The sequence below is a fragment of the Perissodus microlepis genome, chromosome 7 (genome assembly GCF_051167445.1).
Source record: "Perissodus microlepis isolate ML-2025 ecotype Zambia chromosome 7, ASM5116744v1, whole genome shotgun sequence".
In the NCBI taxonomy this organism is placed as follows: domain Eukaryota; kingdom Metazoa; phylum Chordata; class Actinopteri; order Cichliformes; family Cichlidae; genus Perissodus; species Perissodus microlepis.
Window position 1 is genome coordinate 13386049 of NC_140467.1, and position 202485 is coordinate 13588533.

At 40.2% G+C, this 202485-nt stretch overlaps 21 protein-coding genes and 1 non-coding gene across 37 annotated transcripts; 10 read left to right on the top strand and 12 right to left on the bottom strand.

The window, feature by feature from the left end:
* Positions 1-11522: 11522 nt before the first annotated feature.
* On the bottom strand, positions 11523-35867 carry kif23 (kinesin family member 23). The gene is made up of 38 exons (XM_084936756.1): positions 35792-35867; positions 35504-35593; positions 34994-35177; positions 34680-34746; positions 33938-34066; positions 32733-32838; positions 32420-32556; positions 32205-32317; positions 31394-31564; positions 31180-31224; positions 30367-30479; positions 29979-30100; positions 29771-29873; positions 29230-29309; positions 29029-29148; positions 28774-28933; positions 27668-27829; positions 27396-27562; positions 27144-27317; positions 26708-26959; positions 25769-26116; positions 25331-25564; positions 24857-24945; positions 22783-22852; positions 22617-22687; positions 18782-18817; positions 18467-18533; positions 17615-17774; positions 16056-16217; positions 15784-15950; positions 15527-15700; positions 15091-15342; positions 14152-14499; positions 13690-13923; positions 13216-13304; positions 12286-12355; positions 12114-12184; positions 11523-12017 (listed from the first exon to the last, which is right to left on the bottom strand). Exons 3-38 carry the CDS (start codon positions 35005-35007, stop codon positions 12002-12004), a joined length of 4893 nt encoding a protein of 1630 aa, XP_084792882.1. The 5' UTR covers positions 35008-35177; positions 35504-35593; positions 35792-35867; the 3' UTR covers positions 11523-12001.
* On the bottom strand, positions 30227-30324 carry LOC146382705 (Z30 small nucleolar RNA). The gene has a single exon (XR_014800946.1). It is a non-coding gene; the product is annotated as a Z30 small nucleolar RNA (small nucleolar RNA).
* ddb2 (damage-specific DNA binding protein 2) lies at positions 35588-42563 on the top strand. 3 transcript variants are annotated; one of them, XM_084933546.1, is made up of 11 exons: positions 35588-35715; positions 35795-35933; positions 36013-36122; positions 36316-36507; positions 37130-37296; positions 37691-37790; positions 40467-40644; positions 40814-40959; positions 41775-41930; positions 42006-42051; positions 42139-42563. In XM_084933546.1, the coding sequence occupies exons 2-11, from the start codon at positions 35801-35803 to the stop codon at positions 42381-42383; spliced, it is 1473 nt and encodes a 490-aa protein (XP_084789672.1). In that variant the 5' UTR covers positions 35588-35715; positions 35795-35800; the 3' UTR covers positions 42384-42563. The 3 variants fall into 3 exon arrangements, with proteins under 3 accessions (XP_084789672.1, XP_084789671.1, XP_084789670.1); XM_084933545.1 differs by lacking the exon at positions 37130-37296 and adding an exon at positions 36673-36818 and having other exon boundaries at positions 35589-35715; positions 35799-35933; XM_084933544.1 differs by having other exon boundaries at positions 35589-35715; positions 35799-35933.
* On the bottom strand, positions 42550-43647 carry LOC146382707 (protein FAM180A). Its single transcript, XM_084933547.1, has 3 exons — positions 43360-43647; positions 43094-43167; positions 42550-43002 (listed from the first exon to the last, which is right to left on the bottom strand). The coding sequence occupies exons 1-3, from the start codon at positions 43430-43432 to the stop codon at positions 42655-42657; spliced, it is 495 nt and encodes a 164-aa protein (XP_084789673.1). The 5' UTR covers positions 43433-43647; the 3' UTR covers positions 42550-42654.
* Positions 43648-44636: 989 nt separating this feature from the next.
* On the top strand, positions 44637-49514 carry kbtbd4 (kelch repeat and BTB (POZ) domain containing 4). The gene is made up of 5 exons (XM_084933548.1): positions 44637-44747; positions 45598-46072; positions 46161-46302; positions 46756-46862; positions 46944-49514. The coding sequence occupies exons 2-5, from the start codon at positions 45611-45613 to the stop codon at positions 47802-47804; spliced, it is 1572 nt and encodes a 523-aa protein (XP_084789674.1). The 5' UTR covers positions 44637-44747; positions 45598-45610; the 3' UTR covers positions 47805-49514.
* Positions 49515-50196: 682 nt separating this feature from the next.
* rapsn (receptor-associated protein of the synapse, 43kD) lies at positions 50197-56998 on the top strand. 2 transcript variants are annotated; one of them, XM_084933550.1, is made up of 8 exons: positions 50197-50892; positions 51570-51908; positions 52528-52686; positions 53295-53393; positions 53501-53623; positions 53739-53792; positions 53982-54181; positions 54445-56998. In XM_084933550.1, the coding sequence occupies exons 1-8, from the start codon at positions 50668-50670 to the stop codon at positions 54515-54517; spliced, it is 1272 nt and encodes a 423-aa protein (XP_084789676.1). In that variant the 5' UTR covers positions 50197-50667; the 3' UTR covers positions 54518-56998. The 2 variants fall into 2 exon arrangements, with proteins under 2 accessions (XP_084789676.1, XP_084789675.1); XM_084933549.1 differs by having other exon boundaries at positions 53982-56998.
* A 236-nt stretch (positions 56999-57234) lies between these two features.
* Positions 57235-61790, top strand: LOC146382710 (zinc-binding protein A33-like). Of its 2 annotated transcripts, XM_084932517.1 has the most exons (6): positions 57235-57631; positions 57788-57883; positions 58036-58266; positions 59913-59935; positions 60017-60135; positions 60211-61790. In XM_084932517.1, the coding sequence occupies exons 1-6, from the start codon at positions 57239-57241 to the stop codon at positions 60759-60761; spliced, it is 1413 nt and encodes a 470-aa protein (XP_084788643.1). In that variant the 5' UTR covers positions 57235-57238; the 3' UTR covers positions 60762-61790. The 2 variants fall into 2 exon arrangements, with proteins under 2 accessions (XP_084788643.1, XP_084788644.1); XM_084932518.1 differs by lacking the exon at positions 59913-59935 and having other exon boundaries at positions 59988-60135.
* Positions 61791-63740: 1950 nt separating this feature from the next.
* On the top strand, positions 63741-67668 carry LOC146382711 (zinc-binding protein A33-like). Its single transcript, XM_084933557.1, has 6 exons — positions 63741-64075; positions 64385-64480; positions 64623-64853; positions 66808-66821; positions 66872-67020; positions 67102-67668. The coding sequence occupies exons 1-6, from the start codon at positions 63917-63919 to the stop codon at positions 67647-67649; spliced, it is 1197 nt and encodes a 398-aa protein (XP_084789683.1). The 5' UTR covers positions 63741-63916; the 3' UTR covers positions 67650-67668.
* Positions 67669-67747: 79 nt separating this feature from the next.
* ighmbp2 (immunoglobulin mu DNA binding protein 2) lies at positions 67748-75366 on the bottom strand. Its single transcript, XM_084933552.1, has 16 exons — positions 75236-75366; positions 73917-73999; positions 73523-73692; positions 72903-73098; positions 72713-72810; positions 72437-72600; positions 72139-72339; positions 71915-72056; positions 71654-71828; positions 70707-70889; positions 70495-70613; positions 70306-70400; positions 69476-69599; positions 68542-69351; positions 68247-68446; positions 67748-68117 (listed from the first exon to the last, which is right to left on the bottom strand). The coding sequence occupies exons 2-16, from the start codon at positions 73991-73993 to the stop codon at positions 67920-67922; spliced, it is 2952 nt and encodes a 983-aa protein (XP_084789678.1). The 5' UTR covers positions 73994-73999; positions 75236-75366; the 3' UTR covers positions 67748-67919.
* Positions 75367-75447: 81 nt separating this feature from the next.
* Positions 75448-79712, top strand: chid1 (chitinase domain containing 1). Its single transcript, XM_084933553.1, has 12 exons — positions 75448-75876; positions 76046-76189; positions 76527-76659; positions 76760-76804; positions 76892-76998; positions 77091-77152; positions 77241-77330; positions 77438-77539; positions 77627-77776; positions 78624-78704; positions 78811-78853; positions 78940-79712. Exons 1-12 carry the CDS (start codon positions 75772-75774, stop codon positions 79036-79038), a joined length of 1161 nt encoding a protein of 386 aa, XP_084789679.1. The 5' UTR covers positions 75448-75771; the 3' UTR covers positions 79039-79712.
* A 17-nt stretch (positions 79713-79729) lies between these two features.
* gatd1 (glutamine amidotransferase class 1 domain containing 1) lies at positions 79730-82366 on the bottom strand. Its single transcript, XM_084933556.1, has 7 exons — positions 82227-82366; positions 82009-82085; positions 80547-80652; positions 80346-80453; positions 80151-80242; positions 79955-80048; positions 79730-79860 (listed from the first exon to the last, which is right to left on the bottom strand). The coding sequence occupies exons 1-7, from the start codon at positions 82273-82275 to the stop codon at positions 79745-79747; spliced, it is 642 nt and encodes a 213-aa protein (XP_084789682.1). The 5' UTR covers positions 82276-82366; the 3' UTR covers positions 79730-79744.
* Positions 82367-82457: 91 nt separating this feature from the next.
* cd151 (CD151 molecule) lies at positions 82458-87052 on the bottom strand. 2 transcript variants are annotated; one of them, XM_084933554.1, is made up of 9 exons: positions 86877-87052; positions 85914-85998; positions 85310-85501; positions 84613-84687; positions 84210-84230; positions 83845-83949; positions 83561-83716; positions 83371-83457; positions 82459-83272 (listed from the first exon to the last, which is right to left on the bottom strand). In XM_084933554.1, exons 2-9 carry the CDS (start codon positions 85995-85997, stop codon positions 83213-83215), a joined length of 780 nt encoding a protein of 259 aa, XP_084789680.1. In that variant the 5' UTR covers position 85998; positions 86877-87052; the 3' UTR covers positions 82459-83212. The 2 variants fall into 2 exon arrangements, with proteins under 2 accessions (XP_084789681.1, XP_084789680.1); XM_084933555.1 differs by lacking the exon at positions 84210-84230 and having other exon boundaries at positions 82458-83272.
* A 90-nt stretch (positions 87053-87142) lies between these two features.
* On the bottom strand, positions 87143-97664 carry cracr2b (calcium release activated channel regulator 2B). Its single transcript, XM_084933567.1, has 18 exons — positions 97388-97664; positions 95438-95694; positions 95027-95138; positions 94781-94928; positions 93774-93920; positions 93586-93676; positions 93405-93500; positions 93139-93326; positions 91804-91875; positions 91078-91132; positions 89900-89979; positions 89684-89804; positions 89336-89462; positions 89129-89210; positions 88942-89056; positions 88149-88256; positions 87981-88057; positions 87143-87492 (listed from the first exon to the last, which is right to left on the bottom strand). The coding sequence occupies exons 2-18, from the start codon at positions 95690-95692 to the stop codon at positions 87408-87410; spliced, it is 1959 nt and encodes a 652-aa protein (XP_084789693.1). The 5' UTR covers positions 95693-95694; positions 97388-97664; the 3' UTR covers positions 87143-87407.
* A 50-nt stretch (positions 97665-97714) lies between these two features.
* tmem138 (transmembrane protein 138) lies at positions 97715-100802 on the top strand. Of its 2 annotated transcripts, none has more exons than XM_084933564.1 (5): positions 97715-97868; positions 98400-98932; positions 99601-99772; positions 99861-99936; positions 100023-100802. In XM_084933564.1, exons 2-5 carry the CDS (start codon positions 98805-98807, stop codon positions 100133-100135), a joined length of 489 nt encoding a protein of 162 aa, XP_084789690.1. In that variant the 5' UTR covers positions 97715-97868; positions 98400-98804; the 3' UTR covers positions 100136-100802. The 2 variants fall into 2 exon arrangements, with proteins under 2 accessions (XP_084789690.1, XP_084789691.1); XM_084933565.1 differs by lacking the exon at positions 97715-97868 and adding an exon at positions 97908-98147.
* A 386-nt stretch (positions 100803-101188) lies between these two features.
* On the bottom strand, positions 101189-103346 carry tmem258 (transmembrane protein 258). Its single transcript, XM_084933566.1, has 4 exons — positions 103222-103346; positions 102826-102935; positions 101457-101585; positions 101189-101361 (listed from the first exon to the last, which is right to left on the bottom strand). Exons 1-3 carry the CDS (start codon positions 103222-103224, stop codon positions 101459-101461), a joined length of 240 nt encoding a protein of 79 aa, XP_084789692.1. The 5' UTR covers positions 103225-103346; the 3' UTR covers positions 101189-101361; positions 101457-101458.
* A 451-nt stretch (positions 103347-103797) lies between these two features.
* myrf (myelin regulatory factor) lies at positions 103798-125034 on the bottom strand. Of its 5 annotated transcripts, none has more exons than XM_084933560.1 (27): positions 124209-125034; positions 116337-116427; positions 115922-116206; positions 115402-115463; positions 114556-114778; positions 114360-114457; positions 114078-114192; positions 113226-113421; positions 113050-113126; positions 112845-112955; positions 112646-112751; positions 110096-110296; positions 109815-109923; positions 109535-109644; positions 109293-109453; positions 109131-109203; positions 108938-109020; positions 108275-108343; positions 108085-108168; positions 107806-107873; positions 107619-107693; positions 107314-107541; positions 107051-107144; positions 106694-106756; positions 106307-106412; positions 106049-106123; positions 103798-105912 (listed from the first exon to the last, which is right to left on the bottom strand). In XM_084933560.1, the coding sequence occupies exons 1-27, from the start codon at positions 124258-124260 to the stop codon at positions 105829-105831; spliced, it is 3099 nt and encodes a 1032-aa protein (XP_084789686.1). In that variant the 5' UTR covers positions 124261-125034; the 3' UTR covers positions 103798-105828. The 5 variants fall into 5 exon arrangements, with proteins under 5 accessions (XP_084789686.1, XP_084789689.1, XP_084789684.1 ...); XM_084933563.1 differs by having other exon boundaries at positions 114381-114460; positions 124209-125033; XM_084933558.1 differs by having other exon boundaries at positions 114360-114460; positions 124209-125033.
* A 2090-nt stretch (positions 125035-127124) lies between these two features.
* Positions 127125-131104, top strand: LOC146382720 (transmembrane protein 80-like). The gene is made up of 6 exons (XM_084933578.1): positions 127125-127153; positions 127314-127330; positions 127416-127509; positions 127587-127679; positions 129812-130013; positions 130719-131104. The coding sequence occupies exons 1-6, from the start codon at positions 127135-127137 to the stop codon at positions 130729-130731; spliced, it is 438 nt and encodes a 145-aa protein (XP_084789704.1). The 5' UTR covers positions 127125-127134; the 3' UTR covers positions 130732-131104.
* A 1133-nt stretch (positions 131105-132237) lies between these two features.
* On the top strand, positions 132238-156034 carry eps8l2 (EPS8 signaling adaptor L2). Of its 4 annotated transcripts, XM_084933571.1 has the most exons (21): positions 132238-132466; positions 138102-138152; positions 138586-138632; positions 142912-142976; positions 144477-144638; positions 144964-145113; positions 145978-146057; positions 146157-146266; positions 146362-146432; positions 146546-146672; positions 147627-147715; positions 147808-147882; positions 148622-148770; positions 148947-149115; positions 149207-149241; positions 149341-149446; positions 149679-149801; positions 152723-152798; positions 152923-153076; positions 153879-154011; positions 155057-156034. In XM_084933571.1, exons 2-21 carry the CDS (start codon positions 138118-138120, stop codon positions 155132-155134), a joined length of 2034 nt encoding a protein of 677 aa, XP_084789697.1. In that variant the 5' UTR covers positions 132238-132466; positions 138102-138117; the 3' UTR covers positions 155135-156034. The 4 variants fall into 4 exon arrangements, with proteins under 4 accessions (XP_084789697.1, XP_084789696.1, XP_084789698.1 ...); XM_084933570.1 differs by lacking the exons at positions 132238-132466; positions 138102-138152 and having other exon boundaries at positions 138282-138632; positions 155060-156034; XM_084933572.1 differs by lacking the exons at positions 132238-132466; positions 138102-138152 and having other exon boundaries at positions 138287-138632; positions 146546-146642.
* Positions 156035-156094: 60 nt separating this feature from the next.
* LOC146382722 (acyl-CoA Delta-4 desaturase-like) lies at positions 156095-163046 on the bottom strand. Its single transcript, XM_084933573.1, has 13 exons — positions 162935-163046; positions 162225-162488; positions 160615-160725; positions 160134-160331; positions 159807-159908; positions 159613-159738; positions 159467-159527; positions 159306-159382; positions 157860-157957; positions 157550-157646; positions 157341-157420; positions 156786-156911; positions 156095-156710 (listed from the first exon to the last, which is right to left on the bottom strand). The coding sequence occupies exons 2-13, from the start codon at positions 162432-162434 to the stop codon at positions 156659-156661; spliced, it is 1338 nt and encodes a 445-aa protein (XP_084789699.1). The 5' UTR covers positions 162435-162488; positions 162935-163046; the 3' UTR covers positions 156095-156658.
* A 1801-nt stretch (positions 163047-164847) lies between these two features.
* LOC146382723 (acyl-CoA Delta-4 desaturase-like) lies at positions 164848-172075 on the bottom strand. 2 transcript variants are annotated; one of them, XM_084933575.1, is made up of 14 exons: positions 171890-172075; positions 171537-171671; positions 171129-171406; positions 169993-170103; positions 169545-169742; positions 168456-168557; positions 168262-168387; positions 168112-168172; positions 167952-168028; positions 167678-167775; positions 167386-167482; positions 167206-167285; positions 165454-165579; positions 164848-165362 (listed from the first exon to the last, which is right to left on the bottom strand). In XM_084933575.1, exons 3-14 carry the CDS (start codon positions 171336-171338, stop codon positions 165311-165313), a joined length of 1338 nt encoding a protein of 445 aa, XP_084789701.1. In that variant the 5' UTR covers positions 171339-171406; positions 171537-171671; positions 171890-172075; the 3' UTR covers positions 164848-165310. The 2 variants fall into 2 exon arrangements, with proteins under 2 accessions (XP_084789701.1, XP_084789700.1); XM_084933574.1 differs by lacking the exon at positions 171537-171671 and having other exon boundaries at positions 171890-172074.
* A 5905-nt stretch (positions 172076-177980) lies between these two features.
* On the bottom strand, positions 177981-190247 carry LOC146382724 (acyl-CoA Delta-4 desaturase-like). Of its 2 annotated transcripts, none has more exons than XM_084933577.1 (13): positions 190061-190247; positions 182459-182728; positions 181755-181865; positions 181259-181456; positions 180662-180763; positions 180457-180582; positions 180307-180367; positions 180123-180199; positions 179804-179901; positions 179398-179494; positions 179129-179208; positions 178612-178737; positions 177981-178476 (listed from the first exon to the last, which is right to left on the bottom strand). In XM_084933577.1, the coding sequence occupies exons 2-13, from the start codon at positions 182666-182668 to the stop codon at positions 178425-178427; spliced, it is 1338 nt and encodes a 445-aa protein (XP_084789703.1). In that variant the 5' UTR covers positions 182669-182728; positions 190061-190247; the 3' UTR covers positions 177981-178424. The 2 variants fall into 2 exon arrangements, with proteins under 2 accessions (XP_084789703.1, XP_084789702.1); XM_084933576.1 differs by lacking the exon at positions 190061-190247 and adding an exon at positions 189951-190054.
* Positions 190248-197533: 7286 nt separating this feature from the next.
* lrrc10b (leucine rich repeat containing 10B) lies at positions 197534-199751 on the top strand. The gene has a single exon (XM_084932519.1). It carries the CDS (start codon positions 198283-198285, stop codon positions 199516-199518), a length of 1236 nt encoding a protein of 411 aa, XP_084788645.1. The 5' UTR covers positions 197534-198282; the 3' UTR covers positions 199519-199751.
* The last annotated feature ends 2734 nt before the right edge of the window (positions 199752-202485 follow it).

Sequence of the window (202485 nt, forward strand, 5' to 3'; positions counted from 1 at the left end):
CTTCAGTTACACAATGCAGTCATAATGTTAACAGCTCTACCCAACCATAAAATACACACACACACAAAACACACAGATAAGAAAACCTACTCAACTATTCACCACATGCAGGCCTACTCACTCGCTTTATCGCTCTCTATCTCTGTCTCTCACATTTCACAGACTAAGGCTCTGTCCGAAATCACTCCATATTTACCAACCGTATTTACACCTTACCATTTTTCCCTGCTTGCATTTGTTCGCTATAGTGGCCTGAAATGTTTACGCATCCACAAAAACAGCAGTCTCAGTGGCACACAATGCATAATGATGCTTTACGGATGCAGGAAAACATGTAATCCATTAAAAAAAATAGTAAAAAGGGGGTGTAGGCTGCTTTATGTGACTGCATATATGGCTTTGTACTAAAATTCTGAGGTGAAAGTCAACAGATCCATTCCATTTAGCATCTCCATGTAAGCACAAACAAACAGATACAAACAGTATTCTTCTACAATAGTTAGTCATACAGTTTTAAGTATGATGAGAAATAACTCTTTAGTTTAGGACAACCCTGCGTAGCATCTTACATGTTACATATTGTTTTATATTTTTTAAATGGTTGTTGTAGTAAAGGCTTTCAGATGATTTCTTTTTAATGTGGACTGGTTTTACAAAAAGGGTCCCATTATGCATTTCCTTTATGCTCCGCCATATTTATTCTGTTATGATGGTTGATAGTCATATTCTTTCGGTGCTTGGATTTGTCTGGCGCCCTTGTCATCTCAAGTTGGTCATCTTTGAGCAGTCCCGCCCACGCGCTGTCGCGAGAGGGTCAGTCAGTGGATGAACTGGGAAGCTGTGCCAAGGACCACTATAAAAGTTTCATTGCTTGAGAGCTGTCTGCACGTGAACGGGACATAGCCACTGGTTGTGAGGGGGGAAAGTGTATTCCCAGAATGGTTAGGGAGTGGTTTCTGGAGGTGGGTGAAATCATACCGTAAAAAACATGGACTTAGCGTCCTCGTCAGAAAATTAAGCCGATGCAGACGTGCCATTGACCTGCATTCTATCCGAGAGCCACCAGATGCCGATAGCTGTGGCTACAAAAAGACTTCCAGTCCTGTGGAAGTCTATGGGAAAACAGTAAACATTGAGTATGTGTCACAGTCATATGTGCCCTGGGTCCTTGCGACTAAGATAAGGATGACAGAAATTTTTACTTTGAGGCTTTAAAACCAGACTTCGAAATCCAGTGTATGAGTGAAATCTGTTGCTAAGAGGATGCTGCAGACTGGGAAAAAAAGTCCTCAAGATTGCTTTGGTCACTAAAAGGATGCTCAGGCTGTATTTTTACATGAAAGACACTATTTTGTGTGTAAACAATTTAACTACTAGCCAAGTGGTAGTAAACCTCGAAAAGCTTTTACTTTTTCAAGGTGGGGCCTTGTTAACGTGACCCAAAAGGGTCACATGTCCAGACAGATGTCAGCTGGTTAACAGTCACGTGACTGCAAAACATCTTAAGACAAAGAAGGATTATTTTGGGTTGTGAGCCATGCTAAGCTTCTTTTAGCATCCAGGAGTGAAAATACAGAGTTGAAGTAAGCATAAAGGAATTGGTGTAATGAAAAATATTTCACTTAGCCAAAGTCACATGTAACATTACTTAGTGTGTGCAGTTCAGACTAGCCTGATATGCGCCTTTGCATTGGAACCCCCCCCCAAGAGAATTTCCACACAGACACAGCGAGAAGATAGAAAAGAAAAGGCCAAACCATTCTAATCCATGCAGCACCTACAGCTTTTATACATTTGGCGTTTGCTCCTGCAGACCCTTTAAATACCAATGTCTCTCCTATATTCACAGGCACTCTACGTCAACATGAAGAATCATGAAAGGCCAGGTACTAACTTTAACTGGGCAGTTCCTGCAGGGGGATATTTAGGGAATGGTCAATTCAACAATAATTCACTGTTCTATAAATCATCACTCGCTGTATTTAACTGATACACATTATTAGCCCAGCCATCTGGGCGAGGGAGCAGGCCGCGTTCGTCAACCACATGAAAGGGGAAGAGTTGAATAGCAAGTTGCTGCAGATGGCAGTGCGGCAGTGTTTTTTTTTTCTTTTTCTTTTTTGCTTATGTGGTTTCATTTTATCCCTACAGGCCCTCATGGTATTTTGAATTGCCCTGGGTTATGTATTCACTCGGTCATGTAAGCTAAATGAACCATCCATAATGTAAATGAGAAAGAAAGTGCAGACTGAGAAAGGGAGACAGGGATGTAAATGCAGTGGTGCCCCTGGTGTTAGCCAGGAAGAGAAAGAGATGTCAGCATTTTCCCACATTTCACTTTCAAATGAGCCTCAGCTGACTGGAGAGTCAAACCTTCCTTCTGCATATAGCAAATAGCACAATTACTTAGCAAAAGATGCAACAATTTGGAAGATGCAAACGGCTTATTGTGTAATTCGTAGCAAAGAGCTTCTCATCCTTGTCTTGCAGTGGAACGAAGAGAGAGGGAGATGATTCATCACTCTCTGGTCCATCATTTAAAGAGCTGCTGACTCCCTGAATAGCTGGCACGAGCTGTGTGCTTGTGTTTATTGTGGTTGAACATCCACCCTCCCCTCCCCTCTCCCCCACTCCCTTGCTTCTTTTATACCCACAACCTCCCAAATGCACTGTTTTCCCATTTAAGAGAGGCACTTTGTAAATAGTTAATAGCTTCCTGGGGACACGGGTCATGTTTGGAGTGCAGAATAATCACTGTTGGAAATTCTTGTCTGGTGGTTCAAGGCGCAACACAAGGTATGCACATTACAACACTGCTGTTGTCTGCACTCCATTTCAATCAGCCATAATTACCCGACATATTTGCACTTGGCACTGCAAAAACATGATGCAAGTTATTTTGTGTCCTCGATGAGAAATATTTCCTGGCATTTCACTGCTTCCAAAATGTTACAGCCAATTTGATATTAGATAAATATTTGAGCTGGCATGCAATGAAGCGTATGTCAGATGAGCAAAAAGCACTGGCACTACGGATGCATTTAGCTGCTCAAAGGGAGGGAAAAAGACAAGGGAGAGGCCTTGTCTGTTCTCCATTAGAATCCACTCAGTTCTTCTCCAAACAGAGAGGATGCTAGCCAAACAAGCTTATTCAAGGGGGGTTCTGTGTGGACCGTGTTAGCTCAGCAAATCCAGCTCCACAAACATGCTTCAAAGAATCCTGCTATCTCCGCAGAGCCTTTGATGCGGGTATTGATCATGCAGCGGTCTGTGAGAAAGAGAGGGATGCAGTACAGGTTTAGTATTCTGTCCTGGCTCGGATTGAACAGATAATAGCAAAAACATGCACTCCCATCACGCCGCGCTGTGCTTCAGTTATGACAGCTGCACAACCATTTTCGAGCTCTGAGATGGATGTGATTAAGGGTAAAAGACAAGGGGAGAGCAAATCAGATCATCTGCCCAGAGGACAGGTCACGGCGTATTATGTTTACCACAGTGGAAGAGGCCCAGCAGAAGCAGGGGGGAAAAAAACCCAATCACTTGACAGAGAGGAGCGCCTCACCTCCAGGTGACAGTGGAAACAGTCGGGGATTTGTCTGTGCACTTCTAAAAGCGTGAACACGTTCCCATATTGTGAGGTCACCTTATTGTCTGGAGATAAACAAGTACAACAACAACATTTTTCTGCTAGGTTTGGGTGTTGCACCAGAGCGGCAAGGAAAGCAGAGCAAACACAAACAAAGCTAACATTTCCAGAATCACACAGTCACGCTGTATGCTATAGAAAGACAAACAAAGTCTGTTCTTCTTAGCATGGTAAAACAACCACCCACAGCCCTGCTCCTGTCTCACACTGAGACCATTAGTCACAATGATTTCTCTGCCAGCTGTCCTGGTGTTTGCTTAAGCTAGCCTCACAGGCAGTTTGGGCCTCATTTGAATTCTCACTTCACTTTATTAGGCGTGCACCGACTCATTAGCACCACACGATTCTGATGCAGATGTGTAAGGTCCAAATGCAAAGCCGAGTAGCCATTAATCGTGTGGTTAAGCATACCATGAAAACATCATGCTTTGTGCAAACCCAGTCATCTAATGGTTTTTTTGTTTGTTAGCTTTTTGCCTTTTACAACAACTCTCCCAATCACCTTGTCAACAGCAATCACTTCCTACACTCTAATCTTATATGTGGGCCAGGATGCTGTAATCTCAGCCTTTATACTCCTACCTGTCCTTATGTGATAAAAGTTGGCGCGCCATTAGAATGAATGAACTTTGCAACTTAGCCGGATCCAATGAATTAAATAATAGCTCCTTAATGTCTATGTGTAATTGCCTAGCATTTACAAAGTGCAATGTGCAAGGTACTGGATAAGAGCAGCAGTGCTGCAGACTATTTTAAGATAAACAGCTGATGTGTGTGTTCAAAGAGGCTTTTGTGTTTGCTTTCGCGTAGGAGTTTGTGTGGAGGGACCTGACTGAGCTTTATGCAGATATGAAAATCATGTGGTGCCATTTCACCCTCCTCCAAATGCCACCTATGATTGTTCACAGATAAGCTAGCTCCAGTGTGAGTAATTTGCATGAAAGCACAACAAAGGTATGAAATGCCGTTCTCCTCTTTTCTGTAGCGAACAAGGACTATAGATATCAGTTAAGTGGGTTAATGCTCATTTATTCTTTGTCCTTGCAGCACAGAAGCTAGTTGAATCAGTCTCAAGCGCATCCAAATACCATTTAGTCATCATACATCATCCTGCATTGTACCATTGTCAGTAACAACCATTTCTGGCATCTCCTCTCATTTCATCAGCAAACTGCTTGGAGCGCTGCTTAAATAATCAGCCAACTGCACGCAAAGCCCGGTTACGCCGCAGCGTTAACTAGATGAGATCAACCACTTGTAAAAAAGCTCCCCGACTTTTCTGTGAAGGACACGTTGTGGTCGCGTTGAAAGTGAGTCAACGGAAATCAGTCATGGCGTACTGTCACCACAGTAAGGACGCAGCCAGCTAAAAGTGCAGCCAAGCCACATATACTGGGAAAAGAGAGTACACTCAACTGACAGCTGCAAGCACTTAGTCGGCCGCCAAGAACAAAGACAGAGAGGAGGGGGGGGGGGAAAAGCCTCTATTCAGTCCAATTTCCTACAATGAGCCAACACAACAATAGCTTCCAATATTTTCAGTAAGAATTCAGTCATGTCTTGAATTGTGTTTGTCAGAGGTCAGCTCTCTCTGCGCTCATGTGTAACCACAACAACAAGCACGGCAACAAATAGATTCCTCATAACAACTTGAGCTCTTAATGATAACTTGGACAGGAGGAAATATAATAGACAGTGACAGGCATCTGTTCTAGTCATCTTTGGAAAACTCGTCAACTGCTTAAACTAAGGAATAGGATCAGGGAGGTGGCTCACAGTCTGAATGAAGCAGCTAGAAGGGCTAAAAAGCAGAGCTGGGAGAGGAGGCAGCAGATGGGATGAGGGGTTCTGAACCACTAACCACATGCACTTAAGGGTCAGAGCAATTCTCAGCCGGCGCGCCTCTAAACAGCTGAAAAACCAAACTTTACCTCCGGGAGTCTCTGTGAGCTTGTGACTCGTAAACCCATCTGTTTGTCACAGCCGCACCAGCAGAAAAGAGAGCGTGGGAGCTTTTACCTCTTATTAACACTGAACACGGTGCCTCGTGCCTCCACGGTGCATGTTAGTATGCATTAAGGCAGATGAGTGTGAGGCGAGAAAGCAGTGAAGAGGAGCGCCGTTAAAAAAGCCAGATGAGTCCCGAGTGCCGGGGCGATGGGCTGAATGACAATTGACTGGCTGTCAGCACTCATCTGCATTCGCGTATCTTTCTGGCCCGACTCATTTAGCTGGCAGACAGCCACGGCCTCGACATATGAAGATGTAGTGTGCAGACCCCGCTCGGAGCTTTGGTGTGCAAACTCTGCTCTCGTGCAGTATTTACGTGTGTTTCCCACTAATTGACTTTAATTGTCAGGGATTGTTATCCTTGCCACTAAGAGAAAGCAGAAAGCCATGTAATGGGTTTTGGTTTAAAGGACAGCTGTGGCTCTGATTGAGTCACTTGCTCCGACATGCCCTTGAAATTAGTAACCGTTGGCACATCCAGCTTTGGAGGTAATGCAAACAGCCTACTTCAGGTGCCCCGCACAGCAGGTTACGCTTTCATCACACCTATTTAAACTCATGCTCACTTTTCAGTGCCTGATTCAGCACAGCATGTTAACCACGTAAGCAGGTAGAGGTCATAGAAAGCACCTGCTACTCGAGTCAGATCGCACAAAATAAACTTGAAGGCACTGTAAGTGATATTTTTATAGGAAAAGTTGGATAAAATAGCAGCCTGAGAAGTCATTCTCATAGTTTTGAACCACAAATAATAATACGTGATTTTGCGGTACCCCTTAGCGCTGTGCAGCTCTTTTGGTTTTCAGGGAAGTTGTGTCGTTTTGCTCTGTAACAGACGCTTTGTTGTTTACTGATTCCTGATCAGGTTTCCATGAAAAAGAAGAGGAAGACAATACATACTTAATAAACACAACTAAAATATAAAAAATTTGGTTTATTTATTTAAAAAATGAATCATTAAGCAAAATTTGCCTGGTGCAATCTGAATGTATACCAATCAAGTGAATTTAATTTCCATTAATTAATGTATCCATAATGTAACATTTTCCATTGTATTTATTTAAAAATGAATGTGGAAAATTGACATAGTCAAATGAGTTAAAGTCAGCATTTTAGGTAGATTCTTTTTTTAAGTGCAGGTTTTCATCAACAACACAGCTGTTTTATTTCTGAATAGGCTTTCACATGACCCAGGTACACTGTATTATGAGTATTATGTTGTTTTGCAGAGCTTGGCTATCAAAAAATTATAGGCTGGTATTGAAAAGCAGTGGAAAATCTGGTTGGATTGAAAAATTTGTTACTGCTTCGCGATTTCCATCCCTTACTTTACGCAACCTGTTCTGTGTCAAACACCAACCCAACGCAGCTACGAGCCTGTGAATGTTGTCCGGCGTTCTAGCTGCTAAAGAGCCAAGACCAAAAACAGACCAGGAGGAGTGGATTTTTGAGCTAATGTGCCAGATGGATGCAAACATGATCGCTCGCGTGTACTGAACACATTAGCATTGTGCTGAATGTGTAAACAGGCAACTGTTTGCCAACAAGTTCATCATACAAATGTAATAGCTAAAGCTATGTCACTGTTGGGTTGGCAGCTTGTTTTCTAGGTGCTGGTGACCAAAGGCAGGCTCCTAATCTATCAGTCAGTACAACAACATATAATAAAAGCAGAAATTATACACTGATGAGCCACAACATTATGACCAGTCTGTCTAACATGCTGTCGCTCACCAAAACAGCTCAGTGAGGCATCAATTCTAAGAAATCCTTTTGGAAACGTCACAGTAAGCCAGAACTTAATATCCAACAAATATCATATACTGTTAGAGCTTAATTAACACCATTTTTCTTCCTCTGCGATCGGTCATAATGTTTTGGCTCAGTGATGCTCTTTCAATCATATAGGACTTTAGAGGAAATTATTGCATGACAGGTAATATAGTGGGCGATGCTATTTTGAATAACTGAAATATGAATGGCCCTCATCAGCATCCTAGATGGCTGTGAAAATTACTTCATCCTCCCTGTGCCAAAAGGCAGCTTAAGACCTCTTTATCAGAGTCATTCAAGCAAAGAGTCAATAAAACACTGCAATTAGGGCTGCTCTTTTAAAATCTGAGACAGTCTAATTGACTGTGTATTCAAGTAGAACCCCAGAATTCCCTTCAGCAAGTTTAATAACATTGATAAGCAGCATAATGCATAATCATAAGCTCAAAGCTGTGGAATACAGAAGGATGTAGTCTTACAGTACAGCTGGATGAGGAGCTTTGTCTTTGACAGTCGGCCCGTGTTTATGGCAGGTCTCTGTGTGCAGTTTCATTTATTTCCCTCAAGTGTCTCTTTGAAAACTGGCAATGTTGATCAGGGGCTCAACCGGAGCTTCATAATAACATCTTTATAATGCTCACACCACTTGGTGGTGGAGGGCATGCGGTGAGGAGCCGGGGATAATAATGCAGTACAGCACATCAAACAGAGCCTGGTCAAAAAGCAAAGCACTCAGTATCTCATAGGAGTGAATTTAATGGCCACTGGTTGCTCTGGGCTCTTGACCCTCTCCAAGAGGCTCCATGTTAGTCACTCTCCAGCGCTTTCCGATTGAAACTCAGCCAGACTGGTAGTAGATGAGATTTCAACTGTCTACTCAAAGCCTGGATGACTATACCACTAGCTTCAGCTGGTCATCACACCGGCGGTGCTTGGCTCATAAGACAGTTACTCGTATTTTCAAACTCCTGTCTGCTTATAATTTACATCATATGTTGTCCTCAAATAGTGGTATTGAGAAAAGCTTTGAGGTACGTGTACTTCACTTGAGTACTGAGGTATGTTTCTCAAAGTTCTACTCTACCAAATTTACAGGTGTATTGTTCTGGACAGATATTTTCCTGTTTCCCTTCAAGCTGTTTTCTCACATTAACCTTAGGCAATCTTGGGAGCATCAAATAGGATACAGTTGCTGTTAGTCGCATGTGGCACAAAGCAGGAAATAGTCTGCTTCCAAAGCAATCACACTGCCTGGAATACTGATTTTGGGGAGGAGGCTGCCAAATGTACAGCTGTACAGATGTTGAAGTGGAAATTTGACTTCTATGGCCGTATTGTAAGAAGTTATTTCTTTGTGTGAAGAGTGTGAAGATGATAAACCTTATGATAAACAGTGTTCAAGGTCATGAGGCACTTTGTGTGTCTTGAAATAATTCTCAGAAAATCAGCTTGTTTTTGATGCTCAATTAATTTTTTCCACAATGGAAGCACATGATGTCGGTGCCCTATTTAATATAATGAGCATCTTATTAAGCACAGAAAAGCAGTCTCAGCAAACTAAAATCTAAGTGTATTTGTATGATAGAATGTTGCACTACTCCAGCCACCCAGTGCACTCGCTTAACATTAAATCTCATTTTATAATTGTGAGATATACATTTGTTTCAACATACCTGCCTGTCAGTGATTCTTTAATACAAACAAAAACAAGGTCTAAAATTTGTTTACATAAAAAAAATATGATCCTCTTTGTGTGGTGTATTGTTCTCATGCCTACAGAATAGTGCAGTACTAGAGGCCTGCTTGCAGTCATCCACCCAGTGACTGAGGATTTATAATTGTCTTGCGTTCCTGTGCTGCCATCTAGTGAAGAAAAGTGAGAAAGGAGTAAAATGAAGACAGAAACTCACTTTTTCCAAACTTGAAGCCCAGTTAATTTCACCAAATCAGACAAACTGTATACAGGAGATAAAAATCATTACTGGGCAGGTTTACAATAACTTGTGTGCAGAGTAACATATGTGCAAACAGAATTTTTTTTTTAGCTGTAGAGCCACAGTAACTAAAGATGCATATATCTGAGTAAACAGATAAAGTTATATGCCAAAACAAGCTTTGGTGACCTATGTATATTCTCTTCTGCATATTTATATAAAAACATGGAAAGCATTTAGCCTGAAGCCTTCACTTCACTCAAGCAGGAACGCTGGTGCTACTGTAGTGATGGCCAAATGAAGCTTTCTGAAGCATTGAAACGCTTCATTACTCGAAGCCTTTCAACAGTCCTCTCTGGTGACATCTGGTGGCCAAAAATATGAAGAGCAGCTTGAATCAACAAAATAAAATGAACTGCTTCATTATGACCTCTATTATGACCGTGTGAAAAAATTGTTATGTTTATTTGTTTAATAAATAATTTTCATCAATAAACTTTCCTTATTTAAACTGTGGTGTGGTCTATCTTTGCTTGTGACTTCTTGATGTTGGTAAATACAATGGAAAAGCATTTAAACTGCATTTCAATGCAAAACAGAAAAAAAATATCCCTGGCCAAAATTGGGCAGACAAAGCGCTATTTTAAGTACTTTAAGTACATTTTCAAAATGGTATTGTCTTTAAAAAATAATAATAATAACAATTTCAACATAAAGTGCAGCTTTTCTTCTTAAAAAATAAGGCAGAAACATAAAAGTTTATTTGACCAGCTTCACCTTTAAACTCTGAGTAACCTTAGCCAACATTATTTTGTACATTAGGCTAAAACACGGTGATCATCAAACATTTTATTGCAAAAAATAACAAACCCATTGGACTCACAATACCTCCATGCTTATTTACTGTCCGTCTCTTTCAGCCAATTACTTAGACAAACTAGCCTGTTCACATTTTTAGAGCTCAAGGCAGCTCTATTTTTGTTACTATGTGATCTGCAGGTGAGAACAGTCTCTCACGTGGGACAGAAATGGCAGGACTAATGAAATACTTCCGGGCCAGGACAGACAGCTTTGGGTGGGTTGCTGCTTGACTGGAACACCACTGCAGCGTGGAAAGTCTGTCTCACTGATGGATGATTCTGCTCTGTAGACACTCAGGGCCCTGTTACACAGGGCTTCCTCATCTGAATCACAGTCTGAAGACAATGAAGAGAGGAGGCGGCTCTTTGTGGTGGCATCGTCACACTGTTCCTGCAACAGGGCCTCAAGGCTGGTCCATGGTGTGATGCAGGTGGCAGAAAGCAGGCAGAAAGCTAGCGCTAACAGCTCCCACAGTTTCTGTGCTTGTTGCAACATGTTACACATTTAGATGATACCGTAAGGTTGAAGTGCTTTGGTGGTATGCAAACTCTTTTTTGCAGTTTGCACAAAACCACGCTTTTATCAAAGCTTCCATCAGGTAGTCTTTTTAAATGACATTTGCCTCCGATCAGTCGTAGCAATGTGCTATCTTCTGATTCTTCATTTTTGTAGCTGTGTACATCAGTAAAATCGTGCATTGACAAAAGTTCCCCTTTGCTTGGAATGCAAAGTGCAATTAAATGCGTTAATTTTTTAACACGTTATTTTTCGAATTAATTGATCGCTATTAACCCGTTAAATTCCCACCCATAATTATAATAATTGTTTACTCAATGTCCTTGATTCTCTAGTTGCTGTAAAAACCCAGTTTCCTTCGCGTGTTCTGCTCCATGGTTTACCATTGACCTCTAAGCATTGAAGGTCAGTCTAGGCCATCTTCTCTTCATAATATACATCCTCCCTCTAGGGAATCAAATTTGATCTTCAGTTTACCTGTTTTGCTAATGACATCTAGTTCTATCTCTCCTGCAGGCCTGATTCCTCCTCCCTCCCACCTTCTTCCCTTGGAGAATGCCTATCCGAATTTAAATCCTGGTTCAGCTCTAATTTTCTTAAACTCAATGAGGATAAAACTGAAATCCTCCTTATTGGCACTAAATCTAACCTTTTGAAGCCAAATCATTTCTCACTCACTATTGATAACTCCACAGTTTTCCCTTCAACTCAGGTTAAGAGCATTGGTGTCATCCTAGACAGTTCACTATCCTAGAAATCTCACATCAGTAATCTCACTTGTTCTGCCTATTTCCATCCACATTAACCGATTACGTCCTTCTTTCCACCCAGTCTACGCCCATTCTTGTTACTTCCCGCATTGACTATTGCAATTCTCTTTTGCATGGTCTCCCCCAAAAATTCCTCCATAAGCGTCAACTGGTTCAAAACTCCGGATTATTACAAGAACCCCCTCCTACTAGCTTACCTTTCTGACCTGTTAAGCACTACCTCTTCTATCCAGCTTGCTGTGCCTTCTTTCCACCTCAGCACTATGGGAAAAAGAGCTTTCAGTTGCTCTGCACCCAGGCTGTGGAACTCTCTAGCCCCAGATGTAAGAAACACTTGTTCTCTCCCTCAGTTTATGTGTTTTATTCTATTGTTAAGTGTGCTTGAAAGGCTCTTTTAAATACATTTTTTTATTAATATTATTTTTATTATTGCACAACAGCCAGGTGAGGATAAAGGGGAGTGGTCACTGTTGATCTGTTAGCAGCTTTTAGGGTTTTCTGCGCCTGTAACAGAAAACCGAGTGAATCACAATCTGTAGTTATGTATTCTGCTGAAAACAACACTTTACTCAGAGGCGATGCAGAAAGTTGACAGCTTACTTGGTGACTGCATGATGCTCCAACCCAGGTCCCAAGTTTGATCCAGCCCTCATCGCCACAGCCACAGAGCACTGCGAAGAGGGAAAAGATTAGGACCTAAATCTATTTGCAAGTGTTCTGAATAGCTCAGCCTGATTCTGATACTAGAAGGAGAATTTTTTAATCAGCTTACCCTCGTCTCCACATCAGTCAAAGCTCCATCTCCACTGACTGACACGCCTTCTGAAGACTTCCTCTTCCAACTTCAGAGATTGATACGTAAAAACATTAGTACAGCTTCAGCAGTTTGGAATCATATTTAACAACTTAAGAAAATGTAAGACTCAGGAGGCACGTTAGGTAATGTATGTAAAATTATTAACAATATTAACAACAATAACAATATTAACAATACTAGTTTTTTTTTTGTTTGTTTTTTTTACAAAATTCACAGCAGTAGTGAAATAAGATAATCAAAATGTCCGATGCTGTGTCCTGCTGTTATGAATTACATAGAATAAGAGATGAGTTTTTGCTCAACTGAGCTGTCAAGTTGATCTCAGTCAAAGACAGACTCTAGAACGGTGGTTCTTAACCTTGTTGGAGGTACCGAACTCCACCAGTTTCATATGCGCATTCACTGAACCCCTCTTTAGTGAAAAATAAAATATGATTTTTTTCAAATTCAAGACATAGATATGTTTTTTATTGGTGCACAAAATGAGCCGTGCATGTCACGGTGGAGGCTCTGCCGAACCCCTGAGACCGACTCACTGAACCCCTAGGGTTCGATCGAACCCAGGTTAAGAACCACTGCTCTAGAACAATCCCAGCACAGAAAGCAAACCCCAGTTTTTTTGTTATCCTGTTATTACAGAGTGAAATATATTTAAACCTCAGCAACACAACGATTATAACATTCCAGAATGGAAATAAACTTGGTGGTTAAGTCTTATTTTCTATTAAGAAGAAGAAAAGTATTATCTATTTTTTGATAATGTGGCAGTATCCAGAAATCCAGCTCACCATATGGAACATTATATGGTCAGGTAACACATCTAAAAATGTTAAACATTTTTTTAGGGTGCAAATTCAAGACATTTTTATAATTATAAATTATTACCTTGGGACTGTAGTGAGCTCCTGTTTCAGTGTCTCAATGTCAGTGAACTGGACAGCTTGCCCTCCTCCTCTCGTTTTGATGACCTCGCCCTAAAGAAAAAAAACAAAAAGAACCACCATTAGATAACTTTATTATTTAATATTTAATACAGTGCGAAGCCCTTCTTGTGATCAGTAATTCAACCATCACAAGAGTTTCCTTTCTAAGGATAAGCATGCACGCTACTACAATCATGCAACAGAACACTGAGAACCACTTTATAGAAATTATTTAAATTCACTTCTTAAAACTGACAAATTTATTCGAGCAAAGTGTAAAACAAACAGTTACAAAACCACACTGACTCAAACTCAAGTTGGCAAATATGCTGCTGGTTTGCTGAAAACTTGCTAATATAAATGTCTGCATGAGTAAGGAAGTGTAACCAAATATATCATTCTGAATATCAGTAATATGCTGTGCTGCATACTTGACCTTTATAAGTTTGGTCTGTATCTCGCCGTCGGAGGCAACTTCTTGGTGCGTTAGCACGTATCTGTCACACTTGGACAGAGCCTTCTCGCTGGGTGCAGACACCTGGATGGCGTTGGGGATGACCGGCTGCAAAACTGTGCCCAAGTCCATGCTTGACGATGGCTTATGGTCCACCCACTTCTCCCCACCAGCAGAGCGGGAACGACGGTGAAGCGGGCGTACTGGTGCTGTCGTCTGAACAGATCAACAGGAAAACGGTTTAAAAAGGGGAAGAAAATAAATTTAAAAAAAGTCCAAAGTGAACAAAAACACAGAACTTGACAAAGCATTACAAAGCTTGACAAAAGAAATCATGAAACTTATACATTTTGGGGGCCAGGGTAGCCCACACCCTAAACTTGTAGGAGCCAAAATGCTGACACATCACAACCTCATGCTGCTGCCTTTAGCTAACTCACTGACCCTGTATCTTCTTTCAATTAGGTCTACATGAAACGAAGGGGAAGGGAAGCAGTCTCTCTCATCCACTCTGCTCAAGCACACAGCTCTCCTCCTGGCCCGGCCGACTGAAGTGCCCGTTGAGGCCTGGGGTCTTGTGGGTGTTCTTGTGGGTGTACTAGGGGAACTGTAACCCTGCATGCTGTCCTGAGCTGCCTGTTCCTCACGTGCAGATCTAGCCACAGACAAAAAGGTACTTCTGCTGGGGACGGGGCAGGTGGGCCTTGGGTTCGTCTCATCCTCCTCATCACTAGCAGCACTGCCTGACTGTGACTCTGGCTTTGGACTGACGTGAGGGGAATCGACTGAGCACTGGAGAGTGAAATGGAAAGACTAAATGGTCACAGTTAGACATGCAAAAATTAGACGTTATAGGAACGGGATACATTCAGTCTAATGTAATCAAATGCAGCAACCACTTTATGTAAAGTACAAAGATCATGTTTTTCCCCATACCTGGTGAAAAACATGAACACTGAAATGTAAATTTACCTAAGCTGAGTTAAAATGATCTGCGAGTTGATGCAAATTTATCTGCAACATAATTCATTTTACAGTTTGTCTTATTTGTTGTAAATTCAGTATCTTTGATTTTTAAAACTATAGATTCAGACCAATAAATTTAGACCAACCTACTGAGAAATCTACAGCATCAAAATAACTCTTTTACACATTCACCAGGAATGTAATTTCCTCAGTTTCACAGTGGTACTTAATTACTGAAGGACTACATGATCATATGCATGAGGCGTTTATTATAACCTGCCTGCTGCTGTGGCACTGGAATTAGTGATGTTAGTAGATTAAGAGAGACGAGTGCAGTAGAATTTAACTTTGAATGGGCAGAATACCATTCAACTCCCTTAAAAACATTCATCATTATGGTTTTTAAACACAACATACAGGGACAGGTGAGGGTGATGCTGATCTCTTTGGCGGTAGGCGGTCCTCTTTGGAGGGTCGCTGAGAACGGGGCTGATGCTGTGGTTGTGGTAGAGGCTGTGGTAGAGGCTGTGGCTGCGTCTGACGGGGTGGAGGTTCAGGGCGACCTGGAGTCTTGCTCTCTGTCACGATGGCCTTGAGCTGCTTCAGCTTTTCGTCTTTCACCCACAGCTTATTTTGCATCTCAAGCTGCAGTGCATTAACACGTCTTTCCTGCACAGTGAGGATATTGCAAAATGTTCAAATGCAATATTATCCAAGTTGCTTGAATAAGACAAATTAGCTTCCACTATAAAAACTAAAACAATGACCAACAAGGGCTGTTTGCAAAACTGAAATCTATTGGAAATCTATATATTGTTGAATAAAAGGGAAAAAAAAGATATTTGAAACTCACACATTCTTTCTCCCACTTGAACTGGGTGTCCGAGATCACGCCATGCATGCGCTGCTCCATGCGTCTCTTCTCTGAAAGCTCTCTCTGCAGCCTCTGCTCTCTGGTTTCCAGCTCATGCTGCAGCGAGCGCTTGTCATCTTCAAAGATTTTAGTTGTTTTCTGCAGGATGTCAATCTGAAACAGAGACATGTGAGACATTAAAAATAAAAAAAAGTGACAACCTTCAAATCTGCAGCGTGAATGGATTAGTCTCCCACCTTGTGTTCTTGCATCTTTGTTTTCTTCTCTAAACGTTCAATCTCTGCCTTGTTGCCTTGGATGATTTTGTCTTTCTCTATCAGTTTGCCGTTTTGTTCCTGAATAAAGTTGTCTTTGGAAATTAGGCTGGTATCCAGTTCTTGGAGCACAGGCTTCATCATGTTGGCTGAAATAACATCAAGAGAAATGTGAGCCAAGAGAAAGACAACTATTCAAAAACTGATCTTTCAAAGCCAAATAGTACCAGGTGAGCTAAAATGAGAACAGACACCTGTTTTACTGTAGTCCTCCATCAGCATCTGCTTGATCCTCTGCCTGTTCTTCAGGGCTTCAATCAGCCTGGGCAGCGTGATGTCATCATGTGGGTCAGTCAGCTCACAGGAGGGTAGAGATGGGAGACTGAGGATCAGAGTGTTTGCAGCAGCAGGCATGTCTACAGAAGACAAAGAATCACAAGTCCTTAAAGCAATTGTGTGGTTTTTAATAATCATCACACACAATACTGCACTGTTAAAACATTTGCACGGTACTAGTTCAGATTAATTGTGTTTAATTTTAATGGAAATTACGTTTGCAAGAGTTTGGCTTGTCCGGTAATTTGCATGTTTTGTGTTTCCAAAGAACTTCTTGAAAAATAATGCATTCTCTCATTTTCAAATTAAACCTTTACACACAGTACGTTGTCAGAGTTTTCTAAAATTGTGAATACAAGGCTGAATAATACTTTAAATGTCGCTACAGTTAACTATGGTAAATGGACTGTTTCTTATATCGCGCTTTTGTACACTGAGCGCTCAAAGTATCTTCCCCAAGGATACTTGGCATTCAGACTGAAGCAGCCAGGGTTCGAATCACCAGCTTTGCGATTAGCAGATGGCCTGCTCTTCCTCCTGAGCTACAGCCACCTCCAACTATAATTCTCCTTGAGATGATAAAATGAAAATGAAAAGTCCATGTAAAAGCTGCCATCTTATTTGGGCTGTTATTTTGAAGTATCATCTAAATCATTGTTGTAATTTCAGAGAAATGATGCATTATCCTGACATTTCTGGCCATTTAATATACAATTCACAAGCAACCGATGACAGTGGGAAGAAAAACTTCCATTTAATAGGAATAGGAATGAGTGGATGAGGGGAAGAAGACAGCATAAAAGATGTGCTGTGGAAGAGAGTGAAAAGAGGTTAGTGAAGAAGCCCACAGTAGCCAAGACGTATTGCAGCATAAACAAGCTGCATAATTAATGGACAGTTTACAGTCATCTGATGAATACCAAACTATAAGAAAGTTTTAAGCCTAATCCTAAAAGCAGAAAGAGGGTGTTTCAAATTCAAACTGGGAGCTGGTTCCACAAAAGCAAATATGCCCTCTTCTGAGATGCTGTTGGCACTCTCGCTGTTCTGGATCAACTGAAGGCTTTTCAGGGAGCTTTTGGGACAAGTTGATAATGAATTACAAGAGTCATAGTAATAAATGCATGAAGTAACTTTTCAGCATCACTCTGACAGAGGAGATTTCTAATTTTAGAGATACTGCACAAACGCAAGAAAGCATCCCTACATTTCTGTGTGAAGCACTTTGTGATCTTTGTCTTGAAAGGTGCTATATAATCTGAATTTGGAAGCACACAAAAATGTGTCCAGTGGATTATTAAATATAACAACAATTACCAGAAGTGGAAAAAACCCTCATTATACACTTGATGTTGCTCTGTTTAAAAGGTTGAGTGTAAAACTTCAGTGCGCCTAAATTTAGGCTAATCACTTGATTAACAGGGTGTTAAATAAATAAATAAATAAAAACTTAAGCACAGTATTAATTTTTTTTTACCAGGAACTATCGGGCCACTGCGTTCTTCCAATCTGTGAGACAGCTCATCTTTGAATGCCTGGTTTCTATGATGACGGCCTGGAGTAGCGCTACAGATTGGTCTGTCCGCTGGCCTGGCCACTTCCTCCACTTGCGTCATCTCTGCAAACTGCACCAAAAGCTACACAAACAGAGCATTTCCTTTATGTCAGGAGAAAATAAATAAATAAATAAAATTTCGGGTTAATTAAAAAGACACAAAGTAAGAGGGCAGGGTCAAGTTACCAGGGTTTCCTCATAGTCATCAGTCTTGGGATCGACACAGACAACCATTCTAACTTTTCCCTCTCCATCGAAGTCGTTTTTAAACCGGTGGGTTATTTTGGAGCCTCCAAACAGCTCAAGCTGAGCTGTTTGTCTGATACTCATTTCTATTCTTGGCCATTCTGGTCAGTTTCAATGAAAATCTTAACATCTTTAACTCTGCCACCTCCAGCACTGCCTCCCATCTTTTTTGTCAGTGCCACTGTCTCCAAACCATACATCATAGCAGGTTTCACTGCTGTCTTAAAGTTTAAAACCTCAGTTAGATGGCAGTCAGGTGGCACTCCTCTCAATAAAACTCTTCCAGATGAAAAAGTCTAAATCTGTTGCCTTTGAGGAAGAAAACTGATGGCTGCAGAGCGAAACTGTGGGCTCACATTCAGGTTGAAGAGAAACTGTCCAGAAGAATTTTCACTCTGTCAGTAAATTACTCCACTCTAGGTTTAAACATTCCCTTACTGGAATTTTTTTTCCCCACCCAGTGGAATGTATGAGATTCACGTCTGTGCTGTCTGCCAAGTTGACCTTTAAGAATTCAGGGACACTCACCCCAACTGGGTCCGTCTGGTTGCTGGAGGGTTTTTTTGGAGGAGGCCTGCTGGGGGTTTTAACCTTCCTGTAAAAGTAAATAAATACAAAGTCATTCACAATTCAAACAGAAGCGTAAGCGTTAACAATTAATTACTTTATAATGGCTTAACAAAGCCACTTGCTAGATGGCTAATTAGCCCCCTGCTAACAGTAAAGCAGAGCGTCAGCGTCCGTTGTTAACTCCTTAAACTTAAATTCACCATTTAGTGACAGGGTAATACACACAAACAATATAGCCCGCCTGCAACATATATAATATAAACCTATACTTACACTTCTCTCGTCATTATAACGTGGTACCTATGCTGAATTCACCGTTTCTATTTGTCTAGTTTTAAATCGTCCCTCCACCTCGACGCCTCTTCTTCTTCTTTTAAATTTGATTGGCGGTTGGCAAACAACTGAAGGATGCATTACCGCCACCAAAAAAAAAACCTCAAATCCTCCCAAACAATTTACTTTCTTTTAAAAACTGAATTAAGGCCTGATAACTTTCACTTCTTGAGACCTTTTGCAGTAAATCAATAAGATCTAGCTTCATTTTTATGTTTCTGAGGTTTCGGGTCAGTCGTCTTTTCTCCACCTGGTACTTCTGACAGTGTAATATAACATGTTCTCTAGTTTCCTCTTTTCCACAGTAGTCACATTTCCCTGTATTATGTTTCCCTATCATGAATAGTGTAGTGTTCAAACCAGTATGTCTTATTCTCGATATGACCACGATATGTACCACCTCCTTTCTCCTACTCCTTCCTGTGGTTCTCATTTCTTCTACTCTCCGCTGAATTTTATAGGACAGTCCCCTCGTTTCCCCCTCCCACTGTTTTTCCCATCTTTTCTTCATTTCTTGCCTTACAATACTCTTTATCTCTGTCTTACAGAAGTTAATAACCAGGTCAACTACCCCATGTTTTGTGGCTTTCTTCGCAGCTCTATTTGCCATTTCATTTTCTTTTACTCCATAGTGAGCCGTAATCCATAAAAAGACAACTGTAGTCCCATCATTTGTATTATGTAAAGTGTTTCCTGAATTTCTGTTAGAACATCTGCTCTACTTTCCGAGTGGCTACACTGTAAACTGGCCAATGACGAGCTTGAGTCTGAACAAATGACTGATTGTAACGGCCTCGTATCTTCTATCCACTGACCAGCTAACAGAATTGTGAGCTTTTCTCCAGTCTCCATTTCTCCGACAGTCCATCATTGATCCTTTTCCCTATTTTGACTTTAAACTCCAGAACAACACTGGTTTGACTGGCTGTATTCTTTGATGCATCTGTATATATTTGTACATAATTATAATGCTGGTCAATATAAACCTGTATGTGAGTTTAAACTAAATGCCCTTCCTCCCAGCAAGGTTTCAGTACCTCTTGTGTTGGGTGATCCTGTCCATGTCCCTGTAGATTTGCCCAGTAATTGAGTGTTAGCTGTTTTCTTCTGATTCCTAGTGGCATCTCACCCATCTCTACCTGTAAAGCTGCTGTTGAGGTTGTTTTAAATGCACCTGTGCAGAGTCTTAGTGCCTGATACTGACTGAACTCTAACAAAAGATCTTTAGCTGACTCACTAAGATGGTTTATCATGATATAGCAAACCTGATCTTTTTCCGGTGCTTATAATTTGGATTTCCGAAGAACTCGATTCAATTCTGACTTTGTAAAAGTAATATTTAATAAACCATCTGTATCTTCTACTTGTTTCAGTAAATCCTTATTCTCTATGGTTGTCATTTCTCTTCCACTTCGCCCTTCTCCACTAGCATTGCCTGAACTATGGATTTTAACAAAGGTTTTGCTTTTTCCTCATCTTTTAATGCTGTTGCCTTTCCATCTCTCAAGATTGGATATCCATACTCCCTTTTTATACCATTCATCCTTCTAATCATTGACCAAACATTGTGTATTTTTGTCTCCCTCCTTACTGAATTACAAAAACCCCTCCAGAAGTCCCTCTTTGCATTTTTAATTGTTCTTCTTACCTTAGCTTGTAATTTTTTATATTCAATGAAATTCTGAAAACTGCGATTCCTCTTTAATATGTTAAAAGCTTTATTTAATCACTTTATCACAATCCTTTGTCCAACAAGATACAATCTTCTTTTCCCTTCTTTCCTCTTTATCACCCAGTTTTCTGCCTCTAAAACTGCCTTACGAATAGAATAATTGAAATCATCAACCCCAACATTCATATCAATCTTTTGCATTTCACTAACTAATCTAAATGTATCCCAATCTGCATTACTGAAACACCACTTCTGCACACCCCCTATGTCATGTTTCTCTACACTCAGCTCTATCTCAGTCATTATAGGATAATGGTCACTGCCTACAGTTGTCTTTTTTATTACCTTCCATGAATAAATACCTGCCAATGAGTGTGACACTAATGTAATGTCACTTGCTGATTCTGCACCTGTTCTAACTTTCACTCTTGTACCACTTCCATCATTCAGACACACTTTTTTTTTATATCTCTATCAATCACTGCTCCATTCTGATCCTTATAGTTACCCCATAATGTGCTGTGTGCATTAAAGTCCCCACACCATATTACTTTCCCACTTAAATATGTGCCAAGTTCCTCTACTGATAACAGTGTTACCCGGATTCAAAAAATTGACCACTCTGATGCTACTATATCTTGACCAGATTTTTATTACAAAGTATTCTAACTGTGTTCCTATAGCTAGGACTCTATATTGGGTTCCTTGCTTTACAAATTTTACACATCCTCTTCCATTACCCTCATTTCTATCTCTCCGGACATCATCATAACCTTTAATAACAAAATCCAAAGTAGGTTTAAGCCAGGTCTTCTGAATACAGATTATTTCTTTTCGCATTTTTTGATGAATCCTTTGAGCCCTTGTCCATTTGCAATCAAACTTGTGGCGTTCCACTGTAAGATGATCATACTGTCCTCTCCCGGTCCTCTCATCTCCCTCTCCTCCAAGTCTTATATTGATATGTTCCCGAGATATATCTTTAATGCCAAAAGACCTCTCTGCTCCTTTCGCAATTATTATAATTTTCTGTTTTGTGTTTCACTTGATCTATGCAATTTATAACATAGGCAATAAACAAAATCATCTTCTCCACTGTCAGTCCTGTATGAGTTCCACGTGTCTGTACTAAATCTGATGTTGACATCGGTTGAGCCTTTCCTGTGCCTTCTGTTCCCTCTTGACAGCCTCGGTGTAACTTACGTTGTGAGCTACTTCAACTTGTTTGGCCTCCATGGCTTTCTTTCTGACTTAACAACCCCATAACTTACTCCTTGCTGCCCCCCACAGTTACTGCATTTATCCTACACTATCCCCACATTCCTCATATCTGTGTTCACCTCCACACTTGGGATACCCATTTCCCATTTGCAAACTGTAGTGATGTGCCCATATCTTTGCCATTTATAGCACCTGAGGGGCAGCGGAACATATGCTCTAATCTAAGACTGAACATCTTTACAGAATATGTTAGCATTAAAAGACTAAATTATGTTTAGATGGGAAATTGAAATTAGTCAACCTGGATACACAAAATCCTTATATGCAAATTCAGCAACCACTCTATTGCATTTTTTTCAGTGTAGTAAAGAAAAGTGAGAAAGGTGTAAAATGAAAACAAAAACACTTTTTCCAAACTTGAAGCTCAGTTTAATTCACCAAAATCAGACAAATTGTATACATGAGACAAAAATCATTACTGTGGAGGTTTACAATAACTCGTGAGCAGAGTAAAATATGTGCAAACAGAATTTTGTTTAGCTGTAGAGCCACAGTAACTAAAGATGCATATATCTGAGTAAATAGATAGTTATTTTACACAACAATGCTTTGGTGACCTATGTATATACTCTTCTGCATATTTATATAAAAAGATGGAAAGCATTTAAATATCATCACTAGAACTAAATATAAAAACAGAGGTCAGACTATTGCACAACAGCCAGGTGAGGATAAAGGGGAGTGGTCACTGTTGATCTGTCAGCAGCTTTTAGGGTTTTCTGCGCCTGTAACAGAAAACCAAGTGAATCACAATCTGTAGTTATGTATTCTGAGTGAAAACTACACTTTACTCAGAGGCGATGCAGAAAGTTGACAGCTTACTTGGTGACTGCATGATGCTCCAACCCAGGTCCCAAGTTTGATCCAGCCCTCATCGCCACAGCCACAGAGCACTGTGAAGAGGGAAAAGATTAGGACCTAAATCTATTTGCAAGTGTTCTGAATAGCTCAGCCTCGAATCTGAGGAGAATTTTTTAAATCAGCTTACCCTCGTCTCCACATCAGTCAAAGCTCCATCTCCACTGGCTGACACGCCTTCTGAAGACTTCCTCTTCCGCCTTCAGAGATCGATACGTAAAAACATTAGTACAGCTTCAGCAGTTTGGAATCATATTTAACAACTTTAAAAAAAAGTAAGACTCAGGAGGCACGTTAGGTAATGTATGTAAAATTATTAACAATATTAATATGTTTGTTTTTTTTAACTGGATACCAAACTGACAACAGTAGTGAAATAAGATAATCAAAATGTCCAATGCTGTGTCCTGCTGTCTTTGCTCAACTGAGCTGTCAAATTGATCTCAGTCAAAGACAGACAGGAACTGGATACCGGTTCCTGTCTGGTATCTGTCTGGATACCAGACAGAACAAGGCCAGCACAGAAAGCAAATCCAGTTTTTTTGTTATCCTGTTATTAAATGCCTTTGTTCCCCTTTTGTTAAAACATAGAAAAACACTACACAAAAATACTGCAAAAGGAAAAGGTTGCCTTATAAGTGTATAAACTCAAAACGCACATTTCACTTAAAAATTAAGATGTGCAAATGTGAATAAATCAACTTGTTAGAGATATTCATCTCCTGCTGAGAAACAACAAAACAAACAAAAAACCCAAAGCAAAACAAACAAAACGCCCCCACAAAACTGCACCAAACACCCAAAAGATAAGAATAAGTCATCTCATCAGATACTGATGCTTATTAGTGATGGGTCGTTTGCGAACGAAATGGCTCTTAGAGCCGGCTCTTTGACGTGAACGACGCGAGCCGGCTCCTTATCGCGAGCCGTCACGTGTTGTTTTTTTTTTTCCTTCTTTCTCTCAGCCTCTCTCTTGCACTTTTTTTCTGCTTCACTCAGCACACAGCCTTGTGCTTTACGCTGGGCAGAGGGGGGAGGGGCGGTAGTTACACTCAGTAGCACAGGAACAGAGCCAGAGAGAGAAAGAGAGCCAGGGACAACAATGTCACATTAGAAAGGTATAGTAATCATCCACAACTATTTTCAGTTGCAGATGATAAAGAATTCAGAAAGTTTATTCATGCAGGTCCATATGACAGAGAATATGCATCTTCTTTTTGTTTTCATATTTTAATTTATATTTAATTGTGTTGTGGTTTGCAGTGTTTTGTGTTGTTTCACTTTAAATTTGTAAAAGGAAAAAGCTGAAAATTTAAATAGTTAAAAGTTGAAATGTGAATAGTTGATTTTTGTATTATATGATTTATTTATTACATTTTATGTGGAGTGAATAAATAAAAGTATATTTACGGTGGCCCCTAGAGACAAAGCACATACAAACTCTGAAGCACGTACAAACCCTGAAGCACATACAAACTCCAAAACACGTAAAAACACGTACAAACTCCGAAGCGCGTAAAAACTCAGAAGCACATAAAAACTCAAAACACGTACAAAAGACAACAGAAGTGCTCCAGAAGTTACCTAGTGGCTACACAAGCCAGCAAGTACCAACGACCGGATTTGGTGTGTGGTAGTAACAGGTAAATGAACATTTTTTTTTAAATAATTTGAATATATATGAGTGCCTGTGTATAAATACACAAACAACACACACATGCTTTCAATTGTGTAATTTAAGTGCTCTAGTAGCTCTGCTTTGGAAGTTCAGTTCATGCTAGAAATGTGTTTTGGAGTTTGTACGTGTTTTGTCTCTAGGGGCCACCGCATATATTTATATATAAATAAAACCACTTTTTTTACGTTAGTAATTCCTTTTGTGCATAATTTTATATTATTGTTAATAATAAATTAATTAAAGCAACAAAACAACCTGAAGAGCCGGTTCGGAGCCGAAAGAGCCGGCTCTTTTTACTGAGCCGAAGCGAAAGAGCCGGATCTCTAAAAAGAGCCGGAAATCCCATCACTAATGCTTATTCCTATATGCCCCCCCCCCCCAAAAAAAAAACAACAAAAAAAAAAAAAACAACCTTGAAAAGACAATATTAAAATTCAAGTGTATTCAAGGATTTCAAGCACCTGTATAAGCCCTGTATTAAACATTTCAATGGGGTTTTTTTTCGGTTAAGGTTATAAATTATTACCTTGAGACTGTAGTGAGCTCCTGTTTCAGTGTCTCAATGTCAGTGAACTGGACAGCTTGCCCTCCCCCTCTCGTTTTGATGACCTCACCCTAAAGAAAAAAAACAAAAAGAACCACCATTAGATAACTTTATTATTTAATATTTAATACAGTGCGAAGCCCTTCTTGTGATCAGTAATTTAACCATCACAAGAGTTTCCTTTCTAAGGATAAGCATGCACGCTACTACAATCATGCAACAGAACATTGAGAACCACTTTATAGAAATTATTTAAATTCACTTCTTAAAACTGACAAATTTATTCGAGCAAAGTGTAAAACAAACAGTTACAAAACCACACTGACTCAAACTCAAGTTGGCAAATATGCTGCTGGTTTGCTGAAAACTTGCTAATATAAATGTCTGCATGAGTAAGGAAGTGTAACCAAATATATCATTCTGAATATCAGTAATATGCTGTGCTGCATACTTGACCTTTATAAGTTTGGTCTGTATCTCGCCGTCGGAGGCAACTTCTTGGTGCGTTAGCACGTATCTGTCACACTTGGACAGAGCCTTCTCGCTGGGTGCAGACACCTGGATGGCGTTGGGGATGACCGGCTGCAAAACTGTGCCCAAGTCCATGCTTGACGATGGCTTATGGTCCACCCACTTCTCCCCACCAGCAGAGCGGGAACGACGGTGAAGCGGGCGTACTGGTGCTGTCGTCTGAACAGATCAACAGGAAAACGGTTTAAAAAGGGGAAAGAAAATAAATTTTAAAAAAGTCCAAAGTGAACAAAAACACAGAACTTGACAAATCATGAAACTTATACATTTTGGGGGCCAGGGTAGCCCACACCCTAAACTTGTAGGAGCCAAAATGCTGACACATCACAACCTCATGCTGCTGCCTTTAGCTAACTCACTGACCCTGTATCTTCTTTCAATTAGGTCTACATGAAACGAAGGGGAAGGGAAGCAGTCTCTCTCATCCACTCTGCTCAAGCACACAGCTCTCCTCCTGGCCCGGCCGACTGAAGTGCCCGTTGAGGCCTGGGGTCTTGTGGGTGTTCTTGTGGGTGTACTAGGGGAACTGTAACCCTGCATGCTGTCCTGAGCTGCCTGTTCCTCACGTGCAGATCTAGCCACAGACAAAAAGGTACTTCTGCTGGGGACGGGGCAGGTGGGCCTTGGGTCCGTCTCATCCTCCTCATCACTAGCAGCACTGCCTGACTGTGACTCTGGCTTTGAACTGACGTGAGGGGAATCGACTGAGCACTGGAGAGTGAAATGGAAAGACTAAATGGTCACAGTTAGACATGCAAAAATTAGACGTTATAGGAACGGGATACATTCAGTCTAATGTAATCAAATGCAGCAACCACTTTATGTAAAGTACAAAGATCATGTTTTTCCCCATACCTGGTGAAAAACATGAACACTGAAATGTAAATTTACCTAAGCTGAGTTAAAATGATCTGCGAGTTGATGCAAATTTATCTGCAACATAATTCATTTTACAGTTTGTCTTATTTGTTGTAAATTCAGTATCTTTGATTTTTAAAACTATAGATTCAGACCAATAAATTTAGACCAACCTACTGAGAAATCTACAGCATCAAAATAACTCTTTTACACATTCACCAGGAATGTAATTTCCTCAGTTTCACAGTGGTACTTAATTACTGAAGGACTACATGATCATATGCATGAGGCGTTTATTATAACCTGCCTGCTGCTGTGGCACTGGAATTAGTGATGTTAGTAGATTAAGAGAGACGAGTGCAGTAGAATTTAACTTTGAATGGGCAGAATACCATTCAACTCCCTTAAAAACATTCATCATTATGGTTTTTAAACACAACATACAGGGACAGGTGAGGGTGATGCTGATCTCTTTGGCGGTAGGCGGTCCTCTTTGGAGGGTCGCTGAGAACGGGGCTGATGCTGTGGTTGTGGTAGAGGCTGTGGTAGAGGCTGTGGCTGCGTCTGACGGGGTGGAGGTTCAGGGCGACCTGGAGTCTTGCTCTCTGTCACGATGGCCTTGAGCTGCTTCAGCTTTTCGTCTTTCACCCACAGCTTATTTTGCATCTCAAGCTGCAGTGCATTAACACGTCTTTCCTGCACAGTGAGGATATTGCAAAATGTTCAAATGCAATATTATCCAAGTTGCTTGAATAAGACAAATTAGCTTCCACTATAAAAACTAAAACAATGACCAACAAGGGCTGTTTGCAAAACTGAAATCTATTGGAAATCTATATATTGTTGAATAAAAGGGAAAAAAAAGATATTTGAAACTCACACATTCTTTCTCCCACTTGAACTGGGTGTCCGAGATCACGCCATGCATGCGCTGCTCCATGCGTCTCTTCTCTGACAGCTCTCTCTGCAGCCTCTGCTCTCTGGTTTCCAGCTCATGCTGCAGCGAGCGCTTGTCATCTTCAAAGATTTTAGTTGTTTTCTGCAGGATGTCAATCTGAAACAGAGACATTAATATTAAATAAAAAAAAGTGACAACCTTCAAATCTGCAGCGTGAATGGATTAGTCTCCCACCTTGTGTTCTTGCATCTTTGTTTTCTTCTCTAAACGTTCAATCTCTGCCTTGTTGCCTTGGATGATTTTGTCTTTCTCTATCAGTTTGCCGTTTTGTTCCTGAATAAAGTTGTCTTTGGAAATTAGGCTGGTATCCAGTTCTTGGAGCACAGGCTTCATCATGTTGGCTGAAATAACATCAAGAGAAATGTGAGCCAAGAGAAAGACAACTATTCAAAAACTGATCTTTCAAAGCCAAAAAGTATCAGGTGAGCTAAAATGAGAACAGACACCTGTTTTACTGTAGTCCTCCATCAGCATCTGCTTGATCCTCTGCCTGTTCTTCAGGGCTTCAATCAGCCTGGGCAGCGTGATGTCATCATGTGGGTCAGTCAGCTCACAGGAGGGTAGAGATGGGAGACTGAGGATCAGAGTGTTTGCAGCAGCAGGCATGTCTACAGAAGACAAGGAATCACAAGTCATTAAAGCAATTGTGTGGTTTTTAATAATCATCACACACAATACTGCACTGTTAAAACATTTACACAGTAGTAGATCAGATTAATTCTGTTCAATTTTTATGGAAATTACATTTGCAAGAGTTTGGCTTATCTGTTAATTTGCATGTTTTGTGTTTCCAAAGAACTTCTTGAAAAATAATGCATTCTCTCATTTTCAAATTAAACCTTTACACACAGTACGTTGTCAGAGTTTTCTAAAAGTGTGAATACAAGGCTGAATAATACTTTAAATGTTGCTATGTCCACAGCAGCCTAGGCCTACTGCAGCATAACTAAGCAGCATAATAAGGGACAGTTTATGGTCATCAGATGAATACCAAACTATAAGAAAGTTTTAAGCCTAATCTTAAAAGCAGAAAGATGACATCTCAAATTCAAACTGGGAGCTTGTTCCGCAAAAACAAATATGCCCTCTTCTTAGTTGCTGTTAGCACTCTCGCTGCAGAGTTCTGGATCAACTGAAGGCTTTTCAGGGAGCTTTTGGGACAGGATGATAATGAATTACAAGAGTCATAGTCATAAATGCATGAACTATTTTTTCTGATTTTAGAGCTATTGCACAAATCCAAGAAACCAGTCCTACATATGTGTTTAATATGTGCAATAAAGGACATATTCTGGTCAAAAATTACTCCCAAGATTCCTCACAGTGTTACTGAAGGTCAAGGTAATGCCATCCAGCTTAACCTTGGTTTTATCTGAATTTAGAAGCACACAAAAATGTGTCCAGTGTGATTAGTGAATATAACAACAATTAGCAGAAGTGGAAAACCCCTCATTACACACTTGGTGTTGCTCTTGTTAAAAGGTTGAGTGTAAAGGTTGAGTGTTCTTACATTTAGGCTAATCTTTTGATTAACAGGGTGTCACACACATACCAGGATCTATGGGGCCACCACGTTCTTCCAATCTGCGAGACAGCTCATCTTTGAATGCCTGGTTTCTATGACGACGGCCTGGAGTAAAGCCACAGATTGGTCTGTCCACTGGCCTGGCCACTTCCACCTCTTGGGTCATCTCTGCAAACCGCATCACCAGCTGCACAAACAGAGCACGTGTTATATGTCGGGGGGGGGGGGGGGAAAGGGGGGTAATTAAAAAGTAACGAAGTGGGGGGGGGGGGTTGAAGTTACCAGGGTTTCCTCATAGTCATCAGTCTTGGGATTGACACAGACAACCATTCTAACTTTTCCCTCTCCATCGAAGTAATTTTTAAACAGGTGGGTTATTTTGGAGTCTCGATAGGGGACCATCTGGAAGAGAAAAATGTCAATTACCTACATATTTTATCAGGAAATGCAATCCAAGTCCATCTTCAGTTTGGCAACACATACCTTGTTTGTGCCACACATTTGGTTTTCTCGAAGTATCTCGATGCATGTCCTCAGATTCAGCAAAGACTGATTTATGTTACCTGAAAGGCAAAAAGTGGTTAAAGCTCAAATGAACCCCAGCTAAACGCAAGTCCATAGGCTTGTATATAAACAACGGACTTGTCTTAACAGAAGGCCAGCAGGAGACAGCCCTTGTATGCTACATAAATAAGTCATATAGGAATAAAAGAAAGTGACAACTACTACTACTACTACTCAGGTAATCTGTTAACAGACATGCGTGGGTTTTTTTTTTTCTATATCTTGTTTTGTAAAGTATAACTAGTTTAAGCATATTCTTCTGGAGCAAAAAGAAGTTTTAGGACACTTTTGGCTAAATTGACTAAATTTTAACTGATAACAAATCAGCAGCCACTTTTATAATGTCCATTATTTTGGAGCATTATCTAAATTAAAGGTCACCACTGCATTCGAAACTTCAAGCAATTCTGCTTCAAGTTTACCGAACTTGTCCAAAATAAGGATTTAAATATTAACAAACCTGCTTCACGTATACGAGTGCCTTCTGCCCCTGTCCTGCCAGTTCGCTCGCTTCCTGCCAAGTCCACCAGGCACAGCTGACTAACACTTATCTGGTTCTTATCCTAACAATCAAATTAAGAAGAAAATTATTTGTCAATTATGGTTTATCCAAGTATGTTACCAACAGGGCTCTGGTGTGGGGAAATTTGGTTCAACTTTTAGCTGACCTGGAGAACGTTGTCGCCATCTGCATCAAGAGGCGCCTGAGCCAGTTTAATAATGAACACACTGTGGGAGCGACTGGACTCTCTATTCAGCCGAGTGTTCGCAACCTTCCTCTTTTTTTGACCTGGAAAAAACACAGTACAGGCCATTTCTAAAACCACACTTCTTTCCAGACATTGTCATGCACAATTTAAAAGCCAAACTATTTCAGACACAAAACTCATACTGAGCATTCACATTCCTCAACAACCTGCTCAGAGAGAAGATTAACTGAGGTCATTTACTGGCCAGAGCCGACCCCAGAGGGCAGCAATTCCAGGTCAGTCACATCTACGATCATCACTGCAGGGTACTTTATTTTTTCTTTACATTTATATGAGAACAACTCACCTCTCCAGAACACTTGAAAAGCCTCCTCGGCAGATTTGACTTCAACCTCCAGACAACCGGCCACATACATGATGTGATTCTGATCCTCTCTGAGGATTTTAGACTGAGGCGGTCTGCATTTAGAAAATAATCATATTAGGGAACTGCTTTTCCTTCAATCTGCAAAATGTTGCATACCAAGCATTGCAGGGAGTCGAAGACATTAATGCTGGTTGTTTCCAGCCACAGAAAGTAACCAGTTACAGTCATAAAGCATCACAAACAGATGTAAGAACATTCAGCGTTGCCAGAACAAACACCAAAAGCAGCAGGGGGAATATAAGGATTTTCAAGGCTAAAGTAACACTCATCAACACTGGAGACATTACCTCCCATCAGCAGCTCTGTTATACATGGTTGTGTGTGGTTCAGAATGAATGTGTCCAAAATACATATTTTTTTACCACTGAATGTGCTCCCAGATTTATACTTTTTGCATGACGTAACTCTGAATTTTGGACTACAGCTGATTATTTTAATAATCAATTCAATTATTTGCAGATAAAATAACTGATAACTTGAGCTCAAAAACACAAAAACAAGAGAAGCTTCAAATCTTGCACACCAATCATCCCAAAAATATAGTCAGTGTACTATTATTTTAAAAAAAAGTAATCAGTCAAATCATCAAAACTCATTTTTATGACAGCAAAAACATCTGTGAAACTTAGGAAATGTCTCCAACACTGACAGGTTACTTTTTTGCACATTTGTATGCAACAGCAGAAGCTCAGCTAAAAATCAGGCTGCTACAAATATTCACTGGTCACATACATCAACTCAGTGTTCTGGCGCACTGGTGTGCCTCCACCATTCCACCTAGTAAAAAGAAAAGACAACAGTTTTGTCTCCTGGCTAATCTGCCATAGAAAATAAACTGAACTACACCTAATATTTTACTCTATTACTCTAATGAGATACAGCATGATCCACATACATACTCTACACATGAATTGTGTTCCTTTTGTTTTATATTTTCTTAACTCACTTTGGCTTGATTGCATCTTCCTGAGTTTCCTCCAGGAGATCATAGATGTAGTTGTTGTAGATTTCTACGTAGGAGACGAAGACGCTGTAGCTGCTGTCGTCATCCACACCATCTGATTTAGAGGCCTCCTCTGGCTTAATCATGTCAGCAATTTCAGGATCAGCCTTTAGCCTAAAAATCAAAGTAGAAAGTTGCACATTAAAACCAACATCCCACTATACTCAGAACTGAGGCAACAATGCAAGCTTAACAAACCCAAAATATCTTTCTGTTAACTAGATTCACTTATCCTAACATCACCAGTCAGGTGAAACAGTGACACAGAAAGAAAGTCTTATCAATTTTACAGTGCTGATTCTTCCTAAAGGGTAAGAAAGACTCTTGAATTAATTGGCCAATAGGTGACAATTTGATTTTGATCTCTAATTTTGAACATGTTCTCCACAGCAGTAGCAGCACAAGTTACTCTGCAATAGTTAATAAACCTAGGACTGACTTGTAAGTCAGTGTAAGAGCAAAAATATGTTGATAATTCTCGTCATCCATGACTTTTACACTGTTGAAATGCAGGACTGTACGGCATGTCTTCATTGTCAAATTTGAATGCATAATTTCATTGGGATTTGGAGTTTTGCAGAATTTTGCTGTAGTCTTTCTTTAGCAACAAAGCTCCAAGTCAGTTCAGTAGGCACATCTCACCATGAGATGTAGATTTTTGGATTGCTGACCGCAGATTCCACCACATCTTTCTCAGTAATGTGAACTTACTTTTCACACCCATAATTAAAAAAAATGTAAAATGGGCCTTTACCTGGTGGAGGGTGTTTTAGGAACAGACAAGTTGTTATCCCGCCTTTGGCGCTCCAACAAAGCATCTATTTCAGTCTGAATCTCAATACTGTTTTTCTCATCAGTCTTAAATACCTGAACAAAGAGAAAAAAGGAAATTAAATTAATAAATAAGCAAATTACTCAGTTATTCTGGTGCCAAACATAATTAACCATTTTTATGTGCCATTTTCTTACATATCTCTTGGCCTGGTAAGGACCTATACTGTTGAAAATCATGTCAAGGGAGCGAGGCAGAAGTCCACCCTGGCCTGGAGAGCCTGTCATGGTGAAAGTCTTTCCACTTCCTGTCACCCCGTACGTGAAAAGCAGACCTGACACAAACAGAGAGGAAATCAGCTGCCAATAATGAACTCAAGGCTAAAGTGCCTTTTGCTCCCAAGTAGGTTAAAATGCAGCTGTTAAGAGGGGAAACAGGTCACTGTAATTTAAAATGTTACTGTAATTTAAAATAATCATTGCATATTACTGATGTGGCCTTTGCTTTTACCATTTTTTCCACGGATGAGGTCATCAACAAGAGGTTTCGCCACATGCTCAAAGAGCTCCATCTGTGATACTGAAACTCCAAAGACTTTTTTGAAGGAGTACTGTGTCTGTGAACCAAAAGGGATTACAAAAAATAAATACATAAAATAAATAAATATACGTATGCATGCTTTGCTTGTTCTGGAAGACCAAAATCAACCATGCGTTATTTTTTCTCTTGTACTTTCTAAATTCTTCAGCATTTTTGGGGATACGCCTGAAATGAAGCCTTCTACAAGGCTAGACAAACCACTTCAGCTATGCTCATTTATTACAGAGGATGAGTAGTTCTATTCGTATCTCCTTCTCAATGCCTAATCTCCACTCTTCAAGGATGTCATCTAATCTGGTCTGAGAACACCTTGTTCCCCACATCTACAAAAGTTCAGTAACTCCATAAACAATGCATTGTACAATTTAACAGATATTGATACATCAAATTATAACAGACTATATTTGGGATATGGAGATGCAGCAAAATGATGTGGACTGAATAAGAAGGGATTGATTTTTATACATGATGGTAAATAAGTCAATCTGGGTAGCTAGCTAGCATGGTTAAGACTGTTTAATATTCATACTTTTGCATTCTCACAGCTCTTTTTAGCTTTTTGTTCCACACCACTAGGTGTGTCTATATATCTGTTTCCCAATATCATGTGCAGTTACCTGAAAGACCTGTGAGAATGCAAAAGTATGAAGCAGTCAGGTAACTGCACATGATAGTGGGAAACAGATATATAGACACACCTAGTGGTGTGGAACAAAAAACTAAAATAAATAAATAAATTGTGGTCTTCAAGGCATTTGTAGCTATGAGTGGTGATAGCAAAAGTCACAACAAACTGGGAAGTGTGCCCCCACCTGTCCAACATCACTACATCTCATGTAAAATTACACAGAGAAGGGCATCAGGGCAAAACAGGCCCAGTCCTGGCACTCTATCAATGGAGGGAAAAACAAAAATGGAATAATTTGTCTTTAACAGTCGTAGAGTTTTATGACACAGGAGTAAGCTACGAAATTTCCAACGATGCAAACAATATTTATGACTGGATTTACTTATTGTTGGTTTCAGTCTTTATGCAGCTTTTCCTGACAATGACAGAAACACATAATCTCACTACCTTTAATCAATTACTACTCCAAACTTATCGGATTTCTTACCTCTTTGTATTCTCCATTGCGGTTTGTTTTGAAGCCCTCCGGGGTGTGCATCTGGATGGTGGTACTGCTGATCACCTCAATGCAGCATTCCTCATCCTCAGCTCCCAGGGGTCGCACACGGCAATATACCTGAAGAACAAAACAACACACATTAAAACAAGCTCTAACGGTACATTTTGAGCTCGTTACTACTGCAAAGATATTTAATTTGCCCAAGAATATCTGATGAACTATTAAAAAAAAAAAAATAACAACCACCAAACAGACTGACATTCTTGGATGCAGTAGGATTTTTGCTACCATTTGTTTCAGCTTATTGCCACTTGGTGAAACTTTTAAACATACTTTTATTAAGAAACTGAGGAGTCTCGTTATTCACAGCCAGAGTCTTTATACTGTTGGGTTTTTTTTAAAGAACAAAAAGGGGGGAATTTTGGTTGGCCCAAAAAACTGAGGAGAGATAGCAATCGAAACTTTTATTGCAAAAGCTTCTTCTTTCTGCTGCTAAAAGTCTAAATCTGCCTTTGAGGAAGAAAAGTGATGGCTGCAGAGCGAAACTGTGGGCTCACAGTCAGGTTGAAGAGAAATTGTCCAGAATTATTTTCACTCTGTCAGTAAATTACTCCACTCTAGGTTCAAACACTCCCTCACTGGAATGTTTTCTCTTCCACCCAGTGGAATGTATGAGATTCACATTTGTACTGTTTGCCAAGTTGAACTTTAAGAATTCAGGGACACTCACCCCAACTGGGTCCGTCTGGTTGCTGGAGGGTTTTTTTGGAGGATGCCTGCGGGGGGTTTTACCCTTTCTGTAAAAGTAAATAAATACATAGTCATTAACAATTCAAACACACTGTAAGCGTTAGCCATTAATGACTATGTGATGGCTTAACAAAACCTGTTGCTAGACGGCTAATTAGCCCCCTGCTAACGGTAAAGCAGCGAGTCAACGTCCGTTGGTAACTCCTTAAACTTAAATTCGCCATTTCGTGACATGGTAAAACGCATAAACAATACAGCCTACCAGCGACATATATAATATAAACTTGTACTTACAGTTGTCTCGTCATCGTAGCGTGGTGCCTGTGCTGGTTTCACTGTTTCTGTTTGTCTAGTTTTGAATCTTCCCTCCGCCTCAAAGCCTCAAATCAGCGACTTTTTCAAAACGGACCCGAAGCAACCAATGGGATCTGGCAACGGCAAACACGTGTTTCCGCCTTCACTTCCGAGCCTCTTGCGCCTCAAAAACAAAACAAAAAAAACAAAACAACAAACAAACAAACAAACAAACAAACAAATAAATAAAAAGTTGGCAAATGCAGTAAAATATAAAATATAATGTACAAACGTCTTTCAGCCACTTTCATTCTTCATCTTCATAAATAGTCCTTGATGTCTGCTACCAGCGAAATGTAAATCCTTTCTTTGTTTTACACAATTCTTAAATATTTTATGAAAATTATTTAGTTTAATAATTTAACATGACATTGACATAACGTGCCATTTTTCATTTATTTGAGCAATGAATTACTTCGCAATCTTCTGTGAGCATTTCGTTGCCGTTACCTCACTTTGTAGTTTGAGTTGTTTGAACTCCAAACATGGTGCACACTGAGATTTCATGGTGGCTCTACAGTGCCACCCACCGTTCACCAGCTTTAACAGACACAAGTTACAAAACACACATTTTTCAGCACATAGTCACGTGTACTGTCGTGTTATGCAAACAGAGAAGTTCTTGCTGTTAAACTGCAGGGTTAAAGCACTAAACATCACAGGTAAGCAGCAATATGAACATTAGAAGTGCAGACAGGTGCGTTGTGACGAGTAACTGTTTTGTGTGTGTGTGTTTACAAGGTAGAAATGAAAAGCAAGCCCACGAAGTCAGCTGCAGCTGGATCAAAGAATAAAGTGAAGAAAACACCTGAGGGGGTCTCCGGTCCAACTCTCTCCAGAAAACTACGAGACAAAAAAAATGGCGAAACGTCAAAATCAGGTACGAGGCTCTGAAAACACCGTCAGTCCAGTGACAGCACTGTCTTTGTGACACTTGAATGGGTTCGTGTGTCTTCTAGGGACTGCTCTCAAGTCTGCAGGAGTCCAGAAGAGAGGTTGGGACGGGAGCATACTGCACTATATCTACAAGACCACTCTGGGCCAGAGTTTGCACTCACAGATGAGACAGGTAAGAGAGCCTGATGTGGTGCTGGCCCCAATGCTGCCCAAAATACTCACACCTGTTCCAATAGTAATTAAAAAAAAAAAACTAATCCAGGGACATGTGCAAGTTCATGAGTCATAGTCCATCTGTTACCTCTAGTTTCCTCTTACTGGATTTATTCAGTGCAGGTGTGAATCTAGCTCTTTTGTCTCTCCAGTGTCTCCAGGAGCCTTTCGTTCGCTCTCTGTCATCCTATCATTTCCACGGTGGCAGCAGCCCCTTCAACCGCAGGATCACCTGTCTTGAGTGGCATCCGACACATCCTACTACTCTGGCTGTGGGGTCCAAGGGTGGAGACATTTATCTGTGGGACTTTGAGGCGCCTGCCAAGAAGACCTTTATTCAAGGGGTTAGTTCCTGTTTAATGGTTTTGATTTGTTCTTTCGATTGATCAAAAAGACATTCAGCAAACTGATTTTAACAGAGGTCAGATGCATCTTCAGGCTGTGGTGCATTTCAGAGCGGTGCGATGTAGCTGTACTTAATGAAACACTGTTGTTGGCTCTCTGGTTAGATGGGGGCTGGAGACTCAGTGACAGACATGAAGTTTAACCACTTAAATCCCACTCAGCTGTTCACCTCATCTATGGGGGGTACGACAGCACTTCGGGATTTCAGTGGGACAACGCTAACAGTGTTTGCCAGCACAGAAACACTGAAGTAAGACTGGAGTGTCCACTTGTTTTTCTTCTGTGCACTAAAATTGAAAAGCGTTAGGGGTTAGTCTAGCATCAGTCTTCTTACAGAGAGTTCAGAGATCTCTCAAGGGAACTTGTTATCAAGGCAAGGCAAGTTTATTTATATAGCACAATTCAACAACAAGGTGATTCAAAGTGCTTTACAGAGACATTAAAAAACAAAAACAAATAAAAAGCATGATTTAAGGCCGGTGCTGGTGTGAACGTTTGTGTGGTAGTTGTAGTCATAACTGCTGCCTGGTGACAGGCCTACATTTGTATTTGTGTGTGTAGAACGGAGCAGGAGACTTTATCGGAGGGATGAAGTTTTGCCCCACGGACCTTTCTAGAGTCTATGTGGCCTCTGGCGAGGGCACACTGGCCGCACAGAGTTTTGAGGGCCGCGCACCCACCGTTTTGTCCAGAACTCAAGACTGCGGCCACGGTCACCACAATGTTTGGTGAGAAACTCCCAAAGAAGACTGATGCTCGGCATTATGAAAAATGGAAAGTTCTTTCATTTCCCTCTACTGTGTCTGTAGGAGTCCTGCTGCTACATTTTTTTAATAGCATTAAAAAGGTTTCATATTTCTTTTCCTATTTTATGAAATTAAATTTGTCAGGGCTATAATACAAAAAAATGAATGGCAGATTTCAAAAAGCATGACTATCTGCATGGGTAGACATCAGTAGAGGTAAATGAGAAAACATAGATAGCTGAGAGGATTGTGCATATATAATGTTATCTCTTGTTGAAGTGTCACGTAGTATAATACATCCTATTTTCAATTAAAGCTATGATTTGTGGAAAACATTATTTTGTAAATTCTTATATGTAGCTCTTTTCTTTCTTAGTTTTTGGTACTGCTGCGTTGACGTGTCTGTAAGCCGACAGATGCTCGTGACAGGAGACAACGCGGGGCAGCTTTTACTTCTGGGTTTGGATGGCCAAAAGGTGTGTGCCTCTTTCTTAATGACGGCTTTCACTGTTTTTGATAAATTAAAGGATCAGTTGTCTGTGAAGGTTCTCAGTCATCTAGGTCATCGTAGTCAAAGGAGCTTGCAAAGAAAAGCGTCTGGACTTCTTTAAGTTACTTGAAGACGTTTCACCTCTCATCCGAGAAGCTTCTTCAGTTCTAAGGTCAAATGGTGGAGAGTCCCAGATATAAACCTAGTGGGAGTATCCCCCCACAGAGGGACAAAAGGACCCCCTGATGATCCTCTAATCGCCTGAGCCAAGGTGTGAAACTGGGTGTGGGTCCCAATCAGCCAGAGTTTCGGGTGTGTTCATTGTGAAACCTGGCCCCACCTTATCATGCGAATTCCTGAGGTCAGATGGCCCAGGATGTGAGTGGGCGTTAAGGCGTCTGGGAAGGGATCTCAAAGCTGGATTATAGATGGCAGAGAGTTGGTGTCGTAAACCCCCGCCTCTGTTCAAAGATGGTCGCTCACAGTGGACACAGATGGCTTCTTTCACTCCTCTTTCAAACTTCAAGCTTCTCGGATGAGAGGTGAAACGTCTTCAAGCAACCCAAAGAAGTCCAGACGCTTTTCCCTGCAAGCTCCCCCGACTACGGTGACCTGGATGACCGAGAACCCCCACAGACATTAAAGAATATTAGCTACCACTCACCGCTCGTCTGCAGGCTTTATTTAATGGAAAACTTCCACAACAAAATGTCTGCGAAGGTTCTCAGTCATCCAGGTCATCGTAGTCAAAGGAGCTTGCAAAGAAAAGCGTCCGGACCTCTTCAAGCTACCTGAAGACGCCTCACCTCTCATCCGAGAAGCTTCTTCAGTTCTAAGGTCAAATGGTGGAGAGTCCCAGATATAAACCTAGTGGGAGTATCCCCCCACCGAGGGACAAAAGGACCCCCTGATGATCCTCTAATCGCCTGAGCCAAGGTGTGAAACTGGGTGTGGGTCCCAATCAGCCAGAGTTTCGGGTGTGTTCATTGTGAAACCTGGCCCCACCTTATCATGCGAATTCCTGAGGTCAGATGGCCCAGGATGTGAGTGGGCGTTAAGGCGTCTGGGAAGGGATCTCAAAACTGGATTATAGATGGCAGAGAGTTGGTGTCGTAAACCCCCGCCTCTGTTCAAAGATGGTCGCTCACAGTGGACATAGATGGCTTCTTTCACTCCTCTTTCAAACCATCTGTCCTCTCTGTCCAAAATGTGAACATTGGCATCCTCGAAAGAGTGTCCTTTATCCTTAAGATGCAGATGGACTGCTGAGTCTTGTCCTGTGGAGGTGGCTCTTCTGTGTTGTGCCATGCGCTTGTGAAGTGGCTGTTTGGTCTCTCCAATGTAGAGGTCTGGGCATTCCTCGCTGCACTGTACAGCATACACCACATTGTTAAGTCTGTGTTTTGGCGTTTTGTCTTTCGGGTGAACCAGTTTTTGTCTGAGCGTGTTGCTGGGTCTGAAATGCACCGGGATGTCATGCTTGGAGAAAACTCTCCTAAGTTTTTCTGATACACCGGCTACATAGGGGATGACAATGTTGTTGCGTCTGTCCTTCTTATCCTCCCTCGCTGGTGTCTGGTCTTCTTTTCTGTGCCTCTTTGCTGACTTTAAGAACGCCCATTTAGGATAGCCGCACGTTTTGAGTGCTTCCTTTACATGTGTGTGTTCCTTCTTTTTTCCTTCAGGCTTAGAGGGAACATGTTCTGCCCGGTGGTGTAGGGTCCTAATTACTCCAAGTTTGTGTTCCAAAGGGTGATGGGAGTCAAAGAGGAGGTACTGGTCCGTGTGTGTGGGCTTCCGGTAAACTTCGATGTTGAGTTTGCCGTTCTCTTCAATGTGCACAGCGCAGTCCAGGAAAGGCAAACAGTTGTCCTTTGTGTCTTCCCTGGTGAACTTGATGTTTTTATTCTCGGTTCTCGGTCATCCAGGTCATCGTAGTCGGGGGAGCTTGCAGGGAAAAGCGTCTGGACTTCTTTGGGTTGCTTGAAGACGTTTCACCTCTCATCCGAGAAGCTTGAAGTTTGAAAGAGGAGTGAAAGAAGCCATCTGTGTCCACTGTGAGCGACCATCTTTGAACAGAGGCGGGGGTTTACGACACCAACTCTCTGCCATCTATAATCCAGCTTTGAGATCCCTTCCCAGACGCCTTAACGCCCACTCACATCCTGGGCCATCTGACCTCAGGAATTCGCATGATAAGGTGGGGCCAGGTTTCACAATGAACACACCCGAAACTCTGGCTGATTGGGACCCACACCCAGTTTCACACCTTGGCTCAGGCGATTAGAGGATCATCAGGGGGTCCTTTTGTCCCTCTGTGGGGGGATACTCCCACTAGGTTTATATCTGGGACTCTCCACCATTTGACCTTAGAACTGAAGAAGCTTCTCGGATGAGAGGTGAAACGTCTTCAAGTAACTTAAAGAAGTCCAGACGCTTTTCTTTGCAAGCTCCTTTGACTAAAGGATCAGTTATAGTTCTTATTTAACACAGAGCACTTTTTCTTTCGGCCCTTCCCTTTAGGGGTCGCCCAAGCCAATCATCTGCTTCCATATCACTCCTATCGATTGCATTCTCCTGTGCAAGTCTTCCTTTGCTACATCCATGAATCTCCTCTGTGGCAATTTAATGTTAATTTATTTGCTCTGTTTTAATGTTTCAGATTTTCAGTGACAAATTGCACAAAGCCAAAGTGACCCACGCAGAGTTCAACTCCCGATGCGACTGGTTGCTGGTGACGGCCTCAGTTGACCACATGGTAAAGCTCTGGGACTTGAGGAACATCAAGGACAAGAAAAGCTTCCTGTACGAAATGCCTCACGAGAAAGCCGTCAACTCAGGTAACACTTCCTCATGGAAAAACCTCTCATGCTTACTACTTTAAAAAAAATTAAAAAGAAAGAAAACATTTTCTAATTGTCTTTAATTCATTTCTTTGATAGATTTTTAAGTTCTAAACCTAAAAGATCTGCAAAACCTCCTGACAAAGATTTTCATATCTCCTCACAGCCTATTTCAACCCTTTGGACTGCTCCAAGCTGCTCACCACAGATCAGTACAATGAGATCCGCGTCTACTCATCTTCTGATTGGTCGAAGCCTCAGCACATCATCCAGCACCCGCACAGGCAGTTTCAGCACCTCACACCCATCAAGGTTTGGTTCCTGTCTTTGGGCTTAAACTGTTCTTTTTGCACATTGGAATTATTGTACAATATACATCTTTAATGTCTTTAACAAACAAGAATTGCGTGCACAAGTAGTTTATTATAGATTTTTACACAGAGTCAAAAGTATACACACACCTGCACTAGTATTCTGGCTGGATATTTGACCACTCTTCTTGCAAGAACCGGCAGAGTTCATTTAAATCAGTTGGCTTCCTACAACAGACCCGGCTTTTAAGCACACTGCACAGATTTTCAATAGGGTTGAGGTCAGAGCTTTGGGAAGACTCTTCCAGAAGCTTTAGTAATTTATTGTTATTGGGATTTATTATATTAATATAGTTCTAAGCAGAAGAACGATAGGTGGATGGATGGGTTGAAGTACAAAGAGCATGAAAACCAAATACAGCTTTGATCATGGGTTGCTGATCTTTTTGATAAATATTTTGATCTTTTAGATGAATACAGGTTGTATTTTGTATAGTCGGGGCTGTTGTGGACCACAACATGACATCATTGTGATAGACTGCAGCATTTTTTTTTTTTTTTAACGTGCATAAACTGAGCTGGTTCTGAGACCAATATATCTCCTGCAGACACGCATTTTCTACCATTAAAATATAAATAACATTTAAAAAAATGCTCCAGTTGCAAATATTTCAGCAAAAATCAAATTATAAATTTGAAAGAGCCAAATTCCTATAGGCGTTTGCATCAATATACGGTATAAGAATTTGTTGGAGAGATGTTAACATTTTCATATAATTTGTGACAACAGATTTTTCTGCTTTAATTGTGCTGTAGGCCACATGGCACCCTATGTATGATCTAATTGTGGCCGGCCGTTACCCCGACGATCGCTTCTGCGGGGCCGACCTGAGGACCATTGACATCTTTGACTCCAACACAGCAGAGCTCGTGTGTCAGCTGTACGATCCCACTGCTTCAGGGATCAAATCTGTGAGTATCATTTCATTGTAAACATCAAGAACTAGAACTTTCATTATTTTAAGATCGCGGCTTCTGTTTTTACAGATCAACAAATTCAACCCAATGGGCGACGCAATTGGATCTGGCATGGGTGAGCACTTGGACAAGTACTGCACATTATTAACAGCCATGGTTTTTATTTACTTCCCACTAAAGCGCTGTCATGCTCACTCCCCAGGTATAACTGTGCTGGTCTGGGACCAGAACGAGTCACCGATGGGCGATCACCACGTTCAGCAGGAAGGACCATTGAACTCAGTTTTAAGAGGGCAGCGGAGGAGTCAGCCACACTCCAGTGGGAACCGGAGGGGTCCTGCTGTGGATGCAAAGCTTAAGAAAAAGCTAGCTTCACTGGAAGAAACTGAGACTAAAACCAAGAAGGGCCGCACTAAACAAAAACAAACACAGATGAGGAAGAAGTGAACTATAAAACAGCCGGGGTCTTAAAAAGCTGTGTTTCATATGCGGTTTATTCATTGTTACTGAGCATCCATGTTCAGAGATTGTCTGCATGTTTAAAAAGTCTTTATATATATAAATGTGTTCAAAAGCAGTGTTTTTTTTGTTTTTTTACTGTATGACAATAAAGATGCTCATTTCATATATGGCTGAGTCATTCTTTGATTACATATTTCTTATTAATACAAAATCCAGAAACATTTAAGGCAAGTGGTTAATTGCATGCAACTTTATTTTAAGAATATCTGAAGAGATGATTCCCTCGGAGTTCGTGTACCGTGATGTTTGCCAGCTTGAGGAGAACTTCACCCCAAGCTTCTTGTCTCTCTTTCCTCTTCTCGTGCCAAGCCTGATGCGCAGTGTACACCATGCTCAGCACGACATTTTCAAACTGCCGCTCCATCATCGGTCTGCTCCTCTGGCCCTCGAGTGCATCCGCCATCTGCTCCATGGAGCTCAGACTTCTGGGAACATTGTCATTGATCAGAGACAGAAAAGCTCGCCCCTGCCTCATCGACGCTATCTCCTCATCGAGCAGGACGATGTTGTTGTCCTGATCGAGCTCCACCCCACCCAGCAAAAGCTGCACGAGTAGGGGGGGGACAAATGTTCATCAGTTATTTGTAATATTTAGCTTGCCTAAGTGTAGCCTTAAGTAAAGCAAAGAAAAGTACCTCATAGATCAGGTTTGCATTGGAAACTAGTGGGTCGGTGTTCTGAGAAGCTGGACTTAAGCCTTCAGCCACATCTAAACAGGAAAACACTGAAGTTTAGCTGCACTGTAATCAAATTAGTCAGTGGTGACAAACTGTCAGGGTTCAAATAAACATCTGTTCATCCATTTTGATACATACTGCACAACTGCACGCAGTATTCAGTGACAACATTCAAATTTCTCTCTTTTCTTCACAGCCATGCCAGCGGACCTTCTGTTACTCACCCTGCAACACCTGCTCAAAGCAAAGCCACAAAATGACCTGGAGGAAGATTTTCAGTTGGGAGCTCGCGGTCATTCTTCTTCTGATTGTTATCGGCGGATAATACACTCCTCATCTCCTCACCTCTACTCTTCCTAGTACTCTTTTGTGACTTCAGGCAGGCGCAGCTTAGACTGAATACCGTGCATTTTTCCACCTTGGAAAAAGAGACCAAAAGCCAGTTGGCAGTGATGCAGAGCAGACAGAAACGGATGGAAAGCTTTCAGCGAGCAGAGCTCAGAGAGGCAACTAATTTTAGGCAACTTTAGTGTTTTTGTGTAAACTTCTTATCTCTACCAGGACTCCCTGTCAGTGAGTCAGCCAGCTCTGCACATGTAAGCAGAATTCCTGCACTGATTCACAATCTTTTATGCAAGAATTCACTGCATGGATGACATTCATTCAAGTTGTCAGAGCTCACCCTGTTTATTAATAAGTGCAGCTCGATGGAACACATGTGTCCCTTGCTATTTTTTTTAAATTATGCATGATCGAATGTTGCTGCCAGTATAAGCAACACAGAATACACGTATGTGAATGACAGGGAGACTCCTGTTCCAATGAAGCTGCAAAGAGAAAAGGCAGTTAAGGTAGTTGAGTTTCAATACTGGTGGTCAGCAAGGCTGAGATGGTTCGAATGCATGCGGATGAGGGATAGTCTATATATTGCACAAAGGATGTTGAATATGGCAGGAGGAAAAGATAAAGACCACAGAGAAGATTCATGGATGTAGTGAGGGCATGCAGATGGTTGGTGTGACAGGATGCTAGGGATGGGCTGAGATGGAGGCAGATCTGCTGTGATGACCCCTAAAGGAAGGAGGAAGAAGAAGAACATAAAAGGCAAGACGAAACTGGCAAACTCCGAAAATATTATTCAAGAAGCATGCCACCCATACCAAGACAACACACAGATGTACATAGCATCCCAAGTGTCATAGCTGTGAGAGAGAGAGAGAGAGTACGTCGACATGCTAGAGTGCATGGCATGAGTTGCTCCATGTGATTGGCAGATTAGATAGATAAACAGGTGTGTAAACCATGTGGCTTTGGGGATTCGTTTTGACGTAAACATTTAATTAGAATGATTTTTTTGTATTTTTTTGGTTTTAATTTTTTGTATGTTAAGTGAGTTGTCGCGCCCCACGTGTAGTATCCTTAGGGCCCAGCAGGGGGCTGTGGCACACACTTGACTGCAAGTTGAAGAAACCGCAGTAACACAGCTTAACCACAGGGATGCAGTAGCACCCATTGGCGCCGGTGAATGTGTCATATTTGCGTGCTGAAAAAGTTTATTTACTTCCGGTGAACAGTTTAGCTCCTTCTGAATGATAGAGTAGTGGAGATAAAGGTAACCGTATTTGTTTGTTACTCACATTTAAAGCCTTGCGTTTTTATTTTTATTTTTTGCCTCATTCACAGCCCTAGTAATAACACAGTTGACATAATTTTACGGTTGAATTTGTGCTCCAGAGGATTGTGGTCTGCTAACTGCTTTAGTGCTAATGCTAGCTAATCCTATCCGTGAACGCAGCACAGCTAACACGATTAACGTAGTAAATGCCATTCAGGAAACTAGCATCCTGCTATGCAATGAATTCACACATAATGTAACTGCAAGGTTTTATCGTTCCATTTAATGGCATCTTGATAGAGTTTTTGAGCAGCTAGCATGGTATCTGCACTCACTGAGTTGTTTATTTGTGAATTAACTCGCTAAATTCCTGATGTTGGCGACAATTTAGAAACATTTGTGAATAATACTTAATCGGCCAACGAATAAAATTTACAAAGCATGTGGCAGCAACTTAAAATAAATGGCAAGGTTATATGTAAACGCTCTGAAAGACTTTCTGTTTTAAGGATGTATAGGACAGCTATTCAGAGTTACATACTTAACCGTGTTAGAATGGTTTACATTTATGTTGTTATAATAATTCAAATAGTCATTAATTTTAAAGAGTTCAAGAGTTTTCTTTATCATCTGTTTTTAGTTTATACTCCAAAAGTGACTCATTGCCTCTTCACATATACTTGTGCGAATAGGCTAGTTAGTTACATTCACTGAAATTTGAACCATATCATCTCATTGTTGACAGGTTTTATTAGAAAATTGGCATGTTATTATTAACTAGATATGCTGAAAATATACTGACATCTGAGTATAAACATGTCGATCAGTGTTTGTTACTTTTTCACAGGCAAGCAGAAAAGATGGAGTCCAGTGAGGAGGGTGGCCTCAGTGTTGGGGGATCTGTGGGCGAGGAAAACTACTTCCTGGGGTACACATTCACGGACCGATCCCACTCGAGCCGAGTGGTGAAGAGTATTATGGATCTCTGCCTGGAGGACGGCTTGTTTGCTGATGTCACCATCACCGTTGACGGCAAAGAGTTTCACCTGCACCGCCTGGTGCTCTCTGCGCAGAGCAGCTTTTTCCGCTCCATGTTCACCTCCAATCTCAAAGAGTCGCACAACCGCATTATCGAGCTTAAGGATGTCAGCGCTACCGTCTTCCAGCTGCTGATTGACTACATCTACCATGGTACCATTAAACTGAGGGTGGAGGAGCTGCAGGACACCTATGAGATGGCGGACATGTACCAGCTGACTGCTCTGTTTGAAGAATGCTCGCGCTTCCTCTCCCGAACAGTGGAGGTCAAGAACTGCTTGCAGGTGAATTATTGTTTTTGTAACACCTGTTCTCATAGTCCTTGCTTCTTGGCAATGGTGCTGCAATACAAGTAATTCCTTTTTCATCTAGGTGATGTGGCTTGCAGACAGACACAGTGATCAGGAGCTGTATACTGCAGCGAAGCACTGTGCTAAAATCCACCTGGCCCAGCTGCACCAGACTGAAGAGTTTCTAAATCTGCCCCTCTGTCTACTACTAGATATCATCAAAGGTATAACACTTTGCTTCTCTGTCACCAGACTAGCAATTGTTTTTACATATTTATTAAAATACATTTAGGATTTTAATGTTGCATTGCAAAAAAAAAGGATGCATGTATGATTAAAAAATAAATGAATAAATCAAATAAAAATATGGACATCTGCTGCTGACAAGGGCTAATTATTATTTTAAACAAGGGTATTATTATTGGCTTTGAGTTCAACAATTGATGCATTAATATTTATTTAAATCCTGAAAGTAGGATGTGTGAATAATGAACACTATGCCTGAACTAATCTGAAAAAAACAACAACAAAACAACGCTAAATCTAGATATTCTTCAAAAAAAGGCCTTTTTAAATTTTTACAATTTTAACAGAGAAAACATTTTTATGATCCTTTAACAGGAAAAAAAAACACATCTTCTGATCTAGTTTCAAACATGCCTTGTGTTTGTGTTCAGATGGCGTTCCAAGTTCTCAGAATCCAACAGTGGCCATTGAGTCATGGATAAATCACAATAAAGTTGAGAGAGAGGAGTTTTCTTGCATCCTTCAAGAAAATCTTAAGGTAATTTTCTCTCATATGGAGCTGTAAAATATTTTTAAAAAACATTTACATTGCTGATGTTTCCTTTTCTATCATCTTCAGGAAATTGGTGAGAATGTCCATATTTACCTGATTGGCAAGGAGGAGACGAGAACTCACTCTCTGGCCGTGTCACTGCACTGCGATGAGGATGATGCGATCAGTGTGAGCGGCCAGAACAGTTTATGTCATCAGATCACCGCAGCCTGCAAACATGGAGGGGACCTATATGTGGTGGGGGGTTCTATCCCGCGGCGCATGTGGAAGTGCAACATGCACACGATGGACTGGGAGCGTTGCGCACCACTTCCCAGAGACCGCCTCCACCACACTATGGTGTCCGTCTCCACTGAGGATGCCATCTACTCACTGGGAGGTAAAACGCTGCAGGACACGCTCTCTAATGCCGTCATCTACTACACAGTGAAGGACAACATGTGGACAGAGACCAACCAGCTGGACACCGCAGTGTCGGGGGCTGCTGGCGTCAACCTGGGAGGCACCATCTACCTGCTGGGAGGGGAGGAGAACGACATGGATTTTTTCACAAAGCCTTCTCGCCTCATTCAGTGCTTCGACACCTCCTCCCAAAAGTGCCAGATCAAACCTTACATGCTGCCGTTCGCCGGCTGCATGCACGCAGCAGTCCACATGGACGTGATTTTTATCGTAGGAGAAGGAGACTCACTGGTGTGTTACAACCCACTGCTCGAGAGCTTCACACGCCTGCGCTTCCCCGAAGCGTGGAGCTGTGTCCCTTCACTGTGGAAGGTGGCCAGTTGTAATGGCTGTATTTACGTCTTCAGAGACAAATGTAAGAAAGGAGACGCAAATACTTTAAAGTTTAACCCGGCGACGTCTGTCGTCTCCGTAATCAGAGGTATTAAGATCCTCCTCACAAACTGGCAGTTTGTTTTGGCCTAACCTCTCCACGGTACGTTCACACTGTGGTCAACACACCAGCCACAGAGAATCAGGGAAGACTGTTGGTTGACTGACCAAGACTTCACTCATGGAGACGTCCTGTGAAGAAATTTGTCCACGAGTTGTATTTACTCAGCTGTGTCACTTATTCCATTCAGACTCCACCACCGGCCCCACAACAACAGTTCAGCGGTGTGTCGCTTGTACTACAACGTGTCTCATTGTCGGCTCCTTAGCCGAGAATCTAATTTGTGGTGATGCTGTGAAAAGTGATGAACTAATCTATTGTTTTCTGTGCACTCCTCATTTACTGACACGCATGAACAGCTTCAGTGTAAAAATATTAATGAACACAAGGCATCTTTCACTATATTGTAAGTGTGTCATGATATTGTAGGTCAGATATCATAAGATGTTTTTAAAGTGCTCATGTTATACTTGTTTTCAGAGTCTACTAGAATTAGTTTACATACTTTAATGTTGAGTGTGTACACGGCCTTTTCATTCCAATAACTATTGCCCTGTCTGTTTAAAGCCCACTCCGGAGAAAACCACTTTGCTCTGATTGGTTTGTTAGAATGATCAAAGCAAAGCAAAGTTGCCTAATGTACATAACCCACAATGGTTATGGAAAGCTTAAGCTATATTCAAAATATATTGCAGCATCTGACTTTTTCTGAATGACTATTTTATCTGTAAATATAAATATTAAACAATAGCTCCAACGTATGCGAATGGTCATCACATTTCGTCACACAGTGTTGCTGTTAGCAAGATTTTAGCCGTGAAGAGAAAATATTGATTGGGAATTTGCTATTTTAAAAAGAAGCAAAACAAAACAACAGCTGTTTTAGTTTGAACATGACAAGGTGGGACAAAATATTAATAACACAGTATATATCATAGGTAAGAAACTCACAGGGAGCTAAATAAAATGAATTGGCATTAAAATGTAAATCTTACCGTAATGATTTTAATAACTATAGGTTTATAAAAAGATTATAAATCTTAATTCTTTTCATTTTTGTGTCCATTTGTTTCTTGTTTTTTGACTGAATTTTGTTTGAATCACCACTGAATCTAGAATGAAGGCTTGAAGCACAATGTGCCAGTAATAATAAAAATAATAAGAATAATACATGTATTATTATTGACACCACAGTGCTTAAATACATAACTCATACTTTTTAATGCCTTTCTAGGATTATTTTTTCTACAGTTCCACAGATTTGAAGTATTGCAGAGGATACTTGCATTATGATAATAGTATTGTACCAGGAAAGTTTTTTGTGATTTTTTGTGAAAGTTTTTTGTTATTCCCAGGAAATTATGGTGGATTGTGGATGTAATTCAGGCACCTTTTTTTTTTTCTTTTTTCTTTTCTTTTTTTTTTTTTTTTTATAAATTAAACTAACCATCGGGCGGGTATTATGCTTATGTGTTACATAAGATAAGTCACAGAACAGAAGCCTGGGCTACAAATGTGGCATTTCTGGTAGGTTTACATGCACTAAATGTGTCAGACTGAAGGTTAATGGAAACATGAAAGTATAGTACGGGCACTTTAAGTTGGTGTGTGCAGACATGATAACAAAGGGTGTTTTTTAACTTTTCAGATTTTCTTGTCTCAAGATTGTATTTTTTGATGTACACCATACATGTTCAAGTTAACCATTATCTGAAATGTTAAATATATTGCTGTAGCTACAAGCTTTGAGTGGTTGTTTTGATATTTATAACCTTTAATGAATTAACAATGCTACCATTGATCCTGTGTTTAGATACAGTGATGCACTTACAAATTGTGCCTGTGTAGGTCTGGAAAACTTTTCCTGAAAAAAAAAAAAGTACTTAATTAACATTTATCTGTTTATGTCCTTGTGAGATAAAAGGGGCATTGAAGGAGAGAAAGCAACCACACAGACGCCAAAACTTTGATCCCATTGATGTTTTGCAGGAGGCTATGCAGCTGAAACCCAAGCCCAGTAACATGTCAGACTTTGTGAACTATTCTAAGCATCAGTTGCTGACGATAAGATGAGGGGTGGGGGTTTCTGGGGCCACATATGAGTCTCCATAAGGACTCGCAATAGGAATTGAAGCTAAGAGCACCAGTAAGACGGGCGCAGTTTGAATGTCTGGATATAAGCTGCTCGCGAAACGGTGTCACAGTTCACCGCCGCCTATGTCGGGATCTGGTCGGATGTTTTTGCGGATGAGTGCTTTTAAGTCTACAGAAGTTTGTGATGTCACTCGTGTAGTTAGTCCTTGAGTAATGTTTAGTGTAAAGGTAGATTGCTAGGAGCTGTAGTGACCTTGGGACGGTTTGCTGAGGGCAGAACATAATTCCTGAAGGGACACATGGTCTAGAGTGACAGGGCCATCTGCTGTAGCGCCAGCAGTAGGAGGAAGGCGGAGGGGGGCGGGTTGGACACCGGGGTGCTGAGAATTCCTTTCGGTGGGTGTGGAGGGACTAGATATTCTGGGATACCACTGCTATCACACTGCTTGGGAAACATTTTTCTTTGACGTGTTTCGAAAGGAAATCTGAGAGAGAATTTTGCAAATGCTTAATGGTGAAGGGGAAACGTGGCTCGGTTAAATGGGGAGGATATTTGCTTGGCCCTTCAGCTCTCCGTAAACCGTTTGGTAATAATGGTCTTGGTGTGTCGCCTTCTCATTTTGGTGGATCCAGTTTCCTTTCTATCTCAGCACAGCCGGAGCTGATAGAGCGGGATCCTGTGGGCCTTCTGGCACAAACCTCTCAGAGGGATCATCTTCAGGGGATCTTCTTTGGAGTTGTACTGTTCATGGCAAGGATCTATTTTCTTGCTGCCTCACTGAAATTGCATGGCCTAAACGAATGAATATTTTTATGAGGCACCTTGCACCAGAGATGGGCCAGGACCAAACCAAGCAGCAGATAGAGAAGGGTCTAAAGTTGTATCAGTCCAATCAGACAGACAAAGCTCTGCATGTGTGGACAAAAGTGTTGGAAAAGACCTCAGATCCCGGAGGAAAGTTTCGAGTGCTGGGGTGCCTGATCACAGCTCACTCAGAAATGGGAAAGTACAAAGACATGCTAAAGGTAGGCTATCAAAACCACAGCGAGCCACGTATAATGGTATAGTATATCTAGCATTTCTGTAAAGGAGTAAAAAAATCTACCTCAATAACTGTAGCTCATACATGACATGACTCATATTCCAAGACTAAACAGCCACGCTTTATTTATATTACTAATGTTAAGACATTATTCACATTTTGCATACTGTGCGATTACATTTCTCTGTTATGCAACCAGCAGTAGGCGTGTGTGTGCAGTTCCTGTTCCAGTTACTAAATGTCACTGAATATCTCATAATTTTAAATGTCATCATGTCAGCTGTGAAGTGCCACCGTTTACACAGTTGTAGCATTGTAACATTTCCGCAATGTGTCAGTGATTATTTCATGAGAAAAGGTCAAAGGTTACCTTCTTCCAACCACAGCGATCTTGAGAAGCATGGGTTAATTTGTGGCTTCCACATGATGCGGAGTAAATAAGTGCTCTGCAACCTAAGTATGAGTGTGGGGTGTCTTGTTGACATAATCATCCTTCCTGAAGCAGCGCCCGCTCTCACTAACTCGGCTTTAATGAGAACTGTAAAAAAGTAGGGGTCTTATGTCTGAATGAATTTAACGGATTAAAAAGTCTTTGAATCTGCGTGAAGTTGAAGACTATGCATGTTCCCTGCAACATTTATCCTCTTACTCTATCTGCAGTATGCCCTTGAACAAATTGACACAGCCAGAGAAATGGAGGACCCAGACTACCTGACGGAGGGCTACCTGAACTTGGCACGCAGCAACGAGAAGCTGTGCGACTTCCAGAAAACAGTCTCATACTGTAAGACCTGCTTAAACATGCAGGGCACCACTGTCAGCCTGCAACTCAATGGCCAGGTATGTCTTAGCATGGGCAATGCCTTCCTGGGTCTCAGTGTCTTCCAGAAGGCCCTGGAGAGCTACGAGAAAGCCCTGCGCTACGCACACAACAACGACGACAAGATGCTGGAGTGCAGAGTCTGCTGCAGTCTGGGAAATATCTACGTCCAGCTTAAGGTACTCAAAAAGCTGTTTTTCTGACAAGCGATTCTTGTTTTCCCATCATTACATTTTGCTCAGTTTCAATAAAAATGAGCGATTACCGATAAATAAATGTAAAAATCTTACATACTTTGGCTGTTCCAAACGTCTCTGCTGTGTTATTTGAGTAAAACATTCACTGGACTGCACGTGTGATTCCACAATCAATGATTTTGCCAGCGTATTCACAGAGTATGACAACACTGCAGAACATCTGAGCCAACATCACCAATGCTTAGCCTGTGTAGTGCTGGGCATTGTAAAACAAGAGCTGAGTGAGTTGGCCGGCTGGTGTGTGGGTTTTTTCTTTGTAGTACCCTTGACATCTGAGATTTGTATATGTAATCCTCTGGCTTCCCAGAGAGGATTGGTTTCAATGGGATAGTGATGAAGTTCTGCTTGAAGAATGCACTCATGTGTCACGTTATTTTATGACGCAAAAAAATATTACATCCTGCATCGCAACGCGATTTAATATTGTCTGAGTGCTCTTGTTAAGAAGATTAAAAACCTAAATGCTAATGCTAGTAGTATCTAAAAAGATGTGGCGCCCTTTTCTGGTGTCACCTAAGTGGTCATTCACATGTGCCTACAGGACTTTGAGAAAGCCTTGTTCTTCCCCTGCAAAGCGGCCGAGCTTGTCAATGACTACGGCAAAGGCTGGAGCCTCAAGTATCGAGCCATGAGCCAGTACCACATGTCTGTAGCCTACAGGAAACTGGAGCGCCTGCCAGATGCCATGGAGTGCTGTGAGGTATTGTTTTATAACACATCATTACTGTCCTCGGAGACAAACTTACATAACTCAGAGCCTTCCTCGCCATCTTGCTGACCCAACCCCCGTGCCTTTGATTGCTCTGAAGTTGGAGCTGCAGAGACAGTAGATGCTGCGCTGCCGACAGGTGCAAGTGGCAGTTGTTCTTTTGTACGAGGCCTTAGACCCTGACAAAAATATGCTCAGAGAGGCGCGGTTTAAAGTGTTAATGAAGAGGGTGGATTTAGTCTTTGCTCTGTTCTAATTATGTACCGGGGGGTGAAAGATAACTCGATGTCATTGCCTCTGAGTGTAGAAGTATAGTAACAAGACAGCAGGATGCATTTCAGATTTATCACATTTAACCCAACAGTTTATGCATCCGGACATACTCAGGATACCACGGACAACGGCTCATATTTATTCTATCACATCTCTCTTTAAATGCACACTGCGATACAAATAAATCTGTGTAAATGCAGTTAAGAGGATGCAGCTTAGAGTTTCGATTTAGTTCAGGGTGTTGGTGTTACATGATGGAGGTAGGACTCTTCTAATGTCTGCTCTTTACTTTGTACCAATAAATAATCTGTCTTTTGCTTCAACAGGAGTCCATGAAGATTGCCCTGCAGCATGGTGACCGGCCTCTTCAGGCTCTGTGCTTGCTAAACTTTGCAGACATTCATCGCTGCAGACATGATGTTGATGTACAGTACCAATATTGCATTCACATTAATGTAAAATTTCAAAACTGGTCATCTACAACTAGTCTGTGCATTTACCTTTTTGGGTTTTTTTCTCTTCATATGTTCAGAAAGCATTCCCTCGTTATGAGTCTGCGCTGGGTATTATGACTGAGATAGGAAACCGTCTTGGGCAAGCACACGTCCATCTGGGAGTGGCAAAGTGCTGGCTTCTGCAGAAAGAATTTGACAAGGTGCCCTATAGTTTACACAAATATAAATTCTGACAGTAAAGGGACACAATGTTTTATTTGTACTCAAAATAAGTGCTCATCTGGTATTTATAAAGTGTTCCTGTTCATGTTCCAGGCTCTTGATTCTTTGCAGCGAGCACAGGAATTGGCGGATGGAATGGGAAACAAGGTAACTGAACAGGAAAAGAGCTGCAGGGATAGTTTAGCCATTTCTTATTCTAGATTTGTTTTCTTTCAGTCGTAGTTGTAAAGATGACTGTTGGTTAAACAAAACAAGACACCTGAAGATTTTAAGCACTAGTTTCTCATGCTTTTAAACTTTAAAGCAATGACATTGTGATTCTTTCTCTTATACAAGCTGTGCACACTGAAGGTTCACTGCTTGAGTGAAGGGATTTACCGGAGCAGGGGGCAGCTGAATGAGGTCAGAGAGCAGGTGGTGAAGTTCCTCCAGTGTGTCGAGGAGCTGGAGCTCTACTGCGGCATGTGTGGCGAGTCCATCGGGGACAGGGACCAAAAGCTGCAGGCCTTACCCTGTTCCCACATTTTCCATCTCAAGTGGGTGTCTGTTCAAATCTCGCCTGGTATTAGTTACATTACATTGGAGAAATGCAGTGTTTTCAGTGGGAGAAAAACAAGGCACTTGGACGGACGATGAAATGTTTTGCCACTGATCCTGCTCGATTGGGCATGCATCACGACTTTGCAGAAACAACAAAGTGCTGATTGTGATTTAGATTTTCTTCACCTATAAATTGTTCTCATAACCAAATCTAGATGTAGTTTAAAGAGTGTATTTCCCATGTTTCTTTGTCTTTCAGGTGTCTACAGACAAATGGGACAAAAGGTTGTCCTAAATGCTTCAAGTCCTCCATGAAGCCGGGATTTGTGTGATTGCGAGGCTGCGTTTGAGCGTTGGATCTGCAGATACGGCATGGTGCCTCACAGGCTCCTGACTGATCTGAGAGACGCAGGTAGCCTTAGGAGGTGCTGAGGAGTGTTTCATTGCTCTGAGCAGAGGATGCTGAACTGAATCCAGAATGTCGAAGCATGTTGCTCAGAAGACACGATCAAGGCATCCATCTTTCTTAGACAACAGTCTGAAGCTGACAAAGGAGGTATAACCGATGGAAGTGTTGCAATTCGAGATAAGCTGAAGAGCCTACATGGTCTCTGATGACTGGCCGTTTGTTGCAGCATTTAAACAGGAGACGGACTGTCAAAAGAACATTTACAGCATAGTGTGATTGTTATTTTATACACTGGAATTGCTTAGTACAAAGTGAGACGAAATTACATCTCCCCAGACTTAGTGTCGTGACTTTTTGTTCAGATTCAAAGATTCAATGCTGACTTTTTACAGCACAACACTTTGTTCTTTACTCAACAGTTGAGCCATATTTATTACTGAAACCTGTGTACATACTATTCTCATGTTAATTTCTTTTAAAAGTTTGATTTATTTGACGTGTTTTGTAAGTCCTGAAACGAACTAAAATCTCTTAACCATTCAAAAACTAGTATGTCTTTACAAAACAGGTACATGCAGCTGTTTTCTTCTGTCCTTATTCACAGAAATCCAGGAGCCAGCCAGTTTCCTTTTTCCTTTTCCCTTTCATTGCTGGGAATGTTTCATTAATTTCATTAATTCATTAATTCAAAACGTTTTTTTTTTTTCTTTGCCTGTCCCATTTGGTTCTTTAGCCGTCAGAATTGTTGTCTGAAGACCAACAAGGATACCCAATGGATTTACTTTGCCAAATGGATCATCATGGCCTTGCCGTATTGGTCCATTTGATCGACCTTTGTTGTTATTATTTATTTTATTATATTTTCAGTTGTTACAGACGGGACAGACATGACTAAGGGATAGGAAAGGGAGAAAGAAAGATGAAGGAAAAGAAAAACAGAAGGGAAGAGGGACAGTGAGAGAGGGCACTTAAAAAGAGAAAGAAGAGAAAAAAAAGAAAAAAAAATCTCCTGGATCACCTGTTGAGAGAAAAAGAAGAGAAAATAAGCAAAAAAAAACAACAACAACAAAAAACAGAGCAACACACTAAACACAACACCATCAGCAGTAAATACGAAATGTTGAATGTTGTTGTGTAGCAAGCAGCGCACATTGTGCTTGGAAATAGCAGCCAATAAAGGTGTAGTTTATGTCTATGAACAGTGGACACCCGTGTGCACACCTGTTTTCACCTGTTCAAAACGTTTTGAGAAGAAAACCCTACGGGGAAAGGATCTTTGACCAATCACACACTTACACACAGTTATTTGGGGGCAAATGCGTTCAGTGTATTTTAATGTATTGTATTTGTGAAATGGTGAAATCTCTGTATATTTAGAATATTTACTTGGAAAGGTATTTTAGTGAAGCCACTTTAACTGAGATATCATGTCAGTGAGGGGTTGCATGTTTTTTTATTTTATTTACGATGCTGAAAAAAAAGTTTAGATACTCCAAAATATGCACCCATGTGACTGCATAAGTATTCATTTATTTCTTTATTTCTTATTTAGTGGCTTTTATTATTCGTATCCCCTATAAATCATTTCTAAGGAACGCTATGGAAAGAGCCGTCATAGACTGAGGTTTCTCACGTAAAGTCATTTTTTCTCAAAAACTAAAACTCTTTTCACAAAAGTTCCTGTTGAGATTGTGCTTGTAGATAGCTTTAAAGGACTCCCGTGGCCGTTAAAGGGACACACTGATAAATTCAACAGCATAGTGATAAGGAGATAAAGATCTGATTTTGTGTTGACAAATGACAGGAGCCTTTTGAAATACTTTAAGTGCACATTGGAGATAGAGAAAAGTGAGAGCAGCACATTTACACAAGTGTTTCTGAACAAGCACTTATATCTCTGATTATAAGAGCACCACTTGACCTTGCTTTTAAATGGCATCTGAATCTTATTTGAGCTCTCTGCATTCAAAATAATGCTGATTCACTGTTTACCTGTAGCTCACTCGCTGTAATGCACATATATTATCTGCCGGTTATTCTTGTTGTCTTGTCTGTAATATAAAAAAAAAAACTTTACTGACAGTACAGCCGCCACTCATCTTTTAACAATTTAAACTACCTCTGTTTTTGCCTTTGCGGATTAATGCAGTAATACCATAACATTTAAATACATGTAGATTTGTTATGTTTTTCTAGACGTCATGTTGATATAAACATGATTTATTCGATAATGTCTCAGCTGTCCAGACATGGATTGAGCCTGGATCATGGAGACCTTCACTAAAACTTTCTTTCTGTCTCGGATGAGGGTTAATCCATGTCTGAGAAACTGACTGTAAGAGTTTGACTACGATGCATTGTTAGTATGTTTATGCATTTAGTCAAACGTCCTTCTTGTGTTTAACATGATGGTAAATAAAAACACTCTTGAAAGTGACTGTATTTTTGTATTTTTGTTTGGTAATTTGGCAACAAAATATTGTTTCTGACCCACTACCATGGCTTTAGGGAATTCTGGATGACTTGCACGATTAACCAGAAATACCAGTTGGCTATCTTTTACTGAAACCGCCTACAGTCACAATGCCTTGAAATTTAAAGGAAGTTTTCTTGTAAACTCACTCGATAGAAACCCTTCAACCTGATGGCTGCGAAAACGACGGTTCCTGAAGAAGACATAACTTGCCCTCAATGCACGGACATTTATTGCCTTCCAGTTCTTTTAAAATGTGGCCACAACATTTGCAGAGTTTGCCTGTTTAACTACTGGGAGTGGAAAGGATTGCGAGAGTGTCCCGTCTGTGGCATCGTGTCTGACACCAAGAGACCTCCTATTAATCTGGCACTGCACAATGTCGCAAAGGAACACAAAGTGCTTATAATGACCAGCAGTCAAAACAAATGTTGTCAACACAACGAGAAGTTGAAGATTTTTTGTCACAACGACGGAGAGCTCATCTGTCTTATCTGCCAACTTTCAAAAGAGCATAAAGTCCACGAATGCAGCCCATTAGAAGAAGCAGCCGAACAGAAAAAGGTTTGTGAAAATAGAAATACTTCCACCACAACACAGTAGAAGAAAGTCAGTTATATTGTCTATTTGTTAAATTTTAATAGAAAGAATCATAGAAAGAATAAGACTAATCAGCTGTTTGTTTGAGCTCTGAATGTTTAATTTCTTCTTGAATTTCAGGCAGAAATATCAGCCAGCCTTGAGTCTTTACAGAATAAACTCGAAATACTGAAGAATACAAAGGAGAAATGGGAGGAAACTAAAACCTATATCAAGGTAAAAAAATTTTCACTGCCTCTAGCATTTTGACAACGACTCCAAGCTTGCAACTTTATTTTGCCTCCAGCTTAGATTGAAAAATCCCTCTGCGTGACAACCATTCTTTCTCTTTACTGGCATTAAAAAAACCCACATTCCTGAACTTGCAGACGCAAGCATATGAAAATGAGACAGCAATCAAGGAGGAGTTTAAAAAGTTCCACCAGTTGCTTCAGGACGAGGAAAACACAAAGCTGAAGGCGCTCAAACTGGAGGAGGAAACCAAAACTCAAATCATGCGTAAGAAGCTGGAAAACATCAGCGACCAGATCAACACTCTCTCCTCCACAATCAGTGATATTGAAAAAGCCCTCAAAGCACAGGATATACAGCTTCTACAGGTACATTTACTGTCATTATTTACAGACTGCATTTATTTTTAATAACTGCTAGATTATTTGTCATGAAAACAGTCAAGTAAAAATTATTTAATTAAAACAACAACAACAACAACACCTTAAATATGAAAAACAACACAGTAGTAGTAGAGAAACATCGGATGTTATATATGGCAAATAAACATTTCTATGAAGCTTCGCTGTGCGCAGTCCCGACAGTAACTTTTTCCCGTTATTGTATTTTGTTTAAGAGAAAAGGCTGCATACAAAAGATTAACCATGGCACAATGCATTTATCATGAAGTCAACTTTTGAAGCTTTTTGTTTAGAGTCTAAATCGTGTTCATTTAAAACCACAGCTTTTGGCTACAGCTACCTGTGCACGCATCCACCTATCACTTAGCAGCCACACTCCTAATATAACACCGTCACTGAGGGGGAGGTCACTGAGGTAGTTAAATAACTCTTGGGTGGTAGGGCCACCGAGGATGGATGCAATTCAAAGCTCTGGATATTGTGACACTGCTGTGGCTGACATGTCTTCGTAGCATTGCAAGGAAGTTGAGTACAGTGCCTCTGGATTGGCCAACTGGGGTTTTGATTGACCTTTTCAAGAAGGTCAATCAAAAGTGTTTTCCAGCTTCGAAGAAATCAGACTTCTCAGCCTCCCTGGGAAGGCACATCAGTTGATCCTCAGATTCAGGGGGAACAATGGAGTTTCACGTAATTTAGCACTAGATTAACTTTTTGTCCTCCTGAACATATTGGAGGGTCGGTGGGAGTTTGCTTAAGTAGTCTAGAGGTTTGTGGAGGACTTGGATAAGTCACAGGCCACAGGCCATGGTTCTCACTCTGAAGGGTATGGAAGAGTTACTGCTTCAAGTATAGGAATTTAAGCATCTTGGAATCTTGTTTATGAGTGAGGGGAGAGTGGTGTGGAAGATTTGGCATAAGAGTAAAGTTGCCAATCTACTTTCCCACCCTGTCAAAATGCTTGCCTGGTGGATGGAAAATGGATGAATGGATGCTGGCCACTATATTAATCCACAGTACAATCTGAGCAAATTAGGTGGTTCGTTGTATTATGTTTTGCATGTTCCCAATTGATACAAAACTGTATAAATCAAACTGATGTGAATGTTATAGTTTAGAAGGCTGTTCGATCAGAAACAGTATTGGACACACTGAAGTTTGGCCTAATGGTGGTGCTACAGAGTTAAATTTCAACAAACTGTCATCTAATTATTATGATCATTAGTATCAAGCATAGCATAAAGTTTTCCAGACAAGTTCAATTGTTCACAATTATTCAGAATTGTTCCTCTCTGTTTCTAGTTGTAATAGTTGCTGTTGTAATGCAGTGTATCACCATATGGCGGCACCTCCTGTCTCATTGTCTGTATCTGAGTTTCCTGTCGATGCATCTGTCGCAGGTTTCACTGTGTATGTCTTAAATTTAGGGTTAGGAGGTTGATGACACCTGCCGTCATAGCGCAATTTATCGTTTGTACATATACAGTATGTGTAGTTTTGAATTATTGTACATGTTTGTTACCTTTCAGTCAATAATGCAGCTGTACTGCATATGTGATTTTGTAATGCAGCATGTCCTTAATGTACTCTCTTTCACTTTCTCTCTTCAACTTAAGGATTACAAGAAGACAAAGAAAATGTAAGCATAAGCCACTATCTACCAAAATCAGCATCAACCCTTTCCATGAGAGAATGCTCTAACAATTTTAACATGTTTCAGGCTCCAGTGCAGCATTGGAGAGCCAGAGGTAATCAGAGATATCCTGATAAACTCTGCAAAGCATCTGGGATCGCTTAGTTTTCACATTTGGAAGAAGGTGGAAGACATTGTCAGATGTGGTGGGTTAAAGAAAAAATTCAAGTTTACTCTAAACTCTATCATATTTTCAACTAACTGAATTTTACGGTTTCCAGTTCCTGTTGTTTTGGATCCAAACACTGCCCAGTCCAACCTACAGTTCTCTGAAGAACTGTCCTGTGTGCAATACAGCAGCAAGAAGCTCCTACCCAACAATCCTGAACGCCTCATCAACCGTGTTTCTGTGCTGGGAGCCACTGGTTTTACATCTGGAAAGCACAGCTGGACTGTAGATGTGGGCCAAGGCAAAGACTGGTACATTGGAGTGGCTCTAGACTCCATCCAAAGAAAGAATACCATCTTCCTCAGCCCTGCTGAGGGTTTCTGGGTAATTGGCTTGAGCAATGGAGACTCACTGTGGGCACAGACCACACCTCGCTCCAAGCTCCCAATGAAGGAGAAGCCCAACAGGATTACAGTGGAGCTGGACTATGAGAAGGGAAAAGTCGTTTTCATCAATGCTGCAGATTCTACAAAGATCCACACATTCAAAGACAAATTTACTGAGAAGGTTTTCTCCTACTTTTCCCCCGGATTGTGTGAAGACAAAAAAAAATCAAGCAAACTGAAAATCTGTCCCCAGGTAATAAAAGTACAAGTAGAATAGTCAGAGGCTACATTATATTTAACAGGCTGCGCTTACTGATAAATCAATGCTTTACACATGGAATTCAGGAGGAAACAACTGTCTGAGGAGTGGAACTCAGACACTGTTTTTCTTTTGTATGTGGCATAGGTATAACTATGGGAAAAAACAGAGGCATTATGTTTTCAGGCAAAGTGATATTTTAGCTTCATTTTCAAACATAGTGACAAAGGTTAATAATAAAAAAACATCAACCGTGTTTCTGTGCTGGAGTAGTCAACTGATTCACACCTGCTAGTGACTCAGGAAAGACTCCCAGGTTACCTGGTCATAGTCACAGTTTAATGTGGGAAGCTGCCTGCTTGATATAATGTAACATCATTACGTTATAACTACGTTAATGCACTTTGTTTCCTCAGCTTAGAGCTGTTGGAGCTTGTGTTTCCCCTCAGAGGGAATTATCTGAATTAAAACTGATAAATGTGATTTAAAAGGAGGGAGCCATGGACACTGAGAAGCATATCAGAAAGCATAGAAACAGTTTCAGGAACAGGGTGGAATCATTTGCTTTTGATCATTTTTGATCTGGTGGTGCTGGCTTAACTTCTCTTCTGGACACATCTTTCCTTTACATGCAGCTCCCTGATGTCAAATAGAGTTAGATTAGAATAGTATAGAACTTTAATCCCTATGATGAGGTCAGTTTATTGTTCATTCTTGAGGATGTGGTTTCTGTGTCTGTTCTTGTGAGTCTGTTCCTCACATACAGATCAACTTTAAAAAGCAGTGCAACTCCATGGCTGCAGATGTTTGTATGTTTCCTGTGTTTGCTAGTACTTCTTAATTAAAGGATCTAAGCTTTTTTTTCTTTCACCGCCCAACAAAATTCAAATAACTACATAAAAAACTGAAACAACGACAAAAAAAACAAAATAACTTTAATCCTTTATCAAAGGGAGATGGAGAAAACAAGAAGCGAGACAGGTTCTCTCTCTGAATATTTATAGTTTCCCTTTTCAAGTATTTCTAGCACACACTATGACAGGCAAGGACAGGTAAAAATAAAAACCATTTTTAGATTTTAAAATAAAATGTTTTATTTATCTAACTGTGCAACAGAGGTTGGAAAAGTAAAGCTTCAGTATCTTACCCAAGGATACTTCCATATGTAGAAGAAACCAACAAACAACATGAAATAGCTGGCATCTAGTGTAAAGGTTAATGACATTTCTGTGACAACACATATTAGGAAACTAAGCACTGCTGGTAAGCACTCAGACACTCTTATTAGTGCTGTCAATTCCTGAATAGTGGAAAAAGGTTATCTTATGTGTGGGCTGCAGGTGTGTTGTTCTGTGACATCACCGTAAACGTTTCCGGTTTAAAAGCCTGAGGCTTTTCTGTGTGGAGTCAGACATGCCAGGGGCAGGATGAGTAACTGACAAACTATTATTGCAGCACAACACAAAACTGAAGTAAAAGGATTTCCGTGAAGGTAAAAATCAATAAAATCCATTCATTTAATTTAGAATTTAAGTTTATTTATATGGCTTCAAATGCAAACAACAGCTGACTGTCTCTAATACTGTAAGGTGTTAGACACAAGGCCAGCAATCTGATGATCCCCTATGAGGAAGCACTTGGCAACTGTGGGGAGGAAAAACACCTCTTTGGAAAGAATATTGTAGTAGTCCTATTATTGTAGTAGTTGGAGAGTCTCCTAGTGTGCAGAAGCTTTACAAATTTGCAATTATATTTGCATTTCAAGTTATGACAATGATTCGCTAAACATGTTTGTGTTTGTTACAGTAAAAAATATAACTTTTTTCTATTCTGATTTTATGTTTTTTGTCTGAATTTAGATCAATTGTGTTAATATAGTATGTCAAAATGAAAAACGTGAGGTTGTGCTTAAAAAATGAATGATACCAAACAAGGTAGGATAAATATTCTTTAAAAGGTGAAACATAGAGATGAAATCAAAAGTAGTCAAAAACGACAAATTATACCCTGGACCACAACTAGTCATATTACTCAACTTTGCAGACAAACATCACTGCATGTCTGCATCTTGATGTAAGGTGCCCAGCTGTGGGTAGTGACCAAAAGAACGAGATCGCGGATACAAGCGGCGGAAATGGGTTTCCTCCGAAGGGTGGCTGGCCTCTTCCTTAGAGATAGGGTGAGAAGTTCGGCCATTCGGGAGGGGCTCAGAGTAGAGCCGCTGCTCCTCCACATCGAAAGGAGCCAGTTGAGGTGGTTCGAGCATCTGACAAGGATGCCTCCTGGGCGAGGTTTTCCGGGCATGTCCCACCGGGAGGAGGCCCCGGGGCAGACCCAGGACACGCTGGAGAGATTATATCTCTCGGGTGGCCTGGGAACGCCTTGGTGTTTCCCCGGATAAGCTGGAGGAGGTGGCTGGGGAGAGGGAGGTCTGGCCTTCTCTGCTTGGGCTGCTGCCCCCGCATAAGTGGAAGAAGATGGATGGATGGATGGATAGATGAGTGTATTTGTTTTTTTGTTTTTAGGTATATTTGTGTATTTATCAGACACCAACGCGTTAAACTTGGGGTATTTGGGCCATGTTTGTCTGGGAGTCAGAGTGTTGTCACAAGGGTGCCTGTATGCTCAATATTTAGAAATACATTTTTATATAAACTTGTTAAAATTGTTTATTAGGTTATTATAAAGCAGCCATGTTCATGGTGCAGGTTCTATATTTTTGCAGTCAGTAGATGGAATGGGGATCAAGATAAATAATCGGAACAGGAGCTGCAATGGTTATCAGTAGCTGATACATCAGTAAGATTAATTCAGCCATTTCTCATTCATGATTTTAAACTCATAAACAGAACAGGCACATTATTAAAACAAAGGAAATGAACGTAAAGTTTCTGAGAACTTTTTTTTCCCCATTTTTAAGCATGTATTGAGGACATTAGTCAACTTCTGCATCTATATCATCTTTGGTTATGTCTGGATGACTTGCATGATTACCCAGTTATACTAGTTGGCCAACTTCTACAGGAAGCTGTAAATGTTTCCAGTTGTACCACCTACTGTCACAATACCTGAATCAAAGAACATCATTTGACAGAAACACCTGAACCTTTAGGGAAGTGCACCACTGTTTGCAGAGTGTGATTATTTAACTGGAAACAGAAAGGATCTCAGTTATGTCCACCACTAATCAAGACAAATGTTTTCTCCACAACCAGAAGCGGAATAGTTTTTGTCACAATGATGAAGAGCTTGTCTGTCTTGTCTGCCAACAATCGAAAGAGCACAAAGTCCATGTCTGCTGCCCAGTAGACGAAGCAGCTGAACAGAAAAAGGTACGTAAAAATATACATTTAAAAAAACGAATACTGGGGTGAAGTTGTTGGTAGACTTACATCACAATGTAAGAAACAGATCTTTAATTAATGACTTCCATCATCACGTAATGTGTCATTTGTTCCACGAATTCTCATTATTCTTATGTCTGTAAAATGTAAGAAAATAGTGAAATGAGTGCACCCAATATGACTCAAATAATTAACAATTTTAATTCGATGTGATATTAAACAAAACCACAAAGAAAACTGATTATCAGGAACTACACAGAAATGCTATATTTTAAAATTCTTCTTCGTACATTTCAGACAGAAATCTCAGCCAGCCTCGAGTCCTTAAAGAAAAAACTCAAAGTACTAATCAACACAAAGGAACAATGGGAGGAAATAAAAACCTATATCCAGGTAAAGGGTTTTGTGTTTCGTGAAACAATGCTGACTCTTAGTGGGACTTTTTAATGTTGCTTCTGACGAAAAAATCCCCAGCATGACAAACATTCCTTCCATTTACTAGCTTAAAAAAACCCCACATTCTTTAAAATTACAGACGCAGGCATGTGAAACGGAGACAGGAATCAAGGAAGAGTTTAAGAAGCTCCACCAGTTCCTTAAGGAGGAGGAAAACACCAGATTGCAGGCACTGAAACAGGAGGAGGAAACTAAGACTCAAATCATATGTAAGAAGCTGGAAAACATTGAAGAGCAGATCAACACACTCTCCTCCACCATCAATGATATTGAAACAGCTCTCAAAGCACAGGATATACAGCTTCTACAGGTACATTTACTATCATTATTTACAAGCTGTTTTTATTTATATTAACTTCTAAGTTATTTGTCCTAAAAACAGTCAAGTAAACAGTGAAAATGGCTAAACAGGACGCCCAGGTTGATAATGAACATCACTATAACACACAGCATACAAAACAGTAAAATTAAAAGTATTTAGTTAGTATACATGCAAACAAGAAAATTACTGAATATTAACCAAAATCATATTTTGCACAAAATGTTTACCAACTTTATTTATTAAATTTGAAATTTCGTATTTCTTAGATTTCTTGGATTTCTTGGATTCAAACTTGGAAGTAAAACATAAAATGTCAGACAAGCATTTCTCACAGACCTATTTTCCATAGTCTGGATGTAAAATGTTAGTATGCTGTATTGGTTAATCAGTATGGTCAGTTTTAAAGACACATGTAGCGTCTGACAAGTGGGGCCGACTTCAATGTGTCTGCGTTCTTTTTAATGGCCACCAGGGGGTGATCCCTGTGATTGCAAAAAGACTTCTGGACCCATTGAAGTCTATAGAAATATAATTTTCTACCTTTACCACTGTTAACACTTTCCTGTTGAGTTCATGGTCTCAGTTACATATTTAGGGTCATATTAAATTTTAAAAAGGAGTTCATTTCATACATCTTGGTTATACTGTTTGTCAGAAAGGAAGTATCAGTTTGTGATTGACAAGTTGTTAGTCAATGAGCGTATGGTTTGACAGTCAGACCTGCACCGACTCACTGCATCCGGTTACAAAATCGCTACGTCCATCTCTTACAGTGTCCATGGATCCATTAGTTTGTGTCCTGTTTTGGAGCCTCAAATCTTTCTTTGTTACCTTCATCTTGTTGAGAAATCCAAAAAAAGAAAAAGAACTCAGGAATGGGCAAATACTTTTTCACAGCATTGTACCTGTTTTAACACTACATAACGCATAAATAACAGGTTTTTTTTCCTGGTGTAGAGCTCATAATTTGAACTTTTAAACCTAGTTTAGTTGGCAATTACAGTTTTGGCACTTCTGATTTGCTTCATTTTGGCTGCTTATGTGCGCGATGATGCAAGGAGGAAGCCATATTTGAACAGTGCAGAAGTACCTTTGTGTCTTGTGGACCAAGACTCCTTTGAAATGAACTGTTTCAAAGTGGTAAAGTGTTCAGCGAGTCCAAATTAGACGTTCTTGTTGATAATCGTGGATGCTCTGTCCTCCAGGCTAAAGATGAGGGAGACTTTGCAGTGTGTTATCAGCATTCAGTTCAAAATCCAACATTGTGGTACGGGAGTGCATAAGTGCATGCGGTACAGGAGGTTTGCATGTTTTGGAAGGAACTATGAATGAATGCAGACCATAACACTTCTTCCTCCATGTTTGACAGTTGATGCCAAACACTGTGGAACCATCCTTTTTGCCTACTCGATGGCAGTGGTGTTTCATGGCCCAGGCAAGCCTCTTTGTTTTATTCTGATGCCATAGTTAGCTCACATGGTCTGCTCACAGACAGAGGGGGTTGTAAGTAATCCAGAAAAGTTGGAACACTTGTAGGAAATAACAGCACCAACTCTCAAGGCTTGATCAACCTCTATTACTCAGAACAGCTTTAAATTGTTAAACCATTTTGTGTTTCCTAAAAAAAAGAAAGAAAAAAAAAGGCCTTTTTGTATAAATTTAAATTGTACATTATTTTTCAGTTTTGGGTAACCTTATCTTTTTTTTGCCTCTGGCAGTTCACCGCTTACCTTTGTACCATTTCAAGCTATTCATTGGAGTTGAACGACTTGAATTGCAATACAAAACTGAAACTTTTGAATGGTAGTGCGCATATGTGTGTCTTTGAATTACTGTACAGGTTTAATACTTTCAGCCGTTTCCAGATGTGCAACTCTATTTCACACATGATTTCATAATGTACTCTCTTTCACATTCTCTCTTCAACTTAAGGAATTACAAGAAGACAAAGAAAATGTAAGCATAACCCACTATCTGCTAAAATCAGCATTGATCCTTTCTATGAGAGAATGCTGTAACAACTTAACATGTTTCAGGCTTCAGTGGAAAATTGGAGAGCCAGAGGTCATCAGAGATATCCTGATAAACTCTGCAAAGCATCTGGGATCACTTAGTTTTCACATTTGGAAGAAGGTGGAAGACATTGTCAGATGTGGTGGGTTAAAAAAATTTTTTTACTCTAAAGTTTACTCTAAATCTATCATATTTTCAACTAACTGAATTTTACGGTTTCCAGTTCCTGTTGTTTTGGATCCAAACACAGCCCATTTCAACTTAAAGTTCTCTGAAGAACTGTCCTGTGTGCAATACAGCAGCAAGAAGCTCCTACCCAACAATCCTGAACGCCTTGTCAGCTTGTCTGTGCTGGGAGCCACTGGTTTTACATCTGGAAAGCACAGCTGGACTGTAGATGTGGGCCAAGGCAAAGACTGGTACATCGGAGTGGCTCTAGACTCCATCCAAAGAAAGAATACCATCTTCCTCAGCCCTGCTGAGGGTTTCTGGGTAATTGGCTTGAGCAATGGAGACTCACTGTGGGCACAGACCACACCTCGCTCCAAGCTCCCAATGAAGGAGAAGCCCAACAGGATTACAGTAGAGCTGGACTATGAGAAGGGAAAAGTCGTTTTCATCAATGCTGCAGATTCTACAAAGATCCACACATTCAAAGACAAATTTACTGAGAAGGTTTTCTCCTACTTTTCCCCCGGATTGTGTAAGGATGTGCAAACCGTGAGTCCATTGACAATCTGTCCCCAGATAATCAAAGTGAAAGTAGAATAGCTTCCCATTTCTGTAGAGTTAAAAGACAGGCTCCATTACGTGTCATAACAGCACTAGTAATGTATGCAATAAATATTGTGACTGAAACACAATGAAAATGTTTTGTAATTAAAATTATTTATTTAAATAAGAGTTTTTCAGCAGGAAATTGTACTTTACTGTATCAAACTGAGGTCCAAAGAGCAAGAAAATAAACAATTTCAAACACTCTTTTAGCTTTCTCAGAACAAAGTCTTTAGATTTATTTAAATTTAGTGTCAAGTGGTGGCATTAACCATCCTTCTCTTTGTTTTTTGGCTTCCTCTGTGATGCCATGTCTTTTAGCTTAGAGTCTAATTTTCTTTGCAGATAGGCCTTCTTATTGTGGTCCATAGATATGTCTTTCTTCCCACTCCCAGCATAAAGAACACCCTCTTTACTTATCCTCATTCGAGCATGAGACTTGGCTTTATCTCCACAGCCGTGAACCTGAAAAGTATTTGCAAGACATCAATCAGACTTTCACGTAAAAGACACATAAATTCCACAGATGCTTGGCAGGTGTTACCTGTTAACTTACACGTCAAACATACTACTCAGTTGAGGCGTGCCTCTTACCTCTGGTATATGATGACTGAGACAATACTGCCTGTTACAGAACAGGCAGAGCTGCCCGAGTGTTAGCACAGATGCTTTGCACTTGACAAAACTACAAACACTGTCGGCCTTCATGACACTACTGATGAGTGTGTCGAAGTCGTCATCTGGAGCAGAGGCAGCAGCGATGTCGCAGGCCCCTGCCTTGGTTCGATTTTTTCCTGGGGTTGAAACATGATGCAGAGTTAAACTGTTAGAAAGCTGATGGGTAAGAAAACACCTTTAAATGCTTTGTTTAGACACTTCTGATGCAAACCTTTTGCTTTTTTTGATGAGTGGCCTTGAGCTGGATGAATGTTGTTCTGTTGCTTTTTTTGTTGAGCATTTTCCTCCCTTTTATTCTGCTCCCTCTTCATCCTCTCTAAATGTAAACTTTTCAGGTCCAAGGGGGGTTGAGACGATGGCTCACTTTTTGAATCTGGGATCGTTTCCTCTTCCTCTTCCGTTGCTGCTCGTGCTTCTTCTTTGGCTGGTTTTGACACTGGGGGTCTGGAGACAGTGATACACCTCTCACTTCCCTCCCCTTTGCTCTCATGAATGAGGCCCAGCTCCTCAGCGATCTCATGGACCAGCAGCCGGTCATGAGAGTTAAATGATGACGGAAACTGCAGCTCACTCTGGTTTAAGTCCTTCGTAAACCTTTCCACCTGCTCTCTGATCTCAGCGCGTCTGCCCTTACTCTGCTCTTGCTCTGCTGATGTGCTAGACTTTGTTTGCTTCTCTGAACCAGCTGCATTTTCCTTGCTGCTGCTACCAGCAGATTTTTTCTGTCCTGGCTTTGCTTTACTGGAGGGCTGATCCTTGACCTTGTGTTTGGTAGATGTGGAGGTGCTGGAAGAGGCTGTTTTCGCATCTTTGTGGTCACGGGTGTAGTTTTGTGGTACGATGTCTTGAATGTACTCGAACGCTGTTCTGACCTCACCAAACTCAGTCATGTGATCAATCAGGGATTTCAGAAAACCGTGATTCTGAACGGTTTGAGTGTCACACACGACAGCGATGTGTCGTCTTGCACGCGTAACGGCAACATTTATCCTTCTGTCCTCTGCTAGAAATCCAACTTCACCTAAAATAAATGGAATCAGTGGGAAAAAAAAAAATTGTGAGTAGAAAGATAAACTGTTGTTTATGTTTAATGCAGCAAACATCTACAATTCTGTGACAGAATTAAAAGGAATGCCATGAATGACCTTTTCTGTTGGATCGAACTAACGACAACACGACAGCCTCTTTTTCCCTGCCCTGAAATCCATCCACTGATTTTATTTCGAGCTCTGGATGCTTTGCAGAAAGTTTCTGACGTAGAAGATCGACCTGTACGGAGAGAAAAACGGTTGTTATATTCAAAACAGCACTGTTGTATCCATTTTCCTTGGCAGCTGTGGTTTAAGTGGTATAACAGAATGTCTACCAATTAGAAGGTCGGTGGATTGATGGGTCCACCTGTGTCGAAGTATCCTTGGGCAAGATACCGAAGCCCGAGTTGCCACCAATTGCAGTGTGAGTGTGTGAATGTTAGATAAAAGAACTGTATGAATGTGTGTGATTGGCTGAATGAGACTTAGAAAGGGCTTTGAGTGCTCAAAATTAAGTAGAACGGCATTATATAAGTACCAGTGTGTTTACCATGTACCATTTAAATGATAAAGCTTTGGGTGTTTATTTTTATCAAAGGAAAAGATGTTTTTACATACATGCATGCAAATTTATTGCACGCTGTGGTCAAATGTTTGTGCATGTTGGAGGTATTTCTCCTCTTTGTTGTGATCAGTGTTGGGGGCATTTTTTTTTTTTAAGTAATGTAATACACATATCACTTTTCTTTAAAGTAATGCATTAAGTTACTTAATTACTCCTAGGAGAAAGTTATTCGTTATACTAGTCTTTACATCCTTGTTGCATTTCCCTAATCACTGTGCTATGATGATCTGACCTTCAGGAAATTTTTTAATAATTCTCCCTGGAATTTTGAAACCAATCAGTTATTTTCGGTGCTGCCAGTCTTATTTCTCTGACTTACTTGTAGATTGTATGGAGCAATAACAGCTATGTCTTTAGCTTTAACTCCAGCTTCAGTCAGAGCTTTTATGTGCAGATCGACGATGTCGACCTCACCTGAGGAAACACATCACACGCTGTTAAACTGTCATACCACACAAGCAGTAAACATAGATTGCTTGTTTACAAGCTAAAATTAAAAAAGAATAACCTGTGTTGCCTTTGGACTGCTCATCTGCGACCTCCATTTCACTCAGACCACACCCTGCTGTGTCAATAAGAAGCAGGGGCGTGCTGGTCTCTTCAACGCATGCGACTCCTACTAGATCTCTGTTTTGAGCAACATTTTTAAATGAATCCAAAGATTCATCCGTCACCAGAACACAAATATGAGATGCTTTAAAATAATACATTGAGTCTCACTTCAGTAAATGTCCCTCCACAGAGCTGTGAGCGGTCAGTCTTCCATGGTACATCTCCTTGGAGGCCCACTGCATAATGGCACTGTTCATGCGGTACTGAACTGTCAGCATACGAACCACCGAGTCCCCGTACATCTGGATAAGTCTCTCCATAAGACTCAGAGATAAGCCTTTTGATGCAGCCCTGTATGCAACAGAACAACATAAAAATTTTACAGATTTACATTTTAATTCCTGAAAACCAGCCTCATTCACTCATCAATGGCCAATTTAGAATACCCATTTAACCCACCCCCACTAACTGCACATCTTTGGACTGTGGGAGAAAGCCAGAATACCAGGAGAGATCCCTGCTGTACTCTGCCTCTCGCCCTGTGACAACTGGAATAGGTTACCGCCCTGCACAACCCTGAATTGGAAAAGTGGAAAAAAATGGATGGAGCATCGATGACTTCTTTCTATAACTGATTTGATACTGGGATTAAAAGTGCATTAGGATGGGATCTCTGAACCACCAGTGCACACATAAGAGCTGATTAGAGCTAGAAAAACCTGTTTCTGTGTTTTTAAAAGCAACAGACTGGAAAACTATGTAACCTATCCTTTAACCAAGCTTGTTGTTTTTATAATCAGAAATCTGAATGCTTCAGAAAATGTGTCAAAAGTGCTTTTTAAAGGAAAAATTAAAATTCTAAAAACTATTTCTAGTGACATCCTTTGGATTTTGTCCTCCACTTTTAACTCCAGAGGCTTAATAAAAGCAGGCGGTGAAGGTCTCATTATTCAGGTTATGTTACAATTCATTTACATACTGGCAACAAATAAATGCTACATTGTGTATTTTAAGGTTAAAAACTTCTGGGACTTGAGGGAAAAAAGTCACAACGGTATAGATATCAAATGCTGAATATTATGAATGCATAAAAAACCCAAACTTGAATTTTTTACATTTGTGATTTAATGGTAGGTGGTAACTGCTTGTAGTCTCCAGCCAGGATGCACTTGCGCACTCTAAGCAGAGCAATCCAGCAGCTGCTCTCCAGTGCCTGAGCACACTCGTCTATCACCACCCAGTCAAAATGTTCAGCTGGCAGGAACTTCAGCGGCCCGTCATCGCAGGCACCTGCACACACGCAGACAAGCGCTCTCCGATTACCTTTCATCATTACTCCAGCATCTGAATGACACTGTCATCGGGCCATTACTCACCTGTGTTGGTTGATAACACAACGTCGGCACTTTTAAGGATCTGGGCGATGGCTGCTGCCTCTCTGCTTTTCAGCTCTTTTCTCAGCTCTCCTATTTCTCGTTTCATGTTCCCCCGTTCTCCTTTCTCCTTTTTCATTCCCGTCTTGGAACAATCACAACATCACAAATCATTTGAGACGGCACTAAAATGACATGTTAGCGGGACACCACACTATAATACTCACAAATGCTTTATCAATGTCCTTCCGGATCTCAGCGATGATGTTTGCGTTGTCACTCTGAGCCAGGATGGCATCCAGTGAATGTTTCTGTATGGACTCCAGTAGCCTGGCCGGATGACCCAGCCTCAGGACCTTGGCTTTGCACTGGGCTAACCTCTCCACTAAATTATCCACCGCCACATTTGAAGGAGCACAGCACAGGACCTGCACAGTCACAAGAGCCAAAGTGATCCTGTCTAGACTAGAGTTGTGGCATTGATAACATTCTTCTTTATACACTAACAAATTCACATTTTTGCACCTTTTGCCCCTGTTTGACAGCTTGCAGGATGATTTCCACCACAGTGGTGGTCTTCCCAGTGCCCGGAGGCCCATGAATCACTGCAAGCTCTCTCTGTGACAGAGCGAAGGATACAGCTTCTCTTTGGGAGTCATCCAAGTTTGAGTTAAAGAATTCAACCTTATCTGATGAAACAAAACAGAGGCAAACACCAATGCGCTGAATGTTATATATGCATATGGAAACTTAGATTTCTAAACAATCATTAAATTAAAACAGGAGCTAATATTTACTCACTTGGTTGTGACTGAGAAGTAGGTTTTGTGTCTCCAAAGAGGACACTTATTAAATTGGAAGCTGGTCCATTGTTGTATCCATTTAATGTATTCAAAGCACTGCAAGCAGAAACCCCATGGGTTAAGTTTCAAAGGTGTACTAAATCTGATTCACATGCACCGAGGTATTTTTGGTTACAGATATTCCTCACCGTTTCATTCGTTTGTAAGTGACGTCATTTGCTAACTTTAAAAGGTTGTAAAGAGCATCTGAATCAAAACTGTGGCCATCCTTTAAATCATCAAAGGCCACACTTATAGATGCTTGGCCAACCCTTGTCACAATCCCAGTACTGATCTGTGAGGCTGCAGTGCATCCAGTAGTGTCATACAAGCCAACTATATCACCTGCAAAGACAGACACATACCTCACTGTAATATAAAGATAATTTAATTACATTTTATTTATATAGTGCAAATCAGAACAACCATTTCTAAAGGTGCTTTACATTGTGAGGTAAAACTCTATAATAATGGAGAGACAACCCCCTATGAGCAAGCACTTGACAAAAGTGGGAAAGAAAAGCTTTTAATAGGAAGACACCTCTGATAGAACCAGGCTCAGGAAGGGGCAGCCATCTGCTGCGACTTGTTGGTGTTGAAGAGAGCCTAGTCTTGTTACAGGATAACTAAGTGAGGATTCATGGTCACCTGATCCAGCCTTAACTATAAGCTTTATCAAAAAAGAAAATTTTAAGCCTAATCTTAAAAGGAAAAGGGCCTCAAAGCTGAACACTCTGCCTCATAAAGTAAAAACAGACGTCAATCTCACCAGGTCCGAAGCTGTTGCTTGGCAGAGATGAGAACCCAAGATGCTTTCTTGGCACCAAGATGACGACTGTGCGGCCGTAGAGGCCTGTGGACTGACTTCCTATCTGCAGTTTCAGCAGGCAAACACCTTTGTTTTGAAGATCCTTGAGAGAAATGTTCTCCTGCCATACCCTGGGGGCACAAAAAAGGGCAATCACGAGTGACAACTGTTGATAACAACATTTGGTTTTAGATTATTTTCAGGAGAAATCTCTGTGTTTAGAAACAAATCCATTTTTTAAAACCACACCTTAACAATTTAAATACAAATAATAAAAACATCTTTATGTCGCACAGTTCAGCAAACTAAATTCTGCAGTGTGACCGTTTGACAGTGCAGATGTCACATTACATACCTGGTCTCCTCTATCTCAGCCTCCCGCTCCTCCTGCAGAAGCTCGAGTGTCTTGGACACAAACTTTTCCAAGGCCATTACTCACTGAAATGGTAACAGAACAAGATGTTTCTAGCACATCATCTGATTTTTAGAAAAACATCTCTACATGCTATAATATTTATAATGTGCAAAGATTGATAAATAATCTTAATTTTGTGATTTATGGATTAGTTAAATTGACATTTCATCCACTTTAATACTAAAGTATAGTTTTGCTTCCAACGTTCATGCTTCTTCTACCTTCTGTTTAACTTTTTTACAGTTTTATTTCTATACACCTTTTCTCTGTGTTACAAAGAATTGATTTAATGTTCTACAAAAAAACTCAAACAAATAACAAACAAAATATGCAAAGCAATAATAGTTATTCATGATCATACTACTACTAAGCTGCAGCAGCTTCATTGGCTCCCAGTCAGATATCGTATCAATTTCAAAATACTCTTGTACACATCTAAGGCTATTCATCATCTCTCTCCTGCATATCTCTCTGATCTGGTTCAGATCACCACCCCATCTCGGTGTCTTAGATCTTCTTCTTCTCTTTCTCTCTCTCTGTCCCCTCTCCCCGTCTTGCCACCATGGGGAGCAGGGCTTTCAGCTGCTCTGCTCCTCGACTCTGGAATTCCCTACCTCCTGATTTAAGAAATATCACTCCCTTCTCTCTCTTTAAGTCCCAACTCAAAACTCACTTGTTCAAAATAGCTTATCCCACATAACCTCTCCACTCTGCTATTTTAAATTTGTTTTATGTCTTGTGCTTTTATGATTGTGTAAACTGCTTGCTTTTATTGTTCTGCTGTGTACAGTGTCCTTGAGTGTTCTGAAAGGCGCTTTCAAATAAAATGTAGTATTATTATTATTATTATTATTATTATTATTATTATTATTATTGTGATGATGATGATGATGATGACGACACAGGTTAAATTGGTCTTAACCATATTTAAATATTTTTGTACTTTTTCTGTACTTCTCCTAAATAATTCGTCCGAAACTGAATCTACTAGCCTGTACACCCACTACTGTATTTATTTTATTTTTAATTTGGGGAAAACGACAAAAACAACAAAGGAAAAACTGTAAAATTTAAAAAAAGCTGTAAAATAAAAAGCACTAGGACCCACTCTTAGTTATTATAGATGAAAATAACCCTTAAAAAAGAAGCAGGGTATAGGTAAATCGTTTCAACGCACAAACATGTTAAAGCTAAATGCTAACATCACAGCCACGGTCATTTTACTTTACGAGCAGTTAGCAAGCGAGAACTGCACTCACCTGTTAGCGCCTGAAACCTAAAGACGGAAAAGCCAAATTTAACGTTAGTTAATCATGTAAAATAACTTGGAAATGTAACACCCTCTCTGTCATTACTCAGGTGGATTTGTTTGGTTCCTGTTCTCTTCCTTGTTTGTGTTTTACTGGTTGACAAACTCGACACACTGCCACCTATAGGCTCGGATGTCACAAACACGCACCTTTTATTTTGAAAAATGCAAACCCCGGATGTTTCCTGGCGAGGCTGACGCTTCAGAAGCACATTGAGATAAGTTGTCAGTCAAACAGACACCAACCGCCTGACATCAAAAGCTTTCAGTCTGTTTATGGTTATTTCGGGTAGTATGTTTTAGCAGGACGAGCCGGGCCGCTTTGGGTTACTGCTCTGCTTGATTTCAGGCCGCGGGAGGATATGGTGGTTTCTAATCTCACACATCCCAGTAAAGGAAGGAAACACTTGCACTGCAAATCTGCAGACCTCAGCTAGCCAATCTTATATTTAACTGCTCTGTGTTTTTTAAATTGGCTTTTTGGAAATGAGAGCCTCGTTGGTCTTCCTTCATATCGTCTCATGCTGCTGGCTGGTCAGTGCCACACTTTCAAAAACCGATGCAAAGAAGTCGCACAAAGCTGAAGCTGAGGTGAGTAACTTCAGGTCTTAATCTTTAAACTGGTTCGAGGTGTTCTGTGCTGTCAGGTCAAACAGGTCTGAATGCGTTTGCCTAAAATGTCCTTGGTCTCCTGTCTCCGTCCTGTCGTGGTTATCTGTTACTGAAACGGGCTCTTTTCTCTTTGATCTCACTTGTTTAGACATCTCCAGCAGAATTATCTGTACTGGAGAGAAACCTTGTTGTGTCAGACCCGCACTGGAAAGACATAGCGAAGGAGGAAAAGAGATACTGTGCACACATCAAGAAAACGTTTCAAGGACCAGTGCTTGGATATGTGACACCCGTAAGTCTGAAATCCAGTCACAATTATATCTCTTGTTCTCCTGCTGAATTTAAACGTTTGACAATAGTGTGTAAGTGATGGGACAGGCCATAGCCATGTGATCTCCAGTGAGTAGATTTATCAGTTGATAGATAATGAATCATTAACTGGTTTGATAATCACATTCTAATTTCTTAATCTTTATTAGCTGTCACCAAAAAATCTATCCAATCCCCCCCATCTATGACACTGGTAACACTTTAATTTAATATGCTTATGGTCATGTAAGAAAATTAAAAGTATTCATATGTACCTTTCAGCACAGTCAAAGACACGACTTATTTTTCTCATCCTGCAGTGGAATTCCCACGGCTATGACGTTGCCAAGATGTTTGGGTCCAAGCTGACTTCGGTGTCACCGGTGTGGCTTCAGCTGCGCAGACGAGGACCTGAAACCTTTGACGTTACGGGACTTCACGATCACGATCCAGGCAGATGATCCACTTTTTTCCTGAACTTTATCACTGATTAAAGCCTCACCTTAAGTCACGGATGAACATGAGGTAAAAGAGCGTCTTTTGATCTTTTCAGGCTGGGTCAAAGCTGTACGCAAGTCTAACAAAAAAGTCAGGATTGGTGAGTGAATGCCAACTTTACTGCCCACAGGTACTCAAGTCTGATTGTGTGGATTCAGATTAGTTCATTTTCTTTTTTAACCATCAGTGCCTCGGCTCTTATTTGATGGCTGGTCCTACCAGGACTACATGGCAGTATTTGGAAGTGAGGATGAAATTGACGAGTTGGGAACTGAGCTGGTGGATGTTGCAAAAGTAAACAAGTAGCGTTTGTGTCTTTAATTCCAATAAAACCTTGTTTTTGGTTTATTCGGTGACTGATTAACGTAAAAACCGTGGTTTTGCAGACTGAAGGTTTCGATGGCTTCACCTTGGAGTTGTGGAGTCAGCTGGGAGGTAACAAAAGAAAGTGAGTGATTCTGTTGCAAGCCCCGATCACAAGTTTTGCTTTGTCTGAGGTTAATCAATAATCAAGCATTTCTGATCTACCCACACAGGGAACTGGTCCATTTGGTGAAACACATATGCGAGACTTTGAAAACTAAAAGATTAGACTGCATTCTTGTTATTCCACCAGCAGTAACAAGGTGAATTCATTTATTTTGCATTCAGCAGCTATAAATGCTAAAAAAAACAAAACAACAAAAACAATCAGTGTGATTGGTTTAGATTTGTTTTTCCTGTGAATTATCAGCACAGGGCAGCCGGGTATGTTTGGCAGGGAGGAGTTTGAGCAGTTGGCCCCAGTCGTCGATGGATTCAGTCTCATGACATATGACTATTCCAGCGGTGCCAGGTGAGTACATGGGCACAGGTGATGCTACAAGAGGATTCAAACTGGCGTTAATCCAGTTTTCTGAGTTGTGTGCTGTTGTTGTTATAGGCCGGGCCCTAGCTCTCCGCTGCCCTGGGTCAGAGACTGTGTCCTCCAGCTTGCACCAAACTCTCAGTGGAGGGAGAAGATTCTGCTTGGACTCAATCTGTACGGCCTTGATTTTGCAAGCCAGGGAACAGAGCCAGTCCTGGGAACAAGGTGAGCTGAAACTCTGGCTATTGCTGCAATACTTTAAACAGCTTTTACCAAATTACAACAACAGTTGCCTCAAGGTGCTTTATAGTTCAAGTTCAAGACCATAAAATAATACAAAGATACAATAATTCAAAAATGGACAGTTTAATAACCTTGACTCTCTGGCTTTCTCTAGGGCCATGAAAACTTTAAAGAGATTCCTCCTTTAAAATTCCAATATTTCCCTTAAACATGAAATACCATAACCCTGAAAAAGTCTTTTCCTGCTTTTTCACACATTTTCAGTCCAGTCCTGACCATTTCCATTAGTTTTTTTGTTTGTTTGTTAAACCACTTAACACTGATCTATAAATCACTCAAGCAGAAAAAAAAGGTACCTAACTCGAAGGACACACTAGTGTTGTGTCTACACATAGTAGACGACTTAGCAAAGAACCAGTTTTGGAGTTTCAGACACAAAATCATATTTTTGCAATAAAAAGGTGATTCTCAAAGAGTAAACATAGCATACCTCGACCAGGTGTGCAGCATCCTTAAACATTTACTGCATAGCATTCAGACTGTGTTGACTTTCAAGCTCATTAGAATTGTAGAAACTCTGGTAATTCCACGTATGTTTGCATGGATTTTAAAAGAAAAAGAAATTTGGTTCCCTTTCTTTTAGCAAAATAAAAAGAATTACGGGGTGGCTCAGGACTTTTTCACAGTACTAAACGTAATTTTCTGACTGCAAGTAGCATGAGCTTTTTATTTATAGTAAAAAATGGCGAGAAGTTGGAGTAAAGAGTCGATTGAGAACTTTGATATGGACTTGAAGCCTCTTACCGCACTCGTCTGTGGTTTCCTGCAGGTACATCGAGATTTTGCGAGAACACAGGCCAAAGGTTCTCTGGGATGAATACTCTGCAGAGCATTACTTCACTTACAAGAGGTATTAATTTAATAAAACATCAGGGTTTAAACAATATTTCGAGGTTATTTAAATGTCCCAAGAGCTTTTCTTGATTAAATATCCTGTCCTTTGCCTTTTATTTTAGGAACAATGCAGTTAAGCATGTGGTGTACTACCCTTCACTGAAGGTAAAACTGTTCACTTCTGTAATTAAAAGAATAGTAGGAGTATTAATCATCAATGAGTGATTAATATTATTTCAACTGTTTTACAGTCAATCGACCTGAGGATTTCTTTAGCTGCTGAACTGGGAACAGGAATTTCCTTGTGGGAATTGGGACAAGGACTGGATTATTTCTACGATCTGCTATAAGAGTTGGACTTGTTGGCGAACACTGTGAATCTCGGATTATTGACACAATATTTTTTTTTTTTTTGTCATTGAAGTCAGTGCCGTTTTATTTTTTCCTATCTCGACATCTGCAGTGAGCCACTGACGGGGTTTAATTAACGCTCAACTTGTTTGAGAGTCGTGAATGTATCGAGCTCTTGAATGACGCGGCGGTTTATTTTTAGGCATCTGCAACCAACAAAAAAAGGTACTTCAGTGTATTTTATTTATTTTCTGTGATGATACGATTTAAAAAAAAAGAAAAAAGTACAGATTAGTACATCTCTGCATTCAACAAAAGAAGCTGCATGATTATCAGTATGTATCCATTTTAAATAAGGGTTTATTTATATTTGGAGGCCTTCAGACATCTGCAGCATCGCTTCAGTCCAACGCCTAAAATCATCTGTGCTCTTAAAAAGATTCATCCATCAGCAACAATACATCTGCTCCTGATGTTTTATTTTTTATTATGTTTGAATCTACACAATCCTATGTTGCTTTTACTCGGTTTATAATAACAGCATCAACAAATAACCAAGTGGTATGTTGCAGTTTTGCCAAACATCTCTTTCTGACCCAGCATTTTTCTGATACTTGTTCAAAATAAATGTTTAATTACATGAATATAAAAGTGGGACGACAAAGCTGTCGAATCGGAGCATTCCTCGTGTATTATTTCAGGTTTTTATTTGGCATTACAGAGCAGGATTAGATTATTTACAGCGAGCAGGGTTGACTGCATATTCTGTCCAGTTATGAGGTGTCTGTCTACGACCACATGCATGGCATCTTCTTGACTTGCTGCAAAAAAAAACCCCACAGAGACGAACATCAGACTGTTTTAGAAATAATTATTTGGTATTTGACTCTTCTGTTATTAGCAGGGTCAGCTCACCTGTGTACGATCCACCGCTGTCTTTCACGAAGTCTTCTACAATCAAGGGCAGGTTGGCAAAATCAGGTTCCCGCACCAGTTCAAACACTGAAGGCTTTTAAGATCAACAAGTTGGTGTTACTAAATACAGCAAACATGTGATAGCTGAACAGATATATGGGTTATATTTCCCCTAGTGAGTTCACCAAACACTAACCCCTGTTAAGCTGTAGCCACTGAAAATCCACCTCTGTCCTTCAGTGGCACAACACAGTGCAGACACTCCCTGTCCCACTGCACACACCGGCTCTGCACAGAGGGGAAAAAACCAAGCAAACCACATGTACATGTGTTCCTAAAAAACAACAACAAGAAAAATACATAAAGATGTTAAAACAAGCCCCAAGCTCACTTTGTTGAGAGATGAAGTGCGCGAGAATGCGGTGCAGAGACCCGCTGTGTGCCAGGTCATTCAGCGCTCCAGGGCAGTGTGGGATGAGCAGTGCCTGGTATCGGGCACCTTAAAAGGGGTCATCGTGACACAAGTGAGCAGATAGTAGTTAAAGCAGCAGACATGAAAACGCCCGAATGGGCATGAAATAAGTATTCTCACCATCTATGGATTCAAGTTTGGCTGGTGTTGCGTAGGGTTTCACACTGAAGTCCTGCACCCATCTAGCTGTGCTTTCATCAACCCCAACAAAGTCTATTGGCTTCCCCTGCAACCACAGAAACACTTCTGTACAGGGTAACATCACACACCTGGGGTAATGATCACAAAGTGGACAAGAACTATTTCCAAGAACTGGGTTGCATCTTAAAGCGCATGTCCGTGACCTTTCAGATGTAGTAGTAGGGTGAAAGTTTTTTTCTGGTGTGTTAGTCCATCTCTACAAACATGGATCTAATAATGTATCTTTGTTGCGATAATATTTAAATTCTTGAAATTGGTGGTTGATAAATATTTTAAACTCAGGGTTCTGATCATTTTACCTGCCCTGCCAGGATGAGCTACCAGTGGGAGAAAAAAAACACGTTTTTTAGTAACACCCATACATTTGTAGATGTGATGCTTCCGGTGCACAGGGACAATGGGTGTCACAGTGAAACGAGGTACTCCTTGTCCTGGAGTTTCTTTTTCTTTCATTCATCACCCTTGATTATACCGCTGGTCTTTTTTTTTTCTTCTTCTTCTTTTTTTTTTTTTTTAAATCCTACAAGATACATCACTTTGAAGCTTTCTAATTTTAGCAACACTCCACTGACTAGAAGCACCACTCTGTGGTTCTTCTGTTAACTATCTATTCTACATGCCCCTATTTCAAAGTTATTTGAATGAAATTTAATTTCAGTACTCACCAGGACATAAAAATCGCATACAAGGAATCACCACAAAAGTTTAGTGATAAAGAGATTGCTGAATTTCCCCAAAATAAGGTCCTCCCCCCCCCACAAAAAAAAAAATATCGTGGAATTTTTTTTTTTACCACCATATTCAAGGCTTGGCTCAAGAGATCGTGGCTCAAGAGTTGGGTGTTCGTCTTGTAATCGGAAGGTTGCCGGTTCGAGCCCCGGCTCGGACAGTCTCAGTCGTTGTGTCCTTGGGCAAGACACTTCACCTACCGCCTACTGGTGTTGGCCAGAGGGGCCGATGGCGCGATATGGCAGCCTCGCCTCTGTCAGTCTGCCCCAGGGCAGCTGTGGCTACAACTGTAGCTGCCTCCACCAGTGTATGAATGTGAGAGTGAATGAATAGTGGTATTGTAAAGCGCTTTGAGGGGTCCCGAAAAGCGCTATATAAATGCAATCCATTATTATTATTATTATTATTATAATTATATTTAAAAACAAACAAACAAGCAAACGAAAAGAAAAGGTTAAAAAAGAAGAAGAAAAGACGTGTTTATTTATTTAACTTTTTAATTATTTAAATTTCTCCTTTGATTTTATTTTATTTTTAAATCTACGCAGTTGTCATGGAGACTGTGTCTGCGTAAGTACGGACTAACGCGCTGAGGTCACGAGCGCTATTTGCGTTCGTGTAGCTGCTATTTGCTTGTCAGGTGGAATCTTACCCCTGGTGTGGCTGTCTGTAGGTTAAAGACCGGACTACAAAGGCTGAAGGACTGATGGAAAGATTTCGCAGACACCCCTGAATAAACAAAATATGTGAGATAAAACGCTTCAGAGAGCTCATGCTAGTTCTGCAGCGTTAAGTAAGTCAAAGCTAACGGACAAATTCATGAATGATTGAGAACAGCCGAGCTGTTCAAAGTAAAGCTAACGGGCTCACCTTGAGAAGAAGCACTCGCCACTATCAAACACGTTGGTTTCGCTGACATTTTAATAATATTTGCTTTAAATTATAAAGAAAAACCTTGAGGGTGAGACGACGCAAAAGAAATACGCGAGGAGGGTGTACAGTCAGCTGACAACAACATCCGCATATAAGTTTCAAAATAAAAGTTCAGTCGGAGAAATTATCTGAGAATTTGGGTGGAAATAATAAGGAAGTATCTTTTATTTGCATCCAACAAAGAAAAATAGTTCTTTATATTAGTTTTTTTTAATATACATTTGTAATGACTATACATAAAAAAAGCAATCAAAATAACAAACAGAGAAGCGGCCACAACATGCTCATATTGCTCTGCTTTTTAAATATACACCACTCATTTTAAAGAGTTAAAAATCCTTTGTGACCTAAATTAAAGAATACATAAACACATGCAAAGCTGTTTTGCGAGAACAAAGGAGCAGTGCTGTCCAGCAGCATCGCAGTGTTTGAAGTAACTATGCAGCATCGTAGGACTGTGGGAAAAAATACTTTTTTGGGGTGGTGGGGTTATAATAATTTGGAAAACATTTTAGAAGTCGTGTTAAATTTTGTGATGTTTAAAAAAACTACAGTGACCCCTACAAGGGTGTCACAGTGGTGTGGTGGTTAGCATTATCATAGCAAGAAGAATCTGGGTGCAAATCCAGCCCGGGGCCTTTCTGTGTGGAGTTTGCGTGTTCTCTGCAGGTACTCCAACTTCCACCGACAGTTTAAAGATGTGCACAAGGTTGGGTTAATTGGTGATTCTAAATTCTGTAGATGTGAATGGTTGTCTGTCCTCATGTATTAGCCCTGTGACAGATTGGTGACCTGTCCAATGGTGTACCCTCCCTCTCGCCATATGACTGCTAGGATAAGCTCCAGCACCCATCCCCACGGTCATGAATTGGACAATTGGAAGAAAATGAATAGAAGGATGGGGAGGGGGGGGGAGTACAAAATTAGTATGGATCTTCTTTCAAATTCCGGTAAAGGCAGCATGTAAACATCATCCCCAGAAGCTGAAACAAAACAGACACAAAGACCTCATTATTTCCAGACTTCATTAAAATAGATGTTCATATTTATCTCTGTTTTGCTCAGCAGTAAAAGCTTTCACCTGTAGAAATGCAATCCCTATACCAACTGCACCGAGAATATATAACTGACTCAAGAGGAATTCCTCTAACTTCATGATGCAGCCTCCCTGGGAGCACAAGAACAGGGGGAAAAAATAAATAAATAATAATATCTTGTTATCATGTGAAATTTAGCCACGCTGCATCGATGGAGAGCTTTCTCGTTTTTACCTCCACTCTGTAGATGTTGGAGGGATGGTCCCTGCGGCCGCAGAGTTCACCTGGAGTTTTACAGCAGCTATCGGGAACAAGACGCTCGCTCTCTGCTGCCTGGATCCACACACTGTCGCTCCAGTCTGAGAAGTTGTGGCTGCCACAACACTTAAACTGAGAGGGAAAATAATGAGAAAATTGCAGTTAACACAGAATTTCATTATTAATCATGTCCAGTCTTACTGATGTTACTCATTTTTTTATTCGAGCCTTTTTCTGAAACAAATTCTCCTTTTCCACACCTCCTGATGTAGTTTGTCCACAGCCTGTGTGATGCTCTCCTCTCCTGGCTGCTGGTATTTCTGCTGCATGGTCACTTTCAGGTTCTGTTTAAGCTCCTCATCCAGCTGTGAGACAGGAGAAGCTCTTTAGTACCTCCCATCAACAAAAATAGCTCCTGATCAAGTTTCCTCCTTCCCCCGTAACATTCCTGTCTACCTGAGCAATACCCACAGATAACTCAAAATATATGAGCACAGATTCTATGACCTCACTCCCTGATTCTAATGAAGACTCTTCAATGAAGACGCTTGCAAATAAAAATAACCTCAACCTGTCAGAACTAAAACAGACTGATATAAAGGAGAAACACACTGCAGTAGATTACCTGGTAGCAGAAAGGGAAACACTGGAGCAAGAAAAAGGGGGGAAGAAAGAGAGGCGTGAGAAGGATGGGGAAAAAATGGACAAATGAACATGCACAGAAAAGCACGCAGAACACACTTCACAAAGGAGTGCAGCAACTGAGTGGTTGTTAGATTTGACATTAAAATGATGCAAAGCTAGGAAAAATACTTGAAAGGAAAGTAGAATTAATAAAATACACATAATGCAAGCAGAAAGACAAAAAAAAGACATTTGTAATTTCTGGGGTGAAATTTAAATGATAAATAGATATAACCATCAAAAGTACTGGAAGCTGTGCAAGTTATAGCAAAATAAACTGTATGTCACTATTTACTTTTGTCTCTATATACAAACAGATACAAATAGAAAGTATGGCACCTCACCTCTTGGTAGTTAATGTATGCCAGAACACCAGCAATGATTTCCAGAAGGAAAATACAGAGCAACAAGATCAGATACTGTAGGCAGAGACATAACAAAAATGACTATGAATACAGTGAAATGCCATTATTTTGCACCCTTTTGCAGGTTATAATGTCACTGAACATATCCGTGCATGGCTACATAATACAAATATCATACTCCAGAAAATAAGTGATTAAATGGTGGGAAAGGAAGGTGCTCATTATAAAGATTGCGGGGAGTATGACCATAGAGATATACCACTGAGTCTGAGTGATAGCCTCACAGACCCTCTGTCTGTCTGTCTCACTCACACACACTCTTAAGTCCAAGCAGCAGCTTGTGATGCCCTTCATTCCTCTGGCATGAGCCACACTCTATATCTAAACTCTTAAAGACACACTGTGCATGACTTTATCTGTTATATCTGACAGGCATGCCTGGCATAATGAGCTGCACTGAGTGCAGGCAGACGAGACAGAAGGTCACCAAGGATTAGCTTTCAATACACAACCTGGACTAGGGGGTGAGAATGTATAAACATGGACTTAAGAGTGCCATGGTTTCTCATGTGAACTAATGAAAAAAGGATTTCAGCTTCTGTGGAGTGAAGTGAAACGGCCAAGAAAAATCAGTTTTTCTGTAACAGGCAGTATTTTGTGGGCGTGGTCACCGTACCACAATCAAAAGACTCTTCATCTCGTTCAGCGTGGCACAGCAGCCGATTATCCCAGTCACTATCACGATGACTCCAGCAGCTATCAGGATGTACGCCGAAGTTGCGTAGAAGCTGGAGCTCAGCAAACTGATGTAGTCGCTCTTTTCCACCAGAGTCCACACGCCCACCGCCAACACAGCCCCACCTGCCAGCTGACAGAACATACCGTTACCAGCTCAACTCAAACCAGATGCTCGTAGTGAGAATGCAGCACATAAGTTATAACTTTGCTCTTAAAATGTGATCACGCTGGACAACGCCTCATTCTTTCACTGTAAGCCCTGAGAGACTAGAACATCAGTCTATTCTTAAAGCCTAAAGGAAATTGCAGTTAATAAAGTAAAAATAAGTAAATAAAAAAGTTTGTATGTTTTTTTTTTTGTTTTAAATGTGTCTGTGTACAAAAGAAGTCATCTTAATGTTTATGGCATTTTAAGCACTGCACAAATTTAATGTTGCAACTTTAAATCAATTACAACTGACTGAATTAATATGACATCGTTCAAAAGTTGCTTTTGTAATCTAAAATTCAGTGAAAATCTTTGCACTTTTATATTAACCTACCCAGAAAAGAACATTGAAAAGAAAAAGAAGATACTTCAGACAAATCGTCCCGCAGGCGTGCTTTTTTTCACGTCGAACTTCCATTCTGTTAAAAAAGGGGAATTATTAATGTTAGCAGTGTTCAAGCTGATACAATAAAGAACCAACCAAATATTCGATGGCACATCTCAGTCTCCCCCTAAAGGGATTACTACAAGATACTGAGAGCAAAACTGCAGGCTATACCCCCCCCCCACTGCAAGATTTACACAGATTTCTGTTCCTATCCTTTATAATGGAAAGCTGTATTAGTGTCATATGTGATGTAGTTATACATGCAGTTTATTTGTATATCAGTTTCCTCTTTCAGTTCCCTTTAGTTCTGCCTTTGCCGTGGGTTGCAGAACAATTGGGCTTTTTGTGACAGCTATTGTTGAGATTGTACCTGAGTCTTTGCACAGTAGCTCGAGGTGCTATAAGAGTGCAATGGTAAAGAGCTCAGAGATGAAATCAAATATGTTGTGGGGAAAACATACTTAACGTCCTGTGTCACATATCATCCAGCAGACAGACATCCGTCCCCCGTTTCAGTAACATAATCTGATCGTCTCACTCTTCAGTGATTTTGTGTTAGCTTTTCACTCTTTACTTCAGGCTCAAGTCAAATGTTGTTATTCTTGCCTAAACAGAACTTTCCTGGTGCTTCTATTTTGAGAGAAGTCATGACCCTGAGCATCATGGGAAATGTTTTTCTTTTCTTTTTTTCATATTTTAAACACAAATGCACATCTTTGTTTACAAACATAAATAAAGAACAGTTAAAAAGATAACACGTATAAACCTGATTAAAATATACTTTTAAGACAATCTTAATGTGTAAGTACAACTGAAAACAATATCACCATGGTCATATTCAGAGTTATTTTTAACTCATTGTGTCATGGAAAAACTGCTCTGTTTTCACACAGACCAAAATACTCCTACCTGGTTTAGATGGTGGACCTCCCAAAGGATGTAGATTATCAGGGTAACGTCTTCTCAGAGTCCGCCGACCTCAGCGTCCAACTGTCTTTGAAGGTTGAGCGCAACAGTGTAAGTTCTCAGCTGACAGTCACACTCGAGCCTCCCACTCAAGGGTCTGAGCGTCTGTCCTCTTTTGGCACAACAGGCTGCTCGCCCCTCTGCAAGCTGTACTTGTCTGCCCCCAGCTGGTTTCCCATGCATACGAGCTCTACTTGCTTTAAAGCATGCAGCTTAAAGGTTTAACTGATTTTTTTTAAGACACATGACAAAAGAGCAGTCATCAAAAATAGATTTTATTAGACATTTCTGAAAGATGCATAAACCCAAAGGAAAACATTATTCTATTCAGTAAACTTGTTCACAGAAAAATGCCTGATGTGACGTCACGACGTGGTGATCTGCTGTTGGTGTGGGATACAACATGGCTCCACTGAACCAAAGAAGAACACCTGGAGGCAGTTTGAGTCTTTTCAAAAGCCTGTCCTCAACTGTTCATGCACAGCAACTTCTTTTAGGCATGGTTTCAGTCAGTAGAAGTGCATCTGCACACTGGCGTTCATGCTGGGTTACCAACATCCTAAAATGTACAGAAACCGCAACATATGAGAAGAAAAATCTGTGATCTTACTGTAATATCAGAGGAAGTTCATCCAGCTACCAGTTTATTAGGTAATTAATAGATTAACAGTAGTGGAATCTATTATGGAATCTGAGATAGAATATATGTATGCTGAATTGCTTGCTACTTTGATCCCTTTGTCGATTCGTCAGATAAAACAACTACCATGGCAATTTTAAAAATGTTACCAAAGCCTCCCTCTGAAGATTTGCGTGCATAAAACAAACAAACAAAACAAAACAAAAGACAACATTTACACTCAGCACCTCCCTCTTCTCATTTATTATTAGCCTTTGATAGGATTTTTAATAGGGACTACATTTAAAAGTCACAAATGGGCAAAGCTATAACAGAAAAGTACAGAAGGATTATCTGTAATATTATATAAATGCTCCAGAGGATTTTCATAATGTGATTCTGTAAATCACAAAAATGTGATGCCATACCCTGCCAGGTGATTCATTAGCTCCTCCACGTTCAATCCATTCCTGGCACTGCACTCATAAAACAAAGCTTGATGTTGCTGTATAACCCAAAAAAAATAGACTTTTTTTTTTAAACATTTGTGGCTTTCCAATTTTAGAAATTTGGGTGAATAGTCTAATGCGCCTCACCTCTGCCAGTTTTTGACCCTCTTCTGTTCTCACTTCTCTACGCTGATTGTCTGCCAAGTCCAGCTTGTTCCCCAGCAGCATTAGTACAGCACCTTCACACATCTTTTCCTGAGACAAACATACAGCGGGTTTATAGTACACGCTATACATAAAGGAGATACACCAAAGAGGTCACCCCAATAATATATATAAAAACTAAGCAGCTCCTTCAGTGGGAGACTGCAGCACCCACGGTGTGGGACGGAGAGATTTCGCAGGTCTTTCCTCCCCACTGCTGTCAGACTCCACAACAAAGACTTTTGCAGCTGATCAAACCCTCACACGTGCAATAAGACTGCTATATGTGCAATTCTAAATGCTATATGTGCAATTCTAAATGCTATATGTGCAATTCTATATGCTATATGTGCAATTCTTATACAATTCTTCTTCTGACGAAGTTGTACTTTTGTATTTTCTTACTCAGTTGTATATAGCATTTGTATTTCTATTTTATTCTATTGTATATATTATTCTATTCTATTCTATTTTATTGTATTGTATATAGTATTTTATTTTATTTTATTGCATTCCAGTGTTTTTCTAATTTCTGCTACATAACTTTGCACTTTTGCTGTAACAAAACAAATTTCCCACCTGTGGGACTAATAAAGGTCATCATATAAAAAAGGAATCAAAGTTAGGACTGAGATTTGTGCATCGCCATTACGTCAGTAACTTTCACGTATATTCAAATAAGGATCCACTGTTTTGCATGCTTTTACATCAAACCATGGTAGTGCCGCCTACTCACCCTGATGGAGTCCATCCATCCTCTCACTGCAGTGAAGGAGGCGGAGTGCGTTACATCATACATGGCAAGGATGCCGTCGGCCTTTCGGTAGTACTGCTCGGTGATGCTGCGAAACCTAAAAAACAGATTCGATGTAAAACATTCTGCACCTCGGATGATTTTGTGTGCTTGTGTAAACATGTCTGACCTCTCCTGCCCTGCAGTGTCCCACAGCTGCAGGATGATGGTGGTGGAGTCCACAGTTATAGTCTTCATCTTAAAATCTATACCTATGAACCACAAAGCCTTATGACTTCATGCTCGACTTCAATATATACATCAAATATTTACTTTAACATACACATAGTAGTTTTCTATACACTGATGAGCACGTACATCGTTGTGAAAGACTTACCAACGGTAGTGCTGACTTTACTGTCAGAGCGCCCTGTGGAATAATACTGGATGAAGGAGCTCTTACCCACCCCCGAGTTACCCAGAAACACAACCTTGAACACTTGCTGAGTACTGACAGCTTTGCTCTAGAATTCAGATAAAAGAATCAAAGGTGACATTTTGATCAATCTAATATTTGAAAAGTTGAATTTTTTTTTGAGTGACCAGTGGTTGTTTAAGCCCTAAACCAAAAGCCTCAAAACATAATTTCCATCATTACTGCTCAGTTTTGTTGCTGCATCAGCAATATTAAATAATTATTTCTCAGATATATTATGTGTATTTGTAGATTTTACATTTTCCCTACCTGAGTTTGGGTCTGTTCAACATTTTCACCCCTGACTCTACATGACGGTTGGTGTTTCTTGGATGATATTGTCACCTCTGTCTTTTTGTCCTGCTCCAACTCATCAGCAGAGCACGGCTGTCTTCAGAATCAATAAATACACAAAATTAGTGGCTGCCTATATCCATCTGCTACATCACTGCAAAAATGACAAACAGATGCACTATTTATACAAACCTTTTCATTGGCTTGTCCTCCAGTAAGTAGTTACCTATAACTGACCCTCTCTTCTGCAAAGCCTGTGTGACATTTGGAGTCTACAAGGTTTTTGTAGAAAGTGAGGCAGAAGAAATATGTAGCATTAAGATTTCATACTCGTCCACAGATTTATAAAGTATTAAAGACTTATGGATGTAGCATGGTGCATATCCAAGGTAAATCAGATGCACTTTGGACAGATGAGATCAAAGTGTTTGGTTATAACGCTCAGTGCAATGTCTGGTGAAAACCAAACACAGGATATCAGCACAAAAGCCTCATGTGGTGGTGGTGGAGGGTTTATGATTTGGGTGTTTTGTAGCCACAGACTTGGACATATTGGCTTCATTCAAAACGACTACTTCAAGTTATTGTGCTGAACTCTACAAACTACTGAATTATGTCTATGGTGTACTTGATTTTATCACAGGACTGCACTCATGAGTGTGTGATCTCTGTAGTAATTCCACTTGCTTCCACTGGTAAACTATTTACAGTGTACATTTAAAATGCAGGAATGCAGTCCAACTATGATTATTCATTTATTTTTAACTGTGCACTCGTGTTTGTAGATTTAAAAAAATACAATAGATAAATAAAGAAAGAGGCAGTCTTTGCGTCAAGGTTGATATTTTTTTTAAATAAATACTCATGAGATTCTTTGCACATTTTATACAAAAATGCTTTATGTTTGTTTTGTGAAACAACGAGGATGAGCGGAACCTGCTGAAAGTTGCTAAATTAGATTATCAGTCATGAAAAGTCTGAGAAAAAGTTTTATTAGATTGAAAAAAATACTTAGTTCACCTGGATTTGTACAGTGAAATGTGACCAATAAACATAAATATAAATAGAACATTTTCTTTTCCTTCAAGTTGACACAGGACAGAATAAACGTCTAGTCAACAAAATCCTTCAGTTCACTGAGCACATCCACAGAAAAACAACATTGCAAAAGGCTGTGTCAGCAACATTAATTAATAACCAAAAAATAACAGCTGCCCATATAAATAATAACAGATGATGTAAAACATGAATCTATTCCAAGTTTTAGCTTAGGGTGGATCAACCTGCTGTGTCCACGGCACACAAACATCTTCACTATGTAGGTAATATGTTAAGGGCAGAGGAGGAAGGACAGCATGTCTGTGACTAACCCTCTTCTGAGACTGTTGGGCGTCTTTCTCATCTCGCAGCCTTTTGTTCATATCCCTGACACACACACACACACAAAAGAAATCTATTTAGAGACATCCTCACACGGGGAGACCCGTGTCTCAAATGGTGAATTAAATTTTAAAAAAGAAAAGAAAAAAAAGACCACGGGTAAGTTTGAATAGTGCACTTTCCTTGGGAAGCTTCCTAACTGAGAAATGTGAAAAGGAAATATCTGCACGGCATCTGCAGTAGGAGCTGTTTGAACTCTCCAAAAAAATAAGGAAAGGCGCTTTGATGCTTCCTTTATTACAGGATACACCGGACCAGTCTTATGAAAGGAGAGAAGATGGTGCTGTCCCAAAATCATTTCATGCCATAACCTACTGATATGTTTTGAATTTTTAAAAACAGCTTGTTAAATGCACAGGAAAAACTGACATTTGATAGAGTGGGTTTCACTTTACATTAGCAATGTCCATTGCTGTATTGCCAATGTGCTTTCTGCTACAGGTCTCATTCAATGAAGTGATATTTTTAACTGACTGTTCTCATTTCTATGACCTGCATAAAACAACAAGGTGAGATGAAGATATGAGTTTTGTAGTTTATCTTATGGTGGTGTTAAGGAGTCTAGTGTAAGTGTGGCTGGATTTTTGGACTATTCAAACATACCTGTAGTCTGTGAACTTGGCATTAACTGAAACAGCAGACAGTTTTAGGCTTACCTCAATATCTCCAGTTGTCTCAAAAGACTCTCTTTCTCTTTCTTCATGTTCCTTGACACCTTCATCACGTTTCTAAGTGAAGCAAACAAAAGATTTTAAATCTTTACTTGATCCAGATGTCTTAGCTAATTACTGGCTAATTACTGACCTATTTCTAATCTTTTATTTCAAAAAAATCTTGAAAGAGTTGTTGTAAAATGGCCAACTGATCCTTTGCAAGTAGAGTTCAGCCTTCTCACCATAGCACAGAAACAGCACTAGTGAAGGTTACAAATGATGTTCCAGTGGCCTCTGACAGCAGACTCATCTCTATGTTTGTCTTGTTAGACCTCAGTGCAGCATTTGATACCACTGACCACAACATTTTACTAGAGATTAGAACACACTGCTTGTCTTAAAGGGCCTTTAATACATATGGTAGAGATATATGTGAGATGCACTGGTTTAAATCATAGATAATCATGAAAATGGGGAATCTTTTTAAAACATGGAAGTTAGTCATGGAGCTCCACAGGGCTCTGAGCTGGAACCAATAGTTTTTAATATTATGCATGCTTCCCTTAAACAATATTGTTAAAAAACACTGCATACATTTTCATAGTTATGAAGATGATACCCAGCATTATTTATCCATGAAGCCAGATGATAAAAATCTACTACTTAACTACTACTATCTAAAATACGTCCTTCAGCGAGCACATTAAACAAATATTTTCTTTAATTGCTGCTTTCATTCATTTGCACAGTGCCTCTAAAATCAGAAGCGTCCTGTCTCAGAGTGATTCTGAAAAAAATAGCTTCTACATTTATTAATTGTAGGCTACAGTATTCTAATTCACTATTATCAGGTTGTTAAAAACTCCCTGATAAGCCTTCAGTTGATCCAGAACACTGCAACAAGAGTACAAACCAGGACTAGAAACAAAGAGCACATGTTTCTCCCATATTAACTTCTCTTCATCGGCTGCCTGTTAAATTCAGAATAGAATTTATAATCCTTCTCTTCACACTCAAACTCTTGACTGACTCAGATGTCTGCCCCTACCTGAGCCTGGTTCAGTCAGAGGTTTCTTGTGTTAACAGGGAGTTTTTCCTTCCTTTTGTTGCAAAGTGCTTGCTTATAGAAGGTTGTGTGATTGTTGGGGTTTCTTTCTAATATTATCTCCCTTACAATATGCAGGGCATGGGGCCTGTCGTATTGAATTGGTGCCAAATAAATTAAAGTAAATGAAATTAAAATTTTAAAAAAAGTTTCAGCCATACCACATGCAGACACACAGTTTTTAATGACTTCAAAGCTGGTGCTAAGGCATCATCTGGACCTTGGTTAATCACCTCTGTCTGGCCAGTTGTTCTTGCGCATTGCTGATCTGCGCCAAGTTGAGCTGAGCTAACGCAGCCTGCAACTGTTCTTTGTTGCGCTCCACCTGCTCCTGTAACTGCATGTTGAGGTCCTGAAGCTGCTGGTTCTGCTCTTTGATGTTTACTTGCTCGTGGCTCAGCTGGCGCATTCGGGTCTCAAGCTGAGAACAAAGACAGATCCTGTTCGCATTAAAATATAACGCCCTTCATAATGACATGAGTACAGTTCGGATGCCTACCTCCGTCTGTTTTTTCAGTGTATTCTCCAACTCCTGTTCCCGCATCCTCAGCTCCTCCTCAAGTATTTTCCCTTTCTCCTTCTGTTTAATACTGTCCTTGATTTCACAATAAATTCATTAAATGCTAATTTGAGGTACACCTGCTAAATGGAACAACAGTGCAACTACCACATATCTATACCTGAGCAAGGAGCTTCTCTCTCTCCTCTCTGATTTGACTTTCCATTTCCTCATATATAGACCGAACAACCTGATCATGTTCGCTCTCCCGTCTAATACAGAAAAAAAACAACAACACAAAATCTCAGCATAATCCAAACACTCACAGTTAAACTACTTAAAATGAATGCATTGGAAGGAAGGTGCGACCTGCGTAAGGCTTGTTCCAGACTGTCTCTCTCTTTGATGGTGTCTTGTAAATGGGACACTGCATGGACCAAGATGCCCTCTAGGACGCTCAGCATCTCTGGTCGGTCTCTCTGGAGCTCACACCACAGAGTACACAGCTCCTGCTGACTGACAGACAGCACAATACACAACTGTTAATGTGACCGAAAAACAAAACTAACTGTGACTGCACGACATCACTTGTTTACATGAAAAGAGAAGGTGCTGAGTTTAAATGCTGAACTGCATGAATACATTTACATATTGAAGAAGTCCTTGAAGATTCCTTTAAATAAACAGTCCTTTGAAACATTACCATCTCCTAATGCACATTACATTAAACCTTGAAGTAGCAGAAGACCACGCCTGGTGTCAATTTTTCAGCAAAAATATAACCCAATCTAGTTTTAGCAAGCTGTACCTAAAAGTATCTAGCAGATACACATAAAAAAGGTTTACATTTAAATATATGTATATTTACAAAGTTGCAATTAGTTCTGCTAGACTATGTTTTATATTTAAAAGTGTTTCCATTATCTTTATCCTCCTCATCTGTGCAAAGGTTAGACAAAACATAAATATCTCTCACTATAACATTGTTCAGTAAATATGTTAGCATATAGACTATACTATAATAAATGTGTACTACAGTAAACTAAATTATATTCAAAACTTTAAAATTACCAACATCCTAATACCCTCACATGAAAATAGTGGCAAATGACTGAAGAGTTCTTGTTTTAAAGGTAAAACTACATTATGTAGTTAATTTTCATGTTTCTACTAAATAAATGAATTGCAGAAGATAAGCAGCAGATGATGCATTTAAACCATTTTATGAGAACAGTATGAACATAGTGTATATGCTAACATTTGAGGATGAAGGTGAGGTTACTGTACGCAGCTGCTGCAGTGAAACTGAATGGGGAAATCTTGGTGGACAGTTTAAAGGGAAGCTAATGGTAAAGATTTTAGGGCAGAGTACTCACTCTTTGAAAAGTTTGTCAGTGCCAAGCTCCATTAGTATGTTTACAAATCTAACAGCACTGGGGTCCTCAGAAAAGTCCGCCTCGTCCAGTTCTTCTTCTGCTTCATCCTGATCCAGGTCTGCCACCTCCTCCAGCTCCACCTGCTCACCTACACCACAGAAGATAGAACCAAGGAATTACATAATGTGCTTATTTAATCATCCGCTTTTAAAACTGTTCTAAAATGACTGAGTGCAGCGTGCTCACCGAGCCCAGTGTTGAACTCCACAGGAGTGAGGTAACCATTGCCCTCTCTGTCCAGACTGTCAAAGACTGTTTCTAGCTGTTCAGGGGTCAGTGGCAACTCCCACTGTAACCTCTAAAAGCACAATAATATTAGTAATAACACGAAAAACTTTAATCAAATATCAATTTGATAATCAGACTTTCGAAAGTGCTTTGAGAAACCGTCAAAAATAATTAGAAGGACGAGGTCATGAAAGCTGAAAATAAGTTAAAATAAAGTTAAAAAGTAAGAAAGAGAAGGCAAGAAGAAAAGGAGGATCATGAAAATACAAAACATTAATGCATAGAAAACTGAGCAAGTAGAGGAGATGACAAAGTTCAAGACTCTGCAGTCAGTCTAAATGTGGCTCCTCTACCACATTAGCTGCTCACCTGCATGTCCTGCTTTGTGATGAACCCTTTTCCCTCTTTGTCACAGAGCAGAAACAGCTGTTTGGCCTTGCTCATGGTCTTTGCCAGCGGGCTCAGTGGAACTGGTTCCCTGCTGCGGGGTGAAGCTAGTGGACTACGCCCGTGGCCTGATCTGGGGCTCCCAGGAGGCAGAGTCCGCGCTCTGGGGCTCAGTTGCACTGCCTCGCCACTGCCTTCACCCACCAGCACCTCATCATCGTCCAGCCATTTAGACATTGCTGCACAGAGACAGATGGGTGTGGGTTTGAATGTGTCTATCATTAAGTACAGGCTATGTAAACATGCTTATCTTCTAGTATATCAAATGATAGTGAACACACGATCGTAATAATATTTCAACTATGCTAAATTTATTCATCCATGAATAACGCTGCTTGTCCGGCACAATTTTAGAATTACATTTGCTTACATTTTTGGGTCTACTTTTTAGTATTGCAAGATAGTGCAAGAAACAGGACCTTGACCCTCCCTTGTCAAACAAGAGGTGCAGAAAAAACTAGCTATTGACTCTACACATCATGTGAGCTCCTGTGACCGGCTGTCTGATCAGTCGTGTCTATGCTACATTTTAGGACATTTTTTTAGGAATGCAGTGTGACACACTTTGATAAAGAAAATGGTTTTCATACAACACATTTTGTTCTATAAACATTTTCATAGATAAATTTGAATCCCCTGAAAGGGTTGGCAAGAACTCCTCATTCAGACGAGCCTGTTGTCCTCACTGTTTATATAGATTAAAAAAATCTAACCTATGAATGAGCACCAGGATGCGTGGAAGGTAAAAAACAGGATGGTGTCATGTGAAAAGAATTAGTGTCCTCGAATGGGAGGGAGGATAGCTACGGGAGAGGAGATGCAAATTAAACATTTGCAGTTGTTTGCATTGTCAGAACAACCACAATTGCAAACAAATTTTACTTGCAGGAATTGTTGGGGGAAAAACAGCCTCCATGACAACATGACTGTTCATATAAAACAGTGATTTATAAGGGTTACCAGCGTCACACATGATCATTCTGCAAGTAAGATGACATTGCTATTACTCAGGATAGCCATTTCAGTGTAAACACAACTAAACATACTACTAAACTGATCCAGAAGTAAGAACTACTTTCTTTCTGGACATCCTTAAGCTACATTGAATTAAAATAAGGTCCGCCTCAGTGGTTGATAAAATATTGCCTTTCTTTACATGGTGTGCTATCTATGAAGGCAAAAAATCCAAAACACTGATTATCGCAGTAAATTATCGTACTGATTATCTATGAAGCCTTCAAAACTTGGGTGTAATAAGGGATATACTGCAATTTCAGATAAGAGACCTGTGTAAACACTGTATGCTGAGGATTTTGTATGACACCTCAGATTCCCAATAAGCCAAAGGTCATATCAAAACTTTTAAGCACTTAAAAACACTTCTTAGTAAGCTCTAAGTTTGGTGCAAATGTAGGCAGCCCCGGGGACTGAGACAACATGCTGTACGGTACAAAAATAACTGAGGCAAACTTAAGAGTCAAGCATTAGATCACATCCTGTCTGACTGTGTGAATGTATTTAGAACATATGTTGAACATGTGCTGAGTTCCTCTTCATTAAATGCGACAGTTTGTAAAATGCAGTTCAGCGTTGATGGCTGTAATTTAGCAAGATCACTCACAATTAATTAAAGTGAGTAAATATGCCCCGTTTTAGAGCAAAGTGTCAAGCACGGGAAACTAAAACCAGCGAAAGGAGACGTGTGCATTTATTATTAACGGGGAAGAGAACCTGCACTACAAAACAACATGTTGTCAACTTGACACAACACAGAGAAGGTGGCGATTAGCGCGACGAATAGCATTTCTAAGTGACTCGCTTTACTGCGCTGTTTGACAACTCTAGGAAGTTGAAGAAACTTTCACAACTTACCTGCGGTGTGCTGAACTCAGGTCTCCAGTCATTACCTTTGATCACCTCGGAGGCATTCAAAGACTTACTCACGCCGCTGGGTGGCAGTGACGACCTCGCGTGACAGGGAGATTACCGTAATATATGCCGCAGCAAGGCGGATTTGAGACACTCGGAAATTTCTACTAAGTTGTTACGCTTATTCGTTCAGTTTTTAGAAAGCAACCGTCCAAGTTTCCACGATACACATTAATGCCCTGCCAAATTGGTGAAAATTAATTACTTTGGGAATTTTGTATTTTTGCTTAAAGCTCGCAAAAAAACGTACTACCGTTATTACGGTAACAAGAAGCGTTACCATGGAATTAGCGGAAATACATCTGCTAGTGCCGAAAATCAGAAGTAGATGCTTGAATAGCGGCGTTTGCGAATAAAAAGAGAGGTTTTTGTGATTTATTGGTGCTTTCTGCCTCACGTAGACTTGGTTTCATCATTTTTTCTCGTAAGTATATGTCAGTTAAATTATGTTTGTAAAGCCTGCTTGCGTAACAATGAGCAGCAATGTTGTGTTAGCGTAGCAAACGTGTCTGGAGGGAGTTCATCGCCAGCAGGGTGATTTGTTGTGGAAAAGATAAGCCTATAGTTCCTCTATTATCCGTCTTTTGGATTAACTCCAGACTGGACTAAAAGGGCAACCGTAAGATGTAGATTAGATAGATGAAAAGAAAACAAGAAAGAGTACTTCGAAAACAGCGACTAAACAAGAGGTGTTTCAGTCTGAGTAAGTTTACTTGGGTCAGATCTATAATCCTAGTAGTGACCTTTCCATACCCGCCTGTGTAACAACATGAGCACGTTGACCTAACGTGATTAGGTTCAATGCTTATTTGGCTCGACTGAGACAGAAATTTCATCAACCCCTCGTTCACAGTGCAGATGGCTAGCGGGCTAAGATATGAGTTGGACGAGGTGGGCATTTTTATCGCTTTTAAAATGTCTTTGTTGTTTCAGTTGCTTCTCTTCTTCCTCTCAGGTAGTGCAGCATATCTGGAGATTTCCCACATCTGAGATGTCAGCATGCTGCTTTTGGCAGGATTGAATACATTTCATCAGATATCTTGGACAGGCGGCACTCATCGCAGAGATATTTTTTTCATCTAGGACAACTAACATGTTCAGTGACAGCGGAGCAAACCGGATTGGAGAATATAATATGTACAATTTAACGTAAAAGCGACCAGTGCTTACTGCAAATGGATTATTGTGGCTCATTAATGTCTTGCTCCAGATAAGTCGTTTCTTGCTGAAGTATGTAGGAGGGTAGAGTTGACCAAAGACGTCGGTTTCACCACCAAATACCAAGAAAATCCAACAGTAGAAGGAGACTTTGAAGAGAATACACAGTGGAGCTGTGGGGTTGCACCACCAGCCCTTGAAGATGCTTCAGACCGGCAACTACTCACTGGTGCTGCTGATCCAGCTGACACTGTTGGCCTATGACCTCTTTGTCAACTCTTTCAGTGAACTTCTGAGAGGAGCAGCTGTCATCCAACTTGTGCTTTTCATGTGAGTCACAGAGCTCTGTGCTGATGAGATTGAATTATTTTATAATCGATTACCAAACACATGCACAATTTCTCAAATTTTTTTTTTTTACTACATACAGAGTTAGAGATATTTGATGTCATCTTTCATTATATGAATTGAGATCTCAAGAATTTGATAGATGTTCTAACAATGTGCATTTTTTGTGTTTATGTCACTTGCTTTTCTTGTTTTTAGTGCATTATAATGAATGTTACTGCTAAATTTAATAGGTTAATAAGTACTAAAATGTGATGGTTACACTAAATATTTAACGTTTTCAGATGCAAGTTTAGCCCTTGCTTATTAATCATCTAATTCTTCTCATCTAATGCTATAGACGACTTAAAGCCCAGGCTTTTGCTGATTTAATACTAAAAAAATCTATTAATAATAATAAAATCATACTTTTATTCCTGAAAGGTTACTCTTTGTACCATTTATGTGTCATTTATTAAGTGGTTGGTTTCTGTTACATAGCCAGTTTTCCTGCCATCAAACATTTTGCACTCATTAGAAGAATTTTTGGCTGTTACACGGACAGCGTCTCACTTTAATGTCTGACATACAATCCAGTTTTTGTCGGTATGATATCAATAAAAAAGAAAGCTGTACTGCAAATTAACTATTTAAAAAAACTGTGTTTGTAGCATCCAGGACATTGCCATCTTGTTCAACGTGATCATCATCCTCCTGATGATGTTCAACACGTACGTGTTCCAGGTCGGCCTGGTGTCGCTGCTTCTGGAGAGGTTCAGGGCCCTGCTGGTATTCTCTACTCTTTACCTGACCCTTAGCATCTGCTTCCACTGCTTGGTGCTGGTATGCTTTCAAACTGTTGTTTGCAAATTAGAAGTCATATATGAAGATCCATCTTCTGAGACTTTTCTTTTGTTTTTCTTTTTGCCAGAACCTAAGATGGCTTAATTCAAACAGTTTTGTTTGGACAGATGGTCTCCAAGCTCTTTTTGTTTTTCAGAGAACAGGTAATTGGCGAATTAATTTCAGAGATACATCTCCCACCCCAGCTATTCTGTTGTCACTGACTAACTGTGCTTCTTTCTGTTAACAGCGGCTGTGTTTTATTACTACTTATACAAACGTACAGCAGAGTACATGGGAGACCCGAGGCTGTATGAGGACTCTCTGTGGCTGCGTGATGCCTTCGCCAGAGCTCGTCAGTGAAGCAGAGACACTTTTTAAGAGACTGTGGAAAAACATATCACTGGGCATCACTAGCTAATCCTAACTTTGGATTTTTTTTTTTAACCCATTTTTATATTTGGAAATCCTTGCACTATTAACCATATCTAACAAAGCAACAATGACGTGTGTGTGTGTGTGTGTGTATGTATGTATATATATATATATATATATATATATATATATATATATATATTACACACAAGTGGAACTTAATAACTCATAACAGGGATGAAGCAAAGTGTCAACTGCTGTTTGTTTACTGGCTCTTTGTAGCCAAGAGGCTGTGGGTTAAATGGTTTACAGTGGCAGGTAAGCCAAGTGTGGCTTGTGAGTATTGTATTAATAAGGATGAGTCAGTTAATCTATGTGGCCTTGTAAATCAGTTTGGGTTGCAGACAAGACTGCAACACACTGAGAGAATGTTTTGAAAATGACCAGGTGTAAATGCAGATTTTGCCTCGTAGAGCAAGTTCTTTTTTTAACTGTTTCAATGGGTAGCTTTTAGAAGAGCATATACTCATAGTTTTGTTGGAAAGCAGGTTTCCCCTGCAGTGAAAGATCAGGTGGTCTCTTTTGCCTTATGTAAGATTAGTATGTGCTGTTTACACGATTGTTATTTTAATAATTAAATTTTCATGTGAACTCACTTTTCTTTATTTGGAGATCTTTGAATTGTGTCTCCGCTGCTTTTATTAAATAAGCCATCTCTAATTCCAGTGTAATCCTTCATCTCGGGAGTAGTCAGTATTATCCAGGAGACAAGGTGAAACAGACTGCTCTATTTTTAACACAAAGATTAATCAGGGATTGAGGGTTTTAGGCGCCACTACTGAAACACACCGTGAATAGCCCCGTGTGTGTCAAAATAACCTTGGATTTCTTAAAGAAGTGACAGGTTACGTTCCACCTCAGGTCTGGGCAGACCCCAACACATCAACACTTTATATAACCGTAAAATCTGTTTCATTATGGGATGTGTTGATTATTGTAAACACTGAAGCTGTCAGGATGAACAAAGAAACACACCAAAGGTTGTACAAATCCCCTTTACTTGTGAAACAAAATCCAGAGTCCATGTGATCCCAAAATATTGTCAGTGCAGTCCAATTAATCCAAAATCCAGTTCATGTTGTGAGTGATGTCCTTTGTTACACTGGAATGTGTCTTTCATTTCTTTTTTTCTTTTTTTTTTTATAGTCAGTCACCTGAAACGGCAGAAAACAATGAGTGTTGATGGTTTCAGCAAGTCTAAATTAAAACTACTGCATTTTTAAAAAATAAGGACAGAGTTTGAATGTACCTTCATACATATATCCCAACCCAGAGTAGTAGGAACAGCACACCAAACCCCATGAAAAGTGATGCCACGAGGGAGATCAGCAGCTCTTTGTAGACGTCCCGTGTGTATTTTGTTGATGTCACCTCATAGCTGATGAAAAGTTAAGGCCAACTCAAAGATTAGAGTCTTTGTTCCATTTTAAGCCTAATCTCTTATGCAGCACTGCTGAATATATAGTTATGCAACCGGTTTATTATACAAGATGTACTGCCTTCATTATTTAAAAAATAAATAAATAAAAAATTGTGACAGCTCAATCTAAAATTAAGATTTTTAAAATAAACAGATGGATACCACTGCTTAATTGGCATGAACTAGATGTTTATCTAACATCAAAAACTACTTCTTTAACAACCACTTATTGCAAAAATCCTTAACTGAGAAAGTCAACATTAAAGTTTGATTTATACAGTATTTTTCAAAAAATAGCTGAATAAATAAAAATATTCGTATGGCGTAAAATGCTTAAAAAGTGAACATATAAACAGGGGTTTTGTGGTCTGAGTGTTTAGTTTCTGTATCCATCTGTTGTGTGAGTGGAGCTAAAAACAGATATTGGACATTGTTCTGCTACCTGTGGTGTGGTGCACAGGGTGGTTGGCATACATTAATTATCTAATTCCACTCACCGGAGCCTCAGTTATTTACATAATCTCTATATCAGCTGATAAAGAAATCTAAAGACTAATGAAATTAAATCAACTTGCAAAACAAACAAATGGGTAATGCCATGAAACGCACAATACCATGTTAATCGTCTTTGCATAACATGGCTTAATTCACATCCTGCAATACTTAATTTTAGACATATTCCCCACCCCAGTTTGGGAGACAAACTCTTTATTTAAAAAAAAAAAAAAAAATCAGGCTTGCAGCTTTCTTTTTCATAAAGCTGATAGTTTTGCTAGATTGTTTGACTGTGTAACTGCTCATTATTTACGCTGATACAGGCTCAGAATACTGAGCCGTTTCCACCCCACTACTTCGTGTTGTTAACATTCATCTTTCCCAAAGTCTGTCCTCTATGCTCTCCTCTTTTGTCTTCCTTCCCCTCAGGCAGTCGACAGCTGTCCCTCCCTAAACCTAGTTCTGCTAACGTTTCTTCCTTTAAAAAAAAAAATGGGTTCTTCCACCCCAGTGTCTCCAAGTACTGGCTCACAGGCAATCATCTGATTATTGGGGTTTACTGTCCAATGGCATCGACTATAAAAAGTTCCAGTATGAAGTCTTGTTTTCTTTAATTACTGCACTTAGTGACGACTTTGGCCAGCTCTGATGCAAGTTAACTTACAGTACATCGACTGCAACATTCAAAAAGTAAAAAGGATACACGAAGAACCAGGCGGTGAAGAACATGCCGATAGCCAGCAGCACCACAGTGAGGTGGGGGAACACAGCCGGGTTCACCGGGCTGGTGTATCTGGTCATGGCCTCGAGTTCCTACAGCCACAGAAGAAAAACAGAAACAAGCCGGCACAAGGGTTAAAAAAGTTGTTGCTCTAATTCACACTCCAGCCATAATACAGAGAATCTTCAAAGGAGTGCTGCAAATGAGCTAGTATCTCATTTAGCTAACACATCGGCTAACGTCAATTATTTTCACTGATAACAAGGTTTCATATAAAACTCATTTTTTACTGGTTCATTGCAGAATCACATTCAAAGATAAAACGTCTATATTTAAGAGTCAAAGTAAATTAAATAATATTAAAGCTACAGTTGCTACCATTTTGTAATGAAGCGGAGCTCCTGCTGCTGCACAGATGAAAAGGCCACGTACTGACTAACACTTCCTGGTATCCTGACGCACAGATGACGTTTAAGGAAGGGGAAATTCTCCCTGCTCATTTTAGCCTTTCAGGCGCTTATTTCTTTGAGTGTCTCTTTCTCCTGGACTGTCGATTTTCAGGTCTACATGTCCACTCTACATGTGCCGAAGCTGTCATATTCCGCTATGCTAATCATTTGCTGGATTTTGTTGTGTTGATTGCCAGCTACCTACCTGCTACCTACCAGGCAAATATCAGGGTTAATTGTTGTATTAAAGACTGTTCATAAACCGTCGACTGCCATCTAACGGGCTGAATGAACAGCTATTTTTCAGCTCACCGTTTGTTTCTTTCTGATTTATCTCGGGTTAGTAGCTCGAAATTTCACAGTCACTTAGAAGTGAGGGACATTTTCAAGATACTTAGTAAGTGAAAATAATGAGATAATAACTAAAATTATTCCATACACATCCATAGTGGTCTTATAGAGCAGGTAGACTAAACAGCATAAAATGAAATAAAACCTCAGGAAATGTAATAGTAAATTTATTTACTGCATGCATTTATAGTGTTACAGCATATTTATTGACAAAAGCTTTGAAAATGAAAAGTAGTGATATTAATGTAGTCACTGAGCTTTAGTCTTTTGTGTTTGTTTGTTTTTTTGCTTTACACATGGGCCTTTTAATATATGCATGTTTTAATGTTTATCAATCATTCCTTGGCTCCAGTAGCTGAAAGTTAATATATTATTGATATCAAAATCAACTACAAAAAAACAAACAAACAAAAAAACCCCAACAATATGCTAAAAACACACCCGATAAAAAGGAGCATTGGTAGTGACAAAAAAAATGAAGCTATACAGTTACAAACAACCCAGTTCTACCAAAGTGTCTGACACCAGTCTGGTGCACTGGATACAGCAAAAGCCTTTTTCGTATATATATATACACAGTGCAAAAAGTGCTACAGTGGTTTCATTATGCTAGCTGGTGAATTATAAATAAGCTAAAATAGTACCATATACCCACTGAAGTCATAACAATTATAGTGAAAGCATGTACAGAATATTCATATTATTACAGAGTCCATAAACTTTATCTGATGGCTTTTCCTGTTTAATATAAATGTGTTTTTTTTTTCTTCATAAAGACACATACGGGACAAGGATTGAAAAGCAAATTTCAGTAAATGCAACAAAACCACAATGTCTGAAGTTAAATGGAGATTTCCTTTGAGACAAGAGAAGCTAATACAAAAAGAAAACATAATACAAATCAGTTATATCAAACGTGTTATCACTGCATATACTTAGCTGTATAAGCAAAGGAAAAAATTGTTTTAAAAAACATTCAGAAAAACAGAGGAAAGAGTCCAGTGTATAGAATCCAGTTTTATATGTGTGTAGATGAATTTCCTCGTAGGTTTGTGATCAAGGCATTAAGACAAGAACTTCCAAGCTGGAGCAGCATCTCATCTACAATGTACCGTTTTAGAGAAATTGATTGGGCATGCACATGAAATGACATATTTCATATTCATATTTATTGCCTTACCAGCATTGTCCAGTTAGCAAGATACAGTGTAAGCTATTCCAGTGTTTCTTGAAATATTGTCAGTGCTGGACTCAGCGAGCTCTCAGTGCATCATGTTATTTTCCTGTGATTTGTATGCTTTCCAGTCTTAACATATATCCTCTATGGAATCTGCTACAATGTGCACAGCTCTGAGGTTTTGAGGTGTTTTTAATGCATTTAAGAAGCAGTTTCTATGTAGTAATATGCATTAACATGTAACAACTTGGTGTTTAATTCAGTGTCACGATTGAGACAGAAATGCCACAGAGTGTACACACCTCTGTGCACGGCTTTTAGTCAGGGGCTGCATTAGGATAGGCAGTACAGTTAACTGCTGCAGACTCAGCACAAAGCTCCACTGCAGACACTGTGCACTACTGAGGTATCTTTTCAGTGCTAGCTGCAACCATTTACCGTGGCCTTCAGCAGAAGCCAGTGATCTCCTCTCCAGTGTATAAAAGTATTGAAAAGTATTCTTCCAAACCAGTTGTGACTGGTTTTGTTGTGCATACAGATTCATAGTGTATGTTTGCAGTGCCTTCTGTTGTAACATCGTAGCCTGGACTTGATTTAGAAAATTCTGCTAAAAACAATGTTACGGCTTATATTAGGAATGGAAGACATAGTGACGAGTAACAAATTTAAAAAATAAAAATTGTTGAGCTATGAACTAAGTGCGTTACTTTTACATTAGCAGTTAACAGTGGTACGACACAGTTTTCAGTTTCAGTCATCAACATTTCCAGTGACAGAAAAAAAAGTCATATACAGTGTTTCAAACTCCAGTGATCACAGCAAAAGGAGATGTCTTAATGCATATACATATGAAAGGGACTACAGTGGTGGTACAGTAAATCGTTTGCTCTGTTTGAATATCTTTAAAATAATGTACAATAATTAGACAAAACTTGATCCCATCATAACCGCATACAAATGGAGAAATATGGTATACTGTAAAGGGACTGGGATGCATCATCTGCTTCCTCACACGCAGCTGCTTTCTATGAGAAAATGGTAGTCAGAGTACAGTGTAGATTTTCCTTCAGTGTCACAGCTCACTCTGTCACTCTGTTAACAAAAAAGAGTGTAAGAAAAACAGAATTTATTACTCACTTCTGACTTTACCAAAACAACCATGAACAGATTACAGAACGCAGAAGAGCATCCACGATGACTGTATGTTTTGGAAGACCAGGTTACTCACAGACAGGGAGACACGAAAGTGATAGGTGATGTCTTGGTAAGGCAGCACAGGCACCGACCACAAGTGATGAGTCCCCTTAGAGAGAAGCAGAAAGAACATAAGAATATCTCATTCAAAAAAAATGAGAAAATTACAGTAATGTAGGAAATATTTTGTATAATATCAGTATTATATAATTAGGGCAGCATCAACTGACAAAACAATGAAAAATATTTTCATTATATGAGAGATGAGGAATATATAAATGCCATTAAGTACCTTTGTTGATGTACTCTGTTCATTATAGAGCTGTGTTTCTGTGTGGTCGGGGCATAAACGTCCCTTGGTGGCTCCACATTGTCGTACCCACAAGCTGTTTGTAGACCTGTGTTGGTAAAGCTTTATTTTATCTTGGTCTTTTATTTCCTGATAATCTCCCAACAACATCTCGCATGTTGAACGTTGAAAATGTAAATGTGCAATTTGAAGCTTAATGTATGAGAAATTATTTCATGAGAAAGCAGCTACAGTAGTTCCATCCATTAGTTTGTAGTTAGTACCAAACCCCACAAGTCTTTCTAGGAAACGTAAAACATTACTATGAATTCATTTGTTTATAAATCAAAACTTTGCTATTGTTATTGCAGATGGCGTTTGCGTACTCACGTCATGTGTAACGTGATTTGTGACATGGAGGAATTTCTTTTTCCATGAAGTGATACCGTGTAGCTAGAGATGAGACAGAGAAAAGGTGCATTAACATGCAACATTAATAATGCAAAGTTGTAATGCACTGATAACGTAACACTCCAGATGATGAAGCGATACTGGATTGATAGTGACCATATTCCCAACTCCAGCCATGTTAGCAAAATAAATAAATAAATAAATCCCTACAATAGGGTTCAAAAACATCCAAGGCACAATAAAACTGTTCTTGTTTCTTTCTTTTTAGTGTTTACTTGCTTTTCATAGTGGAAATGTACACATAACTCTACATTAGAGTAACCTTTGTGTGTTTACCTGCAGCTTTCGGCTGTTGCACAGTCTTGCAGTTTGATTTCTTGGTTTGTCTCCATGATATATAAGCTACTGAGAGAGGGAGACGATTTCACTCCTGAAAAAAAGAGGGAATAAAATAGCATTAGATGCTAAACTAATAGCATTCCTTTGTACAGCATGCAGACAATTTTTGTTTGCCATCGTCAAACAAAAGGCTTTACTGTGTTTGCATACTGCATATTATGCGTGTCAAGAAAGTGCTCTGGCTGGGCTGTGATTTTTACCCTTTGTGTGCAGGCTGCGTTGTCTGCGTGGCAGTGGATGCTGCCCACCAGGAAGACGGTTGATGGCTCCCGCTCCATCCGTCTCTTCAGGGCTCGGCCTTTTGGACTTGGCAAAATAAATGGGTGCTGATGTGTGACTCAGACGGTTTCTGTTGTGATCTTTGTCCATTAGTCTGGACTTGGCCTTCTTGTTAATCAGGCCGGGTGTAGGAACTAGGCTGCTAAAAGCTAGAGAGGGAGAAATAATAAATGTGTATGGACATTCAGAAACAAGACTTTTTTCACATTACCAGAGACTTTGATACCTGGTGTGGATTGGTTGTTACTCATTGTTGAAACAGCAGCTGATTGGTTGTTTATGGCTGTGGTTGAACAGCAAGCTGCAGGAGTTTTGAGGAAACAGAATGAAATCAGATAAGCAAAACTATTCACACTACTACTTAACAGTGAAAGTTGATCCCACTTGGTCATTTGATAAGAGCCTCCACTCACCTGGTGCAAGGGTAGTGGACAATGGAGTATCTGGACCCTTGCGGGAAGATCCCACTTCAGCTCTTGACCTGCATCAGATTCATTGGTACAAGAGGAGGACATGGTTTAGTTCAAGTAATGATACACTTAATGTAAAATACAGTTTAAGAATGCTTAGATATGTGACTCATGATCTCCTTTCAGACAGAACAAAAGAAACGCCCTACTAAGCAAACAAAGATAAGACTGAAAGAGCAGATCAGGAAATTTGAGTAGTAGGACTGGGTGTTGATTGTGTACCATGGGCAGACAGGTGGACAGACAGTTATAGTGGCAGTGAAGATGGGCATCCAAGAGATGTAGAGAACACAGGAAGGAACATAGCTACAGAAAGCAGGGACAGATTATATAGAAAGGCATTAACAAAGAAGTGAAAAATGAATTTCATTTTACTACAAGACTTAGGTGTTTGTGTGTTAAAAACACATACCCATCTTTCTCAGTGACATCCCCTCTGTGGTGAAGAGTGAGTACATAAAGGACAGACATGGAAATGACACTGTGGACAAATAAAGATCCAATAAATCAACATCATCATATCACCGCTTTGCAGAATGTATCCGTTTTTTATTGGCCCACTCATACACAATATAAAAAGATGGGCGTTGCATTTGCTGTTTGACTGGTTTAAAAACATTTGCATTGTTTATAATGGTCAGCAGGGGGCGACTCCTTTTGTTGCAGCAAGAAGTACAGTTACATAGAAATTTATCAGAAAATAGCTCTTTTTCTCACTTAATTTATGAACTTGGTAAACATTTTGAGTTTATCATCTCAGTTGGTAGTTTCAACTCTGTTTTTATTCAGTCTTATTTGGTTTGAGGGAAATACTTTTATTGTGAAATACATGACAAAGCGAAGTATACTTTAAGGTATAGCATATTAAATCACTGTAATAAGAGCATGCATTTTTCAGAGAGATCCACCACTTGCTTGTGATGTTTAGAAAAAGGGGGAAAAAACAGCCAAAATTCTCAACTTGAGGCATAAAGTTGGGGCTTGAACAAATGGAAGATGAATGGTGTCTATTTCCATCTTTTAAATATAGTCTAGGGTTTAATGTCCCCTCACCAAACACATTATCTCCTCTAACCTGAAAGCCATGACCACAACCAGTGCCAGGATGGTTCCCTGCATGAACTTCTGACTGATGCAGCCCTGATCTGGAGGTAAATTCTGCAATAAGCAGATCAGATGTAATTAAATGAGCACATTTTACTTCAAAAAAAAAGAACAATAACAACAATAACGAAGGGAGAAAAAAAAACACTAGTATCATCACGCACCTTGCTTCCTGGTTTGACTGTCTTTTTCTTTAGTGGGCCACTTCCTGTCCTGCTAAAATAACTTCCTGACTGGCTACATTAACAAGAAAAACACAAGTAATTTCTTTAACCTTTACGGTCATACTGTCATTGTGTGATAATGTGTAAATGAATTTTTCTTACCTGACCGTGCCCCCGCTCACGGTGCTCTTCATGCTGTCAAAGCGACGCAGTTTGGCCAGTTTGCGGCTCCAACGCTCCAGCTCATCGATACGAGTCTCCAGGTTGTCCGTCAGCTTACACAGCTCCTTCACCGCTCCGACGTTCTCCATAAAGATACGCTCCTTTGAAATTAGAGGAAGCAATCAGAGTTGATGGTAATGACTTTGAGCACGGTACTGTATGCATGCCTGAACTTTCATTACCTTGTTGACAACTAATAGGTTGGAAATAGTTTCTCCATTTGCACACACCACATCACCCCCCTCTTTCACTGCCTCAGGCAAAATTTGTTGAACCTCTTGAGCAATCACTCCTGCAGAAGGATACACCAAGCAAGCCCTCACAGATTAATGCAGGATATACTTAACAATGGACTTATACTAAATGAAGACATTGAGATGATAGCATGATATACTGTACAAACAAATGAGATGCTGAAATGCAAGATTTAAACTTGTACAGTTTTTTTTATGAAGTTGTTACCAGTCTCTGCAGTGTTCTCTATGCCCACGGTGGCAGCAAACTCAGGCTTGTATTGATAATGGACCAGCCTCATCTGAGAAATCCGTTTTAAATTGTCTGTGGTGTCGACCTACACGCAGACAGAATGTGCAGATGGTATGAAAACACAACGCTAACGTTGCAGATGAAGAATACAACATGACATGACTTGGATGGCATGATTCACGATGGTGTGCTGAAAACACACAATGACACGCTGAGAGTTTTGAGGCACACATGTACACTGTGAGTGCCATCCTGACCTCCTGGACATTTTCTTTGGCCCTGATGTCAGATGGGTGCACAAGGGAGCCCATGACCTTCAGGTTGCCATGGACAACGAGGGCCTCGTCCGGTCTGTCTGTATTGACACCGACTCTCCCGTGGTGGTAAACGGAGTCTGGCAGTTGTCCACGCTGCCACAGCACCTCGTTGTCGCTTTCAAACTGGCCTGGGTTGGATGCCTGTCGCAGAGAAGCAAAGAAGGAGATACAAAGAAAACCTGTGATTGGGATTTTGAAAATGTTATAATAAAAAAGCTTTTTTTAAAGATAGGTGCAATGCTCCAAAAAACAGGTTGACATTTAGGAATATGCTTATTTGCTTTCCTGCAAACAAGATAAGAAGATCCAAGCAGACGTTTTCTAAGTGAGTCATTATAAAATGATGACTCTGCCTTACAACTATAAACACTTTTCATTTGTTTACATGGACAGGCAACACATCATACAAACAACCAAAAGTAACCGAGCTGTTCCAGTTCTGCATTGCTGCTATGCTAGGCTAAGCTAAGCTAACCGGCATTACCGTGCAGAGATGTGTAACGTCTTCTCATCTTGCTTTTTGCAAGAAAGCAGACAAGCTTATTTAGTGTTTGTCACAGTCAAAAAGCTCTTCTAATATTTGCTATCATACTTTGTAATCATATGCTTTACAAATCTACCCAGATAGCATACATATTAGATATGTCAGGATTACCTTTGCCACTTATAAGTCAATTATATCAGTGTCAAATGTTGTAATGGCCTGATGTGCCTAAGGTCTGGCTCATATACAGTGTTGTGCAAAAGTCTCAAGCCACCCCTCATTTTTTATATTTTTGCTCTCTGTCAAGATGGACCCATTCTGCTTCAATAATACTGAGATTCAGACTCTGGGGAGGTCAATTCATGACAGACTGGGATCGTGGTCATGCTGAAAAAAGAAGCCAGTCAGAGGCTTTTTAGATGGTATTGCATGGCAGATCAAAATCACAGAGTTTTCTGCATTCATACTTCCATCAATTTTGACAAGATCCTCAACACCGCTTTCTGAAATGCAGCCCCAAACCATGAGTTTGGAACATATTGCTGAAGATTTAAAGATTCACCACTCCATCAGACCTGTTGCCATTGATTTTTAGTCCAGGTCTTGTGTAGTTTAGCGTACCTTTTCTCCCTGCTTCCCTTCCCTAAGAAGGCTTCTTGACATCTTTTTACTGGGGTCATTTCTGGTCAGGCTTTAGTAAACAGTAGATGGATCAGTATATTTTTTTAAGGACATGACTTTAAGACACTGTTTATATGCTCGAGACCTGCAACTTATTGTTTTGTCCTACAATTGTCCAGTTTTCATACATTTTTAAGAACACGCTCCACACCATGCTGAGATGTGCCAAGTTTTTGTCTCATAGCTCTGTGGAAATCACCTTGTTGGTGCAAAAATGCTATTTTAACCCCATCAAACTATGTTATTTTTGGCACTTTTTGTAAAATTGAGTGAAGAAATACAAACAAATGATCTGTTTGGTAGTGAGTGCCTAAAGATACAATTTAAAATTGACACACCACCAGTGTGTTCAGTTAGGTGATTTTTTTAACGCGTTATAGGTATGTGTGTGGCTTTACAAAAAAAATATTATTCTGAAAATATCAGGTACAAAGACGCGAACAAAAATGAGGGGGAAAAAAAGCCAATGTCATAAGAATGCTCAAGACCACTGTCACAAACTGGGTAAAAGTAGGTGATAAGGAGAGAGTTTAAATATATTAAAATATAAAATGATGTAATAAACATAGCCTAATCAAAACTTCATCAATAGGTTGTGTAAGGTGGAGTAGAAGAGAGACTGAGCAGTTCATCTGGGCCAGCTTTTATAGCCTGCAAGACACAGGTACCCTGCATTAGCTGATGGTTCTCCCATGGCAGCCAATCAACAGCAAGCCATGGCTTTCATGAGTGTGGGAGCGTCATAACAACCACTTTAAAAAAATTACAAGAAAGTCTGTCTCTTTGGAAGCAAAATATAATGAAATGAGGGTTACTGTTTAAGGTGTGGCTGAATTGAGATAGCAACGCTCATCACTGTCAGTAAAGGCTAAACGTGAACCACAAGAGAACCACATTGTAAGCAAATATTGCTATCTGAGTAGGTTAATGACAACACTGTCACTGTCCAGCAAAAACAATTGTTTAAAAAAATTTGGGGATTTTAAAATTTTAGATACATTCAAAAGATATAAAACTTGATGAATTTAAAATGCAAGCATAAATCCAGACTGTTGTACTTAGTTCATGAATAGTAGGTTTTTAAAAAAGATATACAGTTTTCACAAGACAGTAACAATGTGCTTTGTTTCATAATATGAACTCTTCTAAACAAAAGTATTTGAGGTGTAATGAAGATTCCAAGCATGCAGATAAAACGAATGGAAAGAACAGAAAAGAGAGAAGATGATGTGAGAAATAGTGTATTACAGAAAGGTGTGCATAGCAGACAAAGAGTAAGGTGTCACATTCACAAGGGATATGATTGTTGTAGGAAGCAGACAGACATGGCCAGACGTTACCCTGACGATGATCCTCTCAGACACATGAGCAGCCACAGTGTAGCTCTGATTGTGGGACTGTGCATGGAGCGCCACCACCAGCATGAAATACCTGGAAAGGCAGAGTAATCCGAGGTAAATGTGACTACCAGAACTTGGCCTGTGAGCAAAGCGTGTGGTATTTTTATGTGCAGTGGCTTTTCACCTCTGATCAGGGTTTGGCTTGCCCTTCTTTCTCATGTTATTTGCTGTGGTCTCGCTAAAATGGAGCCGTCCCACTGTGACCTTAGTGACCTGATCTGAAGGCAAAGTGACACTGAAAGAGACAAAAATCAAGAGATTATTTAAAAATGAAAAAACAAAACCACTACAGCTATTTACTGTTTCTCAATTAAAAAGCTCAAACTCACAGGACTGGCTTGAAAGGTCTCTTGCTGCGGTCGGACTGGGACTGCTCCACACTGATGGACTGATTCATGGCTTCCACCTGGCAGTGAAGGCAGAAATAACCCATGCAGTCAATATACTACAGAACTAATAAATACTATAGCCAGTCACAATACTGCTGCCTCGATGTTGCCTTCACCTTTACTCCATTAAGTTTGAGATAAAAACAATCAATGGGCTGCAGTCCTTCGCTTGTCTTGACGTACTTGGGATCTCCAAGCATGCCGATGTATACCGTGACCTGAAAATGGTTCTTCTTCTGGCAAACAAAAGCATCATCAGCTAAGGAGAAGTTGAAGCCTTTGTCAGCGTCAACACGGTAGGTTGGCATCGGGCTAAAAGCAGGGAAAGAGAAAGCATCTTAACACTAGGAACACACAGGAAACTTCATAGTTTCTGTATTTTTATCACTAAAGATAAAGACATGCATGTGGATTTATCTGTCCTTAACATTAATTTTAAATCAATTGGTGATTTAAAATTGGTGTATGTATTTGAGATTCCTAAAAGATCTGAATAAAAAAAAGAACTTTATAATAAATGAAAAGACTTTTTTCTTTGTCTTTCTTCTCTGTTTTAAGTAGGCACGGCGTTCTAAAAGTTGTGATGGTCAACCAGGTGGTTTTGATAACATATCTGAAAGGTCTAGTGAGTTCATTCTAACCCTCCTCCCTACCTATACTTCTTTTTATTTTGGCACTGTGAGTGCATAAGAAGGTGCACGCTATTTTTTTTCCCTATACCCCCTCCTCACGTTGCCTTTCTAAGCCGAAACCCTGTGCTCGTCACTCCCCCGCACAGCTCACCACTGAGGAATTTAGAGGCCTTTTTTGCAACACTCCTATTCCTTTGGCACTCCCGCTATACACTTTGTTCACATTATCCATTTAACTAATTAAGACTCCTCTCATTTTTGAGCCTCTGTGGGGGTATTTCTGCTCTTTTCGTTCCAAATAAACATTACAACGTGTGCAAGTGAACTTCCACCCACAGCTCTTTGCAGTTGGCATCATATAGCAGCGTCCACTTGTTCTGCTGGTGAGGTTGCCACTTAATGCACTGATAATTTGGGTCCAGGTAGGCATTGTCTGCATCCTGCATTAAACCTGCGAAAAACAGTTTGAAATGTGGGCTATTAAAGGGTGACCAAGGAGTGTTAATAATGTTCATATCTGTTCTGTAAGCGTCTTTATCTGTGTTAGAGTTTAAGGGCAGCGGAGAGAAGGTGAAGTAGAGGAGGTGAGGAAGGGGGGAAAAGAAGATGCCTGCCTACCTGGTTCTTGTTTGATGATACCTGTGAGGATTTGGGAATTCAGTGTGCTGTTGGGAGAGTCAGAGTGCTTCCTCTTCTTCGCTTGATGAACAGGAACGCTGCTGTGAGAGAAAGAAATTGTAAAGATTAGCCATCATTCTCTCTGGGCAACGCAATCCCCCCCAACTCCTCAACCCTGTGCATCGTCATGACTCACTCTTGACCCTGAGGGTGCTGAAGTAACTGATGAAGCATCTGCGTCTGCTGCATGTCTCCACTTCCGCTTGCAGCCGGTCCAATGGGGTACTGGGATATCATGGGCTCAGGCTTCAGGTACATGTCCCGATGCATGCTGGGATAGTGCCCGTGTGGCGGGAGAGGCGGCGTTGGAGTCATGTGGCACATGTTCTCTGGAGTCATGGTCCTGATCATGTGAGGATCTAAAAAAAAACCCATTGGGAAAGGAGAATTATGGTTACATTGTTCTACAAACTGTCGGCCCTTGTGGCTCCTGTTTCACACTCGGAATGTAAATTTCCTCCTACATATCAATCCTCCTGTTTTGCATTTCTTTCTGCAGTTTATTCTGCTGTCCTCCAACCTTGGCTAAAGGTCTTTTTCTATTGTTTCAAACTGAAGGGGTGCCCATCAGATAACACCATTCCACACCTTTTTACTAATACTAACACAGGTGTTTGAGCGGCATAGAAATGTGACTTTGGGCACGGCCGGTATTCAGCTTGTACGCTGAACTGAAAAGTGCACCTGAAATGAACGTGTTCAGAAAATGTAGAATATTAAAACATTAATAAATACCAGACACCAGCTTCCTTTAGTGTCTTGTTAGGTATCGATTTGTTTGCAAATGAACTCGAGTTTCTGCTTGTTCAAACACACCAAACTGATGACTAACAGATATTGACTCAGAGAAGTTTAACCTGTGTAAACCTTTCATATTTTCTCCCGCTTTCTTTGATTTAAAGCACCATTTCTTTTCCTTATTATTGGAGGTCGTTTGACTTTTCTCTTTTTAAGGAGAGAAAAAAAAACACTTGTTACTCACCATTCACCTGTTGGGGAGAGTACGGTTCTGAGCTGGAGTCTGGGGGTGACTCAGGTAGTGTCCTAATAAACAAATATAAAAACAAATAAGGTTGTAGATGTTACCCTCACAAACTAACAATAGCAAGATTTTACAATCAGAGCTATATTTAAAATTCTACCGTGCTAGAAATCGTCCCCATACATTCTTCTTGTTTTCTAACTGCCATTATATCTAAGGCAGAACCTGGGATCACTCTCATGTACAAGCCCTTTACACGAGATGTGTGCGTCTGAATTTTTTTTGCAGGACGTAATTTGACTCTCTTTCTCTCTGGCTGTTATCGGTCTCCCTCCCCCTCTTGAGCGTCTGAAGCTTTATTTGTTCAAATGACGCTTGATTAAGTATTGATTGCATAATGGAGCTGTAGGTTGTGAGGTGCCAAGAGCATCTAGGATCTACACTCCTTTTCATCAACTCACGTTATGTTTTGTGTCCTCCCTGTACCTCTATCCATCTAACGCCATGCTATTGTGCTCACCCTGGAGCGTAATGGCCCCTGTGCTCAGGTTTGACGTGAGCCTGCTGCTGTTGCTGGTGTTGCTGCTGCTGCTGTTGCTGTGCCAGACAGGGGTAGCCGTGTCGGAGGCCCAGCGATGGACCTGGGGGGTAGGCGTTCTGGCAGCTAGGGGGCCCAGGTGGAGGGGCTCCTTGGCGTAGTGGAATAGGGGGGCTCACACCACACACCAACCCTCCAGAGGAGGACACTCCTGCTTGGGGAGATGAATAATTTGGTCCTGGGGTGCTGTGGACCTCTGAGAAACAGCTGGGAGAAAAGAAGAAGAAAAAGGGATTAGCCTTATCAGGAAAAACAAATTCCTTTGTAACAACATGATCTGATGTGGTTGGCGCATGTTGTTTTGACGTTGCTGGGTTGGTTCAGAGTCCCTACTGACATGTCAGCACTATCGTCCTCCTTGCTGATGTACTCTTCCAGGATACTGGTGTCGATGTTGGCTGGTTCCAGAGAGCTGGTAATATCATGACCTGTGGTGAAGGGAGGGTTGGGAACATGGAGGGGAGATGGAGAGCATCTGGGGATTAGCAAAAGGAGTCTTTCAGCAACTTCACTCAGTGCCACGAGAGGTGCGGTTTCCACATAAGCCTGTGTTGTAACCATTCCCTATCTAAAAACATAACACAAAACAAACATTAAAACATATTATAAACTCAGTAGAGCATGTGGTATTAACACATTCATGGATTAAAAGGTCATTATGTTTTCTTGAACATATAATTGAAAATCGTGGAAAAAGAAGAGCTCTGATTGGCTTTTAAACAATTTAAACATCATCATTTCAGGAGTGAGCAACTAGGATCTGGTAGTTATCATTACATGCTTATGATTCAGTGCCACTAAGTGGTTACACATATAGACTGGAATGGTAAATGGATAGCATGTTTCTAATCTTACGCAAAGCAACTGGAATCACTTCACGTCACCGTTTCAACCTTGGACAAAATCCTCAGAAATTTTTATTTTTTTTCTAAACAGGGAAAAATTTTAATTTTGCTTAAGCATATAAAATCAAAGGTTTATTTGTTTAAATAATTAATCTTTAATGCAAACTGAATGTGTACAAATCAAGTCAATTTAATTTAACCAGACTGCATTAAATTGAATGTTTAATATTGTACTTCTGTAATGAAATTACATGGAAAATTTACATGCAATCAAAATTTTGGGCATACACTTGTTTGAGTATGACTGCATGATTTTATTGTCAGTATTTTTCTTCTTTGTTGAAATTTAAGTTCATCTTAAAGGTGAGTTAGAAACACATTTTCAATCATTTCCAAAACCTTATTCCTTATTCCAACCCTGCGGCATTTTTACCCTTTGAGAGGCAAAGCCTCACAAATCCCAAACACATGACCCCACCTAATCTTTAAAATGCCAATATGTAGGATGAGCACATACTTATGGATATATTTAGGAAAGAGTAAACCAGGTTATAAAAACTGGCATTCACTATGTCAAACAGAACATTCATCTCGAGTGTTACATGAAGGTGAGACTTTCGCTAAAGCTGTCACTAAAATTGTCCCAAACTGTGCTGGGCACAGTGTGGTTGGGAGGGGGGCTGGTATAGTGGGTGGTCAGTGAACCTCAGACTTTCTTTCTCTTGCTCATTCTCTCTCTTTCTTTCACCCAAACCCCCCCCCCCCCACACACACACACACACACACTCACACATACTCTTCCTCTGATAGATTAAGCAGCTACTCAGTTGGGAATGCAAGGAATTTGTGTTAACATTGGAAAATGTTTCTCACTTTCCTTTTAAAATAAAAACATCTACTAACTTTGTTCAGTTTACCTGAAACCAAACAGAAAGGTCGCTTTATAGTACTCGTGCCACAGTTTCTCTGAACCCACTTTAAACATTTTGACTCATCACCACAAACAGTTTATTAGACAACAATGTATTTTGAATAATATGTAAACACCCCAAAGTGTACAGCAAAAAAAAAAAAAAAGTTATAAGTCTTAATCATTAAGGCAACAGACTAAACCGCTGGTCTCAAGCTAATCAAATAAAATTCGACAGTTTGACATTATAATCCTTATGGTGCACTATTTATGATGTAAACTGTCTTGTTTTCACTGGAAAGAAACAGATGGTGAATGTCTCCTAATACATGCCATTGCAAAGAGAGAAAAGCAGGATGGTTCCCCTTAAATAAGATCCAGATGTGCACCCCACCCAAAGAGGCAGTAAATTTGAGCTGGCAGGACTGATAAGAAAAAATTGAGAGATAGAGGGAGAGGGGAGGGCAGATAGATGGAGGCTAAGGAGAAAGGGGGGAGAGGGGGGCAGGATGGGTAGAATGCAAGTTTAATGTCTAAGGGTTCTAGCTATAGCGGAAAAACAGAGAGGAAAACTGAGGGGAAAATATGAGACAGACCATCTTTCTGCCCAGTAGAAACCGATCCCTACCAAACAGAGATGTGACTTAAATGTATTTATTGAATTATGACTTTGTCTCTAACATAACATTTATGGACTTCAATCACTTAAATCTGCAGTTATTCTATTTCTTTTTCACTCAGCAGAGATGGAAATAGTTCAGGAATACAATGGTTGGATAATGTCAGCTTTTAGGTTGGCATAGCAAAAGCTCGTGGGCAATTTGAAAAATCATTGTGGCTGGTTAGATAATGTAGAGCTAATATTTGCTCTCTTTCTGTTTTGGTCTCTACCAACTCTTTAGTTCCTCCACTTTCACTAAACGTCTTTGTGTTAAAAAACAGAACAAAAAACAGCTATCTGCTCCAGCTGACAACAGTAAAGCAGTGGAAGAACAGCTAAACAGTGAAATCTCACAGGGTTAAAGGGAGCTATATGTTTCAACCTTGCTTGTCCATATAAGCAGCGACTTTAGAAAATAAATGGAAAATCACAGTTAGCTCCATTTATCACTGTGTTGAGAAGAAGGTAAGAGTAAAATCTTTGCAACATGCGATTCAAACCTGAAACAACGAATGTCAGAAACCACAAAATGACATAAAAATCACACGACTGTGACTTAAATAAAGACTGGACACCCGATAGAGACACCAGTACAACGGCACAGGTCTAAATATTGGGGCTAAAGCAAGAGTAAAAGTTCAGTTATCGTCAGACGAGGATGTCAGGATTTGAATACACTTTCACTGTTGCAACTTTACCCCATCACTTTGTGTATTACTACTAATAAAAAATGCACTCCTGGAATGCTATTTGAGTATTAGTAAGAAGAGTAGAATAAAAGATTAAGTAACTGTAACCCCGATTATTAAATCACTTTCTCTTCAGTTGTTGTGAACTGGATGTATACATTTCCCTGTCCTCCATGTTTTTCGTTGTCCAGCTGTGCACAGTGAGGAACAGTGAAGTGATTGTCAGTCCAACTTCGATACAGACTCGCCCTTTGAGAGATTAGGGGCTGAGAGGGGTGTATGTGTGTGTGTGTGCCTGTGTGAGTACGCATACGCGTGCACATGTGAACACGCACTTGTTTTTATGCTCATGAGTGTGTGTGTTTTGCCACCATTTCAATGCCTTGCTTGTAAAGACAGAGGACTGAGTGTGGGAGTGCTTGTTAATCACAGTTTCACTCATAGCATTTGGTTAAACGCACAAATTACATTTTTCTTTCCCCTTTTTTTTTTTTTTTTAATAATTCCTCCCAAGCTGCATCGGCATCACTTCCCTGTGTAAAATAGGACAGTGGCCTTGGCTGAGGTTGTGCTAAGTCAAAGCATCATGAAGTTAGTATCCTGAGTCACATGACCTCTTCAGTTAAAGGTGTCATGTTACTCAGGTGTTTTGTTTTTGGCACCACATCAAGGTTACTCATCATCCTCTTGGATCACGGTCTTAACATCTTTCCAAACTATACATTTATCATCACCAGTGTGAATCGACTGGGCTGTTTTTCCATTACATGCAACATCTAGATCCTTGAACAGAGATTCCTCCTCAGTTTTTCCCTCCTTTTTCCCTAAACGGAGGGCTCAAGGGCACCACTTCCAATTGGAGGACACATATATAAACTATTATCAAGGTTAATGACAGTTAAGAAAAAAGTAAACAAAAAAAAAAAAAACAATTCTAATCTTCAACAAATTTTCTAAACGTTATTGATTTTCGCATCCAAATGAGATTTGCATGCGCTTGCATGAACATGTTAATAATTAAACACTTAGTGAGTATCTTAACTAAGAGTGAACAAAGTCCACCTGATTAGCAAACAGTTGGACTACAGTGAACTTGGCCGCACATACGCACACCAAGAACACAACGCACGATTTACCAACAATAATAATTACAGTAAAAAAAAAAAAAAAAAAAAATTTTTAACGAGCATTAAAGTTATATTTGTAGAAAGTATTCATTGCTAGAGTCTGGATTTGGGATTTCATTGATATATAAGCCTGCTTTTAACAAAAAGGTTCTCTATTTATCTGTTTTTCACCGTCCCATTTGAACTAGCCCCCTCCCCATAAAAATCAATAAAAAAACCCTGATGCATTCAGATAATGTCAATTTCATCCACGCGCACAGCCTAACAATAACTCAGCTGCTCTCAAAAATGCAGCTCAAACTAGAGACATGGGGATAGCACCTACAGATTGCAGTTAATGTGTGAAATCATCAGTAGAAGGTGTTAGACTAGTTGGACATAACTCTAAGGTTACTGGTCTTCTCTATTTGTTTACATGACAGAGTTACCATTAAAAGAGTGCAGAGCATCCCTTGGACACAGATATTATTGAGTGAGATGAACAGAAAGCCCCCTCGTTGGGTGCAGACTAACAAGTTGAATCTAGACAGAAACAGAGCGGACAGAGCGGCTCAGAGTACCTGCACGTAGCCAAAGCATGTTGAAGTCCTTGAGTTGAAAACACCTGAAACAGAAGATGAGAAGAACAATTCCTGTCTATTTTTCACATGTTTCCCTACTCGGGCTAAAAAACCTTTCTCCTGCAGACCTGAAAGCCGTAGATTAGAGTACCTAAATGTGTGTGTGTGTGTGTCATACTGTGTATATGTTCACGTGTGTGTGTGTGAGAAAGGCTGTTATAATGAGGATTATTTCCCAGTCATGAGAAAGGGCTGTACCAGGCTACCACACACAGCCCTTGTCGCATACAAGCACTGGTCGCACCGGTGGACCTGGCTCAGGAGATTATAGGAGTAACACGGCTGGGACCGGGACACAGAGAGAGAGGCTGGAAAGCAGCGAAACACTGCAACTGTGAGGTCGAGGGTCAGCACAAGACAGAGCTACAGAGCATGGCGAAACAAAGAGGGAGAAGACACTGAAAAGGGGAAAAAATAGAGGAATAAAGATAAGATGCGGAGCAACATGTGGCAGATGATGAAAAAAAAGGTTTTCTTATGATAACACGTTTAGACACAGAGAAGTAAAGAAGTCCTCAGTTATTGCTTACTAATAAAATATGGAAGATGCAGTCTAAACATCCAATAAGAAGCAGAGTCTTCACAGCAAATTTGTTCTGTTAACACTATCTGTTACCTGCCTGCAAATTATTGCACACAAACATGAACTTAATCTCCTGATGTCGAGTGGAGCCGTAAACAACATTCGCTACCTGAGGATTAGTGGGATGGCAGTTTGAAGTGAAGGGAGTGGGGCGGGACAATGAAAAATAGAACCCACTTGTAAGCGCAGTAAGCCTGGCTGCTCAAAAACAATAAACCAGCATTTCATTGCTAAATCCATGAATCAGAGGAACCATCTAAGTGACAGCCTTCTTATCCATTAGTCACCGTGACTGTGGGAGTACTGCGGGACTTAGTAACCCAGGTCATGAATTGCTCTTGAACCAAGAAAATTATTAATCCACCTTTAGACTTGTTAAGTGGTTATAGGCTCAAAGATTGTTTTTTTTTATTCTTTATTTCTGGCAGATACAGAAATAACAGCATCCTCCATCTGCACGAGTACGTTTGAAAGTGATGAAACTGATTTGTAACCAAGTGCCTGGAAAGCCAGCAGCATTCATTAGCAATATTTTTATATCACTTCATCATTCGTGGCCTTTTGTTCCAAGGTTCCAGCTTGTTAACTGTGTGAATTTGCTGGGTTTCTTTATTTTTTGTGACTGTAGACTGGATATCTTTGTGTGATTGTGCTGCCTCTTTGTGTCATTTTGAAAAGAAAGTAATGAAGCTTTTAATTGGGAAAATATTTTACAAAAAATGATTTGACGAGTAAGGTAGGCGTCACTGATTCCTCTGTGTAGGTGCAGCTACACCGGCCCGCTAACACGCCTTGTAACGTCAACTGGATCCACACTTTTTTTCCTCCCCACCAAATTTCGAACTCATTTTGAGGCTGGAAAATCTCCCACAGATGATTCAACCAATCGTTTGTTTACCTGATGGAGAAACCCAAGACAACAGCAACAAATGTTACTGTTAAACGTTGCGCTCACACACGGCTCGACTTTGAGTCACTATAGTGAGTCAGAGAGGAGAAGGTCAAGTTTTGAGGGGGTTGGTGCTTTCGTTGGGTTTTCCCTCAACCCAGCCAGTCTCTCTCCACCCTGAGCCTGCACTATCTCACCTCCTCGCCCTGTCTGCTAACTGTCACTCTAATGGAGTCAGAGAGAAAGAGAGCGAGAGGCCAAATACCCGAGGAGAAACACCAGTCTCACCTCATTGCGTTTAACAGCTACCAGGGCTATGCCAGGAATGTACATTAAAGCGAATGTATACATATTTCACCATTACAACAGTTTACCTGGTGCTGAAATCCATTATAGAGCTGTGTGTGTGCGTGCACGTCTGTTTGTATTTCAGGCATGACTGAAAGACCCCAGCTTAATTATCTCATGTATTCAGATTTGCAGATTTTCACTCCACTTTAAAGTCAAATCTTCAATTCAATATCAGACGAACACTTGTGGCATCAAAATCATAAGGGGTAGTTAGGAGAAAGAGGAAAATAAGCACGCACTTTATACTTCTCATGGACAAGTTGACATTTTAGCCCAAGCGAGAGCAGCTGAAATAAAGCCAAAGTAAGAACATCTCTCTTACTCCCAAAGCAAGAATGTAAACACACTAAATTCCTCTCAGAATGGCGAGAAACCTCTGACAGTCATGGATGGCTGTGTATATTTAAGTCAGCACTAAGTGTGTACTATAATAAAGTGCTAAGCCTCTTCACAGATAACTTGTCATGTAGAGTGTTTTTGTATACGTGCACCTGACGCTGCCTGGAAAAGTTATTTATTCAATTAAAAAACAAACAAATTGGTAAAGTGTGAATTTGTTATGTTGACTTATTTTTTTCCTTCTGTTGTGTTTCTTTTTTTGGTCTTCATTGTTCGTTTATTATTTACACAACTTACACAGTCACTCAATACACAGGGAAACTCTTGTAATTTGAATAATGGGGTTTTCTTGTGCCACATGTGATGAGAAATTTCAGAGAAGAAAAAAGGCTCATGAAGTCAGGCAATTACTCAAATTGCGACTGAATAATAGAACTCAAGACAGGCAGCTCAACTGAGGACGTCAACGTCACAGCAGAAACCAAACAAAGAGAAACATCAGTTTAGAAAAATAAAGTCTACCAGCTGAAATTACACGAAATACAAGTCTGAAGACTGATTGTGTCCAAAGCCTTGCAGCATAACTGCTGGCTAACGTGACACATTTGTTTGCAACATGATGATCGCGTCTCTAACACCAACAACACACACACTGTGCCTGCAGCACACTTACAAAACACAACATTTATCTTCACTTGAATTCCTATACCCTTTCAACCCTCAACCCCACCCTCCTCCAACTCATTTTTTGCTCTTAGGATTCCCAGTTTTACTTGATCTGTTCCCCATCACCAGCACTTTTGCCCCCACCTCCTCACCCACCGACCCACTCTCCCCGAACCCGTTAACCCTCCTGAATTTTAACAATATAATTATTATTTTTTTAGGAGGGCAGCAAATAGGAAACATTTACTGTGAAAGAGAAACTTTCTCATATGACCACCCAGTCTATCATCTCATGTTAACCACCTGCCGTATCCGGTAAATTAAAACAGCGGAGGCGTTTTTCACACTGATGCTGTGCGTAAAAGTGGAATTAACAAAAAGAAATATTCAAAAACAGATCGGGGCTTATTTTCTTCACGAAATCCAGTTTTTAGAAGTAAGGTCGGGTTATATAAATTTAAAAAGACCATTTTCTCTGAAGTTTTAAGAAGAAACTTTATAATAAACTATAATAATCAGAAAGTCTTACCTTCAAAAAATCTCTGTAACGCTTCTGTTTCATCTACCACGTCCTGGTCCATCCTAGCGGGTCCCACATAAAAAATCCATGAAAGTCTCCCCTTTTCCGAACGAAATCAATTCGGATCGGGGAAACATTCACACGAACATCCCGGACTCTAGATTACAATTATCGCAACTTTTTTTTCTACTTGCGCTTTAATCCACCGTTTGCGAAGAACTTCTTTCCTCCTGTTCAGATAATCAAACCTTGGCACTGGATTAATATTCTGTATGTTCTTCACCGTTTCAGCTGAATATAACTTTAAAGCTTTAGTCTCGGTCGATTTGTTTTTTTAAATTAAATTGTCACTAAAAGTCTCTGTAAGAAAATCATTAGAAACGTCCCTTTAGTCGCGCCTTCCCTTCAGCTCCCACACGCTTCATAGTAAAGTTTGGTTTGCGTTCTTAAAAGCGATCTGCAGCCTCCTGGGGGACACTGGGAGAAAAAGTCGACGGTTAAATGAAAAGTTAGAAAAGAATTAAAAAGGGTTAAAGTTGACTCCCTCAGGTTGAGTCTCTTCCTCCTTTGCCTCTCCCTCTCAGACAGGATGTGAGCAGCAGAGTCGGAGGAGAGGAGCTGAGGCAGGTGAGGGATGTGCTGCTGCGAACATCCCAGGGGGAAAAAAAGGAAAAAACTTTAAAGTTTCTGTGAGGACCCAGAGACTCTGTGGTCTGTCTTTACAGATAGTTTCAATATGAATTTGGCATTGTTTCACTCTTATTATCATTATTTTGTTTTAACTTGGAGTTGGAATCAAGTGGTTTTCTTTTAGTTTCACTATCCCTTTACAAAACAACTGATTATTTCCTTTAACTAGATCTTATTTTTATTTATTTAGTTTCAGTGTTATAATGCTCCTAAACAAGTTATGGGCAATAACTTTAAACAAATCTGTTGTCATTTTATTTTTGCCACTTTATTTTTCTGTGTGTAAAACTTTTTTTTAGAATCAAATAGGTTTCCTCTTTCTAATAGTGGGCTGGCAGGTACTGTTAATCATATTATAATCTCTAAACTAAATCTATAATTTGTGATTTTGGGGAAAAAAATAAATAGAACTGACTAGACTCAGAAAACACTTTTTTTTTCCATGATCACAAACAGCACGCAGCTCAGAGAAGGGCACTCCAGAACTTGATCAGCACAGTTTAAAGTTCGCTTTCAGCAGGAGATGATTTATGATCCCCAAAATAAGCATTTTCTCACTCATTTCATGTAATAAAAACATTTGTGAAACTTTGACCTGGAGTCAGTTTCGTGGTTTAAAAGACTTCTTTTTGAATTCCTGAGCTTAAACGAGCAGCAACAGGAGTGTTTTGTGTCAAAGCTTCCCAAGGGGAGGATTTGAAGGAATGATCCATTTCTCTCAACCTTATCAGCTGCATCCCACCCCCCTCCCCCTTATAACAATGCCACTGTGTGCAGCCCCCGCTGCCTTGACGCCCACCCTGCCCCCCGTTCCCCCACATGTGAGATGCCGTTGTGTTGTCTTGTTCCCCCACAGCTGGACCATCTCCCTCTCCACCCCTTCACCCCTCTGCTTTTCCTCCATTCAACCACAACAACGCCTCCGTTCTTCCAGCCACACTATGCAGATTGTTTCAGAGGACAAGCAAGAAAGAGAAACAGATAGAGGCTGCGGAGGACAATGAAACAGCTGGCTATGTTAAAGCAGTTCATTTTGGTATTCTGTATGTCTTATCTCATATAGCTCGCGAACTGTATGTGTGTGAATGAGTGTGCCGCACACATGCACAAATCTTACATGTTGTGGCGAAATAAACCCTGAGAACAAAGACATTTGGAGACTTTGGAGTGTTGTTAAGTGTGGGGTGAGGTTTTTTATCATGAATGTCTTCCTTAGCAACAAAAATAATAAATACTGAAGTTATCAGTTAAAAACAAATGACAAATTATATCCTGATACTCCAAATTTAAAAACTTTGTTGGCAGACTGACCTGCGTTCCAACTCTCACCCGGTTTACTGATGGACTGTTTAGCCACTTGGAACAAATGAACAAAACAGAATCAATTTGTACTTTTTATAGCCTAATAATCAAGTGAGCAATCAGTGACCAAATTAAAATCCAGCATCTATGGACTCCATTTAGCTCTGCTTTTGCTCCTGTAGGAAATATCTGGCTTTTCAGTGTGGTCAGTGGGGCAAGGCTTCAGTTGAATCAGCCTTGGATTGGGATCTGGAGTGTTTGGAGGCCAAGTCAAATCCACACACTCATTAAACACGTATGTGTTTTATTTAAGGTATAGATGAATGTATGGTTCTGTTGTTTTTCTTACAAAATGTGTATGTGTTAGTCCCCGTAGGGAAATTACTCCTCTGCATTTAACCCATTCACCCAGTGAAGCAGTGGGTGAACAGTACCTTGCTCAGGGGTACCTCAAGGTAGCCGTTCAGTGAAGTTGAACCCCCGACCTTCCGATCACGGGGCAACAACTCTACCTACTCTGCTATCCCTGCTATCCCTTTCAGCATGTCTTTCTGATGTGTAGTTTATTATATTTAAGCCATACAAAAACATGTTTTTCCTATCTAAGATGGCTAAATCTATCATTAAATGCAGTAGATGTTAGTGTTTCAGCATTTAATCAGTAAAAAAAGCAAAATTACCAGGGCCAATAAAACAAAAAGCAATACAGTTTATACCAGTGGTATTAAACATAGGCTTTAATCTTAAAGCCAACACCTGTGATCTAAAAGGGTCCAGTCCAGCCATAAAGATGACTTTACTTTACTTACTTTATTTATTTTCCATTTTATATGTTAGCTATAAAGGGGTTTTTTTTCTGGCCAGGCCCAGAGTGTAGTTTTATCTTCCCGCCAGCAGGCGGCGACGTTAACGTTTGTAGTTTAAAGAGAGTAAAATAATCAAAATGGCGCTGCCCAGACCAGGTAGGTGGACGCGTTGCTATGGTTGCTAAACACAAACCTTAGCAGTAAACGTATCACAACGTTTAAATTGTATTAATTTAACGCACAAAAACTTCACAGCGGTGTTCTTCCTGTTTTGGTTCACTGTGCCGAGTCTAATTCGGTGTGTCTGTGTCTGCAGGGAGGCCGGCGGGTGTCGTATCCTTCTCATTTTATTATTAAAACGTGCACGCCACAGTCAGAAAAGTATCTGATAACGAGTGATGCTTAACTTTGCACCCAGCTGTCGTCTGTGACTCTGCAGCTGCTGCTCCACGTGACAGCCGCCTATTTTGTCTTCTACTTCGTCTTCACTCTCGGGTTAATCATCAAAAAGAGTGAGTGATGTCTCTCACGCGGCTTTTCCAAAGACTCTGATGTACCTGCACTCGGTAACCGTGTCTGCTGCTCTCAGGCTTGGTGCTGTCTTATCCTTCCGATGCTCTGGTGTGTGACATCTTTCTGCTCTTCCTGCTGGCTGCTCTGGAGTTTCTCCATTTCTACAGTGGTGAGAAAACGATCAAAAAGCCGGTTGCACCATTGCAAGCATGCTGTTATCATGCCCTACTTATTATACGTTTAATACAGCTTCTTGAAGCTGGCAAGGTTGATAGAAAACATGCTGGACCCTGCACAAATTCACATTTACTTCCTAACCATCCAATTTGTAGGTCTAAACTATGAAGTGTGATACATATACTTAATACATGTAAATATTTGTGTTCCAAGTTTCTATTTACATTTTAGCACAACATGTAAACGAGAAAAGAAGGGAAAAAAACATGTACGACCGCTTACACGCACTCATGATAAACCAGATTAACCAGATTTGGTTTATTATCACAAGATCCTGGATTCAAAGAATTTCAAATCTGATTTTATAAAAGGCTAAATAAGGTAACTTTTTATTACAAAGGTCTTAGTTAATAGGAAATTGCAAAACATCCATTTAAAATTATATCAGATTTTTATTTATGGCGTATTAATTAGGTCTTTGCAACATCTCTTCACTGCAAAGATTGTTTATTGGCTGCTGGTGTGCTGTAGGTCAGGAGGTAAAGGTACATATATGTCATTAGATAGAAAGCACTTCAGCATATGAATGGGTACATAAAGTGCTTTGAGGGTTCTTTGAGAGTAGAAAGGCACTATTTATAAACCAGTCCATTTACCATATGCAGCAATAGCACCAGTTGTACCTTACAGAGAGTGGTCCAAAAAAGAGAAAGTATTCAGTGAGCAGCAGTTCTCTGGGAAAAAATGTCTTGTTGATCCCAGAGGTCAGAGGACTGCTTGGATTTCACCACTCGTTACAGCCAAGGCATGCAGAAGAGCATCTCACAACACATTGAACCTAAAAACAGAGGGGCTACAGCAGCAGAGGACAGCATCAGGTGCCGCTCCTGTCAAGTGAGAACAGGAAACTGAGGCTACAACACTGGCTCACTAAAACTGGACAACAGAAAATTGAAATAATGTTGCCAGGTGTGGTTCTTGAATTCAGCTGCGACATTCAGATGGTATGATCAGAATTTGGTGTAAACAACATGAAAACATGCATCCATGTTCAGCCTTCCTTGTATCAGTGGGGTTCAAGCTGCTTGTTGTTGTATATACAGAATGTCCTCTGGGCTCCACTTCAAGGTCTTTAGTATCAACTGAATATCATTTAAACACCGCATCTGATCCTTTATGACTACACTGTGCCCATCTTCTAATGGCTGCTTCCAGCAATGACAACAAACAATGCCACAAACGTCAAGTTGGGATATTTGGTGTACCTAATAAAGTGACCACCACATGCAGTGCTTTTGACTCTCCAGTAGTCCCCTTACACTCAGTTTGTTTCCTTCATAATCCTCTTATCATCGCTTGGATTTTTTATCTTAAGCTGAAAAGTGCTGACATCAGCCGATGTGATGCAGTTTAAACATGAACAATTACAAATATCTGCCTGCTAACAGATCCTGAATCATTTAAGTGAGAAAAGAGGAGAGGATATATCATTTTATTATATTTTTAACCAGGTAATAAAAGTAAAACAAAAAAAAGTAATAATCATTAATTTGTTGTTTTATGGTTGCTTATCCAGTTAAGGTTAGAGGAGAGTCCTTCATATTATTAATCCTCACTTACTAGTTAGCAAGGAGGACACAAATTGTACCTTAAGAGGGTTTTGAAAGTTTTTGCAAACACTGAAATATGTGAAAAATGAGGGCTTGGGTTGTGAAAATACATATTAACAGAATGACTATTGATATGCTTTGAGAAATGTTGTTAGTAAATTGAATGTGATGATATTGATATCTAAAAACAAAATAATAGCGTTTTCATATCATATGTTTACATGTGGTAATATTGTAAGCATTGTTCTCACTAAATACATGCACTTATAATTCAAACATACTCAATCCATGAAGCCAATTTCTTAACCAGTTATGCAAAGAGGAAGAGGCTAGCACAGAGAGCTGACTGGTGTTTTTGAACCCATAACCTTTTTTCTGTGAAGCAACAGTGCTAACCACTGTGGCACTGTGCGGCCTGAGCGTAGTCAAGGACGAATGTGACTGCTTCAAATGGACACATTCATCAGTAAACTCAAAGACAGTCTTTACACATTGCTTTTCTCTGAGTCTACAGGTGTGAAGGGCAACCTGACAGAGAGCGAGACCTATGTTTTTGGCAACCTGCTTTTGACGGGGGCAACCATCCTGCTGACGGTCTACTTCCTAGTGTGGCAGAGCTACGTGATGAGGGCGGATGTAATCGTCAGCAGCGTCTCACTCGGTCTCTATGGTTTAGACGGAGTCCTGGCTTTCAGCACTTTAACCAGATTTGCCAGGTTTGTTTCACTTTCATGATTTCACTTCTCAAAACTAAACAAAAGCTTTTATATTCAAACTCAACGGCTTCATTCATGACAGGCAAAGAGGCTTTTATTGTATTACCCCTACTATGCCTTCCCCTTTTTTATTTTGACAAGTCAGCATAATTGACAGATAGGTTGGTAAATTACAATATCTGGTGTCAAGCACAGATAAAACACTTCATTATTCCCACAGGAGGCTGGCCTACATTTTAGGCTCCATTTATTTTGATTGAGTTGATTTGTCGACATCATTAGCATCTCATACGTATGTTTTGAAAGCCCCCACATTACCGCGCTTTCTTTGTGTTCATGCTATTGTTTATGAAACAAATAAGCCCCGGTTCCCTTTAGGACATGTCTGAATTATTGATAATGGCAGCATTCTTTCAAGTGATACTGTATACCTTGTGCAATGTCATCACATCCTCAAATTTTCCTCCCAGGACAGATGCAACGACGATAATTCCCTCTCTTATTCTGATCGGAATCTCTATTGTGTACACGAGGAGCAGATCAGTGAATAAATCTGTGTGAGAGGGGTTTAGTTTGTGTGAAAAACCATGTAAACTAACAATCCTCCTGTTGGGCAGCTCGTTTCATGAGTGGGTTGTGCGTATAATGAATGTGCAATGATACAGCTTATTTTTATATGTTGTTATTTTTTTGTTTGTTTTTCAGGGTCCACTCATGAAGAAGCCCATGAAGAAGTCATGTTGTTGTTGTTGTTGTTTTTTTTTTTATATCTTATCTCACAGTGTGTCTACTGTGATTTCTTTTTGCAAGAAGAAAACCACAAATTATCAGCATCACTTGGATTGTGTTGTAAATACTTATTTGGACTGTCGTGCCTATTATAAAAGTAATATAAGTTAAAATGCAGGGATAGAAAAATATGAGTTAATCTGTGCTGAGAGGTTCTCAGGGATTTTTTTTCACATTAAAATGTTTTTTTTTATGTGTGTTCCTGTTTTGTACAGTAGAGGGTAGAGTTGCGTTGATAAAGTTTTGAGTCTTCACAGATGATTTTCCTTGGAAAATATTTTTGAAATAAATAATATAGGGTTTTTTTGTGGGATGTTTTAATAAGTCAACTGGAGCGTGGTCACGCATATGTACAAATCACATTTCTAAGTGCAAACAGAGCCTGAAGTGACCTGAAAATATCACATATCAAATATGAATTCTGCATGCCAGCTTCTTAGACTTCAGCTGAGCATATCAGATGCCAGATCAGGCACTCAGAGCAGTTTGTCAGTGTTGTTCTTTGAGGCATTTCCGACTCTCCTTTCTTCAAACAGATGAAGTTAATGATCAAACACAGGGACAATGTTTCCAGAGTAACCACTTTCAAAACAATCCACATTTCAGAGTGCCCGTCCTTGAGCAACAAGCACGCACAAACACTGGCTGGATGTCAGCAGCAACGTTTATACAAAGACTTTTGTGCTGTGAATTCTAAGGTGATTCAGGGGGATCAACAAAAAATAAGGCCTCTCTGAGAACTGCATTATCTTAGTGGTTTTCTTTGCAAGGACAGCACAATATACAAAGAGTGGTCATTCTTACCAGCTGGTGACACTGAAACCTGGGCAGTGTTCCACGCTGTTGCTCCTCTTTCAGTCCCCCCACTGAATTCGACTAGTTTACACCAGTCACTGTGCTGCTGCACAACGACAAACCTGCAGAATTTAAAAGCTTCCACCTGAGAAGAGCTTTCATGGAAAATGAAAAATGCGTTTCAATCAATGCATGTAAAGTTGACGGTTTATTTTGTACTGTCATTGGTAGAATGTCACCCACGACATCTCATGTGAGATCCCACGTGTCGTTTATATTTTGAAACAATGCTTCCAACCGTTGCGCAAGGTTCCCCCACGGTAAACCGGAATAAGTAACAATTTTAAAGAACTTTTTGCGCAATTACTCCTTTAACCACTTAAACCCCTTAAAATCAAACTGCGGGAGAATAAGGAAGGACTACCCCCCGTTTGGCGCCAAACGATTACATGATTTGCATTAACTTATATTGTAAAGAATAGTGACTGGCGACATTTTTCTTTAGCGAATGACTTGAGTTACACCACCAGCATATTTCAAAACTGTCACCATCCTGACAGATTCTGAGAAAAACACAAGGACCGACCCACCTTCCAAACAAGGTGTCCAAGGAGCTCCGCCCCTCTAAAGTTACCTGCAGAGTCACCTTCTCAGCGGCGCAGTTTCTGAGAACCGACTGGAAGCTTCTTGTGCTACAGGTGTGCGGTTTTGGAGTCCTGCGGGTTTACTGAGATTAGAGATAGTTCGAGATTTGCAGCGGAGGGTTTTCTTTTAGTCTTCTAGCTGCAGGTTGGGATGGCTGGCTGATGTTTAAGGCGCTGTTTCATCCACGTTTGTCACCTTTCGCATCCAATCCGGAAATTTTCACAGTAAGTTTCAATGATGGGTAACAGATATGCTAGTCAACTGTTTGTGTCTAAAGCCATTACATTAAATTTACATTAAAACGAATAAATAAATAAGTATTTGCTTCATAAATCGCAAATTGACTACACTGGAGCTTTTCAGTCGTGTCATACGATCTTGTGCGCCAGTAAAAGTTTAACTTTGCCCTTTAAGTTTGTCTTGTCTAAGTTTATATAATAACGCTGCGTGATTAGTTAAACGTATTCATTTATAAACTCCGTGTAACCTTGTGTACACCGATGTGAACCGAATGGATGGGAACCACCAGGCTTCATGGAAGCAGTCAGTTACTGGCATGGAAGAAAGCAGATGGCAGTATAAAAAACAAGTAATTGGTTCCTGTGTGGTCAAAAGTCATGTTTGCTGTTGTTTTAGACGTGGTGTGTTGAGGTTTTAAAATATATATATAATAAAAAGTTTAAATGTTTTTGCAGGGAAAACAAATGGTGGTGGTCTGGTAGCATAGACTACATGTTAATGAATGAGCTTATAATATACACGATTTATTTTTTAATATTATATAGTGTAGTCTATAATCTCACATAAAGCCACTGTATCCAGCTGAGATCTATATCACCTGACTAATACAGAACATTCATTATTTAGATATAAAAACTAGATATTAACCTGCAAGTGTGCAAATACTTTATAAGTTAAAAAACACTAAAATTCAGGAATAAGCTTCAGATAGTAGTAGTCAATGTTTTTTTTTTTTTTAATATTTGAAACACACACACACACACACACACACTCTACCTCTAAGCATTTTTAATTAAAAATGTGTTATTAGACAAAGACTCGTAGCTAATTTGTTATCACATTTTGTTAACCTTGTTACTGATGAAGTATAACTGACACTCTTGCAGTGCATCAGGTACTGCATGTGCATTATCAAAAGTAATTTGATTACATGTAGATTTTCCTATGTAATGTCACACAGTAGGTCGTAAAGTGTTACATTTAATGGAGTCTGGTCAAATGAAATGTGCTCAATTAGCATTCATTTTCCTCAATGAAGAATTATTTGAATTAACAACACTTTGATTTGATATATTTTAGATGCATTTTGCACAAAGCTATCGCTTCATGTTTTTGAGCGTGCATGTATTTGCTTTTCTTGCAACAGAGCAGAAAAGTGTCATGTTTCGGCTGTGTACAGGCAGGAGAAGGACCCAAACGCAAAACTCACGACAACGAAATTAAACTCAAAAAGCTGCTTTATTGCAGAATGGCATGGAAAACTAAACTGGGACATGGATGACTAACACACAGGGAAACACAGCCATGAGGGAGACTACGACACTGACAAAGAGAAACACAGGGCTCAAATACACAGAGGGATAACGAGGGAACAAGACACAGAAGGAGAGCACAGCTGGGAGTAATCAAGCTGGACGAGACAAGGGAAGCAAAGCTAGAAACACTGACATGAGACACGGACCTTCAAAGTAAAACAGGAAACACACTGACTGAACTCTAGACATGTAAACTTAACAGCAACTGGGGAGACAGAACATAGGAACCTGAAACATGGATACAAAAACGTCACAGTAGACACAACATGGAACACAGGGAAGCCATATTACAAAGCCAAAGAACTAAACCTATGATAAACATAACTGAGACCTAGGGAAACAAGAAACAGTACAACAAAGGACTCAAAACATAAACCATAATATAAAAACACAAGATCTCTTCAAAATAAAATAGGAAACATAATGAGACGCAGACATGACAACCAGAACTTGACAACGTAAGACACAGACATGAAACACATGAAGAGCAGGGGAGCCTTAACATGGGTTGGAAACACAAGGGGGAACTAATAAGCAAATGAACATAGGAGACCTAATGAGCTTAAACATTCTATAAACATCAAAATGAACTAAAACTCAAAACACTGGGTCATAAGACCCAGGATTGTGACAAAAAGTACACGTTGCTACCCTAGTTTACATCTGATTTCACCAACCGTTTTAATTGCAGCATTTAACTCGATTGTCAAAGGATCATGGTTTAATTCCAGATTAATGGGTGTAGGAGTAACCTCCTAATATGCTGCACATTAATCACCAAAAGAGAAGTAATAGCTACTAATATGAGAGTCACAGTCTTTATAAAAGTTACTTCCAGCTATCATAACAGTGTGAGCGAGTTACAAAAAAGCAAGGAACTGTTATCACTAATGAGATTGTTTTTCAAGACCATGGGTCAATGTAATGGCACTTATAAGAGATCATTGATGCAGCACTTACTATATAAGGTTTTCTAACTTTGCAGCGTTGATGTTTTTAAAATAAGCGTATCTGTTGTAGTCGGACTCATTTGACATCAGTCTTCAAAAGAAGTGTTCCTTATACAAGAGGCAGCTAATGAGCATGTGCTGATTATGTCACAGTAATGAGGCTGTGACTCATTCGTGCAGCTTCAGGTGTGTTGTGGGGCGTTTGCAGTGTTGCTTGGAGCTGGAATGCTTTTTATATGTTGTTTGTTTTAGAGCTGTCGTTTAAAGTAACTTAAGGAGCTGCAGTCTCCTGGGGTGTGAGAACCCAGAGAGATTTCATGTGTGTGGATATGCCAGGCTTAGAGCAGAGAGTGAAGGCCAGCAGACCTTTACTTTGTCTTTTTAAATTTCTGCCTACTGCAACTGAAATAGCCTCTTGTAGAACGTTTTTGTATTTTATTGTAGCTATTGCCTTTTCTGCAAATCCTGCACTAAAGAAACCTTTGTTTATTTAGTCCAAACCGTATGTGGCGTACTATGAGCAAAGAAATATTGAGGTTTTCATAATTATGCACGTTCCTGGAGAAAATCCACTTTGAAATATGCACGCACATAGATTTGAATTAACCTTCAGTGGTAAACCTTTATGTGAGTTTGTGGATTTGGATTTGTTAGCATGCTGACAGACAGTTTTCAATCCAAAAACAATTATACCACAAATCTAAAATATGAGACTGTACTATAAGGTAGAGCTTTGCTGAGTCGGGACTCACACTCAGATAACTTTTTGTCAAAGAAAGCAATTCAGTATCGGACCTAATTCTCTCAAATATGAAATTTAGCCAGCCTGATATTGTTGTTCTTTTTTTTCTTCTTAAATGAGTAGATTTAAAAGAAAGAACACGAGCATCCTCTGCTTCTTATTAACCCAGCCAAGGGGGTTATGTTTTTGGTTGTATTTGCATGCATGCGTGCCATTTTGTCTGTAAACATAATAGCCTGAAATGTTTTGAATTAATTTTAATAAAACTTTGTAGAGGTGTAGAGTGGGCTCATGTTAGCAATCCATTATGTTTTGGCTGAGATCCACCAAGGTCTTTGAGGTCAACATAATGATTTGTTGGTTGAAAATTGGCAAAAAGCCTTAGAAACAATTATTCTTATTGTGTTGTCAAAGTAGGGTATGAAGATTTAAAATATAACTTCACATTTAACCTCTGACCTCTGAAGGTCAACAATGATATAAGGAGCTTCTAAGTATCACCTTACACGTCATGTAAAACTACTTGAAATTCTACTGCTTTTGTTTGTATTGTCAACATTTGTTTTATTTTGGCTTTGTTATGTACATTACAGTAACAGGTTATGACTGATTCAATACATAGCAGCTTGAATACATGTACAATGTTCCTGAATTATTAGATTTTTTTTTTAATTCAATTTTTTGTAACTTGCTATTTATTACTAAATTGACTAAAAAAATGTACTTAGCCGCAAAAATAATAAGCGTGTTAAAATAAGTTCCAGTGAGGCAAAAAACAAAATTCTGCACTTGGCACTTGTTTTTATTGATGTATATAGAAATGTATGTTTAAAAGAACCAAATTAATAATCAAATGTAAAATGCATTACTATTTCCTTAAAGTTAAATACTGCTCAGTGAGTGATCTGCCTGGGTGGAGGTTTTTGCTCTCAGAGGGCTCCTTGTTTAGTACGTAATTGTTGCTGTCATTCAGTGTAATTTCCTCTGAGTAAAGGGTTGTCATTATTCAGCAATGCACACAATAAATGTCAGTAAGCGGAGGTGAGCAGGTGGCCTCTTGCCATCAAGTTCACAGCACTTGACACCCTACCTGTACTGCTTTGGCTTCACCTCCATCCTGAAACCTGGCAACAGGCCAGAACCGTGAACAATAGTACTGACAGAGGATGGCCAGAGTGATAAGGGCGGAAAGAGGAAGTCTATCTTTTGGGCAGGCTTACTAAAGTAAATATAGCCTTTTCTTTTCTTTTTTTTCCCTTTGCTCATGTGACTCTTTGTTGTGGTAATCTTCAGCGAGGAGGAATAGTTCCACCGGTGGCCCCATTGTGAACATAACCATATTTTAACTTATAATAAGCATGATTGTGGTTGGCTAAACTGCTTTTATGAATTGCCCCCTCTTTGTTTCAAAAGATCTGAAGAGATTATCCGTAAATGAGATTAAGATTAAGTTTATGATCGGCCAACGAGATAAGCTTTTCAGACCGCACCCGTACACATGTAACTGCTATAGGTTGTAGATAAGTAGCGTAGAGTAGTGGACGACATAACAGTTTTGACTTCAGGAAGGAGGTAAGGCATGACACGAGGAAATGTCAGAACAGTTTGTTTAAAAAAAAAAGACACTGGAATGTTTATACCTGTTGTAGGAAGCACGCCCAATGCCTCCGAGTATCTCAGTGTCAGTTTCCCACAGTTTGTGTCGTTGTAGAAAAGTTGAAATTCCTTCTAAACGCTCATCCCTGTTTGAGGATACAAACTGAACTGGCTGCTTAAAGTGACATTTGGAGTCTAAAAGTCACTCCAGCTGAGAATTCAGTGTTGCGTTCAACTCACGGTGATTAGTGGTTCATGCATTGATAAAAAAATTACTGTAATGGCATTTAGGTTTAATCTATTTATGGTCTGCAATGTAGCTGAAATCCTTATAAGTCCTTGCAAAATCTCTAGTGTGATAACGTGTTCATGCCAGTGACTATAAAAAAAGTCACCTGTACAGTCACTGGTTCAATCACAGTGTTTGTTGTGGCTCACATTATATAACCTTGTTGTGAATGGCTTGATAGACAGGTTAAAGTCTCCAGGCTGAAAGGTGTGTGACAGTTGTTTTCGCTCATTTTCTGCTCCCACTGATCTCTCAGATTTAGATGCAGTGCTCTGTTACACGCTGCGTCCTTCGGGACTCTGACAATTATCAATGTGGATGTAAAAACCAACCGAGTTAATTAATTGCAGCTATGCAGATATAGTCTTCAACAGGTTGGATCTAATTACACAGAGCACGTCAGCCTGCTGTCTGCCATTGTCCCAGATCAGCCCCCAGACTCTTAGCAGTACAGGCCCAACACCTGGCTTTCTACAGTGAAAAAACAGAGTGTGCAGCAGAGTACGCTTTGCATACTGGATCTGCAACCTTGATAATGTAGTTATATAGATTTATGAGCCTATACCCTTTGGATTATAAATGAGCTCAAAGTGGAATGCGAGGAATCTCTGCTTGGAAAAATGTCTGAGCTGTTTTTAAGACATGACACATGCTTATTGTAGGGTAAAATATTTTCCCTTCTCCTCCTTCTCTTCTCTCACTCTATCTGTCATTTTCTTCATTCAGGTAGATGCCTTAAATCATGAATCACCAGGGTTCTCCGCTGAAGCAAGCCAAGTGAGTGTCACATTCCTGCTGCTTCCCCTCTGAATGTTTACCTTTCAGTGTGTTAGCTAATGCTGCTGGGTTACTCTCACACAGGCAAGAGAAAATCACTAACCCAGTGTGTGGAAGGTGGTGTGGGTCAGGGACTTTGGGTACAGAGCCGCTCTGTTGAAAATTGTTTGTTTTGCCTGGGTCTCTGGCTCCAGCCTTCCCCTGTGCCCTACACCCCCCTCCCTCTTCCACTCTCCCTCTCTCCCTCTCCCTGATCCATATGCTCAGAATCTCAGGCTAATCTCATCCAGTGCTGGCCAGTCTCCTCTCTGTATATCACTCGTATTTTTTTCTGTGCATGCAAAAGGGGTTGTGACACTTAACTATCGTGAGGTGCGGGTCAGAAGATGAAGGGCATGCTGCGTAACCCTGTACCCTCTTCTTGTCATTTCAGTGGAGTGGCCAGATCGGACAGCAAGCTCAGCGCCAAGGCCCTCTATGGTAAGTGGCTTCATGGAAGTAGGTTGAGGTGTTGCGCTGTTTGTTCCTGAAAGATCATTTTGTTGTTCGCTTGTTTCCAGAACTTTGTTGCGACATGCCCTTATTTCTGCGGCATGACTCACAGCAGACTAGCTACAGTTTACAGCTTGTCATTGAGGGGTTTGGACACTCTTACATGTCGGGGAATTAGATGTTTAGTATTGAGAATTTGCTTACTTGCTTGCAAGAATCTGTTACTGAAAATAGATCCCAGCAAATGCTCTATACTTTTTTTTTCGCATTGCTTGGTTTACTTAAAAATGAAACTATAGATTTGTGACCAATTTTTAAGGATTTACAGCTTTAGCTGTACTTTCTTAATTAGATACCTTTCCAAACTGTTCCTAGTCAATCTGTGTGGATTAGCACTGTTACTGACACAAATCACAACAATTTTCCATTTGCTATGCAAATGACTGTGTCCGGAAACTAACTCTGTGGCATGTTGCCGCAGGTGTAGTCCTCACTGGACTGTAACAGCCCTCTCCCCAGAGCACACACACACATACTGATAAGAGGGGGCCCGCCATTCTCGTCGTGCTGACACTTCTGTTCGACACTGACGATCATGGCAGGGAGGTTGGGCTAGTAAAGGGAACTTGAGTTTCCAGCTCTGTGCCAGGCCTGCACTGCAAGCTGGCATTAGCTGCCTGATGCATAAGGCAGCTAATGCCAGTGCGTGTGTATCTGCACTTAGTCACATACTTTGAATTCAGGGATATGCTTGTTATTTTAGTGTCCCATTTGCATTGTTGGGCTGCATTACCAATCGGTAGTAAGTGCTATTAAACTCAGTAATCCAGTACTGGCATGATGTGACTTTTTATTTTAGCTGTTGCATGCTTGTCTTAGGGCGTGTGTCACTGAAATTCGCTTATACTGCAGGGTGTGGCAGTTTTTAACGTGTGGTTGGAACAGGGTGAGGTGCCCATGTCTTGCAGGTGAATAAAGGGCACATTGAAAAGTGAAAAGGAAAAGGCGGACTCAGGCCTCTGGTCCTCCCCTCGTTGCCTCAGACATTAGCTCACTGGTTCCTGCCAACACCTCCTTCCACACTGTCAACATAAAGAACTATTTCACAACATAGTAGGCACAGATAGAAACCTACGCCGAGCTACAGCAGAACAACCCACTTTCCTGCATGGCCAAATTTAGAATCGCCTGAAATGGCAGATGACGCTATTGTAGGGATGCAAGATGTTCCCAAAACTTCTGACTGTGCACCTCGTTGTCTGTGTGACATATCGGAGCCGTAAATCATCCAAATATCCACAGGAAACTCTCACTCTAGCGATCTTTGTGAAGTATCCCACCGTACGTGTGATGAGCTTGTGTTGTTTGGCAGATGGTCACCACTACCGTCTCACTGCAGGGTGACAGCCACGTGCCCATCCTTTTTAACCCCAAGAGGCAACAGTGGAAAATACTGAACACCAACCATGACAGTGCTAGATATTTGGTAGGTCAGTGTAGGATGGTTGTTCACACTATGCTGAATAAACACACGTACATTAGTTAAATTATAACAATCTCCCATATGCAAACCACCCTACCATTCACACAGTGCAGTCCAGCAGAAAAACAAATGCAAATGATGCACAGGTCCTCCCACTTGATCTGTTATCAGCAGCAGCAGCAGCTTTGGGGTAAAGCAGAAAGATGCCACTTAGGACTCATCATCTGCGGACTTGAAAATCACCTGGCAGCTATAATCAGTTTCTCGGTAGTTTTGGGTTGAGGATCATGTCTCTGTCAGGTAAACTTTTTCTTGGGTGGGACTAAATCAACAGGTTCTAATTGATGTTTTCCTGCTCTGTTGCTTTTCTTGAATGTCTGTGTTGTTTTGTATTTCAGTTGAATCTCTGCGATAGATCCAGTGCATTTAGTGTCTCTTCTTTTGGTTAGTGGTGTCAGGCTGTGAGAGGTGTTGATGTGGTCCTTGCTGGCAACATATGGTCAAGTCTTTGTTGACGCAGCCGGAAACGTCCGTATCTAAAGGGCGGTGGCACAGTTAGAAAGAAATTGCGAAGTTTTGCCATCAAGGTGTTGGTGATTGACTAGATATATAATTGTGATGATGCAATTTTTCATTATTAGTCAAACTGATTCAAAATTCTTTGTCTGCTACTCAGATAATCACCAGTTTTGTTGGTTTTGGATTGAATCCCATTAAATATGTTTAATAGTTTCCCAGTATAGGATTGTCCGATTGACCTGGGTCATGTATTGGTTTGATAACCTGCCAGGGAGCCATGTTTATCACTGGTCATTGACTCTTCAGACCTCTGAGGATTTGCCCATCTGCCTGCTAAGTGGCTGTTATTGCAAGCTGCCGTGGCACTGTGAATTGACTGGCATAAATGTCAGTCATTAATAAGACATGGGGGGAGCTCGTCTTTCAGATCGACACCCGACGCTTGTGTTTCACCTGTGAGGAGCCAAGCAGAGAGGAAATGGCTGGAAGAGGAAAGAGAAACGTTTGCATTGTTTGGGCAGCGGTTGCGCTGGCTCTAAAATTGTCCCCTTTAGAGGTCTTGTTTCATCGCAGGCAAACATGTAGGACTCTAAGAAGCATGTTCATTACCACAATGAATTGGAATATCGAATATTACAATGTCATTTAAAGCATTATTGCACATTTTGGTAAGTGCTAGGCAAACAGAGTGGCTTTGTGTTGCTGTAAAGCACATGAACAGAACTATGTCTGTACGAATAGAAAATCTGCGTGACATAAGCGTGTTGATTTTGTTGGGTAGGGGACTGGGGACACAGAGCGAGTTGATATCTAGCAATGGAGTTGATAGAGCCATGCTCTCATTTAACCGTAATTGTTACCTGCAGACTATTCAACTGGTAAATAGGTCAATGAGCACACTGGCACACTCATTTGTAATCAGCCTGTTCAAAAAGAAAGCCTTGAGCCAACAGCACAAGCAGTGCATGCAGCACATGCAGCACATGCATCATGCGGACACAATGGTGACATGAGTTTCAGTGTTTTTGTGCATCTGACATTTGATATGGATCACTGCATGTTGAACAAGGCTTTGAAAAGGTTAAATGTTTTTTGGTTTTGTTTTGTTTTTTTTAAGTTGCTGTGATTTATGTTTTTATCATTACATTTTTCTAAAAATGACATTATCAAAACGTGTAACGCACCCTAATCTGCAGCTCTCATCGTGTTTATTGAGCTTTACTGAGATTATTGTCTCAAATAGTTTTTGCTTGGAACTTATTTTTATGTATGAAAAAGATTTTGTGACAAATGTGTAGATGAAACCTAGAGCTTCCTAATCTGTAATCTGTAATTCTACAGTGTCTGCACTGTAGAATTTGACTGTCTTGTGAATAAGGAAGCATTAATGGTGGGTTTAGATTTAGTTTCAAGTATTTGTAAAGGCTTATCAAACGTGTCTTAAAACAAGCCTGAACGTGACCTTCTTCCTTACTGTATTGTATGCAGTTGTTCCTATTGCAGCAGTGTGCAAAAGTCTTAAGCTATTAAGTTATAATTTGCTATTATTTCTTTAAGTTTAAGCCTTCAGGAATAGTTCTCCAGTTGTAGCGGTAATCGTTTCAGCCGTCTCACTACTACAGAACTTTAAGGTGTGGAAACTGTACTTCAGTCTGATTTTTACAGCTTTTAACCAGCTGAAAGGTAAAGATGAGGAAGTGTGACGCTGTCACTGATCTTTGACCCTCCAGTAAATCTGTGCCTCTGAACGGTGCGCTGGATGTGACGAAGATTTAATCCCAGCTCGGCCAAAATATTTTAATATGGAGCACAGTGAATTAATACTCAAGTATCCTCTGATTTCACACTTAATTATGAATTTCTCACATAGCTCTGATCTCGTGTTACTTGCCCTCAGGCAGCGAGCAGCTGCAGATCTATTCCTTTACCTTAAAATATAGTCGAAAATCATAAGGATGAAAACTTTATTTTAGAAAGCGTGCAATATATCTGAACAGTGTAGTTAACATTGGGATTAGCAGTTGACCTCATGGAAAAAGTAAAAGGAGCATACATTACGTGTCTTTGTCACTTCCTTATTGCCCTCCTGCTGTTCTCAGCTTTAATGCGTCCTTTCAGTTGTTCACTCCGCTAAAAGGTTCGACCTGTGGAGTTGAGGTCAATGTTGTTTATATAGGTGTACATATATACAGCAGGATCGCAGGCAGCACCGAGGAGGTTTTTACTTTCTGAAATGTAAATTTATTTTTTTGTTCTTATCAACAGAGCAGAGGAAAAAATACTCCAACTCCAATTTTATCATGCAGGAGACGTCGCAGTATCACGTTGAGGTAAAATGATCATTATTTCATTGACTTTCATATCTCATTGTATTTCAAAATTAAAGCAAAGAAGCGTAGACTCACACAATGTGTGTTCATTCATTTATTCAGTGTTACACTTATTTTAACACACTTTAACTTCTTATTTCGCTCATAAGGATTTTAGAGGTCATTAATGTAAAATGAATTTAAGTGTTTATGAAACCGTGGTATTCTTATGCACAGTGTTTTTGTCATTGCTCTGCCTTTATAGCAGTTTTTAAAACTTTTTTAGACTACGGTATAATGTAGTAGTATGTTACTGGAGATGTCTGTGTTTACATTCCATGCAATGAAGACGTAATAGTCAGTGTCCTGATCATTCAGGGCGTTACTGTGACATTTATCTGTAAATTTTTTTTACATTATTTCATATAATGCTGTTAACTTATGGATTTAAAATGCTTGTCACGTAACCTCATTTGCAAAGCAAGATAACGACACTATGAAGGTTATGGCATATTGTTCTTTTGCCCAGAGATAAAAGCTGACACACAGGTTCATCTTCTGATTACATTTCACTTACTGGAACTTTGTTATAATAAAACAGTCGGGCCTTTGATTGCAGCAGTAATGAGCTAATGCTGGAACGACTGAGTCAGAGACGTGCTTTGGGTCAGGCATGTTTCTGAACTATGTCCTGTGTCCACGTTAATAGGATATCTTCTAAATGCCTCCCCCATTATCACGCATGGGTGAGTAATGATACACAAGATAACAATCCTGGTGCCAGCAGCCACTTAGTGGCAGTAGTTCAGTTTTGATCAGATAAACAGAAACTCACCCAGCTAAACAAAAGTCAGTTAAATGAAGCATTTATATAGCAAGAGAGTACAGTTAAAGGAATGAGGGAACATTTTTATTTGTTTTCTTGCTGAGAGTTAGATAAGTAGATTGATTGTGGCTCTGTGTTCTCTATGGAGTCACCGCAGGTTAGCTTAAAGACTGAAGACAGGGAGGTGGCTCCCTTGGTTAACTAATTAACAAGTTATGCTATACTTAATCATAAAAAAGTGTAAAAATAAACACTGTGGTGCCAGACTGTTTCTTGGCTGCCCCCTGTACTTCCAGGAGTTTTGTCATTGTGTGTCATTGTGTCATCGGTCAACAGTGAACAGCAGCTACTCCCAGCCAAGAAACGCATACTTGGCACATGCTTCTTTTCTTGATGAGAGATTAAAAATAACATATAATGTGTTAATTAGGAAACTTATGAGCTGCTTCGAGGCAGAATTTTCTACTTGTTTCTTTCTATTTCAGTCCTAAAGCTGTAATCTGATATAGGGTCTAACTCTTGGCAAGTAAGCATATCCCAAATGTCACAAGCTTCCTTCCTTATATTTGAAAAGTAGATCAAGTATATTGCAAATTATGACTAACCACTTTCTTGAGCACAGCTTCAAGTGCAGGTGCTGTTTTTAGTTGACTTCCACTAACACACTAAGTCACCAACAACTGTTTTCTCTGCAGCATCTTTCCACATTTGTTATGGACAAGACAGAGTCCATCGCCACAGTGGATGATGCAATCAAGAAACTGATTCTTCTGGACTCAAAAGACAAAATCTGGACCCAGGAGATGCTCCTCCAGGTCACAGACAAGTCAGTCAGACTTTTGGATTGTGATACGCAGGTACGGCTCCAAGCATCTGTTTACACCTCAGAACATTATTTCAACATGAAATACCGACATTTCTGTGTTCCAATAGCATTAAATGACAGGCAAGGGAACTGAATAACATTAATAATCTTGTTGCATTGTGTTCATTAGTCCTGAACACAGTCAGACTTGCTGTATATACTTTGTTTTCAGTTGCAATGCTACAATAGAGTCCTGTAATTATGCCTTTTCTCTCGTACAAGTCATTTAGAATGTGTCTGATTATTTTGTACTCAGTTGGTGTCTCGCTCTTTCCCTGTTTCCACCTCTTTCTTATCTTTTTGTTGTTCTGCTACAGGAAGAGTTGGAGAACTTCCCTCTTCCAACCATCCACATGTGTCAGACGGTGCTGAATCAGACCTGTTACCCCTCCGTGGTGCTGCTCGTGTGTCAGGACAAGGACCAGTACAAACCCGACATCCACTTTTTCCACTGCGACGAAGTGGACGTGAGTTTTTGTTTGAATACACCACATTATTATATTGTCTTTGCATGATGGATGGCTTTGTGTTTTATATCATTAAGAAAACCTAGCTGCTGATACCAGAGCACTACAGGTCAGATTTCAGCACTATTGTCTTTGCAGCCAGTATATTTGTATGAAGGAAGCTGGAACTCTGTTAACTCACTGTGATAACATTATGTCTGTGTAGTTCAGAATCACCACTAGTCAGTGTTGTTTCCTGGCTCTGAATGAGGCTTTGGGGATTGATTTTGAATATAAGGGCCAATGTTCCATGTTGGAGTAAAGGCAGTATTTCTGTGTTACCTTATTTGATTAACTTCCTGTTATTTCAGGCCATTTAAGGGGGAAAAATGACTTCTTTGTTGGTTTAAATGTCAAAAATGTGTTTTATTAGAATGTTGGATCTTTTAGCCCTGGCTAAGACTAGACAAGAAAGCGCTGGGTCATAAAGATTTACTAGAGTGACCTTTGCTTTATCACATGAGGATTGTGTTTGAGAAAAACCAGAAATCACCATAACCAACAACACAAACCAGATATACTGTTGTTAAAAATGTCTAGAGCCAGCAGCTTTCACGTCTTTACATCTGGATATATTTCAGATTTGAGAATTAAAGTTTGCAGGTGTTAACATGTTTTCGAGAGGTGAATTCAGTGTACTGTAAAACTTTAAACCATGTGAGTTGGTCAAATAAGTTTATATTTGTCTTATTGTTTAACCCTTTTCACACTCTCACTGAAATAACTTTTTTTTTCTCTTTTTTTTGGTATGGCTCAGAGTGAACCTACTAAATGGGAATATTTTAATATTAATGTTGACTTGTGTCTCTTCCTCACTTTCTTCAGGCTGAGATGGTTCATGCAGACATTGACAGTGCCATTGGAGACGTCAAGCACGGGAAGAATATGAGGCCTCAGACTCTGAAGTGAGATTAGTGCTAATATATGTAAACTCATGCAGTCAAAGACACATTCGAGAAGGTAACTAGCTGCGAGCTAACTTGTCATCATGTCTTCCCATTAAGGGTGAACCAGGAAAAAATGAAGCGTCACAGAGAGACTATCCTCCCCCCGTCGGCCCCTAAGGGCCCACCACCTGCCGCAAGGGGGCGAGTGGCAGCCGTGGACACACAGGGTGAGATTTCACACGCATCCACGGCTCGCTTTTTATTCTAAATGTTTTGTTCAGTGGTCAATTTGATTAATTTTTTTCTCTTTTTGTCTTTGTAGACAGACGAGCTTTCAGGCAAAGTGACTCAGAGTCACATGAAAAGCTGGCCCAGCGCATTGAGAAGGATGTGGTGAGTGCCTTTCTTTATCCACAGGGACAGCTGCTAATATGCAACGCTGCTCCTTTCACGTCTCATGTAGCTACATTTTTCAAAGCCTAAACCTGAGCATTTGTCCCCCTCAGCAAATCCTTAACTGTGCCCTGGATGACATTGAGATCTTTGTGGCACGGCTGCAGAAGGCAGCAGAGGCCTTTGCTCAGCTCAACCAGCGCAACAAGAGTAAGAAGAATAAGAAGAAAGGACCAGCAGGTCTGTCTCCCTTTCTTCTCATCTGGTGGCACAAATACAGTGACAATATGTTCATATTGCTCACGTCGCCATGTTTGTGTCTCTTTGTGTCCTGTGGCCAAGGACTCTCATCCACCGATGTATGTGTTGTAGTAGTGGCCACTTTGGGCTTCTTTTCCTCATTATGCAACTCTTATAACTGGAGTAATATTATTGCATTCTTCCACTTTAAAATGACGGCAAACCAAAACAAACCGATATTCTGTTTGATCTTTCTTGGAGGCGGTGGTGTGTGACGTCAAAGCAGTCGCCTCCTGTGATTGTTGCACAAAGCAATAATATTACTGTAAATGTTGCTGAGTAATGTTTTACTGCCCAACGCTGGCGCTGATGTGATGTTTTATGTCAACACGCGTGTGCATTTAAGCGTAACGTGCATATTACATGCGACACTGTCCTTGTGTGGGGTCAGGAGACAAACGCACATGTGTGAGTTTATCCACATCGTCTGGTAATAACGATGTGCGGCTAAAGTGTGGTCAAGTGTGCTGGAAGTGATGAATTCTCCGTTTTGAGAATTTGTTTCTCAACTTTGGGGTCAGTGTCTTATCTACTGTCACTTAATCTGGGTAAGAATTATCAGTCAAATGTCATTCTGAACCTCTCATAACTATGAGTTATTGAGCTCAGGTTGAGAAACACTGCTGCACCACGTTCTCTCGTACTCTCTGGCCAAAGGTGACCTGTATCTATAAAGCTGATTGAGGCTATCTGCTAACTACCATTTCTGTGTCACTGTCTTTTATTTCACTGGAAACGAAAGCCATAAGCTTCTGACTAGATGAGCATTCAGGTTTTTATGACTTTGACCTCTGGCCAGAAAGTGAAAACTGTGTCCCATCTGTATTGTGTCTGTGTGGCCGGCGGGTAACTCTGGAGTCTGTGTGTGGTCACTGTTGCATTGGTTGTTTGCAGAGGGCGTGCTGACCCTGCGAGCCAAGCCCCCCTCTGAAGCAGAGTTCATTGATAGCCTGCAGAAACTGAAACTGGCCTTCAACCTCTTGGTGAGATATCAAAGCACCTAGCCTCCCTCATTCATCAGCTGTTGTCTCTTCAACGCCTCATTGTTGTGTGTCTGTCACTGCGCTCCCTGCAGGCCAAACTGAAGAAACACATACAGAACCCAAGTGCATCTGAGCTGGTTCACTTCCTCTTTGGCCCTCTGGAGCTGGTAAGAGTTTTTCTGATCTCACATAAGTGGATTATCCTAAAAGTCAACAATATACTCTATGCATGCATGTTACTGTTAGTTTTGTCATTTGATGCCTTAGCGTTGACTGAGCTCAGCCCACAGGCATATCTGATGGGAACGCATTAGGCCTCTTTCAGTTCACAGATGAGAGCAGTTCAGCATTTTTGCCATCAGGCATTTTAGCTTTGTAACACACCCACTAAACTCTCACCAGACTGGAGCAACGTGGTTTTCAGCTATACTACAGGTGCAGCTGCACTTACATAATGTTGGTTTTCTAAACCACAGTCTTCTGCCACACCTTCGATACTGCTGGATGGAAGCGCAAAACCAGACTCTGTTTATATGGCGCAGTAATCTTTGAACACATTGGTTTTATGCAGCTGAGATAAAGAAAATGCCTCATACAGTACGCCTCCTTGACCGCTAGTTGTCCTCCAAGGACGGTCTCAAAATACGGAAACTCAAAATATTCCGAGCAGTTCAATATTTCGGACAATTTAAAATGATTTTTTTCCTCTTTAAATACTTTTACTTGTGCAGTAAAGTGAAAATGGTAAACGTTTACATGCTGAATTCAATACTCAAATACCAAGTTTGCATAACTGTTTAAAAAAAATGTAAAAAGAGCTCTAAGTGATACCTTTACAGGTAATACACCGTAATGCTTCTGTATGGTGAATGCTATGCCAGCTGTAAACACTTGGTGCATCTACAGGTGCTGCAGAGCTGTGGAGGTCCTGACCTGCCGCGGTCAGTCATGTCTCCTCACCTGTGTAAAGATGCTGTTGACTTCCTGCGGGGACACCTCACCCCAAAAGAAATGACCATCTTTGAACTGCTTGGGGAAGGTTGGACCAGACCCAGGTATATTTGCGGTGTTGTCATGGATACAAACACTCTGGTGATGATTCAGTGCTTGTGACATGGATCTCTTTTGTCGCAATCTTGCCCTGCGGGGGGGTCGGGGTGACCATGTCGTCCTGCGTAAAAGTAGCTCAAGTGCAATTTTTTTGACCATCCCTTCACTCGTCTTCCCGCAGAGCCGAGTGGCCGAGGGATCAGTGCGCTCCTCCTTATTACCCAAAGTTTCGAAATGGCTGGGAGCCGCCGGCGGAGCTTTTCTTGACATCCCCGTGGGAAACGGAAGGACACTCTGCCCCCTTAGCTTCCCCCTCAAGCCCAACTTACAGTAAACACAAAACTGAGGATGTAAGGCTTTTATTAAATGTTCCCTACCTGTGGAAAAAATAAATGCCGGTAAATCTGTAAATTTGTTTATTTATTTTTGGTTCTTTTTCAGTATTACAGGCCTCATCCCTCAAGCCCCTTAAATGGGTAAGTAATGAGGTCCTCCACATACTTTTTATTTTTTTTGGTGTTTTTCCACATGCGATATCACAAAATATAAAACGTTGACACCATGTGTCTCCACAGGTCCTACAATGGGATCCCCCAGGCCCCCAAATATGCCAAAATTCGCTACAGCTTTGTCGCGCGGAATGCCAACGAGCTGTCAGTGCTGCAGGATGAAGTCCTCGAGGTTGTAATGACATATTCTTTTGTCCTTCATTTGACGTTTGTAATTTCAACCAATTTGATAGTTTTACTCATTAACTTGGACATTTTAACTGCTGAATGGAAGTGTGTTACCTGTAAACCCGTCATATGGTGCTAAAAGACAAATGGTAGCAAACCAATTTCAGCTGTGCACAGGGCAAGCGTCTGTCACCATTTGCAGTACAGTGGAGTAATGCGTGAACTGTCTTTTGCAGGTGTTAGAGGATGAAAAACAGTGGTGGAAACTACGGAACCGCAGCGGGCAAGCCGGCTATGTCCCATATAACATCCTTGATGTTGTGACAATAGAAGAGCCAGAGGTCCCCTACTCCTACCAGGTGACCAACACCCGCCCGTCTGCATTTTTAAAACTCTTCTTTGGTTTTATTTGTTTACCCAAAGTTTAAGATCCTTCCTAGTCATGATACCACAGTTCCAAAGTCCATCTGACTGCTATAAAGCATTCACGATAATAGATTAAATTAGATTGATAGTAATTTGTGAAAAACATAGCTGTTACCAATGGCATCTCATGTCATGAAACAAATGTGACTTGTTAGTTCATCGTGCCCAAGAGCCGATGAGCTCATGCAATGGCAACGATGAGGCATGAATCCATCCCGCCACAATTTGCGAGAATTGCTATTCCTGCTAGAGTATTACTCAGAATGCAGTGAAACACAGTGATCACCTGTGTTAACCAAACTGTACTCAAGTTCAAGGTCGCAGGGGTTGTTTTACAAGCATGTTTCTATTTTCATAAGAATCTCTGCTATTCCTAAAATGCTGGTCAGGTTTTAGTAATTAATTTGTCCTGGATGTGACTCTATTGACTTCTCAGTGAATTTTAATTAGTTTGTTGCAACAAAACTTGTAACTTTCTTTCTGTACTTCATGCATTACTTACGATTTACCTGTGAATTGTGAAGTATCATGAGCTAGATGGGCTACATCTGGGTTTTATTTTATCCTTTAAATCCCATGCATCTTAGCTGTTTAGATGTTATTTTGTTTGATATTCTTCTGTGTCTAAACTAGTGTGTCATATAATATAGCCACACTGAGTGACTTTTCACATGCCTCTGCAGCCTGTTTCTCAGCTCTGCTTGCAGCATGAGGGTTTCTGACTGAGCTCTCAGCAGTCAGGCTGCATTTTGGGCAGTGCGAGACTTTGCCAAGGAAAAACAATGTGTGTAATAAAAAAAGATCATATAAGTGCTTCTGCTGCATGGAATTTGATCTTTTCTTTTCCTTTCTTTTCTGTTCTCAAGCCTTGGTTAAGAAGATTGATGATAACATGCCTAAAAAATGGTCCATTGTTTTGTTTCCATTTTTTGCTTTGGAAAAAGAAAGGAAGGAAAAATGGTTTCATGTGTCTGTAAAAAGAATGTTTTTTTAGTGTTTTTTTTTTTTTTAGTAACAATAATAAAAGAATTCAGTGCAGCCACAGGACAAATAATACTTTTTTTCTTCACCTTTGTTTACACTGTACAGAGCCATGTCACTTTAGCTGTAATCTTATCTTCAATTCATAGACCAGAGGAAGCAAAAGTACAGACATTTTGTACTTAAGTAGAAGAACAGATACTTGTGTTAAAAATATTCCGGTAAAAGTTGAAGTACTAAATCAACTTCTTTATTCAAGTTAAAGTAAAGAATACAGGCTCTGAAATGTACTCAGAGTAAGAAAGTAAAAAGTAGATCGTTGAAGAAAGATAGATAGATAGATAGATAGATAGATAGATAGATAGATAGATAGATAGATAGATAGATAGATAGATAGATAGATAGATAGATAGATAGATAGATTACTCTAAGATCTCTGTAGTGGCTCAGAGTGGGGAAAAGAATCACAAATCATAATAATTAATGTGAGCGTCAGTAGATTTTCTTAGTTTATGGGCTGCGATCAGCTGACGTGCTGCTCTTTGTGGATTTACACAATTGTATTTCGCAAGTTATGGTGGGTGATGTCCATCTGCGACACTAACACTATACTGTTTCTTTATACTAGACAGCATATAGTTGGCATAAAGTTGGAATTCAGCTAATTAATCTAAACATCATCATCTTAAATGGAAATTAGTCTACTTCATGTAACCTGTAACTGACCATAAGCACTGTGCACCAGCCCAGCGCAGTGCTTTACTATAAATTCCCCACAGTACTGTAAACTAACCTCTTTATCCCAAAAACTACAGAGTATTTTCATGCAAAATTTAAATAACACAAAGTTTTTCTTCCTTCTTCTTCCTCTCCTCTCCTGGCTTTCTTACATCTTTCTCCATCTCTGAGTGAACTTATCTTGCCCTCTTTTCTCTCCCTGTGAAATACAGCATCTGGACATTTAGCTAGCAACGCACTGTGCGACAAACTGCACACAAACAGTTTGTGTGTTTGCTGATGTTTGTTGAGCCGATAGAAACACTGAATTTGAAATTGCCTACCATTAAAAAAAAAAAAGCATTACTTTCTTTATGCTCACTGCTATTCTGTAGCTAGCATGATGCTAAAGTACCGAGGCCACAACACCTACACTCACACCAGCCCACTTTAAACTCCCGGTATAAATGCCATAGATGATACAGCTGAACCAAAATTAATGAGCCTGTTTTGAAAATATAAGGAGTAGAAACTAAAGATTATGTGTAAAAAACATTTAAAGAATAAAAATAAAAAGTTGTAAGTATTTGTACTTTGTTACTTCCCAACTCTGAAAAAGCCCAGATGTATTGTCTAAAAGGTGTTGTGATGGATTCCATGACGACAATAACTAATTATCCCTATAAGCTTACGAGAAAGGTCAAGGTTTCTTTATCACTAGTTGCATATGATTTTCTTTTACAGGACACTTCCGGGATTAAAGTCAAGTTATCGTTTCATCATAGAGCTGTAATAAAGTGGTCTCGTGAATAAGAAAAGTTTCATAAACACCATCATATAAACTTGGGGGTAAAATTAAATTATCTGCAGATTGGTGATAGGTTTGTGTAGCCTTGTGTACAAAACGTCTGCGCTTTTAACATATCATACACTCACAGCATTATGCTGCATTCTTATAGGTACCTGCTGCTTGCATAAAGAAATGCCCTGCAGCAAACACTCGTCTATGTGTGAGAACCTCCCACACGTACTTTGCTTTTGGCTACTTGGCAAGAATTAGTCAAGCAGAATGAGATAAACGACAAACCAGTTTTCTGGAATAATGCTGGCTTTGATTGCTTTCTCATGACCTGTGTTTGTGTTTCTGTGTGTGCAGCAAGGTTACAGCCCGTCCTCCCCTGGGTCTCGAAGCCCTGGAAATAGCTTCAAGAAGGAAAGACCCAAGAGTGAAAGTAAGGGTTAAGAAGTAATCAGAAATTCCAGTTATGTTTTTTTCCCCGTTTGTTGTTTGTTGTTTTTTTAAGAGGTAGCTGTTCTTGCTCTGACTTTTGTCTCCATCATCTTTCCATGCTGCAGTGATAGAGGAGCTGCTGACTAAAATCAATAACAAGCAGCCCCCAAGGAAGTTGCACGTGGAACGGCCGTCAGCCAGCGCTCAAGTCCTGCTCAAATCTAGCTCAAAGCCAGAGCAGGTGACTGCATGGCTCAATTCAAAAGGCTTCTCAAAATCGTAAGTTACCCACAACTCTCACTAATCCACCAAATCAAAATACCTCCCTACGCCTTAAAAGCAGGGATAAACATCTCATGTCTTGTGGGCCAAATCATTTGTTAAGCCCCACATAGGGTGCATAACAAATTTTCTAATTCGCTAAGTAGATGTTTGGTGCAATATGAGACTTTTTTTTACAAAGAATTTGCATCATCTCACTCTGTGCATCCTTGTTCCAAGTAAACAGTAAATAAGTCAGTTGGTTTGAAAAGAAATAATTTGAAAGAAAGAGGATTTATTGTCTCTTTAATGTGTATTTCTTATATATGATAAATATTATGTCCTAGACTGCAACTTGAGTATCGCTTGCTAAATTTCATGTCTTTGCTGACCTCTAGTGGCTTAACAGGTGTTAGCCTGGAGGTGTAGTCTGGTGCAAAAAAGCGATCTATTTAAGTTCAGACAGAGATGTCAGAAAGGAGTGATTAAAGGTTTTCTTTATTTTATGAACAGATATATGCAGAGTGGGATGGCTGTGTCTGTTTGCCTTGTTACTCTGTAACCATATAAGCGTTACCACCTTGGCGTATGTGGCTAGTTAGCATTTAGCACAAAGCTAAGCTGTGTCTAAGCCTGTCACGTGACCCAGGTGCAGGAAATGACAATGTGAATAATATTATTGATGATACGTATCTTTTCCTGTCATGCTTTGTTATAATGGCATACATTTTTTTAATGGTCTTTCAGCAGTGTGCTCTCTTTTGGAAGCAATGTTGTTTTAGTAAATACTGTCTTTTAATTGTGTGACTGTTTTCTGCAGGACTGTTGACTGTCTGGGGATCCTGACTGGGGCTCAGCTGTTTTCCCTGAACAAAGAAGAACTGAAGGCTGTTTGTGGAGATGAAGGCAGTCGCGTCTTCTCACTGGTCACTGTGCAGAAAGAACAGCTAGAGGTCAGTCGCCTCAGCGGCACACTGCTTACACAGCTGTTTCATTTGATAGATGTGCTTTCATTGCTGAACATCTGACAGCATTTAGATGCTGTATGAAAAATGCCCATATTTTAACTTTCAGTAATTTTCCAAGATTGTTAAGTATGTAAAATCTGTTGTCAGCTTTCAGATTCATAGTGATTCACGCTCTATACTTAATATACATACAGCCATAAAAAGTGGATGTACTCACTGAGATGGAGACCGTACTAAGTAGAAAGAATTTGTCAGTTTAACATGTTCTTCATAATCACAGCTACACAAAAGTGTAATCAAAAAAGTTACAAAAAATGACAAAGTAGATTAATAACCTCAAATTACGAATGTAAATATATATTGCAATGCAGTGTGGTATATTCCTGAACCACCGACTGGATCTTTCACTGTGTTTATTCACAGCAATGAGATGCTGCAGAAAATTGTAAATTAAAAATGGAAAGCGCTGTTTTACAAATAAGTTAAAGCCTATTTTAAACTGTTTAGTCTGAATAATTTGACATTTGTAGGTTTTATCGTTTGCTGAAAATATTGTAATTTAAACAATAGAAAAAATTTGAGGACTCTCTGTAGGAGAATGAAGAATTGAACCTCAGACAGCGCTGCACTGAAATGAACACAGTCGACAGCAAAAAGAAAAGATGAAAACGAGCACAAAAAGACTTCAAAGCAAACACCTCAGTGATTCTACTTTAGAAACATGAGCAGGTAGAAACTGAAGCTGCAGCTTGACTGATCATCTGCTTGTTACTTGTTGAAGTTCAGCATCTGGCTGCTGGGCTGGGGTTGGCATTCACTCAGGTAATGTCACCATGGGTTCTTGGCTAGCTTAGCGTTAGCATGGTGTCTGTGCAGGTGCATCATTTAAAATGGACACAGGAACTTTGCAACTGTATTTAGACGAAAACAAATCCTAAAGCTACTGCTTTGTAAAATATATGCAAGTCTGTATATCTGACATCTTCAGCATCAAACGATATTTAAAGAAACACCAATGTTTCCTTGACAGCAGAGCGGTGGAACCTCAGAGCTACAGGAGATCTTGACACGGCGGCAGGAGAGGATAGACTCCGGCAGCAAAGACTGAGCCCGCTGACCTAAACAACTCATCTAGTCATCTAGCTCCTTCACAGCTTTCCAAGTGCACCAGCTTCTTCAATCAATCTACAGTTAATTCTGACCTGCCTTGGCAAATACTGAAATATTGTGTACATTTTTAATTGTATATTTATTTTGTATCATCCAACGTGTATGTTTTGAAGCGTTTTTTCTTAATTGTGTTGCATTTTTTCTCTTTGTCTCCTTAAATTTTCTCAACAAAGAGATTTCTGCTAAACATAAGAAAAAAGGAGCTTATGAATTTACGTACACTTCGGTGTGCGTGTGAGCACGTGTATGCATGACTTGTATGTAACGTACATATTTGTACGAGCAGTGCAGTTAATGTTCATGCTCACCATCAACAAATGAGGCTGTTTACTAAAATACCTTTAAAAAAGTAGATTTTAGCGATTGTGTTTTGAAATCTGTGCCAGAATGCTTGACACGCTTTCTGATATATGGCCAACTGTTTTCATGTAACTGTTTACACGAGTTAAAAAAGAAAAAAAAAAGATAGACATGCTCCGTGTTACTTCTAGCAGGTATCGTTTTCTCAGCCTGGTTGGTTAATGCTCATCAACACTAAGTATTAAAACAAATATTCTTGCTAATCAGGTTTCAGACATTCTGGCAAACTTGGCAAGCAATAATTCTGCATGAAGATTTTGTCTGTAAAAGTGAGACGCTGCCATTAACGTGTTCTTAGCAGCAAGGCGTTTTGCAGTGTAAGCTGCACAAGCACCAGAATAACAAGCAGTATGTGCAGTAGATATGTAAATCCTGGTAATGAATAAGTGGAGATTTAGAGAAACGTTCAAGCAGGTGTATATAGTTTTTAAAAAGACAATGATTCAAAAATGAATAAATAAACTCGGTCTTAATTGTATGTCTTTTGTCAGTATGGTTCTTGTGTTTGTCATTGGATCAATTTTACCAGAGGACCAGAAACAGTCAGCACAGTTTATTGTAAACTGAAACAGAATAACAAAAGCTGCATTTTAAAGTGGTTACAATTTTAATTTTGACAGAAAATAATGAAATTAATATTGTACAAATAGTGGTTTGTGAGAAACCAGAACATCAGTGACATAGTAGCTCATCTGGCTCACATGAAAAATGTGACTTTGGCCCCAGAGCATCGTGTGTGTAATGACCCATTAGGACATCATTGATTATATTCTGAATGAAACTGTAGGAGGAGATGCAATTCTTCTCAATTTTGAATGGACGGATGGCCAACAGATGGCTTTACCTCACCACACCTTTGAGCAATAAAATGATCATGTTTTATCTGCCAAATTGACTCTAAGCAGAAAAAGAACGGCTACTGTTGATCAAGACACTCAAAGGCAACTTACGAGAACCCCAGACTTAACAATAGGATTAATAAGAAAGGTCATTCCCCCACTAGTGGCTTGATTTTAATAATCAGACAGATACAATTAGTTGGGTTTTTTTGATGCAAAAATGAAAAACACTCCTTTTACATCAGTGAAGGAAATGCAGTCTGTCATTTATGGAGGTAAGCGTCGAGCCAGAGGTCTCCTGAGGTTTTCAGTGACCTGATGAAAAGAAAAACAAGTAAGTGTCTGTGTGTGTTTTCAACCTCGTCAATGCTCCATTATGATAATACTTACGTGACAATATCAGCAAGGCCTCGCCACAAAGTTTTCTCCTGGTAAGGAATCCCATGTTTCTCACAGAGTGCGCGGACCTGTGGCGCCACCAGGTGGTAGTTGTGGCGCGGCATGGTAGGGAACAAGCTTGAGAGAGAAAAGAAACAGGTTTTAAAGTCTCTCTATGTTGCCAAGCAATTTCATATTAATGACAGCGGCACTGGAACGATGCATGCAGACTTGGTTCCTACAAAAAGTTCTGTCAGAAAAACTGTGTTTACAGAATGTGACTCCATGTCTGTGTGTGCTCCCCCCCCCCCACAGAGCTGCCATTAGAGGCAGTTTCACAAGTGGTTAAATGCGGATGTCATGTGATGACACCACTCTTTCACCATTTTTTTTCTATATTTACAACAAGCGTGATGCTTGATTCTAGTTCCTGATTCAGAGAGGTTTTATGGACCTTTGCTGCTTGTGTCTGCAAAATGGTTGTTTCCATTTTAATCCTAGTACTCGACTTTGTGAAAGCACACTGAACATACATTTGTCTGCATTTGCTGCACTCATTTCACTTACTGGTGCTCGATTTGAAAGTTGAGGTGTCCGCTGAACCAGTCGTTGAAGAAGGACTGCTCGATATTACAGGTGGATTGTAACTGAAGACGAGAAAAAAGCCTAAATAAGATCAATATTTGTGATACAGGTACATTTATGAGGATTGGGATGGAAGAATCAAAGTGTCCAAAACTTTTGCACAACCTTGCTGGTAAAATAGGTACAGGTACCTGAATAGTCAGCCAGTCTTTGTGCTTTTCATGATCAATATCCATCGGTATGTGATTCATCTGAGTCACCCACACAAACCAGTGACTCTCCAAAAACCTGCAAAATGAATAACAACATGATAACTTTCATTGTAGAAGGGGGAACGGAAAGAATAGAAAAAAATCTTCCTAATAAGGTATACTACAACTGATAGGACCAGGTGACTCTTTCACCCAGAATCTAATCTAAGACAGTGTAACAGCTAAAGTATGCCTTATTAGGAAGAGCAATCACATAATGCTTTGGTTAATTCTCTTTCTAAATATTTACCTGACAAAAAAAAAGAGCGCCACTGAGCCAAACACGCCGTATAGAGGTGCATAATAGTAGAAGTAGCGGAGGTAGTATGTCATGGCCCAAGCCAGATCCTTCACAAGACAAGAACATTCATATGATTTATATAATGTCTTACTTAACAAGAGTCATGATTCATCACTATCGTATTTGTACAATTAGGTCCATAATTTATTGGACATTTTTTGTAGTTTTGCCTCTGATCCGAACACAGTGCAGCCCTTCATCTGTCATAAGAGGTTTAACAAAAATGTTGCATTGACTGTTTGGGAATTACAGCCATTTTTATACGCAGTCCTTTATTTTCAGAGGCTCAAAATTAAACTAACAAACTACTTCAATTTTATTTAATATAGCAATATTTTTAATACCTGTTTGAAAATCCTGTGCAGCCAATGACTATTTGAAGATTAGCATAGATGCTCTGCTATCCCTTTACTGTAGACACCTTCAGCTGCTGTCTGGGTGACTTTCTGCCTCCACTTTTGTCTTCAGTAAATGAAAAGCTGCTCTGTTGGCCTGAGATCAGGTGACTGACTTGAGGAATTTCACATTCTTTGCCTTGAGAAACTCCTGTTTCACTAAGCACCAGTGGGGATACTGGCAGACATACAGGTTCATGCATAACACTGCCTTCACCATATTTGACAGACAATTGGGTTTCTCTCCTTCTCCATACTTTTCTCTTCACATTATTCTGGTACCAGTTCATTTTGTTTTCATCTGTCCAAAGATTTTTACAGACCTTTGCAGATTTTTCACATAATTTCTGGCATAGTCTGATCTTCCAGTTCTTAAGCATAATCTGCTGTATGTATCTTGTTTTAAACCCTCTGTATTTTCATTCACAAAGGTATGTCTCGATCACAGACCTTGACAATGATACTTTAACCTCCTCGAGAGTGTTCTTGACTTGGTTAGATGTTTTAAGGCTGTTTTTCGTAACCATGGAAATATTTCTGCCATCGTGCACTTCAGTTGTCTTCTGTGATTTTTCTGGTGTTACTGACCCGACTGTCCACTCATTCTTTCTAAGAATATATATCAAATCATTGATTTGGGCACTCCTAAAGTTTTTGCTGTCTCTCTGATAGGTTTAAATGATAGCCGGCCTCCTTCCCTTGCAGTGACATCAGTTTGGGCTTCCTATTTAAAAAACAATGAAAAGCTACTAAATGCTAGTTCAATATTTGAAATGAACTTTTCTTTTCGTTCTTTTATCTGGTTAATTTGTCACAGAATAATCAGTTAGTAGTTTGAGCCTCTGAAAATGAGGAGAAACTGTATGTTTGCTACTGCCTGTGCTATTCTGATTTTACTGTAATGTTTTTCTTTAGCACTCTAAGCTCACGTTTCCTTTGCTAGGCTAAATACAGCCTGATACATCAAATGGAAAATCATTATACAAACTGCAGAGCTTACCAGCCAGTATCGCCGGGTTATCATGGTGTGTATTATATTAAAGTTGTAGAAAACTGGAATGAGCAGCGGAGGTCCCACTGAAAGAGAAAAAAAGACAAGGCTTGTTAAAACAAAGCTGTCATAGTTTTTTATTCTTGTTAAATGACTCTGAAGAAACATACAGAGAAAGAAGTACTGGTGTTGGTGATTGTAGGGCATGTGCTTGATCTTCTTTATCCCATACTGTAACACAGAGGTAAACAGAGGGTGATGAGAAGTTGGATCATATGACTGAAGAAATTAGAAACATTAGTGCTGTGCTACTTGCCTCCACTGGTATAGTCTGTCCAAGTACAAAGGTGTCCAGCGTGTTGATATCGGGGTCCTTGGTGAAGATGTTGGGTTTAGCGTGATGCTGGAAATGTCTGTGATTCCACCAGTTGGCAGAAGCTCCCTGAGGAAATCAATCTTTTAATACCTGTGTTTAATTTATATGAAAAGAATATAACTGAGAGAGGTTACCTTTAAATGACCAATGACAAACTTGTGGACAGCGTGGTTCCAGGTGGACTTTTTGAAGACAGACAGGTGACCAAAGTCATGCTGCAGCCATCCAGCCTGCGCCTAAAAAGTAGCAAGCATTATGTGATGTTTTTGGCTGGTTTATTCTGAGATTCTACTACAATAGAACTAATCCTCTTACTGACGAAGGTTGAGGATAAGTTGTATGTATTCTTATCTCATCTCAAACTTTGTGTTTAATGTAAGCATCCACCTTTGTAAAAGTGTATATGTCAGAAAATAAGGAAATACATATTAGGATCCATTTAAAGTTTATGTCTGAATTACCTGAGCAGTTGCTAAAATCACCGAGCACAGTAAGGTGGGTATCCAGCCCGTCCCACACATTGAAACAAGCATCCATCCGAGGGCTTCTAGCACCACGATGTGACTGAGGTGGAGGAAGAAAAACAAAGGCTGACCTTGAAACAGACCCTGCTTCTCTACCTGAGCTCGCAAGGTTTTGAAATCCTGCACGATGGCTGCCTGGGTTCAGAGAAGAAGAAACAAACAGTTCTGTAAAGCTGAGAGGATGTTATATACTAATGTGACACTTGTGAAATCAAGAAAATGTTTGCATTTTAGCCGTTTTAGGTTTTGATTCAGAGAAACGAGGCATTAAGCCCAGCAATGAAACCTGAGCATCAGGAATCTCAGCTGTTCCCAGCACTGTAAAATGCATGAATAGGAATTCAGATCTGTGAAAAGGCTGGCCTACTTCTGTTCCGCATCTAAACAAGGTCCTTTATTCAGGGAATCAAAGGCTCACATTTTTGTCTTGGTCCTGACTTGGCTCTGTTGCTGCCAACTCTCCAAGCAGCAGCGGCTTCAGAAACTTTTGCACGAACTTGGAATCAGGATGAAAAGCAGTGAATGCCTCCTGAAAGAGAGAAAATTAGAAATGTAAGCTAGTAGAAATTATTTAGTGGTTGAAAATAGTTTTGATCATTCTGAGAGGCCACAAAATCAAAAAGAAACCTCTGGTAAACATACTTATGTATTTGCAACCATGTTGCGTAAAAACAAGTTTTCTACCACTGGTATTATTTTTATTTTTCATGAATCATTATTCATAAAACCTCAAAGGGGAACTCTCGTTCTGTTAGAGCTCCAAAGAATGAATAGACATGTAAGGAGTGGCAAAAGGTCCAGGTGTAGACTGTAGACTGGCGTGTAAACGACTTTTCATGCAGGACATATTTAAAGTAAATATCAAGTGAATCAAATTAATTACAAGCATGTTTTTCTTAACAACAGCATTCACAAATACATGCAGAAAGAGACACAGTGGGAGAAAAACTTGCTGGCTTTGTGTTGTAGAAGGTCTAAATATTCTTACAGCCATGATCAGTGTCCATAAAAAATTAATTAGTAGGTAGTAGATAGAAAAAGATCAATTGATAAAATTAAATGCCAATTAACAAAACGGTAAGACCACTAAGAACAACCGAAAGATAGAGAAAATGTGTGTCTTAAGATTAAGATAAAAATGTTAACACAGAGTTGATCTCTGATAGGAGGTCTCCTCCAGAGGTGTGGAGATGCCACCATATAAAAGCATGATCTCCCTTACTCACCCCAGAACAGTTAAAAGTGTTTTTTCTGAGGATCTAAGAGATTATTACATGAATGAAAGCTCTGACAGAAATGTTGGAACGACTATTTAATACCCAGGAATGTGTCCATTTCAAGTATATTAGTAACTATACTTGCCAGTACGATTAAGCAGAGTAAAAAGTAGACTTAAAGAGTTTAAATAGTGTCCAGTGCCATCTGCTCTGTGGAGCCATCCATGGATCCAATTCCAGTGTTTGTACAGCATGTGTTTTTTATGTTTAATATATTTGCTTATATTGGTAAACAGGATTTATGAAAGGGTTATATAATATGAAAAGCAATGACCTCTTTTGAAAGTATCTTTTAGACTCTGCACTAAATTCCAATTTCTGATTCCCTCTTGATCGGATGTCTCTCGAAAAATAAAAAATAAACATTTTTAATGTCAGTGCCACTTTTTACCTTGATAAATAAAGGATATATAAAATTCCCAAAAAAAGTTTCTTTGTACCTTGTGACAGCAATGTTTGTTTCCGGCTCAAAATGAATCGATCATAGGCCAACAAGTCATTTACAGTCGTGTAAATACCGGAATTTTTTTTAACCGTTTAACAGTTAAAAAAACAAAACAAAAAAACCGCGGTCCACCTCCAACACGTTCTCACTCCCAGAATTGTAGTTAATCACAATATTTAGGTGGTATTCATAAACACCACAACTTTCATATTATTAAAAATAAAATAAAAACAAGCAAACATAAACGCGCAAGCCCGTGCATTCTGAATTTATTTTCAAGGAAAGGAAATAAAACATGTAAGATACCGTGGCATCCTCTCCAGCATAGTGGCCGATGACGCGAAACCCTCCTGGATGCCTTTTGGCCCATTGAGTGATGTTGTAAACCTTTCGATCGATGACCAACCATTGATCATTCCTGCTGTTGTGGCTCTGCACTTCCTCCCAGGTGTAAACGCCTTTAGCTTTCCCGCTGTCCGGCTCTCCCGGCACCATCTGCTGGCTTCCACGTCCCATCCTCACCGCTGCCTCTGGTCTGAATGCAACTGAGCTCTAAAGTGCCAGTCCGACCTGGGTGTAAAAAAGGGGCCCTTTTAACCGTTTACGTGAGGAGCAGCACACACAGGGAAGATTTAGTTTGGTGCTAGTGTTTTCTTGAGTTTAATACACCGAATGTAGCGCAAGGAAAACAAAGAAGAGTGCAACATCCTCATTAATAATTCATGAGATCCCACAGCCTCCAACTGAAGCTGCTGGTGAAGCAAAAGCTCCAAGATTTTGTGTCGACATTAAACATCAACCTAGCCGCCAGATGCATCGATACTCAGCACGTAAGTTTGTTTTATACGTGAATGCACAGGCTGGAAAAAGTCCAGTCGAGGTTAACGTGTAAAAACCCAACACAAAAGTGACTAAAGCGCCACCAAAACGGATTAATCGTCCCACAACTGAACAATTAAGCAACAAGCAATTAATCCGTGCAGGCAATAACACGAAGAGGATGAATGTTAACTTACAGCATCCGGCTTTCAACTACTGTCCTCGGGTTTCAGTCACAACAGTGCGGTTAAAAAGGTTCAGTTGCGCTTTATGTAGCGATCATCAAGTACAAACTCCAAGCAGATCATTCGAGGGTGTCTGGGCCAATCGGCGCTCAGTATATCCCCCCCCCTCCCCCCCCCCCGCTGGCCAGGGTGGCCTCAGTAAGCTCCCTGCACATTTTCTAATTCAGAAAGGGAAACCGGTTTAATGGCTCTAACTTTGTTTGATGTGGTATAAGCCATTTGTTTCTCCCTTCTTCTTCTTCTTCTTCTTTTTTTTAAAAAAATACAGTGCAACCAAAGAATTTGCAAATACAATAAGTGAAGCCTCTCCGTGATGCCTGATGTTACTCCTTGTCCAAGTTAATGGTGGATGAGTCAGTGGGTTTGAAAATAAGTCATTGGGAAGGAAGGAAGAGGGGTCACTGGTATTTTAATGTGCACTCACTTTGTATGACTATCATTTGCTCACTGTCTTTCAGAGAAAGCAATTTCAGTATCATTCCCTGAATTTGATGTCTATGCTGACCTCCAGTGGCTTAACTTGCTATCTTTCTGCAGGGTATCAGTGTGCAGATGTACTCTGATACCCTGTAATAGTGCTGCTACTGCTGCAATAAAGCAATCTGCTAATCAGTCATCGCCTTTTTAAGTTCTGACTGAAATGTCAGAAAGGAGTGATTAAAATCTTTATTTCAGTGACAGATGCATACAGCGTGGCACAAGGAATAGCAATGTCCATTGGTATGGTACACTGCCATAAAAATCTGCCTATGTTAGCACAAATTACCACTTAAAGAAATCCAGCTGTTAATAATGTTATTGATGGCATCTTTTCTTGCCATTACCTGTCACTGTATCCTAAAAACTGGCCATTTGCATCTATAGCATACACTTTCTGTCAGAAGTGATCGTGCATTTAGGAAACTACAGTTTAATTTGTGATAGAATGCAAATGATTTGCCTGACTGTATTTTCTGCAGGACTGTTGACTGTTTGGAGGTCCTGACTGGAGCCATGAACCCTGTTGTCCCTGAACAAAGAAGAAGTGGAGGCTGTGTTTGGAGATGAAGGCTGTCGTGTCTACTCATAGGTCACTGTGCAGAAAGAACACAGGTCAGTCACAAACATCTGTCAAACTGCTTACACAGCTGTTTAATTCATAGATGTGCTTGTTTGTTGAAAACCTCAGAGCCTTTGGATACTGTAGATACTGTGTGAATAATACCCACATTCAGATTTTCAACAATGATCTGAGCACGTTAGGACAAGTAGATATACACAGGTACATAAAAGGTGTCAGGTGTCAGAGTCTTAGTGATTATAGATCATCACTGAGCACACATTACATCTTTGAGGCAAAGTAATCCAGTGTGATACGTTTCTGAATATTTTACTGTTTATTCTCTAGTTATAACATACCCTGTATCAGAAACAAAGTCAAACTTTAATTTTGAGTCCAAATAGGTTTCATTTTGTTTTATTGATCTCAAATTATTATTTTTGTTTTTATTTCTTTCTTTCATGAAAAAATAGCCCTAAAACCTCATTGTGTAACTCTGCTGTTAATAATCATGATTGGTTTTGAAACGCCTGTTTGAACAGCTCACAACCGGTAAGATTAATTAGCAACATAACCTCTCAGAGATCTGGAGGGAATCAGATAAAAAGTCCACCACATGGTCTTGGTAGGCGAATAGCTCAACAACTTAAAAGTAGCGTAAAATTATCAAGATTTTACAGGGTTTCAGCATCACTTAGCAAGAAATGCTTCTGCATTTTGTTGTTTTTGTCAGTAAAAGCGAGATTATATGCAGTATATATGTTGCAGTGTCATTTACATCGAGCTTTTTGTTGGAATGTGTTTTCTAAAATAGATTTGGTGACGGTTTCTTTCAACACGGTTTCTTTATTGTATACTGAAAGAGCAGAACAGAAGAGCTGTATTTAAAGTTACACAAAGTTACACATTAGACGGGAGATAATAAACATTTTAATATATAGTTTGTTGTTTGAGTGAAAACAAATTATCCTGTTTAATCATTCAAATATTATCACAAGATAGAAAAATGAAAACTCATTTTAAATGAGTCACAGGGGCAAGTTTCACAACTGTGTTTATAACATCACACCGCTGCTGATCAAGATATTCTTAAGGCAACTTAGGAAAACCCTGTGATCTATAAAAATCAGCAAATCTGAAAACCAAAGTAAGACTTAACAATAACACCAACAATGAGAAAGATCCTTCCCGCAATATCGACTGAATTTTAAACTTGAAATGGATACAATCGCTTTCTGATGAAAAAGAGAAAAACGCTTCCTCTACATCAGTCAAGGAAATGCCGTCTGTTATTTATGGAGATATGCATCGAGCCACAGATCCCCCGAGCTTTTCAGTGACCTGTAAAAGTCCAAAAGAAAAGTCAGTCTTTCCATAAAAGAAGACTGAGCCATGCACTGTATTTACAATCCTTTTAACAGTCTGCACTTACGTGACAACATCAGCAAAGCCTCGCCACAACGTTTTCACCCGGTAAGGAATCCCATGTTTCTCACAGAGTGCGCGGACCTGTTGGGCAACCAGGTGGTAGTTGTGGCGCGGCATGGTAGGGAACAAGCTTGAGAGAGAAAAGAAAGAGGAATTTCCCCTCAGATATGACGCCATGATTCACTTTGATGTAGGCAAAGAGAGAGTTTCGTGGATCTTTAATGCTTGTAGAGTTTTGTGCAAATGTCCTGAGCTACTCCTCACTTCTTTACGTTTTTCTGGGAAAATGAATAATAGGTCAATAATTTATTAAAAGATGCATAAATAAGTAGTTTTCGGGAATAGTTATCCAGACTTCTAGTTTTATTTTTGGGTGCTGGCTGCCTTCTTAAACAAGATCAACATGATCCCACACTGCTTCAACAATGCTGAGGTCTGGGCTCTGGGGAGTCCAGTTGTGTTGTTGTTCTGTGTTTTACTGCACTGGGACTGTGTGTGATCATCATTATAAATGCAATGGTCAATTAGATGTTTTTCGTGGAAAATGTGTGATGTGGTGAATCAAAACCTGACTGTTCTTTTCTGTGTTCATAATTCCGTCAACTTCAACACTGGCTGAAATGCAGCCCCAAAACATGACAGAGCCTCCACCATGTTTTACAGATGGATGTAGACACTCGCTGTTGTGCCTCTCTCCTGACCTTCTTCGATCATCAGTTGTCATATTGATGAGAATTTCGTTGATCACTCAGTAAGACCTGTTGTCACTGATTTTCAGTACAGCTCTTGTGTTATTACCTCAACCTTTTTTTTCCCTGCTTGCTTAAGAATGAAGTCTCGACAGCCACCCATCGACTACCGGTAACAAAGTGCTTAAAGATACAATTTCACAATAGTTGTTTGCTAAGTTGTTTGTTATACATAGACGCTTGAGTTCCTTTTTTTAATGCTCGAATTATTCATAGGTCAGTATTAAGTAGTTTAACAAACAAAGAAACATTCCTCTGAGAATAGTCAACTGATATTGAATAAAAAAGCAGAAAACCTTAAAAAAACTGTTGCTGAAGACCGCTGTAAAAAGTTGCAATAAAGTCTGGCTCCTTTTAAGCAAAATATAAAGGTCATGTTATGGAGTAACGTGATGAGTTGCTTTTTCTGATGAGTCATTTTTCAGTAACAAACCCAACAGCGTAAACAGTTCAGGGTTAAGTGGCTTTATAAACAATAAAATATTCTTTTGAAAATGATCAGGGACAAAGGAGAACTATTGCTCAAGAACCTTTATAAAAATTACAGGGAAGTCTGGCTCATTGGAGGGAAATTCACTAGCTGCGACCACATTATCATTTACGTTCAACTCCATTTCTAGACGGTAACAACAGATGGTGCACGCATGAATGGAGGGTGCGATTTGGGGGAGGACTCAGAGGGGAGTGGCAGCCACTCCCGGACCAGACAAACCCCCATGTACGAATGAGAGGCGAATAAATTGGAAAAGGGGGGCAGTGTGAGGCAAAAAAAACGAGAACAAACAGCTTGTCGTGCAGGCGGGTCATATATAGACAGAGAAGGGGAGTGTATGAGGTGTAGTCGTGTTCCTGAAATTCTGGTAAATTATCTCAAGACATTTGAACAGTATTGTATCTGTAGAACAACTGTTTCTTATTTAATATCAGTAATCGACTTTGAACTCTCAGCAGTGTGAGAGCAAGCTGAACATACATTTGTCTGCATTTGCTGCACTCATTTCACTTACTGGTGCTCGATTTGAAAGTTGAGGTGTCCACTGAACCAGTCGTTGAAGAAGGACTGCTCAATATTACAGGTGGATTGTAACTGTCAAAAGACCACGAAGGAGTTAATAAAAACATAATAAAGGGGATGGTTTTAGTCATCAAATGTCAGCAGTGCCTGCTGGTAAAAGTAGTACAAGTACCTGCATGGTCAGCCAGTCCCTGTGCTTTTCATGATCAATGTCCATCGGTATGTGATTCATCTGAGTCACCCACACAAACCAGTGACTCTCCAAAAACCTGTAACATTAAAAACAACATGATACTTTTGATTGAAAAGATGCTATAACATGACGCTAAAGAGTACCACAGTGTGTGTTACAGTTTGAGTCAGTCTGTTAATTGGTAACAAATCATGAGTTAATTATTTACATATCAGTAGTATTAGGAAGAGCATTAAAAAAAATTTTGTTGACTTGTTTTATAAATATTTACCTGACAAAAAACATGAGTGTCAATGAGCCAAACACGCCATACAGCGGGATGTAACAGGAGAAGAATCGAAAGTAGTACGACAAGGACCACGCCAGATCCTTCACAAGACAAAAACATTCATTTTATTCTGATCATTTCTGCTTAAAAATAATCTTAATTCACCGTATTCTTATTTTAAACTTATTCTGTTTTTACTTTAATGTTTTTTCTTTAGCCCTTATCCTTAAATATTTAATTTAAACTAAACTAAACCATCTGTAGCCTGACAGCTTACCACCCAGTCACGCCGGGATATCATGGTCTTCATTATCTGCATGTAGAAATAAACTGGAATGAGCAGTGGTGGTCCCACTGAAAGAAAAATACAAAAAGATTTACTTTGAAATTGCAACATTGTGAAATTATAGTTTTTATTCTTCTCGGACAAAACATACCGAGAAAGAAGTACTGGTGTTGGTGATTGTAGGGCATGTTTTTGATCTTCTTTATCCCGTACTGCAACACAGAGGTAAAGAGGGGGTGTTAAGAAGTTGGACCCTATGAATGTTTGAAGAAATCAAAAATATTAGTTTAGTCCCGCTTGCCTCCACAGGTTGAGTCTGGCCAAGCACAAAGACATTCAGCATTTTGATATCGGGGTCCTTGGTGAAGATGTTGGGTTTAGCGTGATGCTGGAAATGTCTGTGATTCCACCAGTTGGCCGAAGCTCCCTGAGAAAATCGATCTTTTAATACCTGTGTTTAATTTATATGAAAAGAATATAACTGAGAGAGGTTACCTTTAAATGACCAATGACAAACTTGTGGACCAGGTGATTCCAGGTGGACTTTTTGAAGACCGACAGGTGACCAAAGTCATGCTGCAGCCATCCAGCCTGTGACTAGAGAAGAAGGAACAGCTGTTATACTGGCCACATACAGCCAGAGCCTGTGCTGCAGGTGGTCATTTTAGGACTACGTTCCATCACTGGACTCGTAAAAAGACAAGAGCAGGAATCGAAACTGAGCGCTTAGAGGGTCTGAAACCCAAGCTTTGCCCCACAGTGCAGCTCCAGAAGCCACCTAAGTGTCCTTATCTAGAGGACCTTGAGCTGCCTGAGCCAGAGGACGTAGAGTCCAAATTGTCCGTTGACCCTTCACCTCTGGCCCCTGGTGGACTCAGCCGATCTTGGCCACCTGAGGAATCCAGTCCTCTGCCAGTTACGAGCCAAGCCACCAGAGATGTCCCATTACCTCCTGCCATGCCTCAGGAATGGTCCAGTCTCTGTCACAGGCCTCCGTGCCCACCCCCTGAACAACTCTGTGTTCATCCCTCTGCTGGGGCCCTGAATTGCTTCATTTTCTCTGTTGGTCCATGCCATCCCACAGATCTGAGCCTCAGCCATGCTGCCTCTCTGTTTCAGCCAAATGAACAGCTACCCTGTTCTACTAGCCCCGAGCCCTTGTGTTGTTGCTTTTTGTTTTTCACCCCTGGAGACTTCCATCACCCACTTGGGTCAGCTGAGTTTGTGTCAGGATCTGAAATCCTTCCCTTTGGAGGTGGGGATACACTGTGTCATGGACACTGAAGTTTTGGATTATTCCTTTTGTTTTTAAATTCCTGTAATTTTGGTGTTTTTAGTCTTTTGAGTTTTGTACATAGCAGTCATTTCCTGGTTGGTTTCTTTATGCTTTTGTCTTTAGGTATTTTTAGTTTTTTGCAAACTATTTTTTGCCAAGATGAAAGTTATAGTTCATATTCAATTTCCTGAGTTTTAGTTTATCCTGCATGTGTTTCCCTGTTGTTTAGTCTCTGTCTGTGTTACTTGCGGAAATGCATACTAGGACCCATTTAAAGTTTATGTCTGAAAAGTTCATGTCTCAATTACCTGAGCAGTTGCCAGCAAAACTGAGCAAAGTAAGGTCAGGATCCAGCCCGTTCCCCACATTGAAACAATGAGCCATGCAAGGGCTTCTAGCAGAATGATGTGACTGAGGTGGAGGAAGAAAAACAAAGGCCGAGCTCGAAACAGACCCTTTTTCTCCACCTGATCTCGTAGAGTTTCAAAATCCTGCACGAGGGCTGCCTGGGTGCAGAGAAGAAGAAACAAACAATTCTAAAAAGCTGAAAAGGTGATGCACTGATATTACATTTGTAAAAGTGTTTGTTTGTTCAAGGTAACAAAACCTGATCATCTAGAATCTCAGATGCTCCCAACACTCAGCACTTCATAATTAACAAAACAGATCTGCTAATTTTTTAACTTACATTTATTTCACTACATCACTCACATGTTATCAATAAAAAAAAAAAAGGGACTTTAATTAAAGGCTCACATTTTTGTCTCGGTCCTGGCTTGGCTCTGTTGCCGCTAACTCTCCGATCAGCAGCGGCTTCAGGAACTTTTGCACAAACTTAAGATCAGGATGGAAAGCAGTGAATGCCTCCTAAAAAAAAACAAAGAAACAAGCAAAAAGAAAGAAAGAAAGAAAGAAAAAGAAAAAAAAAGAAAGAAATTTAATCAAAAACAAAAAAGTTTTCAGATCCTAAAAAACTGTTTAAAGATAAATTCTCACATGATTTAATTGTTCATAGTAATGCCACAGCATTAAAGCAGCAATTCATTGCTGTAGCAAAGTTGTGTACAGTCATAGTTGAGGGGTTTCAAATATGGGGGCCACCCTCACACAATGAGACAAAAAATGAATATTGACCAGAATAAAATGAAAAACAAGCTTCTGCATCAGTTCTGTACTTGTGTCAGTATTTTGGAGTTTCTAATAATTTTGTTCTTGAACAGTTATTTAGGTCAGGTGTGAAAGCCCTTTCTGTCACAATTGCAAGGAACTTATCAATATGCGAGGGGTGCTGAGAAACCACTGAGTTTTTATCTCTAAAATAAAATACTAATAAAATACTCTTTACCCTTCCAATGTTGCAATAAAATCTGTTTATTTATTATTTCATTAATTGCTGTCAATTTGAGATACTAGAAAAGTCAAGTCAGAATAGAGTAAAATAAATAAATAATTGATAAAACAAATAACTAAATAAACGACAGCTCTGAAGAGTTTTCTTGAAAAATGTCAGTAGAATGCCACAGAAAAAAATCATGAGCTCTTTTATCCGGCTTAACGGTAGAAGGTTGCTTTGAGGAGCTGAGAGATCAAGAAGTATTAGGAGCAGAGAAGTTTGACAAAAAGGATGAAACCGCTTTTTAAACTTCAAAAATCTGGACTTCTGGATTTTTTCCCCCTGAAAAGTGACAATTGAAGTGTCAACCATTCGTATATCCATTTATCCTCTTTCAAATGTTCTTCCAGGTCTGGGTCACGGGGAGTATCAGGTAATGTATCGTGAAATGAACGAAGATAAACCTATTTACTTTGTCATTTGATGTCTTTCAAAATAAAATCACATGAAAAAAAAGCACAGGTCTGTATATATTCACTGCATTTTAATGAAAACGTACCGTGGCATCCTCTCCAGCATAGTGGCCGATGACTCGAAACCCTCCTGGATGCCTTTTGGCCCACTGAGTGATGTTGTAAACCTTTCGATCGATGACCAGCCATTGATCATTCCTGCTGCAGTGACTTTGCACCTCCTCCCAGGTGTAAACACCTTTAGCTTTCCCGCTGGCAGGCTCTCCTGGCCCCGTCTGCTGACCTCCACGTCCCATCCTCACCGCTGTCTCTGGTCTAAATCCACCTGAACTCTAGAGGGTCAGTCAGCCGCAAAGTTTCACACCTGGATGTAAAAAGGGCGTATTCAGGGAGGAAAACTCATAGGGTGGATGTTACTGGTATACTGTTGCTTTCTTTAGTTTAATAAGTTGACTGTGGCACAGAAAAACAAAGAGGAGTGCAACATCACTCACTAATAATTCATGATGAAATCCGAATACCATCTATTGGAGCTACAGTTGAAGCAGGTCGGTTTTCACCCACTGACTTTGCGTCATTCGTCTTTATCGGCATTAAACGCCAATCTAACTGTTAGACGCACATTTTCACTTAAAAACAGGAAATCGAACAATATTGAGGACACAAGTGCGTTTTATACATGAATGCACAGGTTAAAAAAATACTAGTCAACGTTAATGTGTAAAATCTAGACACAAAAATGACTGTAGCGCCGTGGAAAAAAGCGTTAATTAAATAATTAAATAATAGCGGCAGATAACGGGCGGCTGGCTGTGCACGCCAAAACATGAAGATGATATTTACTCACAGCATCCAGATTTTAAACCAGCCTCCCCGGGTTTCGGGCACGTTAAAAGATCGATTCAGTGAGCTCAAATCCTTTTTATATAACAATCATCCCCAAAAACCCATCCTCTGCCTTCCCTATACGCACACCATTTCATCCACGCACTCCTTCTGTACAAACTCTGAGCAGATCATTCGAGGTGTCTGAGCCAATCGGCGCACAGTACATTCTTGTCCCCTGGCCAGTGTGCCATAGGCTCAATAAACTGCTCGTCTGAACAGTGCAAAGTCGTTTGAGCGCACAGACGAAAAATAGTTTTAGTCTGGGAGATGTCACACACAGTTTCTGACAGTTTCTGATTTGATAGAAGGATTAAAGACACGGGAGGTCTTTAAGGGGCAACCCTGCTATTCATTTATTTACTTTTTGTTGTTTTTGTTTTGTTTTTTAATTTTTTGTTACCTCCCCCAAAATGCTTCTATACCTAATTAACTCCCAACTCCCATTTTTTCTCCAAATAGTTTAATGCTGTATGTCTAAAAAGTTTACAATTATTGCACATTTGAAATTGCTTCTTCTTCTTTTTCTTTTTTCTTTTTTTTTTCAAAAATATTATATCAAAACACACGCTCCATAAAAACATGCAGACCATCAACGGGTAAACAAAATGCAGGACCCTTAGATATCAGACATGTCGAAAGCATTTTTGTGTCAAGTTTAAAGTGATGTTGACGCCAATTGTAATCATTATTGTGCTGGCAGTGCTCCAGTAAGAGCGGAAAGTTTCCATCTCTAAGGCCATTTTTATTGTATATGCCCTCCTGATCGCCAAACGACCATAATGCCAGCGATAACGAATTTCTGCACATTCAGTGTCGTAAAATAATGACTCACTTAAGTGCGCACTGTTGCAAAATAGGATCTACTTTAGATCTGATAGTTTTTTTTAGTGCCACACCATTCAACATGCAGATAGTTTGAAAGGAGAAGCACAGAAGCAAAAAAAACAAAAAAACAACAGGCAATACGTTCTGTGAACAATAATTTGCATCTCCTAAAAATGTTGCTGCAGACAAATGGCTACAGTACACGCAGAGGTACTACAGTCAGTATGTTTTTAAATTTTAACTGCTTGAATAGTTGCAAATATTTTTACTTTACTGCAAATACCGAGGCTGTCAAGCATGCTTTGATGTGTTATCAGGTTCTTGGTAATATAGCTGCAAATTCTGATGCATGGGCTGCCATTCCCTCCCTCACCAGCAGATTGTGCTCCTTTAGTCAAACCGCTTGCTTGTCATTTGACTCAGTGAATCAACAGTATGCAGGCTTATCATTAGTGTTGTGTTGCTTCTGTTGTTCTTAAGAAATATATAAAATATTGCAATGAAATCCAAACAAAATATCTGAATCATCTTTCAGTCTACAGAAGGCACATCTATTGTCCATTGGTAATTAAGATATGCGCACAGATGTGTAGTTAATACCAACAACATGCAATCTAAAGGAGCAAGCAAGTTAACTGAGAAAGCCCTGGACTAAAAACTAAACTGCACAGGCCCAATGGAGCCAGATAAGTAGTATTAGTACAGTAAGAAAGAACTTGACAGTTTGATGTGATGTCAGTAAGATGCAAATGATGTAAACCATTATATGCACAATGGTTTCCTGCTTTTGTCATGGAGTTTGAAGACCTCACTAGGTAAGTAAGACATTATGTGTCTGCAGAAAAAAAAATGATGCAGAATTATTAATAGAAGTAGCTTGAAAGGTTGGCTTTAGAAGCAGCTATTGTAGAAAAGAGAGCTCAAGTAAGAATATTGAAGGAGAATGAGGCAAGTTACTATGGCTCAAAAATATTTGTTCTGTGAATTTCAATTATAGGAAGAATTAAAGGAAAAAGAACAGAGATGTCATCCCACGGCCAAGATTACATAAATGTTAATAAATTCACAGGATTTAAGGTCAAGACACAGACAAAAACAGTCATGGTATTCTAGAAAAGTATGATCAATATAAACAGGCTTAGCTGCCTGTTAGAGATGTTTCAGTTTTCATGGGGGAGCCACTACAGATCCTTTATGGGAGCTTTTGAAAAAACCATTGAGCAGAGTACTGAAAATGCAACTGCAGGAGAAACATAATCCCTTATTTGCAATTAAGAACACATGGCACTAAACAGAGCATTCAAGGAAACACAATGACTGTTTCAGAAGCATTATGGAGATCAGGTAACAATTATTAGCACTTATACTGATTAAGCCCTGAAAAACTCAGAAGATGGTGTGTTTATTCTGCCTTGTTGTTGTAACACAATAGAAGACGTGAAATTTAAAGAGGGAACGCATAACAATAGAAACATGACAATAGTGCCATACAAAAGGAGGAAAACATACCACAAACAGCATTAGAAAATCAAAGAACACAGACGGTGCAGAGCAAGTTTGGCTGACTGTGCTGTCTTTGTGGTGAAGACTCTCCTAGGCTGCATGGAGTACAGACCTGTGCAAAATGAAAGCATAAATTCTACAGATAAGACATCTCATTACCGAGACAACCCAATCTCAATGTGGAAACAAAACAGCTGCTGGTAAATCGGTAGGCCTACAAAACACAGTCATTGTCATGACGAGGAAGCAATGTCTCAGGAAGACAGGTAGTTTATGCTGTCAGTATGTTGATCGACATTACTGCTGAGAAATGTAACACTAAAAATTCCAGACTGAGTAAAGAGCTGCCAGTTTGACAAGAGAACTGATTAAAATAAATCTTTCTTTAACACCGCAAAGCTGTTATGTGGAGCCAGTTTGAAGAAAAAATAAATAAATGTGTTAAAGTTCCTTAAGCACAGCTTAACCATAAAGTTTGATATATCCCACCCCATGCTGTGCAACACCTGAATAAAAACAAAAAGAGTGCACAGCATCATTTCAGGATGAGTCACTGAATGCTATTGGTATTGATGACAGGGACCTGTGCTCCCCAACTGTTGTCTCGGTGAGGTTTGGAAAGAGGCTTTAGCACACTCGATTATTGTTTTATCAGTTGAGAGTTTGGGAAGAAGATTCCAACTTATTTACATTTTTGCATGGTCATGAGCCCAGTATGCCACCAGGAACCTTCAACAACAACAGTCAATATAAGCCCAAATACTTTAAGTCATTGTAATCCTGAAGATGCGGTGCTAATATTAAGCTTTCATCCCCTGGAAGTGTGTGGATAATGAGAGGAATAGTTCAGACCATCCCAGACTCATCTGGTACAAAGAGTGAAGCTGCAGACCAAGAACAGTATCTTGGAGAGATCTATAAATAAATGGTGCTTGTTGCTAGAAGCAGGGTTAACACAAGATCTAATGATGATAAGATGTAGAAAACAGAAACTGATTACTTATTGTATTAATCTTATTAAAGGATTGTTTTACATTGATGGCTCTTAGCATTTAGCTTGTGTAATGGCTTCCTGTTTAACCATTAGGGTCAGAAATGTAAGAGACACAGTGTGAGAAGTAGATTTAATTTGAATTTTGTTAATTTTTTCTTCTTCATTTCTAATTCTTGCAAGACAAAATTAAGATGTAAAAAAGGAAGAATTCATGCTCTATGTTGCCAAAAGTATTTGCTTGTCTGTTAACATGATGTTGACCCGCTCTTTACAAATGTAATAGCTTCATCTCTACTGGGAAGGGTTTCTACAAGGTTTATGATTGTGTGTATGGAAATTTTTGACCTCTCTTCCATAAGTGCATTTGTGAGGTCAGACACTGATATTGGACAGGAAGGCTTGGCTTTCAGTCTCTTCGCTAATTCATCCCAAAGGTGTTCTATCTATAGGTCAGGACTCTGTGCAGGCCGCTCAAGTTGTTCCGGACCAAAGTCACTTATCAATGTCTTTATGGACCTTGCTTTGTGTAGAGGTGCAGAGTCATCTTTAGATAATAAGGGGGCAACTCCAAACTGTTCTCACAAAGTCGGGAGCATGAAATTGTTCAAAATGTCTCGGTATGCTGAAGGATTAGGAGTTCCTTTAACTGGAAATAAGGAACTGATCCCAACTCCGGAAAACAACCCTACACCATAATCACCCCTCCACTAAACTTTACATTTGTCACAATGAAGTCAGATAAGTACCGTTCTCCTGGCAACCGCCAACACAGACTCATCCATCAGATTGCCAGATGGAGACGTGTGATGTCCGTTGCTCTAGAGTCCACTGGCGGTGTGCTTTTCACCACTGCGTCAGCTCTCTGTGCACTGAGCTATTCTGAAGGCCACATGAAGTCTGGAAGTCTGTGGTGACTGACTCTGCAGAAAGTTGGCGACCTCTTCACATTGTGCGTCTCAGCATCCACTGACATTGTTCTGTCTTTTAACTTGGTCTACCACTTCATGTCTTTGTTGCTGTTGTTCTCAATCACTTCCACTTGTTTATAATACTACAAACAGTTTACTGTAGAAGCAAGGAAATTTTACTATTTAAATTGTTGGCGTCATGCCTAGATGCTTGATTTTATACATCTGTAGTCGTGGAAGTGATCAGAATACCTGAATTCAGTGGCCATTTGCAGCAAGGCAACAGAGCCACATTAGGCACAAGACGGTAGAGTTTTTGAAGTGTTTCACATAATATAACTTGATAATTCGAAAGTAGACATCTTTAAAATGAATTGCATCTCCTTTCATCTGCATCATGCTCAAGTTACTGTGCTCACAGCTCATTAGTGGCTTGCCACAGTTCACTAAGTTGACAGATGCTCTGCAACATTCAACCCCATTTGTATCTTGGGTGATTCAGCCCACCCAAAATGCTGCAGGGTGGAAGAACAGTAAAAGAAAATCACATGGTTGGGTCTGCTCTATGGGATTTGAACTCTTTTTGGGAAGTATTTGTTCAGAAACTAGTTTGTTTGGTGACAGCAAACTCAGCTGGCAGGAGAGTTCATGTTTTTCAGTTTTTCTTCAGGTTTGCGTAATTTGTGAGTTCATGTCACTTTGACTTCAGTTGTAATCTTATCTGCTCTGAACAGCTGAGGCATGTTATCAAGATGTACTATAATGGATTCAGATAAGTGTAGAGCATTACTATCTAACATACGAGCTAATGAGAAGGGTAAAGGTTTCTTTATCAATGCTTGGGGATGTGTTTCTTAATCAGATGCCTCCAGTGTGGTAATCAGATGAGATTTGTTTCCATCATCTTTCTATGCTGCAGCTGTAGACACTGAGTATTGAGTACCAGATCATCAGTGACATAGTAGCTCACCTGGCTCACGATACAGTACAGGTTACTGTACTGTGTGAAGTACAGAAACCTTTTCTTGTCATTGGTTGGTTGGATCCTTGAGAAGTGAAGAAATGAATGAAAGTGTTTGAGTTCAGGACTATTTTAAGCTGTAACCATGGTTATAAAAACCAGGAAAACATGTGAAGACGTCAGCAAGTCATAGCATTGATCATATTACTGTTATTAGCGTCATGGCGACAGGGAGATCCCAAACATGCCTTTATAATGAGGGAGTCAACCAGTAGGACCACTCCCTCCCTGTTCATGACCAATAAGATGATCATTATCACCATAAAACTAGATACAAGTTGTAGGTGATATATTTCAAGATATTTCATCATTTGAAAAATATGTTGTTTCTGTATCATTTTGTGCCTGCAAAATTCCTCACACATGTAGCCTGCTAGCATTTAGCACAAAGCTATGCTGCATCTATGTATGCTATTACGCTTTTAAAGATATTCTACAAATGTAGAATTAAAATTGAAATGAAAATGCTAATCAGATCAGTTCTTATTAGGGAAACGAGCAGTAATGTGTCCCAGCTAAACCTAAAATCTTAACAGCAATGAAAAGAAGTTGCATGAAATATCCCAGTATCCCAATATCCCAGTGAGCCATGTATATGTACAGTATGTGTCTGCAGTTTTTGACAATATTCAAAGATTAATAACACTAAACAATGTGAAACAAGCAGTGACTCCTGAGTCAGGCAAAGCAGATCTTTGAGTGACAGATCACTAATGCAGTGTGGTGATCTTTCACTATGTTTATTCCCTTGTTATAACATGCCCTATATAAACAAGAACAGAAAACTTTAGAGACTAAAAGGTTTTTAGTTTGATTTATTGGTCTCGGTGAAATTATTCATGTGGTATTGCAGTGTAATGGGTTCTCTATAGAAAGAGCACAACATGTTATATTCATTTAAAGTAGTTTCACAAACGATAACAAACAGTTTACAAAGGTTTTGTAGTTTATATAAATGATTGTGTCTAATCATTCAGATAGTTTTCTTTTACATCTGGTGACGCTAATGCTAATAATAAGTCACAGGTAGGTTTTAGAGCTGTGTTATCATCACATTGCTGCTGATCAAGATACTGTTAAGGCAACTTAGGATTATCCCATCATCTATAAACCAAACAAAGACTTAATAACGCCAACAATAAGAGGGATCTTTCCCACGGTATTGACTCAAACAGATATAGTCGATTTCTAATGAAAAAGAGAAAAACACTCTTTTTACACCAGTGGAGGAAAATACAGTCTTTCATTTATGGAGATATGCATCAAGCCAGAGGTCCCCTGAGGTTTTCAGTGACCTGAATGAGGAAGTCAGAACAAAAAATAGCCAGCCCATCAGTGTGTGTGTCAGGTAAGCAGTCCTTCCATAAAAGAAGACTGAGTCATATAATGTATTTGCAGCCATTTTCATACTCTGTTATCATTGTACTTACGTGACAATATCAGCGAAGCCTCGCCACAAAGTTTTCTCTTGGTAAGGAATCCCGTGTTTTTCGCAGAGCTCACGGACCTGTGGGGCCACCAGGTGGTAGTTGTGCCGCGGCATCATTGGAAACAAGCTTGCAAAAGAAAAGAAACGGAAGGTGATTTTTTTTGTAATTGTTGCATTGTGGCATATTTTGTTACATAAAATCATTGTAACATATAAGTGTGTAAACAGTGAGTGTAGTTCTGCAAGAAAAAAATGGGCGATAGCTCTCTATGGATGGGTGTAAAATCCTAATAGTGTTCACCACTGGTTAAGTGGTGTAGCTTGAGTTTAATGTGTGCTCCCTGTGACCATGCCTGATGAATTACATCTCTCAGTCTTCTGACTATTCTTTAAAACTCCTTTTTTTATAATAGAGACTTTCTATCTTTAAATGCAGAATTAATGTTGTTAAATTATTATCAGTACTTTAGTTTACACAGTCGTGCTTTAGTTTTTGACAGGTTTCAAATTTCACTTACTGGTGCTCGATTTGAAAGTTGAGGTGTCCACTGAACCAGTCGTTGAAGAAGGACTGCTCGATATTACAGGTGGATTGTAACTGAATGACAGAATGAGTCAAAAGAGTGCAAATGAGTTAATAAGGTCCTAGTAAATATAAGGGAAGGTGTAAACAGAATAGAAGAGACCAATATTTGTGATCTGGGATGTTCATGAGTATTGGGTAAATGCAGAAAATATTTAAAGTGTCCAAAACTTTTATACAACCTTGTAAAAGTGGTACAGGTACCTGCATGGTCAGCCAGTCCCTGTGCTTTTCATGATCGATGTCCATCGGTATGTGATTCATCTGAGTCACCCACACAAACCAGTGACTCTCCAAAAACCTGTAACATTAAAAACAATATCATATTGAGGTGATACATAACGTGGTCAAAGGGTACGAAAAATGGAATCACTTTCTATTGCAGTGTACTTTATTAGGTATACAGTGGTCAAATATGTTAAGTTTAATATTTGCTAATAAAGTCAGGCTTTTCCACACACATTCCAGCAATATAGAGCAAAATATGGTGCATCTTAGCTCAAGGACAATATATTTTGAAAGGAATGGACAATATAAGGCATCAAAGTCTGTTAACTGGTAACAATTCATTTGTTAATGAGTGCAATGTTTTCTTATTTTAAATAGTTACCTGACTATGCTTATGAGCACCAATGAGCCAACTAGGCCATACAGGGGTATATAAGAGGAGAAGAAGCGAAGGTAGAATGAGATGAACCAAGCCAGATCCTTCACAAGACAAGAAAGTTTATATGACTTATGTAATTTCTTTTTTAATTATGACAATCATGATTAATTATAATCTTATTTTTACATATGCTCTATATCATGTGCCATTTTTTTTTTTGCTGTAATGTTTCTCTTAAATACTGTAAGCTCAAATACAAAATTCAATCTGACACATCAAATGGAAAATGCCTATATGAAATCTAATATACTACACAGCTTACCACCCAGTCACGCCGGGATACCATGGTCTGCATTACATGAATGTTGAAGAAAACTGGAATGATCAGCGGTGGTCCCACTATATATATATATATATATATATATATATCAATAAATATATAAAAAAGGTGCAACATTACAAAGTTGTAGTTATTATTCTTTTTAAATGACTCTTAAAAAACATACCAAGAAAGAAGTACTTGTGTTGACAATTGTAAGGCATGTGTTTGATCTTCTTTATCCCGTACTGTAACACAGAGGTAAACAGTGGATGATGACGAGTTGGACCGTGTGAGTGCTTAAAAACATAAGAAATACTATCTTCGTGCTACTTGCTTCCACTGGTTGAGTTCGGCCAAGTACGAAGAGGTGCAACGTGTTGATATCCGGGTCCTTAATGAAGATGTTGGGTTTAGCGTGATGCCTGAAATGTCGGTGATTCCACCAGTTGGAAGAAGCTCCCTGAAAAAAGAAAAAAAACAACCTTTAAGTATCTGTGTTTCATTTCCATGGAGAGAGGATTATAACTGAGAGAGGTTACCTTTAAATGACCAATGACAAACTTGTGGGCGAGGTGATTCCAGCTGGACTTTTTGAAGACAGACAGGTGACCAAAGTCATGCTGCAGCCATCCAGCCTGTGCCTGGAGAAGAAGCAGGAAAACAAATGTTTTGGGTGAAAGACTTCTCTTTAAATGGACCTGATTTCCAACACCATGTATTGGTATGCATGACTAACTGTTTGTCTTTTATCAGTCCTGTGTTTCTGCATCTCAGTTCATACTTTTCTCAAACAATTATTTATGCTCCCTTTAATATGAATGGTTAGCTTTTGTAAACAAAAGATTTGCACAGTCTGTGGGAGGGGCTTCTGTCCTGACAGCCAGAGCAGTGTCAGTGATGAACATATTAGGAATACCTTCCATCACTGGCATTGTGAAGGGGCAAGAACAGAAACTGAAACTGTGCATTGAGAGCAGTCTGAAGGCTGAGTTTTTGGCTCACTTTTACACATTTATTATTATTGATATCCATTATTTAAAACTTTGTCTCTGTTTAATGTAACCATGGTGTATGCATATATTTCAAAAAATAAGGAAAGCATAATAGGTCCCATTTAAAATTTATGTCTGAATCACCTGAGCGGTTGCGAGAAACACAGAGCACACAAGTGTTTGTATCCAGCCTGTGCCCCACATCCAGACGGTCAGCCATCCGAGGGCTTCTAGCAGCAGGATGTGACTGAGGTGGAGGAAGAAAAACAAAGGCTGAGCTCGAAACAGACCCCTTTTCTCCACCTGAGCTCGTAATGTTTTAAAATCCTGCACGATGGCTGCCTGGGTGCAGAGAAAAAGAAACAAAGAATTCTGTAAAACTGAAACTGTAATATATTGATGTGATACTACTGAAATCAAGAATTTTGGATTTGAGCTATTTTAGGTTTTCATACAGTGAAACAAGACATTAAGGTGGCTAAAAAAACCACCTAGAATCTCAGATGTTCCCAACACTCAGGACTTCATAACTAACATAAGAGATCAGTGAATTATCAAACTTACGTCTGTCTCTCATTTATTACACTAGCTCACTCACATGTTGTCAATAAAAAAAAAGGGACTTTGATTAAAGGCTCACATTTTTGTCTCGGTCCTGGCTCGGCTCAGTCGTTGCCAACTCTCCGATCAGCAGCGGCTTCAGAAACTTTTGCACAAACTTAGGATCAGGATGGAAAGCAGTGAATGCCTCCTAAAAACAAACACAACAAAAATTGTAATTTATTAAAAAGTTAGGTAGCAGTGGAAATAGTTATCAGATTGTAAAACAATAAATCATGCATTCACTTCACTTGTATTAAAGCTAAATTCTAACATGTAAAAATACCAAAAGTAAAATGATGTTCCCTGTAAGTTTCAGTTGCCTGTGAAACCATGACATTACACTGTTTATCATAATTCAGCTGCCCGAAAGCAGCGTTTCAGTGCTGTAGCTGGTTCTGCTACACCTACTCATGTTCTTCCATCCATATTATCGAGCTTTCTGCTATTTTTATTCTGGAACAGTTATTTAGGTATACTAAAACCTCAGAGGGGGAATCTCTTTCTGTTAGAGCTGCAAGGAACTTAGAGACATGTTAGGAGTTGTGGGAAGCCCAGGTGTAGTTCACAGACTGGCATAAACTTTACTTTTTGAGAGGAATGGCAACACAAATCTTAAACAAATATAAATGAATTAACGCTTATGATGATAGTTTCATGTGATCTCTTTCAAAATAAAATCATATGAACATAAATGCACAGGCCTGTATATTTTCATTGTATTTTGAAGGAAACATGACGTACCGTGGCATCCTCTCCAGCATAGTAGCTGATGACTTGAAACCCTCCTGGATGCCTTTTGGCCCACTGAGTGATGTTGTAAACCTTTCGATCGATGACCAGCCATTGATCATTCCTGCTGCAGTGGCTCTGCACCTCCTCCCAGGTGTAAACACCTTTAGCTTTCCCGCTGTCCGGCTCTCCCAGCACCGTCTGCTGGCTTCCACCTCCCATCCTCACCGCTGCTTCTGGTCTGAATGCACCTGAGCTCTAACAGGTCACAAAGTTTCACACCTGTTTTCACACAAAAAATGCACAAAATTTCCATGTAACTTTGTTACATCCCCCACCGATGTAGGAGCGGTGCTGAGCAGGATCAATGTCCACAAGGCTGCAGGCCCTGATGGCATACCCGGGCGTGTTCTCAGAGCGTGTTCTGGGGAGCTTGCAGGAGTGCTGACAGACATATTCAACCTGTCCTTGGCCCACGCTGTGGTACCGGCCTGCTTCAAATCCACCTCCATCGTCCCGATACCCAAAAACTCCAACTCATCTTGCCTCAATGACTACCGCCCAGTAGCACTCACCCCCATCATCACTAAGTGCTTAGAGCAGCTGGTCCTAGCACACTTCAAATCCTGTCTCCCCCCCACCATGGACCCCCACCAATTCGCATACCGCCAGAACAAGAGCACAGAGGATGCAGTCTCCATCGCACTGCACTCTGTCCTCTCACACCTGGACAACAACAACACCTACGCCAGAATGCTGTTTATAGACTTCAGTTCAGCATTCAATACAACCCTCCCCTCACAACTCATCAGGAAACTGACAGACCTGGGCATCAGTTCCCTCATCTGCAAATGGTTACTGGACTTCCTGACCAACCGCCCCCAACATGTCCGGCTGGATAACCACTGCTCATCTACGATCACAATGAACACCGGTGTACCACAAGGCTGTGTGATGAGCCCTTTCCTCTACTCCCTCTTCACCCACGACTGCAGACCTGCCGATGGTTCCAACACCATCATTAAGTTTGCAGATGACACCACGGTGATTGGCCTCATCAGTGACAACGATGAGGCCGCCTACAGGGAGGAGGTGGATCGTCTGGCTGAGTGGTGCGACACAAACAACCTGCTGCTTAACACCGAGAAGACCAAGGAGCTCATCGTGGACTACAGGAGGAATGCTGACCCACATCCACCCATCCACATTAAGGGGACGGCTGTGGAGCGTGTGAGCAGCTTCAAGTTCCTGGGAGTCCACATCTCCGAGGATCTCACCTGGACGACCAACTGCTCCAAGCTGGTCAAGAAGGCTCACCAGCGCCTCTTCTTCTTGAGGACTCTGAGGAAGAACCACCTGTCCTCAGACATCCTGGTGAACTTCTATCGTTGCACCATCGAGAGCATCCTGACCAACTGTATAACAGTCTGGCACGGGAACTGCTCTGCCTCGGACCGGAAGGCGTTGCAGAGGGTCGTGAAAACTGCCCAGCGCATCGCCGGAGCACCACTTCCTGCCATAAAAGACATAGTATAATCTTCACGTGCTTCATCCGAAGCACACTTTCTGTGTACTCACTACCTAATTTATAGCCAAAGTATTCACTCACTGTCTCTGTACTGTTTCGCTAGCTTAGCTTAGCTCGTAGCCGACTCGTTAGCACCATGGCTACTTCACCTGTCCCTCCTGCACTTTCTTGCTCATTGTGTCAGATGTTTAGTTACTCCTCGGCCTCCTTTAGCAGTAATGATATCTGTAACAAATGTAGCATATTTGCAGCTCTGGAGGCCAGGATTACTGAATTGGAGACTCGGCTTCGCACCCTTCATTCACCCGTAGCTAGCCAGGCCCCTGTAGCTGGTGCAGCCGAAGATAGCGTAGGCCCCGCTAGCTGTTCCCCGGCAGACCCCAAGCAGCTGGGGAAAGAGGGCGGCTGGGTCACGGTGAGGAGGAAGCATAGTCCTAAACAGAAGCCCCAGGTACACCACCAACCCGTTCATGTGTCTAACCGTTTTTCCCCACTCGGTGACACACCCGCCGGGGGTCAAACTCTGGTAATTGGTGATTCTGTTCTCAGACATGTGAAGCTAGAGACACCGGCAACCATAGTCAATTGTCTTCCAGGGGCCAGAGCAGGCGACATTGAAGGAAATTTAAAACTGCTGGCTAAGGGTAAACGTAAATTCAGTAAAATCATAATTCACGTCGGCAGTAATGACACCCGGTTACGCCAATCGGAGGTCACTAAAATCAATATTGAATCGATGTGCAACTTTGCTAAAACAATGTCGGACTCTGTAGTTTTCTCTGGTCCCCTCCCCAATCAGACCAGGAGTGACATGTTTAGCCGCATGTTCTCCTTAAATTGCTGGCTGTCTGAGTGGTGTCCCAGAAACGATGTGGGCTTCATAGATAATTGGCAAACCTTCTGGAGGAAACCTGGTCTTGTTAGGAGAGACGGCATCCATCCCACTTTGGATGGAGCAGCTCTCATTTCTAGAAATATGGACAAATTTATTAAACCCCCCAAAATATGACTATCCAGAGTTGGGACCAGGAAGCAGAGTTGCAGTCTTACACGCCTCTCTGCAGCTTCTCTCCTCCTGCTACCCCCCCAAAAACCCATCTCCATAGAGACTGTGTCAGCTTCCAAAAAGACAAAAAACAAACTAAAAACCAGCAACAAACAACTTAAACATAAACAATTACAAAGAAAGAACAATACAGTATCCACATCTGAACCAAAGAGTAAAACAGTGAAATGTGGATTATTAAATATTAGGTCTCTCTCCTCCAAGTCTCTGTTAGTACATGACTTAATAATTGATCAACAAATTGATTTACTCTGCCTTACAGAAACCTGGTTGCAGCAGGATGATTATGTTAGTTTAAATGAATCAACACCCCCGAGTCATTCTAACTACCAGAAACCTCGAAGCACAGGCCGAGGGGGCGGTGTGGCAGCAATTTTTCACACCAGCCTATTAATTAATGAAAGACCAAGACAGACTTTTAATTCATTTGAAAGCCTGATGCTTAACATTGTCCACCCCAGCTGTGAAACTCAGAAACCAGTCTTACTTGTTATCATCTATCGTCCACCTGGGCCTTACACAGAGTTTCTGTCTGATTTCTCAGACTTTATATCTAATTTAGTTCTGAGCTCAAATAAAATAATTATTGTGGGTGATTTTAACATCCATGTAGATGCTAAAAATGACAGCCTCAACATGGCATTTAGTCTGTTATTAGACTCAATTGGCTTCTCTCAAAATGTAAAAGAACCCACCCACCACTTTAATCACACTCTAGATCTTGTTTTAACATATGGCATAGAAACTGAACATTTAACAGTGTTTCCTGAAAACCCTCTCCTGTCTGATCATTTCCTGATAACATTTACATTTACAATAATTGATTACACAGCGGTGGAGAGTAGATTTTATCAAAGTAGATGTCTTTCTGAAAGCGCTGTAACTAAGTTTAAGAATATAATCCACCCACTGTTATCATCTTCAATGCCCTGTACCAACACAGAGCAGAGCAGCTATCTGAACGCTACCCCAACAGAGGTCGATTATCTTGTTAATAATTTCACCTCCTCACTACGTACGACTCTGGATACTGTAGCTCCAGTGAAAACTAAGGTCTCTAATCAGAAGTACCTGACTCCGTGGTATAATTCTCAAACAGGTACCCTAAAGAAGATGACTCGTAATCTGGAGAGGAAATGGCGTGTCACAAATTTAGAGGATCATCATTTAGCCTGGAGAAATAGTTTGCTGCTTTATAAGAAAGCCCTCCGCAAAGCCAGAACATCTTACTATTCATCACTGATTGAAGAAAATAAGAACAACCCCAGGTTTCTCTTCAGCACTGTAGCCAGGCTGACAAACAGTCAGAGCTCTGTTGAGCCAACCATCCCTTTAACGTTAACTAGTAATGACTTCATGAACTTCTTCACAAATAAAATTTTTATCATTAGAGAAAAAATTACCAGTAATCATCCCACAGATGTAATATTATCTACAGCTACTCTTAGTACCATTGATGTTAAGTTAGACTCTTTTTCTCCAATTGATCTTTCTGAGTTAACTTCAATAATTACTTCCTCCAAACCATCAACGTGTCTTTTAGACCCCATTCCTACAAAACTGCTCAAAGAAGTCCTGCCATTAATTAATTCTTCGATCTTAAATATGATCAACCTATCTCTAATAATCGGCTATGTACCACAGGCCTTCAAGCTGGCTGTAGTTAAACCTTTACTCAAAAAGCCATCTCTAGACCCAGCAGTCTTAGCTTATTATAGGCCAATCTCCAACCTTCCTTTCATATCAAAAATCCTTGAAAGAGTAGTTGTCAAACAGCTAACAGATCATCTGCAGAGGAATGGTTTATTTGAAGAGTTTCAGTCAGGTTTCAGAGCTCAGCACAGCACAGCACAGAAACAGCTTTAGTGAAGGTTACAAATGATCTTCTTATGGCCTCTGACAGTGGACTCATCTCTGTGCTTGTCCTGCTAGACCTCAGTGCAGCGTTCGATACTGTTGACCATAATATCCTATTAGAGCGATTAGAACATGCTGTAGGTATTACAGGTACTGCACTGCAGTGGTTTGTATCATATCTATCTAATAGACTCCAATTTGTGCATGTAAATGGAGAGTCCTCTTCACACACTGAGGTTAATTATGGAGTTCCACAGGGTTCAGTGCTAGGACCAATTCTGTTTACATTATACATGCTTCCCTTAGGCAGCATCATTAGAAGACATAGCATACATTTTCACTGCTATGCAGATGACACCCAGCTCTATCTGTCCATGAAGCCAGATAACACACACCAATTAGTTAAACTGCAGGAATGTCTTAAAGACATAAAGACCTGGATGGCCGCTAACTTTCTGCTTCTTAATTCAGATAAAACTGAGGTTATTGTACTCGGCCCTGAAAATCTTAGAAATATGGTATCTAACCAGATTCATACTCTGGATGGCATTACCTTGGCCTCCAGTAACGCTGTGAGGAACCTTGGAGTCATTTTTGACCAGGACATGTCCTTCAACACACATATTAAACAAATATGTAAGACTGCTTTCTTCCATTTGCGCAACATCTCTAAAATTAGAAATATCCTGTCTCAGAGTGACGCTGAAAAACTAGTTCATGCATTTATTACTTCCAGGCTGGACTACTGTAATTCATTATTATCAGGATGTCCAAAAAACTCACTGAAAAGCCTTCAGCTAATCCAAAATGCTGCAGCAAGAGTACTGATAGGGACTAGAAAGAGAGAGCATATTTCTCCTGTTTTGGCTTCCCTTCATTGGCTTCCTGTTAAGTCCAGAATTGAATTCAAAATCCTGCTCCTCACATACAAGGTCTTAAATAATCAGGCCCCATCTTATCTTAATGACCTTGTAGTACCATATCACCCTATTAGAGCACTTCGCTCTCGCTCTGCAGGCCTACTTGTTGTTCCTAGAGTATTTAAAAGTAGAATGGGAGGCAGAGCCTTCAGTTTTCAGGCCCCTCTTCTGTGGAACCAGCTTCCAGTTTGGATTCGGGAGACAGAAACTATCTCTACTTTTAAGATTAGGCTTAAAACTTTCCTTTTTGCTAAAGCATATAGTTAGGGCTGGACCAGGTGACCCTGAATCCTCCCTTAGTTATGCTGCAATAGACGTAGGCTGCCGGGGGATTCCCATGATGCATTGAGTTTTTCCTTTCCAGTCACCTTTCTCACTCACTATGTATTAATAGACCTCTCTGCATTGAATCATATCTGTTATTAACCTCTGTCTCTCTTCCACAGCATGTCTTTTATCCTGTCTTCCTTCTCTCACCCCAACCGGTCGCAGCAGATGGCCGCCCCTCCCTGAACCTGGTTCTGCTGGAGGTTTCTTCCTGTTAAAAGGGAGTTTTTCCTTCCCACTGTCGCCAAAGTGCTTGCTCATAGGGGGTCATATGATTGTTGGGTTTTTCTCTGTATCTATGAAGCGCCTTGAGGCGACTTTTGTTGTGATTTGGCGCTATATAAATAAAATTGAATTGAATTGAATTGAATCTACAGGAAGCGGTGTCTGAAAAGGGCTGGGAAAATCATCAGAGACCCCAAGTACCCATCACATGGACTCTTCACCCTCCTGCCCTCTGGGAGGCGCTACAGGAGCCTCCGGACTAAGACCACCAGGTACCGGAACAGCTTCTTCCCCACAGCTGTCAGACTCCTGAACTCTGCCTCCTGACATCTGACCCACGTTAACACATGGACTGAACATACACACACCCACAATGGACAACTGTACCCTCAAACACACAATAATAACATGGACTGAACCACCACTCACAACCACTAGCACTTTATATAGATACTGTAGAAATTATCCACATATCTAATTTATCTTAACTGCACTACTGTATAGCTCTGTAAATAATCATTCTGTACATACGATAATTTTTAACCCTACAACTGTTTACAACTTGCATAGTTCCCATTTCTGTTTAGCTGTATATCTCAGATTTCTGTAAAGTTATTTATTTCATATTCTGTATAGTTTTTCATATTTATATCCTGTTCATATCCTGTACATAGCTTGTACTCACTACAGCCTGTACATACCTATAGTTATAGAATATTCACAACATACTTCATACCGTGTACATTATAACATACCATAATAGACCCATTTCTGTAATATACTTACATATCTATATTATTGCTAATATATATTGTAATATATCTATATCACTAAAGCACTTCTGGATGGATGCAAACTGCATTTCGTTGCCCTGTACCTGTGCATGTGCAATGACAATAAAGTTGAATTCTATTCTATTCTATTCTATTCTATTCTACATACAGGCAACGTAAACCATTAAATTTAATGGAATCTGGGCAAAAAATTGCTTGGTATGCGTTCAGTACCAACTCTGTTCCTTAATCATTTGTTATTTGAATAAATAAACCTTTGATTTTAGATGTTTCAGCTGCATCTTACTCACAATCATTGCTTCATGTTTACTGAAGGTGAAGAAACCTTTTTTCAGTGTGAGTGTAAAAAATGGCTTTCAAATGGTTTGAAATGTGCAGAGAGAAAAACTCGTATGGCAGATTTTTCTATGCTGTTTGAGCTGGTTGTGGTCCAGATCTAAAACAAAGTGAAGTGCAACATCACCCACTACTATGGGGAAACTAGTGAAGCTAGGAAACCACCAAATGGAGCTAAAGCAGGTCGGTTTTCACCTACTAACTTTATCGACATTAAAGATCAATCTAACAGACGCACACCCACAAATACTTAAAAACAGGAAAAACATCGACGCACACAAGTGCGTTTTCCACACGAATGCGTGGACTGGGAGAAGTCTGATCGTCGTTAACGTGTAGAAACCAAGACAAAACCGACAATCGAAAAGCATTTAATGACTAAATAATAGCGGGAGATAGCGGGTGGTTAGCTATGCACGTCACAGCATGTAGATAATTAATATTTACTTACAGCATCCAGATTTTAACCAGCGTCCCTCAGGCACACCAATAAGAGATCGATTCTGAGGGTTCGGGTCCTTTTTATATAACGAGCATCCCCAAACCCATCCCCATGCTTACCTTGTAGGCTCATTGTCACATCCACGCACTCATTCGGTACAAACTCCGAGCAGAATCATTCGAGGCGTCTGGGCCAATCGGCGCACAGCATTCTCTCGTCTGGCGGCGAGAGTACCATAGGTCATAAACCATCTGAACAGCGCAAAGTCGTGTGATCGCAGAGACCGCAAACAGTCCCCTGGAGGACTTTAACTGTGGACTCATGAGTCCGATTGGTTGTAGGAGATGTGGAGCTGCTTCTGATTTGTGTAGCGGACTAAATACACAGCTACACAGCAGGTCTTTAAGGGGTCCTCTCAACCCTGCTCCCTTTTTGTTGTTACTTTCCATCTTCCCTAAATGCTTTACATGGAAACTGGGCTGTAGTTTGCTTCGAAGAGTCTAATTCAGGTGTGTCAAACATAAGGTCCGGGGACCATAATCGAAAGACTCCAATCTAGTCCACAGGATAGCTTTGAAGGACAACTACATTTTTAAATACATTTCAACTCCCCCCCAATCATTGCTACTCCATCAAAGTAATTATGCATTAGATAATCAATTAAATGACAGGAACGTTCCTGTTTTTAAATACTATCTACTATTTTTTTTTCCCAGTGATCCACTGTAAGTATAAATATTAATAATATCAATTAAAAAACTTTGTAAGACTGTGCTTTAATCCAGCTTTCTATTTTATGATAACGGGACAGTCAGGGCAATGAGCTACTAGAACTTTTTCTGTAATTTGACACATTTCTTACAATTTAAACCCAAAGAGTTCTTTATTAGCTAAACCGCGGTTTCTTTATCATGTAGAAAAACTGATACATTCTGTTAAAATTGCACTTTTTCCCTTATATTAAGATATTTTAGTGATTCAAGTTGTAATTCAGTTTCTTTTCACTGACAGATGACAGCACTTTCACTGGTCTGGTCCACTTAAGATCGATTGTAGGCTGTATGTGACTCACAATTTAACATCCCTGGTCTCTCAGATTGTCATAATAATTGTGCTGGCAGTGTTTGTATGAGAGCAGAAAGTTTCCATGTTTGAGGCTATCTTTATTTAGTGTGACCCTTTGACACTGACAAACAAAATGTCAGTGATAACAGTTTCCTTGTTAAATAATCACTGGAGGGGGTGCTGCAAAATATGACAACAATTTGTACTACTAGCCTAATTCCCTCAAAGTTGGGATGCTATGTAAAATGCAAATAAAATAGAACATAATTATTTGCAAATCTAATAAACCCATGTTGTATTCACAGAAATGACAAATAAAACAGGGACAAAAACGAGGAAATTCTAAGTTTTTGTTAAAACTTTCATATGCTTTTTCAAAGCATGCCATTTCTAAACACATCAGTTTTCTTTAGAAAGCAATACAATAACAGATTTATTTCCGAAAAAACAAAAAATGATTAGGGTCAATTTAAATGTATAATTAACCTTTTTATTGAGCCATGGCACCGTGGCGCTGTGCAGTGATGTCCTTCTGTACTTGTGTTTTATTGTATTTTATATTTGTATTTTATTATACAGCACTTTGGTCAGCCTTGGTTGTTTTTAAATGTGCTTTATAAATAAACTTGACTTGACTTGACTTTAACTTTCTAATGCTCATAGCGTGTAAAATCTAGTTAAAACTGAAAGTTACCTGCCAGTTTACACACAGTATAAAAACTTTAGCAAGGGTTTGAGCTGTCACTTGAGAAAGCTTCATGCCAAAAACAAAGAAATTACTTTAGTCATTTCTTTATGATAGACTTGGATATCAATACACCTACCTCCTGGAGAGTGTTGTTCACTTGCTTGGCTATTGTGAAGGGCTAGAAATGATTCTGTGATCATCCACCATCATCCATCATCCACCACTGTTGTCTTCTGTGGATGTCCAGGTCTTTTTGTATTGCTGAGTTCACCAGTGCTTTCTTTCTTTCTCAGGATATACCAAACAGATTTTGCCACTCCTAATATTTTAGCAATTTCTCAGAAGGGTTTTTTTTCTGTCTTCACAGCTTAAGGATGGCTTGTTTCACCTGCATGAAGAGCTCCTTTGACTGCATGTTATCTGTTCACAGTAAAAGAAATCTTCCAAATGCAAGCACCATACCTCAGATCAACTCCAGGCCTTTTATCTGCTTAATTGACAATGACATAACAAAGGAATTGCCCAGACCTGCCCATGAAATAGACTTTGAGTCCAAATGCTTTTGGTCCCTTTAAAAAGAGATTGGCACATGTTAAGGAGCTGAAACTCCTAAACCTGTCATTCAATTTAAATGTGGATACCTACAAAGTAAACACTACAGTAAACACAAAAATGGTTGCCTGATGTCATTCTGTTTTTAGACTTGAACTGTTTGCATCATCAAATCACACATATTTTCCTTTACTGTAAATAAGCACAGCGGAACTACGGGTAAAAACTAGAGTCACAGCTACGACAGTGCGACTCTAGGAGCCTGTGGAAAGGACTGCGGACTATAACGGACTATAAACGACCACCTTCTTCAATGATGAATGCCGATGCTTCACTGGCTAATGAGCTGAACATGTTTTATGCTCGCTTCGACGCCGCAGCAATTAAAACAACAAACGGCTGCGCGCGCTCGGAGTGCACCAGTGAAGACAATGCATTCATCATCACAGAGCATGCCGTGAGGAACACCTTCAGGAGGGTGAACACCAGGAAGGCAGCAGGACCAGATGCAATCCCTGGCCGGGTCCTGAGAGCCTGCGCTGACCAGCTAGCACCGGTGTTCACGGAGATCTTCAACCTCTCCCTGGCCCAAGCAGTGGTTCCCACGTGCTTCAAACAGTCCATCATTGTCCCTGTTCCAAAGAAACAACAGCCCGCTTGCCACAATGACTACCGTCCAGTAGCACTGACTTCAATTGTGATGAAGCGTTTTGAAAGACTGATGAGAGATCACATCACTTCTTCACTTCCTTCCACCATCGACTCACTTCAGTTTGCTTACCGGACTAATTGTTCCACAGACGATGCCATATCTCACCTGCTCCACACATCCCTGAGTCACCTGGACACTGGCAGAGGGAATTATGTTAGGATGCTGTTCGTGGACTACAGTTCAGCATTCAACACAATAATTCCCTCTAAGCTTTTCACCAAGTTGACAGATCTAGGACTCAGCTCATCACTGTGTCAGTGGATCCTCAACTTCCTCACAGACAGACCCCAATCAGTGAGGGTAGGAAAACAAATCTCCCCCTCCATCTCACTCAGCACTGGAGTGCCTAGGGCTGTGTTTTAAGCCCCCTGCTGTACTCACTGTACACTTATGACTGTGTAGCCACATCAGACACCACCTCCATTGACGATACTGTTGTTGTAGGCCTGATCTCCGACAACATCGAGACGGCCTACCTGGAGGAGATTAGGAACCTGGAGACCTGGTGCCAGGAGAATAACCTCCTCCTAAACATCAGCAAGACTAAGGAGCTGATCGTGGACTTCACTACAAAGCAGGAAAGGAATTACAAGCCCCTCATCATCAGTGGCACGCCAGTGGAGAGTGGACAGTTTCCGAGACCTGGGTGTCCACATCACTCAGGACCTGTCATGGTCCTGTCACATCAACACCCTGGTTAAGAAAGCCCGTCAGCGTCTCTTCTTCCTCAGAAGACTCAGAGACTTCCATCTGCCACTGAAGGTGCTCAAGAACTTTTACTCCTGCACCATCGAGAGCGTCCTGACGGCAAACATCTGCACCTGGTTTGGGAACAGCACCAAGCAGGACAGACGAGATCTGCAAAGAGTGGTGCGCTCGGCCGAACGCATCATTCAATCAGAGCTCCCTGACCTGCTGTCCATCTACACCAAGCGGTGCAAGACCAAAGCTAGGAAGGTTATGATGGACCTCTCCCATCCCAACAATGGACTCTTCTCACTGTTGAGGTCTGGGAAGCACTTCCGCTCCCTTAAGGCCAAAACAGAGAGAATGAGGAGGAGCTTCTTCCCCCAGGCTATTCGGGCCCTGAACCAGGTGTAGGACTGGACTCTCACACACATCACATCACCACACGCACTCTGGTTTTTCTTTTTCTTTATGCACACTTCCTATAATTTATAATCTTTATAATCTCTTTCTGCTATTTGCACATTTTTTACTGTAAATTTCTAAGTTAATTTGTAAATTTTTGTAGTAACCTGTAAATTGTAAATACTGTAAAACCACTGTCATTTAATGGTCGGGCATTGCACAGCTACAAGCATTTCACCCCCATGTCATACTGTGTATGGTTGTGTGTGTGTGACAAATAAAATTTGAATTTGAATTTGATGCTGTATCAGCTGCAGTTTTCTCCTTCACCAACAGATAGTGCAAATATGCTCCTTTAATGAAATTGCTTCCTTGTCCTCTTTTAACCTCAAGTTGCAAAAGCATGAAGGCCTCCCATTGCAGTCCCGTTTTGCTTCTTGTGTTTTCCAGAAACATTTATGAAATATATATAAATATTAAATACTTAATAAATATTGATTTTCCATTAGACCACCATGAAAAAAATGATCATTAATAACTGTTTAGAGTTACTTTTCCTTTACCCTGTCCCTGTGTTTGTTATGTGTGTGTTTGTCCATGGTAGTGAAGTCATACAGTGCTTCATCTGCATTCAACACTTTCACCTCAACAGTCACATCTATTCACTGCCCGAGGTCTCAGTCTTTTATGTCCCCTGCTTACAGTTCACTGTGTCATTTCAGGGTCATTTCAATGCTATATAGAAATTTGCTAATCAGCTCTTTTGGTCCTCAGCATATCAGACAGGATTATCCTCAAGCAGCGCGCCGCCTGTCTCCCTGTTTGTCCGCTTCTTCTGCCATAGCTTATCAAGCTGACAGAAGCCCTGCACATCCGACCCCAGCATCTTTTACAGACTTTTCCTCAGTATCACAACCAACAGCATAGACTGTCAATCAGAAAAACTGCATGCTGTTGTTAATTTTTTTGATGAATTCGGGCTAAAGGTTAACTTTCATTTTGGTCCCTCAAATGAAAGGTGGGGGTATTTTCCTCAGAAAAGAGTGAGAGACTTTTTACTTTGGCATCACTACACTTTTCATCCCATGAGTTACATTATCTCATATCTGAATATTTCTTTGGAGATTTACATTCAAATGACACATAAGATTCATTCAAAGCAACATTTGGGTCAGAATAGGTTACAACCCATTAACAGATATGTAAGTGTAAAGAAGAAATATTAGAACCTAAAGATGTCTCTAAAAACCTTTTGCTGCCAAGTATTGAGTCTGTTTTTCAAAAACAAAACAAAAAGGTAAGTAATTTGGGATGAAATGCTCAGTAAAGTATCAATAGTAAGATAGAAAGTATCATGTTCTTGTTGATAGTAGCATGTGATCATTATTGCATTATGTGAGTGCCGTAATCTCCTCAGTACAAATTCAGTATAGTCAGTATAAACAGCATTGCAAATTTTAAGCTACGGGAGATGGAGTTATATGGTCAGATTCATTAAAAATACAGTGTCGGATTGGTTCATCTTGAACCTTCATTATTTTAGGATGTTTTTCTTTCAGTGTTTCTTTCAGATTAAAGTATAATGTTAAGGTTGAACTGAATTCTGAATTAGTTTAATACAGAAAAACAAATGGCGGAAAACGCTACAATAATCTCAGTAATATCCTGTAATACTGTGGGGTAAACTATGAGAAACAGAGAATAGTTCTGTACTGGACAAAGTTAGTCTTTTCTGGAACTGTTGTTGCCCTTTTATTTAAAACTGCTCTGGGGTCACCCAAATGTTGGAGCTATTTTGAGCCGCGGTGTAGGAATATTTTTCAGTCGTGTCACATTCATTTCAATCTGAGCTGCACTTTAGTCCATTGTATCTGTCTCACGTAGAGAAAAATTAAAACCCTGTAAAGCTTTGGGTTGTTTATTGGCATTTGCTGAGACTTTTCCTGCACTAAATTATTCCACCGATCGTTTTGCTAAATAAAAAAAGTCATCTGAATAATTAACAAAACAGAACTGAAATATGAAGTGAGGAAAATCTTTAATCAGCAGGGTTTTTTGTTTGGTTGTTTTTTTTTTTTCTGGAATTCAGAGTATTGATCACTGAAACATTTTCAGAAGCCATCTGAAAATGTAGTGTAACAAAGTGAAATCAAAGGTTGACTGTAGGGTGATTAGCCCTCACAGCAATAAGGTTCAAATCCAGTCTGGGACGTTTCTGAGTGTGCGTGGGTTCTGTCCGGGCAATCCAGCTTTGTCCCACAGTCCAAAAACATGGATATTAGATTAATTGATGATTCTGGATTGACCCCTGGAATTTCTCTCTGACTTTTGATTAGCGCAGGATCATGGTTGGACAACATCAGACAACAGGAAGTGTGACAACATCATTTAAACCAAAAAGGCTTAATGATCTGTAAGACTGGATCCAAAGGGTGGCTACAGGCAACCTGCTGGCCATCAGAGGACGGTGCACATATTTACAGAACTGAAGCAAATGGATGGATGGAATTTTTACATATAAAATTTGACAGTTAAACTATATGAGCCATAATGTGAAGCAACAACAGTAAAAGAGAATTATTTTAGCAATCATTGCAGAGTTGTTTGTTCACTTTAGGTTTGCATATAAAACCATACTATATGTGAATCTCATATTGTACTTGGGAGTCCTATTGCATAAGAATGTGAGTGACCAAAGACTACTTGGTTTGCAGTGATTTGGTTAGGAGAAAAAACATAACAGCAAGTCTTGAGTTTTGTGCTCTGTCAAACAATTGTATAGGTCTCAGCAGGTCACCTACAAAAATGAGTAAAACCAAAATTAAGTAGACCATTGTGGACAGTGAGCCTCATCTCCATCATCAAACATACAAATAGCCGTACATAAAGATTTATAGTAGCTACAAACTGCAAAACCACAAATGTATTTATTTGTTTTGAAAGGCTGTTTCTCGTTTCGTATGGATTTATAGTAACAACATTTTACGAGGAAAAATAATAAACTGTAACGCTTGCGATTATGTGTGCTCTGTGTCACTCTGTGGCAGGACTAATACTCCAGACACAAAATGAATCTAAAAACTATTAATTGCAATTAAAAAGTGGCGCTGGCGGTTAATACATGTGCGAATGTGTAAATATAAGCGTAGGTAAGCCTGCGAATTTGCTTGTCGTCTGTGCAGATGAACATAAATATCAGGATAATGTTTATCACTATTAATATTCTTTTTTTGTTTATCGTTTGATCAAACCCTCACACCTAACTGTTTGTTTGTGGGAAAAAGTTGTTTTTAAAGTTGCTTCTTTTTTAAAATATATTATTTCTAAGAGGCTACTTCTATCGTACCGGCGCACGCGCGCAGACACACGCGCACTCATACGAGGACACATTGGCCATGTGATGTGAATGCCCCCTGTTCCTGTTACAGAAGGAGGGAGGCAGCAGTTGAATGTAAACCTTCACACTGATGGAGAGAAGCGGCCAACATCAGGAGTTGAGGGGAGTCAGTGAGCGCTGTTCTTTTCCAGTATGTGCAGGTTTTTTTGTTTTTCCTCCGGCGCGGATTATTACTCCGGGAAACCTCGGCCTCTAATGGGGAGCAGCTGCATTAACTAGTGAACAGACTTCCATTAACTGTTTTTCTTTGCCGCCAGCCAGGTCACTGAGTGCGCACACACTGTGGGTTTATCCGCAGGAAGAGGGGAGGTAGGCTCCCTGTTTAGTGGCACTATTTTTCTCCTCTTCTAATAGGGAAACCGGATCTCGTGAACAGGTGGCGTTATCTTTCGCTTAAAAGCCCCGAGGAAGTTAGAGAGGAGAGAAGAGGGTAAGGACTGCAAGAATTCAATTTCAGCTCAAAATTCAGCTGGATTTTGTTGAACTCAACTATCAACAACACCTTTACTATTACTATTATTATTATTACTACTACTACTACTACTATTACTACTATTATTATCATTACTATTACTCTGCAGTTTGTTAGATCTTTTCCGCTGCTGTTTTGTGATGAAGCTGTAGATGAAGGGACAACGAGACACTTGACAAACTGCTTTGGTATGGCTGCCGGAGTGTTAACTGGCCCGGGCCAGGATGTGGTTTGCAGCCAGTGGGTACAACCACAAAACAGCAGCAGCTCCCAAGCTCAGGGTTAACTTGTCACAGACACTCCCTCATCAAATGACTCTGTCTTGACTCACACAGGAGTCACAAAGGTGCTGCAGGCAACAGCATGGGCAACTCCTCCAGGAAGGGAGGGGGAGAAGAAGAGGAGGAAGAGGGGGGGAAAGATGGCGAAGAGGCAGAATTTTCCGAGAAGGAGAAGGAAGTAGTGCAGGAAGTAGAGGAGGAACTTCCGCTTGGAGTGGAGGAGTTGCTGGAGAGTGGAGACCCCGTGTTGGACTTGAGCTACCGTAAATTTAAGCGTTTGCCTTCACGTGTTTGTGACCTGATGCATCTGGAGAAGCTTTATGTTTGTGGAAACAGCCTGCGCACCCTGCCCGACAGCATCTCCCAGCTGCAGGGTCTGCGGATACTTGCCCTCGACTTCAACAAAATAGAAGATGTTCCTCTGGCCGTCTGCGACCTCACTAACCTCACCCGCCTCTATTTGGGCAGCAACCGCCTAATGAGCTTTCCACCTGAGCTGAGCAACCTGCAGAATCTGCGGTGCTTGTGGATGGAGAGCAACTACTTCCAGAGATTCCCACGAGTGCTCTATGACTTACCCAACCTCAAGTCCCTGCAGATGGGGGACAACCGCCTGAAGACTCTGCCTCCTGACTTGTGGCGCATGGAGGCTCTGAGGGGATTGTGGCTCTACGGAAACCGCTTTGACACCTTCCCAAAAGTCCTTCTTCGAATGAAGTCCTTGGAGATCCTAGACCTGGACCGCAACAAGATATCAGAAATTCCCAGCCTGAAGCGTCTCAGAGCCCTGCGCCTTTTCTCCTATGACCACAACCCAGTCAAGGAACCTCCTATAGTAGGTGAAGACGCCGTCTTGGTTGGGGAGGGAGCTGCAGAGTTTTTGGAGGTGCGTGAGGCCAGGAAGGAGAGACGACGAAAGGCAGCAGAGAAAGAGGCAGAAGAGCTGGCACTTGCAGGAGAGGAGCCGGTGATTCATGGCATCCTCAAGAACAGCAGCTCAAAGCAAGCACCAAATGAAGCTGCAGTGACCATAGAGGACACAGATGTTAAAGAGGAAGAGCTTCTGGTGAAGGAGGAAGAAGTGGAGGATGAAGTGGAGGAAGAGGAAGGAGGGTATGTGGAGCCTCCATTAAACGAGTATGGCGGGACTGAGCTCGAATATGACGAAGAGGCGGTCGAATATGAGACAGAGGAGCTGATATGTGAGGGAGAAGGGTTTGAGTTTGAGGGAGAGGAGCTAGAGTATGAGAGGGCTGAGATGGACTATGAGGATGTGGAGGAGTTGGATGACACAGGGAGACAAGATGAAGGGGCGTGAAAGGCCCCTCCAAGATCCAGATGATCTGCAGGACAAGCTGGACATGAATGACAGGAAATCCTGCAGATACAGTTGATGTTTTGGGACTTTTTTGTGTAGCTGTGCTGCTAATTTAAAACCTGTTGTTTGCTGTGAATATAAATGAGCCGGGCATTATGTGTCTAAAAATTAACAACATCTCACTCATCTCCATATGATCAGATCAGAGCTGGACTCAGGTAAAGAGAGTGTGTGTGTGTGTACAGTGTGTGTAGTTGTTTTACAATAAAACTACTTGCAGTGGGCGTAGGAGACCAAGTTTCCCGTTATTAAATAATTACCCGTCTGATTATGTCAGTCACTTGTGGGAATTTATTTCTTAATTGTGAAGTGGTGAAACCACTAGCCACCGCTTGCTTCACTGACACAATTTAACATTTCTGTTACATCATCATCAGTGTCTGTTTTATGTGCTCGACAGTGCACCTCATCTTGGTTCATCACTATTTCTATAAACCGAGACTGTCTGTGCGTGCAAATGGACGTACTGGACTTGGATATACAAAATATTTATGACATGCTAAACAAAACCCCCCCAACTCTTGTCAGTGTTGTGTAAGCATTCCTGTGAGTGTCAGTGCCCAGAACGAACGAGAGACGAGCGGGATTATTACAGCGATGAATAGCTGGGGTGCCTCACCATAAAAGGGAAGTCCATAGGGAGGGAACATGAAATAGACTTGACTCCCCCACCACCAATCAAAAGCCCCCCTGCAGGTCAGGTGAAGGCTCGGGTGACCTTTGTGTACTCCTTTTTGTCTGTGACTACACCTTTTCTATCTTTGTCTCTAGCATGGAGCAGGCCAGGCCCTTGTTCTCCTCTCATCTCTGCACTCATTATTCATGTGGGGCGCGCGTGTAATCCAATCCTCTGTCCCTCCACGTATCTTTTTCTCACATCTCATTGAAAGAGTGAAATATTTATCCCAACACTAAAATATTAATGCTTGCACTCATGAGGCAGAGCGTGTCAACTCGTGTGTCTATGCTCGGGAACAGACTCAGACTCACCACTCTAATTTTAGATTTGTTTCTACACGGAAAACCACACATAATACATATTATAAATGCAGGGCAGCAGTTGATAGATATTTTTACTACTGTTTAGCTGTTTTGGTAAATATTATACAGTTTTATTTGGTCGCTGTCGAGAAAGGTAGAGTCCCCCAAGCTTTCCTCTCATTACATCCGAGAGAGGGCAAAAGGATATAACATCTAGCGTTTTATGTTTAAAATGATACAGAGTGCTATAACAGAGCTTAGTATGTCCTTTTGTTAATAGAAAAATCATCTTTATTCTTAATTAATATATAAAAAAATGAAAGCCTGATTAATATGTTAAATGAGAAATATAGTTTGAATCATGGAAATGTTTGTTTTAATGCCTGGATTGTGTGTGCAAAGACATCACTTTTGAGCAAAACTAAAAAATAACCAAACAAAAACACACATTTGGTTCCAACTTCTTGACTTGAACTTGAATTACTATTACATGTGTTAATTTACATCATGTAAGTGATGTTTCAGCTCTTGTTTGGTCACTTCCTTTACTTCTAATAATAACAAAGCTGTGTGTGCAGCTATGCTATGAGGCCAGCTGACTCACAGCATCATTGCTAACATGCTGATATTGAGAGGTAGTATTGTTTATAATGTTAACTCGTCTTAGTCCAGCTTTTTGGATTGCTAACATTTCCTTTGCTCTAAACCAATTATAGCTAAAACTAACAAAATGTAGATTTTGGACAAAACAAAACTGATCTGATGAAAATCTTAAGGGGTCTCCAAAATCAGTCAAAGTCATCCTCTGGGGAAAATTTATGTATAAAAACCTCCTGGCAGTTAATCAAATAGTTAATTCAGTCCAGACTACATCACTGGAGAAACCAACAGACTGACATTGCCTGTCTTGCATCACTGTGGCTGACATACACACTCACTGGATCCTAATGTTTGCCAGTATCTCCCTTTTGCCTTCAGATCTGCCTTAATTATTTGTGGCATAGTTTTAACAAGGTACTGGAAACATTCATTTCAGATTGTGGTCCATATTAACATGACAGGATCACATTTGCTACAAATTTACAAATCTTCTAATCTAACAGATTCCAAAGGTGCTCTACTAGATTGAGATCTTCAACTATGGAGACTATTTGAAGACAGTGAATTCATTGTCGCGTTCAACAAACCAGTTTGAAATGTCAGCTTTGTGACATGGCACATGATATCCTGCTGGAAGCATCATCAGAAGATGGGAACACTGTGATCATAAAGGGATGGACATGGTCAGCAACAATACTCAGGTGGGAGGTGGTGTTTAAAGAATGCTCAACTGATACTTAGGGACCTAACATGAGCCAAGAAAATGTCTTTCCCACCATTACACCACCAGCCTGAACCACTGATACAAGGCAGGATGGATCCATGCTTTGGCTTTACCATCCCAGCATCACAGTCGAATCTAAACTCAAACTAGGCAAAGGTTTCTAATCTTCTATTGTCTAGTTTTGGTGAGCCAGCTTCTTGCTGCCATGTGACACACCACACATTCAAAGATTCTCTTTTGCATATCTTGGTTGTACCGAGTGGTTATTTGAGTTAGTGTTGCATTTATAAGAGCTTGAAGCAGTCTAGCCATTCTTCTGATCTCTGGCATCAACAAGGCGTTTTTACCCAGAAGAGCTGCATGTGATTGACAAACTAGATAAGGACATCTCTCCAACTGACTGATAATGCAATCAAGTGTATATTATGGCTGTTAATGTCACATATCTTTCATACATACTATGGTGACACCCCCAAAAAACCAGCGTAGTTAAAAATCTCTTGTTTTGACACAAGAGTCATTATATTGATAATGCAGAATGGATTGCACTGATAATGTGATGTAGTTTCTGAGAGTTGGCTCAGAGTAGGTGCACAGTATGT

Bases quoted from the DNA above. Each gene is read 5' to 3' on its own strand.
- LOC146382722 (XM_084933573.1), bottom strand. From the start codon at position 162,434: ATGGGACGTGGAAGCCAGCAGATGGTGCCGGGAGAGCCGGACAGCGGG. The intron at 157,647-157,859 runs GTAAATATTTAG...TTCATTTTGCAG, and splicing joins GCGCTCTTTTTTTTTGTCAG to GTTTTTGGAGAGTCACTGGT. The intron at 156,912-157,340 runs GTAAGTGAAATG...TTCTCTCTCAAG, and splicing joins AACTTTCAAATCGAGCACCA to CTTGTTCCCTACCATGCCGC.
- LOC146382724 (XM_084933577.1), bottom strand. From the start codon at position 182,668: ATGGGAGGTGGAAGCCAGCAGACGGTGCTGGGAGAGCCGGACAGCGGG. The intron at 180,368-180,456 runs GCAAGTAGCACG...TCTGTGTTACAG, and splicing joins GCCGAACTCAACCAGTGGAA to TACGGGATAAAGAAGATCAA. The intron at 178,738-179,128 runs GTAAGTGAAATT...TTCTTTTGCAAG, and splicing joins AACTTTCAAATCGAGCACCA to CTTGTTTCCAATGATGCCGC.
- tmem138 (XM_084933564.1), top strand. From the start codon at position 98,805: ATGCTTCAGACCGGCAACTACTCACTGGTGCTGCTGATCCAGCTGACA. The intron at 98,933-99,600 runs GTGAGTCACAGA...CTGTGTTTGTAG, and splicing joins ATCCAACTTGTGCTTTTCAT to CATCCAGGACATTGCCATCT. The intron at 99,773-99,860 runs GTATGCTTTCAA...TCTTTTTGCCAG, and splicing joins GCTTCCACTGCTTGGTGCTG to AACCTAAGATGGCTTAATTC.
- LOC146382707 (XM_084933547.1), bottom strand. From the start codon at position 43,432: ATGACCGCGAGCTCCCAACTGAAAATCTTCCTCCAGGTCATTTTGTGG. The intron at 43,168-43,359 runs GTGAGTAACAGA...TTTCCTGTTTAG, and splicing joins CTTTGAGCAGGTGTTGCAGG to ATGTGGCTGAAGGCTTAAGT. The intron at 43,003-43,093 runs GTACTTTTCTTT...CTACTCGTGCAG, and splicing joins ATGCAAACCTGATCTATGAG to CTTTTGCTGGGTGGGGTGGA.
- chid1 (XM_084933553.1), top strand. From the start codon at position 75,772: ATGAGAGCCTCGTTGGTCTTCCTTCATATCGTCTCATGCTGCTGGCTG. The intron at 75,877-76,045 runs GTGAGTAACTTC...TCACTTGTTTAG, and splicing joins CGCACAAAGCTGAAGCTGAG to ACATCTCCAGCAGAATTATC. The intron at 77,540-77,626 runs GTGAGTACATGG...TTGTTGTTATAG, and splicing joins GACTATTCCAGCGGTGCCAG to GCCGGGCCCTAGCTCTCCGC.
- kbtbd4 (XM_084933548.1), top strand. From the start codon at position 45,611: ATGGAGTCCAGTGAGGAGGGTGGCCTCAGTGTTGGGGGATCTGTGGGC. The intron at 46,303-46,755 runs GTATAACACTTT...GTTTGTGTTCAG, and splicing joins ACTACTAGATATCATCAAAG to ATGGCGTTCCAAGTTCTCAG. The intron at 46,863-46,943 runs GTAATTTTCTCT...TATCATCTTCAG, and splicing joins TCCTTCAAGAAAATCTTAAG to GAAATTGGTGAGAATGTCCA.
- LOC146382720 (XM_084933578.1), top strand. The intron at 127,510-127,586 runs GTGAGTGATGTC...TGCTGCTCTCAG, and splicing joins CGGGTTAATCATCAAAAAGA to GCTTGGTGCTGTCTTATCCT. The intron at 127,680-129,811 runs GTGAGAAAACGA...CTGAGTCTACAG, and splicing joins GTTTCTCCATTTCTACAGTG to GTGTGAAGGGCAACCTGACA.
- cracr2b (XM_084933567.1), bottom strand. From the start codon at position 95,692: ATGTCTAAATGGCTGGACGATGATGAGGTGCTGGTGGGTGAAGGCAGT. The intron at 95,139-95,437 runs GTGAGCAGCTAA...TTGTGCTTTTAG, and splicing joins TCACAAAGCAGGACATGCAG to AGGTTACAGTGGGAGTTGCC. The intron at 88,257-88,941 runs GTGAGTAGGCGG...TGTTTGTCTCAG, and splicing joins GATGGATGGACTCCATCAGG to GAAAAGATGTGTGAAGGTGC.
- gatd1 (XM_084933556.1), bottom strand. From the start codon at position 82,275: ATGTCAGCGAAACCAACGTGTTTGATAGTGGCGAGTGCTTCTTCTCAA. The intron at 80,243-80,345 runs GTGAGCTTGGGG...CCCTCTGTGCAG, and splicing joins GCACTTCATCTCTCAACAAA to AGCCGGTGTGTGCAGTGGGA. The intron at 79,861-79,954 runs GTGAGCTGACCC...TTTTTTTTGCAG, and splicing joins CAGCGGTGGATCGTACACAG to CAAGTCAAGAAGATGCCATG.
- tmem258 (XM_084933566.1), bottom strand. The intron at 101,586-102,825 runs GTATCCTTTTTA...ACTTTTCATCAG, and splicing joins TTCACCGCCTGGTTCTTCGT to CTATGAGGTGACATCAACAA.
- ighmbp2 (XM_084933552.1), bottom strand. From the start codon at position 73,993: ATGGCCTTGGAAAAGTTTGTGTCCAAGACACTCGAGCTTCTGCAGGAG. The intron at 72,340-72,436 runs GTGCAAAAATGT...GTGACTGTGCAG, and splicing joins CTGTCAAACAGGGGCAAAAG to GTCCTGTGCTGTGCTCCTTC. The intron at 72,057-72,138 runs GTGAGTATTATA...GATTGTTCCAAG, and splicing joins AGGACATTGATAAAGCATTT to ACGGGAATGAAAAAGGAGAA.
- LOC146382723 (XM_084933575.1), bottom strand. From the start codon at position 171,338: ATGGGACGTGGAGGTCAGCAGACGGGGCCAGGAGAGCCTGCCAGCGGG. The intron at 167,483-167,677 runs GTAAATATTTAT...TTAATGTTACAG, and splicing joins ACACTCATGTTTTTTGTCAG to GTTTTTGGAGAGTCACTGGT. The intron at 165,580-167,205 runs GTAAGTGAAATG...TTCTCTCTCAAG, and splicing joins AACTTTCAAATCGAGCACCA to CTTGTTCCCTACCATGCCGC.
- rapsn (XM_084933549.1), top strand. From the start codon at position 50,668: ATGAATATTTTTATGAGGCACCTTGCACCAGAGATGGGCCAGGACCAA. The intron at 51,909-52,527 runs GTACTCAAAAAG...ATGTGCCTACAG, and splicing joins ATATCTACGTCCAGCTTAAG to GACTTTGAGAAAGCCTTGTT. The intron at 53,394-53,500 runs GTACAGTACCAA...TCATATGTTCAG, and splicing joins GCTGCAGACATGATGTTGAT to AAAGCATTCCCTCGTTATGA.
- lrrc10b (XM_084932519.1), top strand. From the start codon at position 198,283: ATGGGCAACTCCTCCAGGAAGGGAGGGGGAGAAGAAGAGGAGGAAGAG.
- myrf (XM_084933558.1), bottom strand. From the start codon at position 124,260: ATGGACCAGGACGTGGTAGATGAAACAGAAGCGTTACAGAGATTTTTT. The intron at 116,207-116,336 runs GTCAGTAGGGAC...CTTTTCTCCCAG, and splicing joins GAGGACGATAGTGCTGACAT to CTGTTTCTCAGAGGTCCACA. The intron at 112,752-112,844 runs GTGAAAAGCCAC...CTGCCTTTCCAG, and splicing joins AAGCCAAACCCTGATCAGAG to GTATTTCATGCTGGTGGTGG.
- LOC146382711 (XM_084933557.1), top strand. From the start codon at position 63,917: ATGTCCACCACTAATCAAGACAAATGTTTTCTCCACAACCAGAAGCGG. The intron at 64,481-64,622 runs GTAAAGGGTTTT...TTAAAATTACAG, and splicing joins AAATAAAAACCTATATCCAG to ACGCAGGCATGTGAAACGGA. The intron at 67,021-67,101 runs GTGGGTTAAAAA...TACGGTTTCCAG, and splicing joins GGAAGACATTGTCAGATGTG to TTCCTGTTGTTTTGGATCCA.
- kif23 (XM_084936756.1), bottom strand. The intron at 29,149-29,229 runs GTATGTGTTGCC...TTTCTCTTCCAG, and splicing joins AAATGTGTGGCACAAACAAG to ATGGTCCCCTATCGAGACTC. The intron at 22,688-22,782 runs GTAAGCTGATTT...CCCTCTTCACAG, and splicing joins TGACTGATGTGGAGACGAGG to TGCTCTGTGGCTGTGGCGAT.
- cd151 (XM_084933554.1), bottom strand. From the start codon at position 85,997: ATGGAAGTTCGACGTGAAAAAAAGCACGCCTGCGGGACGATTTGTCTG. The intron at 83,458-83,560 runs GTAAAAACGAGA...TTGTGCTCCCAG, and splicing joins CCAACATCTACAGAGTGGAG to GGAGGCTGCATCATGAAGTT. The intron at 83,273-83,370 runs GTGAAAGCTTTT...GTTTTGTTTCAG, and splicing joins TAGGGATTGCATTTCTACAG to CTTCTGGGGATGATGTTTAC.
- LOC146382710 (XM_084932518.1), top strand. From the start codon at position 57,239: ATGGCTGCGAAAACGACGGTTCCTGAAGAAGACATAACTTGCCCTCAA. The intron at 57,884-58,035 runs GTAAAAAAATTT...CTGAACTTGCAG, and splicing joins AAACTAAAACCTATATCAAG to ACGCAAGCATATGAAAATGA. The intron at 58,267-59,987 runs GTACATTTACTG...TTTCCATGAGAG, and splicing joins AGGATATACAGCTTCTACAG to AATGCTCTAACAATTTTAAC.
- eps8l2 (XM_084933569.1), top strand. From the start codon at position 138,539: ATGAAGGGCATGCTGCGTAACCCTGTACCCTCTTCTTGTCATTTCAGT. The intron at 144,639-144,963 runs GTACGGCTCCAA...GTTCTGCTACAG, and splicing joins TTTTGGATTGTGATACGCAG to GAAGAGTTGGAGAACTTCCC. The intron at 149,802-152,722 runs GTGACCAACACC...CTGTGTGTGCAG, and splicing joins AGGTCCCCTACTCCTACCAG to CAAGGTTACAGCCCGTCCTC.
- ddb2 (XM_084933544.1), top strand. From the start codon at position 35,658: ATGCAAACAGAGAAGTTCTTGCTGTTAAACTGCAGGGTTAAAGCACTA. The intron at 36,123-36,315 runs GTAAGAGAGCCT...TTGTCTCTCCAG, and splicing joins TGCACTCACAGATGAGACAG to TGTCTCCAGGAGCCTTTCGT. The intron at 41,931-42,005 runs GTGAGTATCATT...CTGTTTTTACAG, and splicing joins CTGCTTCAGGGATCAAATCT to ATCAACAAATTCAACCCAAT.